Genomic DNA, 288,358 nt, shown 5'->3' on the forward strand with positions numbered 1-288,358 from the left:
GCAGAGATGAACGCAGTGCTGGCTGTGTGATCTGCATTGATCTCTGAATAACCCCCATTGTCTTTTATTTTCTAAGGATATTTGGAATAATTCAGAGTTGATCGCAGCAGCAAATTTGTTAACAGTTGGGCAAAACCATGTGCACTGCAGGAGGGGCAGATATAACGTGCAGAGAGAGTTAGATTTGGGTGGGTTATTTTGTTTCTGTGCAGGGTAAATACTAGCTGCTTTATTGTTACACTGCAATTTAGATTACTGTTTGAACACACCCCACCCAAATCTAACTCTCTCTGTACATGTTATATCTGCCCCCCTCCCCCCCTGCAGTGCACATTGGGGGTCATTCCGGCCTAATCGCACGCTGCAGTTTTTCGCAGTGGTGCGATCAGGTCAAACTGTGCATGCGCCAGCGCATGCCAGACGGCCCACAGCCGTTGTTGCCTAGCGATCGCCACTGCCTGATTGACAGGCAGAGGCGGTTGCTGGGCTGGAGGGAGCGGCACGGTGGCATTTGGCCACCATTTACAGGCCACGGTCCAGCCAACGCAGGCATGGCTGGACCGTGCGTGGGGGGGGGGGGGGGGGCTGCTGCGACCCTGGCAGTGTGTAGGCACCAATGATGAATGATGCGCAGCCCCATGCTCGTTCATCGTTGGTGCCGGGTCACTTATGCATGCAGGCCAATATGAACAATCTCGTCCATATTAGCATGCACTGCTATGGAGCCGGGTGACGTGGGGAATGAAGAAACTTCCCTCCCGCCGTCACCTCCCCCTGCCGGCGGGTTGCCTGTCAGCCGTATCGGCCGACGGGCAGCTCGGCGGTGGGTCGCCTAATGTGTAGGGGGCATAAGCAATTTTTCAAACAATTTGAAAGATTAAAGATATCTTTGGAATTGGCACCTTTTTTTATACTCCTATCACACCAGCACCCCTGAAGATGGGGTTTTTGGCACATGAACGCGCAAAACCCGTATTCATGTGCGGTGTGAAAGGGGTCCAGGGTTAAAGTATTTCAACCCTGCTCTTGAACACGTGTTCACACCGGCTCACTGTGTGGTGTGAATGGGAGCCGAGTCGATTTGACCTGTTTCCCGTTCACTCTCTATGTATGGGCGGCGCTTGGAGATCATGTGATCGCCAAGCGCCGCCCCCGCCATATGCCGGGATGCTGACTGCGGTGTGAAAGGTGCCTGAGGCGGGTCGCACCCTGGGAGCTCCCGTGTCAGGCTCCTGGGTACGACCCGGTTCAGGCAGTGTAAAAGGGGTATTACATATTTTAATATTGAGGAGGCAATTCTGGGTGTGTGGGTAGGGCTGTAGAAGGGGGAACCAATTAAGTTTTTTTCACCCACTGCCCCACCAATTACATTTCCACTGTGCCACCAACTTAATAAAACATTTATTATAATGGGTCCATAAATTTTATATATATATATATATATATATATATATATATAATTTCTGGAGAGGAAGCCGCAGCCGGGGAGGTGAGCCGCTGCTGGGGATGTGAGCAATGTCACATCGTGAACATTGGTCATCGCGGCTCCGTACACACATGCCGTGATGAGTGATGTCACAAGTGACATTAATCACATTGAGCATGCTGCACGGGCGACCGCCAACCAGCAATCAACGAGCACGGATGCGCGCATTGTTGATTGCAGGACATAGTTGCCTACCCTCCCTCATTCTGCAGGAGACTCCCTGAAATAGCAGCAATCTCCCTCACTCCCTGAATAGTCCAGCAATCTCCCTGATTGCACCTTATCCCCATTATGCAGCTATTACATTCTTGGGGGAAAAATAAATCAGAGATACATACATTCAAATGGGATGATTAGTGCCATTTCCCTGCATTGGTTATAAGGCACAATTATCCCTATGGCCACTTACAGTATATGGAACCTCTTGTAAAACACAATACACAAACAAATCCTGCAAAGTATCAGTGTATTTTCTTCAACAAGTAGATCTTACTAACTTTGGGGCTCATTTACATTTGGGTGTAAGTCATTTTTTTGACGCTCCTCTCCGATGTAGCAGTACGCCCCCGCGCTGATAGGTGTTACTTTCACAATCTCCCTGAAATGCTTTTTCAAAAGTAGGCAAGTATGTTGCAGGACCTTATACACCAGACGATGTGAACAATATATAATTCACAATCATTGGTATTGGCCATATCGGTCATAATCAGTGGTGCCGAGAGAGGGGGGGAGAGGGTACAAATTTCCCAGGCCCAGATCTGATGGAGGGTCCCAGTGAGGGTCCAGTAGGGAACCAGGCCCCCTCCCCTTACCTGGCAGCAGCAACTGCAGCTCTTCTCCTCAGCACACGCTGCTGTGTACTGGGCTGCTGTGTGGCCATGGAGGTGCTTAAAATACAATTTTTTCAGTATTTCTTTCTAAGGGTATATGACCACACCTCCTGTGATTAGGCCACGCCCCTTGAAAAGTACCTGGGCCCAGCCCAGCTCTCGACTGTCCTGGTCATAATAATTGTCTAGTGTGTATGGCCCTTAAGTTTTGTGATACCACAAGGGTGAGACAAAAATAATTTTTGCATGGAATAAGCAATTTGGCTATAACATACACATCCAAACTGAGTGTTTTATTATTATTATTATTATTATTATTATTATTATTATTATTATTATTATTATTTAATTATTTCATGTGTTTTTTATTTATTTTACCTATACTTTGCTGATATGGAGTTCATTCCCCAAATGTTTACTAATTTATACAACTAAGCACATTGTATGCAATGTATTAGTTTTGTGTAAGTCCATTTTATCATAGCATTCATTTTTAATAGTTTTACTATATTTCCAGGGGTATGTTGCTTTTCCGTGAGTACCCTGCTAAAGATTTTCCTGGTTTCATTTTCCTTTTTTGAACTTGCATAATGAACTCTATAGCAGCACCACCTAGCAGCAGAATTTTCAGACTTGGGATCAGTGATGGCAATGCAGTGGTAATTATTACTACTACTGTGTACAAAATATACAACAGGAATCCATAGCAGACAAAACATTCCAGGAAAACATGACAGGAGTACTGTGCAATAAAGGTGATAAAGCCTACAGAACAGAATTAGACAGGATCAGAAGCAGCTATGGAACTCAGCTCCGAAGCAGCCGCTCCAATTGCCTCCTTTTCATACCTTCAGTGACATAATATATACTGTAGGTTTCTGCTTGTATTCTATACATAAATTTATAATGTATACATTAGAATAAACCAGAAAATTAAAAATTAAATAAACCAAGCAGAATAAAAAGGGATTTTTGTTTCTTACCTATAAAATCATTGAATGAGAGCAGACTATCTATAACCTGACCGCAGGTGTGAGGTATAGGGGAGGCAGGAGTCCGCTGTTCACTCTCTCAGCTAGACATTCACAGTGTAAAGACGACTGCTCAGAGCCTCCGTAAGCGAAGGCGAGGATAGTGAGTGAGCTCTTTGGAGGGGAATCTAGATCTGAGTATGTACCAAGGGTTGAGGGGAGGAGCTAACAGGAAAAGCTAGCTTTCCCCCCTAGCAGACCCCAGTGAATTGCCACTATGTAACAGGGCCGGATCTAGGGGGGGGGGGGGGGCGAAGGGGGCGACCGCCCCCGCTAACACAGTCATAGCCACACCCACTTTTGAGCAGAAGAGAGCTATACGGGGAGAGCCTGAGGCAGAACGATGTGCTGCAGCTTATACCACAGCAGTACAGAGGAGCCAGGAGAGCAAGAGTTACAGAGCATTTGCCCCTCACTTGCTGGTGTGTGGGTACTAGGGCTAATAAATACAATTACCCCATAGCACAGTCACATGTACATAGAACACTCAGATAGCTCTATCTCAGTCTCACTCAAAAAGTTCAGTCAGAATTGAGAGAGGAGGAGTTAGGATTGCAGATGGGAGGAGTTGGGACTGTAGAGGGAGGAGTCAAGATTAAACAGTAAACCGCCCCCCCTAAAGAAAAGTCTAGATCCGTCCCTGCCATGTAATCTAGTTCCCCCATTACCAACTGCTGCCCTGGTGGCTCAGTGGAGGTCGGAGACAACCTGGCCACCATTGCCAGCACCGCTGGTGGCCTCCCGCACTGGTGGTGACAGCTGCTACAATATAGCACCCTGCAAAACAGAGAGCCATATTACCTGCTGCCCAGTGATTCTGGTCGCTGCTGTACTCCAGCTGTGTTGTCCGGAGCCGGCCGGGTATCCTGAACCTGTTGTCCGCACTCTGGGCCTAATTCAGCATGAGTCGCTGAAATGCGAGCGCATCACTGTGTCATCTTAAGGGTAGCCCTCTATCTTCGCAGCCTAGCCACGTTTGGGTAGCAGCGGCTGCACGTCTCCGTTGTCCGGACCATGCCCCCTCAACACCGCCTCTTAAACTGCGATCGCAGTTTGAGTCCTCGCGCATGTGTGCAGCAACAGTGCAGAAATCACTGAATCCATCTGAATTAAGCCACCTGGCCACAGGAATCAGGGAGATGTTGAAGCAACAGCGGTAGCGTCTATGAAGGAAAAAAGGAAAAGAAAAATTGCCTGCAGCAACCTCTCAAAGTGTGACCAACTCCTTCGGCACCAAACGAAAAACTGTTTTCCTGGGCTGGGTGCATGGCATAGTGGAAGAGAAGCCTGTGCAGCAAAGAGAAAAATTAACTCTTTGGTGCCCCGGACAATTGAGAAAAATATTACATTAAAAGAGCCAAGCAGAAGATAAAACATTATATTCACAGATATAATACTCTATGACAAAGGGATGGAGTAGGACCCTGCTGCAATAAGCTACCTTGACGTGTTGGCCAGCTTATCAATCTTTTGGTGAGAAGTACCCAGCTGTGCAGTAATAGTGCACATCACCCCATGTAATACTGGTCAGCTAACAGCTCTATACAGTGCTGATTGCGCCAACATAGAAATGGTAGAAAGAACATTAGCACCAAAAAAATACAGTTCTTTAGAAACACTTTCTAACATTCTTACTACATGGTGACCTCTCCACCCTCATCACAGAATGGTAGTGCTAGCTTAAGGATTGCTTATCAAGAATACCCCATCATTATGTATTTTGTATGTTTCCATAATGTAAATCATTTTATTTGAAAAATTCATACAAAATAACATTTTAAATTTCCTAAATTTGATTCTTGATGTCTTTCAGTGTTAATATTAGCATGATGTCCTGCAGCCTTTCCTGCAATCTTGCATATTTTCCATTTGCTGGAATAATGTTCTTATTATCTCCAAGAGGAGCTTGGATTTTGTAGACCAGTGATGGGTCCAATATACTTCAAGGGATGCATGAGCGGTCCTAAAACCCTCAAAAGGCCACATTTAACCCTTAACTGAAAGATTCAAAAACCACAACAACCCAAAAACTCTCTCAGCACTCACACATCACTTATCCTTAGTGCAGTCAGTGGTTCCAAAGTTAAACAACATGCCACTTACACCTCCCCCTTCCTTGGAAATAGCAGCTCAAACCCTCAGAACCACACTTGTCAAAATATTCCACTTACTATAAAATTCCACTTGTCATTATAAAATACCAATATAAACTCTCAGAACTCCACAATTCATCAAATCCCGTATATATTCCAAAACTGCCACACATTCTGCTCAGACCTATTCTCACTTGCTTCTCAAACCTTTCTGCCACATGCCACTAGAAGCATTCACGGCATTCACAACTCCCCAAATGTCCAAAAATAGTTGTCCACAAAGAAAGCGGGATGAGCATGTGCTGCACAATGCACTGCACTGTGCCCTGATTTGCTGTGCTGCGTGATGTCCCATCATTGTGAAGAAGAGGTCACATGATACGTATGTCAGCTGCGCCTATTCCACCTTATTTTCCATTTTATAACAAAGTGGAGAATGGGTCACGTGGAGAGCATAGAAATCACTAACGGAATACTTCACTCACTATCAATCCCTGACCCCATAATCAGCCACAGAAATACCCCTCACTCATTATCACTTCGCTGACCCCATACCTCTCCCACAGAAATGACCCTCCATCACTACCAATCTCTGACCCCTATACTGCTCACCCACAGAAATACCCCTCACTCACCATCACTCCCTGACCCCCATACTTCACCCACAGAAATACCCCTCACTCACTATCAATCCTGGACCCCATACCTCATCCACAGAAATACCCCTCACCAACTATCGCTCCCTGACCCCATACCTCACCCACGGAAATAACCCTCCATCATTCCCACTCCCTGACTTCATACCTCACCCACGGAAATACCCCTCACTGACTATCGCTCTCTTGCACAATACTCCCCACAGAAATATCTCTAACTTGCAATAACTCCCTAACCCTATACCTCATCCACAGAAATATCAATCATTCACAATCACTGCCTGACCCCATATCTCATCCACAGATATACCCCTCACTCATTAATCACTCCCTGAACTCATACCTCACCCACAGAAATTACCCGTACTTAATATCACTCCCTGACCCCATACCTCAACCACAGAAATAACCCTCCATCACTACCACTCCCTGACCCCATACCTCACCCACAGAAATATCAATCACTCACAATCACTGCCTGACCCCATACCTCACCCACAGATATACCCCTCACTCATTAAACACTCTCTGAACTCATACCTCACCCACAGAAATGACCATCACTTACTATCACTCCCTGACTCTATACTTCACCCACAGAAATATCACTCACTCACAATCACTCCCTGACCCCATAACTCACCCACAGAAATGACCCTCACTCACTACTGTATAACTCCGTGAACCCATACCTCAGCCACAGAAATACCCCCCCCCCCAACTATCTCTCCCTGACCCTACACCTCACCCACGGAAATAACCCTCCATCACTACTACTCACTGACTCCATACCTTACCCCATACCTCCCAACATGACCCTCTCTAGTAGGGACAAAATGCTCTGCTCCTGGGTTTTCTCTTAATTCATGATTGCCGACACCTGTGTTGAACAGGCTAATGGATAAGAAGGGTGTTTCAGCACAGGTGGCGGCAATTATAACTTAAGAGGGAAGTCCAGAAGCAGAGCATTCTGTCCCTCCTGGAGAGGGTAATGTTGGGAGGTATGCACATGCCTCTTTCACTTACACACATACACACACATGCCCCTTTCGCTTACACGCACGCCTCTCACACACACCCATCTTTCACTTACACGCATACACACATGCCCCTTTCGCTTACACACACACACGCCTTTTTCACATACACACATAGACATGCCCCTTTCACTTACACACATGCCTCTCACACACACACACACACACACACACACACACACACACACACACCTTTCACTTACACACATACACACACATGCCCCTTTTGCTTACACACACACACAAGCCTCTTTCACTTATACACATGCCTCTTAACACACATGCCTCTTTCGTCTAAACACACACACAAACACGCACAAACACACACACACACACACACACACACAGAGAGAGAGACATGTCTCTTTCACTTAAACACACAACTTTCCTTAAAAAAAGTTAAAACACAGAAATACACACACCTCACTTAAAAACATGCACACACATTAACACAGTGCTGCCAACATTTATTAAAGTCACCACCGACACCCCCACCCCCCGCATACACCACACACACGCACAGTGCACCTTGAGTCAGAGAGTACTTCACTCGGCCAGCTCAATTGGAAGGGCCTGGGAGGACCTGTGCGCTGGAGCTCCCCCTAGCTGCAGCCAGTCCCGGCTCCCTGGAGATATGAGGAGGCAGCTACCGTGCCACTGAGACACAGCTCTGCTCCATCTGCAAAAGTAATGCAGCAGCGGCGATGGATCAGTAGGCAATGGGAGACAATGGAGGAGAGGTGCCCCCTTCAGGTCAGGAGCCCGGCAGCAGCCAACTCCATTGCCTCCCACAGTTCTGCCACTGGGTATATGTTCCAAAATTCTTTATCACTAACATTATATCTTACAGATCTGTTTCACAATTTGCAACTTTTAGAACTTATCTAAATATAACCTACTTCTGCTGCTTATGCAGTAATAGTGGCCAGGGATGGCACATTGCATGATGAGGTGATTACAGGGAGAACAGTCCTACCCTAAAACCTGTATTCCCAGAATAAAAGCACAGACTCTGGAGTGTGTGTAAAAGGAGGTCACACACAGCTTTAGTTAAGATTACCATTACAGCAGTTACCAATTATAGTTATCTTCACCCACTTAATTTAATTATTTATCTATCTATTTAAACCCGATGCCAGCAACGGGCATGTAAATTAAATTAAAGCTCTTGCATTACTAATGTCAAGGATACAAGCCGCCAGCTGTTTGAGGACCTTTCAAATCTTACAATTATCCTCTTTACCTCTCAATCCTTCTGCTGTAAGTAGCCGGTGATAGATCACCAAATCCTGCCCCCTACATCTCCAGTGTTTTTTATTCTGATGCTGCATACTGTAGAAATCCAGCTACTGTATCTTCAAATGGTATCCAGATGATAAGTCGACAGTGTCTAGGTCGACACCATATGGTCAACATTTATAATATCGACACGTACAAAAGATCAACTGATGAAATGTTGACATGCATTAAGGTCTACAGGTTCGAAAGGTTGACGTGACAATGGTCGACACACAAATGGTTGACACTTTTTTTTTTACGTTTTCCCAAGTTTTACTTGATTTGCTATCCACGTTGACTATTATTGGGAATAGTAACCAGTGGCAAATGCGAAGCGGTCCACTTTGCCTATAGTGTGGTGAATGAAGCGAGCCTACAAGGGTACACATTTGCACCGATTGTGGTCTCATATGATGAAACATACAAAATGACACATTCCCCCCAAAAAACCTTGTGTTAACCATGTCTGTGTCAACTATTATCATATCGATCCTTTTGATTCTGTCAAGCTTTTGTACCTGTCGACCTTACCCACTTTCTACCTATTACCTGTCAACCTTAAGTCCTTGCTAACCTTTTGACCCTGTTGATCTAATGTACGTCAACCATATGGTGTCGACCTATTGACTGTGGACCTACACACTGTTGACCATATGGGGTCACCTAATGATTGTCTACCTAGACAATGTAGAACTTCTATACCCCATCCCATCAAACATATATGCCTGTACAGCGCCAGTGGAGCTAGGGTGGCCAATCTCTGGATCGGGATCGGCGGGATCCCGGCCTAAAATTGGCCGGGATTTAATCCCAGGATTGGAGCTTCCAATCCTGGGAATTTCGGGATAGGCCAGCAACCTAGGTTATTATATGCCAGGCAGCATAGAGCGTCCTCAGGACGCTCAGACTCTGCCCGGCTACCCCTGCTCACCTCCCCCGTGGCTCCGGCTGGGGGAACTGCGCAGCGTGACGTGAAGTCAGAAGTCACGCTGCGCAGCCAGCCCCCGGACCTCACCGCCGCCCTGCACTGGCTGCCCGCTGGATAGCCCAGGATGTGATGCTCATCTAGATTGCTGTGAGTTATCTGGGCTGGACTGGGCAAGGCAGGGATGGTGGGACTCGCTGAAATGCAGCCAATCCCGGGAATCCCGGGATTGATAATTTTTCAAATCCCGATTCCCAGGATTGAAAACATGGCCCAGGATTGGCCACCCTAAGTGGAGCTTGTCACAACTGAGGGCTGGTGTCGGTAACTGGAAGCCTCAGTTGTAGGGGCTGACGGGTACCGGAATTTAGGAGGTGAGAGAGTACTCCTAGACATGCGCCAGACAGTAGTACCAAATGCCCGAAGGCGTGACCACGACAACAGAGGATGTCTTTGAGGATTTTTATTAAATCATAAAGTCAATAATATGCAAATAAACTAAAAAGTCGCACATGAACAGTAAGCCCACGACTGGTTAGGACCAGTAGGCCAGAAGATGAATGGGAGTGCTGTAAGTACTTGGGGAACCCAGGTGAAAGAGAGATGCTGGGAATAACAGCTGCAGCTTGGAATGCAGCTGGGGTTCGCAGGAAAACTGTGAATGAAGCTGGGGTTCGCAGGAAAACTGTGAATGAAGCTGGGGTTCGCAGGAAAACTGTGAATGAAGCTGGGGTTGGCAGGTAAACTGTGAATGAAGCTGGGGTTCGCAGGAAAACTGTGAATGAAGCTGGGGTTGGCAGGTAAACTGTGAATGAAGCTGGGGTTCGCAGGAAAACTGAATGAAGCTGGGGTTCGCAGGAAAACTGTGAATGAAGCTGGGGTTGTCAGGTAAACTGTGAATGAAGCTGGGGTTTGTAGGTAAACTGTGAATGAAGCTGGGGTTCGCAGGTAAACTGTGAATGAAGCTGGGGTTCGCAGGTAAACTGTGAATGAATATAGAGGACTGCTGGAGAATGGCTACTGGGAATCCGGAATCGTACACTCTGCTAGTGCTAGGTGCGGGAGCAAGAGAGGCAGGTTGCATCACAGAGCACTAGTACAGGAGAGCTGGAACTGTACCACAGAGGGAAACCACCAGGGAGTCAGGCTATGCACAGGAAAGGTCCGCAGGAGAGTCCACAGTGAACTGCACACTGGAAACGCTGGAAGACAATTGAAGCACTGACAATCTTCTGGGTGCTGGGACAAGATATTTATACCTGCTGGATAGCAGGGATTGGCTGACAAATCCCTCCAGCAACACTGTGGATAGGTGAGAATGATAACATGTGATCCAAATTCAAAATGGCTGCGCCCATGAACGGAAATTGAAGGGGAAAGAAGCACTCTGAACCATGTGTTATACAACAATGGCGGCGAAGGCCGCAGCAGCCCAGACGCGCACAGCGGCCACAGGAATGGAGGCAGCGGCCGGAGCACACAGAGGATGCGTATCCAGCAGGGGACCACGGGCGCGGTAGTGACAGCCGCGCCGGGACTAAGACCGCCGCACCACCGCAAGTGCACCCACTGAGGAGGCCGCTAAAACCAGCACTGCAGGTAATAGCCAAAACCATAGCTATAGCCCGGCCCTGGCTCGCTGAGTCAATCTCAGGAGGCACCTAACAGGTAGAAACCGGCATCTAGGTACCCGGATCGTGACAGAGCTAAGCTAGCGGCCTGATTCTGAGCTGGGAGCAAAGCAAGAGAAAGCAAGTACAGTACGTTTTCACCTGGACAAATCATGTTGCAATGAAAGGGGTGCAAATACATTTATTTTATTTCATTTGCACACAGGGTAAATAATACTGGATGGTTTTGCATGTAACCCACCAATGCTGGAAAAATGTATCTGTACACTACAATTTAGATTTGAGTTTGGAAATACCCCTCTCAAATATAAAACTTTCTGCACATTTTGAATCTGCAGTACAACATGGTATTACCAAGGTGATTATGGTCTGATTCAATTGTGCACGCGGTGGAGTACACAGTGGAGTGACGTTTTGAGCATGTCTTTGTGACAGCGGTAAAGGCCCTCATTCAACTTCAGTTGCAGTTTTGCTATTTTAGCAAAACTGCAACTGCAGAGATCACATGCTGGTGCAACCCAGCACAGGGTAAGGCCAACCACCATGCAAATGCATTGTGATCGCATTGCTGATTTGTGGATGCCCCCTGCCTCCACACCCAGGCAGCAAAGAAAGACGCAGGAGGACCATTTTCCAAGTGGCAATGGCTGCGTGTGAACCTGCCTCCATTTCCCATGCCCACCGAATGCCATGTCAGAGTTTGGCAGCGGGCAGTGTGCATTCTTCACATTGGGGGGGGGGGGGCGACGTCCTTTAAGCTCTTATGCATGGCCACCGCTCACCCAGGACTTCCATGGTGTCTTTTGTCTCTTCACCTGGGGTGCAGGGCCTTTAAGCTTTTTTGCATGGCCGCCACCCATCCAGGACTTCCACAGCATCTTCTGTCTCTTCACCAGGGGGACAATGGCCTTTAAGCTCTTTTGTATGGCTACCGCCCATCCAGGACTTCCACAGCGCCTTCTGTTTCTTGAATTGGAGGCGGTGGCCTTTAAGCTCTTTTGCATGGCCGCCACCCATCCAGGACTTCCATGGCGTCTTCTATCTTCATGACCTCTTCATTGCTCCTCCTCCGCCATCAGCCTGCTTTCCCAGCCTTAAGCTGGCTAATAATAGCCGGTACAAGGGGGCGGTTTGATAGCACAGCGAGTTGCGATTTGCTAACCATAGCCATCTGGGATTTTCAAAAATGGCACTGCAGCACCAACCAAGATAACCGCGGTGAGCCAATCATGGCTTGCCATGTATCGCCCTACCCCCTTGTATTGGCTAATATTAGCCAGCTCAAGGTCTAGGAGGTGAAGATGGAGCGATGAAGAGCTCATGAAGATAGAAGACTCTGTGAAAGTCTCTTCACCTGGAGGGTGGCAGCTTTTATGCTCTTTTGCAAATCCACTGCCCCCCCAGGTGAAGAGACAGAAGATGCCGTAGAAGTCCTGGATGGACGGCGGCCATGCATAAAAGTTTAAAGGACGCAGCCCACCAGGTGAAGAATGCACGCCACCCTCTGTGGTGGTTGTTTTTTTTTGGGGGGGGGGCACTGTTGTTCATCTTGCCCTGGGCGCGAAAACACTTAGTTACGCCTCTGCTGAGATCTTCTGCTTGTGTACGAAGACATGGACATTGGACTCACATCAGTCGATAATTGACCATTTGAGTACCTCTATACGGTGGCACAACATGGGTGTTGGAAATAAGATGCTGGAGCCATTTTGACTAAACAGTCCTGTGACACTCCTCTGAAATGGTCGCAACATGCCTGCGTTTAAGCCACCACTCCCCTGTTGCCTTCCAACAATGCTTCCTGACTGTCAATCACTTTACTAATAAATCCTCATTGCGACAATTGTTGCAAGACCGTCACGGTACTGCATCAAAGGTTCATCAATTTGCATATAAAATTTGACTTGCATACACAGCACAGAAAGTGGGAGGTCATGTGTGACAACAAGTGGCGTAACTATAGGATGGCTAGATTGATAAATGTCTAGGGGTCTGACAAGGTGAAGGAGGCCCACCCAGAAATCATTCACTAAGTGCTATAGACTGTAGCGCTGTTTGTTTCACAGTCGCTGTTGCCCTCGAGACACAGCAGCACTCCGCTTCCTGTATAAGCCTGTCCCCAGACTCCTGTGCAAGTAGTCAATGTGAGTCTGGGGGTGGGAACCTGCGGTCTACCGCAGACCTCAAGGTTTATTGAGGTCACTCTTGTTGGTGTCCTCAGCTAACATTTCGATCTGCGATAGACCGCCAGTTACCAACATAGACTTCAATGGTTTTTTCCCCCCATTGTATTCTTTAGATACAAATGTAGCCAGGTTCATCCTGGCTGCAGATAATCGCCACTGCAAATCATTTTTCGAGGGTTGCATGTATGTTACATGGACATTACAATGTTTGATCGCGGGTGAGAATAGTCACAGCCCAGCACACTAAGTCATACCTGTGATGTGTGAACACATGCGTACACATCGCAGATTGAATGAACATGACTACATCTGTATGTAAGAGTAATGCCTTTATTAAAGGGGTGTGGTATGGAAGGTCGACCACACTTAGGTCGACAGTGTCTAGGTTGACCACTATTGGTCGACAGTAACTAGGTCAACAGGGATTCTAGGTCAACATGTTCTAGGTCGACAGGTCAAAAGGTCAACATGAGTTTTTTTTTTTCATTTTCTCCGTACATTGACCGGGAACCCCAATTAGTGCACCGTGTCCCCTCGCTGCGCTCGCTTCGCTCGCCATGCTTCGGACAAGGTTACTATTCCCAAATGTAATCCACGTGGATCGTTAAGTATGAAAAAGTAAAAAAAAAGAGAAAAATTATGAAAAACTCATCGACCTTTTGACCTGTTGACCTAGAAACCCTGTCAACCTAGTTACTGTTGACCAACAATGGTCGACCTAGACATTGTCGACCTAAGTGTGGTCGACCTAGAGACCAGATACCCTATTAAAGTTATGTAACCCTGTGATGTTAGCAATGATTGTAACTTCTACCATGGTAGTAGTATTGTACAGAGTCATAAGGTTGACATTCACAATGTTGACAGTTAAGATGTCGACATTGTTGAAATGTTCACTGGCAACATGTCGATATCCTCAGAATATTGACATGTTCACAAAGTCAATATTGGATGTGTTGATATTTGGAATCTCGACATTATCAAAATGTCCACATTAGGGTTAGGCTGCGGGAGGGGAGAGTTAGGGTTAGGCACTAGGGGGAGGTTAGGGTTAGGCTGCAGGTGGGAGTTTAGGGTTAGGCACTAGGGGGAGGTTTAGAGGGAGGGATTAGGGTTTGGGATAGGGGGACTGTACTTACTGGAATGCTGGTGCATCAAATAACTGCAGGAACTGCTCATCATGTGACCACTGGGACCTGGAAGCCACTGCTGGAGTCGCAGTTACCACCTGGACCAGGTCAATGACCCCTGGGTCACCAGTGAAGGTTTGTTGACATTTTATCATGTTGACATTGCAGCAGTGTCAGCATGATGAATTTTGACATTCTAAGCATGTTAACACTGTGCATGTTGACATTTTGAGCATGTCAACATTCTCATATTGACATTATGAAAGTCGACTTTTCAAATGTAGTATACCACACCCCTGTACACAGCTTCCTACTAGCCTTAGCCTAAAAAAGAGTGAAAACCTTGCTTAAGGGGCCCATTTATCATGGATCGCTTGTTGAATGTGATCTGGGCAGACCTTACCGCCCAGGATTGCATTGCAACATGCATCCCCAGCATCCACAGGGATAGGGGGCTCCGAAAGGAGTCCGTCCCTGCAATGTGCTCTGTGGGCTGATGGGGGTCCTGCGCATGCATAGTCACACTTGACCGTGAGGATCTGAGGCCATTTCCAGTGGAGGGTTCCGGGGAACCCAGTTGGAACTTTTTTCTGTGATCAGAAGCCCATAGCCTACAATCTTTTGATTGTGGTAGCTGTGGGGAACAATGGTGGTCATTCCGAGTTGTTCGCTCGCAAGCTGCTTTTAGCAGCTTTGCACATGCTAAGCCGCCGCCTACTGGGAGTGAATCTTAGCTTATCAAAATTGCGAACGAAAGATTCGCAATATTGCGAAAAGACTTCTCTGTGCAGTTTCTGAGTAGCTCGAGACTTACTCTTCCAGTGCGATCAGTTCAGTGCTTGTCATTCCTGGTTTGACGTCACAAACACACCCAGCGTTCTACCGTTTCTCCAGCCACTCCCGCGTTTTTCCCAGAAACGGTAGCGTTTTTTCAAACACTCCCATAAAACGGCCAGTTTCCGCCCAGAAACACCCACTTCCTGTCAATCACACTCCGATCTCCAGAACGAAGAAAAAACCTTGTAATGCCGTGAGTAAAATACCAATCTTCATAGCAAATTTACTTGGCGGTCGCAGTGCGAACATTGGGCATGCGCAAATAGCGGAAAATCACTGCGATACGAAGAAAATTACAGAGCGAACAACTCGGAATGAGGGCCAATATCAGGAATGCTTTGCATTCCCAATATTGATACAATGGGCATCATCGAGAAGATTTCTATGGGGGATGCGGCTACAGGCGGAAATGGAGGGATCGCAGCAGGTATCAGAGGTTTGACAGAGGCTGGCAGTTGCTTAATAAAGTTGCAGTCATTGAAAAAAATGCTGTCGGCTGCTGGGCCAGGCCGTGAGTGCAGTATTTTGCTTTTTCAAGATGGCAGTGCTAAATGGGGGGTTGGTCATTGCCCTATGAGATCTGTCCATAATGGTCAGCGTGATCCACGATATGATATTTCCCACGTGGGATATTGCACTACACAATGATGAAGATGCTCTGAATCAGCGGATGCTGCCAAAGAAACCCGTCCGCTGATTAGCTGAGAGCATTTGATTCTAACGCTGGGTACACAACAAGACGATAGCATGATTTGCCTAATTGGAACAACAAATCATGCATATTGTCTAATGTGTATGCCCGACTGCACGTTCCCAAGGGTCGCATGCAACATATTCTGGTCAGCCATACTGCATGGCCAACCAGAAGATGCTGCATGCAACCTGGTGCAGTGTAATGAAGGATGGAACGAGGTATCATTCCGTCATTAATTAAATCGGGCTAGAGTATACATGTGTAACCCCTCCCTATTCGCTATTATCCGGAGAATTGGAGTAACTAATAATTACATCTAAGGCGTGCCTCCACCCAAGCGATTTAAGAGTTGAGCTTGCTTGGGAAAGCCCGTAGTATTAAGTTATACTATCTTGTAATACCTTAACAGTTATACAATATTTATATTTAGATTACAATTACCTATTACAGTTGTTATTGTCTTTCAGACCTGTTCCGGCAATCTTCTTCAAACTTCGAATATCCAGGTAAGGTTATCAAGTAATATTAACACACCACCACTTTTATAGATACCAAATAGTATTAGTATTATTTATGTTCACATTTACATATCTATATTAACATATTCTTAATATTCTACTATCGGTCTATACAAGAGGTTATGCATGCAATTACACTCAAATATTTAAAACCGGTTATATATGAAAAAAACTCGAGTTATCAAGAGTACCACTAGTAAGTACTTGTTTTGGTCCCTTCAATATAATCCAATGTTGGGTTGGTGCACACGTTGGGGCCCTTGAAGATAGACGAAATCTCCGGTGTACGGAATTTACACTTATATATCCATAGTCTGTTAAATAACTATAGGGATAAGTCTGGTTATCCTCTCCCAGGTAAATTTCACTAGTCTCAATGATCTCATTGAATATAGCAGCAGCTCCCTGTAAACTCCTGAAGTTGCAATACAAATCCTCACCCTGAGAAATTATCTTTCCCGGTAGCCACTTTATGCTACAATATAATTAATGTAGTGTTGAGTGATACAGTTGCATATGGTGGTCTTTAAGGACCTCTTGTATTTTGGTCCGGACTAGTATATGTATATAGTTTGTATATAGTTCTATTTAATGTCTATCAGGGATATAAGTCAATAAGCTTTCACACATAGCTCGATAGTTTAGATTAACCTTTGCGTAGCTATTCCTCCGAGGAGATGCACTATACCAGTGTGTAATATTCCTTTATCGTTCCGGGGATATCAGAGGGTAGATTGCGATTACACTTGCTGTAATTAGGCTGTATTGTCTATGAAGCTGAGCGGTGAACCAGTGCAGTAACAATGGGATGCTTAAAGGTGCAGTCTACTGACTCTATCATTATATCTCCCTATGACTGTGCACCTATCCTCACTACCCAGGACAATGCTGATGGGTGGGTATTAATATTCAATCCTCCCCCTACTGGGCGGCTCCCCAGCGGGTACTCACACCTCTTGGATGGGGATTGGAGACATCCGGCAGACAGATCCTCCCCTGGGCGACTTCAGCAGGAACTTATCTGGAGGTGCGTCTCTCTATGACATTAGATACCTCCTGTCCTTAATGATCTCTGGTGCCTTGAAAGGATCAGAGGTGACTCCGGAAGCAGGTAATTATATTCTGCTTCATACGATCCCTGGCTTCGGGTCCCGCCATCAGCATCCGTCATCCGCAGCTCCTTCCTCTCATCACCGTCGATCCCTCTCTCTCCCTCTGGCAGTTACCTTCGGCCATTACTTTTCCCCCGTCCTCCTGCACCACCAACCGCCTCTCTCCCTCGTGCTGTGTCTTGCTCTCTTCACCTCCGGACAGCACGTTCCCCTCTGTCCTACTCATACACATCAGCTAACCACTGAATAATGATCATAATGATCAGCTATAAAGAAAGGGACATGAGAACAGTGACATGGATCTCAAATCACCCACAATTAGTATACATTATATTATACAATTATACATTAGCATTTTATACACAGGGTTACACTCTCCCCCTGGGGATCCCACTGATTACAACAGTGGTGATCACCACTGATGTGATTGATAAATCACCCCTTCCCTTGGAAAATGAACTAGTGATTATAACCAAAATAGGGCCAAGTCATCACTACGCTGGGATGTAACACTAAGGGAATGTTTGTGGGCACCCCTAATTGCTCATAGGTAAATATATTTGGGGGCCGCCGTTCCCTTCGTTCCCTTTGAGGTTGGGGGGTATCCTCCTTCTCCAATCCATTATTTCTGTCTTCGCTGAAAGAAATGTCCTCATCTACTAGCCGGTCTTCACTCCCCGTCCCCCATTCCTCAATATTCTCCCCTTCTCCCCATTCATCCATTGGAACAGCGTTGGGAGATATCTGAGAAAGGTAATTTTCACTAACAGCGTTCGGACTCGAGGATACAGAAACAGACTCAGGATCTTTATAATAATAACCGGATCCCAACCCATCTTCGCTCAAAATATTCCCTTCTTCATTGTCCTCCAGTTCTATCGGTGGAGGAGATATATCCATAGTATTCATAGCCAATTTGGTCGGACTCTCACTATCCACTTCTTCATCATTATCCCAACGTATATCTTGAGCGATGGGTAACAAATGATTACGGTGATACGTTGACACTGGTCCACATTGACCCTCTGGAACTAGCTGATATACTGGAACATCAGGAAGTTGTTTCACAATAGTATACAGTTCAGGTTTCCATCGATTATTGAGTTTCTGGTGCTCCCAACAGCCTTACTAACACTCGATCTCCAGGTAATAACCGATGTTCCTTGACTTTAGCATCGTAGCGTTGTTTGTTTCGTTCCCCTAGTTTCTGAGCCTCCTGATGTGCGAGTTTATATACTTTGTTCAAATGTTGCTGTAGTTGCTTGATAAATTGACTATGGGATGTCGCAGAAGGGGCTTGTATCTTAGTCCCTAAGCTGACATCTATGGGAAGTCGAGCTTCTCGACCGAACATTAACATATAAGGACTGTATCCGGTAGTTTCATTCTTGGTACAGTTGTAAGCATGTACTAAGTGTGACAGGTATCTTTTCCACTGATATTTTTTCTTTTCACTCAAGGTGCCTAACATGTTCAACAATGTCCTATTGAAACGTTCCGGTTGGGGATCCCCTTGGGGGTGGTACGGGGTGGTTCGAGACTTTTGAATCCCACAACAGCGACAAAGCTCCAGAATCAACTGGCTTTCAAAATCCCGGCCTTGATCGGAATGTATTCGAGCAGGCAACCCATAGTGTATAAAAAAAAATTCCCACAACGTCTTAGCAATAGTCACGGCTCGCTGGTTAGCTGTCAAATAGGCCTGGGCATACCGGGTGAAATGATCAGTGACTATGAGAATATTGCTGTCTTGCCCTCCCGGACCCTGAATACATAAAAAATCAATACAGACTAACTCCATTGGGCCTGCGCTGGCTATATGCACTAAAGGGGCAGAGTGTTCCGGTAGTTTCTTCCTCAGTATGCAATTCCCACAAGTTTTGCAATAGGTATCGATATCCTTGTTCATCCAAGGCCAGTAGAATCTGTCAGAAATCAGACTCTGGGTCTTATCATAGCCCAAATGGCCATGCTCATCGTGTAAAGCATGTAATACCAACTGTTTATATTTGTTGGGGAGTACCAGTTGTCTTTTAGAAGTCCCATCTCCTCGCTGAGTATTCCGATATAGTACTCCTTGATGTAGTCTAAGTTTGTTCAACTGCCTCAATAAAAGTTGAGCTCGAACAGACAAAGGGGTGCTTTCACCCATTAGTGCGTTAGGGCTACCTAACTGGGTAAGGGCCGGTAATAGATCTTTATCAGCATGTTGATCGTCCCCCATTTGTTTTGAATTAATTACTTTTAACCCCTTCATTTCGGTTCTATTTAACCAACAATACATTGGGGGAAGGGCTGAATATACAGCATCGGTAGTAACTATGGCTGGACAGATGTTTTTATGCATCACTTGGATCTGATGGCAAAGTCCTTTAACTGTTGCTGCAGGCAATTCCACCCACTCATCAACACGGTGATAGGAGTCTAGGCGAGGCCTTCGGGATAAAGCGTCCGCATGGGTGTTGGATATTCCCGGACGGTATTTTATAGTGAAATCATAGTTGGACAAAGCCGCCAACCATCTATGCCCGGTGGCATCAAGTTTAGCAGTAGATTGAACATATGTTAAAGGGTTGTTATCAGTATGGACTACGAAGGGGACGCCATTTAGATAATCATGTAACCTATCCACAACAGCCCACTTCAGCGCTAAAAACTCCAACTTGTGGACAGGATAGTGTCTCTCACTGGTTGATAACCCCCAGCTGATATAGGCAATCGGCTTTAGTTGTTTTTCTTGTTCCTGATAAAGAACCCCTCCTATGCCATCATATGAAGCATCAATATGTAACTCGTAAGAGCATGAGGGATCCGCATAAGCCAGCACTGGCGTATTGGTCAATTTTTGCTTTAGACAATTAAATGCTTCTTCGCAATGAGAATCCCACCTATCCCCGAATGGGTTATGAGGCACGAAGTACCCACCATCTCTGGCTTGCTTTGCAGTGGATTTGTGATGATTAGGGGGATAACCTTTGGTAAGGTCGGTTAGAGGCTTAGCTATCCTAGAGTACTGCGGGACAAATTTTCTATAATACCCGCAGAAACCCAGAAAAGACCATAGATCTTGAAAGTTACGGGGTCGGGGCCAAGTCTGCACAGCTTCCACCTTCTCAGGATCTGTAGCTATTCCCTGCCGAGTGACGATATGTCCCAAATACTTGACTGCAGTCTGGCAAAATTTACACTTGTCCACCGACAACTTCAATCCTCTCGCTTGTAGACGATCCAATACCTTCAACAACCTTTCATTATGTTCTTTGATCGTCCTTCCAAAAACGATAATATCATCGAGGTATACTAGAGAACCTCCCGGTACCCCATATCTCCAACAGTCTTTTCCATCATTCTCTGGAACGTTGCTGGTGCCCCTTTTATACCTTGTGGCATTTTGAGAAATTCAAAAAATCCGATGGGACATATAAAAGCAGTTTTGCATCTATCTTCCATGCTCATGGGGATTTGGTAGTATCCGCTGCGTAAATCAAGTATGGAGAACCACTGGCTCCCTTGCAAGCAGTCCAATGCCTCTTCAATTCGGGGCACGGTGTACTGGTCGGTTATGGTACGATTATTTAACGTGCGATAATCTATACACAATCGTATTTCCCCATTTTTCTTTCTGGCCACAACTATGGGTGAGGCATAAGGGCTCTGGGAGTCAGCAATGACTTGATTCTCCAATAATCCCCGTAGATGACTTCTCACATCTTCGAAATCGGCAGGAGCCAGACGTCTTGATCTTTCTCTAAATGGAGCGTCATTAGTGAGTTGGATATTATGTTCCACCCCCCCAGCAGTTCCTAGATCCCACTCCCCCCGAGAGAACACTTGTTCACGTGAATACAGTTGATCTAATAGCGTTGCTTTGCTCTCTGGGTCAAGGTCACGTCCCTTAAAACATGATTCCAGATAAAGGGGTGGTATGTTTTCAGTATTGCTGGACATTCCCATCTCCGATAGATAGTTCATACCAAAATTACATTCTATCTTCATACTATGAGGACTATTATTCAGGGGGGTTATGGTTTCAGGTTCCTGTTTTGAACACCAATTCGTTAGAGATTTGAACAGATTGGTGTTAGTTCCAACAATAACTGGTAATTTTCCGTTGTCCCCTGGAGAATCCGGACATACCAGTGCCACAAGCGGGACAGTCTCGTTAATAGAACTCAACCCTGGTTCAAAAGTAATTCAGGTGACAATATAACCCAAATAAGGATAGGTCTGCTCACTAAGTCCCCATATGGTTAATCCAGTAAGAGGTTGGATGGGAATATCAGACAGGTGGATTTTATACCAGGTCTCAAATATTATAGACACTTGAGATCCACTATCGAGCAATACGGTACACTCATGCCCATTAACCATTGCACGCACTAATGGAGCTGGCCCCATAAGACTATCGGGAATACTATCAGCCCATCTAGCACTCCCCATTGCATGTACTTTTATAATTGGGGAGCCTGTGAGGGGGTCACAGGACTCCCGTTGGAGTTTTCCAGCGATTCCCCTGAATCTAGAAGTATTCAAAGGGCATTCAAAGGCTCGATGCCCCTCATATCCACATGCATAGCATATGATTGGAGGCCGATTCTCCCCCCGTCTACTGATTCCCCTCCCCAGGCTAGATGGTGTAACAGGTATATACTCTCTAGCTTGGATATTCATCTGAAGTGCAATTAGTTGTTCTAATTTTTTATTTTGCTCCTCCAGTAAGGTCAGCAATCTCTCATCCTGAGAATGTTTTTCGGCCACTGGGGCAATTACTTTCACTTTTTTATAGTTTTTTCACGGTTCTCAATCTGCACTTCCTCAAGTTTTACCTCTTTCACTAATTCATTTAGAGTGGGCGGGCTAGCCTTGAACGAAGTACATCGGAGCTTTTGTGCAACCGGGCAATTGGTAAGTGCTCCCTTCAATACTTGCTTGAGCCGTCTCTCATCTGCTTGTTCTCGGGGTATGCCCCGTTTATCAATAATTTTATAGATCAATCTATCTACTTGATAAATATACCGGGTTAATGACTCTCCATATTCCTGGTAGGTGCTGTTCAAACGAGCCAACAGGTCGCCTACATCTTCTAATGTTCCATACGAATAGTCTAAAGCTTCTATATAATCCATGAGGGAAGCCTGAGGATTACTTCTCCTGGTGGCTTGAATAATCCCCATAGCTGGGCCCCTCAGACTCTCTACAACACGCTGTCGCTTTACGTGTTCGGGGCATTGCCACTCCTCAGAGTGCTGTATAGCCGCTTCCCTCCAAAGTTCGTAATTCTCTTCTCCCGCTGGTACAGGGCTTATCCCTGAAAATATTCGAAGTCTTCGGTAACCTCCCTCGTAGTGTCAATAGCGTCTTGATTCCTAGGCTGCGCCCTCTCAGACCGAAAACCTCTTGAATCACCTCCCGAAACTGGCTGCACAGTAATAGGACCAGTCCTTTCCTCATCTCCATCCTCTCCCACATCAGGCCACAGCAGTTTCAACCATCTCTCTGGGATACTAGTCAACACAATCATCCCTGGAAGTAAGATAGGATCTAGGCGGTTTTCATTTTTTATAAGTACAGCAATAGTGTCCCCAATTTGTCCCTGCCACTGATCAGCCACCTGTGCCCGGGTTACTCCATATAGCCTTGTAACTTCATTTAAAACGCTGTCATCATTGACCTCAGTAAAATCCCCGCCTAGCCCAAAACTGCACTGGGGATCTATTCCCTTATCCACACACCACCTATATATGTCATGGCCGGTTACCGATTCCATCATTGCTATTTCCATATGGTAAACAGAAGACCCCTAACGATCTGGATATCAGCAGTGCCTCCAAATGTAACCCCTCCCTATTCGCTATTATCCGGAGAAATGGAGTTACTAATAATTACATCTAAGGCGTGCCTCCACCCAAGCGATTTAAGAGTTGAGCTTGCTTGGGAAAGCCCGTAGTATTAAGTTATACTATCTTGTAATACCTTAACAGTTATACAATATTTATATTTAGATTACAATTACCTATTACAGTTGTTATTGTCTTTCAGACCTGTTCCGGCAATCTTCTTCAAACTTCGAATATCCAGGTAAGGTTATCAAGTAATATTAACACACCACCACTTTTATAGATACCAAATAGTATTAGTATTATTTATGTTCACATTTACATATCTATATTAACATATTCCTAATATTCTACCATCGGTCTATACAAGAGGTTATGCATGCAATTACACTCAAATATTTAAAACCGGTTATATATAAAAAAAACTCGAGTTATCAAGAGTACCACTAGTATGGTAGTGTACGCAAGGTAAGTACTTGTTTTGGTCCCTTCAATATAATCCAATGTTGGGTTGGTGCACACGTTGGGGCCCTTGAAGATAGACGAAATCTCCGGTGTACGGAATTTACACTTATATATCCATAGTCTGTTAAATAACTATAGGGATAAGTCTGGTTATCCTCTCCCAGGTAAATTTCACTAGTCTCAATGGTCTCCTTGAATATAGTATCAGCTCCCTGTAAACTCCTGAAGTTGCAATACAAATCCTCACCCTGAGAAATTATTTTTCCCGGTAGCCACTTTATGCTACAATATAATTAATGTAGTGTTGAGTGATACAGTTGCATAGGGCGGTCTTTAAGGACTTCTTGTATTTTGGTCCGGACTAGTATATGTATATAGTTTGTATATAGTTCTATTTAATGTCTATCAGGGATATAAGTCAATAAGCTTTCACACATAGCTCAATAGTTTAGATTAACCTCTGCGTAGCTATTCCTCAGAGGAGATGCACTATACCAGTGTGTAATATTCCTTTATCGTTCCGGGGATATCAGAGGGTAGATTGCGATTACACTTGCTGTAATTAGGCTGTACTGTCTATGAAGCTGAGCGGTGAACCAGTGCAGTAACAATGGGATGCTTAAAGGTGCAGTCTACTGACTCTATCATTATATCTCCCTATGACTGTGCACCTATCCTCACTACCCAGGACAATGCTGATGGATGGGTATTAATATTCCATCCTCCCCCTACTGGGCGGCTCCCCAGCGGGTACTCACACCTCTTGGATGGGGATTGGAGACATCCGGCAGACAGATCCTCCCCCTGGGCGACTTCAGCAGGAATTTATCTGGAGGTGCGTCTCTCTATGACATTAGATACCTCCTGTCCTTAATGATCTCCGGTGCCTTGAAAGGATCAGAGGTGACTCCGGAAGCAGGTAATTATATTCTGCTTCAGACGATCCCTGGCTCCAGGTCCCGCCATCAGCATACGTCATCCGCAGCTCCTTCCTCTCATCACCGGCGATCCCTCTCTCTCCCTCTGGCAGTTACCTTCGGCCATTACTTTTCCCCCGTCCTCCTGCACCACCAACCGCCTCTCTCCCTCGTGCTGTGTCTTGCTCTCTTCACCTCCGGACAGCACGTTCCCCTCTGTCCTACTCATACACATCAGCTAACCACTGAATAATGATCATAATGATCAGCAATGCAGAAGGGACATGAGAACAGTGACATGGATCTCAAATCACCCACTTTAGTATACATTATATTATACAATTATACATTAGCATTTTATACACAGGGTTACACATGCTATCAGGGATGGTCTTGGGCGATTTCCCTTCACCTCGGACTATCCCTCACCACTAGCCTGATTTAATGAATGATGGAATGATACCTCAATTGCCCATGGCCCAAGTCTAATGTGTACCCACCCTCAGCCAATCTCCAACCATCTTCAAAATTCTATTCATCCACTTCTGTGTTTCTACCTACTACTCTTGCTTGCCTCCTCTATGCCACATTCACTCCACCTAATCCCCTCCGCTACCCATTCTAAACTGACTTTCAGTACAGTGAAAACCAGCTGGATGCACAAAAGCATAGTCCAACCATTTATCTACATGTAAGTGAAACCTTTATTTTATTTCAGCAGATATTTGTGTCGAGCGACATGTAGGTTGTTGGAAGGAGGTGCTACAGTAGCTATGCCCTCCCTTGTGCTGTCCATGCCCACACTGCACTGACCACACCCACTCATGCAGGATGGTACTTCTCACATTAGCCAATTTTCAGCTCCAGGCCCCTGCAACTGTTTATCTGGCCCTTATTGTCTTACGGTTTAACATTGTGGCTTTAATCACGCCGAATAGCCCTTTTTGGCTTTCCAGGTCCCAGGCAAATTGGCCGCATTGAGGGGTATTTTTACTAAAAGTCACAAAATCAACTATAGTGTTTCTATTTCAAATAGCTCATTTATTAAAAGTCAATTTTGAATTCCATTCTAAAATCACTGGGTAGTGTGAGTGATTTTAAATCAAATACAATGGTGATTTGTGGTCGATTTTAAGTCGATTTTCAAATCCACTATTACTAAATATGGGTTAGGAATTGAACTCTATGATAAAGTATTGAAGGTTCTATTGTAGTTTTATTTAAGTGTAAAGTACTATTTCAGTCGATTTTGAGTCGGTTTTGCCTTTAGTAAATACCTGATAGTCAAATGCACCACCAAATCAATTCAAAATGGACTGAAACTACAAATCGACTTTTAGTAAATATACCCCTGAGTGCCTTTTTCGCTCAAAATGTGCATCTTATTTGTAGAAATAAAACAACTGGAAGCGATATAACTACAGTGCTAGCACACACAAACCACTGGGCACTGCGGCATTGCATATATGTGTACGATTGAGTCAGAATCTGTGTAAAAAGGACTCCAATGCAAGCAGGATGTCAACATGTACAGAAAGTCGGCATTTAGGATGTTAACACTGCCACAATGTCAACATTGTGAATGCCAACAACTGGAATGTTGACAAAGCATTTTAAGGTTACTGTAGTGATGTGCACCGGAAATTTTTCGGGTTTTGTGTTTTGGTTTTGGATTCGGTTCCGCGGCCATGTTTTGGATTCGGACGCGTTTTGGCAAAACCTTCCTGAAAAATTTTTGTCGGATTCGGGTGTGTTTTGGATTCGGGTGTTTTTTTACAAAAAACTCTCAAAAACAGCTTAAATCATAGAATTTGGGGGTCATTTTGATCCCATAGTATTATTAACCTCAATAACCATAATTTACACTCATTTTCAGTCTATTCTGAACACCTCACACCTCACAATATTATTTTTAGTCCTAAAATTTACACCGAGGTCGCTGGATGACTAAGCTAAGCGACCCAAGTGGCCGACACAAACACCTGGCCCATCTAGGAGTGGCACTGCAGTGTCAGACAGGATGGCACTTCAAAAAAATAGTCCCCAAACAGCACATGATGCAAAGAAAAAAAGCGGCGCAATGAGGTAGCTGTGTGACTAAGCTAAGCGACCCAAGTGGCCGACACAAACACCTGGCCCATCTAGGAGTGGCACTGCAGTGTCAGGCAGGATGGCACTTCAAAAAAATAGTCCCCAAACAGCACATGATGCAAAGAAAAATGAAAGAAAAAAGAGTTGCAAGATGGAATTGTCCTTGGGCCCTCCCACCCACCCTTATGTTGTTTAAAAAGGACATGCACACTTTAACAAACCCATCATTTCAGCGACAGGGTCTGCTACACAACTGTGACGGAAATGACTGGTTGGTTTGGGCCCCCACCAAAAAAGAAGCAATCAATCTCTCCTTGCACAAACTGGCTCTACAGAGGCAAGATGTCCACCTCCTTCTCATCGTCCGATTCCTCACCCCTTTCACTGTGTACATCCCCCTCCTCACAGTTTATTAATTCGTCCCCACTGGAATCCACCATCTCAGGTCCCTGTGTACATTCTGGAGGCAATTGCTGGTGAATGTCTCCACGGAGGAATTGATTATAATTAATTTTGATGAACATCATCTTCTCCACATTTTCTGGAAGTAACCTCGTACGCTGACAAGGTAAGCGGCTGCACTAAACACTCTTTCGGAGTACACACTGGAGGGGGGGCAACTTAGGTAAAATAAAGCCAGTTTGTGCAACGGCCTTCAAATTGCCTCTTTTTTCCTGCCAGTATACGTACGGACTGTCTGACGTGCCTACTTGGATGCGGTCACTCATATAATCCTCCACCATTCTTTCAATGGTGACAGAATCATATGCAGTGACAGTAGACGACATGTCAGTAATCGCTGGCAGGTCCTTCAGTCCGGACCAGATGTCAGCACTCGCTCCAGACTGCCCTGCATCACCGCCAGCGGGTGGGCTCGGAATTCTTGGCCTTTTCCTCGCACCCCCAGTTGCGGGAGAATGTGAAGGAGGAGCTGTTGACGGGTCACGTTCCACTTGACTTGAGAATTTTCTCACCAGCAGGTCTTTGAACCTCTGCAGACTTGTGTCTGCCGGAAAGAGAGATACAAAGTAGGTTTTAAATCTACGATCGAGCATGGTGGTCAAAATGTAGTGCTCTGATTTCAACAGATTGACCACCCGTGAATCCTGGTTAAGCGAATTAAGGGCTCCATCCACAAGTTCCATATACCTAGCGGAATCGCTCTGTTTTAGCTCCTCCTTCAATGTCTCCAGCTTCTTCTGCAAAAGTCTGATGAGGGGAATGACCTGACTCAGGCTGGCAGTGTCTGAACTGACTTCACGTGTGGCAAGTTCAAAGGGTTGCAGAACCTTGCACAATGTTGAAATCATTCTCCACTGCGTTTGAGTCAGGTGCATTCCCCCTCCTTTGCCTATATCGTAGGCAGATGTATAGGCTTGAATGGCCTTTTGCTGCTCCTCCATCCTCTGCAGCATATAGAGGGTTGAATTTCACCTCGTTACCACCTCTTGCTTCAGATGATGGCAGTGCAGGTTCAGGACTGTTTGCTGGTGCTCCAGTCTTCGGCACGCGGTGGCTGAATGCCGAAAGTGGCCTGCAATTCTTCGGGCCACCGACAGCATCTCTTGCACGCCCCTGTCGTTTTTTAAATAATTCTGCACCACCAAATTCAATGTACAGATGTAGCCACCTTTATCTTGAGTGGCTGAGGTGTTTGTCCCGATCGAGCATACGCAGCGTACTGGGGCATAGGGAGGCGCGCCTAGTCACAGAGAGGCTATCTAATCGCACGGAGACAGACGTTTGGCGTTACCTTTACGTGTAATACCTGCGATCATCCACCAGATGTCGCTTTTTACAATCACCACTGCGCATGCGTGTGGGCTCCCGTAAAATATAATACTGAAATACTGTATACTGTATAGTAAGAACTACTTTACTAGCGCGTCTCGTTATGCTGAATCCCGCAGACAAAGCAACATAAAACCAGTAGTGTACACTGACGTAAATGGACGTGTTAGAAGTTCATTATTGCCTAATGATATTAGGAATATTATACAGTATGTTAGCATCCTAATCCCATAGCCATTATGGCTTAATCAAAACTAATGGATTTATTCATCTGTCTGCGGCGAAGTGGTGAAGTGTTCCGCTTCCTACAGTATACTCAGAGTCCCGTGTTCGATTCCTAAAGTACTGTACTGTACGAACGCATGTTAGTTTTTTCCAGACACTTTATAATTTTTTTTATTCACATAAACCAGGGCAAAGCTGCAGGAGCAGATGTACTGTTAAGGTTCTATGCACCATATGGTACACATACAATTCTGTAGCAGGGCAGACTCAATCGAAATGGCTACTGCCTGTGACTCCTTGCCCCATGGAGGCCCTCAGCTATGGAGCGAGTGATGACATAGATTTTGCGGACAACGGGGCAGTGCTGAAGGTGCGTCACAATCCCCTCACTAAAATACATAGGGGCAATAGGAATAAGCGAGGTCTATGCACATTACGGTACACCGGACTTGATCGCACTACGGAGCAATGCTGAAGGAGCGTCACAAACCCCTCGCTAAAATACATAGGGGCGATAGGATTAAGCAAGGTCTATGCACATTACGGTACACCGGACTTGATCGCATAGCACACTGTCAAAATGGCCGTCGCCCCTGAACACCCCACCACGTGGCAGGGAGCGCTCGGAGATGGAGTGAGAGATAGCAGTAGTCTTGAAGGCTACGGGGCAATGCTGAAGGAGCATCACAATCCCCTCGCTAAAATACACAGAGGCGATAGGGATAAGCGAGGTCTATCATTACGGTACACCGGACTTGATCGCATAGCACGCTGTCAAAATGGCCGTCGCCCCTGAACCCCCACCACGTGGCAGGCAGCGCTCGGAGATGGAGTGAGAGATAGCAGTAGTCTTGAAGGCTACGGGGCAATGCTGAAGGAGCGTCACAATCCCCTCGCTAAAATAACAGTACACAGAGGCAATGAGGTCCCGAAGAATGATCAAATAATAAATGCTGTATAATGTACAGTATACAGACCCAAAACAAGGAGCTTAAGCAACAGTCTGGTTCATTAAAGTCAGCGATGTGGTACAGTACAGTAAGTCAGCGGCCAAGTCCCCTAGGTAGGGAGTATATGCAATTGCGGTCGAATTGCCGCAAAAGTCGAAAAACCGGGCATTTTTCGACAAAAAAAAACATGTCGAATTGGATTCGACAATACAATACAGTACTTTTCGACCAAAAAACGGACGTTTCAGATTTGACTTTTTGCAATTCGACATTTTTAAAATTCGACATGTCTGCAGTGGTAAAAATGCGGCTTTTTGACAATTCAATTGAAGAATGTTGATTCGACAACAGTACTTTTCGACGGTAATTTCGTCAATTTAATTTCGCCTCACTTTGCTGGCGGAATCTAATAAAAAAAATTGAAAAAATTTTTTTGGAGTGTTTTTTTTATTGCTAATAGCATATCTATTTATATTAGAAGGGATATGTACTTGGTTTGTCTATTAGGAGACACAAGTATTATTTATATATTTTTGAAAAGAATATATTTTTTTTGAACTGACTAAAATAGAGAGAGCATGGTTTTCAGTGGGAAGGGATGGGAATGGGTTAAAATCATGAAAAAAAATTGCGTGGGGTCCCCCCTCCTAAGCATAACCAGCCTCGGGCTCTTTGAGTCGGTCCTGGTTGTAAAAATAAGGGTAAAAAATTGACAGGAGATCCCCCGTATTTTTAGAACCAGCACCGGGCTCTGCGTCCGGTCCTGGTGCAAAAAATACGGGGGACAAAAGACGTAAGGGTCCCCCGTATTTTTAACACCAGCACCGGGCTCCACTAGCTGGAGAGATAATGCCACAGCCGGGGGACACTTTTATACTGGTCCCTGCGGCCATGGCATTAAATCCCCAACTAGTCACCCCTGGCCGGGTTACCCAGGACCCCACACAGTGCATGTTTTGCAGGTAAACAAGCAAGTGCACAGGTGTACTGTATTAATTACTCACTGATACATTTTAAAAGGTTCTGTGAGACCTGCAAAACATGCACTGTGTGGGGTCCTGAGGACTGAGTTTGAGAACCTGTGGTCTAATGTAAATAAAGATCAATGTGGTGGGGTGTAATGTGAATAAGGGGCAATACTGTTAGGAGTAATGTGGTACTATCATATGATGTAACGAGAATAAGAGACACTACTGCATGATATAATGTGAATAAAGTTGCAGTACTGTGTTGTGTCATTTCATCTGGGGGTATTATTGTGTTACCATGCCCCTTCCCAGCAAGAACTTGCACTGTTTTGGGCTGGCACTAAATGTGCACATTGTTCCTATTTAAATTATAGGGGGTAGGAGCGGCAAAATGGGTGATGGTGCTGGGAAAGGGGTGCAGGGTTAGAGGCGGAACTAGCATCTGTGCAAGAGGGCATCAGCCAAAATCTAGCCTAGGGCATCATGTTGGTCAGGTATGGCTCTGATAATACTGTATACTGTACTCTTACTGTACTTTGCATTCAATAGAGATACTGTTTGCACACAGGTTTTACATGAATCATTGGCAATGCTGCAGGAGTGTCTCATTAGGCAATCTAAAATATGCCACGACTATGGGTGGGGATACAGTAGGTAAGTTCTGTCACCATATGCTGTCTGCTGTGTATAGCAGATTTCCATCTGGGATGCATTTGTGTGTTTGTAATAAGAAAAAAACATTTTACTATACATTTAGTGGATACAGTATTTCTCCCCCATAACGGCACATCATACTGTACAGTTACCCCCATGTACTGTACCGTACCATACTGTATAATGGAATATTTATTGGGAAAAAAATCAATATTAATGTAAAAAAAAGTATTTATTACAACATCCGATTGCATGTACTGTACTGATCAAAATGTACAGTACTCTTATTCAGGACTTATAAAACAAAATAACTGTTCATACACATCAATAACATTACTACTGTATAATATTCTACATTAGTTTATGCAATAATCAGACAAAGGCAATTTTATAAACATTTTTAATAATGCACCAATTTAAAATTTTAAACAGAAAATACAGTACAGAACTACATATTTGTGGCTTGACCATTTCTTTCGACTATAACAGGTAATACTTTATACAGGTGATTTATATAATTATTACAATGCTCAGGTGTGAGTACTTCTAGACAAAATTTCTTTATCCCATCCAACAGCTGCTGTTTTGTTGTTGGCTTCGCAACACTCCTAATGTACCTCTTCAATTGAGCCCACACTAATTCAATTGGATTCATGTCTGGTGATCTATAAAATAAAATAAAAAAGAGTATAGAAAAAAAGTTAGTCAATTAATTACATTAAATAGAGAAAATTAAACATACGGTATTGTACTGTTTATTAAACCAAAAAATATATTTACTGTACTAGAGTGCTATCCAAAATTTTACTTGTACACTGTTGAAAGAATATTCACTCTGGTTGTGTGCGTTCCCAATTCATACCTTTCTCTTCCATAAATTTGGCTGAGGCGGAGTGTTTAGGATCATTGTCTTGGAATATCCTATGGTGAGTTGGGTAATATTTATTCACAAATGGCACCATACATCCCTCTACTATTGTTTCTTGGAAAAATTTCTTATCCATGATCCCTGCAGAAATAAAAAAATGTTGTTCATTAATAAGCAACTCATTTTATTGTGCAGTTACATGTACTCTACAGTACAGCATGTATTTTTACAGAACACAGGCACAGAATAAAGTATAGTACTGTACCTTCGAAAAATAATAGGGGACCAGCTCCTAATCGTGTTATGCCTCCCCATACATGGCCTTTAATGGATACTTTGGGCGTGGTTTTAATGAGATATGGTTACGTTTCCGGAATGACATTCTGGAGAACCGCTCAAGGGCAACAGACGATTCATCTGTGAAAATGACATCATGAAATGTTTCACCACTCTCAATCCATCGCCGTGCCTGTTCCACTCTCTTTTCTTTATTCACATCTCTTATCATGGGAGATATCCTGTGTAGAGCCAAAAATAATGAAATCAGATACAGTAATGAAATTACTGATTTACAGATTACTGTATATACAGTAGACTGTATGTGCAGTATACTGTATTATATACCTACTGTATACATTAAACTGTACATACATTACAGTATATACAGAGTAATATATATATATATATATACACACACATACATACACACACACACACACACACACACACACACACACAAACACAGTATACAGTATGTAATCATCACAATAAGCCGGCAATGCTTCATTGCTGTCTCTGAGTGCCTATACAGTAGGTATCTCTTTTGGGATAGATTATATATATATATCTCCTATATATTAGCCCAACTCTGTGATTCTGTGCCTGGCCGTAACGCTGGGCGGAGTCACAGGCACAAATCTACCAGAAGTCCTCTCCCTCTGACCGCCCATCCCCGCCCAGTCCCCTCCACATCTCCGCCCAGTCCCGTCTCCTTCCTCCCCGTACACTCCCTGGTGGCAGAGCAGCCGCTGACTGTGAGCGGAACTCACACTACCCACCTCACAGACTAGCGGCTGCTGCAGAGTTCAGGGGACAATGCTGACACTGACAGCCGCACTCGCTCCCCCTCCCACCCGCGGCCACAAACCGCATCCACCCAGCACCCGCGCTACTCCCGCCCTCTCCCCCACCCGTAGCACCAACATCCGCGGCCGCCCACCCACGGCATCCACCCGCGGCACTCCCATCCCCGCCCGTAGCACCGACACCCGTGCCCCCCCATCCGCGGCACCCAACGCATCCCCCCACATCCACTCCCACCCGCAGCACTCCCGCCCCCACACCTGCAGCAAACCCCGTCCCCTCCCCCACCCGCGGCACCCCTGCCCCTCCACCACCAGCGGCACCCACGCCCCTCCCCCACCCCCATACCCACCTCTCCCCCCGCTACACCCCTGCACCCTCCACCGCACCCGCACCTGTCCCCCCACCCATGGCACCACGCCTTCACCCCCTGCATCCCCCCTCCCCCACCCACAGCACTCCTACACCAGCTTCTCCCACAGCCCCCCACCCCTGCCACACCCACATCACCCCAGCTCCCAACCCCCCACCCATGGCACCCCCGCCCCTCCTCTTCACACACCACCCCTGCTCCCGCACCCCCACCCCTCCGCTACCTGCAGCACCCCCACCCCACCCGCCCCCGCAACCATGGCACCCTCACACCCACCCAACTGCACCACCCTGGCAAACAGCACCCTCCCCCACCCGCGGCACCCCCACCCCACCCCCATACCCACCTCTCCCCCCGCTACACCCCTGCACCCTCCACCCCACTCACACCACCACCGCATCTGCTCCTCCTGCACCCACCCCTCCTTCATCCGCAACACCCCTGCTCCCGCAACCCCCTCCCCCCAACCCTCGGAAACCCCCGCAGCCGCCTCCCACCCCCCAACCGCAGCACCCCTGCACCTGTCCCCCCACCCATGGCACCAGCCCACTACCCGCAGCACCCCCCTCCTCCACCCACTGCACTCCCACACCAGCTTCTCCCACAGCCCCCCCACCCCTCCCACACCCACATCACCCCCGCTCCCAACCCCCCACCCATGGCACCCCCGCCCCTCCCCTACGCACAGCACCCCTGCTCCAGCACCCCCACCCCTCCCCTACCTGCAGCACCACCCGCCCCCGCAACCGTGGCACCCTCACACCCACCACCCACCCAACCGCACCACCCCAGCAAATGGCCCCCTCCCCCACACACAGCACCTGCCCCTCCCCTCCCCCCCAACACCCACCCACCAGCCCCTCCGCCACCCGCAACACCACCACAGCTGGCCCTCCCCAACTGCGTTAACCCCACACCAGCCCCTCACCCACCCACAGAGCCCTCTGTATAAGCACCTCTGCTACCTGTGGGCACTGTGTGTATAAGCACCTCTGTTACCTGTAGGTATTGTGTGTATAAGCGTCTCTGCTACCTGTGGGCACTGTGTGTATAAGCGCCTCTGCTACCTGTGGGTATTGTGTGTATAAGTGCCTCTGCTACCTGTGGGCACTGTGTGTATAAGCTGCCCTGCTACCTGTGGGCACTGTGTGTATAAGCGACACTGTTACCTGTTGGGTATTGTGTGTATAAGCGGTTCTGCTACCTGGGGGTATTGTGTGTATAAGCGGCTCTGCTACCTGTGGCCACAGCACTTTGGTGTCTTATCTACAGTACATTGCTGTTAGTCATCTGGTACTTCATGATGCAGACACTAGCAGTATATACTACACTATGTTATTCATTGTGCCCTGCGGCCACTCTGCATGCCCTCACAAAGGGCTACGCCCCATTTACAATCGCACGCCCTCCCCCCTTACAATATTTACCCACTGCCATAAAAAAAAATTCAGGTAATACTCCATATAATAACAATTATAGCACAGCTGAAGCCCGTGCAGGTGTTAACCGGTCATAGCCTCTTGCAACGGTATTTTCTCTCTAACACCTTCCCTCTCTTTATCCTTTCCCTACCACCCTGCCTCTCCCTATCCTTTACTGATCGCACAGCGTTTCTCTACATCCCCCACGCCTCTCTATCGTTTCTCAACCGGATACCATTTCTGTATGCCCTCTATACTGCCCTGCGTTTCTGATTCTGTTATCTACCAGCCTGCGTATGTTCAAAGGCGTGCAGGGGTTAACGGGGCGTAGTGCCAACCGACGGTGTGAAGAGCGCCCGTAGGGCACGATGAATCGCCTAGTATATATATATATATATATATATATATATATACATACACACACACATACTGTATATAGTATAAAGTACACACTCTGTATAATGATTTATGGCATTGTTATATCACTTATCAAGGGATTATTAACAGTGAATAAGTGTGCATTTACTGTATGGTTTATACTGCTTTCAGTATTTTACCTTGTTGCGCCAAAGGTCCATCCCATTTTCCGTCGCATCCTTCTGACGCTGGTGGCCGATATGTCCAGGTCATACTTGGAATGGAGAATTTGTTTTATTTGCAAAGCAGTACGCTCATCATCCTCACGAGTTAGTTCCTCCACAATTTGTTGCACTCTCCTACAGTACAATACAGTATGAAAAATATGAATTAATGAACAGCACAATCACAGTTAGATGAAGTGTTTTTTTTTATTTCCAAAAAATTGTCTATGGTATACAGCAAGTCATTAAAACATTACAGTAGTGTACAGTACGTACCATGTGCATTTAGTAGAAAATACAAATCTGGGCGTTGTTCTCTCGAAAGCATGATAGCGTACCGTTTCTAAAGTGACTATAATGCCACTTTCCTTGAGCCATGCATGGATCTCTTTGATGGTTTTATTTTCTTTTTTCATTTTGGCGATTATCTTGCTCATCGTTTTGTTGATAGTTACTGGCATGTTGTCCAACTGTAATTCTTGTATGGAGAAAAAAACATTTGTGAATACTGTAGTCTTAAATTTACACATATGAAAATTTGTAAGAGTTTTATGATAAAAGGTAATACTGTACATGTTTACTATACAGTACCTGATGTTCAAATTTTAGTACTGTATACTGTACAGTACTGAAAATACCACATCAGTGTTATGGACTGCAATTAGTTTCCTGTATAAAACAGATACAGTAAATAACCCTCCTTGGAAGTGCATGGGCCCTGTGAGACTTACAGTAGTGTACAGCATAAGGGGCGACTGACATGATGTACAAGCATTACATACAGTACATGTCAGTACTGTATGTAAATTCTTCAATTATTGCCTAACAACAATGCTGCTTACTGTATATTAAATACTGTAGGCCTAGAAATGTGCATCTCAATATGGTAGTTAAAAAACACAGGGCACATCAGGTCTCGAACCCTGGACCCCTAGTGTGGGAGGTGGGAGCCTTCATCGCTAGCCCACGACACCTCATGAGAGATTCCCAATTTCATGTGTAAAAGTACAGCAAACAGCTCCCGGCCCCCTCCCCATTGGTGTTGGTTTATGCCTTAGGGGACTCGGACGCTCGCATTTGTAAAGCACGGTATTTTCCATTGTCTCCCCCTACCCCCATCGCCCTTCCCCCCTGGGAGCCTGCACAGATCATGCAGTGGACAGGGAGGGAATTCAGGTCCTGTGCAATTCACAAACGCCGAAGATCTACAGTACTGTTTTGCTCACTCAGAATACACTCATTTCTACTCATTACCGCTGTGTAGTGGCATTTAGCGTAAAGAATCGCTCCTGCAGATGTACTCTGATTTATATGTAACTTGTGTGCACCCTTCCATTGACTGTCTTACAATGAAAATAAAATAATACACTATATTATTACAATAAAAAAAAAGAAGGCACATCAGGTCTCAAACCCTGGACCCCCAGCGTGGGAGGTGGGAACCTTCATCGCTAGCCCACGATACCTGATGAGAGATTCCCAATTTCATGTGTAAAAGTATAGCAAACAGTGCCCTGCCCCCTCCCCATTGGTGTTGGCTTATGCCTTAGGGGACTCGGACGCCTCCCGCTAGCCCATTGCCCTTCCCCCCTGGGAGCCTGCACAGATCATGCAGTGGACAGGGAGGGAATTCAGGTCCTGTGCAATACACAAACGCCGAAGATCTACAGTACTGTTTTACTCACTCAGAATACACTCATTTCTACTCATTACCGCTGTGTAGTGGCATTTAGCGTAAAGAATCGCTCCTGCAGATCTACTCTAATTTATGTGAAACTTGTGTGCATCCTTCCATTGGATGTATTAGAGAGAGAAAAAAAAATATTAAAGTGAATGTCACGGGAACACATTAAAAAAAAAAAAGGTTGGCACTTCCTTCCCATTGGTGTTGGTTTATGCCGTAGGGGACTCGGAAGCTCATATAATTGCATTTCAAAGGCACAGTATTTTCCATCGTCTCCCCCTACCCCCATCGCCCTTCTCCCCTGGGAGCCTGCACAGATCATGCAGTAGACAGGGAGGGAATTCAGGTCCTGTGCAATACACAAACGCTGAAGATCTACAGTACTGTTTTGCTCAATTAGTTGCGTCAGAATACACTCATTTCTACTCATTGCCGCTGTGTAGTTGCATTTAGCGTAAAGAATCGCTCCTGCAGATGTACTCTGATTTATATGTAACTTGTGTGCACCCTTCCATTGACTGTCTTACAATGAAAATAAAATAATACAGTATATTATTACAATAAAAAAAAAAGGCACATCAGGTCTCGAACCCTGGACCCCCAGCATTGGAGAAGGGAGCCTTCATCGCTAGCCCACGACGCCCGATGAGAGATTCCCAATTTCATGTGTAAAAGTACAGCAAACAGCGCCCTGCCCCCTCCCCATTGGTGTTGGTTTATGCCTTAGGGGACTCGGATGCTCGCATTTGTAAAGCACGGTATTTTCCACCGCCTCCCGCTAGCCCACCATTCCCATTATGCCTTAGGGAACTCAGACGCTCAAGTACTGTACATGTATTTTAAAAGCACGGTGTTTATACATTGTTCTGTACATTCTTCCTTTTACACAATTAGTTGCGTCTCCATAGGTTACCATCTTTTTCCACCGCCTCCCGTTACGCCTACAGTATTAACATTACAGTCGTCACTGACCAATTGCCAGAGCTATAGATCAATCCGCCGCTATACTGTATGATCGAAAGTACTGGATTAGTGGAGCATTAGCCACCCAGTGGTGGAGATGTGTAATGCATGCTGAGTATCTAGAATCGCCTCAATGCGCCAACCTGTGATTAAACTCAGCTATCGCCTTAGCGTGACTAAACATCCGTCTAGGCGGAGAATCGGTCAAGATAAAGGTGGCTACATCTGTATGTGCAAAACATGGGACGTGCTGGAATTTGCCCAGATGTAATGCACGCACAATATTGGTGGCGTTGTCCGATGTCACAAATCCACAGGAGAGTCCAATTGGGGTAAGCCATTCTGCGATGATGTTCCTCAGTTTCCGTTAGAGGTTGTCAGCTGTGTGCCTCTTATGGAAAGCGGTGATACAAAGCGTAGCCTGCCTAGGAATGAGTTGGCGTTTGCGAGATGCTGATACTGGTGCCGTCGCTGCTGTTCTTGCTGCGGGAGGCAATACATCTACCCAGTGGGCTGTCACAGTCATATAGTCCTGAGTCTGCCCTGCTCCACTTGTCCACATGTCCGTGGTTAAGTGGACATTGGGTACAACTGCATTTTTTAGGACACTGGTGACTCTTTTTCTGACGTCTGTGTACATTTTCGGTATCGCCTGCCTAGAGAAATGGAACCTAGATGGTATTTGGTACCGGGGACACAGTACCTCAATCAAGTCTCTAGTTCCCTGTGAATTAACGGTGGATACCGGAAACACGTTTCTCACCACCCAGGCTGCCAAGGCCTGAGTTATCCGCTTTGCAGCAGGATGACTGCTGTGATATTTCATCTTCCTCACAAAGGACTGTTGGACAGTCAATTGCTTACTGGAAGTAGTAAAAGTGGTCTTCCGACTTCCCCTCTGGGATGACGATCGACTCCCAGCAGCAACAACAGCAGCGCCAGCAGCAGTAGGCGTTACACTCAAGGATGCATCGGAGGAATCCCAGGCAGGAGAGGACTCGTCAGACTTGACAGTGACATGGCCTGCAGGACTATTGGCTTTCCTGTCTAAGGAGGAAATTGACACTGAGGGAGTTGGTGGTGTGGTTTGCAGGAGCTTGGTTACAAGATGAAGGGATTTAGTGGTCAGTGGACTGCTTCCGCTGTCATCCAAAGTTTTTCAACTTGTCACTGACTTCTGATGAATGCGGTCCAGGTGACGTATAAGGGAGGATGTTCCTAGGTGGTTAACGTCCTTACCCCTACTTATTACAGTTTGACAAAGGCAACACACGGCTTGACACCAGTTGTCCGCATTTCTGTTGAAATAATTCCACACTGAAGAGGTGATTTTTTTTGTATTTTGACCAGGCATGTCAATGGCCATATTCGTCCCACGGACAACAGGTGTCTCCCCAGGTGCCTGACTTAAACAAACCACCTCACCATCAGAATCCTCCTTGTCAATTTCCTCCCCAGCGCCAGCAACACCCATATCCTCATCCTGGTGTACTTCAACAGTGACATCTTCAATTTGACTATCAGGAACTGGACTGCGGGTGCTCCTTCCAGCACTTGCAGGGGGCGTGCAAATGGTGGAAGGCGCAACCTCTTCCCGTCCAGTGTTGGGAAGGTCAGGCATCGCAACTGACACAATTGGACTCTCCTTGGGGATTTGTGATTTAGAAGAACGCACAGTTCTTTGCTGTGCTTTTGCCATCTTAACTCTTTTAAGTTTTCTAGCAGGAGGATGAGTGCTTCCATCCTCATGTGAAGCTGAACCACTAGCCTTGAACATAGGCCAGGGCCTCAGCCGTTCCTTGCCACTCCGTGTCGTAAATGGCACATTGGCAAGTTTACGCTTCTCCTCAGACGATTTTGAATTAGATTTTTGGGTCATTCTACTGAGCTTTTTTGGGGGGGATTTTACATGCTCTCTACTATGACATTGTGCATCGGCCTTGGCAGACGACGTTGATGGCATTTCATCGTCTCGGCCATGACTAGTGGCAGCAGCTTCAGCACGAGGTGGAAGTGGATCTTGATCTTTCCCTATTTTTCCCTCCACATTTTTGTTCTCCATTTTTTAATGTGTGGAATTATATGCCAGTAATATATCAATAGCAATGGCCTACTACTATATATACTGCGCACAACTGAAATGCACCACAGGTATGGATGGATAGTATACTTGACGACACAGAGGTAGGTAGAGCAGTGGCCTTCTGTACCGTACTGCTATATAGTATATACTGGTGGTCAGCAAACTGTGCAAAACTGAAATGCACCACAGGTATGGATGGATAGTATACTTGACGACACAGAGGTAGGTAGAGCAGTGGACTTTTGTACCGTACTGCTATATATATAGTTATACTGGTGGTCAGCAAACTGTGCAAAACTGAAATGCACCACAGGTATGGATGGATAGTATACTTGACGACACAGAGGTAGGTAGAGCAGTGGCCTTCTTTACCGTACTGCTATATAGTATATACTGGTGGTCAGCAAACTGTGCAAAACTGAAATGCACCACAGGTATGGATGGATAGTATACTTGACGACACAGAGGTAGGTAGAGCAGTGGACTACTGTACCGTACAGCTATATATATAGTTATACTGGTGGTCAGCAAACTGTGCAAAACTGAAATGCATTACAGGTATGGATGGATAGTATACTTGACGACACAGAGGTAGGTAGAGCAGTGGCCTTCTGTACCGTACTGCTATATAGTATATACTGGTGGTCAGCAAACTGTGCAAAACTGAAATGCACCACAGGTATGGATGGATAGTATACTTGACGACACAGAGGTAGGTAGAGCAGTGGACTACTGTACCGTACAGCTATATATATAGTTATACTGGTGGTCAGCAAACTGTGCAAAACTGAAATGCACCACAGGTATGGATGGATAGTATACTTGACGACACAGAAGTAGGTAGAGCAGTGGACTACTGTACCGTACTGCTATATATATATAGTTATACTGGTGGTCAGCAAAATTCTGCACTGTCCTCCTACTATATACTACAATGCAGCACAGATATGGAGCGTTTTTCAGGCAGAGAACATATAATACTGGTGGTCACTGGTCACTGGTCAGCAAAACTCTGCACTGTCCTTCTACTATATAATACTGCTGGTCCCCAGTCCCCACAATAAAGCAATTAGCACACTGAGCACAGATATTTGCAGCACACTGAGCACAGTCAGATATGGCGCTTTTTTCAGGCAGAGAACGTAGATATTTGCACTTGCAGCACACTGAGCACAGATATTTGCAGCACACTGAGCACAGATATTTGCAGCACAATTTGCAGCCCACTGAACATAGACTCTGAGAGGACGCCAGCCACGTCCTCTCACGATCATCTCCAATGCACGAGTGAATAATGGCGGCGACGCGCGGCTTCTTATATAGAATCCGAATCTCGCGAGAATCCGACCGCGGGATGATGACATTCGGGCGCGCTCGGGTTAACCGAGCAAGGCGGGAGGATCCGAGTCTGCCTCGGACCCGTGTAAAATGGGTGAAGTTCGGGGGGGTTCGGATCCCGAGGATCCGAACCCGCTCATCACTAAAGGTTAGCGGTAAGCATCAATGAGGGTTAGGCTGTAGTTAGGTTTAGATTAGGATTACGCTGTAATTAAGTTTCGGGTTAAACTAAGTACAAACCTATACAATTATCGCAATGATCACCTGATATCGGCATAGATGTATATGCAGGAGTGTTAGCCAATAAACCGATTTAAATGCTCCTGCAATGGTCAGATCAGGAGGTCACATCTCATGAGATGCTTAATGACACGGCCAATCTCCTGGTTCCCAATGATGAACTAACACACTAAGCTAAAAATATAACAGTGTGTATGGGGTTGTACACTAATCAGATAATCGCTCCAAGGATTGGAGTACTTATCTGATCTGCTAAGTGATCGGTACAGTGTGTACCAGGTTTTAGGCTTAGATTTTTTTGATCGGGATGACAATCTGCCCAATTATTCAGCTAGAGGAAAGTCCTGATATCTGTGCTACACACTTTAGTTATTTACGATAAATTGGGCTACATCTTGTGGAGAAAAAATTGGGTTTACCCACACACGACCCGGGTTTTACACTTGGACACATGGTCAGAATATTGAGAACGCACACACACTGTCCATATCAGGAGATTAAGGCCGAGATTCACGGTTTTGACCGACCAATCGGATAATCATAGGTGCTTGTTTGTGGGCAAGATTTCTCCGATATATAGGCGACATGGCAAAACAATCGTTCATACACACTATACAATAAATCAGACCGTTTTCCCAGATTGGCAAATTAGCCCAATAATTGTATAGTGTGTACCTACAGTAGCTTTGGACTGACATTTAAAGTAAAATCCCATTGATGATATGCTGACTGTTGACATTCGTAATGATTAAATTGTGTGTCGATTTTGTAAATGTCAACATTTTTACATGTCAACACCTTAAATGTCGACATTCAGAATATGTTGATGTTATGCTGTCAAGATTTTTAACTGTTGAAAACATATGCCACAGTCGTACATTAAGGTACTTGGGGCACAGGGGCTATAATAAGATTTTAGGTCTCCACAAATACATTGTTACTTGAAATTTTTAGGGACAATTCCAGGTTTTATTCATTTGTTCCTTAATTGGAACAAATCAGTAATAACAACTGTACAGTACAAACGTTCAAATTCTATATTAAATATGCAGATATCACTTATAGTTTTTCAATTAAAAAACAGAAACAGTACAATAATATAATATTCAGCACATACTGTACAGTATGTCATGAGGATGATTGTAATTCACCAAGGTCCACTGAGACTAACCTATGTGTTAGGTGCTTAGATTCACTGGCTCAGCAGCAACGGAAATGTAAGTAGGGGACATCATGATTTACATTATTTTCCCTAATCTTCCTTGCAGAACTATTTTGGTTCTGAATTATTGTTAGTCTTTCTTGTATGCACTGCACGTTTTGTATCCAATACAGATTTCCAACAATATTCTAGTCTGGGGACTGTGAAGGCCATTTCAAACCTTAATCTTTAATTTGTGTAAGTACTTCATGGTTGATTATCTGGTATATTTTTGATTGTTGTTTTGCTGAAATATCCTCTTTTCAATTTAAAGTATTTAATTGACTCTAAGGCATTAGCTTCCAGGATTTGCTTATATTTACCCTGATAATAGAAGGCCACCGGTACAAGAGATAGTGGATTGTGATTGGTTGTCTCTCTCCACCATCCCAGTCACTTACCTTTAATTTCCTCCAAACCCCCCCAAAAAATGGAAGTAGCAGCTCCTTATTTATATTCACACTTGTAGAGATTTGGGTCCATGTTGACTTCTAAGTCTCATGCAGTTGCTGCAGAATTGTCGGCTACATATTCATTCTGTGGCTCTCCCTTCCAATCTCATCCCAAGATTGGTCTATTGAATTGGGTTCTTGTGACTGTAGAGGCCATTGGCGTACAATTAATCCATTGTCATGTTCATGGAGCCAGCTTGCGATGATAAATGCTGTATGACGCAGTGCATTATTCTATTGGAAGTAGCAGTTAGAAGACAGTTAGGCCAGGTACACATTACAATGACAGTCATCCGTACACACAAAACGACATAGCGTGATACAGGTTGAGTATCCCTTATACAAAACGCTTGGGACCTGATGTATTTTGGATATCGGATTTTTCCGTATTTTGGAATAATTGCATACCATAATGATATATCATGGCGATGGGACCTAAGTCTAAGCAGAGAATGCATTTATGTTTCATATACACCTAATACACACAGCCTGAAGGTAATTTTAGCCAATGTGTTTAATAACTTCGTGCATTAATCAAAGTGTGTGTACATTCACACAATTCATGTATGTTTCATATACACCTTATACACACAGCCTGAAGGTCATTTAAAACAATATTTTTAATAACTTTGTGTATTAAACAAAGTTTGTGGACATTGAGCCATCAGAAAACAAAGGTTTCACTATCTCACTCTCACTCAAAAAATTCCGTATTTCGGAATATTCCGTATTTCGGAATATTTGGATATGGGATACTCAACCTGTATATCATTCAGTGGCTGCATCCAAGAGCATGCCATCGTGCAGAACATCAGATGTGACAATGTTGCTGACGACCTACAGGAGCGCGCAATTGAGGGTACACACTAGACGAGGTGAACGATATGTCACTCCCGTCAGTGGTATCGGATGACATATCGCCAATGTTTATTCAACCATTAAACTAGGGATGCACATGTCAGCAACAATACTCAGGTTGGCCGTGACATTTAAATTGTGCTCATTTGAAATTGTGGGGTCTAATATGTGCCAAGAAAACTCCACACCATGGCCGCCAGACTGGACCATTAATGCAAAGCAGAATTTATCAATGGATTCATGTTATTACCCTGCTATACCCTGCTATCTGTATGTTGTAGCCAAAACTGAGATTCATTAGACCATGCAGTATTTCTGCGATCTTCAACTGTTCAGATTTCATTAGCCTATTCGCACTGTAGGTTGGCTACCCCTGGTCTAATGCTAGGTACACACTTTTTTATATATAATTCGTTCGACCGATGAATGATTTATCGTCAGTTCATCGGTGGGTGTGTACGCCCGATATACATGGGAACGACGTAGTTCACAAATATATCAGGTCAGCCCTGCAGCACAGCCAATGCCAATATATCATCCAGATATATACTGTAGGTATGTCTGGCTGTGTGTATGGCCAAATCGGCCGACTGTCCTGTTATTGGCTGCAGGAACTGCCAATGATGATGTCACATCCGGTTCCTGTGACCAGGCATGTCGGGCAGTGGATTGGTAAGTGTTTATGTCGTTCCGTCATATAAATATCTACCCTGCCTAAGTGTATTGTTCTTAGTTGACAGAGTGGAATCCAGTGTGGTAATTCTGCCGGTGTAGCTCATCCACTTCAAGATTTAATGTGATGTCTGCTCACATGTGATCTACGATATGCCACTGTTGCATTACTGTCACCTTCCTGTCAGGTTGAACCAATCTCCTTAGACCTATCTAATAAACAAAACATTTTTGGCTACAGAACTGCCTCCCACTGCGTGTTTTTTTTCTTACTGTAATATTCTCTGATTATTGCTCAGAAAAATTCCAGGAGGACATCAGTTTCTATTACCCCTTTCACACCGCAGCTTGAACCCGGTAAATTGACGATTTTTCAGGCTTCCTAAACGGTTCGAGCTGCGATGTGAAAGGGTCACCTTCAATTTACCGTTTTCAAAATACCGGTATTTTGAAACGGTAAAAAAGCAGGGTCCTACCTGTTTCAGACCCGTTTTATTGTGCAGTGTGAAAGGGTCTGAAACGGTATTTGCAAGCCCCAGAAGGTGATAGGCTGTTTCCATGTGTGATGTCACAAGGCAGAAGCAGGAAATAAACATTTAAAATGACAACCACTGTTTTGTATGGGTGAAATGGGTTCAGTGTGAAAGGTATCAAAACGGTAATGAAATGGTAATATACTGGTTACAACATGCGATGTGAAGGGGGTTTAACTGCTCAGACCCGTTTTAAGAACCGTTTAAAGAACCGTTTCAAAAGCAGGTTTTGAAATGTGAAAGCAGCATAAGATACTGAAATCCCTTATTCTGTCACCAATAATCATTCTATTGTCACAGTCACCTAGAAAATTATATTTCTTCCCATTTTAGTATTTGGTCTCAGCAGCCTCTGAACCTCTTGGCCATATCTGCATTCTTTGATGCATAGAGTTGTTGCTAAATGATTGGTTGCTTGCATCAGTAGTCAAACCCGGTGCTATGGAAGGTCCAAGTTTACACATATAATAAAATCTGTAATCCCAACAATTAGCTTTCCATTAGCTTTCAAGTGTGAATAATTAAATAATGTCAGTTTTTATGAAAATACCCTCTAATTCAAATAACATCATTCATCCTGTGAAATTGTAAAAATGAAGACCAAAGAGCAATCTAAGAAAATGAAAGTTATAGATATGCACAAGATAGGAAAAGGCTAAAAATTCTTATTCAAATGCTTGGATATCCCAGTGAGCACTGTTGGATAAATTGTTAGGAATTGGAATCTACATCATCCCACTCAAGTACTACAGTAACTAGCCAAAGCTGTCTCCTAATATTGAGTCAGAGCAAGAAGTATACTTGTGGGGGAAGCCATAGAGAGGCCAACTAGCACTTTGAAAGAGCTATAAAGTTCAAAGGCTGAGACTTAAGTGCAGATACAGTACATATCAAACATGTCAAGAGCTCTGCATATTGAAGACAAATACAGTAGGTCAAAGCACATCTGGAGTTTTCCAGAAAGCATCAGTGACCCAGACAAAATGCGAGATAAAATTTAGTAGTCAGATAAGACAAAACTGGAGATTTTTTGCCCCATTTTATAATGTCTGTGTCCCAAACCTAACAATGCCAATTTACCAGTAAATCCTATCCCAACAATGAAGTATGAGGGTTGCAGTGTGATTTTGTGGGATACTTTTCCGCAGCAGCATTTTGTTAAAATGAAAGTGCCATGGATGGTGCAAAATACAGGGTGATACTGAATGACAACCTGCACAAGTCTGCTAGAGAAATAAATCTTGGGGGACGGTTCTCCTTTCAGCAGGACAGTCATACCATGCACAAGGCAAAAGCAACACTGGCGCGGTGAAACAACAAAATGGTGAATGATCTACAAGTCAAAATCCAGATCTCGATACAATGGAAAATCTGTGGCACTATTTGAAACTTGCAGTCCACAAGCGTCATCCAACCAACATGCACAACCTGGAGCAAAAGAGAAGAGAAAACACACCCTAGGGTGGATTTTACTCCAGGCGCTGATTGGGGAGGTGCTACACAGCAGCTAAAACAAGGGAGGTTGGTCAGACCCCCAAGTTACAAGCAATACACATGGAAAAGTTTAAAGCGCTTGCTGGTAATAAATGAGAGAAGAATGGTCACATTAAAAATCACACATTTATTTGAACATTAAAATAAATTAAAATGTATTAAAAAGTACGGTATGAAATGAGATTGGAGAACACAATGTGTGTTAGATAACAAAACAGCTGTGCCCCTCTCGGTCTCAGTGAGAGTTGATGGGAAACATTCAAACCTGTTCCAATGTACAGTCCCCTAGTAATAAACTCTGAGTGTCCCGTTAGTAATCCATCGTGTACATATTTACCACCAGCAGTTGTCCAAGGTGTTTTAAGCGGTTGGCATCCGCAATAGGTTGTCCCTTGTAGGGCTGTGTAAAAGTTCCACGATGGAAAGATGTCCTTCTAACGGGGTCCACAAGTGAAAGCAGTGATGGGGACCTGGTCCAGGTGAAAAGTTCCTCAGGAGATAGAGTGATGAACACTGAGCACAGCAGCAATCACCAACGCGTTTCGTTGCGTTCACTCAACTTTTTCAAGGTTATCTAGGTTATCTAACACACATTGTGTTCTCCAATCTCATTTCATACCGTACTTTTTAATACATTTTAATTTATTTTAATGTTCAAATAAATGTGTGATTTTTAATGTGACCATTCTTCTCTCATTTATGACCAGCAAGCGCTTTAACCTTTTCCATGTGTATTGCTTACAACCTGGAGCAAAACTGCAAGGAAGAATCACTCCCAACTACATTTGTCAGTTTTTTTAATAAAAATATATCTGCAGACAAATAATTATGAGTTTCAAAATGTTCTTTAACCACTGACAATTTTTCCCCAAAAAAAACGCTCAGAAATTGTCGGGGGTTTTTATGAGTGAATTAGGTGAAGAACATGAATTCAACCCTATCCAAAATGATTTTAATAAAAAATATATTTTTTAAACATCAGAACATCGATCGGGAACATCATGACCATCAGAACATCAGTAATATTGCGACCATTGCAACTTTAGTTTTTAGAGCTTGGACAGCTGCCAGATACACGGGAGGGCTTGGGGGCGATGATTTACACTTACCAGCAGCTGCTATTGTCTGCAACCGCTGGGGGTGGGGGATCCTGCTGTGCTGACCAATCAGCAATGATCAGCAGCACGGCAACACTGAGGGGAGGGTGCAGGGAGGCAGACGGATCTTCCGGTCCCTCTGACAGCAGCAGCAGCAAAGGGGAGTTTCCCTTCCCTGCCACTGCTAACACAGTTTATCTGACTGGTCGCACACTGTGCAACCAGATCAGATAAAGCACTTGCAGGCATGGTTGTATAATTATTATTATTATTTTTTATTATTATTATTATCATTATTATTTTTTATTATTATTGCCTTGCCCCAGGTGCTGTAAATCCTAGTTTCGGCCCTGTTATAAGTTCATGCTACATGTGAGAACCTGTCAGCCCTGTGAACTCCAGAGATTCAGATACTCTGTCTAGATCATTTTCCTGCTCGGATCCAGCTTGCCTAGAATTCAGGTTTTGTGTGGAACTTCCACACAGGCTCTTGCCTTTCACATTTATTTCTTTATTGTTACCACCTTGTCCAATGTTGCATTTATATACAGTTTGGTTGCTTATATCACCCTGTGCATTGTTGCATTTACATACAGTCTGTGTTCAATACCATCCTGTGCATTGTTGCATTTACATAGTTTGTGTTAATTATTATTCAAACCTGTGCATTGTTGCACTCACATACATTTGTTTATTATCTCTGTCTGTGCATTGAACAGCGCTGTCAAGGTTGTGTGCAGTGAACATTTCACTGTACTACATTTACTCTTGCCCAGCCTCCAATAGTCGCCTTGTCCTTACATAAGACCTGGGGGCATCTGAGTATGGGGTGGACCTAATTCACCCTGGAAAGGCAGCTGCTAAAGGTGAACATAGCATCGAAGGAGGCTAAAAGAGTGCTGGGCAAGGGTAATTGCGTGAGCATTACCAAGAACCGCCTAGTAGCCCTTAGAACACCGTAGTCCACGTAACATCCTGGAGATCTAAACCCTTCTCATGGTTTGGGATGTTAGGCATTCATAAAATAAATTCACATCCCAAGATTCTCTATCTCCTGCAGACCTTGCTCATGTATTTTGAAAACTCAATATAAGCTATTATCCTGATGGACACATGCACGGACACTCCCTGTAAGATGGGAATTGGCATTCCTAACACATGCTGTCTAAGTTCCAGTGCTCCTGGTACCCCATATTACATATGGTGGAAATGCCAAAGCCTTTGACCCTTCTGGAGCGAGTTGATCCAATTTTCAGCTAAGATCCTGGGAGAATCTGTCCTCTGTTTTGGCTCTTCCATCTGACCCCAGTACCCTTCTCAAAATACAAGAAATCTCTAGTGTGCCATTTGAATAACGCAGTCATCCCAGTGCGCTGATACTCCTCCTCTCCTCCAACATCCTGTGTCTGGTTTGCAAAAATAGATTTTTTTATGGAAATGGACGATATTATGACATCTGTAGATGGTAAATATAAGGTTTTTAGGGATACCTGGTACCATTGGCTGGATTTAAAGAACTTCATAGCCTTCAAGGGTACTCTCATGCCTGGCTATTCTAGCCACCTTTCACCCTTAGATCTCTGGGGCTCCAGTCACCTGGCTTTGGCTTTGGCTCTGGACCCAACTGAGACACTGGCTTCGGTTAGGATTTTCCTTTTGCCCAAGGACAGGGTGATGATTATCTCTGTGGAGTGTGGTTAAAGTGATGATGGTAAAAAAGTCTGGCTTGGGGTTACATATAATTATTAAAACGCTCAAACTTTAGTACTCCTGGAGAGTCGCCTTATGGGGGTCATTCCGAGTTGTTCGCTCGTTATTTTTTTCTCGCAACGGAGCGATTAGTCGCTAATGCGCATGCGCAATGTCCGCAGTGCGACTGCGCCAAGTAAATTTGCTATGCAGGTAGGTATTTTACTCACGGCATTACGAGGTTTTTTCTTCGTTCTGGTGATCGTAATGTGATTGACACGAAGTGGGTGTTTCTGGGCGGAAACTGGCCGTTTTATGGGAGTGTGTGAAAAAACGCTACCGTTTCTGGGAAAAACGCGGGAGTGGCTGGAGAAACGGAGGAGTGTCTGGGCGATCGCTGGGTGTGTTTGTGACGTCAAACCAGGAACGACAAGCACTGAACTGATCGCACTGGCAGAGTAAGTCTCGAGCTACTCAGAAACTGCACAGAGAAGTCTTTTCGCAATATTGCGAATCTTTCGATCGCAATTTTGATAAGCTAAGATTCACTCCCAGTAGGCGGCGGCTTAGTGTGTGCAAAGCTGCTAAAAGCAGCTTGCGAGCGAACAACTCGGAATGACCCCCTATGTTAGACCTGTATTCATTTTCGCTTAATATGCTGGTCTTGTTGGGTGCCAGGCTTGTCCATCTGATGCAGCGCTACTTCTCCCTCTTCGTCCATCACGTCTCTCCACCCACTCTCTCAAGCAACCCCCCTTCTAATGTCTCTACTTTCCCTTTGTCAGATATTCCCCATTTGGACCATTTTCCTTTCTCTGCTTTTATCCTTTATTATTCTTTCTTTTTATTCTCTTGTTCCCTACACTTTATTAGGGTTAACTGATAATGTGATGCTTTTACCCCTTTTACACAAAAAAATGAAATTACTGGGTAAAGCAGTTCTACCCGGTAATTTGCCGACAAACACGGGTCCTTTTTCTGTGTGAAAGGGTCAACCCAGGTTGAAATTCCCTGGACTTAGACCCAGGAAGTTACCAGGGTCGGAGACCTGTGAATTTCTACCAGGGTTGACCCTTTCACACAGGTGAAATACCCATGTTGATCTGCAAATTACCGGGTAGAAATTCTTGACCCAGTAATTTACTTCTCTGTGTAAAGGGGGGGGGGGTCATCATGCAGAGACCCGCAAAACGATCCGGCACTGATATCTGTCTGATAAGGGTATTTGTAATCTTTTATGTGGTTATTGCATTGTCCATTGTACTGTATTTGACATTTTATGTTATATCTTGTACGCTATTTCTGATGTGGTCTTTGACTTATGTTTTTTTGTTTTATTTTTATCGTACTTCAAAGTAATAAAGATATTTTGCTTTCAAATTGTATTTCTGCTTTCCTCACAATGCGATTTTTATCTTTTGACATACAGTATTTAGGGAGACCTTGTGGCTAATAGTGTAAAGGTGTACATGCGCACATGTCACTGGCGACACCTCCCCTACTCACAATAGGTCCTTGATCATTTTCAACTCCAGGCTCATGTGGCCCTTAATCCAGCCCTGCTCTCCACCCAACATTTAAGCTTTGTCTTTTTGGAGATTGTATGCACGCTGCCAGTGGCGTAAATTCATCCCAGTCGCCCGGAGGCAAGTTAGATTTTGGTGCCCCCCCCCTCTGAAAAAAAGGGGAAATAAATATGGTGCATATCTATCTATACAAAAATTCACTAAAACAGAATATGCATCTATTGGGCCTATTTACGGGATGCCCCTCCGGAAAGGTGCTGGAAAAATATGCCATATGGTGGACGGCACTTGTGGTGCCCTCTGGGGCCTTCGTTACAGGCCATTGTGGAGACTGGACAGAACCGGATAAAGACCAACAGGGCCCTAATCAATATACTGCCTCAGGGCCCCATATTAATGTTTATATAATACACATGCATACAGTTCTCACCCCTAACTCAGATCCCTCCCTCACACAGACCCCCCTAATGTACTGTAGCTCTCCCCTCCTCATACAGACTACCCCCCCACACACACACACACACAGCTATCCCCTTCATATAGCTATTTATTCCTCACACAGATCCCCTACACACACACACACACACACACACACAGCTTTCCCCACTCACTCAGTTCCCCTCTAAGACATCTAGCGCACCACCCTCACTCAAAGCCCCCCAACATAGCTGTCCCTAACTCACACAGGTCCCCCACCACCACCACAAACACAGCTCTCCTCCATCACTCAGTTCCCCTCCCAACAAACACACACACAGCGTACCACCTTTACACAGCTCCCCTCCCACTCAGCTCCCCTTCCTCACACAGGTTCCGCACACAGACACCACCAACAACCCCCCCCAGACACACACTGTGCACCACCTTCACACAGATGCCCCCACAGCTCTCCTACCTCCCTCACAGATATTCTTCCCACCTCCAAGTTGGCTTCCTCACACCAACACACACAGCTCCTCTCCCTTCCTCAATTCCCCTTCCCTTAAAAACACACACAGTGTACTACCCTCGCTCACATCCCCTTCACACAGATCCCCAGACACAGCTCTCTGCAAACAGTTCTCCACCCCCACCCCCCCTCCCATTCTCAGCTTCCCTCCCCTTAAGCACACAGATCTGCAGCCCCCTCCACTCTGGTATTCCCTCAGCTTGCTTACTGGTGCTGATCTCATTTCTGCCGTGGGAAAGATCAGTGGATGAGCCAGAAGCACACAGAACCAAGGAATCGGATCAGTGTTTTCATACTAGCGGCGTAGTGTGGGCGTAGCGGGAGCTGCGAGTGCCGCTCCGCCTACACCACGCCCACTACATGAAGACACTGACCGCTCGTCAGGCTCCACAGGTGACCCGCCCCTGTTTCCTACCCCCAGACACTAACAGCCATGCGGGTACTGCGGCTGTGGGGCTCGCTCGTCATGCTGCAGGACTCACTGCGAATGACACCGGAGCAATGGAGGAGGTGCCCCTTTAGGGTTGGCGCCCGGGTGCAGCCGACTCCATTGACTCCGGTACTTCCACCACTGCACGCTGCCACAAAAGCTAGATATTGTAGATGCTACCCAAACCCCATGAAGGGTTACATTTATATTTGTAATGCATATGAATTGTTTTCTCATACGTCCTAGAGGATGCTGGGGTCCACTTCAGTACCATGGGGTATAGACGGTTCCACAGGAGCCATGGGCACTTTAAGACTTTTCAAGGGTGTGAACTGGCTCCTCCCTCTATGCCCCTCCTCCAGACCTCAGTTTTAGAAATGTGCCCAGGCAGACTGGATGCACTCTTAGGAGCTCTACTGAGTTTCTCTGAAAAGACTTATGTTAGGTTTTTTATTTTCAGGGAGAACTGCTGGCAACAGTCTCCCTGCTTCGTGAGACTGAGGGGGCAGAAGTAGAAACCAACTTCCTAAAGAGTTTCATGGCTCTGCTTCTGGCTGACAGGACACCATTAGCTCTTGAAGGGAACTGAACGCTAGCCGTGCCTAGATGCTCACTCCCACAGCACGCCGTCACCCCCCTCACAGAGCCAGAAGTCAGAAGACAGATGAGTGTTAGAAGACAGATCTTCAATCAAGAAAGTGACAGCTAAAGGTACCGCGCGGCTGGCGGGAGCGCAGCGTGCCATGTTGCCCACACATACACAGGCACTGCAGGGTGCAGGGTGTGAGGGGGGGGGCATGAAACCTATGGAAACTGGCATAAATAAGGGGCATAAGTTGCTGAGGCACAGTCCTACCCTCCCCCCCAGTGTAAAAAATTACCTCATAAAAGCTGAGAAACACACCATTGAAGAGTGGAGCTTCCTCCTCAGTCAGCCAGCACGCTGCTCAGCGACATTTTCTCTCCTCAGCTGCAGAGACAACGCTGGTCCTCCTCTGCTACTGAACAAGTATCAGGGTGCAAAACCGGGGGGGGGGGGGGGGGCACTGTTAATTTGGTGCTATATAATTGTGTGATTAACATTATAAAAGCGCTGCAGGTCAGTGGGCATTTTGTGTTCACAGACATTGTGTTACTGGCGCTGGGTTGTGAACTGGCAAATCCTATCTGTGTCCCTCTGACATATTTTACTGTGGGTCTGTCCCCTATAAGTCCCGGAGTGTCTGTGGTGTGGTTGTGCACGTGTGTGACATGTCTGTGGCAGGGAATTCTTCCTCTGTGGGAGACATGTTAGGGACACAGAGGTGTAAATGAAACCAAGAGTCTGACTGGGTGAACGGTTACATGATAGTGTGAATCATGGGGGTCATTCCGAGTTGTTCGCTCGCAAGCTTCTTTTAGCAGCTTTGCACACGCTAAGCCGCCGCCTACTGGGAGTGAATCCTAGCTTCTCAAAATTGCGAACGAAAGATTAGCAGAATTGCGAATAGACACTTCTTAGCAGTTTCTGAGTAGCCCCAGACTTACTCGGCATCTGCGATCAGTTCAGTCAGTGTCGTTCCTGGTTTGACGTCACAAACACACCCAGCGTTCGCCCAGACACTCCTCCGTTTCTCCAGCCACTCCCGCGTTTTTCCCAGAAACGGTAGCGTTTTTTCACACACACCCATAAAACGGCCAGTTTCCGCCCAGAAACACCCACTTCCTGTCAATCACACTACGATCACCAGAACGGAGAAAAAACCTCGTAATGCCGTGAGTAAAATACCTAACTGCATAGCAAATTTACTTGGCGCAGTCGCACTGCGGACATTGCGCATGCGCATTAGCGACTAATCGCTCCGATGCGGAAAAAAAATAACGAGCAAACAACTCGGAATGACCCGACATATCAGTAAGAGTTTGGACTGAATCTCATACAGAAAACTGAAAATAATCTGTTGAAGATGTGATTTTTAATAGTTCTGCTTTTCATCCACAGGGACCCCTCTGGGTCACATACAAATTTCCACAAGTAGTACAAACTGATACCGACACGGACTCTGATTCCAGGGGAATAGGTCCTAAGTTAGCAAAAAATCATTCAAAACATGTTTTAGCTATAAAGGTGGTGTTAGAAGTTACGAAGCCCCCTCTTTTACCACAAGGAGAGGGTTTACTTTAGTAAAGAAGTAATGTAATTTTCCCTCCACCTCAGGAGTTGAACAGTCTCTTGGAGGAAGTCTGATTTAACCTGAAAAGAAATTTCAGATTCCCAAAAGGAATTCAGGCAGCTTATCTTTTTCCAAAAGGTGGGAGTCACCCCGCATTTTAGACAGGGCCCTGTCATAAAAGAGAAAAGGTGTTTCTCCCTGCGCCTGGAATGGCTTCACTTAAGGAGCCGACAGACCGCAAGTGAGTGAGGTGATCTCTTGATGTGGCCAATGGGACACTACTCAGGCCTACCATTGTCTGTGGGTGAGTAGTGCTATTGAAAAGTGGTCAGAAAACTTATCATTAGACATTGACACAATAGATGGAGATGATATACTCCTAACGTTAGGTCATATCAAAGACGCTGCTGCGTACGTACTATAAACCATGAATATATTGGTCTCTTGGGATCAAGAATCGCTACCATGGCAGTATCGGCTTGGAGGGCATTGTGGATTCGCCAGTGGAATGCTGATGCAGATTCCAAAAGAAATATGGAGGCTCTCCCGTATAAGGGTAAGGCCTTGTTTGGTGATGGGCTGGACACGTCAGCCTCGGCGGCTACCGCAGGTAAGTCGACATTCTTGCCTTATGCTCCTACACCGGCAAAAAAGACACATCACTCTCACATGCAGTCCTTTCGGCCCAACAAATACAAAAAGGCCAAAGGTTCCCTCTTTTTGCAGGTAGGGGAAGGGGAAAAGGAAAGAAATCCGCAGCATCTCCCAGATGGCAGGAGCAGAAGTCCACCCTTGCTTCTGCCAAATCTGCAGCATGACGCTGGGGCTCCCTTGCGGGAGTCCGTTCGGGTGGGAGCACGTCTGAAAATTTTTCAGTCAAATCTAGATTGAATTTGGCCTGGACCCATGGGTCTTACAAATAGTGTCCCATGGGTACAAACTAGAGTTTCAAGATGACCCCCCATGCCGATTTTTCAATTTGACCTTGCTAGCTTCTCTTCCAGAAAGAGAAGCAGTAACAACGGCAATTCAAAAATTATGTCAGGATCAGGTCATTGTCCTGATACCCTTGTCACAGCAAGGAGAAGGTTTTTATTCAAGCCTCTTCGTAGTTCCGAAGCCGGACGGCTCGGTCAGACCGATTTTAAACCTGAAAAATCTGAATCTCTACCTGAAAAGGTTCAAGTTCAAGATGGAATCCCTGAGGGTAGTGATTTCCAGTCTGGAGGAGGGGGACTTCATGGTGTCAGTAGACATAAAGGATGCTTACTTGCATGTTCCCATTTATCCTCCTCACCAAGCTTATCTGAGATTCGCAGTACAGGATTGCCCTTACCAGTTCCAGACATTGCCGTTCGGACTCTCCACGGCACCAAGGGTATTCACCAAGGTGATGGCGGAGATGATGGTCCTCCTTCGTCAAAAAGGAGTCAATATAATTCCTTATCTGGAAGATCTCCTGATAAAAGCGAGATCCAGGGAACAGTTGGTGCAGAACATTGCACTCTCCCTGTCAATACTCCAACAACACGGTTGGATCATGAATTTTCCAAAGTTGCAGATGGAACCGATGACAAGATTGTCCTTTTTAGGGATGATTCTAGACACAGAAGTACGGAGAGTATTTCTTCCAGTGGAAAAGGCTCTGGAAATCCAGAAAATGGTCAAACAAATATTGAAAACCAACAAGCGTGTCGATTCATCAATGCACTCGGTTGTTGGGGAAAATGGTAGCGGCCTACGAGGCCATACAGTTTGGCCGATTTCATGCCAGAGTATTCCAGTGGGACCTGTTGGACAAGTGGTCCGGATCCCACCTACACATGCACAGGAAAATAATCCTGTCCCCCAAAGCCAGGATTTCGCTCCTGTTGTGGCTACACAGTTCTCACCTACTAGAGGGACGCAGGTTTGGGATTCACGACTGGGTCCTAATAACCATGGATGCAAGTGTCCGAGGCTGAGGAGCTGTCACACACAGGGGGAAAGCTTCCAAGGAAAATAGTCAAGTCAGGAAGCCTGCCTTCACATAAACGTTCTGGAATTGAGAGCCATTTACAACGGCCTTCTACAAGCGGTACATCTTCTTCAAGATCATCCCGTGCAGATCCAGTCGGACAATGTAACAGCAGTTGCGTACATAAACAGGTAAGGCGGAACGAAAAGCAGAGCGTCAATGGCAGAGGTGACAAAAATTCTCCTCTGGGCAGAAAGACATGTAAGAGCTCTGTCAGCAATTTTCATTCCGGAAGTGGACAACTGGGAAGCAAACTTCCTCAGCAGACACGATCTCCATCCAGGAGAGTGGGGCCTCCACTAAGAAGTCTTCGCAGAGGTGACAAGTCTTTGGGGAGTTCCTCAAGTAGACATGATGGCATCTCGTCTAAACAAGAAGCTTCAGAGATATTGTTCCAGGTCGAGAGACCCTCAAGCAATAGCAGTGGATGCACTGGTGACCCAGTGGGTGTTTCGGTCAGTATATGTTTTCCCTCCACTTCCGCTGACTCCAAAAGTTCTCAAAATAATAAGAAGAACAAGAGTTCGAGCAATCTTCATTGCCCCAGACTGGCCAAGGAGGGCTTAGTATCCAGATCTTCAGGAGTTGCTCATAGAAGATCCTTGGCCTCTTCCTCCTCGAGAGGACCTACGACAGCAGGGGCTGTGTGTGTATCAAGACTTACCGCGGCTATGTTTGACGGCATGGCTGTTGAGCGTCGGATCCTAGCCCGTAAGGGTATTGCCAAGGAAGTCATCCCCACTCTTATTCAGGCCTGGAAAGGAGTAACGTCTAAACATCACCACCGTATTTGGAGAAAATATGTGTCTTGGTGTGAATCCAAGAAGGATCCTACAGAAGAGTTTGAGTTGGGACGTTTTTCTTCATTTTCTGCAGGCTGGTGTGGATGCGGGCCTTAGATTGGGGTCAATCAAGGTCCAGATTTCGGCCTTATCAGTTTTCTTTCAAAAACAATTTGGTCTTCTTTCCAGAGGTTCGGACATTCGTGAAAAAGAGTTCTGCACATCCAGCCTCCATTTGGGCCTCCAGTGGCACCATGGGACCTTAATGTGGTGTTGCAGTGCCTTCAATCAGATTGGTTTGAACCTCTGCAGGAGGTAGAATTGAAAGTACTCACTTGGAAAGTGGTGATGCTTTTGGCCTTGGCATTCGCAAGGCGGGTGTCTGAGTTGGGGGCCTTGTCTCACAAGAGCCCTTACCTGATCTTCCATGAAGATAGGGCAGGGTTAAGAACTCGTCAACAATTTCTTCCAAAGGTGGTTTCGTCCTTCCACATAAACCAACCTATTGTAGTGCCAGTAGCTACTGACACTTTCACTGAGTCACAGTCTCTAGATGTGGTTAGAGCTTTGAAGATTTATGTCGCAAGAACAACTCGATTACGGAAAACAGAGGTTCTGTTTGTCCTGTATGTTCCCAGCAAGATTGGGTGTCCTGCTTCTAAGCAGACTATTGCGCGCTGGATCAGAGGGACAATTCAGCACCCTCATTCTACGGCAGGCTTGCCAGTACCGAAGTCGGTGAAGGCCCATTCTACTAGGAAAGTGGGCTCATCCTGGGCGGCTGCCCGGGGCGTCTCGGCTTTACAACTTTGCCGAGCGGCTACTTGGTCAGGGTCAAACACATTTGCTAAATTTTATGTTTGACACTTTTGGTGAATCGGTGCTGCAGGGCCATCCGCACTCTCCCGCACGTACTGGAGCTTTGGTATAACCCCATGGTACTGAATGGACCCCAGCATCCTCTAGGACGTATGAGAAAATAGGATTTTAGTACCTACCGGTAAATCCTTTTCTCTTAGTCCGTAGAGGATGCTGGGCCCCCGGTTCATGCCTGTCAGCGTGTGTCATGTTGAATGCCATGTTGTGCGGCATGGTTGAGGTGTGAGCTGGTATGAATCTCACCATTAGTTTAAAAGTAAATCCTTTCCTCAAAATGTCCGTCTCCCTGGGCACAGTTCCTATAACTGAGGTCTGGAGGAGGGGCATAGAGGGAGGAGCCAGTTCACACCCTTGAAAAGTCTGAAAGTGCCCATGGCTCCTGCGGGACCATCTATACCCCATGGTACTGAAGTGGACCCCAGCATCCTCTGCGGACTAGGAGAAAAGTATTTACCAGTAGGTATTAAAGTCCTATTTTTTCTATAAAGCAACATTTCTTTAGGATTTTTAGTCTGTTAAAGTAAAATTTAAAGAATAGCAAGCAGTCTCTAAATCTGCACAGCGTGATAATAAGGTTTTTTTTTACACAATATCATTCTGTGCTTAATAGAAGTTCCCTTTTTTTTTAACAATCTAGGTATGTCTCAGAATAATTTGGTATATTTGTCTGGCTCAGGGAAACATGGCAGATTGCTTTCTTAATGCTCTGGATCTGGCTCAGTGTAACATACAGTATTATACAGTACTTGTACCTTGTCACGCTGGACCTTGCTCACCATCGTAGGATAATTCCTGTATTGCATCTCTTTCTCTTTCTTTCTCTCTGTTCTCATTTAATTTTGATTGATTGATCTGCAGGTCACAGAGACATGTTGAGGAGGCCATAATCTCTCTGACACTTCTCATTACAAAGAAGGTGATTCAGGCTATAGGAAGGAGGCTCTACACATTGCAGGATAGGGAAGGCTCATCGGTCACCTAAATGACAATCCCAGAACAATATAACAAACTAGATAACAACTGAATGGTTCTCGCTGAGCAAATTCTTGGCTGGAATCCAATCTGTAGACTTTGGCATGCTCTGTGCATTATACAGGGTATCCTGGGATAACAGCACAATCCAAGGTGCTATGTTCAGCTAATAATATTGGGAGTTGTCATGCCATTCTAGCAATTAAATGATGTACAAGATAGACAGCAGAGTATATAATTATGACATTTAACAGTTTGATCATCTATATTGGCTTGAGGGTACTGTACATTGGTTTAAATTTTTCGATTGGGGCAATTTGCTGTTTTGCAGATGATTATGCAAATAAATCTGTAATGTATGGGGTTCACAGATTGCGGATTTAGACCAAAGATCGGTTGTGATTGTTAAATCAGGTTGTCCAACATGTTGGATTTCACAGATCGATTGGGGCTGTAGTGTAGATTGTTAGCATATGGTAACAATCAGCAGATCTGCAAATTGTTTGTAGTAAACTGATGAGCCTTCCAAGATTGACAGATCTGTATTTGCTGTAAATTATCTGCAAATCACTGACAAATATCTGTAATGTGTGGGTGCAGATTGGTGGATTGGGGAATCTTTAAATCTGGGAAAAAATCTCTGCAAATTGTTTTTTTTATTTTTATGTGATTGCTGATGTATGGGGCCTACAGTATATGCATTCAAGTACTCAAAATCCTGCATCAATGTTCCTCTTCTACTGGCTTCCTTTTCCCAACATCATGTGTGTTTCTCTTTAGCTCCATTATCTCTTCACCCTGTATGTTCCCCATGCGTGCCCCCCTCCTTTTCTTGCATATACAATATACTGTACACACAATCCTGGCTGATTCCAATTCTGTCTTTCCTTCCTCCTCTCCCTCTTTCACAATTTTTTTTCTGTCATCTCTCCTTTACAAATCCCTCTTTTCTCTCTTTGCCCACACTAATTCACACAATCTCCCGCACTTCATCCTCTATCCCCTTTCCTCTCTCCCTCTCTCTCTCTCTCTTTCCTGGCTTTTCAATCAGGTCTGACCCACAATAATCTCTTTCCTCGTCTCTCCCACAGTCTGGTGCTGCACTGGCTGAGACTGTACATGATTTGCAAGGGTTCTCTCTCCACTACTCTGATTTGATGCTCTCTCTCTCTCTCTCTCTCTCTTGCTCAATGTGCAACATCTCATCCATCATGCTACTGCCTTTTAATTGCTAGATGTCCCTCATGCCTTGTGCAGTCTAATACATCATTCAGTGTCTTCTTCTAACAACACCACTTTTTCTCTCTGTCCTTCTTTAGATTATAAATCTTTATCATTTGAATCATTTTGTTTAATGCCATTTTTTCTCTCTCTTTGTTTTCTTGCCTGGTTCTTCCATCCATCCTCTTTGCTTCATCACTCTCTTATGCTGTATTCTTTCCTCTTGATATCCCCCTCCTTTTCTTGCTCCCTGCTTCTTTCTCTCTCTCTCTCTCTCTCTCTCTCTCTCTCGCTTGCTGTGTGGGTGCCTATCTGTTGGAGTAAGACAGCTGGGGAGATCTGGAAAGATTTCTGTCTGGGTGCCTGTCTCTGGCGCCGCGAGGGACACAGCTTTGCTGGTGACACCGTACAAGGGGGAGCGTCGGTGACAAGAGCAGCAGGGAAAGTGACAGGGACACCGGTTGCTAAGCGGATAAGCAGATCCCTAATGCCACAGAGAGAGAGTCATGGACCGATGATTCAAAGATACTGGTAAACTGCGTGATTGGTCACATACAGCATTTTTTGGTGTACTGTGTATGTGTGTCTAAATTTTTGTGTACATATATGTGTATGTATGTTACCGTGGCTATAGTCCATGATTGGTTGTGTTATTTTCTTGAGTATTTTCTGCATTTTTGCATATGTATTTCTGCACATGCTAGGTGTGATCATTATAGCAGTGCTGTCTCTGCTTATTACATTATGTGTGAATGTGGATGCTCATGTGATGAAGTCTTAATGCTGATGCAAGGTGTAACACGTGAATGTAGGGGTTTGTGTGATCTTTGGGTGTGTTCTGGTTTTAAAAAGGTTTATATTTATCTGTATGTGTAACTCTATATGTGCTAGCTGTGTTAATCTATGCATCGGGCTGAATATGCACATGCACTATATCTTCTACACCAGTATATGCATATACAGTATGTGTCTATGTAGGCATGTGTGCTTTCATATGCATACTGTTACACACCTATCTGTGCCTGTGAGGATGTATATTCCTTATGGTATACCATGTGTTTCAAAGCATCTGTTTCAGCCTATGTGACAATGTAGTGCCTCCATGTATTAAAGTCTGTGGACGTGATTATGTGTTCACTCTAAGTGCTTTCTCATGCCTAGTATTGAAGTTTCGTATGATCTGTTTATATGTTAGTGTAGATCAGCTGCTATATACTGTACTGCATTTATTGGTGTTTGTGAAAATATGCAGTAGATTTCAGAATTTGTTATTCATACAGGTCATGCAAATACATATGCTTTATAGATAGGGGAGGCTTTTGTGTTAATCCTTGTTCTTCATTTTATGGGTCACTAGTTAAATATAGTATATATGTGTGTCAATGTATTGTTTGTGTCTGCATTTGATCTTTTAACATATGTCTATAAAAATCAGGTGCATGATCATTGATGTTCTTGAGAGATACCAAGTACAATTAATGTGTATGACCTGCTTGCGTATGTGTTTTATGAGGTGCAGAGGTCCTAAATATGCTCTAGAGGGTTTATATGCTGAGTGGTGTCTGACGTTAGATGATGATGATCTTCTTCTGACTTGGATTAAGACCAGAATCTGTGCATTCCTTTAGTCATTGTTTTTATCCAGTCAGAAGCATAATTTCCATGGTGGGATAATTAAGAGACATTTTTCAACTCCCATGCATGTCCTGTCATGACTGTGTTGTGGGTGGCTCTCTCGCTTCTCCTGAGGGGTTTCCCATGTACTGTATGTAGGGTTTTAAAGAGTTTTCTGACACGTTAGGATGACTTTTAATTTGTTCGTAATGCTATAGCTATTTTGTCTAGACTGTGATTTATCATTGGAGTTTACCAGGCTAAACCCTTGATATTTGTTTGTTTGTTTGTTTGTTTGTTTGTTTGTTTGTATTACATGTATTACACATGTAGTAGTGTTTTGAAAACAGTCCTCAATGAAGCAGGTTAGGGATTTAGGAAATGTTCAATAAAGCAAAAGTGAATGTTGTAACAGACCATTCACTGAAGAGTCACTTATATTTACTCACAAGGTTCTAATTCATGGCTGGCTTAAAGGTAGTTTGGGGCCCTCGGTTTCACTGGCAAACTCGTGAGCTACACTGTATTATATGGTGTTTTAAGAAGATCTATCCTAAAATGCCCCCCCGCCCCGCCCAACAAACACACACACACACACACACACACACACACACACACACACACACTCACACTAGTCCCAAAGAGAAGAGCACATACAAATGAAGAAGTGTCATTTGCCAAGGAAATACCAGAGGGATACCGTTTCTGCTCACCAGAAGACATTACACTTGGTGCTGATAAGAGTTTTGGGGTAGCTATTTTCAAATGTTCAATGCAGACAACAAGAATGGTGCAGAGTTGAAATCAGGTGCATGCTGATCCTGCTCTACATGCTCCAAAGAAATTCATATGTGCGTATGCTTGCTTCGCTGCTAGTCATCATCATCATCATCAGTGGACACCTGGACCTGCCCTATACTAGGTACAAAAGATATGCCTGGAAACGGTACACAGTGGCGTAGACACAATCTTACTGAACTTTGGGCCTAATTCAGAGTTGTACGTTATGCCAATATGTTTGCAATTGAGCGAATAATCGTCAGATAGGGGACGCACTGCGATTGCACAGCACATGTGCAAAGGTACCTTTGCAAATGCGTTCGCATTGAGGATTCAGGGGTCTATTTACTAAGCCTTATACGGAGATAAAATGGACGGAGATAAAGTACCAGCCAATCAGCTCCTGTCATATTACAGGCTGTGTTTTATAAATGACAGTTAGGAGTTGGTTGGCTGGTACTTTATCTCCGTTCAATTTATCTCCATCTAAGGCTTAGTAAATAGTCCCCTCCGTCACAAAGTGATTGACAGGAAGTGACCGTTTGAGGGAGGTAACATGGTCTTAGCAGGGAGTGGTTGTAAAAACGCAGTCGTGTCATAGCCATTTACAGGGTGGGTTCGTGATGTCAGCTGCGAGCTCCTGCATACAAAAACATGGCGCCTACTCAAGCAGTCAATGTTTAACATTTTTGCATATAGGCTGCGTATGTGTACGGAAGTAGCGAATGAGTAGCATTCGCTGCGGTGGGCGGAAATTTACATTTCTGGCCGATAGCTTCATTTGCTAATATTAGCAGTTGCGTAGAATATCTCAATTACAATTGCACTGGCGTACAACTCTAAATTAGGCCCTTTGCTTATATGAGTATGTCCTTTTATGGACCAGTTACACCTCTTCATCCACAAGTGTAGATGCAATTGAAATGTGTTCTCCACTCCAAATCCCCTGTACTTGTGCGTACTCAGGGCTTGATTCAGAGTTATATGCAATGCCAATATTTAGAATTATCAGCAGGGGCGTCAGAACGTTTTTGGTTGGGGGGGCAAGATATAATCTCATTTTGGCGCCCCTAAATTGCAGAATTGCTAAATTTCACCCCCTCATAGTTAATGCCTCATAGTTAATGAAATGTGATCGCTGACTGCACTTAGGGGTCTATTTACTAAGCCTTGGATGGAGATAAAGTGGACGGAGATAAAGTACCAGTCAATCAGCTCCTAACTGTCATTTTTCAAACACAGCCTGTAACATGACAGTTAAGGTGGGTACACACTATTAGATATATCTGCAGATCAATTGATCTGCAGATATATCTATGTACGGATCGGGCAGTGTGCTGTGCATACACACAGCCCGATCCGTCGGGGGACTGACGTCATGAACTGGGCGGGCGGGCGCTACCGCCCGCCCAGTTCACCTGTCAATCACCGCCGGCCGCCGCAGCATGTGTACGGGCGGTCGGACGACCGCCCCGTACACACACAGCGACGGGCCAATATATCGTTAGATATATTGGCTGTCGGCTGTGCTGCGCGGCCGACGCGATACGTCTGTGAACGACGGAGTTCACAGACGTATCGCCCGTACACACTGGCCGACGGTCCCACGATGTATCGGCCGTTCAAGAGAACGGCCGATACATCGACCAGTGTGTACGGGCCTTTAGGAGCTGGTTGACTGGTACTTTATTTCCGTCCACTTTATCTCCATTCAAGGCTTAGTAAATAGACCCACAGTCACAGTACAGCGCATACGGCAACGATGAGCGTGGCTACATCCGTATATCCTTATAGGATGGTAATGATATCCTGGCGGACAGGATGCTGGCTGTCAATATACTGATAGCAGCATCCCGACTGCCAGGAATACCAGCAGCGGAGTGAGCGCAAAGAATCCCCTTGTGGGCTTGCTGCGCTCGCCATGCTACGGGCGCAGGGGCTTGCCACAGGTTTTATTCACACTCTATGGGTGTCGTGGACACCCACGAGTGGGAATAGCCTTGGTGAGCACTGTCAGCATTCCCGGATCCTGAACGCCTGGATCCCGACAGCCTCTCATTACCAACATTAGCCCTCACTAATCAATTAATTGAATTAATATATTAACCCCTTCATTACCTCCCTCACTACAATCAAAATAAGTATTTAATCTTCATTAAGTCCAATAAAAGCAATAGCTCTTCATCTTAACCCTTTCACCCCCATAATGACTACCCAACCATAATAATAATATTAATAACCCCCTTATATTTAGTAACCTTATATTTATTATTATTTATATTGTATATCATTTTACACCCCCCCTTCACACACACACACACACACACACACACACACACACACACACACACACACACACACACACACACTTTCAACATACCTGTGGTGTTGCTATGGTGCTCCTGCTGCAGCCAATGACAGCACAGCGGGAAATCAGATATCCTATACTGCAGAACAGTGGTGCCTGCCTTCAGTGCCTTATGAAGACTGAGAAATCCTCAGACCTTGGGGGGGGGGGGGGGGGAGCCACAGAGGAAGGGGAGGCGGAACCAGGATAGGAGAAGAAGGAGGCACAATAGAAAAGAGTCCGGAAGGTCCAGGAATGGAGGTGCTGCGGTTGGCAGAGGAGCAGTGGTGCAATTAGAAAAAAAGTCTTAGTGGTAATGTGTGCGTGTGCCAAAAAATGGGTATGGCCACATGTGGCCTGGCCAATGAAAATGGGGTGATACGTGATACACAAATTACCCCAATAGTGCAGTGCCAGATACACATATGCCCCCAATAGTGCCAGATACACATATGCCCTCACAGTGCCAGATATGACCGCACAGGTCCAGATACACCTATGCCCTCACAGTGCCAGATACACATATGCCCCAACGGTGCCAGATATGCCGCCATGGTGCCAAATATGCCCCCATAGTTCAAAATACACATGCCCCCACAGTGCCAGATATGCTCCCACATTGCCAGATATGCCCCCACATTGACAAATACACATGCCACCACAGTGCCAGATATGCCCCCACGTTGCCAAATACACATGCCCCCACAGTGCCAGATATGCCCCCACATTACCAAATACACATGCCCCCACAGTGCCAGATATGCCCCCAGTAGTGCAACTCACCATTGTTGCTGTTGCTGCTGTCTGGGGCTGGCTGTGCACTGTGAATGTCGGTGAGAGAAGAGCGCAGCACACGACTCTCCTGCCCCTCTCCTGCCCGCTCAGTCTGATCTCCTCTCCTCGTGTGGCAGCGTCCTGCATATTAGATCTGGCGCCGGTCCGTGAGCCAATCAGTGTTTGCGGTCCAGCGGCAGCTGCTCCTGATTGTCTGTCGGTCTGCGAGCACTGATTGGCTCACGAACCTGCGCCAGATCTAAGATACAGGATGCCAACGCCACCGCAGGAGGAGGAGAGACCGCAGGTCACCGGAGTCTGGGCTCACTGGGCAGGCAGGAGAGGGACAGGAGAGGAGAGGCTTATGCTGTGCTCTCCTCTCTACGACACGGTGTCTGCAAGGTGGCGGCCCGGCGGTACTGCGTACCGGCTGGGAATTTCTTACCGGTACACAATACCGCCCCATACCGCCACACTTGCAGCACTGTGTAGAAGGAGCTTGGGACCGGCGCAGAGCAGCAGTACGTCGCTTTATAGGTGAGACTGCAGGAGCAAACTCAGGATTCATATGGGGGGATTCGATATAAATGGGATACAGACACACACATATTAAATAAATATATGTATATATATATATATATATATATATATACACACACATATTAAATATATACACATATATATATTTCTATATACTATATACATAAATAAATAAATAAGTATACAGCCACACGTCTGATTCACCTACTGTGTGATATTGAACATGGGTCCTTCATGCTGTGTGGTACGATCCCATTTGTAAGCAGACTTGTCCTGTATCTGCCCTTGCTGTATCTTTATTGAATTACCCTCGCCATGACCCTTGGATTACTATTATTGAGACGTGTGAGCCGTGGACTTTTACTATTACTATTTCTCATAGTCCGTAGTGGATGCTGGGGACTCCGTAAGGACCATGGGGATTAGCGGCTCCGCAGGAGACTGGGCACAACTATAAAGAAAGCTTTTAGACTAATGGTGTGCACTGGCTCCTCCCACTAAGACCCTCCTCCAGACCTCAGTTAGGATACTGTGCACCGAAGGACTGACACAAGTAGGAAGGATTTTGAATCCCGGGTAAGACTCATACCAGCCACACCAATCACACCGTATAACTCGTGATACAATACCCAGTTAACAGCATGATAACAACTGAGCCTCTCAACAGATAGCTCAACAATAACCCTTTAGTTAAGCAATAACTATATACAAGTATTGCAGACAATCCGCACTTGGGATGGGCGCCCAGCATCCACTACGGACTATGAGAAATAGAATTACCAGTGAGTAAATTCTTATTTTCTCTAATGTCCTAAGTGGATGCTGGGGACTCCGTAAGGACCATGGGGATTATACCAAAGCTCCCAAACGGGCGGGAGAGTGCGGATGACTCTGCAGCACCGAATGAGAGAACTCAAGGTCCTCCTCAGCCAGGGTATCACATTTGTAGAATTTAGCAAACGTGTTTGCCCCTGACCAAGTAGCAGCTCGGCAAAGTTGAAGAGCCGAGACCCTCGGGCAGCCGCCCAAGAAGAGCCCACCTTCCTCGTGGAATGGGCTTTTACTGATTTAGGATGCGGCAGTCCAGCCGCAGAATGTGCAAGCTGAATCGTACTACAGATCCAGCGAGCAATAGTCTGCTTAGAAGCAGGTGCACCCAACTTGTTGGGCGCATACAGGATAAAAAGCGAGTCAGTCTTCCTGACTCCAGCTGTCCTGGAAACATACATTTTTAGGGCCCTGACTACATCCAACAACTTGGAAGCCTCCAAGTCATTCGTAGCCGCAGGCACCACGATAGGTTGGTTCAGATGAAAAGCTGATACCACTTTGGGCAGAAACTGGGGACGAGTCCTCAATTCTGCCCTATCCATATGGAAAATCAGATAAGGGCTTTTACATGACAAAGCCGCCAATTCTGAAACACGCCTGGCCGAAGCCAAGGCCAACAACATGACCACTTTCCACGTGAGATATTTTAAATCCACGGTTTTCAGTGGCTCAAACCAATGTGACTTTAGGAAATCCAACACCACGTTGAGATCCCAAGGTGCCACTGGAGGCACAAAAGGGGGCTGAATATGCAGCACTCCCTTAACAAAAGTCTGAACTTCAGGTAGTGAAGCCAATTCTCTCTGGAAGAAAATCGATAGAGCCGAAATCTGGACCTTAATGGAACCCAATTTAAGGCCCATAGTCACCCCTGACTGTAGGAAGTGCAGGAACCGGCCCAGCTGAAATTCTTCCATTGGGGCCTTCCTGGCCTCACACCACGCAACATATTTTCGCCATATGCGGTGATAATGGTTCGCGGTTACTTCTTTCCTAGCTTTTATCAGCGTAGGAATGACTTCCTCCGGTAGCCCTTTTCCTTCAGGATCCGGTGTTCAACCGCCATGCCGTCAAACGCAGCCGCGGTAAGTCTTGGAACAGACAGGGCCCCTGCTGCAGCAGGTCCTGTCTGAGCGGTAGAGGCCATGGGTCCTCTGACATCATTTCTTGAAGTTCCGGATACCACGCTCTTCTTGGCCAATCCGGAACAATGAGTATAGTTCTTACTCCTCTTCTCCTTATTATCCTCAGTACCTTTGGTATGAGAGGAAGAGGAGGGAACACATAAACCGATCGGTACACCCACGGTGTTACCAGAGCGTCCACAGCTATCGCCTGCGGGTCTCTTGACCTGGCGCAATATTTTTCTAGCTTTTTGTTTAGGCGGGACACCATCATGTCCACCTGTGGTTTTTCCCACTGGTTTACAATCATTTGAAAGACTTCTGGATGAAGTCCCCACTCTCCCGGGTGGAGGTCGTGCCTGCTGAGGAAGTCTGCTTCCCAGTTGTCCACTCCCGGAATGAACACTGCTGACAGTGCTAACACGTGATTTTCCGCCCATCGGAGAATCCTTGTGGCTTCTGCCATTGCCGTCCTGCTTCTTGTGCCGCCCTGTCGATTTACATGGGCGACTGCCGTGATGTTGTCTGACTGGATCAGTACCGGCTGGTTTTGAAGCAGGGGTTTTGCCTGACTTAGAGCATTGTAAATGGCCCTTAGTTCCAGAATATTTATGTGCAGGGAAGTCTCCTGACTTGACCATAGTCCTTGGAAGTTTCTTCCCTGTGTGACTGCTCCCCAGCCTCGAAGGCTGGCATCCGTGGTCACCAGGACCCAGTCCTGTATGCCGAATCTGCGGCCCTCTTGAAGATGAGCACTCTGCAGCCACCACAGCAGAGACACCCTTGTCCTTGGAGACAGGGTTATCAGACGATGCATCTGAAGATGCGATCCGGACCACTTGTCCAACAGGTCCCACTGAAAGGTTCTTGCATGAAACCTGCCGAATGGAATCGCTTCGTAGGAAGCTACCATTTTTCCCAGGATCCGCGTGCAGTGATGCACCGACACCTGTTTTGGTTTTAGGAGGCCTCTGACTAGAGATGACAGCTCCTTGGCCTTCTCCTCCGGGAGAAACACTTTTCTCTCTTCTGGGTCCAGAACCATCCCTAGGAACAGCAGGCATGTCGTAGGGACCAGCTGTGACTTTGGAATGTTTAGAATCCAGCCGTGCTGTTGTAGCACTTCCCGAGATAGTGCTACCCCTACCAACAACTGCTCTCTGGACCTCGCCTTTATCAGGAGATCGTCCAAGTACGGGATAATTAAAACTCCCTTCCTTCGAAGGAGTATCATCATTTCCGCCATTACCTTGGTAAAGACCCTCGGAGCCGTGGAGAGACCGAACGGCAATGTCTGGAATTGGTAATGACAATCTTGTACCACAAACCTGAGGTACTCCTGGTGAGGATGGTAAGTGGGGACATGTAGGTAAGCATCCTTGATGTCCAGCGATACCATGTAATCTCCCTCGTCCAGGCTTGCAATAACCGCCCTGAGCGATTCCATCTTGAACTTGAATTTTTTTATATATGTGTTCAAGGATTTCAAATTTAAAATGGGTCTCACCGAACCGTCCGGTTTCGGTACCACAAACATTGTGGAATAGTAACCCCTTCCTTGTTGAAGTAGGGGCACCTTTACTATCACTTGTTGTGAATACAGCTTTTGAATTGCCTGAAACACTGCCTCCCTGCCTGAGGGAGTGGTTGGCAAGGCAGATTTGAGGAAACGGCGGGGGGGGAGACGTCTCGAATTCCAGTTTGTACCCCTGAGATACTATTTGAAGGATCCAGGGATCCACCCGTGAGCGAGCCCACTGATTGCTGAAATGCTTGAGACGGGCCCCCACCGTACCTGACTCTGCCTGTGGAGCCCCAGCGTCATGCTGTGGACTTAGAAGAAGCGGGGGAGGACTTTTGCTCCTGGGAACTGGCTGTATGCTGCAGCTTTTTCCCTCTACCTCTGCCTCTGGGCAGAAAGGACGCGCCTTTAACCCGCTTGCCCCTATTGGGCCGAAAGGACTGTACCTGATAATACAGTGCTTTCTTTGGTTGTGAGGGAACATGGGGCAAAAATGTAGACTACCCAGCTGTTGCTGTGGAAACGAGGTCCGAGAGACCATCCCCGAACAATTCCTCACCCTTATAAGGCAGAACTTCCATGTGTCGTTTGGAATCTGCATCACCTGTCCACTGCCGAGTCCATAACCCTCTCCTGGCAGAAATGGACATTGCACTAATTTTGGATGCCAGCCAGCAAATATCCCTCTGTGCATCCCTCATGTATAAAAGTGCGTCTTTTATATGCTCTACGTTCAGCAAAATAGTGTCCCTGTCAAGGGTATCTATATTTTCTGACAGGGAATCTGACCACGCAGCAGCAGCGCTGCACATCCAGGCTGAAGCTATAGCCGGTCTCAGTATCACACCTGTGTGTGTATATATAGATTTCAGGATAGCCTCCTGCTTTCTATCAGCAGATTCCTTCAGGGCGGCCGTATCCGGAGACGGTAGTGCCACCTTCTTTGACAAGCGTGTGAGCGCTTTATCCACCCTAGGGGATGTTTCCCAGCGCGACCTATCCTCTGGCGGGAAAGGGTACGCCATTAGTAACCTCTTAGAAATTACCATCTTTTTATCAGGGGAAGCCCACGCTTCTTCACACACTTCATTTAACTCTTCAGATGGAGGAAAAGCTACTGGTAGTTTTTTCTCTCCAAACATTATACCCTTTTTTGTGGTACTGGGGGTAACATCAGAAATGTGCAACACATTTTTCATTGCCTCAATCATGTAACGTGTGGCCCTACTGGAAGTTACATTAGTCTCTTCGTCGTCGACACTGGAGTCAGTATCCGTGTCGACATCTGTGTCAACCATCTGAGGTAGCGGGCGTTTTAGAGCCCCTGATGGTTTTTGAGACGCCTGGGCAGGCACAGGCTGAGAAGCCGGCTGTCCCACATTAGGTATGTCGTCAAACCTTTTATGTAAGGAGTCGACACTATCACATAATGCCTTCCACAGCACCATCCACTCAGGTGTCGACCCCGCAGGGGGTGACATCACATTTACAGGCATCTGCTCCGCCTCCACATAAGCCTCCTCATCAAACATGTCGACACAGCCGTACCGACACACCGCAAACACACAGGGAATGCTCTGACAGAGGACAGGACCCCACAAATCCCTTTGGGGAGACAGAGAGAGAGTATGCCAGCACACACCAGAGCGCTATATAACACTGGGATCCCACTATCAATGAGTGTTTTCCCTATAGCTGCTTTTTTATATATATTACATATATATATATCTATACTGCGCCTAAATTTAGTGCCCCCCCTCTCTTTTTTACCCTTCTGTAGTATTCTCAGACTGCAGGGGAGAGCCAGGGAGCTTCATTCCAGCGGAACTGTGAGGGAAAAATGGCGCCAGTGTGTTGAGGGAGAAGCCCCGCCCCCTTTTCGGCTGACTTTCTCCCGCTTTTTCTGTGATACTGGCAGGGGTAATTTTACATCTATATAGCCTCTGGGACTATATATGATGTATATATTGCCAGCCAAGGTGTTATTTATTGCCCTCAGGGCGCCCCCCCCCCAGCGCCCTGCACCCGTCAGTGACCGAAGTATGAGGTGTACATGAGGAGCAATGGCGCACAGCTGCAGTGCTGTGCGCTACCTTGGTAAAGACTGAAGTCTTCTGCCGCCGATTTTCCGGACCTTCTTCGTGCTTCTGGCTCTGTAAGGGGGACGGCGGCGCGGCTCCGGGAACGAACACCAAGGTCGGGTCCTGCGGTCGATCCCTCTGGAGCTAATGGTGTCCAGTAGCCTAAGAAGCCCAAACTACCACCTGTTAGGTAGGTTCGCTTCTTCTCCCCTTAGTCCCTCGCTGCAGTGAGTCTGTTGCCAGCAGATCTCACTGAAAATAAAAAACCTAAATATACTTTCTTTCTAGGTGCTCAGGAGAGCCCCTAGTGTGCATCCAGCTCGGCCAGGCACAAGAATCTAACTGAGGTCTGGAGGAGGGTCTTAGTGGGAGGAGCCAGTGCACACCAGTAGTCTAAAAGCTTTCTTTATAGTTGTGCCCAGTCTCCTGCGGAGCCGCTAATCCCCATGGTCCTTACGGAGTCCCCAGCATCCACTTAGGACGTTAGAGAAATATATATATATATATATATATATATATATATATATATACACACACACACACACATCATACACTGTTGCATGGAAGTAAGAGAATGTCTAGTATACTGTAGCAGCACTTTCCATTTGCCCTTACGGTACAGTATCTCAGGTGAGCTAAGTACAACAGGCACCCTTATCTTGTGTCCAGAGCCGTGCTGAGGAGAAGAGCGTATTCAGCAGCTGCTGCGCTGTAAGGAGCTACTGTATGTGCTGCAGAAACCGGACCCCCGTGGCTATGCCACTGCTGCGACCCCTGACTGAAGTCCGAGGGCAGCGTGGCAGCAGCATTGATCGGCCCGACAGGTGGGAGTTTCTGAGACATGCGCCAGTGACATTGCGCACAGGGGGGGTTTCTAGGTACTGCGTGCGCGGATGGGCTGGCCGGGAGTCTGGGACCATCAGGGAGTAGGAGGGGCTAAGTATTATGCACAGTGCTCCTGCGGGCGGCTACATTCACTGCACGGAGAGGAGGATGTAATGTGCGGTCTTTCACTTGACCGCACATCAACCCTCTGCTCCGTGCAGTGAATGTAGCCACCCGCAGGAGCAGTGTGCATAGATGATCGTCGCCTCTGTAAGTTTGGAGGGGCGAGCTGCCCCCTTGCCCCCCCCCCCCCCTTCCCCCCAGTGCCGACGCCCCTGATTATCAGTAAACTCTGCATGCACCTAAGTTGCACTGCAAAAGCGCCAAGGTACCTAAAGGATGCCGATACATCGCAAAGTGAATGACATTCAGGGACTGGTAGCAAAATCTCAGTTGTGCCACGCCCATTTTCAGGGCGTGTCTTAAAAAAAACAGGCGCCTGTATCATTTGCATATTTTCCACATCTACTGCATACAGGATTGCCGCTGCTAATGCATTACTACACAAGTGTGAATCAGGCCCTTAGTTCCAGAACACATGCAGGGACAGAACATACACTATATGCTCCGCCAACCGGTGTACATTCAACTCTGCACCAGCCCCAATGTGAGAAAGACAATACAATCTGGACTATTTCTGAACACAATAGCAACATTGCATTATGGGCAGTAAAGCTTGTTTATACAGTTGGCACTCAAATGACACTTTTAATCAGTGGCGTAACTAGAAATTTTTCTCCCCCAAGCCAAAAAATTCTTCGGCGCCCCCCCCTTCATGCTCCATAACTGGGAGCAAGAAAGGGCTAAATATGCGCGCACCAAAAAAGGGGTGTGGTTTCGTTGGAATGGGCGTGGTTTCGCATAAAGGGGCGTGGCATTGCAGGAAAAGACTACCTTATACCCCAGTTTTGCAACCTGCACGCCCATACGTTGGCCACCACAGGAAAGAAAAATAATCCTGATTCATGCCCCTTACATTATTTGTCATTTTTCCTCCTTATAGTAATGCCCAGTATACATTATGCCACATACTGCAATGGCCCTTAGACATTATGCCGCACACAATAATGCACATGACACAATATGCACACACTGTAATGCCCCCGAAACATTATGCCACACAACGTAATGCCTGTGACACATTATGCCACACACCGTAATGCCTGTGACACATTATGACAGGAATCGCAATGCCCGTTATACATTATGCTACACACTGCAATGCCCCTGATACATTATAGCACATACAATGTCTGTGACACATTATGACACACACCGCAATGTCCGTGATACATTATGCCACACACTGCAATGACCCTGAGACATTATACCACATATCACAATGCCCGCGATATAGTATACCATACACCGTAATGCCTGTGACACATTATGACACACACCGCAATGTCCGTGATACGTTATGCCACACACCCTAATGCCCATTACACATTAAGTCCTACAGTAAGGCTTCTAATTACTTTTCAATTACCTGCTCGTTGTCAGGGGTTTCATGCACTGGGTGTCATGCTCGTTGCCAGGGGTTTCATGCTCTTGGTTCCATGCACGGTGCCAGGGGTTTTCATGCTCAGGGTGTCATGCCCGTTGCCAGGGGTTTCATGTACTGGGTGTCATGCTCGTTGCCAGGTGTTTCATGCACTGGGTGTCATGCTCGTTGCCAGGTGTTTCATGCACTGGGTGTCATGCTCGTTGCTAGGAGGTAGTCCTTGTTGCTAGGGCTGTGCTCCCAGTGCCACATATGTCCCCAGTGCCAGATATTCCCCCACGGTGCCAGGTACTCACATGCCCCAGTGCCAAATATAGCCCCCCCCATGTGCCAGGTACACATATACCCCCCCAGTGCCACATATGCCCCCAGTGCCAGATATTCCCCCCCAGTGCCACATATGCCCCCAGTGCCAGATATGCCCCCAGTGCCATATATTCCCCCCAGTGCCATATATGCCCCCAGTGCCAGATATTCCCCCCCAGTGCCATATATGCCCCCAGTGCCATATATGCCCCCAGTGCCAGATATTCCCCCCGTGCCATATATGCCCCCAGTGCCAGATATTCCCCCCCAGTGCCATATATGCCCCCAGTGCCAGATATTCCCCCCCAGTGCCACATATGCCCCCCAGTGCCACATATGCCCACAGTGCCATATATTCCCCCCAGTGCCAAATATGCCCCCAGTGCCACATATGCCCCCAGTGCCAGATGTCCCCCCCAGTGCCATATATGCCCCCAGTGCCAGATATTCCCCCCCAGTGCCATATATGCCCCAGTGCCAGATATTCCCCCCAGTGCCATATATGCCCCAGTGCCAGACATTCCCCCCAGTGCCAGATATTCCCCCCCAGTGCCATATATGCCCCCAGTGCCAGATATTCCCCCCCAGTGCCATATATGCCCCAGTGCCAGATATTCCCCCCAGTGCCATATATGCCCCAGTGCCAGATATTCCCCCCCAGTGCCAGATATCCCCCCCCCCCCCGCTTTTTGGAGGGACACAGAGGGCACAGCTCACCTCTCCTGTGTCCCTCCTGCTGCATCATCTCCGGCGGCCGCGGGTTCTAATCGGGGGAAGTGCCGGTTCGTGAGCCAATTAGAGCTCACGGACGGCACTTTCCCCTATTAGACCCGCGGCCGCCGGAGATGATGCAGCAGGAGGGACACAGGGAGGCGCGCTGTGCCCTCTGTGTCCCTCCAAAAAGCGGCGGAGGGAAGGAGACTGCAGACTGACATGCGAACGCTCGTCCGCATGTCAGTCTGCTGTAAATCAGTGGCGCCCCCGCAGCCCCTCGCCCCCAAGCCACCGCGAGGGCTGCGGGGGCAGTAGTTACGCCACTGCTTTTAATCTGGAAGATGCAATAGAGAAGGTAACACATACAAAAAACCCATCACTCCTGTATTTCAAAAATCTCTGCATCCATCATTATTAATTAGGATTTAGTTTTTTCTTTGCATTATAATAATTAAAAAAAATGTTCTCTTAATTCTTCCATGGAAATAAAGCATAACACTAGTACAGTAGCTTGGGTTATATTTTATTATAAATCTTGCCATCTTATGAATTAGAGAAGAAACTAAATGTTTACTGGCTACTGGGAAATTGCAGGACATATCTATGGGTTGTGTCACAAAGCTAGCATAAATTCAAAAGTGAATAAATGAATGTAGACTTCGGTGGTTAATCACTCAAATCTAGGAACCAACAGGATTGTCCGAGGACTCAGGGTTGATGTCCATCCAATGACCTCATGAGAAATCATACACAATTTTTAGGACTCTGCGGTCATTTTTTAGGTACCTTGCTATGGGGTTGAGTACGGGATATCGACAGTCGGGATGCCAGCAGTTGGACTACCAACACAGGCATCCTGACTGCCTACAATCCCAACAGGAGCACTCAACTAAACTAACACAGACTCTCTCCTCCCACAGCCTAGCCCTAATCCTCCTACCACCCCAGCAGCCTAACTCTAACCCACCCCCCACTTTCCCCCCATCCCCTGCAGACTAACACTTCCACCAAAGCCTTCCCCTAACCCTCCCCGGCATACTTCTGTTTGGGATTCCGGCATCAGCATTCTGACAGCTGTCGCAATTCCAGCACCGTTAATCTGACTGCTGGGATCCCATACGTCGAGATGCCAACAGCGGGGGTCATTCCGAGTTGATCGCTCGCTAGCAGTTTTTAGCAGCCGTGTAAACGCGTAGTCATCGTCCATGGGAAAGTATATTTTCTCTTTGCAGGAGTGCGAACTCCTGTGCAGCAGAGCGCCTGCAAACACATTTTGTGCCCTGTAGTTACTTATCCTGTGCGTTGTTTGCTGCGACAAGCGTCACGGTAATGACGTCAGATACCCGCCCAGCAAACACCCGGCCACGCCTGTGTTTTTCCAAACACTCCCAGAAAACGGTCAGTTGCCACCCAGAAACGCCCTCTTCCTGTCAATCTCCTTGCGATCGGCAGTGCATTTGGAATCATCGCTAGAACCAGTGCAAAACCACAAAGGACTTTGTACCCGTACGACGCACGTGCGCAATGCGGTGCGCATGCGCATATTAGCCACTTTTTTCACTGATCGCTACGCAGCGAACAACGGCAGCTAGCGATCAACTCGGAATGACCCCCAACATCTCTTGCTATAGCGGGAGTACAGTACAGGTTAAAGAGTGCAACAGCAAGCTAGAGATGAGTAAATTTGAGGCAAAATGTCATGTGAATCAAGTTTCATGACAGAACAGGCTGTATAGCAGAGGTGCAAAGAACTGGTGTTATATCATTTCTAGCAGAGGTGCAAAGTTTCTGCTTTTTGCAACATTGTTCCATTTAATGTGATTTTAAATTGTTTTCATATTGCTTAATTTGAATAAAACAGCAACAGTCAATTTATGTTGCTTTGTAGGGTGTTGTTGGGAAAGAACTGAGAACACTTAAGAATAAAGATCACTGGTAAAACATGTTCAATTATTGCAGCCAAGGAAACCCAACATTTTGTAAACCAGGCTCAATGATTTCATAATATTTGTTATTGTGCATCTACCTACAGCAATGTCTGGCTTGCAAGATTTTCCGTAAAATTTGGAATAAAACAGATCAAGCCCCTTTTCCACCTATAACATGCCCCAGTGTCTTCCATTTTGCTGTGATCACACCTCCAAATAGTAACGTTATGCCCATTTTGATAATATTCCTGTTAGCTCTGAAACATACAGTACAAGATTGAATTTCAGTACTTAGGATTGTTCATTATGATTCAGTGCAATCTAACTGTGCAATCTAACTACTGTATGTAAAACTGTGACGTCACACGCAGCTGCTGCGACCTGGGCAGCAACGAGTAGCTCCCAGCCAGCGCGCAGGAGCTGCGCTGGTAGGTAGCTGCTCCTACAGTACAAATGCATCGCCACTGTGTGATGCTTTTGTACTGGTGCGAGGGGGCAGGGACTGACATGCGGGGCGGACTAGCCCTGTGCTGGGCGTCCCCCCACATGTCAGGGAAGCTGATCGTAGATGTGCTAAATTTAGCCAATCTACGATCAGGTCTGAATCACCCCCTTGGTCCGTAGATTTACAGAAAAATATCAGCATTGTAATTGGTTGCTTTGTATCGGGAATATGTGGCAAAACATCCCCTGCCATTTACAATGCATCACCACTGTGCTCTGGAAAATGTGACAGTTGGTGAACTCTCCCTGTGAACCTGCTGGGAGGTCTGAACATTTTGACAGTTATTAGCAGCCACACACTAAGCAGGGAACATTTTAAAATTCAACTCCTAAGAGGTTGAAAAGGGGTAAAATGTTACGCTCAGCAAACCTTTTTCCTGTTGAAACTGCACAACAGTTAGTAAATGATTATTGCAAGCAAGTATTTCTGAGGTTTAGAGATGAATATGATGTAAAGTATCCAAAAGCTGAGTGCTAGTTAATGGACACCTATGGTATGCTGTAGCAGATAAATACTAGTGGAAAACAAGACTGGAAGCAGTCCACTATGTAGATACTACTGTTTAATTTAGGATCAGGGCTGGTTGTAAATATACTATAGAGATAGTTAATAATGAATCTGGGTGGGCAGCAGATGGATATGAGTTTTAGATCAGAGGCCGGTGTTAGACAAACCAAAACAATTAACAAAGCTGGGTCATGGCTGGTGGCAGACAGGTAGTAATTGTTAAACTAGGTTGGACCACAACTGACAGAAGACAGGCAGCTATGGTTAAACAATGCTCAGTTAGAGCTGGTGGCTGACACCTATGTAAATACTGTACTATAATCCTGGGCTACAGTAGATGATGCTGGATCAGGGTGTTCAGAACACAAGTGAGTATGCATTGCTGAATCAGGGCTGGTAGTAGTCAGACAGAAATGGTTAAGTAAAGCAGGGTCATGGCTGATGGTAGATGGACAATAACAGTTAAGCAGGTTTTGCTTATGGTTGACAACAGACAGGTAGCAACAGTTAAATAATGCTGGGTCAGGGCTGGCAGAAAACAAGCTTGTAATCCTGGAACAGAGCAAGGTCATGGGCAAGTGATGTCAGCTGAATCCAAAAGACATACCAAGGGGTCTATTCATGAAGCAGTGAAAAGTGTGGAGGAGTGAGCCAGTGGAGAAGTTGCCCATGGCAACCAATCATCATTGAAGTAACATTTATAATTTGCATATACTACAATTGTACAAAGCAGCTGACTGGCTGCCATGGACAACTTGTCCACAGGCTCACTTCTCCACTCTTTTCACTGCTTCATGAATAGACCCCCAAGTCAGCAGTGAGTAGCAGCAGACAGAACTGCAGGTTCAGCTACATACATGGCAGCAACTAGCAATGGCACATGCGTGAAGGCATGACTATTTAAACTGTCATGCACCAATTAGCAATGATCTGGAGCTCAACCCCTCTTTTCACATATGCAAGCAGAGCAGGCAGGGAGAGGACACGGTCCTGTGCCTTCATGACAACAAGCTTGACTAGTGGAAGAATGCAAGAGCAGAGCACCAAGCAGAAACCTGGTGGCCATTGCTACGCAATATCGGTGGGTGTTGCCAATTCCTAAGATTTTATAAAAATGTATAGTTACAGCAGAAAGGAAGGGGTACTGTAGTTTAGCTATGAGACTTCATCAAAAGTCTAATGCCATTTTCAATTTAGCATTTTCCTTTTCATTAAATGAAACACTTAATTTTTCCTCCGAAAAATACTGCTTGGGTTAGCCTTATTTATGGCTTAAATTTATTGTGGCAGTGAGAGAATATCAGAGCTTTACTTATTACATGACACTTTTATGTGTCTGATGCTTATTTAACACAACTTGGAGTACGCCAACCAAGAGTCTTGATGTAGACTTTTGTTCTAATTCCAGGATAGCAGGAAGATTTGTCATGCGTACCAGCAGCAGTTGGGCATGGCATTGAAGGAGTGTTTTTCAGTAGAGTAAGGTATTAGAAGTGATGTGAGCAGAGGTGTAACTAGGCAGTAGCGGATCTTGCCACGGGCAAGCAGGACTTTTGCCCATGGTGCCGCCTTCCGGAGGGCACCGGCGCCCTCCGCACCGTGGCAAGATCCGCTACTGTGCCCCCCGCCGCTGTGCCCCCCGCTGGTCCCCCGCAATGAAGGGAACCAGATGCTACGCGTCTAATTTCCCTTCGTGGAGGGGACCTTTGCTGTGCGGTGTGCGATGACGTCATCGCGCACCGCACAGCATTGTGGCACAGATGCTAGGGGTCATAATTGACCTCTAGTGTCTATGCTGATCCGAGGAGAGGAGCGGCGCCGGCGGCTGTCTGCAGCGGTCTGGATTCAGGAACGGGGATAGTAAGTATACTTTTTTTTTTAATTCTCTTCCAGCGGCGCTACAGGGGGCACAAATGGGGACGTAACTGACCACACCCCCATGTGAAGCCACGCCCCTATAGCTTTGCCCGGCGCGCAACAAGTGCAAGAACCGGCCCTGTAACTAGGCACCATGGTGTCCGGAGCAAGGGTATTTTTCGGCGCCCCCTCCCCTGTACGGAATTGGGGGCATGTTACTTTTTGAAAGGTAAAAATATTGAAAAATCCTAAATTGGTGACAGGGCCGGTTCTAGACCTTGTGGAGCTCAGGGCGACAGTTTCCTTTGGGCATCCCCCATGTTTAAAACAGGGACAGTGCGCGCCGAATGTGCACCTCCTCTGTTTCTCCTCCTGCTCTGCGGCTGTCTGTACGCAGCATAGCGGACAGAAGGAGGGGGTGGGCAGGCGGCAATGCGCCCTCTAACTTTTCAAGCACCCGGAGCTCGCGCTCCACCGGAGCCACCCTCGCTACACCCCTGGATGTGAGCTTTCCTCTACTCTCCCATTTTCTGCTTCAAAGTGCAATATAAATGTGCAAAATGCAATTCCTTTCGTGCATGGAAATAGCTGTGGGCCCCATTACACAGAAAGGAACTCCCCTAAAAATGCACCATCTCCACCTCTTTGTCTTATAGCAGTAGTTATGCCCTGGAAAAGGTAATCTCACCTTTCTCTGCCATACAACAACTTGCTGCACCAAGGAGCTAGTACTTTTAAAGAAACACTAATTTTGCCTAACTCATCTCCAGTTCAAACTTCTCCTCCTCTGCAAATGATACCAACCTCCATTGTCATATCTGGTGGTTTTCTCAGGGCGTTCCTGGTTTTGTGAGTAGACATTTGTAACTTAGGTTGTCCACTTGTTTTCACATATCCTTTTGTTGGATGCAGGGGCATTGCTCTATGATGTTATAATGTAATGTCAATGCTTAAAGGAAGGAAATTGCCCATCCAACGTTAAAAACATTACATTAATCTGTGCAGGGTTACAGAGAGGCAGGGGAGGGGGGGGGTGGGTGGGGGGGGGGGGCGTTTATGCCTCCCACAGTTGCTACAAAGGGCCACTGAAGAGAAGTAGCCATGCCGTCTATAAGTGGAGCCCACCCTTTCTCAGAAATTAAGGGAATCTACTGCAAAATTCTAAATTAAGCCATTTTTAATAGGTAAATTGTTTCACATTATTCTTATTCAAACACTTATCTAGTGCGACTAACAGTATAGTAAAAAGTGTAGAATGTTTTTGGTTTTGGTTACCATTGATGTTTTGAAATCAATGGACATTGCTTTTGCAATCGATGGTGGCAGTGCGATGGTTTTCTGGAAGTACCATGAACAGCATCTGGCAGTGATTACATTAGACCTGGGAGTAAATTTACTAAGATGGGAGTTCTATTTAAGATGGGATGTTGCCCATAACAACCAATCAGATTCCAGGTATTATCTTCTAGAAGGTGCTAGATAAATGAGAATAAGAATCTGATTGGTTGCTATTAGCAACATCCCATCTTAAATAGAACTCCCATCTTAGTAAATTTACCCCCTGGAGTGCTGCACCACTGTTATTGCTCTAGCTGTAACTGGGAAGGTGGCATTGTCATTGGCTATTGAACCTGATGTTTGTAGGGGATGATCCCTAACATACAGTATTAGACCAGCTTTGGAATGAGCTATGGAGGATCATGGGAGATGTAGGTCCTAGTGAGGCACTTTTCTGTGTTGCCTTGAATACACAGAACCGTATCGTCCTAGCAAGATGGCTGGGAAAGATGTTAGGCATGTGGGGATGTACAACAGTTCAAACCATCTTTATTTTTCCAATGATGTCTGCCTACAATTGATGGCAAGTAACAACCATACTACAGACTCATCATCTCAGAGAGTTGTGTACTGGGAGCTCCTAATAACATAAAAGAGACACTCAGCACATGATTGATCTTTGATATCGCTTCCTGAACTATGCCACCTCTCCCATGTGATGTCATTGTCCTGCAGTACCCAAAGTTCCTGCATGACAGAGAAGATACACAATAATTTTAGCACCCAGAGAGGTTGGGTCTGGGCAACAGGAATCCCCCCTATGAGCAGCCCTTCAATTACACCATATTTTACATTCAGAATTCTGCTTTGCATGGGAAAGCCTTCTTCAGAAAGCCACAGCTATCGTCACCACTGTCAATATTTGTCTACGGTAGCCTTTAATAAACCAGAAGGACTTTTCTCCAGTTAATAAATATATGTATATCCTATATTTCCTTTTCTAAATTTTCTGGGGTGTTTGTGCCCCTGCTCATCTGCTTTTAAATGTCATTATTTATTTATCTATTTAAGGGGATGCTAGCATACCTGATACCATTTAAAGGAAAGTACTTGTGATGGTACCTCTATTGAACAACTGCACATAACTACTTATGTATGCTGTTTTGGATCTGATTATCACTCAATGTTATTTCTGATATTACCTCTCTAAATATGTATTAATCATTGAGGCTTGTGCTACAAGGATAGGCTTAGGGTTCTCTTGTACTTGTCATACAAATCTAGAAGCCAACTTGTCATTTTAAGGAGTCAAGGAAGATGGTGACTCATTGAAAGCTAGCATAGTTACCAGAAGACGTTAAGCAGTAGCAATGTACTTTTGACTTCTGAAAGTTACACAGGCTTTCTTTAGCATTCCTGATAAAGGCACAATGCTGCTGCATTATATTTTTTATGCTCTAAAGTTATAGGTCTGGTTTCAAGTATGTAGATACTACACAGCAGAACTTGGAGATGAAAGTCTCTAGCTCTTGGGTAGAGCTGATGCAGCTGTACCACCAAAAAATGAATGGAATACATCTAATCAGTTACAATGGATGCTTGACCCCAATGGCTTATGTTTGGGCAATAGTATAAATTCAACTTCCAACAATTGGATAAGTAACATTAACAGTGAGGAGTTCATTACATAGCGAAGGTCTATTGCTTGCCAGTATGTACGTGAAACCAGACGCCACTGCTCCACATGAACACTTCTACAAGTTACTTGTGTCCAGGAAAATAATATAATTGCCAGTGTTATGCTAGCAACAATTATGACACTGCTTTACGAAGTCACACCTCTGGCAGTCTCTACAAGTATGTGCTGATGGTCATATTTTAAGCACATTCCATTTTTTTTCTTATGGTGCAAGTACGTAGTGGATAGGGCTATAAACAACCTTTAGTCAATCAACTGCATTTTGTTATTCATAGGCTCTAGACTAACCTGTAGATGAGGGTCAGTTTTATCCAACAGAGGTCATTGTCAGAGAATACACCACTTAGGTGTATATGTAATAGGCTGAGAGTTCTGTGAAGCAGCACAATTTTCGGAAATGAAAGCAATAGCATTAAAGCGGTAATAATTCACATTATTGCCACTTTAAATCAACAGCCAAAATCACTGAAATCAAACTTTTTTACAGAACTTGCCACCTTTTACATATACTCCTTAGCATTAGAACTCTAAGTAAAATGTATAATCAACTGTGCAAATAAAATAGACTTTCCCATATGTACAGTAAATACAGACTTCCCCATATGCACAGTAGTAAAAAGATAGCTCCAAATTTCCAGGAATATAGATTTCCTTTTATTTTCAGTAATAAAGACTTCCCCATATGTCCAGTAATACAGATTGTCCCATATGTTTAATAATACAGACTGCCCCATACTGTATGTATAGCAATATAGACTGCTGCATATGTACTCTAAGACAGACTGCCTGGATGCCTAATAATATAGACTGCTTTATATGTATAGCAATACAGACTTTGTATTGCACACTTCTCCATATGTACAGTAATACAGACTGCCACAAACGCCTAGTAATACATATGGCATAGTCCCAATAATACAGACGTCCCCAAATGTACAGTATACAGACTTCTTAATGAAGACTGCCCCAAATGCCCAGTAGTACGGACTTGATGTTGAGCCCCAATGGAGGGTAGCTGTTGATGTTTTTAAAATAAGTAATAATAAAATGAACACAGGTATTGGGCCAGCCAATAAGTTTGGGACACCAAGCAATTTCCCTCTTTGCTCTCACCATAAGCCAGTTGCTCTATTCCAGGGGTGGCCAATCAGTCAGCAACAAAGAGCCAAGTAAAATCTTTGGGCATGCCAAAGAGCCGACACCATGTGCACGCCAAAAGCACCCATGCAAAAATGGGGTGTGGTCTTGTGCGCGCTAGGCCACGCCCACTATAAAATACATTGCAAAAGCCAGATCCAAAATAAAATACATAGAAATGGACAAATCCACATAAAAACATTTTAAAAGCCACATCCACATAAAATACATTAAAAAAGCCAGATCCAAATAAAATACATTTAAAAAGCAAGATTAACATAATACACTTGAGTTCCCCCATGTGTCACTCCAGCCCCCCATGCCACTGTAGTAGCCCTTCATGTGTCCAGTAGCCCCTGCTCCAAACCCGAGGTGGTCCATGCTGAGGTAGCTGTAGTCCCACTCTGCTTGCCAGTGGGTTCTCACATAGTATCCGGCTCCCTCAGTCCACTTAGTGACGCCGGCACTGCGTGCCCGGCTGGATTTTTTGCTGTCACCTGACCTCAAATGTCAGGAGCCACATCTGAATGAAGAAAGAGCCGCATGCGGCTCAAGAGCCACTGGTTGGCCACCGCTGCTCTATTCAATCAAAACATTCCAACACTTCTAAGACTTCAGATGCAGCAAACTGCACTGGACAGAAGAGCAAGACTTGCTGTATGTGTAAACCGGGTTGGGGTTTCCGGCGGTCACCTGACTACATTCCGTGTAAACCTTGCCTCTGTATGGACAAAGTTATCATTTTCAGCTTGTTTGTCACAATTGGAAGGCTTAGAAGTACATCATGTCAGTGGATATTACAGCAGTCTGTTAAAGGATCATTTTGTGTTTGGTATATCATAACAATGACATAAAAATCATGAAAAATATAATGAGAAAGGGCATCACAAAGAGACCAACTGGACAAACAATATTATATCGTTTTGTAAACGCACAAATGTGTGATCAAATCAACATCAAATCAACACAGTACGCATTGCCAGAGTAAGTAATGTCAGCCATGTACATGTCACAACATCTCTGTAGAGACGTTCAGTCATAAATATACCCAGTAAAATGCTGTAATGAAGATTTACTGTATGATTCAAAACAGTACACTTGATAACTGATGCAGTGCACGTTACTTGCTAACGAGGCGCATCTTCTTTAATGCATATCCCCAAGCGGGTAAAATATTCAAATCGGATATTAAGTAATCCTGGCACTGCACTTACTTAGTACATTGCCCCTGAAGTAAGGACAGGGAAAGCAGACAGAGTGAGCACAGACACGAAGAAGATATATATGCTGCTAACTCACTGTGATAGAGATGTCCTGCGTTAGGATGGTGCTAAAAGGGCTCCAGGTCCCATTTAATTATACAGAGATGAGCAGCCAGAGGCCCACTGCACATCATCTTGCTGGAAATGCTTCAAAGTCTTAACCAATCAATTCCTCCCAAAGCATCTTAAAATAATATCATCATTTTCTGGCTGGTTGATATTTCCATCAATTTCACAGCCAGTCATTTTACCCAGAAGGTCCCTTATGTAGCACATTAACACAAATACTGCACTGTTCACTGCAATCTCCCGGTATCATAGGCTGCCTGGCGGGTATTTGGGTGTGTGAATCCAGACCATACTTACTGAGGGAGAAACCATTGCTCAATGCCACTGCATCTTCCCACAACATTTATTTGCATTAACCTGCCTGCACTGCTTTAAATCACTGCACAATAGCTCACTGTCACACAGCTGGAGTTATCCCCATAGATTAATTCTCTGCTGCTCTATTATGGTATCTGAATTTAGCTTCAGTGATTCTTCTTTATAGTCGTTTCACATTAAGGCAATCGCATTACATGCAGTGTTCGGTACATTCATTGATGGCTTTGATGTAAGGCTGACGTGCTGTATTAGGTTTGCACATTGATATCATATAGAGGGTCCTGCACTTTAGACTTCTAGTACTACATTAAGGTCATTGTTGTGCATTAACTCATTAACACTGCATTACTGTCACTGCATAAACTGATACTGGCACTGCTTCCATTCAGAAAAGGGAAGGTCAACTGAATCTGTTTCCAGGCAACAACAGCCAAGCCATGCATAGATGGTGGGTTCGGGGGTGATGTTTTACAGGGTAGTGGATTCTACAAGTTGCTATGGTTACATGATGATACCTGTAGATATTCCTCAGGGGCCTTTCCTGAGTCTGCCTTTTAAAACACAAAGTGATGCTTCCAGGTATTATTCATTTCTTTAACAGTTATATAAGAAAGGACCCTGCTATACATTATGGAGTTGATGCAGAATTGCGAGCAAAGAAAAAAAAAAGAACAAACTGTATTTGCAAAAGCATGCTGAACTGCAAGTGGGGCTGATTTAAAATGTCAACAAAATTTAGATTTTGGGATGGTCCCAGCTCATCTGTAAATATAAAGCTGTCCAATATTTGTGGGCTACACACAAAACCAGCCAGTATTTACCCTGCAAAAAAAAATAACGTTTTGCAATATCTGCTTGTTAGCAGAAACCGCGGAAGCCTCCTGCCTGCGCAGCTTAGCTGCGGCTGCAGGAGACTCACTGCCATCTTCCTGATCGCAGTGGCTGCGTGTGAAGTCACGCAGCCGCCGTGATCGAGCCCCTGACACGCCCCCATTTGGCCATCTCCGCCCACACAACGCTCCGTCTCCTCCCTGGACACGGATCGTTGCCTGCCCACCCCCCGCCGCCTCCTGATTGACAGGCAGAGGCGATCGCATGTTCTGCGCCCCCCCACAGAAAATGTGGGTGCATGCGCAGGACGGGTGCTGCGCATGCGCCCCGCATCTTTTTCTCAGAAATTGCGGCTGGATCGCTTATTGCAATCCAACCTGAATCACACCCCAAATCTGTGATGCAATGAACTAAGAAAACTAATTACATTACTCTAGAAAAAAATAAATTTTATGCTCATGAGATCATGAAACGGTATGCAGTCAAGATCCCGGTGGTCGGAATACCGACACCGGGATCCCGACATATTCTCCCTCTGTGGGTGTCCACGACACCCATAGAGGGAGAATAAATCACCGTGGCGAGCCCAGCGAGCCCGCAAGGGGCTGCGTTGCGCTCGCCCCCCTGTCGGGATTGTGCCGGTCGGGATCCCGGTGTTAGTATTCCGACCGCTGGGATTCCGTCCGGCAGTAATACGTACTGATCCCGATGAAACAATGTGCCCTACATAGCGTGGCTCGTTTTGAGATGTTTGTGGGGTTTTGTTTTGGGGGGTGGGGTGTGTGTGTGTGTGTGGGGGGGAAGGGGGTCTAATGAAAGCTATTTTTTTTAAACGTTCAAAGGTTTATCTATACACGCAAGAGAAAAAAGTAGATATTTGTTAGCATATTTCAGTATAGTTTGAGGCAATTAATGTAATTTGTAGGGATGTGCACTTAAAATTTTTCGGGTTTTGTGTTTTGGTTTTGGGTTCGGTTCCGCGACCGTGTTTTGGGTTCGAACGCGTTTTGGCAAAACCTCACCGAATTTTTTTTGTCGGATTCGGGTGTGTTTTGGATTCGGGTGTTTTTTTCAAAAAACCCTAAAAAACAGCTTAAATCATAGAATTGGGGGGTCATTTTGATCCCAAAGTATTATTAACCTCAAAAACCCTAATTTCCACTCATTTTCTGTCTATTCTGAACACCTCACACCTCACAATATTATTTTTAGTCCTAAAATTTGCACCGAGGTCGCTGGATAACTAAGCTAAGCGACCCAAGTGGCCGACACACACACCTGGCCCATCTAGGAGTGGCACTGCAGTGTCACGCAGGATGGCCCTTCCAAAAAACACTCCCCAAACAGCACATGATGCAAATAAAAAAAGAGGCGCAATGAGGTAGCTGTGTGACTAAGCTCAACGACCCAAGTGGCCGACACAAACACCTGGCCCATCTAGGAGTGGCACTGCAGTGTCACGCAGGATGGCCCTTCCAAAAAACACTCCCCAAACAGCACATGACGCAAAGAAAAAAAGAGGCGCAATGAGGTAGCTGTGTGACTAAGCTCAACGACCCAAGTGGCCGACACAAACACCTGGCCCATCTAGGAGTGGCACTGCAGTGTCACGCAGGATGGCCCTTCCAAAAAACACTCCCCAAACAGCACATGACGCAAAGAAAAAAAGAGGCGCAATGAGGTAGCTGTGTGACTAAGCTCAGCGACCCAAGTGGCCGACACAAACACCTGGCCCATCTAGGAGTGGCACTGCAGTGTCACGCAGGCTGGCCCTTCAAAAAACTACTCCCCAAACAGCACATGACGCAAAGAAAAAAAGAGGCGCAATGAGGTAGCTGTGTGAGTAAGCTAAGCGACCCTAGTGGCCGACACAAACACCTGGCCCATCTAGGACTGGCACTGCAGTGTCACGCAGGATGGCCCTTCAAAAAACTACTCCCCAAACAGCACATGACGCAAAGAAAAAAAGAGGCGCAATGAGGTAGCTGTGTGAGTAAGCTAAGCGACCCTAGTGGCCGACACAAACACCTGGCCCATCTAGGAGTGGCACTGCAGTGTCACGCAGGATGGCCCTTCAAAAAAATACTCCCCAAACAGCACATGACGCAAAGAAAAAAAGAGGCGCAATGAGGTAGCTGTGTGAGTAAGCTAAGCGACGCTAGTGGCCGACACAAACACCTGGCCCATCTAGGAGTGGCACTGCAGTGTCACGCAGGCTGGCTCTTCAAAAAACTACTCCCCAAACAGCACATGACGCAAAGAAAAAAAGAGGCGCAATGAGGTAGCTGTGTGAGTAAGCTAAGCGACCCTAGTGGCCGACACAAACACCTGGCCCATCTAGGAGTGGCACTGCAGTGTCACGCAGGCTGGCCCTTCAAAAAACTACTCCCCAAACAGCACATGACGCAAAGAAAAAAAGAGGCGCAATGAGGTAGCTGTGTGAGTAAGCTAAGCGACCCTAGTGGCCGACACAAACACCTGGCCCATCTAGGAGTGGCACTGCAGTGTCACGCAGGCTGGCCCTTCAAAAAAACTACTCCCCAAACAGCACATGACGCAAAGAAAAAAAGAGGCGCAATGAGGTAGCTGTGTGAGTAAGCTAAGCGACCCTAGTGGCCGACACAAACACCTGGCCCATCTAGGAGTGGCACTGCAGTGTCACGCAGGCTGGCCCTTCAAAAAACTACTCCCCAAACAGCACATGACGCAAAGAAAAAAAGAGGCGCAATGAGGTAGCTGTGTGAGTAAGCTAAGCGACCCTAGTGGCCGACACAAACACCTGGCCCATCTAGGAGTGGCACTGCAGTGTCACGCAGGATGGCCCTTCAAAAAAATACTCCCCAAACAGCACATGACGCAAAGAAAAATTAAAGAAAAAAGAGGTGCAAGATGGAATTGTCCTTGGGCCCTCCCACCCACCCTTATGTTGTATAAACAGGACATGCACACTTTAACCAACCCATCATTTCAGTGACAGGGTCTGCCACACGACTGTGACTGAAATGACGGGTTGGTTTGGACCCCCACCAAAAAAGAAGCAATTAATCTCTCCTTGCACAAACTGGCTCTACAGAGGCAAGATGTCCACCTCATCATCATCCTCCGATATATCACCGTGTACATCCCCCTCCTCACAGATTATCAATTCGTCCCCACTGGAATCCACCATCTCAGCTCCCTGTGTACTTTGTGGAGGCAATTGCTGCTAGTCAATGTCTCCACGGAGGAATTGATTATAATTCATTTTAATGAACATCATCTTCTCCACATTTTCTGGAAGTAACCTCGTACGCCGATTGCTGACAAGGTGAGCGGCGGCACTAAACACTCTTTCGGAGTACACACTTGTGGGAGGGCAACTTAGGTAGAATAAAGCCAGTTTGTGCAAGGGCCTCCAAATTGCCTCTTTTTCCTGCCAGTATAAGTACGGACTGTCTGACGTGCCTACTTGGATGCGGTCACTCATATAATCCTCCACCATTCTTTCAATGGGGAGAGAATCATATGCAGTGCCAGTAGACGACATGTCCGTAATCGTTGGCAGGTCCTTCAGTCCGGACCAGATGTCAGCATCAGCAGTCGCTCCAGACTGCCCTGCATCACCGCCAGCGGGTGGGCTCGGAATTCTGAGCCTTTTCCTCGCACCCCCAGTTGCGGGAGAATGTGAAGGAGGAGATGTTGACAGGTCGCGTTCCGCTTGACTTGACAATTTTCTCACCAGCAGGTCTTTGAACCCCAGCAGACTTGTGTCTGCCGGAAAGAGAGATCCAAGGTAGGTTTTAAATCTAGGATCGAGCACGGTGGCCAAAATGTAGTGCTCTGATTTCAACAGATTGACCACCCGTGAATCCTTGTTAAGCGAATTAAGGGCTCCATCCACAAGTCCCACATGCCTAGCGGAATCGCTCTGTCTTAGCTCCTCCTTCAATGTCTCCAGCTTCTTCTGCAAAAGCCTGATGAGGGGAATGACCTGACTCAGGCTGGCAGTGTCTGAACTGACTTCACGTGTGGCAAGTTCAAAGGGCAGCAGAACCTTGCACAACGTTGAAATCATTCTCCACTGCGCTTGAGACAGGTTCATTCCACCTCCTATATCGTGCTCAATTGTATAGGCTTGAATGGCCTTTTGCTGCTCCTCCAACCTCTGAAGCATATAGAGGGTTGAATTCCACCTCGTTACCACTTCTTGCTTCAGATGATGGCAGGGCAGGTTCAGGCGTTTTTGGTGGTGCTCCAGTCTTCTGTACGTGGTGCCTGTACGCCGAAAGTGTCCCGCAATTCTTCTGGCCACCGACAGCATCTCTTGCACGCCCCTGTCGTTTTTTAAATAATTCTGCACCACCAAATTCAAGGTATGTGCAAAACATGGGACGTGCTGGAATTTGCCCAGATTTAATGCACACACAATATTGCTGTCGTTGTCCGATGCCACAAATCCACAGGAGAGTCCAATTGGGGTAAGCCATTCCGCGATGATCTTCCTCAGTTGCCGTAAGAGGTTTTCAGCTGTGTGCGTATTCTGGAAACCGGTGATACAAAGCGTAGCCTGCCTAGGAAAGAGTTGGCGTTTGCGAGATGCTGCTACTGGTGCCGCCGCTGCTGTTCTTGCGGCGGGAGTCCATACATCTACCCAGTGGGCTGTCACAGTCATATAGTCCTGACCCTGCCCTGCTCCACTTGTCCACATGTCCGTGGTTAAGTGGACATTGGGTACAGCTGCATTTTTTAGGACACTGGTGACTCTTTTTCTGAGGTCTGTGTACATTTTCGGTATCGCCTGCCTAGAGAAATGGAACCTAGATGGTATTTGGTACCGGGGACACAGTACCTCCAACAAGTCTCTAGTTGGCTCTGCAGTAATGATGGATACCGGAACCACGTTTCTCACCGCCCAGGATGCCAAGGCCTCAGTTATCCGCTTTGCAGCAGGATGACTGCTGTGATATTTCATCTTCCTCGCAAAGGACTGTTGGACAGTCAATTGCTTGGTGGAAGTAGTAAAAGTGGTCTTACGACTTCCCCTCTGGGATGACCATCGACTCCCAGCAGCAACAACAGCAGCGCCAGCAGCAGTAGGCGTTACACGCAAGGATGCATCGGAGGAATCCCAGGCAGGAGAGGACTCGTCAGAATTGCCAGTGACATGGCCTGCAGGACTATTGGCATTCCTGGGGAAGGAGGAAATTGACACTGAGGGAGTTGGTGGGGTGGTTTGCGTGAGCTTGGTTACAAGAGGAAGGGATTTACTGGTCAGTGGACTGCTTCCGCTGTTCCCCAAAGTTTTTGAACTTGTCACTGACTTATTATGAATGCGCTGCAGGTGACGTATAAGGGAGGATGTTCCGAGGTGGTTAACGTCCTTACCCCTACTTATTACAGCTTGACAAAGGCAACACACGGCTTGACAAATGTTGTCCGCATTTCTGTTGAAATACTTCCACACCGAAGAGCTGATTTTTTTGGTATTTTCACCAGGCATGTCAATGGCCATATTCCTCCCACGGACAACAGGTGTCTCCCCGGGTGCCTGACTTAAACAAACCACCTCACCATCAGAATCCTCCTTGTCAATTTCCTCCCCAGCGCCAGCAACACCCATATCCTCCTCATCCTGGTGTACTTCAACACTGACATCTTCAATCTGACTATCAGGAACTGGACTGCGGGTGCTCCTTCCAGCACTTGCAGGGGGCGTGCAAATGGTGGAAGGCGCATGCTCTTCACGTCCAGTGTTGGGAAGGTCAGGCATCGCAACCGACACAATTGGACTCTCCTTGTGGATTTGGGATTTCGAAGAACGCACAGTTCTTTGCTGTGCTTTTGCCAGCTTGAGTCTTTTCATTTTTCTTGCGAGAGGCTGAGTGCTTCCATCCTCATGTGAAGCTGAACCACTAGCCATGAACATAGGCCAGGGCCTCAGCCGTTCCTTGCCACTCCGTGTGGTAAATGGCATATTGGCAAGTTTACGCTTCTCCTCCGACAATTTTATTTTAGATTTTTGAGTCCTTTTTTTACTGATATTTGGTGTTTTGGATTTTACATGCTCTGTACTATGACATTGGGCATCGGCCTTGGCAGACGACGTTGATGGAATTTCATCGTCTCGGCCATGACTAGTGGCAGCAGCTTCAGCACGAGGTGGAAGTCGATCTTGATCTTTCCCTATTTTTGGAACCTCAACATTTTTGTTCTCCATATTTTAATAGGCACAACTAAAAGGCACCTCAGGTAAACAATGGAGATGGATGGATACTAGTATACTTATGGATGACGAGCGACTGCCAACACAGAGGTAGCTACAGCCGTGGACTACCGTACTGTGTCTGCTGCTAATATAGACTGGATGATAATGAGATAAAATTAAAATATATATATATATATCACACTAGTACTGCAGCCGGACAGGTATATATTATGTAATGACGGACCTGCTGGACACTGTCTGTCAGCACTGCAGACTCCTAAAGTAAGCTACTAGTATCAAGAAGATAGAAAAAAAAAAAACACGGGTAGGTGGTATACAATTATGGATGGACGAGCGACTGCCGACACAGAGGTAGCTACAGCCGTGGAATACCGTACTGTGTCTGCTGCTAATATAGACTGGATGATAATGAGATAAAATTAAAATATATATATATATCACACTAGTACTGCAGCCGGACAGGTATATATTATGTAATGACGGACCTGCTGGACACTGTCTGTCAGCACTGCAGACTCCTAAAGTAAGCTACTAGTATCAAGAAGATAGAAAGAAAAAAAAAACCACGGGTAGGTGGTATACAATTATGGATGGACGAGCGACTGCCGACACAGAGGTAGCTACAGCCGTGGACTACCGTACTGTGTCTGCTGCTAATATAGACTGGATGATAATGAGATAAAATTAAAATATATATATATATCACACTAGTACTGCAGCCGGACAGGTATATATTATGTAATGACGGACCTGCTGGACACTGTCTGTCAGCACTGCAGACTCCTAAAGTAAGCTACTAGTATCAAGAAGATAGAAAAAAAAAAAAAAAACACGGGTAGGTGGTATACAATTATGGATGGACGAGCGACTGCCGACACAGAGGTAGCTACAGCCGTGGACTACCGTACTGTGTCTGCTGCTAATATAGACTGGATGATAATGAGATAAAATTAAAATATATATATATATCACACTAGTACTGCAGCCGGACAGGTATATATTATGTAATGACGGACCTGCTGGACACTGTCTGCAGAATGCGTTTATAAAAACACCACACGACGAGTGTTTAACTTTTTCAGGCAGACAATCACAATATACTGGTGGTCAGCAGACAATCACAATATACTGGTGGTCAGTGGTCACTGGTCAGTCACACTGGCAGTGGCACTCTGGCAGCAAAAGTGTGCACTGTACTTAAAATATGTACTCCTGCTATAACTGCTCCCCAGTCTCCCCCACAATTAAGCTGTGTGAGCAGTGAGCACTCAGCACAGTCAGATAATGATATACAGTATTACATATAATGCAGCACACTGAGGCTGAGCACAGATATGGTATGTGACTGTGTCACACTGTGTATCGTTTTTTTTCAGGCAGAGAACGGATTAATTAAACTGGTGGTGGTCACTGGTCACTGGTCACACTATCAGCAAGTAGTACTCCATCCTAAGCAGACAATCACAATATACTGGTGGTCAGTGTGGTCACTGGTCAGTCACACTGGCAGTGGCACTCTGGCAGCAAAAGTGTGCACTGTACTTAAAATATATTATTTATGTACTCCTGCTCTAACTGCTCCCCAGTCTCCCCCACAATTAAGCTGTGTGAGCAGTGATCACTCAGCACAGTCAGATATACAGTATTACATATGATGATGCAGCACACTGAGGCTGAGCACAGATATGGTATGTGACTGTGTCACACTGTGTATCGTTTTTTTTCAGGCAGAGAACGGATTAATTAAACTGGTGGTCAATGGTCACTGGTCACACTATCAGCAAGTAGTAGTACTCCAGTCCTAAATCCTAATATGCTCCCCAAAATTAGTAAATAGTGTCTCTAACTCTCTACTCTCTTCTCTATAAACGGAGAGGACGCCAGCCACGTCCTCTCCCTATCAATCTCAATGCACGTGTGAAAATGGCGGCGACGCGCGGCTCCTTATATAGAATCCGAGTCTCGCGATAGAATCCGAGCCTCGCGATAGAATCCGAGCCTCGCGATAGAATCCGAGCCTCGCGAGAATCCGACAGCGGGATGATGACGTTCGGGCGCGCTCGGGTTAACCGAGCAAGGCGGGAGGATCCGAGCCTGCTCGGCCCCGTGTAAAAAAAGCTGAAGTTCGGCGGGTTCGGATTCCGAGAAACCGAACCCGCTCATCACTAGTAATTTGCACCTGTTACTAACAACATTTCCCTGGCTCAGTAGCCTGGTGAAGCCAGCAGCAGTGATGGCTATTGTACATACGTGGCCTGATATAGCGGGGAACGCAAACTGAATGCAATGGCAATGTTGCTGCATTTGAGTGATTATTTGCTACTGCAGAAGCAGAAATGATTCTGAAGACCCCTAGGCGCATGCGTTACCCTGACAACGCGCACAAAGCCACAGTTGTGTACAGAGGCACTGGCATCAGAGATGGAGAGGCAAAGCAATGGGCAATCCTGTGTGGCATTTGGGAGATGGCCAGAAGGGAGTCTCATGGGCGTGTAATGGGAATGTTGCGGGTAGTTTTATACAATTTAATATCACCTATTGATTTATTATCATTTCCTTATGGCCTCAGGGGAATATCATTTGGTGTCACTTAGCACCTTGGTTACTATTAGAATGTTTTATATCAGCACCTACTGTAGGTGGCCGTTGGGATATTGCTTATCAGTAAAATTATTTATTTTGCCATAACAAGTTTCTAAAAAGCCCAGGTGCATAAAGCCGTCTGGCCAAAATATTATCCTCCATATTGGCTTCTAGCTTTCCCAAACACTGTGTCAGTAAGCCTTTCCCAATGGTTGCTTAATGATGGGTACTCCCTCAAAAAATGAACAAGACAGCCCAAACGCACACAGCACTTTACACATCTATTCAACGTCATCATCCTGAATCAATATATTTTCCCAGCCGTCTGGAAAGCTGTGCGTATTATGGACAGTTGAGAGAGTCTGTTAAAGCAGATAAATAACACTACGTTTGGGAATTCTAAATTTGACCATACTCAACAGTAGAAATGAGTGAAATGTTCAACACTGTTCCGTGGGGTATTCACTTCATTAAAACCTCACCTCAAAAGGGGGAATGTACAAACCTACCAAATGAGTGGGCAAGTGGAGAAGCTGCCCATTCCAACCAATCAGCTTCTATCTAGCATTTATCAAGTACATCCGAATGTGCAAGGACTGAGATGCCAACTTTTAGCGCTGAAGTATCCCTTGGAGTGTCTTTAGACACACCATCAGTTGCACCATCGAAACTTGCCTCAGCCCTATGGCAAGTGCAGTATATCCATCTGACTGGTCTCCTATGTAAACAATTCTGCTTCTCTGAACGAAACCACTATGAGCAACTCGTCCCTGACACTCCCATAAGATGCAACATCTCAATGTGTCTAATTTGCCACCCCTGTTACCTCCCAGTCACCTCCCCATAAATTTAAATACATTCTGCAACCGTGCATCCAAATCTGTATGGCAGCTCTGTACATATGAAATTGTGACGCATGCATGGTACAACTCAGATGTATGCGCAGAACATCTCCCCACTGCGTCCGACATCATCGTGGACCCAACTAGAAACAGGCCCTCTATGTCTGTGGTCAGTATGTACTGAGCGCACATATTGGGCTTAAATCAGATGTGGATGGAGTTGCTATCACTGCTGCTTCTTTGGAGCAGCAGTGATATGAAACAATAGTATGACAGGAAAGGCACTGCCTCACCTGCCTCATCCCACCGCATGTCACTGGCAGGAGGCGTCTATTACAAGCAGACGCCTCCTGCTGCAGTAGTGATCTGACCCCAAAGTTTGATGCCAGACTGCTCCCAACGTCGCAAGACCTACTTGCGCACGTGCAGAATGGGTCCTACACATGCCCAAAGTATCTATACTCCCGACGCAGATCCTTTGGGCTCCGAATAAACCCCATTATGCATTGCTCTGCTGAAGCGACTGTAAAAGAGCATGTAGAGTGGGTGCACTCCAACCCATTCATTGACTGCAGTGCCTCCATGTCACAGTGTTTTTCATTTTTGGTCCCCCCCCCCCCCCACACACACACACACACACACACACACACACACACACACACACACACACACACACACACACACACACTTCCTCCCTTCTCAACAAGCCTGCACTTTACTGGACTCACCAGACAGCTACCATGAGGAACGGATGGCATGCAGTCATTTACATGTGTTCTGCCACCCCTTGAAGCCTCATCTGCCAACAGAATTGTTTTTTATATGTTTGGGTAGGGTTTTCCAAATCTGCTAACATAAGTAGAAGACACAGTTGGACCTTGGGGCAGATGCTTTCTATCACCCTTTCAAAATAGACTGCAGGAAATATTAGATGCACCCTGTTAATACTGGAGCCCTATTTCAAAAAATTCATAGCTAGTTGAGTCTCTCTACACTCATTTAGGGGTGGTTTACAACAAAAAGTCTACAAAGGGGAACATATGTTTGAGAAGCCATAAATGCCATATAAAGGCAAAAATACTAGGAGTATTGTTAAGTATTAGCTTACCCCAACCAGCGTGTCGCTCCTCTAGTAGCTGAAAATTGTCTGGCCAGAGGCTTGGCTAATGTGAGAAACCTCAGTATTGAACAATGTTAGATCTATTCTGTTGTTTTTCTTAAATTAGTTCCATAGCGATAGAAAGAGCTCAGAAAAGATACAGACCATTAAGGTAATATAGATTAGGACACTAATGCTGAGAGTGCACAGATGTCACAGAAAGAGACAAGAGAATCAATAAGGAATAAAATGAATGAAAGTTCCCCATGCTTCACCAGTTCATCCAATTTAAAACTTTGAATTTCCAAATTAACATGCAACTGAGATGAAGAGTAATGGATACCTTCCTACCAACTGTCAGTAAACGTACAAAATCAGTATGAAAAAGTCAAATTTCCAACTGTCAGTAAGTTGGTAGTCATGGACAGTACAATTTGCACTGTAACACTACTAATCACCTGGTATACATACACCCAGTGGAGGATTAAACCCTATGGAGTTCCTACGCAGTTGAAATCTCGGGGCTCCCCTCTCAAATTATCTCCTACATATGTTTTTAATTTTACCAACCAACAGTCTACGATCTGTTAACTGTAATGTGAATCCGATGTCTATGGTTTATGTACTTTAAGTTGTTAATGGGTTAATGGGTATTTTCTCTATAGAGTCTTTAATGAAACGTTTTCGTTTCTTTGAGTTGATTCATTTTTTCTATCTTTTTGGAAACAATGTAAATGAGCATGATTGTAATTTTCTTTCAAGAATAAAACCGATATTAGTTTGATCATTGTCACGGGGCCCATAGGCCGGTGCCTACTCTGCCTATTTGCTAATCCAGCACTGCATACACCATTGCTCCATTGAGAATGATTAATGATACTAGCTAGTTGTCTGCTTTTCTTGAATGTTGTGCATACACTGGGCCGAACAAGGAAAATTCTTAGAAGAGCAGGCAAGCCACCATAAAAGTGGACGGAGAGGTGCATATTGCTTATAAAGCCATGCATGCAATACTCAGTCTACACAGTGGGCAGGGGTGTTGAGATACAAGTAGCATCATAAATCGCCCTATAATATTTTGCTATAGGGCAGTGATGTTTCATATTAAGACTGGGTGGTTTTATTCAGGGCCACCTAGAGGGGAGAAGTGGGTACTAATTATCTAGGCTCAGGCATTATTGGAGGGGCCTAGCCGGTTCCCGAAAAGGGACCCATGCATAGTATGATTCTGATTTTTGGGGAGGAGTTCGATTAAAATGTATCTCAATCAATGGGGGTATCCTGTAGCAGCATTACTTTACCTATGTTAATAGGATCGCTGGGGGCTATCCTATTAGTCCTGATGCCTGTGCCACTAGAGATGTCGGCACTTATAGAGGATTATGTTTCGGTGATAAGCGGGCTGACAGATCTGCAATAATACATAGGATTGGGGATTTATCCCCAATCCCATGTGTTGTCATGCATTTGCCCGATCAAAGCGGCCTCTAATTGGATTACGCAATGATGACCATTGGTCATTAATCACAATATCTGCCCATTTTGACCAGCTGAAATCACTAATGGGATACTGCCTAAAGTTGGGTTTCAGGGGCTTATACTAATACTAATAGATGTTTTTTATATTACTTTTCAAATGTTAGTAAATGCGTGTTTTAGCCTCGGAAGTACACCATCAATTTAGTAAATATATCCCCTACGGCAGGCCTGACCAACCTCTGGCTTTACAGCTGTTGTGAAACTACAAGTCCCAGCATGCTTTACTAGTGGATCGATGGTAGGGTATGCTGGGACTTGTAGTTTCTCAACAGCTGCCCTAGGGTGTAAATGAGATTTGTGTCTTATTTTCAGTCAAAACGTATGGGTTTTTTATAGTGAGTACGAGCATCTTTTCGTAATTCTCGTCTATTTGTGGCCTACACGAGACCTGTGGATGTCTATGACTAGTCCCTAGTGGATCAGGATCAGGATAGCAATGGGCTAGGAGACAGGGTGAAAGAACAGTTAAGCTGCTACCCATCAGAACAATTTGTACCTGGCTAATATGTTGGCCGACAGGCCGACATATCGTGTTGCAGTACACATCAGAATGATGTAATGAAGGATGGAACAATCACATGCGATATCTTCCGATTGGCTATACAGCACGGCTGGCCAGATGATATCGCATGCAACCCCCGGAATAGCACAATCCACAGCCGGAAAACAAGATATCGTGCTGATATTGTCCAGGTGTGTACCCACCTTAAGAGTAAGATGTGGGCATGTGGTTAGAAACTGAGACTGAAGTGGCCGGCATAAAGTGGCAAATGTTAAAAATACACTTATTTATGCAAATACTATAAAATTGATGTAACTGTGTTTTAAAAGTCATTTTACACAAATAATGACTGCTTCATTCTCAGTTAGGGAAGGAGAAGTCTCCACATATATTTTCAAGTGTTTCATAAAAAAAAGTTATACAGTACTTGCTTCTGCTTTGCTTCGTATTTCAGATGCTCCAAGGCACTTGGGTTATTATAATCTCCTCTTTCCTGCCATCAAATGTGATGTGCTTCCTTTGTGTGCTGTGATTTTTAGCATTTTTATTACTCACTCCTCCATTCGTATTCCAGTTGCTTGTGACCCAGGAAAATAAACGGAAGGGAGCAGCAGATACAAAGTTGCTACAAAGACCAACTTTGAATAGGTTTCAGAAATGCCACTTTTTCAGCCGCATTTTGCCAGGTTTGTACAAGGGGGGTCATTCAGACCTGATCGTAGCAGCAAATTTGTTAGCAGTTGGGCAAAACTATGGGCTTAATTCAGACCTGAACGCTAGGCTGCATTTTCGTACAGCGAGCGTTCAGGTCTAAACTGCGCATGCACTGTGCGTCGAATGGTTACAAAGCAGATTGCCGCTCAGCGATGGGTTTGTGCGAAGGATCCATTCGCATGTGCGCTCGCAAGGAGATTGACAGGGAGAAGGCATTTGTGGGTGGCAACTGACCGTTTTCTGAGAGTGTTTGGAAAAACGCAGGGGTGTCCAAGCATTTCCAGGGCGGATGTCTGACGTCAATTCCTGTCCTGAACAGGTTGAAGTGATCGCAGCGGCTGTGATGATCCTGGATGGAGCTGATGTCAGTAACCCTCCCTGGACACGGCCAGGCACGCCTGCGTTTTCCTGGACACTCCCTGAAAACGGCGAGTTGCCGCCCATGAACGCCTTCTTCCTGTCATTTTTCTTGCGATCGCCGCTGCGATTGCTTTTTTCGTATAATCCGTCCCTGTCCGGTGACCCCAGTCACCGGCCAGCATCGTGCCTGCGCATTGCAGCCCGCAAGCATGCGGCTGCAAAAAAGGCAGCGTGCGATCGGGTCTGAATGACCCTCTATGTGCACTGCAGGTGGGGCAGATATAACATTTGCAGATAGAGTTAGATTTGGGTGGGTTATTTTGTTTCTGTGCAGGGTAAATACTGGCTGCTTTATTTTTACACTGCAATTTAGATTTCAGTTCGAACACACCCCACCCAAATCTAACTCTCTCTGCACATGTTATATCTGCCCCTCCTGCAGTGCACATGGGGGGTCATTCCAAGTTGTTCGCTCGCAAGCTGCTTTTAGTCATTCTGACCCGATCACATGCTGCAGTTGTTTGCAACGCAGCGATCGGGTCAGAACTGCGCATGCGCCAAAGGCCGTCGTTACCCAGCGATCGCCCCTGCCTGATTGACAGGCAGAGGTGGTCGCTGGGCGGGATGGGGCAGCAGCGTTTGGCAGCCGTTTTCGGGGCACGGTCCGGCCACGCCTGCGTTGGCCGGACCATGCCCCAAACATGGCAGCCAAATGTGGTTTGGGCCACAGCGGCTGCGTGGCATCACACACAGCCGCCGTGAACCGGGGCAGCGATGAGTAACTCCCGGCCAGCTGCAGGAGCTGCGCTGGCCGGGAGTTACTCTGCAAGTACATAAGGAACGCCGCTGTGCGGGGTGTGGGGTTGGGGGTGGGCCCGGACTGACATGCGGGGCGGACTAGCCCTGCACTGTGCGTTCCCTAGCATGTCTGGGAAGATTATCGTAGCTGTTCTAAATTTAGCACAGCTAAGATCAACTCGGAATGACCCCCATGGGGCCTAATTCAGAGTTGATCGCAGCAGCAAATTTGTTAACAGTCGGGCAAAACCATGTGCACTGCAGGGGGGGGGGGAGGGTAGATATAAAATGTGCAGAGAGAGTTAGATTTGGGCAGGGTGTGTTCAAACTGAAATCTAAATTGCAATGTAAAAATAAAGCAGCCAGTATTACCCTGCACAGAAACAAAATAACCCACCCAAATCTAACTCTCTCTGCACATGTTATATCTGCCACACCTGCAGTGCACATGGGCCCTCATTCCGAGTTGTTCGCTCGCAAGGCGATTTTAGCAGTATTGCACACGCTAAGCCGCCTCCTACTGGGAGTGAATCTTAGCTTCTTAAAATTGCGAACGAAAGATTCGCAATATTGCGATTACACATCTCGTAGCAGTTTCAGAGTAGCTTCAGACTTACTCGGCATCTGCGATCAGTTCAGTGCTTATCGTTCCTGGTTTGACGTCACAAACACACCCAGCGTTCGCCCAGACACTCCTCCGTTTCTCCAGCCACTCCCGCGTTTTTCCCGGAAACGGTAGCGTTTTTTCCCACACGCCCATAAAACGGCCTGTTTCCGCCCAGTAACACCCATTTCCTGTCAATCACACTACGATCGCCTGAGCGAAGAAAAAGCGGTGAGTAAAAATCCAAACTTCATAGCAAATTTACTTGGCGCAGTCGCAGTGCGGACATTGCGCATGCGCACTAAGCGGAAAAACGCTGCGATGCGAAGAAATTTTCCGAGCGAACGACTCGGAATGACCTCCATGTGGTTTTGCCCAACTGCTAACAAGTTTGCTGCTACGATCAGGTCTGAATTACCCCCAGTGTTTTATGGTCACAGCATGCCCATCTTCTATTGGCTACTTATAGCAGGATAATGTGTCATGTAACAAAGCACATGTCATCTCAAGCTGATTCTACGAATGTGTTCATTGTACAGTAATCCAATGTTCTCCACAGCTACCAGATCTCAATCTAATAAAGCACCTTAGGATGTGGTGATATATTTGGGTTCAGTATGTTATCCTGGTCGTCGGTATGCTGGCGCTCATATGACGGATACCCGCATCCCAATATTGAAGATACTGACTTCGAAGGGGGTAAGTATTTTTAACCCCCCCCCCCCCCCCCATCCCCTACCCTAGGGCTAGGGCTAACCCTCGCATAGTGGCATCTAGGGCAAGACCCCACTAGTGCCTAACCCTAAAATCTCCCCAGGCCCTAACCCGGACAGTGTTCCCGATATTTAACTTCTGGATTATTGACTGTTGGTGATCTGGGACCAGGCTCCAGAGTGGTGTCGGGATTCCGGACGTCAGTCACATGACCAACAGCATCCCGTCCATTGGGATGCTGAACACACACATATGTATATATATTTGTGTAAATAACATTAGCTATGCAATATATTAATATATTGTACCTATTGTACCTGTCCTGCTTCATCACCCTTGCATACAATTGATTTCCCACCACCAGGACTGATACTACTGGACTGTATTTAGTTTCCTCTCCCTGTAATTTTTTTTTCTCCTCTGCCCACTGCTTCTTACCTAATATAGAAACATCAGACAAAGGAGGTAATGTCCCTAATATAACACACCAGGCTATGTACTGGGTCATTGATAGTCTGTTGAAAGGAGTACTGTATTTATATATGTGAACAGATGTATTTATTACATATTAAAAGAAATAATGAGGTAACAAGGGGGAAAGGGGAGTGTGGGACAAGGTATTAGAGATTGGTAGTGCCTGATCCTCCAGTTTACAGGTGCAGAAGATACATTAAAAGGTTTTATCACAGTGGTACATTTGTCCTGATGGCCTGCATAAATTTATTGTGTGGGTGTCCCCCCTCTGCTGGCGATGCTATAGAGTCAGAGCATCTGTAAAACACATTTGATGGGATTGCCCTCTAATTGTCTCTTTCTGGACCAAAATACGTGGTCTTGCTTAGGAGATAGTTGTAATGTCTGTACCTGCAGGTCCTGACTCCTGGGTTCTGGTTTCTCTCATACTTCACTATCCTGGTGGCTACGAACAAAAGGAAAAACTCTGCTTAAGCACATAAACAATGCAGCGAGAGCAGTCATAGCAATCCATTGGTGTTTCCACAGGTGTGGATTATTAGATCTACACTAATAAGGTCTACAGTCAGTGGGTCTACCACTAATGGTAGACATAAATTAGGTCAAGTCAAACGGTCAACAGGGTCAAAAGGTCGACATGGAATAGATTGACCGTAGGAAAGTTCGACAGGATCAAAAGGGTGAAAAGGTCGACATGAAGTGGTCAACACAAAAAAAGGTAGACACTTTTTTTTTTGGGGGGGGGGTGTTTTGTCACTCTTCTGCCACAGACAATCCCCATTAGTGTACTGCTTCACTCACCATGCTTCGAGCAGGTTATTATTCCCAATCGTAGTGGATGGTAAAGTATAAAAAAGTGAGAGAAAAAAACAATAAAACTTGTGTCTACCTTATGTGTCGACCATTGTCGTGTCGACCTTATGACCCAGTCAACCTTTTCACCCTGTCAACCTGTTTAACTGCCTACCTTTTACATGTCAACCTTTTGACCCTGTCGACCTAATGCATGTCTACCATTAGTGGTAGACCTATTGACTGTAGACCTTTTTAGTGTAGATCTATAGTCCGGATACCTTTCCTACATACTCGCAACTGTAGATGAATGGTGTCAGAGAATGCTCTTCTACATGTCCATTGATATTAATGTCTCAACTGCAGAGAAATGTCTGGTATTCACTTTGCCCTGGTTTAGCTTGATAGACTTTAGGGCTTCTGGGCCATACACCTGGATTGTTACACCTGATAACATACTTTTCTTCCTAGCTCCTGACTTACAGATGGGCAGCTTGAGTCCCTTTCCTTTGCAATCTCTACATCTCTACAGTTGCTCAATATACGTGATCTCCCTTAGTGGCCTATCCTGACTATCAGGTCCTCCCTCTCCTTTCTCTCTCTGGGCGGGATGTACTAAGCGGAAAATGCGGTAAACCCCCTGTTTACCGCATTATCCTGATATACCATCCTCCGGCCGGCAGGTCAGCGCCGCGGCGGGGTTCGCCAGCTTTAGCTGGCGATAGTCCATAGAAGCCTATGGGCTTCTCTCCGTGGCGCTGTGTGAGGGATCCGATCAGATCCCTCCCAGCATGCCTTGCGGCCACCCCCGTCACCTTGCGCATGCGCAGACTGACTCCTGGGGCCGAATCCCGGAAGTCAGGCTGCCGCTGTGCATCGCGGAGGACAGCTCTTAGCGGAAGAGCTGTCCTCCGCAATGCTGATCGCATATGTAAGTACATATGCGATCAGCATCGTGGCGCAGGGCGGCGATGGGCGGCGATGTACATTAGTACATCCCGCCCTCTATTCTTAGCCCCTCTCATTTGTTTCTTCTCTCTTTTTTTTCTATATAAAGTTATTCTTTGTGCTTGATGTGAAATAATATGGTACATATACATACAAATTTAAGCTGTGATGCCTGGTACTTCCATTGTTCTTGTACAAAGTACATACTGTTCTTGTTATTAAATATTGAAAATAAAGAATTCATTAGTAAAAGAAGAATGATCCTTTAAAAAGGTGTTAGAATTAAATAGCATGTGTGTATCCTTAATCTACTGGCTGTAATGTCAACCTTAATTCACAAAGACAAGCTGGTGATTTAGGACACTACTAGACCAACAAATATTTGATTTACTTTTGTTACTACTTTTCTCTATGTTAGCTGAAGTGTGTAGTATGTATGTAAGCAGATAGTATGTATGTAGTAAGCAGATGTTTTCTAATACATATCATTTGCTTTATATAGCTAGTGGGGTAGACTTCTTTTAAGAAACGAGCTGATGCAGAAGTGGAAGTAAAAAGGGTGTACATTCCACAGCAAAAATGCTCAGCAGTTGCCGCCTCCTCTGCATGGGCAATATATGTGACTGGCAGAGCCGGATTAAGGCTTCGGGGGGCCCGTGGTACTTAAAACAAGGGGGCCCTAAGGTCTAAGATTTATATATATATATATATATATATAAGCTTGGGTGGATGGACCGGCACTCCCTCTATGTAGCGTAAATGTGCCCAGGTGCCCTCTGATAAAGTGAGGTAAAGCAGTAGGCAACGAAGTAAGCGAAGCAGACAGCGGCACTCGGGGTCTTATGCAAAAGTTCAAGTGTATTTAAAATCACTCCATAAGCTCCAACGTTTCGGGACACGCAAGTCCCGTTGTCAAGGTGAGTACTCACCTTGACAACGGGACTTGCGTGTCCCGAAACGTTGGAGCTTATGGAGTGATTTTAAATACACTTGAACTTTTGCATAAGACCCCGAGTGCCGCTGTCTGCTTCGTTTACTTCGTTGCCTACTGCTTTATATATATATATATGTATATATACACTAGAGATGAGCGGGTTCGGTTTCTCTGAATCCGAACCCGCCAGAACTTCATGTTTTTTTTCACGGGTCCGAGCGACTCGGATCTTCCCGCCTTGCTCGGTTAACCCGAGCGCGCCCGAACGTCATCATGACGCTGTCGGATTCTCGCGAGGCTCGGATTCTATCGCGAGACTCGGATTCTATATAAGGAGCCGCGCGTCGCCGCCATTTTCACACGTGCATTGAGATTGATAGGGAGAGGACGTGGCTGGCGTCCTCTCCGTTTAGAATTAGAATAGATTAGAGAGACACTTGATTTACTAATTTTGGGGAGCATTAGGAGTACTCAGTAGTGTACAGTGCAGAGTTTTGCTGATAGTGACCAGTGACCACCACTTTTATTTATAATCCGTTCTCTGCCTGAAAAAAGCGATACACAGCACACAGTGACTCAGTCACATACCATATCTGTGTGCACTGCTCAGGCTCAGGCCAGTGTGCTGCATCATCTATATATATTATATATCTGTCTGACTGCTCAGCTCACACAGCTTATAATTGTGGGGGAGACTGGGGAGCACTACTGCAGTGCCAGTTATAGGTTATAGCAGGAGCCAGGAGTACATAATATTATATTAAAATTAAACAGTGCACACTTTTGCTGCAGGAGTGCCACTGCCAGTGTGACTAGTGACCAGTGACCTGACCACCAGTATATAATATTAGTAGTATACTATCTCTTTATCAACCAGTCTATATTAGCAGCAGACACAGTACAGTGCGGTAGTTCACGGCTGTGGCTACCTCTGTGTCGGCACTCGGCAGCCCGTCCATAATTGCATATACCAGTGACCTAACCGTGGTTTTTTTTTCTTTCTTTATACATACATACTAGTTACGAGTATACTATCTCTTTATCAACCAGTCTATATATTAGCAGCAGACACAGTACAGTGCGGTAGTTCACGGCTGTGGCTACCTCTGTGTCGGCACTCGGCAGCCCGTCCATAATTGTATATACCACCTAACCGTGGTTTTTTTTTCTTTCTTTATACATACATACTAGTTACGAGTATACTATCTCTTTATCAACCAGTCTATATATTAGCAGCAGACACAGTACAGTGCGGTAGTTCACGGCTGTGGCTACCTCTGTGTCGGCACTCGGCAGCCCGTCCATAATTGTATATACCAGTGACCTAACCGTGGTTTTTTTTTCTTTCTTTATACATACATACTAGTTACGAGTATACTATCTCTTTATCAACCAGTCTATATATTAGCAGCAGACACAGTACAGTGCGGTAGTTCACGGCTGTGGCTACCTCTGTGTCGGCACTCGGCAGCCCGTCCATAATTGTATATACCACCTAACCGTGGTTTTTTTTTCTTTCTTTATACATACATACTAGTTACGAGTATACTATCTCTTTATCAACCAGTCTATATATTAGCAGCAGACACAGTACAGTGCGGTAGTTCACGGCTGTGGCTACCTCTGTGTCGGCACTCGGCAGCCCGTCCATAATTGTATATACCACCTAACCGTGGTTTTTTTTTCTTTCTTTATACATACATACTAGTTACGAGTATACTATCTCTTCATCAACCAGTCTATATATTAGCAGCAGACACAGTACAGTGCGGTAGTTCACGGCTGTGGCTACCTCTGTGTCGGCACTCGGCAGCCCGTCCATAATTGTATATACCAGTGACCTAACCGTGGTTTTTTTTTCTTTCTTTATACATACATACTAGTTACGAGTATACTATCTCTTTATCAACCAGTCTATATATTAGCAGCAGACACAGTACAGTGCGGTAGTTCACGGCTGTGGCTACCTCTGTGTCGGCACTCGGCAGCCCGTCCATAATTGTATATACCACCTAACCGTGGTTTTTTTTCTTTCTTTATACATACATACTAGTTACGAGTATACTATCTCTTTATCAACCAGTCTATATATTAGCAGCAGACACAGTACAGTGCGGTAGTTCACGGCTGTGGCTACCTCTGTGTCGGCACTCGGCAGCCCGTCCATAATTGTATATACCACCTAACCGTGTTTTTTTTTTCTTTCTTTATACATACATACTAGTTACGAGTATACTATCTCTTTATCAACCAGTCTATATATTAGCAGCAGACACAGTACAGTGCGGTAGTTCACGGCTGTGGCTACCTCTGTGTCGGCACTCGGCAGCCCGTCCATAATTGTATATACCACCTAACCGTGGTTTTTTTTCTTTCTTTATACATACATACTAGTTACGAGTATACTATCTCTTTATCAACCAGTCTATATATTAGCAGCAGACACAGTACAGTGCGGTAGTTCACGGCTGTGGCTACCTCTGTGTCGGCACTCGGCAGCCCGTCCATAATTGTATACTAGTATCCAATCCATCCATCTCCATTGTTTACCTGAGGTGCCTTTTAGTTGTGCCTATTAAAATATGGAGAACAAAAATGCCACTCCTAGATGGGCCCGGTGTTTGTGTCGGCCACTAGGGTCGCTAATCTTACTCACACAGCTACCTCATTGCGCCTCTTTTTTTCTTTGCGTCATGTGCTGTTTGGGGAGGGTTTTTTGGAAGGGACATCCTGCGTGACACTGCAGTGCCACTCCTAGATGGGCCCGGTGTTTGTGTCGGCCACTAGGGTCGCTTATCTTACTCACACAGCGACCTCGGTGCAAATTTTAGGACTAAAAATAATATTGTGAGGTGTGAGGTATTCAGAATAGACTAAAAATGAGTGTAAATTATGGTTTTTGAGGTTAATAATACTTTGGGATCAAAATGACCCCCAAATTCTATGATTTAAGCTGTTTTTTAGTGTTTTTTGAAAAAAACACCCGAATCCAAAACACACCCGAATCCGACAAAAAAAATTCGGTGAGGTTTTGCCAAAACGCGTTCGAACCCAAAACACGGCCGCGGAACCAAACCCAAAACCAAAACACAAAACCCGAAAAATTTCAGGCGCTCATCTCTAATATACACACACACAGCAGAATAGCTTGGCACTCAGGACAAAACTGCAAAATGTAGGGTGCCTTCCCAAAGAAATTAATAATCACCAGTATGTTACGTATAAGAATGAGGCGACACTCCAGGGTAAGTCAAGAATCCTGTGTATTAATAATTCAGCATAATTCCAAACATGTCAACGTTTCAAGGTCCGCAGACCTTTTCTGTACGTCCTGACGAAAAGGTCTGCGGACCTTGAAACGTTGGCATGTTTGGAATTATGCTGAATTATTAATACACAGGATTCTTGACTTACCCTGGAGTGTCGCCTCATTCTTATACGTAACATACTGGTGATTAAATATTATATATATATATATATATATATAATGACACACACTACAATTTCAACTAGGGGAGGATCGGGTAGTTTAGAATATATATATATATATATATATATATATAAATACACGGACACACTATTATATATATATATATATATACATACAAACACATATACATATATAAACATATATAATATATATATATATATGTAATATATATATATATATATATATATATATATATACCCATAACATTAACTTACATTTTAATAACAACAAAAAGGTAATGCAGCCTGTCTTACTTTTACACTGCTGTTCTGATGGGAGACAGGCTGTGATGAGTGACAGACACACAGAGAACAGGAGGAGACCATGTTCCTCTCTCCACCGCCAGTTATTACAATAACCTCCAGTCCACGGTAGCGGGTCCACTCGCGCGAGGCTCTGCATGCCCGGGATCCCGCCTCCTTCCTCCCCTGCAGCCTGCGCTCCAACCAGTCACGGAGCCGCAGGCTGCAGATTCACTTATCATTGGACAGCAGTGCCGTCATTCGGCTCGGCTGCCCACTAAAAGTCTGCAGCACTGGCGGCGCCGGCGGCTGCTTGATGGGGTGAGCAGGGAGAGCAAGCCGCAGATCGGATCGGTAATAGAGAGCCGATCTGCGGTGGGTGGCGGGGGGGCCCTCTTACAGCGTGGGGCCCAGGGGTACTTATCCCCAGAGCCCCCCCCCCTTAATCCGGCTCTGGTGACTGGTCTACTACAAGTCATCATCAGTCTGTACTTGCACCTACTCCAGACAAGAGCAAAGGATACGCCTCCTAACAGGTGTATATTCTCTTACAGGCTGGTCTGCAGGGGGATGTGCATTAGCACGCCCTCACTGAATTTTGCATTGATGAGAAGAGCTCTTCACACGCAGACTCTGGGGTACATTTGCTAAGCAGTGATAAGAGTGGAGAAGTAAGCCAGTGGAGAAGTTGCCCCATCAACCAATTAGCACTGAAGTAACATATTATAAAATGATACAGAGCTGCTGATTGGTTGATGTTAAAATATCTTCACTGGCTCACTTCTCCGCTCTTATCACTGCTTAGTAAATGTATCCCTCTGTCTCTTGACACATCATATTGCGTACTACTACTGCATAGCCGCAAGAACATGCACTCATTTTCTGACCATACACTGTGCTAAATAACAAGAAATTCAATACACAAAAGGGAGTACAATGGCAATAATTCCTGGCAACAAAATAATTTTGTTATGTATTTATACTATACTTTAACGTAATAAAAGATAATTCTGACCAACAGAGCTGTCAGCTCACTGCTATTCAAGAAATTGGGTAACACAGCACATTATGTTTATATGACATGTACTTGAGACTTACGTGTTGGGTGAGAGCCTATGGTACAACTGTAGCAGAATTACTGGTCGGTTGTGTGATGGAGATTGTGAGGTGGAGGAGAATTGAATGTTCTGTGTGATGTGCAGGAATATCTGTAAAATGTATTATATTATTGTATATTACAACCTTTTTAAACACAGGAAGACCTGAACTGGCCTGAAATGGAAGGAACATCAAATGATAACACACAGGGGAACATTATTGTTTCAAAACCAATAATAAGCAATTACTGTACAATAAGACATGAACAGGTCACACAAGCAGCTGAACAGAACAGTTGCACCTGCTGCATATCAAACACTCTGCCTCCTAAACTGCTAACATACAGTAATCATCCACACACTTGAGCTGAGGGCTTACTCGGGAGTACCAGAGGTGCTTGAGCAGAGAATGAATCTAACTTCTCAGATACAGCGGTGTAGTTGTATGTAAGAATGGGTTTTTGTGCACTTCTTGACTGACAAGCACAGAAGATATAGCTGAGTTCAGTTTACAGTAAGAGTGCTCTTGAAGTTCAACATACTGAATGACCAGTCATCTAATCAGTGTGAACTTAGGCAAATGCGAGGGGAAGGGGGGAATCCAGTTGCCATAACTTGCAACAGAAAACATACTGTAGGGGCAGATTTATGAAGCTCAGTGAAGTGATAAAGTGGAAGGTGATAAAGGACCAGCCAATCAGATCCTTACTGCCATGTCACAGGCTGGGTTTGAAAAATGACAGTTAGGAGCTGAATGGCTGGTGCTTTATCACCTTATACTTTATCACTTCACCGAGCTTAATAAATCTGCCCCACAGAGAGGAGCTGCTGTGCACGCCTTATGGACGCAGCTTCTCTTACAAATCTTCTGCTGTGTGTCTTTGGATCTGAGTGCTCAGTCAGCCCAACTTGCTAGAGAGCAGCTTGCAACAAGAAGAGACAGACATCTTAATATGGTTGGGAGAATGTGTGTTAGAAACCTCAGTTCTATTTCCTACTGATTATACAGTGTAAGTACAGCATATTTATTATGGGAAATTATTCTGCCACTTCTTTATATGAGATAACTATGGGCCTAATTCAGACCTGATCATAGATGTGTGAAAACACTAACATCTATGATCAAAATCTTTGACATGCGGGGGGACGCCCAGCACAGGGCAAGTCCGTCCTGCATGCCGGTTCCAGGTCCCTCCCCCCTCCAGACATGTTAAAACATCACATGGCGGCGATGCTTTCGCACCTGACAATTAGCCCTCTGCCTATGCAGCCCGGCATGTTTAGGGTCGCAGTGGATGCGTGTCACATCACGCAGCCACTGCGTCCTGCCCGCAAACGGTCCAGACACGCCGACGCTGTCCGGACTGCACCCACCCAATGCCACCGCAACACCGTCCTAACGCCGCCGACATGCCCCCGACCGCCCCACAATCACCTCTGCCTGTCAATCAGGCAGAGGCGATCGCACAAGTGATATGCCATCGCATCTCTCTGTGCGCGCACGCGCAGTGCAGCTTTGCTCGTGCACACACTTCACCAGCCTTCAGCCTGCGAACGCTGCCGCTGCAGCATCCAGGTCTGAATTAGGCCCTGTGGGGCAGATGTATTAAGCCTGTAGAAGGGATAAAAAAGTGATAAAGCGGTGATAAGTGCAAGGTGATAACGCATCAGCCAATCAGCTCCTGTTAATTTATATATTGGAGCTGATTGGCTGGTGCGTTATCACCTTGCACTTATCCCCGCTTTATCACTTCTTTATGCCTTCTCCAGGCTTAATACAGCTGCCCCTGTGTTTGGTACAGAAAGTTCAGAGGGTCGGCATATGCATGATCACACTCTCAGGGTATTTTTGATACCCTGAGAACTGCGGGGTTAGAATTAATAGGGACATAGCTTTCTCGCAAGCTCTGTTCCTGCATGCGATATTTGATACATCCTTGCATAAAAAGCATATATGCTACCTTAATACAAAGTATTGAAGGAAAAACTGAGGCCCTTTGGGTAACCATAGAAACAGGGGAGAAGTCTATTATTCTTATTGGCGTGATATACAGGCCATCAGGTCAGGAAGAGGAACTGGACAAGAACCTATTGCAGGACATAACTAAAATGGCATTAATAGGAGAGGTAATAATCATGGGAGACTTTAATCTTCCTAATGTAAACTGGGAGGTGTCTGTTGCTAGTTCCACTAGAAGTAGGAACATTTTAAATTCCCTTCAGGGAGCATCCCTCCACCAATTGGTGAGGGAGCCCACTCGGAAAGATGCAATATTAGACTTAATATTTACAAATGGAGACAGAATATCGGACGTAAAAGTGGGTGAAATCCTGGGATCCAGTGATCATCAAGCAGTATGGTTCAGCAAAAAGACAGATACTGACTCACCCCATACAAAAACAAGTGCAGGAGAGGTGGGAAACATTAAAAAGTGCAATATTAAAGGCAACAGACCTTTGTATCAAAAGTGTTAAGATAAACACAAGGGGGTATATTTACTAAGGTCCCGATTTTGACCGAGATGCCGTTTTTTCTTCAAAGTGTCATCTCGGTAATTTACTAAGCAAAAATCACGGCAGTGATGAGGGCATTCGTAATATTTTGGAAGTCCTAGGAAAAAATCACGAATCAATACACCATCGATCAAATACGCCTGCAATTTGGTAGAAATCGGTCATTTACTAAAAAGTGCAAAATACAAACACTGCCGACAATAGCCAAACACTGCCGTGATGAAATACAAATCGTGAAAAAGTGCTTAAAAAAACAGACCTGCTTTTATATCCCGTGTTTGTATAGGCATGCACGGATCCATGAGATCCGTGCATGTTTTTCAGTGGGAAGGGGTGGGAAATGTTATAATTTTTTTAAAAAAAATTGCGTGGGGTCCCCCCTCCTAAGCCAAACCAGCCTCGGGCTCTTTGAGCCGGCCCTGGTTGCAAAAATATGGGGAAAAAATTGACAGGGGTTCCCCCATATTTAAGCAACCAGCACCGGGCTCTGCGCCTGGTCCTGGTTCCAAAAATACGGGGGACAAAAAGCGTAGGGGTCCCCCGTATTTTTGAAACCAGCACCGGGCTCCACTAGCTGGACAGATAATGCCACAGCCGGGGGTCACTTTTATACAGTGCCTTGCGGCCGTGGCATCAAATATCCAACTAGTCACCCCTGGCCGGGGTACCCTGGGGGAGTTGGGACCCCTTCAATCAAGGGGTCCCCCCCCAGCCACCCAAGGGCCAGGGGTGGAGCCCGAGGCTGTCCCCCACATCCAATGGGCTGCGGATGGGGGGCTGATAGCCTTTGTTGAAAGTAATGAATATTGTTTTTAGTAGCAGTACTACAAGTCCCAGCAAGCCTCCCCCGCAAGCTGGTACTTGGAGAACCACAAGTACCAGCATGCGGCGGAAAACCGGGCCCGCTGGTACCTGTAGTACTACTACTAAAAAAATACCCCAATAAAGACATTACACACACACCTTGAAAGTATAACTTTAATGCATACATACACACCACCATATACACATACTTACCTTATGTTCACACGAGGGTCGGTCCTCTTCTCCAGTAGAATCCATGGTGTACCTGTTGAAAAAATCCTACTCACCAAATCCAGTGTAGAGGGCTCCTCGGATAATCCATTTGTAATCCACGTACTTGTAAAAATAAAAAAAACGGGACACCCGACCACGAACTGAAAGGGGACCCATGTTTTCACATGGGACCCCTTTCCCCGAATGCCAGAAACCCCCTCTGACTGATGTCTAAGTGGGTTTCTTCAGCCAATCGGTGAGCGCCACGTTGTGGCACCCTCCTGATCGGCTGTGTGCTCCTGTACTGTCTGACAGGCGGCACACGGCAGTGTTACAATGTAGCGCCTATGCGCTCCATTGTAACCAATGGTGGGAACTTTGTAGTCAGCGGTTGACCGAAAGTGACCTCACCGCTGACCACAAAGTTCCCACCATTGGTTATAATGGAGCGCATAGGCGCTACATTGTAACACTGCCGTGTGCCGCCTGTCAGACAGTACAGGAGCACACAGCCGATCAGGAGGGTGCCACAACGTGGCGCTCCCTGATTGGCTGAAGAAACCCACTTAGACATCAGTCAGAGGGGGTTTCTGGCATTCGGGGAAAGGGGTCCCATGTGAAAACATGGGTCCCCTTTCAGTTCGTGGTCGGGTGTCCCGTTTTTTTATTTTTACAAGTACGTGGATTACAAATGGATTATCTGAGGAGCCCTCTACACTGGATTTGGTGAGTAGGATTTTTTCAACAGGTACACCATGGATTCTACTGGAGAAGAGGACCGACCCTCGTGTGAACATAAGGTAAGTATGTGTATATGGTGGTGTGTATGTATGCATTAAAGTTATACTTTCAAGGTGTGTGTGTAATGTCTTTATTGGGGTATTTTTATAGTAGTAGTACTACAGGTACCAGCGGGCCCAGTTTTCCGCTGCATGCTGGTACTTGTGGTTCTCCAAGTACCAGCTTGCGGGGGAGGCTTGCTGGGACTTGTAGTACTGCTACTAAAAACAATATTCGTTACTTTCAACAAAGGCTATCAGCCCCCCATCCGCAGCCCACTGGATGGGGGGGACAGCCTCGGGCTTCACCCCTGGCCCTTGGGTGGCTGGGGGGGGACCCTTTGATTGAAGGGGTCCCAACTCCCCCAGGGTACCCCGGCCAGGGGTGACTAGTTGGATATTTGATGCCACGGCCGCAAGGCACTGTATAAAAGTGACCCCCGGCTGTGGCATTATCTGTCCAGCTAGTGGAGCCAGGTGCTGGTTTCAAAAATACGGGGGACCCCTACGCTTTTTGTCCCCCGTATTCTTGGAACCAGGACCAGGCGCAGAGCCCGATGCTGGTTGCTTAAATATGGGGGAACCCCTGTCAATTTTTTCCCCATATTTTTGCAACCAGGGCCGGCTCAAAGAGCCCGAGGCTGGTTTGGTTTAGGAGGGGGGACCCCACGCAATTTTTTTTTTAAGTTTAAACATTTTTTATTTTTTTTACAAGGTGCACAATGAAGCCCTGCACGGATCTCTCAGATCCGGCCGAGATTCATTGTATTAAAGTCGGCAGTGTTTTACAAGTCACTCACGTAAAACACTGCCTAAAAAAACGAATGACATCGACATCGGAAAAACCGAAAATGCAGAATACGGCAGCTTAGTAAATTAGTCGTAATCAATTCAAAAAGTTGCATATTTACACTTTCGATGTCATTCGTGATTGAACTTTGACCTCAAACGGGAAAATACGATTCTTAGCAAATTTACCCCAAGGAAAAGGAAGCCAGTGTGGTTTGCAAAAGAAGTAGCAAATATTGTGAAAGAAAAAAGATGGCTTTCAGGAAATAAAAGCAGACACAAAATAATGAATACAAAGAGATATATCTTATTAGACAGAAGGAGACTAAGAAGGTAATCAGATGTGAAAAGGTACAAGCTGTGGAGAAAATGGCCCAGTTAGTGGGTAAAGGAGGCAAAACTTTTTTTTAGGTATATAAGCGAAATGAGAAAAACAAAAGGCGGAATAATAAAACTAAAGACAGAGACTGGGGGGTATATTTACTAAGATTCGTAATTGTCAGGATTTGGAGGGAGATTAAACACCAATCGGTAGTGTGAATTTGCAACTTTTTGATTTTTTACGTCTCATTTACTATGCAGTCATATTCTGCATTTTCGTATTTTCCGATGTCGATGTCATTCGTAATTTCGGGCAGTGTTTTACCGGAGTGATTAGTAAAACACTGCCTGACAAAACACAATGAATCCCGGCCGGATCTGTGAGATCCGTGCAGGGCTTCATTGTGTATATTATGTTAAGTGTGTGAAGTGCAAAAAAAAAAAAAAAAAAAAATTGCGTGGGGTCCCCCCTCATAAGCATAACCAGCCTTGGGCTCTTTGAGCCGGTCCTGGCTGTAAAAATACTGGGATAAACTGACTGGGGATCCCCCATATTTAAACAACCAGCACCGGGCTCTGCGTCTGGTCCTGGTGCAAAAAATACGGGAGACAAAAAACGTAGGGGTCCCCCGTATTTTTAACACCAGCACCGGGCTCCACTAGTCAGAGAGATAATGCCACAGCCGGGGGACACATTTATATTGGTCCCTGCGACTCTGACATTAAATCACCAACCAGTTACCCCTGGCCGGGGTACCCTAGAGGAGTGGGGACCCCTTAAATCAAGGGGTCCCCCATCAAGCCACCCAAGGGCCAGGGGTGAAGCCCAAGGCTGTTCCCCCATCCGTGGGCGGTGGATGGGAGGCTGTGTAAAAATAAAAATAAAAATCTTTTTGGAGCAGAACTACAAGTCCCAGCAAGCCTCCCCCATGCGGGGGGGAAACGGGCCCGCTGGTACCCGTAGTTCTACTACAAAAAAATGCCCAAAAAACAACAACACACAGACACTGTGAAAGTAAAAGTTTAATGAACATACATGCACACTTACATACATACATACATACTTACCTATGTTGACACGAAGCACTCGGTCCTCTTGTCCAGTAGAATCCAGGGGTACCTGTAAATAAAATTATACTTACAAAGAATCCGGTATAGATCAGTCCTCTTCTTCAAAGTTATAATCCACTATAATCGGGCTTCACTCCTGGCTCTTGGGTGGCTGGAGGGGGGATTCCTTGATTTAAGGGGATTTAAGGGGACCCCCCTCTTCCAGGGTACCCTGGTCAGGGGTGACTAGTTGGTGATTGAATGCAAAGGGCCGCAGGGACCAATATAAAAGTGTCCCCCGACTGTGGCATTATCTGACAAGTGGAGCCCGGTGCTGGTGTAAAAAATACGGGGGACCCCTGCGTTTTTTGTCTCCCGTATTTTTTGCACCAGGACCAGGCGCAGAGCCCGGTGCTGGTTGTTTAAATATAGGGGATCCCCAGTCAGTTTTTTTGCCATATTTGTACAACTAGTACCGGCTCAAAGAGCCCGTGGCTGGTTTTGCTTAGGAAAGGGCACCCCACGCAAAAAAAAATATCTGATTTTTAACTCTTTCACACCCCTTCCCACTGATAAACATGCACGGATCTCACTGATCCGTGCATGCCTATCAGAATACGGTAAAAAAAAGCAGGTCTATTCAGTGGCGGAACTAGCAAGTGGTGGGCCCAGGTGCGACAAAATGCTTTGGGCCCCCCGCCACCCCATCCCATCCAAGTCCACCCCCTCACCCCTTGAGAGGATCTGGTGAGGGGGACCTGCTCAGGGCCAGAGAAATGGATACCTAGCAACAGTGCCGTAACTAGACATTTTAGCACTGTGTGCAAGAAACGGCATCGGAGCCCCACCCCTGTATGCAAAACAGGGGCAGTGCGCGCCGTAGGCGTGCGCAAAAATACATAGTGGCGTGGCTTCGCGGGGAAGGGGTGTGGCCACAAAATAATACCAATTCCTAAAACGGTGCACAGTAGTCTCCATTCTTCAAATTACGCCGCACAGTAGCACCACTACACCAGGTAGAGACCCTTTTACACCTTACAGCGAACAGATTCCTCTTTTTACACATTACGGCAGACAGCGTCCCCTTTTTACACATTACGGCAGACAGCGTCCCCCTTTTTATACATTACGGCAGACAGCGTCCCCTTTTTACACATAACGGCAGACAGCGTGCCCTTGTTACACATAGCGGCAGACAGCGTGCACTTTTTACACATTACGGCAGACAGCGTACACTTTTTACACATAACGGCAGACAGCGTGCCCTTGTTAAACATAGCGGCAGACAGTGTACACTTTTTCCACATAACGGCAGACAGCGTCCCCCTTTTTACACATTACGGCAGACAGCGTCCCCTTTTTACACATTACGGCAGACAGCGTACACTTTTTACACATAACGGCAGACAACGTACACTTTTTACACATAGCGGCAGACAGTGTGCCCTTGTTACACATTACGGCAGACAGCGTGACCTTGTTACACATTACGGCAGACAGCGTGCCCTTGTTACACATTACGGCAGACAGCGTGCCCTTGTTACACATTACGGCAGACAGCGTGCCCTTGTTACACATTACGGCAGACAGCGTGCCCTTGTTACGCATTACGGCAGGCAGATTCCCCCTTTTTACACGTTGCGGCAGGCAGTCCCTCGTTTTTACACATTGCGGCAGGCAGATTCCCCATTTTTACACATTGCGGCAGGCAGATTCTCCCTTTTTACACATAGCGGCAGGCAGATTCCCCATTTTTACACATTGCGGCAGGCAGATTCCCCATTTTTACACATTGCGGCAGGCAGTCCCCCATTTTTACACATAGCGGCAGGCAGTCCACCCTTTTTAAACATTGCGGTAGGCAGTCCCCCATTTTTACACATAGCGGCAGGCAGTCCCAACAAATAAAGAAAGAAAGAGACAGAAAGAAAGAGAGAAAGTAAGAGACAGAAAGAAAGAAAGAAAGAAAGAAAGAAAGAAAGAAAGAAAGAAAGAAAGAAAGAAAGAAAGAGAAAGAAAGAAAGTAGAATCATACTTACCCTCTCCGCTGGCTCAGGCTCCTTGTGCAGCTTGACGATTCCCGGGCAGTAGATGAGGTGGAGGAGGGAGCCGCAGCAGCGCTGTGTTATTGGTGGAGGCGCTGCTGCTGTGCCCCCCTGCTTCACTATAGGCTGTTCTCGGAAGACAGCCTATAGTGAAGCAGCGGGGCAGCAGCAGCAGCGCCTCCACCAGTAACAAAGCGCTGCTGCGGCTCCCTCCTTCACCTCCGTCCTCCTCCTTCCCCCGTCCGTGCTGCTGCTTTTCTCCTCTGTGGGCGGCTGTGCGCTGGGGGCAGCGGTTGCCCGAAGCGCACAGCGGCATGTAATGAGTCAGTTTGACTCATTACATGCTTGGGCCCCTGGACAGAGGCGGGCCCCAGTGCAACGCACTGCTTGCCCTGCCGGTAGTTCCGCCTCTGGGTCTATTTGAAAACTGCTTTTTTTTACGATTTTTACTTTTTCACTGCAGTGTTTGGCTATTGCCGGCAGTGATTGTGAATACGAATTTTTAGTAAATTACAGAGTTGTATAAAATAACAGGCGTGTTTGACCAATGGTGTATTTATTTGTATTTTTTTTCTTTGCCTTAAAAAAAAATATGAATGCCCTCATCACTGCCGAGATTTTAGTTTAGTAAATTCCCGAGATGACACTTTAAAGAAAAAACTCAAAATCGGTCAAAATCGGGAGCTTAGTAAATATACCCTCGAGAGTCTTGATGAGGGAGACAATGTAATAGCATCTTAATAATAATTTTTGCTCAGTATTCACTACTGAAAGAGAGGGGAAGGGGGCACAGTTAAGTTGCAGGGATATTCAGTAAAATGAAACAAGTACATTTTCAGAGAATAAGGTCCTAACAGAACTCTCAAAGCTGAAAGTGGACAAATCTATGGGGCCAGATTGGATACATCCAAGGATACCAAAAGAACTTAAAGTGGTGCTGGTAGCACCATTGACAGAATTATTCAACCAGTCATTAGCTACAGGAGTAATTCCAGAGGACTGGAAAAGAGTGAACGTAGACCCACTGCACAAAAGTGGAAGCAAGGAAGAGGCAAACAACTACAGACCAGTGAGTCTTACAACAGTAGTAGGGAAATTGATGTATACACTCTTAAAAGAAAGAATTGTAGATTATCTCAAATCCAGCAATTTACAGAATCCCAAACAGCATGGATTCACTGGGGGGAGATCATGTCAAACAAATCTTATTGACTTTTTTGACTGTGTGACTAAAGTGCTGGATAAAGGTGAACCCGTGGATATAGCTTATCTAGACTTTAGTAAGGCTTTTGACACTGTTCCACATCGCAGACTACTAAATAAACTTGAAATCTTGGGATTGGATACTAAGATTATTGAATGGATAAGATCTTGTTTGCAGGATAGAAAAAAGAGAGTTGTGGTAAATGGAGTGCATTCACAGGAGGGAATTGTTACCAGTGGAATACCCCAGGAATCTGTTCTTGGACCAGTGCTTTTTTAATATCTTTATTGGTTACTGGAAGCATGGGCAGCAAAATGGGGAATGAAGTTCAATACAGACAAGTGTAAGGTAATGCACTTTGGTAGCAAGAACACAAATACCACCTACATACTAAATGGGGTAAAATTAGGGGTTTCTGTGCTGGAAAAAGACTTGGGTGTTCACATAGATAGCAAACTTTGTAGCAGTACCCAAAGTAGGATTGCAGCAAAGAAGGCAAACACGGTATTAGCATGCATAAAGCGCGGAATTGATGCAAGGCATGAGAGTGTTATACTCCCATTATATAAATCACTAGTAAGCCACATCTTGAATACTGTACACAATTTTGGGCACCATACTACACAAAGGAAATCCTGGAACTAGAAAAGGTTCAGAGGAGGGCTACCAAACTGATTGGGGAAATAGAGACACTGGATTATGAGGAAAGGCTTGCGAGGCTAGGCATGTTTACATTGGAAAAGAGGAGATTAAGAGGGGAAATGATTAACATTTACAAATATATAAGGGGACAATACACAGAGCTTGCGGGGGATCTGTTTTTGGTAAGATCAACTCAGAGGACACGTGGACATCCGCTTAGGTTAGAAGAGAGGAGATTTCGCACACTGAGGCGAAAAAGGTTTTTCACAGTAAGGACAATATGTGTTTGGAATTCCCTGCCAGGCAGAGTAGTAATGGCAGACTCGGTTGATACTTTTAAGAATGGTCTAGATAAATTCCTAATGGATAAGGATATACATGGTTATGATGGGTAGGCCATGCACTATAAGAATAATAATTAAAAAAAATAATATATACACTGCTCAAAAAAATAAAGGGAACACTAAAATAACACATCCTAGATCTGAATGAATGAAATATTCTTATTAAATACTTTGTTCTTTACATAGTTGAATGTGCTGACAACAAAATCACACAAAAATGATCAATGGAAATCAAATTTATTAACCCATGGAGGTCTGGATTTGGAGTCACACAAAATTAAAGTGGAAAAACACACTACAGGCTGATCCAACTTTGATGTAATGTCATTAAAACAAGTAAAAATGAGGCTCAGTAGTGTGTGTGGCCTCCACGTGCCTGTATGACCTCCCTACAACCCACACAAGTGGCTCAGGTAGTTCAGCTCATCCAGGATGGCACATCAATGCGAGCTGTGGCAAGAAGGTTTGCTGTGTCTGTCAGCGTAGTGTCCAGAGCATGGAGGCGCTACCAGGAGACAGGCCAGTACATCAGGAGACGTGGAGGAGGCCGTAGGAGGGCAACAATCCAGCAGCAGGACCGCTACCTCCGCCTTTGTACAAGGAGGAACAGGAGGAGCACTGCCAGAGCCCAGCAAAATGACCTCCAGCAAGCCACAAATGTGCATGTGTCTACTCAAACGATCAGAAACAGACTCCATGAGGGTGGTATGAGGGCCCGACGTCCACAGGTGGGGGTTGTGCTTACAGCCCAACACCGTGCAGGACGTTTGGCATTTGCCAGAGAACACCAAGACTGGCAAATTCGCCACTGGCGCCCTGTGCTCTTCACAGATGAAAGCAGGTTCTCACTGAGCACATGTGACAGATGTGACAGAGTCTGGAGATGCCAAGGAGAACGTTCTGCTGCCTGCAACATCCTCCAACATGACCGTTTTGGCAGTGGGTCAGTAATGGTGTGGGGTGGCATTTCTTTGGGGGGCCGCACAGCCCTCCATGTGCTCGCCAGAGGTAGCCTGACTGCCATTAGGTACCGAGATGAGATCCTCAGACCCCTTGTGAGACCATATGCTGGTGCGGTTGGCCCTGGGTTCCTCCTAATGCAAGACAATGCTAGACCTCATGTGGCTGGAGTGTGTCAGCAGTTCCTGCAAGACAAAGGCATTGATGCTATGAACTGGCCCGCCCGTTCCCCAGACATGAATCCAATTGAGCACATCTGGGACATCATGTCTCTCTCCATGCACCACAGACTGTCCAGGAGTTGGCGGATGCTTTAGTCCAGGTCTGGGAGGAAATGCCTCGGGAGACCATCCGCCACCTCATCAGGAGCATGCCCAGGCATTGTAGGAAGGTCATACAGGCACGTGGAGGCCACACACACTACTGAGCCTCATTTTGACTTGTTTTAAGGACATTACATCAAAATTGGATCAACCTGTAGTGTGTTTTTCCACTTTAATTTTGAGTGTGACTCCAAATCCAGACCTCCATGGGTTAATAAATTTGATTTCCATTGATAATTTTTGTGTGAGTTTGTTGTCAGCACATTCAACTATGTAAAGAACAAAGTATTTAATAAGAATATTTCATTCATTCAGATCTAGGATGTGTTATTTTAGTGTTCCCTTTATTTTTTTGAGTAGTGCATATATATATATATATATATATATATATAGTCCTAAAGATAATACAGCATAGGAGCCCCCAAATAGGTTGAAATCGATGGACAATTGTCTTTTTTCAACCTCAGAAACTATGTAACTATGTAACACTGCAAATTGGATTAAAGGGAAAGTATGCCTTTTTGCAGATGACACAAATGAATTCAACAGAGTAGACACACCAGGTGGGGTAAAGCAAATGATTGAGGATCTAGATAGACAAGAGGAATGGTCAAGAGTGTGGCAATTACAGTTTAATGCCAAAAAATTTAAAATCATGCACTTGGGTCTCAAAACTCCAAAGGATAAATATAATATTAATGGCACTATACTGAAAACTACTGAGGAGGAAAGGAATCTAGGCGTCACTATTTCAGATGACTTAAAGGCAGGTAAGCAATGTAACAAAGCAATGAGGAAGGCTAGTCAGATGCTTGGGTGCATTGGGAGAGGACTCAGCAGCAGAAAGAAAGAAGTAATAATGCTACTGTATAGGTCATTGGTACGGCCTAATCTAGAATACTGTGTTCAATTCTGGAGGCCATATCTTCAAAATTATATTAATACATTAGAGACTACAAAGGGCAACTAAAATGGTGCATAGCCTACATCACAAAACATAACCAGAAAGACTAAAAAATCTCAATATGTATAGTTTGGAGCAGAGAAGGGAGAGGGAAGACATGATAGAAACTTTCAAATATATCAAAGGTTTTAAAGTTCAGGTGGGAAACATTCTCCAAATGAAGAGAAGCTATAGGACACGAAGACTGGAGGGGGGTTCAGGGGGAATTTGAGGAAAAATAACTTCACAGAAAGGGGAGTGGACAAGTGGAATAGCCTCCCATCAGAGGTGGTAGAGGCTAAGACAGTACAGCAATTTAAACATGCAAGGGATAGACATGAGGATATGAGGATCAAATAAGGTTTGAGATTAAAAAAATAGGGTAAAAAAAAAGGGGCAGACTAGATGGGCCAAGTGGTTCTTATCTGCCGTCAAATTCTATGTTTCTATATTTCTATTCAAATATCGCATTGCAACTTTAAGCAAATTTATCACACCCAATCCCTAACTGAGATGCCAATTGTGTTTAATCTGCCCCCTAGTGTGTTAGTGTGTTTGAGCCCTTAGAACAAATACAGTAAACTTATACATTTATTATAGCCAGTATTACACAAATGCATGCTTGGTGGTGGACTGCACCTCTGCCTAAAAAAATAACCTAGATTTTGCAGGCGCTACTGATAGCACTGGAACACACACACACAGACAGGACTGGGACCCAAAATCACTGACAGGATATTCAGAAATGCAGGTGGCACTGAGTCCCAGACATAGTGACAGTGCTAGAACACAGACTCACTGGCAAGACAGACAGAGGCACAAGTAGAACTAAGAGAGTGTCACTCTGACAGTGCTAGAAGACAGGTTCAAATGTCAGACACATGCACTAACAGATCAAACATATACAGTGACAGTGTTATTTTTCCACTTGTGGATCAGGAAGCTACAGGTTTTCCTATCATTGCTTAGTGCTGGGTGCCTCCTGATGACATAAAAAGGACAGTCAGTACATGATTGGTCTGGTCTGCTGCTTTGTGTGAACTTATACCACCCCGTTACTGTGCCAAAAGCCCACTGCAGTGCATATATAAGCTCTTTACACAATGAAAGAAAAGCTATACACTTGTTCAAAGTACAAGAACGGGGGTGTGCTCCACACCCTGGTGTCACCTGCAGATAGGTGACACCAAAGTACTGACTTCTCTTCAGTGACAGGAGCCGGGTGCTGCACTGTGACATTATGTGCAGCACCTGGCTCCAGTCACTGTGTAGGAGCAGGCACTGCACTCACACTGGTCCCCGGTGGCAGCCCACATTTCCGGGACCCCCGGTGTGACCCGCGAGGCCATGCCCAATACCCACAAGGCCACTGCCCTTTTTTCTGGGTGTGCAGCTTCAGCGCGCTCACTGTGTATCTTCCGCATCAGGTGTCACCACGATTAGTAACGCCTCCGTGTTCTGGGAGCCAGGAAGCCCCTTTCAGGGCACCTCTGGTACACACATATTAAAGTCTATCCACCTTGGCAGCTTCATCACATGTACAGATGGACAACTGGTGCAGACTAGATAAGACTTTTTCATGTGCACTTGTAAAGGGTAAGTTAGGTTCGACAAAGATACAGTAGTGCAGTGTCTCATTAGTAATACAGTACCACAATATAAGCGATGTCGCAACCTATCATCAAAAGGCTTACCATACTACTTACTTACCACTTGTCAGAAAGCATACTACTTACTTACCACTTGTCGGAAAGCACGTGGATTGGCGGATTAGCCGCAAAAACACATGTTTTTCGGATTCCGCGGCCAAATCCGACAGGTTCTGGCCCCATTTCCGACAATGGGGGTCATTCCGAGTTGATCGCTCGCTAGCAGTTTTTACCAGCCGTGCAAACGCATTGTCGCCGCCCACTGGGGAGTGTATTTTTGCTTTGTAGAAGTGCGAACGCTTGTGCAGCAGAGCGCCTGCAAAATAGTTTTGTACAAACCAAGACCAGCCCTGTAGTTACTCTTCGTGTGCGTTGATTCTAACGAAGGAGGGACGGCTTTTGACGTCTCACACACCCGCCCAGCGAACGCCCAGCCACTCCTGTGTTTTTTCAGCCGCGCCTACGTTTTTCCAAACACTTGCTGAAAACGGTCAGTTGCCACCCAGAAACGCCCTCTTCATGTCAATCTCCTTGCGATCGGCTGTGTGTTTGGAATCGTCGCTAGAACCAGTGCAAAACCACAAAGAACTTTGTACCCGTACATCATGCGTGCCCATTGCAGTGCATACGCATGCACAGAAATGCAGTTTTTTAGACTGATCGCTGCGCTGCGAACAACGGCAGCTAAGGATCAACTCGGAATGACTCCCAATCTCAATCCAACTTTAAAAATAGTCGCATTGTCGTGAACGCCCAAATCCTGTCGGAATTGGCCGCTCATTGACTACTCAGATGTCGGATCCTTTCTGTCAGAAAGGATCTGACATCTATTGAATACACCCCTATCTCTTTAAACTGGGACACTCAAGAACTGTACAGAACCTGTGTAATCCATGAGCATCCCAGTTTGAAGGGATAGTATGGTAAGCCTAATCATTAAGGAATTCACCAAAATTGCAATTCTCTGCAATCGCTTTTAACTGTGCTACTTAAATATACAAAGGGGGCAGGGGAGGCTCAAGGGGCAGACTGGCAGGGCTAATGCCCAGGGCGCTGCCACCTGGGGATGCAGCTGCAGTCACCCCATCAGCATCGTATGCAAGAGGCTTCATGCTGCCTCTGGCCCTCATTCTGTATGGATCGTTCTTGCAATCCACAGTGCAGTTTCCAGATAATCTGGAAACTGCACAAAGTATGTGCAGGATCCGTTCTGCACATGTGCAGAATGGGTCCTGCGATCGCATCACAGTATTGCGAATGTCTCTGTCTAATTAGGCAGAGTCGTTCAAGGGGGGAAGATGGGGCCGGACAGCATTGACAGAAACATGGGGTGTGTCACCCCCGTTTTCTGGTAGCAGCAATGTCAAGGACTGTTTTGTGAAATGTTGAGGCTTACTCAGCTTGCTGGTTGCGATGGTCGCAATGTTTGATCCCAGACTGTGACTCTGGTCACAGTGCTGCGATCGCAAATGCAGCAAGGAGGTCACACCTCCTACTGCATTTGCATTGCTAAGGATAGCATGTGCAAAGCTGCTGCGAGCAGTATTGCATTTGCAAACCATGCTGAAAGAGGGCCTCTGCCTATTGTCGGCCAACAGCAACCTACCACTAGAACCCAGCAACGAACCCACATCCTGTAACAACCAGGAAGTCTCACAGACCTTCGAGCTCTCCATGCATTAAGTAACATAGAGCAGCCCACGCTGCCGGCTACAGCTCTGACAGTGGTGGTCCCAACAAGCATGACTACGCACACAATTTATACAGCACAAAATCCGCTATTAGACCGATCATACATCAGACGGGTTGGGTACGAAATCCCGGTGGTGAAAATCCTGGCGGTCAGGATGCTAACAGCGGCATTCTGACAGTCAAAATCCCGATTTATCTTGGCAAGTAATTTAACCCTATCCCTACCCCTAATCCTAATACACATCTTAACCCTACCCACACCTTCTTTCAGCCTAATCTTAACACCCCCGCAGCCTAACCCTAACCCTCCCACGAGTGCCTAACCCTAACCCCAATCCCAGAATTTACCTTTGGGATCCGTTGGGATTCTGGCCATTAGGATCTCACGGTCAGTATTCTGACTCTCAGAATCACGTCTGCTGGGATCCTGACCACATCCCATACAGTTAATAAGTGTGAATGATCTCTAAGCAAGTGATGTGATGCTGGCTTTAACCACTCATTTAGCCTTTCTTTCTCTAATTTTAATGATTATCGGGGGGGTTAGTTGGTTGTATCTCAATGGGGTCTGTGACGGATGTCATTTGCAGTCTGAATTATGGGTTCACAGGGGCGACTCAAGGGGCAGGCTAACAGGGCCATCCCCCAGAGCGATGTAGCCCTGCCTCTGAAGATCCAAATTGTTCCAACTCCCCTCTATGGTCCGTGACCTACTGTGTCTCTTTTGCTCCATCCCACCTCCTAGTCCACTCTACCTTCCCCACTACATACTACCTCCCCATCCTCTGTGCTACCTCCCCCCTGGTCTATACTGCCTTCCCACGCTCTGTACTATGCCCCTCTGTGGTCCTGCCTCTCCACTGTTGCCTTCCCCTGCTACATACTGCCTCTTCTCTGCTCCATCCTTCCCCCCTCGTCCATGCTTCTCCTTGCCTGATACTCCTGCCTCCCCATGATCTGTACAGCCTCGCCCCAGCTCTTTGGTGCTAAAACACCCAAGACACACACACCCCCGCACCACCACACATACATCTATCACACTTTTCCCCCTGCTCAATGGCGTTGCCTTCCCCTTGCTTTATACTGCCTCTTCTGTGGCCAGTGACTGACCTCCCTGGGGGGTTTCCTGTTGTCCAGCAGCCCCATAATGTCTTGGGGCTGCAAGACGAAAACAGGAGCCAATGCAGCCTAGACAGTGTCATGCAAATAATGCATACTGCTACATAGGTGAGTGTACATGTGTTAGATTGTCATTGGCACTCCCCCTCTCCCCCCCACACACACACTCCTCCCCAATCTATCTTGTCAGTATATTTTGCCCGCTTTACCCTATGTTTTTCTTTTTCTAGTGTTTCTCTCTCCTCGATCTAGTGCGTCAGTGTCTGTTGGGGCCACTTTATCCTTTGTCTTATTTTTTTCGGCATTTCTCTCTCTTTGATGTAGTGCGGAGAGGTGGTATACAGTAGTGATGTTTTACAGTGTACTGTAGCTTATAGAGGGTTCATTAATGTGGTGTAGGGTATAAAGGAGTCAGTGATATATTGTAGGCTATATAGAGTTTAGTAGGGTAGAGTATATGGGTTCATAATGTAGTGGTGGGTATAGAGGGATTTAATAATTTAGTGTCATTAATATACTATAGAGTATAGAGGGGTCAGTAAAAATACTAATCCCAAGTATTTAGTACACTATTATCGAATTAAGATTCAAAATGCAGGAAAAGGTACACAATCTGGGTAAATAAATGGCAAAGGTCAGAGATCTAATATGTGTGACCTATGCCCTGCCTTGCATCACGCATCATTATGCTCAAACTGAAATATATTCATCTTATGGATAGAGGCAAAGGAAATATTTGCCCTAGGCTCTGCCTAATCTAGAACCGGCCCTGAAAGGAGGAAATTACTAAAGTGCTATTTGATCAAACCACAGGATTTCAAGTGACTTCATTTGTGTTCATAATCCATGTGATTTACTAAAAGCAAATCCGTCTCTTTGATAGTCCGGGGGACTCCCTGAAATTTTTGATTTTGGTTGTGTAGGCAAATCTGTTGCTAGGTTTTTGGCGCTATAAATTGCTACCAGTGCATCCTTTCTCTGATCAAGGCTGTCTATCTGGCTTGTTTCCTTGAAATACGACAGTCTCTTAGCATAAGAGTCCCATGAAGCAGGTTCACTCACATTAAACTCCTCTATGTGTCCCAGGGTAGTCATTGTGGAGCTGTAGGACAGATTTCAGTAGGATTTCTTATCCTGATGTGTGTTTTCCTTCCCTGCACTTTCTAATCCGACTGCTTGTTCTACATGATTCCTCTTTCATCGCCAAAAACAAGTGTTGAATATTGTGTGTGGTATTTTCCTCCCAACTCTCCCGAGTCAGGTGGGACAGTCCATAGAAACAGTACAATGCATCAAGCGGTGTTTTGCAAAGCCACATGGAAAGCCCGGAAAGAGACAGAAATGATTTACAAATGGTTCTCATTGGCAAGATTGGTCAAATCATAAATCACATGCAATATGAGTAAGAAACCCATTAGAAAGGGGTTTGGTTTACAATTGACACTAAAATGTGGTCACAGAGTAGCCCCAAAAATTCATTTAGACACATATTATATCATCTAATGCCTTAAGGCCCGTACACACAGGTCGATATATCGGCCGTTCTCTTGAACGGCCGATATATCGCGGGACCGTCGGCCAGTGTGTACGGCCGATACGTCTGTGAACTCCGTCGTTCACAGACGTATCGCGTCGGCCACGCAGCACAGCCGACGGCCAATATATCTACCGATATATTGGCGCGTCGCTGTGTGTGTACGGGGCGGTCGGCCGGCCGCCCGTACACATGCTGCGGCGGTCGGCGGTGATTGACAGCTGAACTGGGCGGGCGTGTGTATACGCCCGCCCAGTTCATGACGTCAGTCCCCGACGGATCGAGCAGTGTGTATGCTGAACACACTGCTCGATCCGTCCATAGATATATCTGCAGATCAATTGATCTGCAGATATATCTATTAGTGTGTACCCACCTTAAGAGGCGTATCTCAAAGAGAAACACACATCGCAACAGGGTTAAATCGGCAGCCAACTGTTAGTTGTATGATGTTCAGCTTGCTATAAACCACATATGGCTCAATCTATAACAGATGCGGGTTGTGACTTTTAAACACACTAAAAATCAGCTGCAATATTATGTAAGGTGCAGATTAATAATGAATGATTTAATACATCATCCCATTACAATTGTTTACATTTTATTCTGCACACAATGAGCTTCAATATATCCATACTGCGTACCTCCTAACGTCTTGATTTCTCTAGGTGGGACACCTGTGATAGTAGGGGGCATGGACTCATGACTAGGTGGAGTGGCCTCACAGCAAATGTTGCGGACCAGTTGGGAGGTATGATCAGTGGCGCCGAGAGGTACAAATTACCAGGTCTCAGAGAGGGGTCCAGATTCCCCCATCCCCCCCTTACCTGACAGCAGCAGCTGCAGCTTTTCACCTCAGCTGTGTGCTGGGCTGCAGTGGGACAAGGGAGGCGCTTAAAATACAATTTTTTTCTGGGTGCATGGCCATGCCTCCTGTGAGTAATCTGCACCCCCTGAAAAGTACCTGGGTCCTGGGTAGGATACCGTAAGTAGCAACAGTGACATGCAGTCAGGGGAGGCAGTGCCTCCCCTGTCATTAATGATTAAAATAATACAAACAGATACTTATGACACATATTCTGTGTCACAAGTATCTGCTTTAGCATTGATATTATTTTAATAATTTTTTCCTTGTAAAAAAACCTGTTTTATTTGTGTTTCAGAGGCAACGCTGTCGGTGCCTCCAGCTGTCAGTCCGAGAGAGCAGTAAGAGGGGGGCGGGGACAAGCACTGGGCAGTGAAAGCCCGTTAAAAAATACAGCAGAAGCGGCACTTTACAGACGTGCCGCTTTAGTATGGGGCGTGCTTTCAGCTCATATGAAAGCACACCCCCATCACAGGCAGATGCAATTGACCAATGGCAGTGGTGGACTCTGACAGATGAGCGTCATCGTCAAGGAATTTGGTTTAATTAATACTTACATATGCTGCCCCCCCCCCTTCAGCTACTGTCTGGCCGGGAAAGCAGACATGTCACAGTCTGACATGTCTGCTGCAGCAGAGCCAGCAGCAGCAGTACCCGATGCCTGCTCCCCCCCCCTGCCATCTTTGCATGGCAACTCCCTCCCCCTGGACCAGTCACCAATCTCTACTGCAGAAATACATCCCCTCCTGAGGCTCCGCCCCCTCACGCCGGCCCCTTTCCTGCTCTACTACCGAAGATATGATTTCTCACCAGCCAGCTCCGTGGGACGAACCAGGGAGGGAATATATAGACTGCAACTGAACCTCCCACAATCAAAGGTGAGGATCTGTGGGGGGATTGAGGTGGGGGGAGAGATAGGTGTTTGTTTTATATTACATAATATTGTTTGGGGATGGTGTAATGTAATGTGTGTGTGTGTGGGGGGGGGGGGAGTGATGTTTTGTGGGATTTGGTTTTATTTTCATCTACGCACACACACAACCAGGTGTATTCAGCAAGGAGAGGTCAGTGTGCCGTCTTCATCCGGGCCCCCTTCTCTAGCCAGCGGTACAAGTAACCCCTTTCAGATCGCCTGAGGCGGGTCGCACGCGGGAGCCTGATACAGGAGCTCCCAGTGTGCGACCCGCCTCAGGCCCATCGCCACCGCTGTCTGCAACCCGGTATATTGCTGGGTTGGTGACATCAGTGGTGACGCTGCGGGGGCAGCACTTGGAGATCACATGATCTCCAAGCACAGCCCGAACACAGTGAACGGGAAACGGATCGCATTGACCCGGCTCCTGTTCACACCGCACAGTGAGCCAGGTTGAACACGAGTTCAACCCTGCTCGCAACCAAGGTTAAAATACCAGGTCGCTCGACCCAGTATTTCAACCCTGGCACCTTTCAGACCGCACCTGAACATGGGTTATGCGCGCTCATGTACCAATAACCCGTGTTCATAGGTGGTGGTCTGAAAGGGGTATGAGTAGACTCTGGTGCTGTCCTAGAGTCCACTCACCAGCTTTTCCCAATAATCATAGTCAGCGGGTTTTTGAGGGAGGATGAGTGGTAGGCAAAAATTTATCCTAGGGCGCAGTACCACCATGCATCGGCCCCGCTCCCAGCCACGGCCCTGTACAGGTGGAGCTAGGAAGTTCTGGAGGAAGAGCAGCCCCACCACAGGGAGCAGGTTTGTTGTTTCCTCTCTCTGTTACCGGCTGCAGCGGGGGCTGGCCAGGATTTGCGTGGGAGAGTGGCTGGGACTTTAGTTTGATATGGACTAAGCTCACTGGGACCGGGCTGTACTGCTTATATTCTATGCTATACTGCCAACTGAGTGGGATAGTAATGTGCTCTCCATAGTATTTAACAGTTTCTTATATAGTGCAGCAAATTCCGTTGTCACCCACTGCTATCACCCTCTCCCTGTCACCCACTGCTGTCATCCTCTCCCGGGTGACACCCTCTCCCTTTCACTCACTGCCTCTCTCCATCACCCTTTACCTGTCACCCTCTCCCCGTCACCCACTGCCTTTCTCCGTCACCCTCTCGCTGTCACCCACTGCATCTCCCCTGCATCACTGTCTCCCCATCACATCTCTCTCCTGTCACCCTCTGCCTTTCCAAGGCATCACCCTCTCTTTCGTCATACGGATACAGCATTCCCATTGAGGACTTGTTGTGTGGTCACATCCTTATTGCATGACCACACACAGTTTTCCGAGAGCACGTGTGCCTTTGGCACACGCAGGGACAGTGGCGGTAGTGGGCATGGTAGATGCTAGCACCAAGTGGGCTAAAGGACCTCTGATGTCAGGGGGAGGAACTAGGCCGGCGGGATACTTCTTTCACTCTGCACGCCACCAACTACTCCCTGTAGTAACCTGGTGGCGAGCGGAGCGAGCCACCGTGTCCAAAGCACGGCGAATTAAGTGAGCCCAAAAGGGTACATTTTGGGTTCCCTGTTCAGCCCTGGTGACGTCAGAGGTTCTTTCTCAAACTGGGTTTTAGCCATTTTAGTGGGCATCGGCTCAGGGGAGGTAGCGGACAGTGGCTCGATGGCGGTAGGGGTCGTCGGTGGGACTCGGCGGACATTATGGCTGCAGTGCCTCACCAGCCACTGACCTCACCGCACGCCACTGAGTAGCAATATGGTAAGAGTAGGTCTATCAATAATAATACGCAGGATGACGAACAGTAATGCCAAGTATTGTGCCAATTAGTGCTAAAATATCCCTCCAATATGTCTATCAGTAATAATATAAAGCATCAAATTGCATAATGTGTTATTATTATTATTATTATTATTATTATTAGCATTTATATAGTGCCAGCATACTCTGAAGCTCAAAACAAACATAGTAAAAAAACCACAAAGACTCTGTATTAACATACAGACAAAAAGGAAGAGGATCCTCTTACAAGCTTACAATCTCTTGGAAAGCAGGAGTCTAATACTGTACATGAGAGAAATACAGTACAATCTGGTCCTTCCAGATTGCATGGATAAAAGTACTTAGCGGGCTTAGTGCTGGGCCACACATTGCGGCCAAGGGGGGTTTGTGTGCACCCAGATCCTGTTCTGCGGAACAGGATCTGGCCAGTAACACACAGGATTTCAGTGCAACATAGCTGCACTGTGTGAACACATTCATTGAAATGGATGTGTTCACTATGAAATCCCACTGTCCTGTCATCCAGAACGACTACAGCATGCCGCCCATGTGCAGTCTCCTTGCGGCCAAGCGAGTCCCGCTGAACGGGACCCACTTGGCCGCTATGTGTGACCATAGCCATACATTATCCATTCATGAACTGTGCTGTGTTGGAGTAGGTTGCTTTATAGAAAGAAAATAAATGTAAGATCTGCATTAGCTATGTAGGGGGTGGCAGGGGTGTATCTACCCATAAGCCAGGATGGCACTCGCCAGGGGTGCCAGCAAAGGAGGGACCGTGCCACCCGCGGTCAGGGGGTAGATATTTAGAGGCACTGCCTGTGTGTGCCTCCCCCCGCAGTGACACCCGGCAAAATGTAGAGCTGGCAGCAACGGCAGGCACAGTTCCTGGCGCCGGTGTCCGACACGGCACTGCACTAAAATCAAGAAAAGCTACATAAAATTCAGCTCCCAGCAGCCATTGAGAGCCCAGGAGCTCCCGGCAGCAAGGGCTGCTGGGAGCTGTAGTTTATGTATATTTTCTTGATTTTAGTGCGGTTCCATGCCGGACACCGGCACAAGGAAGTTTGGCTGCCGCTGCTGCCAGCTCTACGCGTTGCTGGGTGACCCTGCGAGTGAGGCACTGCCTTAGGGAGCCATCTGATTTGCCCCCCGCTGTCTGCACCGCACTGTACGCCTCCCACCTCCCCACGCGGCACTGTCTGCCTCCCGCACGGCACTGTCCTGCTAGTAACTTTGTCTGGAGAGCTTGTGAGTAACAGAGACAAACACACATACACTTACACTCACAATTACACTCACTCTCTCCTAAGAGGCTATACCTGGCACAGTGTGTATAAGGGGTTCCCTGGCACAGTCTGTATAATGGGCTACCTGGTGCAGTGTGTATAAGGGGCTACCTGGCGCAGTGTATAAGGCAGGGGTTCTCAAACTTGGTCCTCAGGAGACCACCCAGTGCATGTTTTCTAGGTCACCCAGCAGGTGCACAGGTGTATTAATTACTCACTGACACATTTTAAAAGGTCCGCAGGTGGAGCTAATTATTTCACTTGTGATTATGTGAGGAGACCTGCAAAACATGCACCGTGTGGGCTCCTGAGGACCGAGTTTGAGAACCTGTGGTATAAGGGGTTACCTGGTGCAGTGTGTATATATGGCTACCTGGCGTAATGTCTAAGGGGCTACCTGGCATAATGTGTATAAGAGGCTACCTGGCTCAGCGTGTATAGTGGTTACCTGGCGCAGTGTGTATAATGGAATACCTGGCACAATGTGTATAAGGGGCTACCTTGTGCACTGTGTATAAGGGACTACCTGGCGCAGTGTGTATAAGGGGCTCTATCTGGCGCAGTGTGTATAAGTGGCTCTACCTGGCACAGTGTGTATAAGGGGCTCTACCTGGTGCAATGTGTATAAGGGGGTCTGCTCTACTGTGGTGTAATGCATGTAATGGGCTCTAACATGGCATAATGTGTATAGGGAGTACTACTGTGTAGCGTAATGTTAATAAGGGGCCCTAGTGCGGGGCATAATGTTTATAAGGAGTACTACTGTGTAGCGTAATGTGAATAATGGACATTACTATGTGGTGTAATGTGAGTAAGGGACACTACTGTGTGGTGTCATTTGAATTGCGGGTACTATTGTGTGACCATGGCCCTTTTGACACGTGCCTTCCCTATTTCAAGTGTGTGTGTGGAGGTGGTGGGGGGGCGTCAGTCCTTTACTTTGCCAGGGGTGCTCGGTCACCTAGATACACCATCGGGGGGGTGATAATTGTTTAGATTATTTTAAGGAGGATTAGAAAGTAATTTGGAAATGTGATGAACCAGTTTTGAGGAGGTGATTTTCAGGGGAACAATAGTCAGTTGGGAAGCTAAAGTGAAAGTCTTGTAGTACCTGGGAGCCTGGTGGTCAGCTCAGTGGGTGCAACCTGGAAAAAGCAACAGGGGCAAGTAATCAGGTGCAGATTTTGGACACAGCAAACGCATGGTGTTGCTATACTGTATATTTTCAGACAAGGGTAGAGATATATATATACTGTATATGCGATTTTATTAATGGCTTTTTATGGAAGTAGAAATATATTATTTATTTTGTATTCTGTATAGTATCAGAAACAATGCAGGCACTGACATTCCAGAGCAGGAGTAGATGAACATGTTTTATTTAGTAATGAAAAAACTGAAAAAGGGATAGTAGGGGTGAAGATCTGGTTATGGGAATACTAGTAAGGAGGGAGTACAGCAGAACAACATGAGTCCAATGTCCCCTCCTTGTCTGCTACCAAGCCTGGCGATTGGGTTAAGTAAGAACTACAGTGTGAAGCAATGTTGCATTGTGTGAGTCATGTTTCTTTTATTGTTGGAATGTTTAGGTTGTTAAGCCCAGTACACACTAGACGATCCCCGCCGACGCCGATATTGGCAGCGGCGGGGTGCCGGCTTCAGCAAGTGCATACACACTTGCCAATGCCGGCAGGGAAGGGAGCGATGGCGGGGGAGGGGGGGGGCAGCTGTCGTTATTGAGGACCTCCCTCATCTGTACATGTTGGGAGCGCACATCGTTAACGACATTGAGTGTACACACTGGACGAGATTGTAAAAGATCTAGCTAAGATCGGCCTTTCTGAGCAAGATTTTCCACTTTCTCGTCTACTGTGTATGGGGCTTATGAGAGTAGGAGGTCATAGATGGAAGTTAGCTTCTTACATAGAGGGCCTGCATTCCATAGGGCATATTTACAGGATATTGAAAGCAACAGTAAACAGGTGATATCTTTTGGGTTTGCTGGATTTTCTGTGGAGTGCACAGTACTGTAGTTAATAACAGGATGAGGATATTACATATAAAGAAACAATTTCTGTAGTGTTATGCTGGGTGCACACTGGCAGATATACTGGCCAATCAATTGATCGGCCAATATATATTTTGCCCATCTGCAGGTGTATACAAGCAATATGTCTGTGAAAGACGTCTTTCACAGATATATTGCATCTGCTGTGCAACACAGCAGATGGCCAATATATCTTCAGATACAGATGGAGCTTAGATACAGAGGGGTAATAGTAAGTGGGTAATACTGTATGTAAAAAGCGGGGATGACCCAGTAGTTGAATATGCCATGAGCAATAAACAACAGTGATAAATAAAATGCAATTACATTGTCAAGGGTAGTAGGTAATATTATATATATTATATATATATATATATATATATATATATATATACATATACATACTGATAATGTTGATTTGATTACCTTATAACTTTCACTATATGTAGGTAGGAGACTCAGTACGCAATTGGCGTATGGGGTACCGTAAGGGTACGCACTTAGCGTAGCAGACGCTCAGCCGTGATCGAGATGCACGAGCGACACGCTCGCTCACAGCTTTACGCTTGGTGTCGAACACGCTATAGGCGGCCGACTACCGTAATGATACGCTACTAGCGTAGCGGACGCTGTGACCGCGAGGAGAACACGAGCGGCGCAGACGCTCACGGGATGACACTCAGTAAACCTTGTATGCAACACACTATGATTGAGTTTGTATTGTAAACCTTACAACTGAAATACTGCAGCGATATAACGCTGCTTAACCTTGCTAGTGTAAATGCTGTTTGAGCGATTAAGTCGCTCTGAATACCCTCTGCAATGTAATAAACACACAATACCTTGCTAAGGCTCCAAAACCTTTACTAACAGGATTAAGTTATATTAAAAGGGGAAATACAGTTGACAATTCATACACTACAAGCTAACATCAATATCTAACAAAATAACTACACATAAATACACAATAGCAGCACAATAGCAAACAATAACATACAATGAGAGAGAGAGAGAGAGAGAGAGAGAGAGAGATCGTGGCACAATTACAATCAGAGATTAAGAATGGTCACAGAGAGAGTACTTACACACTGGGGAGTGATTCGCTGCGCATGTCCTGGTTACCAGCTCTGGGTTAGTCAATGATGAAAACCGTTGTGTAGAGAAGACTCTTGTGTCCCCAAGCCTATTTCAAACTATATTTATGTACTAGCTCAAGACATACTTCAATAGATACTATGTGTCCTCTTTCCATTGGTTAGGGGGTGGGACATGTACTGCACCTGGGATCATTGGTTAGTTCAAGAAATGGGCGATGGCTAGGACTTGTCAATATTCTAAATTCCTCTCTTGGTTGTATTGGGGAAACCTATTGTTTGGATCTTCCAAACAAACTCTGTCTCTGTGCTTTGTTTACCCCCTGGTCACCTCTTTCAGTTGAGACAATGACATTTCAGCACTCATTATTCTGGAGAGAAACCTGGACCTATTCATAAACAAAGGTGTAAGCCCTCTTCATAGAATCTCAAAGCTTAGTGTAAATAAGGCTATTTGTTTTCAGTCTGTGGGAAAAAAGGTGACTGAATTCCAGTCACCCACCCTGCATTTATGTATAATTTATTCTGAATGCAATTAATCTTATGTTCTACTTCTGTGCATAACCATGAGCAAGAACTATGCGAATCCCTCCCAACTGTCATAGGCACAACACCTATTCAATACCCCACAGCTGGACACCAAACACTACCCTCCAACCTTTGTATGAACCCTCCCAGCATGTAAAGGAGAATTTCTCAGGTCCAAGAGCCGTTTTAAACTTACCATACTTGCTGACATTATTAAGGGGAATATTAACTATAAAACGCATTATATTGGTTAAATATGTAGCGATCGAGTCGCTCGCTAGTCGCACACAAACAACGCCGTAAATACCCATCTCCCTGCGCAGGCAACGTCAGAGCGTCCCCTACGCGACCTGAGGGGATGCATACGCACGGGGAGGTCGGTGCGCGAGCAGCGGGCACGTGCATTGGGGTTAGTACAAGGCATCATAGGTCGCTATATTTTTCGACTTTGGCAGTCATCAATAACTGCCACTTCCTAAAACAATTCAAACAGAAAAATATATGTCATCATGGAATACCTTTTTATGATTGGGTAGAGGGAGGAGAGGAGAAGGTGGGAAAGGTATGACCTAGTGAGATAGTAGAAGCATGTGTGTATGAATCCATGTTTGAGGGGTCATGTATCATCGTGCCGTACGTGTTTTAAATCAAGCTTCGAGGTATTGCGAAGTATACATTTGAATCCTTCTTATCCCGTATTAAGGGTCTGTGGATGGGCTGTCAAACTCTACCGAGCTCTTTTTGGCTTTTGGTTGCAACAAATGGGGAGCACATTTAGTTGATGATACATGAATGGGGGGATATGTGAGTGCTGATATCTGTGTCTATATTCCCTATCGACTACGTGTGTCATTACCTGAAGGTTGCAGAAATGAAGATAAGAAGCAGTTATTATAAATGCAGTCATAAACTATGTGAGTTTAGTATGCATTTGATGATTGAGGTCTTGTCTTGTGTCTTGTCTTGATGTACATGTTGACTGTAGTCTCCCGATGCTTTTGCTATAAATGGCGGCAAAAGTTTTTCCATTGTCCAGAAAATTAGTCTCTAAAATATTTGGGGCTATCGTAAAATTTAAAGTCACTAGGGATATTGGGGGTCTGTGGTATGGTCCATCGATGGTCTGTATAAAAGAGGTTGTCAAATTCTTCTTCCAAGCGGATGTCTTTGTACCTTGGAGGAAAACAAAGGAGAAACGGGTGAAAGAAACGGACCGTGAAATCACATTTTCATCACAACATTGTCTCTATCGTTGGGTCATAAATCAAATTAGTTGTTGTTATTACAATGTCTTCGCTCCTCAAACTCATCACTCTGGTATTACCTTTACACTTCGTTAAAATCCGAACGCATCTAAATATCAGACCAATCAATATGACGGCACCCAGAATACACAGAGAAATTTCCCTACATCCATAATAATACCTTGGGCCCATTCTCCTAAACCAGAGAACCAATTTCGTGGGTTCAACCATGACACCCAATTGGTCAGCTCATTACCCACAGCAGCGAGAGTGAGATTATGTTTCCTTCGGAACTCTCACTTCAATTGCAAAATGTCATCCATCTTTTGGTCTATTACCTCGACCGGGTCCTCAGTGCTGTTTGTAATGTACGTGCAGCACTTTATTCCATACTGAGTTGCTAGGGTGACACAATACCCGCCTGTCACAGCTGTGAGATAATTGAGAATCATCCTATGCTGAACCAGTTCTGTTTTGTAGGCTTGTAACTCTCTCCCAGTATACCTGAACGTGTCGTCATACACATTTCAGTGATATTGTCTATCAGGTTCGCAAGCGCGTTTATATACCTAAAGTTTATCACTCCCCTGGCGGTACGAGTAATATCCATCGCGAGGAGAAATTGAATCCCGGTGGATTCATGGGTCAGATCAGAGGCATGATGCTCTGTCTTCTCTATCAGGTGCCTTTTAACGACGTGCTCGTAGTGAGTGTGAGTATAAGGAGCTTGGGCACCGCGGTGAATATCTTTCATTTTGGTATGGGATACAGTCATTACTTCAGGCAGTACTTTTCCAATATAACATAATCCTTCTGAGTTTGGGGCAAGCCACTTATACGCCTTCCTCCCGCATATGAAATATGCATCATCGGGGAGAACATATGGGACGGAGTATGTCATAACCATGTTACAAACTTTCCATGTGAAATCTCCTAACCCTAATTCTCCCATCTCTCTAGTACACATATCTGGTTGTATGATATGTGCACAGTATCCTGGTGATACTTCTCTAACTCGCATGGTCCTACTTCCTAGAGTGTACCTATACCGGAAATATTTTCCATTCTCGACTATCTGGCGTTTAAGTTCTGTGTCTATGGGCATTCTGTCGGCTCTGTGTGAAAAGGTCATGGTTTGATTACTCCATGACACTTCCCAATTTCCTGGCTTTCGGGGATTGGAAATGTTAAAGCACACTAAGGATCTATCCACATGGTATTGGTGGAGCTTCAAACTAGGAGGACTAGAGATATTGAACCTCTTGTCCACCGGCCTCCCACCACTTAGCTCAAGTACCTCTCCTATAGTTAAAGGGAATGGTACTAGCCCTGATTTGCTATGGCCTTGAGGTACTTGAGAGCATACCCAACAGTCTGTCTGATTTAACACTTTACCCACTAATGAGTGATAGTCACCCAATGGATGCCGGTCCATGTGGATATTAAAACTGGACTGACATTTCTTGATGCACCCATCCTCAACTATGTTGTCGCAATGCCTACAGATGCAGTTCTCTTCAGCTAACAATCCTTCACAATGTCTATAAATAACATGGCTGCTAGATCGTTTTCCGGTACTCGCCTTTGCTCTGTGATTGTGTTTCTATTGGAAATTTACGCCTCCGTCTCTGTCATCGGAAACCCATTCCGGATCCTTTCTCGACCTCACTGGTACTCTCACCGAAACAGACTGTTCTGGTCAACATCATGGTCAACAGGAAAACACGGACTGCAGTCTCTTGGGGCGAGTCCATCTTACAGGAGGAGAAAGAGAAATTTGTAATGGGGGTACAAAAAAAATACTTTGAGGGGAAAGAAAAATGTTACGATGTCTTATGTCCTCTAGTCTTGTTGTTCTTCTTGCTCTGCTGTCATCTCAAAGGTGCTGTCTCTCAGTCTTCCGAACGAACACTCCGGTGATACAATATTCCTTCCAAATCAGCGATCTCTCTGTAAGGAGCAAAAATCTTGCATTACCATTTGTCTAACTGATGTGTGACATACCATCTTTAAAACATGAGAACATGAGAGAGAAGAGAGAAAAAAAACAAACGAGAGAGAGAACAATTCATCACATTTTACATTAAACAACAAACAAAAAACATTGTCAGATCTTCTGTTCACCATCAGGCTGTCACACCAACACATCCATTGGTATCTTTGCTCAGTCTCCCCCACCAGTATTTCCACACTGCACCCTTTTGTGCCTGGCCAGGACACACCGATGTCGGTAGGTCACACTGGGGTTAGGTAGACTTCTGCAAAGACCAAGTAGCTATGTGATGTTTGAGTTCTGCCGATGAACGTCAGAGATGGGGAAAAAGAAACATTTACAGATAAATTACAACGTTTACCCGGCCGTTCCTGTGTCTTCAAGGAACTGACCTCCCAATTTCATTAACTGTAACCTCAGATTTACTATCAGTCCTAATGATCCCCTTTCCTGACTGCATCTTATGGGTGTGGCCCAAACTTCTTCCTATATGATCCCTGATTACAATTTCGTGTGTATCATGACTCTGCTCACGTTCTTGTCTAGGGGGTCTGACTTTATGTGGGCTGTTACAGTTGCTGGCATAATGCCCTTCCCTTCTGGCCATCATAACACCTTATCACCTTTGACTTACCCACAGGGATCTGAGGCTTCTTACCTCCCTGTGCTTCCTTGTGCTTGGATACCTTGGTTATGTTGTTGTCTAGGGGGTTGATATGACTTTTGTCTACTTCTTAATCTACAATCTCTTGCAAAATGTCCCTCTTTGTGACAATGGTAACAAACTACCACATTTGAATTTCTCACAGGGGTTTGGGTTTTAAGCTGGTGTGGCTTCGTTGTCAGGGCTTGTCTACTGATTGTCATTTGCTTACTGCCCTGTGACTCCAAGTGTCTTTTGATGTTCCACTCGACAACGGCTGGGAAATATACTCCTAATTGTCGGTTGATCTGCTTAATACATTCCTGAATGTGTTCCTCTGTTTGAGGTACTTCTGTGTCTAATTGACAATCAGTAATAAATTTTGCAGGGTCAACACTGGAGGGCAAACATGCCCTCAGCACTGTCCGCCAACCTTTGTTGGTGGGTTCTGTGGAGTTTCCTAGTTCTTTAATAAACCTCTGACATGCAACTAGATCTTTCCTAGGATCAGGGAATTCAGACATGATTGCTCTCAATTCCATCCGGGACCAGGGACGGCGCATTGCACTGTCCCTGGCGGGAATGATTCCCTGAGCGTCAGTCTTCCCATTGGGGACTGTGATCACCCTGACGGGACTAAATTCAATTACATCATCTTGTGTTGGTTCTACAATATGAGGTACATTTGTTTGTGCGTGATATATAACACCGTACGTACCTGTGGACACGACCTCACCTGACCCTCCGTTAGGGGGTTTGATTACTGCCTTTACCGATTTGGTCGCGTCCACCTGGATGTCTTGTGTGATGGCTGCTGGAAGAGGTGCCGACATCGTGCTGGGCTCACTTTCTTGCTTGTAATCCTGAGGGAAGTTTAACATGGGGTGCGACTTGCACAGGTTAACAGTTGTACATTTAACAGTTTTACTTTTATCATTGTTACATTTACTACTACCATAATTATTAATACAGTTGCTAAGTGCATTTTTATCATACACCAGTGTGCCACTCTCTGTAACCATCTTTTCTCTCGTTGCCATATTTTTCTTACCACAGTGAGAGTCAGCTGTGCAAGCTAATCCTCCTTGTATTTCACTTTCCCGTTGCCATAACTGTAAACAATCATAATATTTGATCCATCTCTTTGCAGGTTTAATGAGACATTTCCTTCTCCTTAGATTTTGTAACACCTCTGGGCTAAAACTGCCTACCCGTGGGAACTTTTCCCCATCATGTACAGTCATTCTTTCCCATTCATCGCACAAAACCTCTGTGTGTGAACCGTATTTCTCACACATGATATACCTTGCCGACCCTGTTGGCCGGTTTACTAAGTCAACCCGAACCGAGGTTGATCGCCCCCTACCTGAACAACTGGCCCCCATCTTTGCAGGTGTTGCACTACCTCTGACCTTAATCAGGGTTTTCAGTGAACCCTTACAAAAACCAAGATGTCTGGGGCAGGCCGGCGGAGGAAGTTTACAGAGTACTCCACTCACTCGCCCACGTTGACCGATACGCCCACACTACGCCCACACACTGCCCTAGCGCTGGCGTACTCAACCTAGGGCACCTGCGACCTGAACCTCTATTTACTGGAACATGTGGGTGTGATCCGAAGAGCACTTAACCCTTTCCAGTAACTATTGGTTGTTGGATAGTTCCCGAGTGACCAGCGAACCTCCCTTAAAATAAAAAAATTACACAAATCACGTTAGAATGTACAAATAGCGTTTATGACCCCTCTAGCGTACGCAAACGGTACTGGGTCAAGTTACTAACTAATGCACACAATTACGTGCGGTACAATCGTACTGCACCCAAGCAACTAATCTTATGTGCGGAACGACCAGTGGAATCGAAAATTGTGGCTGCGAATTCCTTCAGCCGGAGCTTAATGGCCTATATGGGTACCGCACCAACCCTTCCTGGTGTTGTGCTTCTTGACTCTATCTATAGCGGACTTCCTAGTCTGCTGTACCTGGACCTCCTGGTCCGTGACCTCCTGGTCTGTGCTACAGTAGACCTCCTGGTCTGCTATACTCTAATGCTCCTATATATGTTTAACAAGGGATGCCTCCCAAGCCACCGTGCCGTCACTGACATGTATGTTCCTCACGAGAACTCGATGATTTCCTGTGGTTCCACGCAAAAATGAGAAAATACTTATATATGTATACACACACTTTCACCTCATGTACTCTTTACTTTCGTTTCTGCGCAGAAATCCCTTTCATTCAGTATCGCAGTTTAGTCCAGAGGAGTTGCAACTAGAGAAGGATCTATTAGCTTAAAATTTTGGACACTGAGACTGATTTGCGCTATTATCGCGTTTCCTCCTTATCGCCTACTAAAACAATACTATCGTGTGATTTGTATTACGTGGGCGTATCCGTACGCTTCCGTTGCGTAATATACGCTCCGTGCGTCGACCCTTGCGTCGCGTACGTTCGCCCTGTCCCTTGTTAGAGACACGTGTACGCAGGCCAGATATGTCCACAGAAATACAATTAACACGTTTATATCAATGTAAATGATCTTTAACTGTAATCATCTACTGAACACCACACAGAACTTCCTTGTATCTTAGGCAAGCCGTGTGCGTGTTTTACAATTTACTCCTTAACGTATTATTTTTACTTTGAACTTACCAATAGCAACCACTCTTTCTCAGCACGTTATCAATTATAAATGGCAAACAGAAGAGTGAGACGTGAAACTACGCAATTGAAAAGAAATACCGGTGTGTGCGTGCGTGTGTGCGTACGCAAAACAGAAATAAACAGTTTTAAAAGATAATAGCGTATTGTTCTTACCTTCCGGTTCCGGATTCCACCCCAGCACTTCTACAGTGTAGCGTAACAGACGCTTATCTAGTCAGCACCACTGTATCCCTCACCACCAATACGGATACGAAAGGACACTGCTTTCCCGCCCTTTGCTGACAGATAAAGTCTGTTTGCACTAGTGTGGATATGTGGAGGGAGGACGAGGCCCCAATTAATAATGTTGATTTGATTACCTTATAACTTTCACTATATGTAGGTAGGAGACTCAGTACGCAATTGGCGTATGGGGTACCGTAAGGGTACGCACTTAGCGTAGCAGATGCTCAGCCGTGATCAAGACGCACGAGCGACACGCTCGCTCACAGCTTTACGCTTGGTGTCGAACACGCTATAGGCGGCCGACTACCGTAATGATACGCTACTAGCGTAGCGGACGCTGTGACCGCGAGGGGAACACGAGCGGCGCAGACGCTCACGGGATGACACTCAGTAAACCTTGTATGCAACACACTATGATTGAGTTTGTATTGTAAACCTTACAACTGAAATACTGCAGCGATATAACGCTGCTTAACCTTGCTAGTGTAAATGCTGTTTGAGCGATTAAGTCGCTCTGAATACCCTCTGCAATGTAATAAACACACAATACCTTGCTAAGGCTCCAAAACCTTTACTAACAGGATTAAGTTATATTAAAAGGGGAAATACAGTTGACAATTCATACACTACAAGCTAACATCAATATCTAACAAAATAACTACACATAAATACACAATAGCAGCACAATAGCAAACAATAACATACAATGAGAGAGAGAGAGATCGTGGCACAATTACAATCAGAGATTAAGAATGGTCACAGAGAGAGTACTTACACACTGGGGAGTGATTCGCTGCGCATGTCCTGGTTACCAGCTCTGGGTTAGTCAATGATGAAAACCGTTGTGTAGAGAAGACTCTTGTGTCCCCAAGCCTATTTCAAACTATATTTATGTACTAGCTCAAGACATACTTCAATAGATACTATGTGTCCTCTTTCCATTGGTTAGGGGGTGGGACATGTACTGCACCTGGGATCATTGGTTAGTTCAAGAAATGGGCGATGGCTAGGACTTGTCAGTATTCTAAATTCCTCTCTTGGTTGTATTGGGGAAACCTATTGTTTGGATCTTCCAAACAAACTCTGTCTCTGTGCTTTGTTTACCCCCTGGTCACCTCTTTCAGTTGAGACAATGACATTTCAGCACTCATTATTCTGGAGAGAAACCTGGACCTATTCATAAACAAAGGTGTAAGCCCTCTTCATAGAATCTCAAAGCTTATTGTAAATAAGGCTATTTGTTTTCAGTCTGTGGGAAAAAAGGTGACTGAATTCCAGTCACCCACCCTGCATTTATGTATAATTTATTCTGAATGCAATTAATCTTATGTTCTACTTCTGTGCATAACCATGAGCAGGAACTATGCGAATCCCTCCCAACTGTCATAGGCACAACACCTATTCAATACCCCACAGCTGGACACCAAACACTACCCTCCAACCTTTGTATGAACCCTCCCAGCATGTAAAGGAGAATTTCTCAGGTCCAAGAGCCGTTTTAAACTTACCATACTTGCTGACATTATTAAGGGGAATATTAACTATAAAACGCATTATATTGGTTAAATATGTAGCGATCGAGTCGCTCGCTAGTCGCACACAAACACCGCCGTAAATACCCATCTCCCTGCGCAGGCGACGTCAGAGCGTCCCCTACGCGACCTGAGGGGATGCGTACGCACGGGGGGGTTGGTGCGCGAGCAGCGGGCACGTGCATTGGGGTTAGTACAAGGCATCATAGGTCGCTATATTTTTCGACTTTGACAATACATATATATATATATATATATATATCATCTCACCCTTTGTCTTTAAAGCAACATCAATACTTCAAGGTACACTTGCGTAGTTTTTAAGAAGCTCGACATGGAGGTTGTTCCAATCATCTTGGAGAACTAACCATAGATCTTCTGTGGATGTAAGTTTGCTTAAATCCTTCTGTTCCTCAATTAAATCCCATACAGACTCAATAATGTTGAGGTCAGGGTTCTGTGGGGGCCATATTATCACTTCTAGGACTCTTTGTTCTTCTGTACGCTGAAGATAGTTTTTAATAACATTGGCTGTATGGTTGGGGTCATTGCCCTGATGCACCCTAAATTTGGAGCCAATCAGATGCCTCCCTGGTGGTATTGCATGATGGATAAGTACCTGCCTGTATTTCTCAGGCAGGTACTTAGCCCCAGTGTAGCTTACAATCTATATTCCCTACCATATGTACACACACACATGTATGCTAGTGCAATTTTTTTTTCCGGAGCCAATTAACCTATTAGTATATTTTTGGATTGTGGGAGGAACCCGGAATACCCAGAGGAAACCCACGCAAGCACGGGGAGAATATACAACTCCACACAGTTAGGGCCATGGTTTTAAAATATATATTATACTGTATACACTGTTGAGTTTAATAAGCAATGACATTTGGGCCATGTAGAACCTTTCTCAAGTTAATACAAACAACAACAACTTGTGCAAAATTGTAAAGTAAAAAGGATGCCAAAACCTAGCTTCCAAGGTGTCAAATGATGTCATAATGTAATTATCACCGACACAACATAAAAAAGAAAATCAATAGACATTAAATAACCTTTTCTAATAACAATGCTTATAATAAACAGACACCTTCCCAAAAAGGGAGTAGGAGCATCTGAAAACAACATTTATTGAAACGTCATTCTTTAATTGCAGCACAACCCGCACCTGCATGTGAAAGCATATCACTTAACCATTCAGATAACCATGGGGCCTATTTATCAAAAAGATTTGTGGGATATTCCCTGAAGACAGGCATTTTCGGATACCTGCAAATATTACGTATCCCCCGAATGTACCTTCTGCTGCGGTCTCTCCATTTCTCTCCAGCAGCCGCAGCCCCCATATGTTTCTATGTGGGCTGTAAATTTGTCAGATTTACTAAGCTCCAATGCAAAGGATTGCCGAGCTCGTCCCCCAATTATATACAGATGACATTATCCTATAGTAGCCTATGGGCTTGGAATTCTCAAATTCACAAAGTACAACACATGTGCAGTGTGCGCCAAGGACCCAAACCAAGAAGCAGTGTGATAGCTTTATGCTATCACACTGCTTCTAGCTCTCACCAGGACAGACTCTTATTGGATGAGAGCAGTGACTATATCAGCGGTAATGCAGGTATATACACAGCAGTATGTGGTCTCACCTCTGAGAAGCTACAGTACTGTGACTCTTCACACAGTGGCGCGCGTAGATTCGCACATGCACTGTAACGTCATCCTGCTGGGGTCACAGCACAGAGGAGAAGGAGACAGCACGGTAGCGCACTCCTCTCCAGCAATTACCCACTGGCATCATGTTTTTTAGCATTAGCAAAAGCATGTAAGTGGGTACAGGCTACAGGAACAGAACCTGTTGGTATATGATTCCCAGTTGTACTTATGCTTTCAGTTATTACTGGGGTGGTGGACAACTCTTTTGCCTGCAACATCAGCAGCCCCTGACCACAAGTCCTGGATTTGTCATGTAGTGTCATTGGCATTTTCCCAACGCCTGTGGGTAACCAGCTTTGTTAACCATCAGCGAATATTGGCTAAGAAGAACCAGCAACTGAGCAGAGATAGTTCCAGGACAATGACTGTAGACTGATATACATTCAAGTATTATATGGAAATAATGGTGAATGCTTTACTGACTCAAAGCTCTGCACATCCTGCTACAGTATATAGTGCATGAGTGGAAATTGCAATACAATTATTTCTCTGACGTCCTAGTGGATGCTGGGAACTCCGTAAGGACCATGGGGAATAGCGGCTCCGCAGGAGACTGGGCACAACTAAAAGAAAGCTTTTAGACTACCTGGTGTGCACTGGCTCCTCCCACTATGACCCTCCTCCAAGCCTCAGTTAGATTTCTGTGCCCGGCTGAGCTGGATGCAAACTAGGGGCTCTCCTGAGCTCCTAGAAAGAAAGTTTATTTTAGGTTTTTTATTTTACAGTGAGACCTGCTGGCAACAGGCTCACTGCATCGAGGGACTAAGGGGAGAAGAAGCGAACCTACCTGCTTGCAGCTAGCTTGGGCTTCTTAGGCTACTGGACACCATTAGCTCCAGAGGGATCGACCGCATGGAACTGGCCTTGGTGTTCGTTCCCGGAGCCGCGCCGCCGTCCCCCTTACAGAGCCAGAAGCAAGAAGAGGTCCGGAAAATCGGCGGCAGAAGACATCAGTCTTCACCAAGGTTGCTCCTCATACACACTTCACACTCCGGTCACTGAGGGTGCAGGGCGCTGGGGGGGGGGGGGGCGCCCTGAGCAGCAATAAAAACACCTTGGCTGGCAAATATATCACAATATATAGCCCCAGAGGCTATATATGTGATAAATACCCCTGCCAGAATCCATAAAAAAGTGGGAGAAAAGTCTGCGAAAAAGGGGCGGAGCTATCTCCCTCAGCACACTGGCGCCATTTTCTCTTCACAGTGCAGCTGGAAGACAGCTCCCCAGGCTCTCCCCTGTAGTTTTCAGGCTCAAAGGGTTAAAAAGAGAGGGGGGGCACTAAATTTAGGCGCAATATTGTATATACAAGCAGCTATTGGGAAAAATTCACTCAATAGAGTGTTAATCCCTAAATTATATAGCGCTCTGGTGTGTGCTGGCATACTCTCTCTCTGTCTCCCCAAAGGGCTGTGTGGGGTCCTGTGCTCAGTCAGAGCATTCCCTGTGTGTGTGCGGTGTGTCGGTACGGCTGTGTCGACACGTTTGATGAGGAGGCTTATGTGGTGGCAGAGCAGATGCCGATAAATGTGATGTCGCCCCCTGTGGGGCCGACACCAGAGTGGATGGATAGGTGGAAGGTATAAACCGACAGTGTCAACTTCTTACATAAAAGGCTGGATGACGTAACAGCTGTGGGACAGCCGGCTTCTCAGCCGCGCCTGCCCAGGCGTCTCAAAGGCCATCAGGGGCTCAAAAACGCCCGCTCCCTCAGATGGCAGACACAGATGTCGACATGGAGTCTGACTCCAGTGTCGACGAGGTTGAGACATATACACAATCCACTAGGAACATCCGTTACATGATCCCGGCAATAAAAAATGTGTTACACATTTCTGACATTAACCCAAGTACCACTAAAAAAGGGTTTTATGTGTGGGGAGAAAAAGCAGGCAGTGTTTTGTTCCCCCATCAAATGAGTGAATGAAGTGTGAAAAAGCGTGGGTTCCCCCGATAAGAAACTGGTAATTTCTAAAAAGTTACTGATGGCGTACCCTTTCCCGCCAGAGGATAAGTTACACTGGGAGATATCCCCTAGGGTGGATAAGGTGCTCACACGTTTGTCAAAAAAGGTGGCACTGCCGTCTTAGGATACAGCCACTTTGAAGGTACCTGCTGATAAAAAAGCAGGAGGCTATCCTGAAGTCTGTATTTACACACTCAGGTACTAGACTGAGACCTGCAGATAGTGCTGCTGCAGCGTGGTCTGTGACCCTGTCAAACAGGGATACTATTTTGCGAACATAAGAGCATATTAAGACGTCGTCTTATATATGAGGGATGCACAGAGGGATATTTTGCCGGCTGGCATCCAGAATTAATGCAATGTCCATTCTGTCAGGAGGGTAAGAGAGACCCGACACTGGACAGGTGATGCTGACTTTAAAAGGCACATAGAGCCTTATAAGTGTGAGGAATTGTTTGGGGATGGTCTCTGGGACCTCGTATCCACAGCAACAGCTGGGAAGAAAATTTTTTACCTCAGGTTTCCTCACAGCCTAAGAAAGCACTGTATTATCAGGTACGGTCCTTTCGGCTTCAGAAAAGCAAGCGGGTCAAAGGCGCTTCCTTTCTGCACAGAGACGAGGGAAGAGGGAAAAAGCTGCACCAGTCAGCCAGTTCCCAGAATCAAAATTCTTCCCCCGCTTCCTCTGAGTCCACCGCATGATGCGGGGGATCCACAGGCGTAGCCAGTTACGGTGGGGGGCCGCCTCAAAAATTTCAGCGATCAGTGGGCTCGCTCACAGGTGGATCCCTGGATCCTTCAAGTAGTATCTCAGGGGTACAAGCTGGAATTCGAGGCGTCTCCCCCCTGCCGTTTCCTCAAATCTGCCTTGCCGACAACTCCCTCAGGCAGAGAGGCTGTGCTAGAGGCAATTCACAAGCTGTATTCCCAGCAGGTGATAGTCAAGGTGCCCCTACTTCAACAAGGACGGGGTTACTATTCCACACTGTTTGTGGCACCGAAACCGGACGGTTCGGGGAGTCCCATGTTAAATTTGAAATCCTTGAACACATACATAAAAAAATTCAAGTTCAAGATGGAATCACTCATGGCGGTTATTGCAAGCCTGGAGGAGGGGGATTACATGGTAGCCCTGGACATCAAGGATGCTTACCTACATGTCCCCATTTACCATCCTCACCAGGAGTACCTCAGATTTGTGGTACAGGATTGCCATTACCAATTCCAAACACTGCCGTTTGGACTGTCCACGGCACCGAGGGTCTTTACCAAGGTAATGGCAGAAATGATGATACTCCTTCGAAAAAAGGGAGTTTTAATTATCCCGTACTTGGACGATCTCCTTATAAAGGCGAGGTCCAAGGAGCAGTTGTTGGTCGGAGTAGCACTATCTCGGGAAGTGCTACAACAGCACGGATGGATTCTATACATTCCAAAGTCACAGCTGGTTCCTACCACACGCCTACTGTTCCTGGGGATGGTTCTGGACACAGAACAGAAAAAAGTATTTCTCCCGCAGGAGAAAGCCAAGGAGCTGTCATCTCTAGTCAGAGACCTCCTGAAACCAAAACAGGTATCGGTGCATCACTGCACACGAGTCCTGGGAAAAATGATAGCTTCTTACGAAGCAGAATTCCATTCGGCAGGTTCCATGCAAGAACCTTTCAGTGGGACCTCTTGGACAAGTGGTCGGGATCGCATCTTCAGATGCATCGGCTGATAACCCTGTCTCCAAGGACCAGGGTATCCCTACTGTGGTGGCTGCAGAGTGCTCATCTTCAAGAGGGCCGCAGAGTCGGCATACAGGACTGGGTCCTGGTAACCACGGATGCCAGCCTTCGAGGCTGGGGGCAGTCACACAGGGAAGAAATTTCCAAGGACTTTGGTCAAGTCAGGAGTCGTCCCTACACATAAATATTCTGGAACTGAGGGCCATTTACAATGCCCTAAGTCTGGCAAGGCCTCTGCTTCAAAACCAGCCGGTACTGATCCAACCAGACAACATCACGGCAGTCGCCCATGTAAACCGACAGGGCGGCACAAGAAGCAGGATGGCGATGGCAGTAGCCACAAGGATTCTCCGATGGGCGGAAAATCACGTCTTAGCACTGTCAGCAGTGTTCATTCCGGGAGTGGTCAACTGGGAAGCAGACTTCCTCAGCAGACACGACCTACACCAGGGAGAGTGGGGACTTCATCCAGAAGTCTTCCAACTGTTGGTAAACTGTTGGGAAAGACCACAGGTGGACATGATGGCGTCCCGCCTAAACAAAAAACTAGATATTGCGCCAGGTCAAGGGACCCTCAGGCAATAGCTGTGGACGGTCTAGTGACACCGTGGGTGTACCAGTCGGTTTATGTATTCCCTCCTCTGCCTCTCATACCAAAGGTACTGAGAATAATAAGAAGACGAGGAGTAAGAACGATACTCGTGGTTCCGGATGGGCCAAGAAGAGCTTGGTACCCAGAACTTCAAGAAATTATATCAGAGGACCCATGGCCTCTACCGCTCAGACAGGATCTGCTACAGCAGGGGCCCTGTCTGTTCCAAGACTTACCGCGGCTGCGTTTGACGGCATGGCGGTTGAATTCCGGATCCTAAAGGAAAAGGGCATTCCGGAGGAAGTCATTCCTACGCTGATAAAAGCCAGGAAAGAAGTAACCGCAAACCATTATCACCGTATTTGGCGAAAATATGTTGCGTGGTGTGAGGCCAGGAAGGCCCCAACAGAGGAATTTCAGCTGGGTCGTTTTCTGCACTTCCTACAGTCAGGAGTGACTATGGGCCTAAACTTGGGTTCCATTAAGGTCCAGATTTCGGCTCTGTCGATTTTCTTCCAGAAAGAACTGGCTTCACTGCCTGGAGTTCAGACATTTGTAAAGGGAGTGCTACATATTCAGCCCCCTTTTGTGCCTCCTGTGGTACCTTGGGATCTCAACGTGGTGTTGAGTTTCCTAAAATCACATTGGTTTGAGCCACTTAAAACTGTGGATTTGAAATATCTCACGTGGAAAGTGGTCATGGTATTGGCCTTGGCTTCGGCCAGGCGTGTGTCAGAATTGGCGGCTTTGTCATGTAAAAGCCCTTATCTGATTTTCCATATGGATAGGGCAGAATTGAGGACTCGTCCCCAGTTTCTCCCTAAGGTGGTATCAGCTTTTCACTTGAACCAACCTATTGTAGTGCCTGCGGCTACTAGGGACTTGGAAGATTCCAAGTTACTGGACGTAGTCAGGGCCTTAAAAATTTATATTTCCAGGACGGCTGGAGTCAGGAAAATTGACTCGCTTTTTATCCTGTAGGCACCCAACAAAATAGGTGCTCCTGCTTCTAAGCAGACTATTGCTCACTGAATTTGTTGCACATTTCAGCTGGAGCATTCTGCGGCTGGATTGCCGCATCCTAAATCAGTAAAAGCCCATTCCACGAGGAAAGTGGGCTCATCTTGGGCGGCTGCCCGAGGGGTCTCGGCTTTACAACTTTGCCGAGCTGCAACTTGGTCAGGGGCAAACACGTTTGCAAAATTCTACAAATTTGATACCCTGGCTGAGGAGGACCTTGAGTTCTCTCATTCGGTGCTGCAGAGTCATCCGCACTCTCCCGCCTGTTTGGGAGCTTTGGTACAATCCCCATGGTCCTTACGGAGTTCCCAGCATCCACTAGGACGTCAGAGAAAATAAGATTTTACTCACCGGTAAATCTATTTCTCGTAGTCCGTAGTGGATGCTGGGCGCCCATCCCAAGTGCGGATTGTCTGCAATACTTGTATGTAGTTATTACCTAACTAAGGGTTATTGTTGAGCCATCTGTTGAGAGGCTCAGTTATATTTCATACTGTTAACTGGGTATAGTATGACAAGTTATACGGTGTGATTGGTGTGGCTGGTATGAGTCTTACCCGGGATTCAAAATCCTTCCTTATTGTGTCAGCTCTTCCGGGCACAGTATCCTAACTGAGGCTTGGAGGAGGGTCATAGTGGGAGGAGCCAGTGCACACCAGGTAGTCTAAAAGCTTTCTTTTAGTTGTGCCCAGTCTCCTGCGGAGCCGCTATTCCCCATGGTCCTTACGGAGTTCCCAGCATACACTACGGACTACGAGAAATAGATTTACCGGTGAGTAAAATCTTATTTTTTTTCCCTTAGCTCAAATTACTGGGCCTAATTCTGAGTTGATCACAGCAACAATTTTATTAGCAGTTGGGCAAAACCATGTGCACTGCAGGAGGGGCAGATATAACATGTGCAGAGAGAGTTAGATTTGGGTGGGGTGTGTTCAAACTGAAATCTAAATTGCAGTGTAAAAATAAAGCAGCCAGTATTTACCCTGCACAGAAACAAAATAACCCACCCACATCTAACTCTCTCTGCAAATGTTATATCTGCCCCCCCTGCAGTGCACATGGTTTTGCCCAATTGCTAACAAACTTGCTGCTGCAATCAACTCAGAATTACCCCCACTACTTTTACTAATTAGTTGTGATAGATAATCTGCCCACATTGATCAGTAATGTACATCAAAGTATGGTATGTGATAGAATGATCTAAACAACATCTCGGAAATGTAAATTGTTTTCCTAAAGCTGTCAGTGATGTTGTCTCTTCCACATTTTCGCTGACAATTTACTTTGTTGAAGATGCGTTGAATGGGTGAAGCTTCCCTATCTTGCATCATTTATGGGCAGTACAGAAGCCAGAGAGATCTGCTTGTCGTTTCCTAGGTGACAGAAATATTATGTAGACTAGGTACTGTAGCTAGATTTGCAGTGACCCATACCATTGGCCTTTTGGTCATTGGGTAAGTTATGTGCTCCAGCCTCCGAGATGTTGTATGTGCTGTTTTTAAAGAGGAGAATAAATCCATATAAATGTACCAGGTCAGTTCTAGTCTATGATATAGCATTTTGCCTTAACGTATTAAGGTTTACTTTATGTGAGTAAACATGCATACATACATACATACATACATACATACATACATACATACATTACATATGAATTATTTAGACATTGTTATCCTACAATTTATTCCCGCTTTGTTTTTGTACACGTAACCCATGCTGTCTATTGTGGTGTCTTTCCATAATTTCAAGTTCTTTGGAATACAGCTACTTATAATGACATACTTTAGCGCACAATTGGTTGCTTTTTTCCTGTATTTTGAAACCGTTTCTGGTACATTTCAGAATGGGGGCATTCATGCTTTTGCTGTGTCTTGAGCACTGTTAATAGGCCTGTATTATGAGCCGTTGTGCATTATTTTCCGTTGAGCGTGCTTCTGGTGCTTGAATATTTCTGTACTTGGAGCATTCTTCTGGTGCCTTATTGTTTCTGTACTTGGAGCAACCTTCTTAGCTGTAATGGTTCTGTACTTTAAGCAATTTTCTGATGCTGTAATGTTTCTGGATTTTGAGCATTCTTCGGGTGTTTGATATTCCTGTATTTCAAGCACTAATGTGATTCTTTTTGTTTTTCCTCTGTTTCAAGCATTCCTCTGGTACTTGGAACATTATTTTGAGCACTCCAATGCGGGCACTTTAATATTCCATATTTTACATTCATTCTAGCTATTTAGTCTTTGTGTTTGGAGAACTCTTATAGCACCTTGGTGTACCTATATTTGAGTTTATTTTTATAGCAGAGCTAGATAGGAGAAAGTAGAAGAGCAGGAAAAAAGACTCCATAGTCATATAAGCTGTACAGCATGTAGTTATCCCACAATTAGGTTATAAACAGTGGGGAATGCTAAGTTCCTCAGCAATCAGGGCTATACAGTGTTTACAGTGAATGCTGGCCTATTCACTTTGGGACAATGCAAATGATGCCCTCTACAGTACCATCATTTTTGCTGCAAAAAATAGTTTATAAAGACTGCGATTTGCAGGTATCAGCAAGTTACCAGCAAGTCTGCCTGATATTTTAAAGAAGCAATCATTTAAAAGGCAGAACCAACTTGGTTTTGCCTTCTAAATGATTGCCCCTTTAAAATATTGGGCAGATTCACCAGGAACTCTGTTACATTTACCCCTAAGGAGTTTATTTGCGTACTGACGCTTTTACAAACCACCAGCGTGATTTAAAATGGTGATTGTGTATTGTGCTTAAAATATTGCCACTTTAAATCCTACAGTAAATCCACCAAAACATCACAGAAAATCAGTGATTTATAAAAGCACCATTTAGTACATTAATCCCCAAGCTACAAAAAATAAAGAGTTACCAGCCTTCAAAACGATGAAACAACATAACATTACTGTCAGCGCCAGCAACTGTGCGCTCCCGAACGGAGCAACACTTACATTGCTCCGTTGGGTGTCATCTAGTGGCCGCTGGTGCGTAAAACACTTGAATTCCCCCCATAAAGGTGAGGAGCCATTATATAGGACTTCTCTAATGCCCCCTATCAGTGATGCCTGATGCCTGTGTCTTTTTATAGTAAATATCTATTCCCTCTCGGTAAATGACAAAAGACACCTCCCAGCACCTGGATGCTATTGTACCTGTACCTGCCTCACTGAGATCTGGTGGTTCAGCACTGTTATGTGCAGCTAGCTGGGAACTTATAGGTTAACTAAGCATTTATAGAAAGTCAGCCGGCCGACTGAAATGCTTCGCTCACATCCACAGAAAATTATTGGGTGAATATTAAAGTAAAAAAAGACAAGGTACGGAATTATGACCCCCTTTATGTTTTCCCATTTGCATTAGTAATATCACAGTTAATTGCTCTGTAACTAGGACAGAATATTTGCTTTATTGCAACACCCTGTTACGTTTTACGGTATTTGGACCAGTGGTGCTTCAGCTCAGTTTTTGGAAGGCTCTGGCAACCATATCATATTACTGTATTTCAGCACTGTTCTGGTCATTTCATTTTACTGCATTTGCAGCTCTGTCCTTGTGGTTTAATATTCTTGTATTCAGAGCAATGTTATGAGCAGTTCCAACATTTCTCAACATTTCTCAAATCTCTCATCTAAGACATTCTTAATATTGACCTCCTGGCCCTGCTCGGTGTATCATCTCTGGAATTAGACCACTGTCCTTGTATTAGCAAACATTTGCTACTGAGTCAGTGCACTCTTATTCAATTATAACATTTCCGCATTTAGCCCATTGCTCCTGGTTATATGATCATCTCTCAATTTGTCGATGTAACATTGATTCTGAGCACCATACCATTATGTTTAAATGATATATGAGTTGAATTCCTGTTAATTTTATTGACATATATTTACATTATTATTGTACATGTTTACTAAATGGTTTCATGTATTATTTCGTAGTACCAGCATGTTTCTGTCATATTTTTTCTCCTCTGTCTCATATACTTTAATTGATGTTCTTCCTCTCCTTGGCCTTTCTCTTTCCCTCCCGTATTCCTATTATTCTCTGTTTTTCCTCATTAGGCACCCCCTCTCTGCTCTTTTTCCCCACTGGTATAAGGCAGCAGAATAGCGGGAAGCTGTCGCTCAGCATCATGTATAAAAATGACACATCTTTTCCCACTCCCTCCCTCGCATTCATACACAAGGACCCGTGCCGCCTTATACCAGCAGAATCCACATTGCACAGCAGCAGCGCGATGCTCTGCAGGTCCCTCTGCATTGGAATTAACCCACAGCAACACGTTATAATCACATTCCCACAACCCCTCCTCCTGACATGCTGCACACAGCTCTAATTAACAGCCTCGTTAGGAGATAGCAGAGCATTACCATATGAAAACACGATTCACTGTTTGTTTTAGTCTGTGTGGGTGCGAGGGAGGGAGAGTGCTTGTCTGAGGAGGGGGCGGCCATGTGTTTCGGGGAGACCCTTAACTTTGTCACTGCCATGGCGACCTGCCGTTTTGTTTTCCGCCAGCCCAAATTGTGTTCAGTGCTGGAACAGAGTAATGTGGAAATGATAATGTTTTTATATTAAAAACGTCTATATTTTCTGTTGCTTGTAAGCGTGGAGCCCTAAATCTTTTTGAAAAACCCCTATGAAAGATGACATGATTGCAGATGATTTTCTCTCTTCCACGTGCCTTACACATCTGTCTCCCTTAAGGTTTTGTCCCTATCGCTTTAGTTCTTTCTCTATTTATATCGACACACTGCTGATTCGCTACTTCTATCGTTCTTAACACCTTCTCGCCACCACACACCTCAGCTGCTGTCACTGTTCCCTTTTATTTTTCACCACATTCATTTCTTTGCCTCGTTCTGCTCTTTATTCTCTTCATACTTCGACGTCTTGTATTCTCCTCACATAATACTACTCCCGGGTACTCCTTCCCCCACATCTCAGTGCTTCTCCTCCTCCGATAAACCCCCACCACACACACACACACACACACACACACACACACACACACACACACACACACACACACACACACACACACACACACACCTGCCTCTTTTTGTTTCTTGCATACTTCCCCCCCGTGAAAGAAAATGTCATGAAAGCCTGCTACAGTACTTACCATTACAGCAAATCATGACAATTTAATTTCTCTACTCATATGTGTGGTAAAAACACCAAAACAAGAAATGGCACTACAGAAGGTACAATCTAAGTATTAACTGACTTTAAGGATTGCCTGTAGCCAGGCTAGTGAGTAATGTTTTTCATAAATAACTGATAAATATTAAATGTAATAAGTATAGTCATTACAGTAGCATATACAAATGAATGCAGCTTCAGTCCAACATTCATACTGTATCTAAAAAATAATAATTTGTGTTGGAAGAGCAACCAGTTGTAAAGGATTTAGGGGCCTATGTATAAATAATTCATATTGCAACAAATCTTTTAAGATTTAAAGCAGAGAATATTAAGTGACCACTATGAAAAACAAAGCATTCCTTGAACTCTGTACAACACAGAAAGGATTCTAGCTACCCATATATAGCTCAGGGAGCATCAAAAAGAACCAAATAAAATAAAGACGTCATTCTATGGGGGTAATTCAGACCTGATTGCTGTTCTGCGAATTGGCAAGGCGGACAATTATCGACTGACTGCGCATACGTACAGATTGTAGTGTGCATGAGCGAGGCCAAACTGTGAATAAATGCATCTTTTTTGATCGCTCGGCATACACAAGCTGATTGACAAGAAGCGGACGTTTGGGGGTGGAAACTGTCCGTTTTCTGGGAGTGTCAGGGAGGGTGTGTGACGTCAGCTCCAGCCCCAGACAGCCTGTGCTTATCGCACTGTAGGAGTAGGTCCTGGGCTATGCACAGACTGCACAGACTGGAAAATACATTAGATGGTGAGTGAGTTGTGAATGGATTTGCAGCTGACTGGCATTTGTAAAACTTTTCGCACGGCATACGCAGACTTGCACAGGATGGGTATTCACTCGGTCTGGGCGGTGACTATCTGATCGCAAACCTCTGCAAATTCGTAGAGGAATGATCAGGTCTGAATTAGACCCTATATACAGGGGAATAGTGGGAATTTACAATGTCCCTGGAAAATTCTTTTAAAAGTCCTTGTGTAACGCTCCACATTATGGGGCATATGTATCATAGAATATTTGGATATCCTGCAAATATAAAGTGCCATCTGGCTGTATGTACAGGGAACCATAGCAGATATTGGAGAAATATGCTGAGATTCCCCATTTTTAAATGCAAAGTCAGCTCCTATAAGTCTCTATGGGGGCTGCTTAATTACAGAATTTACCAAACTCCAGAATGTGAAGCATTCTTGAGATTGACCAAAGTAGCTAATGCCATCTTGCATCAGCCATTTTAACCTATGAACTACACTTTGAAAGATTTACCAGGAGAAGGATCCATAGGGTCCCTTCCCTACAATGAGCGCTCGCACATGTGCAGTCTGATGCATGCCAAATAGCAAGGCTGGATCCCAAACCTGGAAGTGAAGTAATCATATTAGTGATCAATATACACATCGCTGGGTGAGCTCCTATCGCAGCACCTGTCTGCCTGTAAATATTAATATTGATACTTAGGGGGACATTTACTAAGCAGTGATCAGAGCAGAGAAGTGAGCCAGTGGAGAAGTTGACCCATCAACCAATCAGCAGCTCTGTATATTTTTATAGTATGCAAATTATAGATGTTACTTCAGTGCTGATTGGTTGCCATGGGCACTTCTCCAGTAGCTCACTTCTCCACTCTTATCACTGCTTAGTAAATGTTCCCCTTAAAGTGATAAGCAGTGATAAAAAATTATAAATAGAGAGTTGCACAATTTTACTGACTTGGTGGACAGATGGCCCCCTGCCCCCCAGCCCAGCCTGCCACTGATGGCAGAGTTAACCATTCTCCCTGTGAGAAAAGAGCCCAACACACTGAGAGATTTGAGCAATTTGCACGTTGCATACAACAATATAGTTCAAATTGTCTTGCAATAATAAACAATGATAGATGAACGACTACGAAAACGCGTTCATCAACGGTGCCTCCACACTGAATGATAGTAACGATATATCGGTCATTTTTGACCGATATCGTCCATATTGTTCTTAGATATCTACCAGTGTGTAGAGCACCTTATGTCACTGGAAGGAGGCTGCGGGAGAAGGATTGGAAGATCTCTCTCCTGAGAGTAATCCTCTATAGTTTTTTAGTGGTTTATGCATACTTGTCTACTCTCCTGGATTCTGCGGGAGACACTCGATTTATTCCCTCGCAGCCCTGGAAGAGTAGGCACCCCTCCCGCACCACACCCACTTCCTAGTGAAGTGGAAGAATCGGGGTGATAAAGAAGGAAATTCAGGTGTTCTTGAGGAGGGGGTGGGGACGGAAATGCGTAATTTTCTCCCCGCATCAATGCAAATTTGAGCCAATCACGACAATTTTACTACAAGGGTGTGTGCCCGATGCTACTAGCCCTGTCTTACTCCCTTCTCCACCCACCTGCATCTCCTCTCTGGGCTTCTCCCTGAGAGCCAAAATAAAACTCAGGCCAGTATGGGTTTACGACATCTAAGGATGAAAAACCTTTGTTGCAGAGGTAGATATGGTGGAGTGGGCAGAGGCAGATGTGGGGGCACAACCCTGACTTTCTGTTAGTATCCTGGCAGTCTCATGGGTGTGAATCAAAAGAGTCACACCTGTTTGGGATGGATCTATTGCAGCAGGCACACTAGGCTGGTACAACTGCAGATACTAATGGTGACAGCTGCGGCTGCCGTGTAAAATCAATAGGCAACACTGGTTTTTGCTTGCATATGCACAAACCCCCTCATTAGGCAAATGGATACTTGCATTAGCATAAAGTAGTAAAACAGGTTTCCGCAGCTGCCTGCAACTACAGCCTCTTTGCATGCAACTAAGAATCAGCCCCTATTATGAGTATTAAGGAATGGCTGTGTTTTAGAGTATTAAGGAATGGCTGTGTTTTACAATTAGGTAGTATAAAGATGGAGAACAGTGCATCATTGTGATACTGCGGTGATTCTGAACATTGTTCTTCCAGTAAAACAGCAGATTTATCACTTCACTTGGAAGTGAAGAAGCCGAAATATAAAGCAGGAGCCTGCAGGAATATGAGTCACAACTTCACTCAGTTACAGAAAGATATTTTCCTTATGTAGCATTATATATTTATATATATATATATATATACACAGTATATAACCACCGACTGGTAGCACTCAATAAGGACTATATCAACGGCAGTAAAACAAAGAGACTGTGCTCTTAGCTTAGAGACTAACTTATCTAAGAGTGTAGTCTCTTTACTTCACTGCCGTTGATACAGTCCCTATTGAGTGCCGCCAGTCCGTGGTTACCAGTGGCGGATCCAGGGGGGGGCACTCGGGCCCGTGCTCCCCCTGTCATTTGTGGCCCTATCCGTCCCCCCCCCCCGCTTGTGTCACTGAGACACGCTGCCGCTCAGTCCGGCGGCAGCGTGTCTCAGCTGTCAGGAGGAGAGCGCGGCTATCTGGCGGCGTGTTGCGGACCTCAAACCAGCCGCCGGTTCGTGAGCCAATCAGAGCTCGCGGACCGGCAGCCAATCAGGAGCCGCCGTCCGCAAGCTCTGATTGGCTCACGAACTGGCAGCTAGTTTGAAGTCCTACACGCCGCCAGACATAGCTGCGCTCTCCTCCTGACACCCTCAGAGCCAGCCGGGCAGAGAAGCAGCAGCAGCGGTAAGCAGCTGCAGAACTGCTGTGGGGGCATTTGTATACCTGCTGTGGGGGCATTTGTATACCTGGCACTGTGAGGGCAATTGTATACCTGGCACTGTGGGGGCAATTGTTTACCTGGCACTGTAAGGGCAATTGTTTACCTGGCACTGTGGGGGCATTTGTATACCTGACACTGTGGGGGCAATTGTTTTCCTGGCACTGTGGGGGCAATTGTTTACCTGGCACTGTGGGGGCATTTGTATACCTGACACTGTGGTGGCATTTTTGGATCTGGCACTGTAGGGGTATTTTTGGGATCTGGCACTGTGGGGGCATTTTTGGATCTGGCACTGTGGGGGCATTTGTGGATCTGGCACTGTGGGGGCATTTGTGGATCTGGCACTGTGGGGGCAATTGTGGATCTGGCAATGTGGGGGCAATTGTGGATTTGGCACTGCACTATTGGGGGCATATGTCTGTGTATCACGTCGCATTTTAATTGGCCACACTCACTATATGACTGCGGGCATTACTACAGGCAACATAACTACTGGGGGCAATACGGGCATTGCATAAGGGGCACCACTACTATGGGATCTATATAAGGGGCACTACCAGTACAGTGGACATTGCATAATGAGCGCTACAACTGTGGGCATTGTATAAGAAGCGCCACCTCACATGCACCGAAGCCGCACGCAAATGTACTTCCCCTTCCATGGTGCCCCCCCTATCATTTTCTTCTGGATCCGCCCCTGGTGGTTACATACATTCGCTGCTAGCATTGGAAGGCAACGGGGAAAGTCGTAAGGGGGTTTTGAGTGCTAGTACCAAACAGAATTATACAGTATATATATATATATATATACTCACACACACACACATACACACACACACTGTACGATGCAATTATCTAGGATGCTGATGCATACTTTTGGCACATCTGGGACTCACATACTATACTTTGCATCTCGGAAAATGTTATAGTTGGTAGGAATCATGTTGCTCTGATTAAAATCACCTGTGTACCGACGGGTGGGCACAGATGGTTATATCAAATTGAGTAAGGTACTAATTTAGTCACCTGGGGCCAAGCATGGATATACTTAAAACCTGGACTGTTGGGTGCCTTGAGGATTGAGTTTGGGAGCCTATGGCATAGAGCAGTGGTTCTCAAACTTGGTCCTCAGACCCGCAAACAGTTCACGTTTTCCAGGTCACCTAGCAGGTACACAGGTGTAATAATTTTATAAGAGCCACAGGTGTGACTATTTCACTTGCGATTCTATGATGAGACCTGGAATACATGAAGTGTGTGGGGTCCTGAGGACCAAGTTTGAGAAGCTGTGGTATAGGAAGGGCTGGAGCTACTATTAGGCAGCTTTAGGCAGTTGCCTAGGGACAACAGCTCTTGGGGGGCACTCTAGAGGTCGCCAGCACAAGAATTAAGGTCCTTATGCTATGTATTGCTGACAGCAGAAGCAGATTATATAGGCTGCTGTTGCACTCGTACTTTTACCCTGCTCTTACTTCTATTAATGCATAACATACCTGGCTGGTTTAGCATTGCAGACAGGCAGCATTGTCCCTCCCCTCTCGTCCCTCCCTGCCAGTGATTCACAGGTGAAACAAGGAGCTAAGCTAGTCTCAGACAGCACAAATTGATCCCAGAGCTGCATACAAGGCAGTACTATTAGAGCCACCCAGTGCTGTTGCTTTTGAGGAAGAGGAGAATTGACACCACCGGAGGAAGTAAGACAGCAGCATCTCCCGCACTCCACGTTCAGGAAGGGCGCCACAGCTTCCTTCTTCCAGGAAATCCACCAGTAGTGCTCTGGAGTTTGAGTAATGAGAGAGGACTGCATTACGGAATGGTTGCTCATAGGCTTTGGTAAAACTAATGCCCTACCATTTAATTAGGGCATCCCGGGACTTGCAGCAGCAAAGTTATAAATTTTGTGTGTATATATATATATATATATATATATATATACAAGAGATTCCTGCACTCTCACGTTAATACAGTCAGCTGCTGGGGTGCCTATCAAGATCCAGTCACAGAGGAGACTGGGCCCATAGTACAATACAGGAAATCCCACTTTCGTGGGAAAAGATAGCACTCTCCAGACTAAATATCCAATAAAGCCAAAAAGTAAATTTAATGAAAAAAGTAGTCTCACAGTTCATATGATGTATCAAACGATCTCCATCAATGTCCAACGTTTCGGTCCCTGACGGGGCCTTCTTCAAGGAATAATCACAGTCAGCAGCGACAGCAGTTCAGCTTCTAATCAGTGTTGCAGGGAAACTGGAGACTCCAGTTTCCCTGCAACACTGATTAGAAGCTGAACTGCTGTCACTGCTGACTGTGATTATTCCTTGAAGAAGGCCCCGTCAGGGACCGAAACGTTGGACATTGATGGAGATCGTTTGATACATCATATGAACTGTGAGACTACTTTTTTCATTAAATTTACTTTTTGGCTTTATTGGATATTTAGTCTGGAGAGTGCTATCTTTTCCCACGAAAGTGGGATTTCCTGTATTATATATATATATATATATATATATATATATATATATATATATATACCGTATATACTCGAGTATAAGCCGACTTTTTCAGCACTTTTTTTTGTGCTGAAAAAGCCACCTCGGCTTATACTCGAGTCAGCTGTGTGCCAGATATGCCCCACAGTGCCAGGTGTGCCAGATATGCCCCACAGTGCTAGATACTTACCCTCCGTCGCTCCCGCGCTGTCTTCTGAAGGAGGGACACAGAGGGACACAGAGAGCGCAGCGCGCGGCTCTCCTGTGTCCCTCCTGCATCTCCAGCGGCAGCGGCGTCTGAGTGGTAAAGGAAGTGCACGAACCGACACTTCCTTTAACACACGCCGCTGCCGCCGGAGATGCAGGAGGGACACAGGAGAGCCGCGCGCTGTGCCCTCCTTCAGAAGACAGCACGGGAGCGACGGAGGGTAAGTATCTAGCACTGTGGGGCATATCTGGCACACCTGGCACTGTGGGGCATAGCTGGCACACCTGGCACTGTGGGGCATATCTGGCACACCTGGCACTGTGGGGCATATCTGGCACACCTTGCACTGTGGGGCATATCTGGCACTGTGGGGCACATCTGGCACACCTGGCACTGTGGGGCATATCTGGCACACCTGGCACTGTGGGGCACATCTGGCACTGTGGGGCATATCTGGCACATCTGGCACTGTGGGGCACATCTGGCACTGTGGGGCATATCTGGCACTGTGGGGCACGTCTGGCACATCTGGCACTGTGGGACATATCTGGCACTGTGGGGCATATCTGGCACATCTGGCACTGTGTGGCATATCTGGCACTGTGTGGCATATCTGGCACTGTGTGGCATATCTGGCACATCTGGCACTGTGGGGCATATCTGGCACTGTGGGGCATATCTGGCACATCTGGCACTGTGGGGCATATCTGGCACTATGAGGTCTGTGTACGGGTAGAGCTGCATTTCCCGCCTTAGGCTTATACTCGAGTCAATGCGTTTTCCCAGGTTTTTGTGGTAAAATTAGGTGCCTCGGCTTATATTCGGGTCGACTTATACTCGAGTATATACGGGTATATATATATATATATATATATATATATATTGTTGCACAGAGCTTATTTGTATGTTATTTGTGGGCCTTAAACCCTGCAATATGTTATTACAGCTGCTAGGGTTGCGCAATATCATACCTCCCAACTTTCTGTAGCAAGGAAAAGGGACTCCCAACTCGGGAAGGGGGCGTGGCCTCGATAAAGGGGTGTGGCAATGCCTTAATCGTGAGCCACGCCCCCATTCTCTGTCACTAGGTGGGCATGGCCAGCGCTCTGTGAGCTGCTGGCCATGCCCCCAGTACCTCTTGTCTCCGTGAATAAAGGACATACATCATTTAGTGTATGCCCATGAAATGCATTCTCCAATGGGTCGCTAGCAACAACCCTGGTCGGCCCTGCAGCAGGGCTAATGGGGGATGCCGCTAGAGATGACATGCCGCAGAATGCAGCATGTCACATGGCTTCACCTGTCAGACCCGGCATCAGCAAGTCTGTATGCACTTGCCACATGCTGAGTCTCATCGCCCGTTGGATCGGCTGGGACAACACATCATGTACTGTGTGCCCAGCTTAAGTCTGTGTCAGATGACATGTGATGCTGGGTGCCACCAATCATGCTGCAGCTGACAGGGGCTGTGAGTGATGTTGCAAGAACCGTTGTGCAATGCGCAGAAAGGTTTTTGCGCCTGCGCAGCCCCATGTACATGTTCTGTAAGTTATTCATCTGGAAAACTCCAGTACTAAATTATCCCAGAAGGTCTTCATTTGAGAATTGCATTCTAAGGGAGAAGAGATGATCACTCAACCAATCAGACATATTCACCTGTGCATGACTACAGAATCCTCAAAATGGCTGATTCTGAGTCATATGGGTGTTTTTCCATACAGTGTATGCATAGATGAGAATTTCTGCATCTTTGCATATGTCTGACCTATTCGGAGTTGAAGAGAAGTTGGCTGGATCTGTACTTCAGTGAAATGGGCATTTGAAGGCGGGCTCTAGGCAGTGACCATGTGGTTGTGAATAACCATCCTCATTTGTGGGAGTGCTGTGGGCTTGTATCATGCGTACAGGAAAGAGTAGCCTATTTCTGACGCCTCTCTTGCACCTAAAATGGGGCTAGTGCAAATGCCAATACTATTGTGGTTACATAAAATTAATGGGTAGCATGAGTTTCCGCCTGCACATGCATGAACCCCATATTGGTTGAATGGATGCTCACATTAGCATAAGGAAGTAAATATGAGTTTTGCTGCTGCCTGCAACTTCAGCCACTTTCCATGTGCTCAGATCAGCTCAGTGTGAGCAGTTGCGGTTTCTTGAGGAAGGTTTCAGGACTCATTGTCTACATTTAGACGGCCTCTTGTTGAAACACAAAACAGCACCAAATATTTGTTGGTCATGTCACAGTGCTCAATTTTTACAGATGTGATTAGATCTCTGGCAATGTGCACTGGTTAAGGCAACAAGATGGTGGCATTTGCAGAGGTGTTGATGTTAGAATCAACTGAAAATGACAATGGGCCTCATGTTTGTACGCAAATGTAATTGCAAATGCGATTCTCTAGGCTAACGTTAGCAACTGAAGCTACCACCCAGGAATGAAAAGAGACGCCCACCAGAGTCATTGCAAACTCAATCTCAATTGCATACACAATTACAGAGAACATCTAAGCTAAGGATTGGTCTATGGCTAAGCAGACTGGCGTACAAACAGACTGAGGGCACTCGTATACATATATATGTGTATATATATATATATATATATATATATATATATATGTGTAGTATACACACACATACATACAAGCACATAGACACATTCACTCTATGAGAGTGTACTATTTAGATATATATATATATATATATACTGTATGTATGTATGTATGTATGTATATATATATATATACACATATATATATATATTGCAGCAGTATGAGGGTTAATTGCATTACTGACAAATGTGTTCAGAGTGTGGTAATAATAATAATTTTATTTCTATAGCATTCTTTCTCCTATAGGACTCATGGTTCTTAGCTGTGGCAGCCAGCCAAAGACCAGGGTGACGCCTTGGTTATCCTGCACAAAGTAGGATTAAGACTGTTCATGTGAAAAGCCGGGCAAGGCTGTGAGAGACAGGACTGAGACTTTTTATTTAAAAGACTATGGGGGTCATTCCGAGTTGATCGTAGCTGTGCTAAATTTAGCACAGCTACGATCATCTTCCCTGACATGCGGGGGAACGCCCCGCATGTCAGTGCCTCCCCTACCCCCCGCACAAATACAAAACCATTGCACAGCTGCGATGCTTTTGTATTTCAGGAGTAACTCCAGGCCAGCGCAGCTCCTGCGGTTGGCCGGGAGTTGTTCGTCGTTGCCGCTGGCCGCTCCCCCGACGGTCCGGCCACGTCTGCGTTGGCCGGACCGCGCCTCCTAAATGGTGGCCTAACGCCACCGTCCAGCCCCCTCCCACCTAGCGACCGCCTCTGTCTCAGAGGCGATCGCTAGGCAACGACGACTGCCAAGCGCCGGCACACTGTAGTGCCGGCGCATGCGCAGTTCCGACCCAATCACTGCGCTGCGACAAACTGCAGCGAGCGATCGGGTCGGAATAACCCCCTATGTTTGCAGATTAGCTGTCCAAGGTTAGATGGGGCAAAGAAGTGAGTCAGTGCCCTGAATGGAGGCTAGGCATTTGTTATTTTGTGTTACTCCATTTACGCTGAAAGTAAAGCACTGTTTCCGTTCATTTACCTGAAAAACTGCATTGGAGCCTGTTTGAGCATCTAGTCACTGCACAAATTCACCCCTCTCTACCAAGCTAACTACCCAAGGTCATCACTACAATATATTTATATACAGTATATATATATATATATATATATATATATAGATATATAGATATACAGTATATATATATTTAGATTATTTAGATATTTATATATGTGTGTCTAGATTTATATATATACATATATGTATATATACATTACATAGACACATTCACTGCGCACAAAAAATAGTTGTTTTCTTACTATACATACAGTGTTTGCATGCACAAAACAGTCTTATGGATCACAATGGCCAATGTGGACATGTCTCATTTCCATGTCTATCATATATAGCTCTGTTCCTCTTTATTTTGCTCTCTGTCTCTCCCTCCTTTCGTTGTCATTTTCCCCCCCTTCGTTCTATTTTCCCCTCCCTGTCTATTCCTCGGCCTCGTTCTCGCTGCCGGGTACCTCGTGCCATTTCTCTGGTGGATGTACAATGTTAGAGGCAGCAGCTGGCACTGTGAGATAACGGGCTAATTAAATCGGCATTGTGTGAGCAAACTGGAGGGAAGAAAGGGAGCATAAAGAAATGCCATTCAGTGCCACGCGGTGCCACAGCAGTTACTTAGCCCAGATTGTGCCAACTGCTCGTTGCTACCTCCTCCTAAAGCATTCTTATTCTTAAATGTCTAAACACATGTCTGCAGGCCATGGCTTGAAAGGTTGAATAGTTTTGCAGTTCTACTGGAGAGCTTACAGTTTAATATTTGGCATACGCAATTTAATAATTGGCACACATGTAAATAGGGTCTACGGTGACTGGCACTGAATTATTTTCTCAACGTCACCAGTTGACCATTTCTGTGGCATTTTTTTGGTGCATTTAAATTGTAATTCCTATCTTGTCTTGTGCATTTCTGGACTTAAAACTATGGGGGTCATTCCGAGTTGTTCGCTCGCAAGCTGCTTTTAGCAGCTTTGCACACGCTAAACCGCCGCCTACTGGGAGTGAATCTTAGCTTCTCAAATTTGCGAACAAAAGATTAGCAGAATTGCGAATAGACACTTCTTAGCAGTTTCTGAGTAGCTCCAGACTTACTCGGCATCTGCGATCAGTTCAGTGCTTGTCGTTCCTGGTTTGACGTCGCAAACACACCCAGCGTTCGCCCAGACACTCCTCCGTTTCTCCAGCCACTCCCGCGTTTTTCCCAGAAACTGTAGCGTTTTTTCGCACACACCCATAAAACGGCCAGTTTCCGCCCAGAAACACCCACTTCCTGTCAATCACATTACGATCACCAGAACGAAGATAAAACCTTGTAATGCCGTAAGTAAAATTCCTAACTGCATAGCAAATTTACTTGGCGCAGTCGCACTGCGGACATTGCGCATGCGCATTAGCGACTAATCTCTCCGTTGCGAGAAAAAAATACCGAGCGAACAACTCGGAATGACCCCCTATGCTAGAGGAAATATTTCAGTTAGATTGTTGTCTGTTTCAAAGTGACTGATACAATAAAATCTTTTTTTGAACATTAATGAGCTTTCCAGGCAGTCAGAGATTTTGTGAATTCCAATACCAGCAAATTGAGAATTATAAGGAATAACCAAGCACTACCTGATTAAGTCTCAATGCAGATTTTTAAGCTCTTCTCTTAATGGGATAGTATACCTTCCAGGTCTGGATGTCTTCAGTAGGTTATTAATTCTCTCTATTGAGATATCACCCACATTTTCTTACAGGATGTAGTTGGCATCCTGACGTTCATGATGCCATAATTCAGTATTACTGCATTACTGTGAGATATAACGATTATGTTGCAACACTTTACATTACATAGATTTTTTTTTTTAGAAAGTGTTACTTGTTTTATAATAGCCTACCAGAAAAGTAGCAATAATTTCTGTAATACCCTGATATAGGGTATTACATAGGAAAATAAATGACATTTGTTGTGCATTAGTATAGTATCTATGTTAGGTGGTTTATAATGAACGGTTATATGAAACGGTAGATGGTAGATATTGCCTACCCTCAAACACTGCTGTCTTGGCTGGAATAGTACCATTTTTTATGGTCTTTACCGGCGAAAAGGGGCTTTGTACCGGGTTCTGCGTCTCCATAGTCCCATAGAGTTATATTGCAGTACATGCCCCCTTTACCCACGGCCATGCCCACCTTCCTGTTTTGTATCGGTATCCTGCTCTGCAATGTTGGATGGTATGGATATTGGGAACATTTATAGTATAAATTAGGAGAGGTTATGCAGGGAATATCTAGGATGAGAAAACATTTATCACCAGGGAAAAGCAAAGCTGCATAGTACAGGTTGAGTCTCCCTTATCCAAAATGCTTGGGACCAGAGGTATTTTGGATATGGGATTTTTCCGTATTTTGGAATAATTGCATACCATAATGAGATATCATGGTGATGGGACTTAAATCTAAGCACAGAATGCATTTATGTTTCTTATACACCTTATACACACAGCCTGAAGGTAATTTTAGCCAATATTTTTTGTAACTTTGTGCATTAAACAAAGTGTGTCTACATTCACACAATTCATTTATGTTTCATATACACCTTATACACACAGCCTGAAGGTCATTTAATACAATATCTTTAATAACTGTGTGTATCAAACAAAGTTTGTGTACATTGAGCCATCAAAAAACAAAGTTTTCACTATCTCACTCTCAGTCAAAAAAGTCCGTATTTCGGAATATTCCGTATTTCGGAATATTTGGATATGGGATACTCAACCTGTATCCCATGGTTTATCAGGAATGCAGGAATAGAGATAGATACTAAGTACATTGTACAACATAAATATTGCCGTGCTTCAGCTGGAATTTCAACAATTCCTAAATATTTTTCACAATTTTAAAAACAGCGATAATTAAGTGTAAATCAGAGTTCACGTTAAGTAAGAAAGCTCTATCAGTCCTCTCACTTAAATTATACATAATCCCAGGCATGTGCGGGGATGTAAATGGCTCAGGAGGAACTAGCTAGCACTAGAGCCAGATTTACATGCAATATATGAGCCCAAGGGTGCATATGGGCATTATACACAGGTGTAGCAGTATTTTTTACTGGAAATCTGAATGTTGATCAGAGATGTGCAGAAAAGATAGGCAGGGGCGGCACTGCCTCACCTGTCATAGACTTTTTACTCCTGAGTTTTGACTATAAAAATGAATAGAATAATACAAAGAAGAGCTTTCTAGTATATTCTTTGTATTTTTCATATGCTTTATATAGTCAAATCTCTGGCATATACGTTAGTATGACAGGAAAGGCCCTGCCTCACCTCACCGCATATCACTGCATAATCCACATGAAATACTGTATAAAATGGAAGGTGGGATGGATTATGGAAATCCATCCCACCTCAGTGCATCACCCAAGAGGCAAGCAGAAAAAAATTCCAGAAGGCGAAGAAGAAACAAATGTTAACCAGGTTTGTAAAATGTTTTTTTGGAATAGAATCTCTTCTCCATAGGGACCTTCTAAAATGTAATTTTACAGGTTTTTCTCTAACGTCCTAGTGGATGCTGGGGACTCCGTCAGGACCATGGGGAATAGCGGCTCCGCAGGAGACAGGGCACAAAAGCAAGCTTTTAGGATCACATGGTGTGTACTGGCTCCTCCCCCTATGACCCTCCTCCAAGCCTCAGTTAGGTTTTTGTGCCCGGCCGAGAAGGGTGCAATCTAGGTGGCTCTCTTAAAGAGTTACTTAGAAAAAGTTTTTAGGTTCTTTATTTTCAGTGAGTCCTGCTGGCAACAGGCTCACTGCATCGAGGGACTTAGGGGAGAGATTTTCAACTCACCTGCGTGCAGGATGGATTGGATTCTTAGGCTACTGGACATAGCTCCAGAGGGAGTCGGAACACAGGGCTCGCCCTGGGGTTCGTCCCGGAGCCGCGCCGCCGACCCCCCTTGCAGACGCTGAAGATGAAGAGGTCCGGAACCAGGCGGCAGAAGACTCTCAGTCTTCATCAGTTAGCGCACAGCACTGCAGCTGTGCGCCATTGTTGTCAGCACACTTCACACAGCGGTCACGGAGGGTGCAGGGCGCTGGGGGGGGGCGCCCTGGGCAGCAATGTATAATACCTGTATGGCGAAAAATACATCACATATAGCCCTTGAGGCTATATGGATGTATTTAACCCCTGCCAGATATCTAAAACTCCGGAGAAGAAGCCCGCCGAAAAGGGGGCGGGGCCTATTCTCCTCAGCACACAGCGCCATTTTCCCTCACAGAAAGGCTGGTGGGAAGGCTCCCATGCTCTCCCCTGCACTGCACTACAGAAACAGGGTTAAAACAGAGAGGGGGGGCACTGATTTGGTGATATGTATATATATTAAAATGCAATAAGGGAGGAACACTTATATAAAGGTTGTCCCTGGATAATTATAGCGTTTTGGTGTGTGCTGGCAAACTCTCCCTCTGTCTCCCCAAAGAGCTAGTGGGTCCTGTCCTCTATCAGAGCATTCCCTATGTGTGTGCTGTATGTCGGTACGTGTGTGTCGACATGTATGAGGAAAATATTGGTGAGGAGGCGGAGCAAATTGCCTGTAATGGTGATGTCACTCTCTAGGGAGTCGACACCGGAATGGATGGCTTATTTATGGAAATTACGTGACAATGTCAACACGCTGCAAGCCGGTTGACGACATGAGAGGGCCGGCGAACAAATTAGTATCTGTCCAGGCGTCTCAAACACCGTCAGGGGCTGTAAAATGCCCATTTACCTCAGTCGGTCGACACAGACCCAGACACGGACACTGATTTCAGTGTCGACGGTGAAGAAACAAACGTATTTTCTTTTAGGGCCACACGTTAAGGGCAATGAAGGAGGTGTTACATATTTCTGATACTCCAAGTACCACAAAAAAGGGTATTATATGTGAGGTGAAAAAACTACCTGTAGTTTTTCCTGAATCAGATAAATTAAATGAAGTGTGTGATGATGCGTGGGTTTCCCCCGATAGAAAATTATTGGCGGTATACCTTTTCCCGCCAGAAGTTAAGGCGCGGTGGGAAACACCCCTCAGGGTGGATAAGGCGCTCACACGCTTATCAGAACAAGTGGCGGTACCATCTACGGATAGGGCCGTACTTAAGGAGCCAGCTGATAGGAGGCTGAAAAATATCCTAAAAAGTATACACACACATGCTGGTGTTATACTGCGACCAGCGATCGCCTCAACCTGGATGTGCAGAGCTGAGGTGGCTTGGTCGGATTCCCTGACTAAAAATATTGATACCTTTGACAGGGACAGTATTTTATTGACTATAGAGCATTTAAAGGATGCATTTCTATATATGCGAGATGCGCAGAGGGATATTTGCACTCTAGCATCAAGAGTAAATGCGATGTCCATATCTGCAAGAAGATGTTTATGGACACGACAGTGGTCAGGTGATGCAGATTCCAAACGGCACAAAGATGTATTGCCGTATAAAGGGGAGGAGTTATTTGGGGTCGGTCCATGGGACCTGGTGGCCAGGGCAACTGCTGGAAAATCCACCGTTTTTTACCCTAAGTCACATCTCTGCAGAAAAAGACACCGTCTTTTCAGCCTCAGTCCTTTCGTCCCTATAAGAGTCATATCTGCCCAGGGATAGAGGAAAGGGAAGAAGACTGCAACAGGCAGCCCATTCCCAGGAACAGAAGCCCTCCACCGCTTCTACCAAGTTCTCAGCATGACGCTGGGACCGTACAGGACCCCTGGATCCTACAAGTGGTATCCAAGGGGTACAGATTGGAATGTCGAGAGGTTTCCCCCCTCGCAGGTTCCTGTAGTCTGCTGTACCAATGTCTCCCTCCGACAGGGAGGCAGTATTGAAAACAATTCACAAGCTGTATTCCCAGCAGGTGATAATAAAATTACCCCTCCGACAACAAGGAAAGGGGTATTACTCCACACTATATGGTGGTACTGAAGGCTAGGTGAGACCTATTCTAAATCTGAAAAATTTGAACACTTACAAGGGTTCAAATCCAGATGGAGTCACTCAGAGCAGTGATAGCAAAGAACAAGGGGACTATATGGTGTCCCGGGACATCAGGGATGCTTACCTCCATGTCCCAAAATTTGCCTTTTCTCACCAAGGGTACCTCAGGTTCGTGGTACAGAACTGTCACTATCAGTTTCAAGACGATGCCGTTGGATTGTCCAAGGCACCCCGGGTCCTTACCAAGGTAATGACCGAAAGGAGGATTCGTCTTCAAAGAAAATGGACGACCTCCTGATAAGAACAAGGTCCAGAGAACAGTTGGAGGTCGGAGTAGCACTATCTCAAGTAGTTCTACGACAGCACGGGTGGATTCTAAATATTCCAAAACCGCAGTTGTTCCGACGACACGTCTGCTGGTCCTAGGGATGATTCTGGACACAGTCCAGGAAAAGGTGTTTCTCCCAGAGGAGAAAGCCAGGGAGTTATCCGAGCTAATCGGGATCCTCCTAAAACCAGGAAAAGTGTCAGTGCATCATTGCACAAGAGTCCTGGTAAAATGGTGGCTTATTACGAAGCGCTTCCATTCGGCAGATTTCACGCAAGAACTCTTCAGTGGGATCTGCTGGACAAATGGTCCGGATCGCATCTTCAGATGCATCAGCGGATAACCCTATATCCAAGGACAAGGGTGTCTCTCCTGTGGTAGTTACAGAGTGCTCATCTTCTAGAGGGCCGCAGATTCGGCATTCAGGATTGGATGCTCGTGACCACGGAGGCCAGCCTGAGAGGTTGGGGAGCAGTCACACAAGGAGTGTGATCAAGTCTGGAGAATTCTCTCCACATAAATATACTGGAGCTAAGAGCAAATTTATAATGCTCTAAGCTTAGCAAGACCTCTGCTTCAAGGTCAGCCGGTATTGATCCAGTGGGATAACATCACGGCAGTCGCCCACGTAAACAGAAAGGGCGGCACAAGAAGCAGGAGGGCAGTGGCAAAACTGCAAGGATTTTTCGCTAGGCGGAAAATCATGTGATAGCACTGTCAGCAGTGTTCATTCCGGGAGTGGACGACTGGGAAGCAGACTTCCTCAGCAGGCACGACCTCCACCCGGGAGAGTGGGAACTTCATCGGGAAGTTTTCCGCATGATTGTGAACCGTTGGGAAAGACCAAAGGTGGACATGATGGCGTCCCGCCCGAACAAAAAATGGGACAGGTATTGCGCCAGGTCACGAGACCTTCAGGCGATAGCTGTGGACGTCCTGGTAACACCGTGGGTGTAACAGTCGGTGTATGTGTTCCCTCCTCTGCTTCTCATAACCAAGGTATTGAGAATTATAAGACATAGAGGAGTAAGAACTATACTCGTGGCTCCGGATTGGCCAAGAGGGACTTGGTAACCGGAACTTCAAGAGATGCTCACAGAGGACTAATGGCCTCGGGAGCTAAGAAGGGATTTGCTTTCAGCAAGTACCATGTCTGTTCCAAGAGGAACCGTGGCATCGGCCTTTAAGAAAGGACCTGCTCCAGCAGGGACCTTGTCTGTTCCAAGACTTACCGCGACTGCGTTTGACGGCAGGGCGGTTTGAACGCCGGATCCTAAGGGAAAAGGCATTCCGGAAGAGGTCATACCTACCCTGGTCAAAGCCAGGAAGGAGGTGACCGCACAACGTTATCACCACATGTGGTAAAAATATGTTGCGTGGGTGAGGCCAGGAAGGCCCCACGAAAAAATTTCAACTAGGTCGATTTCTGCACTTCCTGCAAACAGGAGTGTCTATGAGCCTCAAATTGGGGTCCATTAAGGTTCAAGTTTCGGCCCTATAGATTTTCTTCCAGAAAGAATTGGCTTCAGTTCCTGAAGTCCAGACGTTTGTCAAGGGAGTATTGCATATACAGCCCTTGTGTGCCTCCAGTGGCACCGTGGGATCTCAACGTAGTGTTGGGATTCCTCAAATCATATTGGTTTGAACCACTCAAATCTGTGGATTTGAAATATCTCACATGGAAAGTGACCATGCTGTTGGCCCTGGCCTCGGCCAGGCGATTGTAAAAATTGGCGGCTTTGTCTTACAAAAGCCCATATTTGATTTTCCATTCGGGACAGGACAGAACTGCGGACTCGTCCCCAGTTTCTTCCTAAGGTGGTGTCAGCGTTTCACCTGAAACAACCTATTGTGGTGCCTGCGGCTACTAGGGACTTGGAGGACTCCAAGTTGCTAGACGTTGTCAGGGCCCTGAAAATATATATATATATATATAATTCCAGGACGGCTGGAGTCAGAAAGTCTGACTTGCTGTTTATATTGTAGGCACCCAAAAAGCTGGGTGCTCCTGCTTCTAAGCAGACTATTGCTCGTTGGATTTGTAGTACAATTCAGCTTGCACATTCTGTGGCAGGCCTGCCACAGCCAAAATCTGTAAATGCCCATTCCACAAGGAAGGTGGGCTCATCTTGGGCGGCTGCCCGAGGGGTCTCGGCTTTACAACTTTGCCGAGCTGCAACTTGGTCAGGGGCAAACACGTTTGCTAAATTCTACAAATTTGATACCCTGGCTGAGGAGGACCTGGAGTTCTCTCATTCGGTGCTGCAGAGTCATCCGCACTCTCCCGCCCGTTTGGGAGCTTTGGTATAATCCCCATGGTCCTGACGGAGTCCCCAGCATCCACTAGGACGTTAGAGAAAATAAGATTTTACTTACCGATAAATCTATTTCTCATAGTCCGTAGTGGATGCTGGGCGCCCATCCCAAGTGCGGATTGTCTGCATTACTTGTACATAGTTATTGTTACAAAAAAATCGGGTTATTATTGTTGTGAGCCATCTTTTTTAGAGGCTACTTCATTGTTATCATACTGTTAACTGGGTTCAAATCACAAGTTGTACGGTGTGATTGGTGTGGCTGGTATGAGTCTTACCCGGGATTCAAGATCCTTCCTTATTGTGTACGCTCGTCCGGGCACAGTACCTAACTGAGGCTTGGAGGAGGGTCATAGGGGGAGGAGCCAGTACACACCATGTGATCCTAAAAGCTTGCTTTTGTGCCCTGTCTCCTGCGGAGCCGCTATTCCCCATGGTCCTGACGGAGTCCCCAGCATCCACTACGGACTATGAGAAATAGATTTATCGGTAAGTAAAATCTTATTTATTTAACTAATTAAATATTTATTTACAATTGCTTTATGCCATAGTCTGGCTATGTTCCAGTAAAGAACTAGTCTGTGCTTAATTTTAGGCCAAATACTCTACAGCTTCAATCAGTGTACCCTAATAAAATATAATATATAAAAAGAACATATACAATAAGAAGTGCTATATACAGGTTATGATATGTTTATAGCTCTCTGAAAAACTTTGGTGACAGCTGTAGTGTACAGTGTACAGTATCTCTGAACAGTTTTTTTTTCATGATATACAGTATAACAGTCTATAGACTTACACTATCCGACTGTCCCTTTGCCACCACTATTTATTCTGGTTGGAGTCACTCTGCTGCTCCGATGCGGAGACAAAAGCCTCCCTCCTCCATGATATCCATAAAAGAGAAGGAATAGGACATAAAATGGGGGGGGGGGGGGGGGGGGGGGTGTCGTGGTTGCAGGTATATAGGTCTCTGGCAAAATGCTACACCCTCTGTTGATAACATCTAAACTGGATTATCTGTATCACACCCTTCCAATTCCTAGCTTTTTCTGCAAGGGCTAAACGAGCTGAACATGCTTAGAAAAAGAGTAATAGGGAGGGATCTAGAGATAACGTATTTGCAAGTGTTTTTATTTTAAGTGTGTGAATCCTGCCATACAGCACAGCTTGAGAGATTATATGATGCCCATCTCCTAGTCTCAGTAGATAAAGTCCCTAAACTAGAGTTAAATAATTTGTTCTGCACATAGAATGGTAGAATGATAGGAGGGCGTCAGTTTGATGCCTACATCCTTTACTTTGCCTCAGCACCAAGTGAAATTGTAATTTAGCAGCAGAAGTGCGATCATGTCTTCAGATAGGAATAACGTGCTTCCGATTTTCAAGTATTGAGGCGAAGACCAAGATTTCTGCATATTTATCATTCAGATAGAACAAAATAGGTAGGGAGGTTAGCAGGAAAGTGAGGGATATCAAGATATAGAAATAAAGAACTGTCATATCTGTATTGGACACTAGCAAAATATACAATATTTCCACTGCACCTACATGATCCGTCCTTCACGCATCAAGGTGTTCATCTACTCTCTATTCTTGGTAAAAGTTTCCACAACATATGAAAGTGTAAAAAAATGTAAAGCGATGCACTGCACAAAAGTAAAAATGATATCTACTGTAAGTTCTCATAACCCTGTAATTAAATGACACATTTTTGTATTGAATTACTGCAAGGTTCATCTCTTACATTTAATATCGCGTAAAAGAATCAACAGAGTAATAGGGCATTGGGCTAGCCTTTATTACATGTGGCATATTTTTTTCTACAAGGTGTAAAATAAGCCTAGAAATTCAGTTCTCCACGGAAAAGAACTTAATTTCCTGACAGATAGGACACAGGTGGTGAAAGCGAGGGAATTCACCTCAAAAGCGCGGCCCATTAGTACAGCGGCCTCTCAGGGCTGTGTCCTCTCATCCCTGCTCTTCTCCCTGTACACAAATGACTGCACCTCAGAGGCACAATCAGTAAAGATCATCAAATTCGCTGACGACACCACCGTCATCGGCCTCATCAAGGACGCGGACGAATCGGCGCATAGACGGGAAGTAGACCGCTTGCCCAGTGGTGCAGCCACAACAACCTTGAGCTCAACTCCCTCAAAACTGTCAAGCTGATAGTGGACTTCAGGAAGAAGTCAGCTAGTGCACCTCCACCAACGATTGCTGACAGTGTGATATCGCTAGTGGACTCCTTCAAGTTCCTAGGGACCACAATCTACCGGGATCTTAGATGGGGGTCCAACGCAGACACCATTGTTGGGAAAGTGCACCAGAGGTTGTTCTTCCTCAGGCAACTAAGGAAGTTCAATATCCCACAGAAGCTTCTGCTCCTCTTCTACTCCGCGATTGCGGAGTTGGTACTTTGCTCTTTGATACTAGTATGGTATGGCTCCGTCAGTGCAAGGGACAGATACAGACTCCAAAAGGTGGCCAGAACCGCAGAAAAGATCATCGGGACTGACCTTCCCTCAGTCCAGGACCTGTACCTGTCCAGAGCTAAAGAGCGAGCAATGAAGATAGTAAAGGACCAGCTACACCCCGGCCTCAACATATTTAACTTGCTTCCTTCAGGAAGGCATTACAGGGCTTTCCCTGCCGGGTACACCAGAAGCCTCAAAAGTTTCTTTCCCCAAGCAGTCTTCCTGCTGAACTCCTGAACACTGACTGACTAGACGTACATGTAACTCACTTGTGTCACTACGGTATACCTATCTGTATGACTTTACTTGCCTCCCCCCCCTCAACACACACACACCTGCTTATATGTTACCTACTTGGCTGTTGTATAGCAAATCGAAGACAAATTCCTAGTATACGCAAGTATACCTGGACAATAAAGCTGATTCTGATTCTGATTCTGATTCTGAAGAGCTAAAATATTGGAAGGGACAGCAGTGTTTGTTCAAAAATGAAGTGTTTTTTATGGAGTGGAAATGTCTCCACTCTCCGTTATAATGGAAGAAAACCACACTCCTTCTACTGACTGGTGTAAACTTCTTCCCTTCTGCAAACGCCACCATTATCAAGCAACCCTATGATGGAATTCTTGGCTCACACGCAAACATCTCACTAGTGCCTCCCTGTTCAACAAAAAACTTGACTGCAAGAACTAAATAGAAAGACACAGTACTGATCTGAAAGAACACCTGGTATATTTATTAAAGGTCAATTTTTTATTTTAATTGCTGAAAATCAATGTAAATGTATATTGAGTTATAGAGGCTATAACACACATGTACTGACAAATTAGTTATTTAAATTATTTTTTAAATGTTAGTAAGTTTGTTTTAACCCCAGAAACACAACATTGATTTAGCTCAATTTTCATCCATTTTAAATCTATGTAAATCGACCTTTAGTAAATATACCCCTGATGATTAATCTGATTTCCTTTATTGATTTAAAGACCTCCTATTGGATAATAAGTATTTTGATTCCTAGGCTTTTAGAAATTCCTTGAAATATTTAGTAAACAAATAAAAAGATAAAGAAGTGTGGTGTACCTCTATAGTATTTGGGTGAGCACAATCATAATAATTACTAAGTTCAAAAGAAGAATATTTTTAATAATTTGCAATTTATTTAGAAAATGTCAGAAAGTTGCAAAACTTGGCGGAATCTCAAGGAACATACAGGAACATGCAATATTTGTTATGTGTGGAGCCACAAATTATTAGAATATACAGTTTATTTGTCATCTGATGCAACAATAATTCTTACATTGATAAACGCCTAAAGTGTAATCAGAAATTATGTTGGGAAGACAGGATGATAGGTATTAAGCAAATATACTAAGCCTTGATAAAGTGGAGAGATATAGGGGGATATTCAATTTGGTCCGAAGAGACATCGGGAGTAAAAACCCCCGATGTTTCTTCGGGTGCTGCGGTCGGGCTATTTAATTTGCTCGGACGGTAACAAGTCCTCTTACACGCGAAAACACACAGGTTCAGTGAAACCTGTGTGTTTTCGGGTGAAACAGCCCCGTTTTCGGTTGAAAACGGGGCTGTTATCGGGCATTTTGCACCCCGGGCCAAATTGAATATCCCCCATAAAGTACTAAGCAATCAGCTCCGAGTCCTAACTGACATTTTTCAAACACAGCCTGTAACATGGCAGTTAGAAGCTGATTGGTTGGTACTTTATCTCTCTCCTCTTTATCACTCTCCAGGTTTTAGCACATCTACCCCTAAGCATGTTAACTTACTGTTCTTATTTATTAATTCTGACCTGATCCATACAATTATCTGCAGGATGTCTAGGTTTTATCCTGTGTTTGATCAGCAGGTATAAGTAATAAAGATAAAGTACAGTGGTGGCCAGATTTCTCTTGACTTTGTTGTTTTCACAAGGAAGTCAAGAGAATGGTGGAAGTATATTTCTTACATCGTCTGATGTATAATCCTTTTTCTATTCCATATTACAATATAATTATCTAAAAGTGCCTAACTCCAAGAAAACATTACACTGAGGACTTCAAGGGTCATGGGAAGCCGCTATTTAGAAAACCAGTGGCCTGGCCACCTTTAGCTCTTCTCTACTCTCGAAGTCAGGCAGAGTTTGAGGTTAATGTGCAGCTCATTCATGTCCTTTATAGTTTTATAAGTGAGTTTGATAGTTGGTGGATGCCTTTAGACCTATGTAGTCCCCAGAATGAGTGACATGTGGTTGCTGTTATGTCTGTAGAGTTACTTAAATAGAACAGATTAACAGACGGCCTGCTGGTTTATTTGTCAGAAACAATTTGCATTGGGCGATTTATACACATTGGCAGGGGTGGTTATATCACAGCAATTGAAATGACTACAGTTTCAGCTTTTTGTCCTGCTTTAGGTCACATTGAGGCACTGCACTAAAGATGTGGGAGTTTATTTAGCTGTCCTCAGTGGGTAAGAATAAGGAGGTTTTATTTCACTTTTTAATAATGCTAAAGTGGAAGTCAGATTAAACAATGTATTTTGCCGTCATGAAACTTTCAGTTTTTGGAAGTATTAGGCCTTTAAACTGTGATAATCTCCTATAAAATAATGACAATTGTCATAATAGGTTAGTTGTAAATGTATCACTTTTTGTTTTCAAATATAATCCTTCATTCTGAGTTTGTGCTGCACTTAGAGGTTAGGGCTAGCATCAGGGTGAGGATTATAGCTGTTTTTTTATTTTATCATTTGGGGGGTTGCTTATATAGATAGAGCAGGTATCTTAAGCTAAAGTTTGGAGTGGGAATAGTTTAGCTTTTCCAAAGTTTAATTGAAGCCCTCACTGTGTAATTCTAACAAACCCCTACAATGTTGTTGTATGAAAATGATAGACAGCTGCACCTAAGAGCACATTGCCGGCTGCTGACAGTGTCAGGAGGTGATACAGTGGATACCAATTTCCATGTAACAATCTTGCTGAGTCTGTGTCAGAGTAATCTTTGCTAGTATCAGGCAGTTGGTCTCTTGCTGGGTTGTATTAGCCTCCACTGGAGATTTTATTATATCCTCCATGCTTGCTGAATGTCTGGTAGGGAAACACAAAAACTAGATTCCCAAATTATCCCCAGTTATATGTAGAGATGAGCGCCTGAAATTTTTCGGGTTTTGTGTTTTGGTTTTGGGTTCGGTTCCGCGGCCGTGTTTTGGGTTCGAACGCGTTTTGGCAAAACCTCACCGAATTATTTTTGTCGGATTCGGGTGTGTTTTGGATTCGGGTGTTTTTTTCCAAAAACACTAAAAAACAGCTTAAATCATAGAATTTGGGGGTCATTTTGATCCCAAAGTATTATTAACCTCAAAAACCATAATTTACACTCATTTTCAGTCTATTCTGAATACCTCACACCTCACAATATTATTTTTAGTCCTAAAATTTGCACCGAGGTCGCTGTGTGAGTAAGATAAGCGACCCTAGTGGCCGACACAAACACCGGGCCCATCTAGGAGTGGCACTGCAGTGTCACGCAGGATGTCCCTTCCAAAAAACCCTCCCCAAACAGCACATGACGCAAAGAAAAAAAGAGGCGCAATGAGGTAGCTGTGTGAGTAAGATTAGCGACCCTAGTGGCCGACACAAACACCGGGCCCATCTAGGAGTGGCACTGCAGTGTCACGCAGGATGGCCCTTCCAAAAAACCCTCCCCAAACAGCACATGACGCAAAGAAAAAAAGAGGCGCAATGAGGTAGCTGACTGTGTGAGTAAGATTAGCGACCCTAGTGGCCGACACAAACACCGGGCACATCTAGGAGTGGCACTGCAGTGTCACGCAGGATGTCCCTTCCAAAAAACCCTCCCCAAACAGCACATGACGCAAAGAAAAAAAGAGGCGCAATGAGGTAGCTGTGTGAGTAAGATTAGCGACCCTAGTGGCCGACACAAACACCGGGCACATCTAGGAGTGGCACTGCAGTGTCACGCAGGATGTCCCTTCCAAAAAACCCTCCCCAAACAGCACATGACGCAAAGAAAAAAAGAGGCGCAATGAGGTAGCTGTGTGAGTAAGATTAGCGACCCTAGTGGCCGACACAAACACCGGGCCCATCTAGGAGTGGCACTGCAGTGTCACGCAGGATGTCCCTTCCAAAAAACCCTCCCCAATCAGCACATGATGCAAAGAAAAAGAAAAGAAAAAAGAGGTGCAAGATGGAATTATCCTTGGGCCCTCCCACCCACCCTTATGTTGTATAAACAAAACAGGACATGCACACTTTAACCAACCCATCATTTCAGTGACAGGGTCTGCCACACGACTGTGACTGATATGATGGGTTGGTTTGGACCCCCCCCAAAAAAGAAGCAATTAATCTCTCCTTGCACAAACTGGCTCTACAGAGGCAAGATGTCCACCTCATCTTCACCCTCCGATATATCACCGTGTACATCCCCCTCCTCACAGATTATCAATTCGTCCCCACTGGAATCCACCATCTCAGCTCCCTGTGTACTTTGTGGAGGCAATTGCTGCTGGTCAATGTCTCCGCGGAGGAATTGATTATAATTCATTTTAATGAACATCATCTTCTCCACATTTTCTGGATGTAACCTCGTACGCCGATTGCTGACAAGGTGAGCGGCGGCACTAAACACTCTTTCGGAGTACACACTTGTGGGAGGGCAACTTAGGTAGAATAAAGCCAGTTTGTGCAAGGGCCTCCAAATTGCCTCTTTTTCCTGCCAGTATAAGTACGGACTGTGTGACGTGCCTACTTGGATGCGGTCACTCATATAATCCTCCACCATTCTATCAATGTTGAGAGAATCATATGCAGTGACAGTAGACGACATGTCCGTAATCGTTGTCAGGTCCTTCAGTCCGGACCAGATGTCAGCATCAGCAGTCGCTCCAGACTGCCCTGCATCACCGCCAGCGGGTGGGCTCGGAATTCTGAGCCTTTTCCTCGCACCCCCAGTTGCGGGAGAATGTGAAGGAGGAGATGTTGACAGGTCGCGTTCCGCTTGACTTGACAATTTTGTCACCAGCAGGTCTTTCAACCCCAGCAGACCTGTGTCTGCCGGAAAGAGAGATCCAAGGTAGGCTTTAAATCTAGGATCGAGCACGGTGGCCAAAATGTAGTGCTCTGATTTCAACAGATTGACCACCCGTGAATCCTTGTTAAGCGAATTAAGGGCTGCATCCACAAGTCCCACATGCCTAGCGGAATCGCTCCGTGTTAGCTCCTTCTTCAATGCCTCCAGCTTCTTCTGCAAAAGCCTGATGAGGGGAATGACCTGACTCAGGCTGGCAGTGTCTGAACTGACTTCACGTGTGGCAAGTTCAAAGGGCATCAGAACCTTGCACAACGTTGAAATCATTCTCCACTGCACTTGAGACAGGTGCATTCCATCTCCTATATCGTGCTCAATTGTATAGGCTTGAATGGCCTTTTGCTGCTCCTCCAACCTCTGAAGCATATAGAGGGTTGAATTCCACCTCGTTACCACTTCTTGCTTCAGATGATGGCAGGGCAGGTTCAGTAGTTTTTGGTGGTGCTCCAGTCTTCTGTACGTGGTGCCTGTACGCCGAAAGTGTCCCGCAATTTTTCTGGCCACCGACAGCATCTCTTGCACGCCCCTGTCGTTTTTTAAAAAATTCTGCACCACCAAATTCAAGGTATGTGCAAAACATGGGACGTGCTGGAATTTGCCCATATTTAATGCACACACAATATTGCTGGCGTTGTCCGATGCCACAAATCCACAGGAGAGTCCAATTGGGGTAAGCCATTCCGCGATGATCTTCCTCAGTTGCCGTAAGAGGTTTTCAGCTGTGTGCGTATTCTGGAAAGCGGTGATACAAAGCGTAGCCTGCCTAGGAAAGAGTTGGCGTTTGCGAGATGCTGCTACTGGTGCCGCCGCTGCTGTTCTTGCGGCGGGAGTCCATACATCTACCCAGTGGGCTGTCACAGTCATATAGTCCTGACCCTGCCCTGCTCCACTTGTCCACATGTCCGTGGTTAAGTGGACATTGGGTACAACTGCATTTTTTAGGACACTGGTGAGTCTTTTTCTGACGTCCGTGTACATTCTCGGTATCGCCTGCCTAGAGAAGTGGAACCTAGATGGTATTTGGTAACGGGGGCACACTGCCTCAATAAATTGTCTAGTTCCCTGTGAACTAACGGCGGATACCGGACGCACGTCTAACACCAACATAGTTGTCAAGGACTCAGTTATCCGCTTTGCAGTAGGATGACTGCTGTGATATTTCATCTTCCTCGCAAAGGACTGTTGAACAGTCAATTGCTTACTGGAAGTAGTACAAGTGGGCTTACGACTTCCCCTCTGGGATGACCATCGACTCCCAGCGGCAACAACAGCAGCGCCAGCAGCAGTAGGCGTTACACGCAAGGATGCATCGGAGGAATCCCAGGCAGGAGAGGACTCGTCAGACTTGCCAGTGACATGGCCTGCAGGACTATTGGCATTCCTGGGGAAGGAGGAAATTGACACTGAGGGAGTTGGTGGGGTGGTTTGCGTGAGCTTGGTTACAAGAGGAAGGGATTTACTGGTCAGTGGACTGCTTCCGCTGTCACCCAAAGTTTTTGAACTTGTCACTGACTTATTATGAATGCGCTGCAGGTGACGTATAAGGGAGGATGTTCCGAGGTGGTTAACGTCCTTACCCCTACTTATTACAGCTTGACAAAGGGAACACACGGCTTGACACCTGTTGTCCGCATTTCTGGTGAAATACCTCCACACCGAAGAGCTGATTTTTTTGGTATTTTCACCTGGCATGTCAACGGCCATATTCCTCCCACGGACAACAGGTGTCTCCCCGGGTGCCTGACTTAAACAAACCACCTCACCATCAGAATCCTCCTGGTCAATTTCCTCCCCAGCGCCAGCAACACCCATATCCTCCTCATCCTGGTGTACTTCAACACTGACATCTTCAATCTGACTATCAGGAACTGGACTGCGGGTGCTCCTTCCAGCACTTGCAGGGGGCGTGCAAATGGTGGAAGGCGCATGCTCTTCACGTCCAGTGTTGGGAAGGTCAGGCATCGCAACCGACACAATTGGACTCTCCTTGTGGATTTGGGATTTCAAAGAACGCACAGTTCTTTGCGGTGCTTTTGCCAGCTTGAGTCTTTTCAGTTTTCTAGCGAGAGGCTGAGTGCTTCCATCCTCATGTGAAGCTGAACCACTAGCCATGAACATAGGCCAGGGCCTCAGCCGTTCCTTGCCACTCCGTGTGGTAAATGGCATATTGGCAAGTTTACGCTTCTCCTCCGACAATTTTATTTTAGGTTTTGGAGTCCTTTTTTTTCTGATATTTGGTGTTTTGGATTTGACATGCTCTGTACTATGACATTGGGCATCGGCCTTGGCAGACGACGTTGCTGGCATTTCATCGTCTCGGCCATGACTAGTGGCAGCAGCTTCAGCACGAGGTGGAAGTGGATCTTGATCTTTCCCTAATTTTGGAACCTCAACTTTTTTGTTCTCCATATTTTATAGGCAGAACTAAAAGGCACCTCAGGTAAACAATGGAGATGGATGGATTGGATACTAGTATACAATTATGGACGGACTGCCACGGTTAGGTGGTATAAAAAAACCACGGTTAGGTGGTATATAATACAATTATGGATGGACGGACTGCCTGCCGAGTGCCGACACAGAGGTAGCCACAGCCGTGAACTACCGCACTGTACACTGGTTGATAAAGAGATAGTAGTATACTCGTAACAACTAGTATGACGACGGTATAAAGAATGAAAAAAAAACCACGGTTAGGTGGTATATATTATAATACAATTATGGTTGGACGGACTGCCTGCCGAGTGCCGACACAGAGGTAGCCACAGCCGTGAACTACCGCACTGTACACTGGTTGATAAAGAGATAGTAGTATACTCGTAACAACTAGTATGACGACGGTATAAAGAATGAAAAAAAAACCACGGTTAGGTGGTATATATTATAATACAATTATGGTTGGACGGACATCCTGCCGAGTGCCGACACAGAGGTAGCCACAGCCGTGAACTACCGCACTGTACACTGGTTGATAAAGAGATAGTAGTATACTCGTAACAACTAGTATGACGACGGTATAAAGAATGAAAAAAAAACCACGGTTAGGTGGTATATATTATAATACAATTATGGATGGACGGACTGCCTGCCGAGTGCCGACACAGAGGTAGCCACAGCCGTGAACTACCGCACTGTACACTGGTTGATAAAGAGATAGTAGTATACTCGTAACAACTAGTATGACGACGGTATAAAGAATGAAAAAAAAACCACGGTTAGGTGGTATATATTATAATACAATTATGGTTGGACGGACTGCCTGCCGAGTGCCGACACAGAGGTAGCCACAGCCGTGAACTACCGCACTGTACACTGGTTGATAAAGAGATAGTAGTATACTCGTAACAACTAGTATGACGACGGTATAAAGAATGAAAAAAAAACCACGGTTAGGTGGTATATAATACAATTATGGTTGGACGGACTGCCTGCCGAGTGCCGACACAGAGGTAGCCACAGCCGTGAACTACCGCACTGTACACTGGTTGATAAAGAGATAGTAGTATACTCGTAACAACTAGTATGACGACGGTATAAAGAATGAAAAAAAAACCACGGTTAGGTGGTATATATTATAATACAATTATGGTTGGACGGACTGCCTGCCGAGTGCCGACACAGAGGTAGCCACAGCCGTGAACTACCGCACTGTACACTGGTTGATAAAGAGATAGTAGTATACTCGTAACAACTAGTATGACGACGGTATAAAGAATGAAAAAAAAAACACGGTTAGGTGGTATATATTATAATACAATTATGGATGGACGGACTGCCTGCCGAGTGCCGACACAGAGGTAGCCACAGCCGTGAACTACCGCACTGTACACTGGTTGATAAAGAGATAGTAGTATACTCGTAACAACTAGTATGACGACGGTATAAAGAATGAAAAAAAAACCACGGTTAGGTGGTATATAATACAATTATGGTTGGACGGACTGCCTGCCGAGTGCCGACACAGAGGTAGCCACAGCCGTGAACTACCGCACTGTACACTGGTTGATAAAGAGATAGTAGTATACTCGTAACAACTAGTATGACGACGGTATAAAGAATGAAAAAAAAACCACGGTTAGGTGGTATATATTATAATACAATTATGGATGGACGGACTGCCTGCCGAGTGCCGACACAGAGGTAGCCACAGCCGTGAACTACCGCACTGTACTGTGTCTGCTGCTAATATAGACTGGTTGATAAAGAGATAGTATACAATACTACTAATATACTGGTGGTCAGGCACTGGTCACCACTAGTCACACTGGCAGTGGCACTCCTGCAGCAAAAGTGTGCACTGTTTAATTTTAATATAATATTATTTATCATGTACTCCTGGCTCCTGCTATAACAACCTGCAGTGCTCCCCAGTCTCCCCCACAATTATAAGCTTTATATACAATACATTGATGTGCAGCACACTGGGCTGAGCAGTGCACACAGACTGAGTCACTGTGTGACTGTGTATCGTTTTTTTCAGGCAGAGAACGGATATATTAAATAAAACAAACAACTGCACTGTCTCTGGTGGTCACTGGTCACTGTGGTCGTCAGTCACTAAACTCTGTCTGCACTCTCTTCTAATCTACAGTATCACAGCAATCTCTCTCTCTCTCTCTCTCTTCTAAATCTAATCTAAATGGAGAGGACGCCAGCCACGTCCTCTCCCTATCAATCTCAATGCACGTGTGAAAATGGCGGCGACGCGCGGCTCCTTATATAGAATCCGAGTCTCGCGAGAATCCGACAGCGTCATGATGACGTTCGGGCGCGCTCGGGTTAACCGAGCAAGGCGGGAAGATCCGAGTCGCTCGGACCCGTGAAAAAAAAAGTGAAGTTCGTGCGGGTTCGGATTCAAAGAAACCGAACCCGCTCATCTCTAGTTATATGAGCCCCCTTTCAAAACAGCGCAGAGCTCTGACAGTGCATTTATTTAAGTATTCTCGGTGAGGGCTGTATTTATGTTACCGACGGTCAGGAGACTGCCGGTCACATAACTGACGGCTACATCCCGTTCCCTCTAAATCCCGACAGTCGGCATGCCGACTAGCAGGGACTATTCCCACTCGTGGGTGTCCATGACACAAATACAATGATACTGGTGATCCCTACACCTAACTGTATACTGTTCCCTCTCAATACATCAATACATTGCCAGCTAGTCTGGCATTGATAGCCCTGCCCCCACCAGCCGTGTTTCAAAGCTTAAAACACCTCCCACCTCTTCAGGTCCAGGTTAAGGCTTGTGGGGGCCCCAGGGCAACTGAGTTGTAATTGACATCCCTTCTCCACCCAACTTCCAAATGAGACAACCACTGTGCACAGTGGCTAGTTTCCCCTATCACAGTCAGCAACATGCCATGCCTGTTCTTTCCTTATTGTAGTGAGAACCAGACCAGACTGTGTAGCACTGAGGCTGGTTAAGGTAAAGTGTAAAAAGCACTTAAAAGTGTGTTATACCTTATTTATTTAATTTTCTGTTTGTGTGGTTCCCAAATACACATTTCTTACTGGTTTAAAGTACCACCCATACAGTATATATAGTGAAATAACGTTTTTGTTTTTCATATCAACAGAGTTGTTTCAAGAGTACCTATGCGCCTTAGTTTCTCTAGTATTTTCATATATGCATAAACTGTGTGTGTATGTATATATATGTGTGTATATATATATATATATATATATATAATTTCCAAAGGTCGGCACTCCCGAAACCAAACAGTACCCTTACCACGGTGCTCATGAGGTGAGGACATACACATATACCTAGCGGATGGCACTCACTGGACACTTAGAAGAAGGCAACAGCACACCCCTTATATCAACATGTCGGGTTTATTGCAACCCGTCATCAGGATACACACCTGATGGCGGGCTGCAATAAACCTGAAACGTTGATATAAGGAGTGTGCTGGTGCCTTCTTCTAAGTGTGCAGTGAGTGCCCTCCGCCAGGTATATGTATGTATGTATATATATATATATATATATATATATATAGACAACAAGCAGGTCCGGCTCTCCCATTATAGAGTCCAATAGCGCTGGGTGCCTCCACAGTAGAGGTAAGCTTACCTCTGTATGTGGTTAATCCAGTGGTAATACGTCTTTAAATGTTTGTTATGGTTTCTAATGATCTAGGTTTGTTTAGAGACTAGGCAGCCTTTATGTGCTATGTGTAGCCAGGATTCTACATACTTAGATTGATATAATTGTGTCCTGCCTGCATGATTGTATTATCACATTATGTATACTAGTTTGTGTACTACTGTCACCATAGTTACCAGCCTTGTTTGATGACGTCATGTGGGTGCGCCGACGGACCTGGCGGGTGCCTGTGTTCCGGAAGCGTGGTCACGGCGTCTGCATGCACTATATAGGTAAGCACATTTGTTTGTATTCTTTGACCTGATGAAAATGCACAAATAAACAGCATTGAAACGTTGTCTATTACAAGGACTTAAAGAGTTGCTTTTTTCCCCGTCGCTTGGAGTGCCGCACCTGCCGTTGTCTATATATATATATATATATATATACTACTCCAAAAGGAACGGCACTGGAGGCAATGAATACAGAAAAAATGTGTATTGAAATGAAAAGCGACAGCTGTTTCAGGGCTACAGCCCTTTCTTCAAGCAACAACAACAGCAAAAGCTGGACAAGACAAACACACAGACAACACTTACCCCACCTAAATACCCGCTGAGGCGCTCACCGCCGCATCCTCTCCGCGCGTCCCTGCTTCCGGAAGTGAAGCCGCCGGGTCACTTCCAGTCAGCGCGTCACCCGTTGTCATGGAGAGCCGATGATTGCGGCTCACCACTCCACTGCTGCGTCTCACAGGAGGCCAGCTCTGCTTCCTCCTCAGCCAGGGTACCCACGATTGGAGAGGGAGGGTGATGACCAAATCCACCTCCGCCTGTATAATAACAATAAATAGTGCACATAAGTACCAAACAACAGAGAGAATACAAACTTGTGTAACATTAAATACAACAATATACTTATTAATTCACAAGGAGGATGCCTACTCTACTCTGTTACCCAGATAGCTCCCAACGGTGAGACTAAGCCTTCAATAACAGGTGGGTAAATATAATGGACATAATGGCCCTGATATTAATAGAACTTATATTAATAGAACTTATTAATACAGAAGATAAATACTAAACTGGGCTCCTACACACTACATGGGTCCAACATCACCAATACTCCTATGTTGGTATGAAAGCGCTTGGTTATAGGCACAAGTGCCTAGCCCAACGCATTCCAATTGATTTTATTGTTCAGGCCACGGGGCCAGAACGTATCTAATTTCAAAATCCAACGGGTCTCCTTTTCCAGTAAAATCCTGGCCCTATCCCCTCCCCTCATGGATAGTGGTACGTGCTCAATACCGAAATATTTCAAGGAGCTTAGAGGATGGCCCGCGTTCTTAAAATGCCGGGCCACTGGCTGATCTACAGGTTTACCCTCCAAGGTCAATTTGATGGCAGAGCGGTGTGCTGCCATGCGTTCACTAAACTTACGTGTAGTCTGCCCTATGTAGAACAAACAGCATAGGCAAACTATGGCATACACCACAAACGTAGTGCTGCAGGTAATCACTTGTCTAATGGAAAATGTAAAGTTCCTATGTGGGTGTTGGAATTCCCTACAAGTTACCATGTAATTACATGTTGCACACTTGGGGCAACGGTAACACCCCAGAGGTTTATTTTGAACATTAGACACAGGAAGACTACCCATCCCAGTGATGTCAGTTCTAACAATTTTATCACGTAAATTGGCTCCTCGCCTGAATGCAGCAATGGGTTTAATATTTTTAAACGATGACAATTCCGGGTCCGACGTCACTATGGGCCACAAAGCTTGTGAAGCCCTGCGAATAATCGGACTAGCCGTTGAAAAATCCGTGGCCCAGGGAAGAATATTACTGTAATCTTTTTTTATTGGATGCAACAACTGATCCCTAGACATCTGCAACACTTGTTGTTTTTGTGACTGCAGGACTGAATCTTCATATCCCCTTTCTAGAAACTTAAGAATCATATCATCTAATAGGGCGGGGATCTTTTCACTGTCACTTGTGATGCGGGCTACCCGCATCATCTGGGACAGGGACACTCCCTTTTTCAATGGCTTGGGGTGATGACTGGAAGCCATCAATAATGTATTCCTATCGGTAGGTTTGGAAAAAATGTCAGTGGAAATACAGCCCCCAGTAAGCAAAATCTTAACGTCTAGAAAATTAGCCTCCCACTCGTCACACGTGTACGTGAATTTGATAGGGGAGGGAAGGGCATTAATTTCTGACATCAACTCCTGGAAGGCTTCTTTCCCACCCCCCCATAATAGGAAAGCATCATCAATATACCTAGTATAAAGAATAATATTGTCAGCCACAGGTTGATTGATAAAGAACATCCTGTGTTCTTGAGCAAACATGTAAATATTAGTATACGAGGGTGCTACCGATGATCCCATCGCGCACCCTCGCAGCTGCAGGTAGAACTCACCATCAAACAAAAAATAATTTCTGCTTAAGGTGAGCTCTAACAGAGTAAGAAACAAACTGTGGTTGAATAATGATGGAACTAGGTTATCCTCCAAGAAATCACGCATCGCACACATCCCCTCCTGATGTGGGATGGACGTGTATAGGCTGCAGACATCCAAGCAACACATCAACGTGCCCGGAGGTAATGCCGCAAGTTCCTGCAGTTTCAGAATGAACAAATTAGTGTCCTTCAGGAATGTTTTTTGTTCCAATAAAAGTGGTTGCAGGATACTGTCCAAAAGCTGGGACACGGGCTGATAAAGAGAGTCTCTGGCGGAGATGATCGGTCTCCCAGGTGGTTTAGTTTGATGTTTGTAAATCTTCGGGATCGTATACAGTATAGGGCTCTTTGGGTGCTGAACACATAACACCTTGTGTACCTTGTCCGGTAGCAAGCCTTGTGTTTTGGCTTTATCTAAGATAGTAAACAATTCCTGTTGATATTCCAACGTCGGATTCTTAGAGAGCTTACGGTATACCTCCTGATCAGCTAGTTGGCTCAGAGCTTCCTCCCTATAATAATCAAGATCCATGATGACGATGGCCCCGCCCTTATCGGCGGGCCGGATCACAATATCCTGATACGTTTGGAGATTCTTTAAAGCCTCTCTTTCACTGAGGGACATATTCAATCTGATTTTGGCAGGAGCAGCCAAAAATCTATTGACCGAGTCCTCCATAAGCCTACTGAAAGTTCTAATAGAGGAGTTGGAGGAGACCGGATCAAACTTGGATCGGGAGAATCGTTGCAGAAATTTGTCAAACACAGAAGGTACGACTGTCTGTGAGGGAGAGTTTTGGAAGAATTCTTTGAGCCTAAGCTTCCTGGTGAAATGATGAAGGTCTCGCAACCAATTAAATGGGTCATGCGCATTGGTCGGTACAAAGCTGAGTCCACGACTCAGAACTTGTGTTTCTGTGGGCGTGATGGTTCTTTTGGACAAGTTAAATATTAAGTGTAATTCTTGTTCTGGGCGGCTTTTCGGACCCCTTTTGTTCTGGCCACCCCTGTGGGTGGGAGTGCGTCGGTCTGGCCATGACCGTCTTTCGTAGCTTGTCCTAAAGGGACACTACCCGAGGCTTCCTCCGATTCAGAAAAAGCGAAGTCGCTGTCGCTGCTGGACTTCGCACTCCTGGGACCTTGTTTCGTCCTCTGCCATGGTCTGCGTCTCTGTGAGACTCGCGGTTTGTCCAGACCATCCACACCTGCCAGCCACCTGTAGACTTTGTTATCATCATAGTCCTGGTCTACAGTCATCTTTTTATTGCGCTTAAATTTAAGCAGATCCCGCCTATATTGGTCGCACTGGGTCTCCAATTTGTGTACTCAATCTTGAGATTTATCAGATTCAAATACCTTCAAATTCTCCCTTTCAAAGGTCGCAATTTTTTGTCGTGTGAGCTGTAATTCCCTGTTGGCCTCCTCGATCACTAGGACCATTAGATCGAAGGCACATCTATTGAGGATTCCAATCCACTTTCTGACAAAGTCTGGATTGTGGCGCCCAATGGTGGGCACATTGCGGATACGGAATCCTCTAGGGATTTTGTGCTCTCTATAGTATTCGGTGAGTGAAATTCCATGTAGCAAAAAGTCTATTTCCCTGCGTTTATATTTCATTAGCTGGAACAGACAACACCTGGTGTTGTCTGGAAGAAGGAGCTAGAGCTCCGAAACGTTACACATTAAATGGACCAGCAGTTTTGTCTAATTGAAACCCTGTGAGTGCCGTTTGTACCGACCTTGGAGCACTACATTTAGAGGATTCAGGCACTGGGGGATGCTGCATCAATATATCTGAGTGCCGACTGATTTGGAGGACTATATATATATATATATATATATATATATATATATACATACCCATTGCAGCAACTGGAATGAGACCTGTCTGTTCTATATTTTGTATAAGGCAGTAATAGAGAATTAAATCAAAGAGATAATGATTTAAAAGAAGGGGAGCTAGATAGATGAAGCCTTATCATGTGATAAAATGGGGATTGAATTGCCACCATTGTGTTAAAATTTGTTTGGGGGGACGACCACCAAACCTTTTAATTACTTTCAGTTAACCAATAAGCCTACAATGAGGCTCAGGGGTGTTTTAAGAGAGGAGGAGGCCCGTGTGCAGCCTCCTCCATCCACGCCCCCTCCGCTCTAGCCTGAAGCGCTAGGGGCTCAGACTCTAATACGCATGTGCAGATCTCCGGAAAAATGGCGCAAAGGCCATTTTCCTGGCGATTTCTCTACTGTGCATGTGCACATGAAAATGGCTACCACGCCATTTTTCTGGTGACGAGTTGTGCTCTTGCTGCTGGACTCAGGGGCCCATATGCACTGCACACACTGCACCCATTATAAATATGCCTGTGATGAGGTTATATATTTCCTAAATATGACATTGTCTGTTTTGTACTGTTTTAATCAGTTGTCATATGTGCTCTGTCTTTATTAGAAATGAAATTAAACTATTCATATTCAGATGTTCTCATTATCCTCTAGGTAGTACTGCACGACAGTCTGATACTGACATGCTTATCCATGCTTACAGGTAGGCAGTGATATTTATAATTGGGGTAAACAGACAAATAGGAGATAAGAGTCCATGCGGGAAAATTAACCTAAGGTGCTAATCTCACTAATTGTATGCCTTGGGTTTTATCAGTTGTTTAACAAGCTAAAAAAAAACATCTAACAAGCATGGCAGCCTACACAAATACTCCCGCAGTAATGATAAATGTTTATTAGTCACAACATTCACGCATGCCATGAAAATCTAGGTGATGGTAAGACTGAGCTTTCCTTACTGCCAAAGGGAGCTCCACTTTCATTATGCAGTGAACCGTCTGTCTGGCAGGTGACTATAGTTACCTTGAATGTACAGGTCAGTAAATCGAAACAACTTCTTACAGCAATAATAACACTGTATACCCAGACACGACCACTGATACCCCTTTTCCACTACCTTTAAAAACACGTGTTTTTTCCTAGTGGAAACAGCCCCCCCGGCAAATTCCCGGATCAAGTGATCTGGGAATCCTACCCGGGTATCTTGCCGGGTTGAACACGTAAGCTGTGTAGTGTAAACGGAAGCCGTGTCGAGGCGACGCGGCTCCCATTCACAGTGTATGGAAGGGCGGCGCTGGGAGATCATGTGATCTCCCAGCGCCGCCCCTGCCGCGTCACTAGCAGTGTCACCAACCCGGCAATATCCTGGGTTGGTGAGTGCTGTGGGAAAGGAGGCTGTAGCACGGGTCACAGCCGTGTCAGGCTCCCGGCTGCGACCCGTGCTACAGGTGGAAAAGGGGTAGTGTCTCTTCTTATAGACATGGGTATATATGAGAACATACTGGAGGTAGATCAGATCACTTGGTGGAAAGCCTGTCTCCTCATAGCTTTGATTACTGATATTTGAGTTATATATATTCTGTGGATAAATAAAAGCATGAAGATGAATGCAGCCAGCTGCAGAACCTGTATGGTTTATGAATGGTGGTAATTTGTCGCTAATTGTATTTGGTGTAGGTGTTCTGTATGGTATGACATTGCTGCAGAGAAGAGATCTTTTTTGATGGTCTGAAAATGACAAGACATGTTTAGGAGATTTTGAAGAATATATATAATGAGAGAGACATTTTTTTGTGTGTATAGAAAATAAGATAGCGGCTTTTTAAAAGAATGAGTTGTTAAAGTGGAAATGACAAGTTATAGTAAGTGATTATAGGAAGAGTTCCGGAGTGAGCCACTCTGGGGCCTGAAGGACATGGTAATTGAAAAGTTATCATGACCACTTAAGGAAGATATGTTAGAGGTTTATTAGAGTAACGATATAAGAAGATTTATATGGAATCATTATTATTGTATCAGATAAGGCAGGCTTCACACAGACTAGTAGCTATATCAGAGAACAGGAGAATGGGTGGCTATTAGGTCCGGTAAGGGGACAGTTTTCTAAACAAATCTTTTCAGTTAGCTTTGATGATTTACAACTATAACAGTAAATGTTATAGGTTCAGTTTCTTCCTGGCTAGGAAATCACAGATCTCACAGTTAAAATGTGGATTTGTTGCCAACAGGGTAGAAAAACAGACAGCAAAGGCGGTATTTGTTATACTAAAGGTGGCAACCATAATTACAGGTCACAGTTATATAAGGCTCCTGTCATTATGAAGAAACTAAATGGGAGACGGTAACTCACCATTTCTATACTTCCTTGTTGGGACCAGTTATCATGTTAAAATATAGTGAACAAAGGACTGTTGTGGGAAAATCATGACAATTGGGATCATTTTACATATGCACACAGTACAAGTTACTTTAGAAGTAGAAAAATAATGGGGAAACCACAAGTGAAGCATTATGTAATACGTTAATTGTGCACCTCAATTATTAGCTGTAGGCACATACTGTACTTCTGGTCCCAGACTTCACTCTCCCCTAACCTACCACTTATTTTCCCTCTTCCCCTGTTTCTCATTTCCTCTCTTTGAGCCCTCTATTGTTTACCCCCTTTCTCTTTTCTCTCCCTTACTTTAAGCCTACCTCAGCTATCCCCCACCCCTCTTACTCTTTCCCATCTCTCCTCTCTCTAACTTTCCTCCATTTGTCTCTTTATCCCCATGCGCCTCATCGCAACCGTGACATCTCTCTCCTCCTCTTATGCACTCACTGTTCAATCAGCATTCATTACGTTGTAAAATTTTAAAAGTATTTTAAAACATATATTTAAGAACAATAAATAGCACTGCTCATATTAATGCACAATATAGCACGTTTCTGATGAAACCGTTGATGGGGTTAACGGAGAAACGCGTTAAGGACCCGCCACACTGCTGTCTCAAGCTCCTGCATGTTACCTATTCACCGCCACAGTCTGAGCCCCTTCACCAGCGGCACCCGCTACAGCCATTCAGCCGTCTGGCAGACAGTTGCACCCTCCCTCCCCTCGGACATCTAACTGACACCGCCGCTCCCACATCTAAATCACGGACCCTGTGTGCTAATCGTTGGTCTCGCTGAGATCACACTGGAACCAGTGGTGAGCAAACAAAACTTCAGGCGGATGGGGAGGTGGTAGCATAGCGCAATATCTTTGGCCACAGTTTAGCTTTACAGCTATTATAAAAGCATTTGAAACACATCCTTCAATGAGACTTTCTTCAGTATATCAACGTGTGCTGTGAGCACCTAGTGGACTACCACGTGAACCTCATTATTTATGGACTGACTGCTGGTATATTAGGTGATTCCAAAAAACTTGCTACTGTATATTGTGCTTTAATATGAGCAGTGCTATTTATTGTTCTTAAATACATGTTTTAAAATACTTTTAAAATTCTAAAATATTAATAAATTGTCTGAGATAAAAAGATTTAATTGCGAGTAATACAGAATACTCGTATGGGAGCTGCTATTTTCTAAAAAAATAAGACCGTTAAGATCAGTATAATTTGTTTTGCTTTATTTGCTATATTTTACAGAGCGCCTGATTTTACAATTATAAACTGTATAATTGTTAATTTGCTGTATTGTTTCATTACATTGTAACTGCAGAGAGCTGAGGATTCCAGTACATTGCATTGCATCACGAGTGTCCTCTCTGAGCCTTCTATCAGTTTGAGAGTCATAAAGCTTATGCGGGAAGTTAGCCTGTACTCTGTATCCATGAGTCTAAGAGGTCTCCCAAAATTCCATGAAGCCTCCCAGGCATTTTCTGGATAAAAGGCAAATATGCCCTAGCCTAGCGCTTCTTCAGTAAAACTGTCCAGTGAGAGTGTCCTGCACACAGGATATAACAGGGAGCTTATAAAATACAAAGACAATGTTGTAAATATTTTCTTTGTAATAGTTTATTAATTTTCATAGTCAGAACTCTGGAGTATACTGGAGTATGACAGATGAGGCAGTGCCTCAACTACCAACCTTGTCCATACATCTCTGATCAAAACTCACCAATTTCCAGCAGTATATACTGCTGCACCTTTGTATAATGCCCAAATGAACCCTCCGATTCATGTACTCTATGTGTTTGTAAATGTGGCTCTGATACTAGCCAATGCCTTCCTAACCATTTACTTCATTGCATGTCACTGGAGCAGTGGCCATTTTTTTATAGTTAATTTAACACAAATAGATTTGCTACAAGAAAATTACCACCGCTCTACAGCACACAGATTCATGGCTAATATCCCTTTTCCACCTGGGATATTGCCAGGTCTACCCTTCTCACACCTCGGTGTAAAAGGGTCCTTGAAAAATAACGCAGGTCAATTAGCTACCAGGCTGGACCAGGGTAGTGGTGTAGTGTAAACAGCTTGACCTGGGTTATCCGACTAAGGTTATGCTTTAAAGCTGCTGATTGGCTGTGTATGCAGGGGTCCACCTCAAGGGACTGTCTGTGAGTGACATGCAGGCCAGACCCAGGTTCAGTGTAAATGGGGCTGACCAAGGAAAAACCTGAGTCTAAGGTACAGTGTATACCACCTTTCCACTAAATGTTGGGTCGCACTCGGGATTTTATAGCTAGCTCCAACACGGATACAATAACCTGGGTTTTTATTGGCCGTGGAAAAGGGGTATAAAGTAAACAAGATCTGACCCACATTGGAACTGTGTCCAGCAACCTGGGTCGGACCTGGATTTTTGGTGGAAAAGTGCTATTATTCTGCTCTGTGGCTTGCAGAGAGCCGTCTTCTATGTTCATCTTGGTTTCCAGAGCCTTATAGATTAGCCACTAAATAGGTGGTCTCATAGACATTCCAGGAGAGCTCTCAAGTATGATTAGAAGGTGATAGGATATTGAATTGGTAAATACAGATATATATTTCAGTTTCACTTGTGGATAATTATGAAAATCCCTACATAAACACTAGACATAGGACAAGACTCTGATCTATTCCCTCCCCATTTATTTCTGTTTATCCCCTCTCCTCATTCATTGAACTTCTATTTACTTTCTACAGTTCTTTCTTTATCTGTCACTCTGTACACCAATGCCCTCTCACTCTGTAACACTCTTCTCATTACTCATACTGCTTTTCCATCTAAATGCTAGGTTGCACTCGGGATTTAGTAGCTGGCTCCAACCCGGATGCGACCCAGCTGAGACCCTGATCTGACTGGCGGCAGGGCCCAGATTATTGCTGCGTCGTTGACGTAAGCGGTCACTTGTGCACTGCTAGCGCTAGGACATAAAATCTCTCCCTATGCAGTAAATGGGTCCCAGGTCACATCGACCTGGCTTACCCATTTACACTGCACCGTGACCCTGGTCCTTCCCGGGATCAACCCTGAAAGCTAGCCAGGTTGGATTCCCGGGTAAACCCTTTTTCACTGAGCTGCTCCCGGGTTATCATGTCAATACCCTGGGATTTTAGCGGCAGTGGAAAAGGGGTATCACTCACCACCTTGCTTTCTGTGTATATACAATACCTATCACTTTCTGATCCTCAACCTCCTCTTTTCTTTCTAGACATATTTTTAGTCACCAGTCACACTACTACTTTACTCTTTCAACCATGTACAAAAATTCTCAGCTCCAATACCCACTTCAATTTACTCTTTTACAGTAAGTGCCTGAGTGGACTTAATTAATGAATTTATTGATTGATGAGAAGGATGAGAAGGATGTTTTCAATGGTCAGTTAAAGCTGCACTACCAACTACAGGAGGTGTGTCCTCCTACATCCTTGCTGCAGTCACGTTAAACAGCCCTTCTAGTCACTCCATGCTGTGGCATGACTCAGTAGCGCCGAACATCTTTATGTGCGACTTTTTTCATTTAAATGTGTCACATGCACAAGCAGCTTATGCTGATTAAAATATGCGGCATGTCTATATTCTGTGTGTGACTGTGACTGTATATGCATATGACATGCTACGGTACAGTGTTTTCCTGGAAATCCCTGTAAAGTACCGTTTCGTATGCAGATACAGATGTTTTAAGCAAAAAAAGATGACCGACTGCCCTGTGCAGCTGTTCATTCCAAGGCCTTGTGGATCCTCTAATAGAGCTGCTTGAAAAATAGGGCAATGGCTCTGCAAGAAAGCGGAGAGGGAGGAATGAGCAAAGAGACCATTCTCTTAACTGTGACTTCTGATTAGTTGTCCAGCTCACGCATCTCCATTGCTGTATGTTTATTATGTTTACTATAGTAGATACTGTACCATAGGCAGTTCTATAATGGGTGCAGTGTGTGCGGTGCACACGGGCCCCTAGGTCTGTGAGGGGGGGCCCATACCATACACACTGCACCCATATAGTATACTTACCTCTCCGGAGTACCGCGGCAGCGGCACTGCAGTGCAGGCAATCACTTGGAAAATGGCCGCCACACCATTTCCGAGTGATTTGCGCATGCACACTGAAGATGTACCCAGGAACAAGGCGCGGGTACCATGTTCCCAGAGACCTGCGCATGAGCAGTATACTCTGGCATTATTATGCGTGTGGGCCCCCTTCTCTCTTAACGCCCCTGTACTGTACTGTAGAGCCCAGACAATGCAGTGCCTTCCTGCGAGGGAAATCCAGTCAGTAAGATGTATATATTAGATCGGGTCTGGCCGACTTGTGGCTCTCCGGGTTGGGTATGCGTTACCGTCGCTGGGGATCCCGACTCGCCACAGGTTCTATTCCCGCGCTATGGGTGTCATGGATACTCACAAGTGGGAATAATCCCTCTAAATCCCGACAGCCCCATGCCGGCTGTCGGGATTTAGAGGGGGGCGGGATGTAGCCATCGGTAATGTGACCGCCGGTCACATAAATACATCCCAGTTCTCCAGCTGTTGTGAAACTACACATACTGGCATACCGTGTCACAGTTTCAGCATTCCGTAATAACAAAACTGTGACAGGACATTCTGGGACATGTAATTTCACAACACCAGGAATTCTCAGGTCCATACTAGGTGGTAATGCAGCTTTAATATATTGAGATCAGGTAACTCCAAGAGAAATTTAAGCCTGAATTTCAGGGGCATTTTGAAATGGGTGCAAGGAGTCTTGCCGGCATCTTTTTCCCCATATTACACTTTATATCCACCCTCTAACCATTTCATTTCCGTTCTCCCATTACTGTACCAATGCAAGACTGAGAGATGATTGAGTGATTATTTTATTGGCTGTAATACATTGCAGTTAGAATGCTGTTGCTGAGGTCCAGGCCTTTGCCAAGCCTAGAGATAAAAAAAAATCTTCTAAATCCAATCTGAAAAATATGCTCTTCATTCTGCTTTTTGCCATGAAACATTGCCATGCACATTGTACCTGCAGGATTTTGCCTTAAGTCAGTGGTTCCCAAACGTGGTCCTCAAGGCACCCTAATAGTCCAGGTTTTCAGGCTATTCATGGCTAAGCACATGTGGTTAAGTTAAATTGACTGAGGTACTAATTAAGTCACCTGTGTTCAAGTATGGTAATTCTTATGACTTGGATCATTAGGGTGCCTTGAGGACCGAGTTTGGGAACCTCTTCCTTAAGTAATGACAATCCTTCCAGAACTGTACTGTCGCCATCACAAATACAGCTATGAAAAGTCAAAGTGAAACCTCGCACCTCAGCCAGAAAGCTGGTTCTGTCACAATATTTGGTTCACGTGACATTTTGACACAACTGTAGTCAGGACCCCAGGTAGGAGTGAGGGGGGATTCCCTGTCACATGTATGACTATTGCAGTTCCTATATTAGGACCAATGTAGCCCTGAGATTTAGGTTTGTACAGTAACAGCTAAAAATAAGCTGGAAATACAGCTGTACTATATTTAAATGCAAGATAAGTGTACGTAATAGATTTTATGATACATAGGTGCAGATTTATCAAGCTTTTGTTTTTACTAAAGTAAAGTGAAAAAGGGTGGTTTCACACCCCATTCACATTATTTTAGTTTCACTCAAATGCATTAAAGGGCTTTTGGAGCGGTTTTCATGAAAAACTGCTCCAAACCCTTTAATTCATATTTTTTTAGTAATCAGACCGGATTTCCCATACTTCTAATGGGAAATGCAATATGGCCGAATTTATATTATTATTATTTTTTAAATACCGCAGTGTGCCCTGTGATAATTACAAAACCTTTAGCTGGAATAATCACAGGGCAGCACTGAAATATGAGTACTTCTGCACAGCTTTCTCTGCCCCCCTGGCAGATTAAGCTGTGTGGGGAGCCGGCAATGTAATCAGCTATGTGTGTCCGATGGGGTTGCAGTTATGTGACCGGCGGTCAGGAGACCACCGGTCACAATACCGTCCCCTAAGTCCCACCAGCTCACTATCCCAACACCAATAGAGTGGGAATAGAACCTGTGGTAAGCGCCACTCACCCCCCCACTCCCCGCCGGCATTCCGCTACCCTTCCTTCCCCGCTGGTCACGCATACCCAACCCGTCCGATAGACACCCAAGCTGATCACCTTGGGAAAAAAAAATTCAAAATCATACTTACTCGTCCGGAGCCAGTGGTCGGCGCTCCGGTGAGTGCTGCTGGATATCGGCACCTCTTGCTGCTGTGCAGTAAAGTGATGCTGCAAAGCGGCATCTCACTTTACAGCACCAGGGGTCACAGAACAGCAGCAGGATCCAGCGCCTTGCAGCCTCCTGGAAGCAGCGGTCACCGGCTCCTGGACGGCTGAGTATAATTAGCGGTGGGGAGAGGTCTCGGCACAAAGCAGGGGTAGTTGCAATGGGGGGGAGGGGAACGGCACATGTGCAGCAGGACATCAAGGTATTTTTTGTGCATTTGCAGGGACAGAGCTTTCTTGCAAGCTTTGTCCCTGCATGCGATAATCGATACATCCATGCGATGTACTCAATTATCGCATTGCAAGTTTGGCCAATTTTAGCACCTGTCACCTGCATCATCAGATACGTATGGTGATAAATGAGGCCATATAGCCATAATGGAAATTGGAGATTTTTGTTTGAAAGTCACTGAAGTAATATAAAGATTCTGTAAGGGGGTGGTGGTGGGGGTACGAGAGATACCTTAAACGTTTTAGGAAACAGTTGGGTAATGAGCGGTTTATAGACCCACACAATTAAAATGATTTAATATCTGCAAGTTTAATCTGTGTCAGTGCACAAATTGAAGTTTCCATGTCCTGTGGTAGCTAATAGGTTAAAGGAAAGCTCACTCCTGTCAGAGCAAATCACAAAGCCATTAGTCTCAGGACACCTCTCCCAGGGCTGAGGGGGTTAAAACGTAAATTTCTAACAGAGTCCACTTAGCACAGTAATATCATGCTCTGCTGCTTCTCAGCTGGGACCTACTCGCAGCAGCTTCTCGCTTTCTATCTAATGTCAGATGTGATCTTCCCGACAGAGAGTGGCGAGATGCTCTGCAGCCCACTGATGGCTGGACTCGGAAGATCTCTGCGTGCTATGCTGATGGTGTGAAGTTCTACATATGCTATTATGCTATTAGCCTGATACTCTACAGGTTCATTGCGTGTGGGCTGCCAGTGGCGTCATGATATGTAGTCTACAGGTTTTTGCCTTTCATTATCGGCAGCTTGGAAACCATTGTAAATCACATTGGAGAATTCCTGGAACACTCTCCAACAGCCGAAGGCTGAAACAATTAACTGTAAGAAATAAAGTGGTGTGTAAAGGGCTAGACTACACAGGCATACACTACGCAAATGCTTGGTTCTGTGTTACATCAATGACCCACTTGCTCTACAAAATAGGGTTTAAATATATAAAATATCATATGTTAACCTTATTTGTAGATACAAAGACGTAGTAAATGTGTAACATGAGTACAACGTGTTATAAGGTAGTATGAATATATAGACAAAAAAGCAAAACCTGAGACGTTTTTCTTGATTCCTCTGATAAAACTACGCAGGTAATAAGAATACTATGACATCATTAGCCCAGTACCCTACAGGTAATCCCATTTAGAGTCATAAAGACTCATGCTGTCAAAATCGTTAGCTCAAGGGGCACATGCCGCTTATCCTGAAGAGCTTTCCATATAAGCAGGAGGCATAAAGCTCGACAAGGGAAGCATATACTCTTAGCTCACTCAAGGGGCAGGATGCATCCATGGCAAAAATGCAGTCAAACCTCTGAAAATTTAATTTTGCCTATCGGTTCCAAGCTCCAGAAAGCAAAACTATCTGGAGCTTGGACCTGATAGGTTGCCTAATAGAACCCTATGGGCTCTCTCCACAACAATCCCCAAGAGAGACACAACAGGATCCTTCCCAGTGTCCCCAAAGTTGTCTTTGAACTGTACTAAAAGGCAGCGGCGTCGCTGTAATTTATCCTTCCGCTTGGCCCGGTGATGTATGAAATGATCCCAATGCTGACTGCTGATCAGAGCTGGATTTATACCTCACGGGGCCATAGGCAAGATACTGGTTTGGAGTCCGCCTCCCTCACACCTAACCCCTAACCCAAACTGCTACACCAACCCAAAAACCCTAATCCAAACCCCTAAACTAACCCTCCCTAAGGCAGCGGTGGCCAACCCGCGGCTCCCGAGCCGCATGCGGCTCTTTCATCCTCCGCATGCGGCTCGATCCCTCCTGGCCACCGTTGCCCGACACACCACACTCACAGCAGCAGGTCTCCAGCGGCGGTGTCTATCTAAAATTCGGCGCCAGCCCGTGAGCCAATCAGAGCTCGCGGACCGGCAGCTAAGGCTCCTGATTGGCTGCCGGTCCGCGAGCTCTGATTGGCTCAAGGGCCGGCGCCGAACTGAAGATAGACACTACCGCCGGAGACTGAGGGGTAGGAGAGGCGCACGCTGCGCTCTCCTTCCCATCACAGCATCGCAGTAAGCAGCACTTTTTTTGTGGGGGGGAGGGGAGTGAGGCACTGTGGGGGCATGTTTAGCACCGTGGGGGCATATGTATCAGCACTGGGGGCATATCTGGCACTGTTGTAGGTATTGTGGAGGCATGTGTATCAGCACTGGGGCATATCTGGCACTGTATGGGCATGTGTATCTGCACTGGGGACATATCTGGCACTGTGTGGGCATATCTGCCACTGTGTGGGCATATCTGGCACTGGAGGCATATCTGCCACTGTGGTAGGCACTGTGGGAGGCACTGTGGGGACATGTGTATTTGCATCGGGGGCATATCTGGCACTGGGGGCATATCTGGCACTGTGTGGACATGTGTATCTGGCACTGGGGGCATATCTGGCACTGTGGGGACATATGTGTCTGGCACTGGGGGCGTATATGTATCTGGCACTGGGGGCATATATTTATCTGGCACTGTGGTGGCACCCATTTTTTGGCATTTTTATATGTATGTGGCACTGTACAACATGACTAAACAGGGTTATGACACAAGGTCACACTTCTACAAACGTCGTACTGAAAGGTGTGTGCACAAAAATGGGGTGTGGCTTTGTGGCAACTAGGCCACACCCCCATTTTTGCGTGGCTCTTACACTTGCCTATGGATCTTTGCTAGTTCTTTGACTCCGACTGGTTGGCCACCCCTGCCCTAAGGGGTATATTTACTAAAGTGCAGGTTCTCAGAAGTGCAGATGTTGCCCATAGCAACCAATCAACATCTATTTATCATTTATATGTACATGCGCGTACAGAAAGACTCCCGAGTCATAAACCCACAAGCCCTCTCACCACAAAGTACAGCTCTTATCGAGAGAGATGTCCTTTGCTTAAATCTGCAGGCATGCGGCATTAATAAATGCTCCTATGCTTGGAATCAGTGGTGGGATATATGGCATTCAAAATGCAACGTGGGATGCATACCGCACTAGGAGAGGAAAGTAATATATGCATTTGCTTTCAACTGTACTTGATCCCCACAACTTGCAGATATAGAGGTCTACGTTATATAGGAACCTAACCCTGTTTTAAACAATCTGTTGCAAGAAAGCCACACAAGAATTATGCCTGGGATTTTCCTTTATGAGTGCAGTAGAGTAAGTATATACACGGTCAGATGATTGTCCTTTAGAATGTTTCCAGAACCTCAAACTATGGACTCCCATAACCCCCCTCCAAACCTGTCATATTTGACACATAGGAGTTATTGGCAGAATCCTACTATTAATAATGGAATTTTCTATTTCTATAAAGTATTGGGGAAAATACCTGATCATTTGAGTTTGTAAGACATTTGAGCAGAGACATTGGCTAGTCTCCCCCTGATGCTAGGAAAATGCCAATGACACCAAATATCAAACACAATGAGATTTGATATACAGTGGTAACCAAATCTTAAGCCTACTCCAAATTGTTCACATTCAGTAAATAAATGCAAATAATTAGAGCAGACAGGATGCAATAATTGTTCCATTCCTGTGGCCATTAACACATCTTTTGTAGTGGTTATGGGGAATTGAGGCCAGAGACAGATTTAGCACAAGGCAACCTAGGCATAAAATCCGGGCCGTCAATCACAAAGACTGGCTACTAGTTGTACTGTACATGTAAATGTTTTACAGAGGCTTGGCGCAGCGGTTTGGATTAGGGGTTAAGGTTTAGTTTAGGGGTTTGGGTTAGAGCATTAGTGATAGGGTATTAGGGTTGGTGCAGTGGTTTGGGTTAGGGTATTAGGGTTAGTTTAGGGGTTAGAGTATTAGGTATAGGGTATTAGGGTTGGTATAGAAGTTTCGGTTAGGGTTAGTTTAGGGGTTTGGGTTAGGGTATTAGGGTAGGGTATGATAGGATTAGGGTAATCTGCAGCCAGGACATTACATTATATTATATAGATACCCAGCATCATGTGATACTGCCCTGATAATCTGCAGCCAGGATGTGACATCATAATATACAGAAACCCAGCACCATCTGATCCTGTCCTGATAATCTGAATTCAGGACGTCACAATATACTATATAGAAGAAACCCAGCACTGTTTGATCCTGTCCTTATAGCAGCCAGGATGTCACATTATACCATATAGAAACTCAGCACTGTCTGATCCTGTCCTGCGGGGGAGGGGTGGTTGCAGGGGTGCCGTGGGTCGGGGAGGGGCTGGTGCGGTGGTGACGCAGGGAGGGGTGGGTGCGTGGGTGGTGCAGGTGGGGGTCCAGAGCCCCGAGGGAGCCCAGAGGGAGGAGCAGTTGCGGGGGTGCCACAGGTAGGGGAGGGATGGGTGCGGTGGTGCTGAGGGTGGGGGAGGGGGTCCGGAGCCACCGTGCGTGGTTAAGGGGGTGTGTGTGGAGGTGCCACGGATGGGGCCCGTAGGTACTGCGAGTGGGGGAGGGGCGGGTAATGCTTCTCCTCCTGGAAGCAGCTAAGCTGCTGTCCTCCCTTTGGCAGTGGCTCTCCCAGAGACTCGCACAGCAGCCAAACAGCCAGTCACTATTGTTAGCGCCGGTGTCCCAACGCGCCGCATTACAGGGAAGAAGATGCACTCAATAAACATTACAGGGAATGCACTCAATAAACATTACAGGGAATGCTTCGGCGCTAAGGGCTGCTGGGAGCTGTAGTTTATTTAGTGCGTCTACTTCCCTGTAATGTGGCGCATTGGGACACTGGCGCTAACAATAGTGACTGGCTGGCAGAACTCACTGACTCGCTGAATAAGTGTAAAAGGTGAGAGTGCTGTGCAGTGTCAGTGACACTGCACACCCACTGCACTGCACAGCGCTATCACCTTTTACATTGATTCAGCGTCCAGACATTACCCTCCGCGATATCACCCACTCTATCCGTTACATTAGCAATCTCGGGGCTTCCAGCCCGGCAGGCCAGGTGCTGTGTTGCGGAGTCAGAGCCTCTGGGGATCTAGGCGCGGCTGTGGCGGGGAGGCACTTCTGTGACATCACACTCAGAGGAGGCTCCGGGGCTCAGAGAATATGCGTCGCAGGGAGGGCTATGAAAGCCTTCCGCTGCGCCGCTTTCATACACATCTAAGCCGGTGGCCGCAGCAGCTTTTGTTCCACCTGCGCCGCGGCTAGGGAGTGGGGATTGTTGATGGCGGAGGGGCAGGCGGACTGGCAGCAGGACATAGGATGCTGCAGTAAAAGGTCCCCCCCTTCCCCATCTAGAGCACAGAGACTTGCTGCAGATGCAGTGGCATACCCTCCACCTGTACCTTTTTGGCAGGAGCAGTACCTTTTTTTATGGTCTGTACCGAATTTTGGCTCTCCAAACTTCCATTGAAAGTATAGGAAAAGGGGCATGGTCACGCCTCCTTTTCTAATTTGTACCGATTTTTATGTGTAAATTGTTGGAGGGTATGTTGCTGCAGATGCAGTGGGCCTATTTTAGGGTGTCCATCAGCCCCATTGTTAATCCTGCTCTGGTAACACACAGCAGCCAAAGGGCAGAGCCTCCCATTGGATGTAACCTGTGTGGGAGGGCGTTTCTCGCCCAATCAGCTGTGGGCTGGGTGTGATAGACCTGCTGCTAACCCAAAGAGAGCTCCTAACCACGCCCAGCGTTAGCCACACAGTCATAGAGTGACAGATCTGGGCTATTATATAGGAGATAGAAACCTAGCACTGTCTAGTCCTGTCCTGATAATCTGCAGACAGGACGTGACATTATACTATAGGGAAACCCAGCACCATCTGATCCTGTCCTGATAATCTGCAGCTAGGACGAGAATTATATGATATAGAGAAGCAGCACTGTGGCGAGTGACATTATATTATGCGGATACTCAGCACGGGCTGATAATGTCCTGATACTCCACAGTTACTACATGTCACACTTCATTAAAATGAAAGACAGCACTATTTTAGCATGTCTGATGAGATCAAATGAAAATATAATCAGTTTTCTATAACACGTATACAAAATAACTACAGGTTTCAAATACATCCCACCACAACAAAAGAACACAGGAACATGAAGTGCAGTACAGAAACCCATGCAGTATACTGCTAGCACGCATGAGACTAGGTACCCGCTAGTCTTCAGTACAGTAGAGACAGAATGTCAGTAGACATAATGAATTGATGTACAGAGTGATTTGTATCATGTGTAGACGGTAGGAAGCTTTCTACCAGGCTATCTCCACTTCCTCCTCCTCTCTGTGTCTACAAACAGCTTTTCACATTGATGCTGCTGTATAAGCGAACATCTGTGCAGGCTTTCTGCTCTCTTATTTAAGGCAGATCCAAGTGGTGCCTACCAAAGCAGCCATTAAATTGCTGTTGTTTGTTTTAAGTTTATAGCAATTAGGGAATGATAGTTTCTCTCATGCTGCAAATAATAGCCTCATATATCAATACGAAGGGACTGTAGATTCTGTGCGCAGCAATGACCTATATTTATCTTCTGTGTGACTGTGTCAGATGTAGCTGCGTTGTGTTTTATATTCATCAGGGAACATTTTACACTATAAATACAAAGAGAAGAGAGAATATCTATCAAACACCATCACTTGGTTACATTTATTGGTGGCCAAAAAATACTCCTTGATGGTGGGATATGGATTTATTTTGTGCTGGTTACTGTAATTTTCATCAACCTCTTCATTTCTCATTCAGTCCCTCTTTATCTTTAAATCCACTTGCTTTGATTACAGCTATATATCCCTCTAATCCCCCTCCCTGCCTCTCCCTTCTCTGTAGTGTGAGAATCATTTACATATTTATCACCTACTTCCACTTGCCTGAGTCCCTCTCTCTCTCTCTCTCTCTCTCTCTCTCTCTCTTTCTCGTTATGTCTCCCTCTTTTGTTATCTAAAATATGTTCTGTTACTTTTATCCCAGTTTTTTACATTGTGTCTTTCTTCTTTTCACTGTATATCCTTCTCTTTTTTTACCTCCAAGCATCTGCCTGTCTTCCCCTTTCTCCCTCCCGTTTCCTCCACTGCTGACGTTCCTCATATCTCGTTTCTTTCAGATTTTGGTGGCAGCTGGAGACGGCCAGACACAGAGACGGATTCATCTCCTGAAATCTACATATCGGGGCACAGAGACGGCTGGCACACGCACATACACAAACCCTGTCTTCTGTTTACAGTTACTCATTCCGTCTATTCTCAGTTAATGCTCTAGAAGATGTGAAACTACAAATGAGTAACTGTTGATTGCTAACGAGGAACTATTTGATCAGCGACTATTATTTATAAGAGATTTGTCCTCATATCCTGCCTGTAGAACATGATGTACAGAATTTTTTGTAGGACTGTGGTACACAGACTTCGCTAAATTTGTGCACAAATCTTGAGTTGAAAATAATCTCTCGCTTGACTCCTTCATCCCTGTTGACTGCATCATGTCATGCTGGTGGTTCTTTGTGACAACAGTCTTTTACTTCTGGCACCTCCCACCAGGTGCACAGAGTGATTGCTGGCTGATTGAGGGGGACAAGGGTTATGTCTGGTTGGCCATCTGTAGCCAGAATCAACCTCCTTATGAGACCATCCCTCAGCATATCAACAGTACAGTTCACGATCTCAGGCTTAATGAGAACAAGTTAAAGATAATTGGTTATGCCTCCTTATCTCGCTTTGGAAACCTGACAGACTTGAACCTGACCAAGAATGAGATTTCCTACATTGAAGATGGAGCCTTCCTGGGACAGTCAAATTTACAGATTCTTCAACTTGGTTATAATAAATTGACCAATTTGTCAGAGGGAATGCTTCGGGGTATGCCCAGGCTACAGTTCCTCTTTGTGCAGCACAACCTAATAGAAGTGGTGACTCCGGGTGCCTTCTCTGAGTGCCTGAGCCTTATAAGCATTGACTTATCCTCAAACCGACTCACAAGGCTAGATAGTTCTACCTTCATTAGTCTCCAAGCACTCATGGCATGTGAACTGGCAGGAAACCCTTTTCATTGTGGCTGTGAGCTCTATGGTTTTCTTGACTGGCTAGTCATGTTTAATAATTTCACGCGCAATTATGATCGTTTGCAGTGTGAAAGCCCCAGAGAATTTGCTGGATACCCACTCCTCAGTCCCAGGCCCCACCACAGCCGAAATGCTATAACTGTTCTTCAAGCTCGATGCAAGAACGGAGGCTACCTATCTCTACCACGCGAAAGGCCAACTCCACTTTTACCAGAATCTTTGCATGATCCAGATGAAAATTCTGGCTTTAGCCCTGGAGACCTCCTTTCATCTGAGCCAACTTCCCCCTCTACCACTGACTCTTCTGTTATGCCGACCATTGAGATCCATCATGTAACCGGAAGCTCAGCCACCCTGATTGTCACTATTCCATATCCTTATAAAAAGATGTATATTCTGGTGCAGTATAATAACAGTTTTGTATATGATGTAACAACATTGAAGCATAAAAAGGAATACATAACCTTAGATAAATTGAAGGCTCATGTCAACTACACTTTCTGTGTGGCTTCCATTCGCAACTCAAAACGCTTCAACCATACTTGCCTCTTTGTATTCACTCGTTCCAAGGATAAAGAAGAATTTTCCCCCAACACTTCCACCACCACTCATTATATCATTACCATATTAGGATGTCTTTTTGGCATGGTCATCATACTGGGAGTGGTTTACTACTGCCTAAGAAAGAGGAGGATGCAAGAGGAAAAGAAAAAATCTCTCAATGTAAAAAAGACCATTCTTGAAATGCGTTATGGTTCAGATGTTGACCCATGCTTAGGACCTCATTCATCACAGAAAATGTCAGAGCATCCCATTCCTATCTCCCGCATTTCTTCACTGCCAACATCAGTTGCTGGGTTGGGAAGTGGAGGAGAGAAAGGGATGTCTACCAAGCCAATGAACTCTCAGATGGGAACACCCAAAGGTCCAAAAGGCACAAATTACATGGAAGTACGAAGTGGGGAAGGGCTAGAAAGAGGTCAAAGAGGGATTTCGGGAGGGGAAGAGGATGAGGAAGACTTTCGGGAACTGGACAATGGTGAGGGGTCAGCAGCTGAAATATCCACAATTGCCAAGGAAGTGGATAAGGTGAACCAAATTATCAATAACTGTATTGATGCCCTGAAACTTGATACTGCTTCTTTTTTAGCTGGGGGGGACCCGGAACTGGGCTATGATTGCCAGTCTATTCCAGCCAGTTCTTCAGGTCATTTGGAAAGGCTCAGCTTCCTTTCTCCCCTGTACAAGGAAGGCGTTCACCCTCTTCAGCGCCAACTGAGTGCAGATGCTGCCACAGTTGCAAAGAAACGCTGCAGCATTTCATCTACTGGCTCTATTAAGAGTGCTAGAGTGTTTAGCTTGGATGTACCCGATCAGCCTCTAAAGTGTGACTCCAAGTACATTGAGAAGAGCAGCCCTCTTAATAGCCCCTTGGACCGACTTCCTCTAGTCTCTTCTTCTGGAGTGCACCATTTAGATGTCAAGCCTTCCTATCACTGTAGTGAGCACCGTCACTCTTTCCCTGCTCTCTATTATGAGGAAAGTGCTGATACCCTCAGCCAGAGAGTCAGTTTTCTCAAACCACTTTCCCGCTCCAAGAGAGACTCCAGCTACTCCCAACTGTCACCCAGACACCATTTCTCGGGATACTCGTCCAGTCCAGAGTACTCCACTGAAAACACCCACAAGATCTGGGAGCGCTTCCGTCCTTACAAAAAACACACCCGGGAAGAGGTCTACATAGCAGCCGGACATGCTTTGCGAAAAAAAGTCCAGTTTGCCAAAGGGGAGGACTTGCACGATATCTTGGATTACTGGAAAGGAGTGTCTGCTCAACAGAAATTGTAACTGACAACTAAGAGAGTGCTAAGGGCCAGCCAGGGCTGTGGACATGTTCAGCTGAGAACTGTAGTGCTGAAGCACTGCAGTTTGCAACTAAAGTTTACATTGGAGGTGGGGATGTACCCTCACAAAGGGAGGGGAGAAAATTAGATTTGTGAGTAATGCACAGGGAATTTTTCCGGCACAGACCTCCTCCCTTTTTTCAACACTTCCCCCCATGGTCTTCAAACTTTATATTGGCGACTTTCTTTCAGTTTATACATTTCGCTTTCTGAATAATTTTTTTTATTCTCTTCATTTTGTTAAGAAACAAATTGGTTTGTATTTCCTCAAATGTTGCAAGCTGAATCCATGCACTAACAGGGATGAGGATGCATGTTTGTCTCTTCAGTTGAAATAATAATCTTTTATTCCACTATTTTCAGTAGTTGTATAAATTGATGGCAATGACTTATGACACTAAATTGGCATTATAGCAGTAATCTAACGATATGGTGAATCTTATTCCGAGAGCTCTGGAGAAAAGTCTGCCCTGCTCACACTAATGATATAGTGACCTAAAATGCAATTTGTCATCATAAGATAAATATAGCTACTGCAAAGAAAGTTTAAAACAGCGTGATGCACAGGTACATTGTATTTAAGTAGACTTTTTTCTCCCCCAATCAACACATATAAAACCTAAGTTGTGTCTTTAGAACTGTAAATAAAATGAGTATAGTTGATCATAGGTTCACATTAGAATTGGACTAAATGTTGGCTCAATAATATATAATTCTAACCCCAACACACGTTTGACAGATGTCATTGAACCACTTCCTCTTTTAAATGTCTGTTATTAGTAAATGATGGCATGAATTTTGTTATAGTCTTTAAACTCCCTGGGAGCACCACAGCATAAATCTATTGGAGTCTACAATTCTATAACCAGTTCTAATGTAATTAAATAGTACTGATATTGTAGGAACCCTGCCGAAGCTGCTGGTAATATGTGTTTTAACCTTTGAAATACTTTGCTCTTCCTATCAGAAAATGCTCCTTATCTGTTACACCTGTGTGTTTCTAGCTCTTCACAATGCATTCTGAGATGACTACCTGTGAATCTAATGTATAGTACTGATATTGATCTTCCATAATATGTTAATTGGCTTTGTGAAATGTCCATTGAGAGAGGTAACAAGTATTGATACATGCAATCATATGTTCATTTTCTCAGCAGGGCCCAACACTTCCTTATTGGTAGAACATCGTACATTAACCTGCAATGCTTTTTACTACTGGCAAGTCACTGCAGCTCTTGGGAGAACAGTATACTAAGAGGCATAACTGGATAAAATATTGTATATTATGTCTCTGGTTCCCAGTTTCACCATTATTCCAATACTGTAAATGTATCTGGAATCGCACGACGTATTAATGTCAGACACATCCTCGCAGGTCCCTTCTCAAAAGAATATTTCAAAATGCAATTCTCTATGGCTAGAGAAAGTGATAACGTAGCCACATTTTCTACAATCTGTCTCGGTTATACATTGATACCTTTGTTGTGTAATACATGCCTTCAGCTTGCAACATCTCTTTCCGTAGTAAATGAGTGCATGGGTTTAACTGTCACTTTCACATTGCCCTGTGTTTTCTTGACTTTTTAGAAACTAACTGCCATAAAGGCATTTTTTAAGTTATATTTTTTATTTTAAAGTGCACCCATCGTTCACACATATGGAGGCAGTCATTCTAAGGCTTGAACAATATTCAGCGACACACAGCTCCATGAAAAAAGTATCTCATGCCCCAATGATGTTACTAACTCCTAGTGAATTCATAGGCTTCACTGACACCAGTATTGGTAAGGCCGAGAAAATGTCTGCCTTCACTGTGGGTAAGCTTTGAGTACACTTCAAGGTATTTTTCTGCTGTGGTTCCAGAGAATCTGTTTTGGCTTCTTGTTTCTGTTTAAATTTTGGGGTGGCATTGGGAGTGTGGGAGGGTTTGGGAGAAAGGGATGGAGGGGGTGTGTACACAAGATTTTGGGCCAATGATTTCAAGAGAGGAGATGGGAACTGTATTTTTTTGCATGCATTAGTGTTAAAAATAAAAAGAACAAAAAAACACAAAATATAAAGAACATAAAATAAAAAGCACTCGGCACAGTTCACTTTTAAAAGAAATTCAGCAGTGATATATGGTGATATCCTGCCTGCTGAGAATTGGCTGGTATCTGATGGGACAGACAAGACTGCGTAGAGTGAATAGTTTATTGAAAATATCTCTATACCTCATTGTGCCTCCCACTACAATCTATTTATTGCGTTTGTCTAACCGAAACTCGAATGGCTTACTGTACTCTAGAGACACTGTCATGGCGAAATGCGACACAATATAGAAAAGTCATGTAAATGTACATTAACATGACTGATGCTACATCTTTAAATGCGCTCTAGGTAGCCACAATGTAAAATGTTTCTTATTCTTATATTTCTAACTGGAACAAAAAGTTTTAAGTCTTCCTCTTTCATTATAGTGGACTTTGAACATATCTCATTTTATTAATGCACGCTTTCACTTACACAATGCTTATATATTTTCACATTGTATTATGCCACACAACATCTACGCAATCTATCAGTTGACATAGGCTTGATACCTTCTATGTAAAATAAAAGGCATTGAGTTTGGAGACACAGTATTACCCCTTTCAGACCTAGGACCTGGGAAATTGCCGGGTCTCAGCCTGACCCTGGTAAAGAAGCAGGGTCAGGGATCCAGGACTTTGTAGCGGGTCCTTTCCTTTCACACTTACCAAAATCCCAGGTTATTACGCATTCACATGCAAAGACCTGAGATTTTGTAGTAAGTGTGAAAGGGGTGTAAGAGACATTTACTCGGATGAGCCTCAAGTTAAAGATCAGGCAATGGCAATAACACCTTTCTAACTGAAACAAATATACATTATAAGTGGCATTGGTGGAACATAAGTAAGACAGAGATATAATAATACCCAAACATGAAAAGTCACAAGTAAAACCTGTTCCCAATGGATTACTGACATGGTGTTCAGGGATCACATGCTGCTGCTCTGCTCAATCCTACTGGAATGTTAGAGAAAATGTAAGAGCTAATTTGATGAAGTGTGTGGATATAAAGTGTCAGGAGGCTGGAATTTGAATAAATGCGTATAATGTTTCTTTCTACCAATCAGAACATTTGGTACATCCTCCCTTTACTGGGCAGGACCAGAAAATGGGTCATTCATCTTTAAAAGTACTTGGAGGCTGATTTACAGTTGCATGAAAATCGCTGCAATTACACTCGCATTATGTGCATGGTACTAAATGCAGATATATTCATTTGCCTTTATGCTGTTTTGTATGCATCTATGAAACAGCACCAACCTTATCCTTCTACTCGTGGAAATAGCCAACACCATTATCAGCGCACACATGCACCAGTAATATTCCTGAAATCAGGTGGTTCTCTGCGTATTCCCATCTCCATGTACCAAAGAATTCTGTATACATGCTCTAGACACACCTCACTCCACTTCCTGTTATCACCCAGTCACGTCCATTCATTTGCAAGTGGAGTTACGCCTGAAAAGCATACAATCCTGAATCACCATAGTTTTGGATCTTCAATTAACTTTTTTGAGTCCAGAATCTACTGCTCGGTAGTGATAAGGAATTACTGTACTTTGCCAATGTACATGACAATATGACCTCTAGAGGCACTGTTCCATTAAAGTACATTATGTAACATATACAATATATAAAAAGGTTTTTTTATTTGTGACAGGCCCCTGAAACGGTTGTGAATACCTGAATTTCAGTCGCTACTCAGTTACCTCCCACAATAGCTCCCAGATTGTCAACCAATTAATGAATAAATCCTCACCGCCGTCACAAGACCATTGCGGCATATGCGCAGTGCGGCTTATATGCATGGGCAGTAACAAACAATCTCTGCACTGAGTACAACACCAGCGTTACGTCCATCTCTGATTCAGGCCCAGTGTCTTGACAGTTATTTAGAAATGCAAATAGTCGCATTTTCCATATAAAATATAATGAAATACAAACACACCAACATCTATTGTTTCCCCATTTAAAAATTAAATGTGAATCTTCTTCACTGCAATGTTCCAAAGAAGATGACAGATAAGTAAATCTGTCCGCAACATTATACAATATAGCCATGACGAAACTTTAGTACTATTGGCTGGAGCAGTCACATATGTCACTCACAAGGTGATAGTGCTGCAGACAGTCATCATCATGTATTATTACACCATCACTTAAGTGTCTTATCAGCTACGTCTCCTCATAATGTATTTGTGGATGGTCCACATATAATTTCCACTATCTATTGCATCGGTTCGGTGCAATACATAGCTGTATTACAGATGTGTCCTTCTGCTTTGTTGCTCAGTAGCGTATGCAGCGTGACTCCCGGCTCCCGCTATTTACAGGTGCAAGTGTCCCATTCTCTTCAATAGGAGAGCAGCAGCAGCTGCGTACGCTTGCAGCCTCCGGCACCATAGCGCATCATATGAGCAAACACTGCAACAATGCAGCAGGACATATCTGTAAGTAGCAATTCATGGACACTTACATTTCCGGAAAAGCGATCCGGTATCTAGGGCTCTTGTGATCCTGTCTTCTGCTGCGGTCCGTGGAGTCAGCAGCCAGGTCCATACGGTGCAGAGGCTGGTGGGATATCACGGGGGTGGAGCAGGTGTCGGGTGCCGGGCAGAGAGCAGTTCGGATTACGCTATCATGAGATGGCGAATCTGAACACAATGGAGAAGCGGAAAGCATGGCTTTCTGTTCTTTAATGAATAGCACTCACCACACTACAGTACGGTGATGGGATTCAGCCACGGAGCAAGGTAGCGCCGGAGAAGTCAGGAACTTACAGTAACCCGCTCTGTGAATAGCACTAAGCAGAGTAAAACCATGTTCACTGCAAACCAGGACTTCTCTGCTCTATGAACCTACGTCACATCTCCACGGGGCATGCTACACTTACTATACTTACAGTAACTAACATTTGCCCACCCCATACTGCACGGCAGACGTTAGGGTCCCCAGTCTAGAATGTGCACAAAGTTGGATACAGACAGACACTTTTGGGTGCACATGTACAGTACAGAAATGCATTTCTGCACACCACAATATGCTCAAACACCTAATGCAGAATGCGTCCCAAGTAAGCAGAGTGCTGTGTCCTAATCCTTCATTTAGATTCTCTTATCAGAATCATTTGGATCTAATTATTTTATTGAGCAATTCTGGAGAAATAGTGTGGAAAAAAATTTTTCTTAACAGTTTCTTTTTCGTCTTTAACTATAAGAAGTTAAGGAGCATTGTGTTATAAGAAAGATCCATGCCTGATAATTGGACAGTGTTCACCTTAGGCAAGGCCTTAGGACTGCATCTGTCCTGCAAGCCGGGCAGGACTATGGCATCTTACCACTACACTTTCCTGTCTAATACTGGTATGAGAGATACCCTGAGGCAAAGCAGTACAGTATATCCTATCTCTAATTAGCTATCCACTCTCATTCCAGCCATTCACTACTTGTTTTACGCAGCAACACCTGAAGATTTAAAATAAATAAAATAATACAATACTGGTGGCATAAGATTACTCTACCGCTGCTGTCCACTTCAATTTATTGAAATGTTCAAAATGAATTCCGGCCATTCCCTACTGGAATAAACACTGCATTATTTAATAAGTAAATGTACAGACCAGTTACTGTGTTTTACTACATTATGAAAAAAAAGTATCATTTACAAACTTGTAAAAGTGCATCATTGCAGTGTTAATGCTGTTTTGTATGGGTTAGGATAAGACATCAATAACTAATTGAAGACGCTTCAGTTGGGCAGATTGTGGTGTCCTTGCTGAATATACAGTAGGTGAGGTGCAAAGAAGTGTGCCATTCCACAGACATCAAGCATCAGTCTATACTTTCAATCCAATAGCCTTTGCACTAACCAGGAACATTTATAGATAAACGCGCTTTCTATGAGCACAAGTCAAATTTAATAAAGGAAATCATCATGTCATCAGTTAAGACAGAAGTTCTGAAACGTGGTCATCAAGGAACCCCAACAGTCCAGGTTTTAAGTATAGTCATGCTTAGCTACAGGTGACTTAATTAGTGTCTCAGTCGATTTGATTTAACCATCTGTGCTGAGCCTTGGAAATACTTTAAAACCTGGACCGCTGGGGTGCCTTGAGGACTGGGTTTGAGAACCTCTGACTTAAGACATAAAAGGGCTTTAAAATAAAGTATTTTAAGAGAAAAAGTGGTAGTAGTGGATAATTTGCAGTTGCATGCATACAGTAGCTTTGCTCTACTCAAATCATAGTTTGGCCGCAGAGATGGTATGCATGAGGGCACTGTCCCAAGCAGAAAACCCCTTTGTTATGCACTTGATAGACACATACTGTAGGTGCATCTATGCAGCCAACTCTGCACTTTCATAAATTACTATTAAAGTATTTAATATCGAAGAGCTTGGTAAACAATACACCTGCATGCTTAGCAGTTGGTGCCCAGTTTGTTCTTCCACAAGTATGACTGGATTATGCATTTTCTCACTATTTGAATTTGCTTTATGGCCCATACGGGAGCTCAGTTCCCAATAAGTATTGAGGCGTTGAAGAGTCATGGTAAATGTGTGTAGACTTTCCCTAGCGACATGTAGGATTTATCAACATATCGGGCGGGATGCAATAGTGTCTGAGATCACCAGAGAGGCGGGTTGCCAGACAATCTCAGAAATGTTGTTAAAGGGACAATCACTTACAAGGCAAAACCATGCCTTGCAAATTATTGCCGCTTTAAAAACCATCTGAGTTCGACCGGCAACCCACACCACCGGCATTACATCCCGCCCATCATGTTAATAACTTATAGTTTGCAGCTACTTGTTGCTTCTACACATTTCTCGGGTTCTCCACACTCTGTAATTTACATTAACTTGACTAACCATTCATTCAGATATTGGGCCTAATTCAGACCTGATCGCCCACTAGCGTTTTTTACACCGCTGTGAGCAGGTCAGAACTGCGCATGCGTATGCACCGCAATGCGCAGGCGTGTCACACGGGTACAAAGCGATTTGTTGCTCTGCGATGGGTTTCTGCAAAGAATCCATTCGCACGGGCGATCGCAAGGACATTGACAGGAAGAAGGCGTTTGTGGGTGGCAACTGACCGTTTTCTGGGAGTGTTCGGAAAAACGCAGGCGTTCCTAAGCATTTGCAAGGCAGATGTCTGGCGTCAATTCCGGTCCCAGACAGGCTGAAGTGATCGCAGCGGCTGAGTAAGTTCTGGGCAACTCAGAAACTGCACAAAATCTTTTTGTACTACTCGCCTGCGTATGCGATCACACACTTACACCGCTAAAATACACTCCCCGGTGGGCTATAGCGAGCGATCAACTCTGAATTAGGCCCATTGTTAAAATAACCCAAATTTCTTATCAGTTACAAGTACAGAATTTCTATAGCTGTGATACTAGCTTTTATATTCAAGTCAGCAAAAGCAAATGTAACGGAACATAATCCTAGACTGTCTTGTACACACTGGGTGATATCCTATGAAAAATGAAAGGCCTTGAATAATGAATACCATTACAGCCAACACACCACTGCTAATTAACAGATCTTGTTTTCAGAACTTTACATTAATCATTCCCTACTGATATAACCCTTTTACAGCTTATGACTATAGCTCCCATATTCTACCTTAACTCCATCTCTGACCCAGCAGATACCAACAATTATGTCCCCAATCTTGTGAGGACAGCGAGGAATCGGAAAGTCCTCTGGTTTGTTGTCTTTCCAAATTTTGTTTTAATGGCACGCAGTGGTTCCTGACAAAGGGAAAAAAGGATTAGTGGAGGGGGGAAAATTATATTTCTATATTTGCAATAAATTTCTTATGAAAACCAGGAGTACATTTGTGGTTTATTGAGCACAAGTAGAGATGTATAGTAGCTGGAGAGTTTGGAAGAATGAGTTTTATGTTCTTTGTGATCCATTAGCTTAAAATATGTGTGGGTTGAAAATATACATCAAACATGGGAAAGAATTGTTACTGTGCTTACAATCCATCCACAATGCATCTCATATTCTTAATATGAAGTAGAAACAGTGATTTTTAGAAATAAAAATGTGGCTGTTGCTTATTATCCAATTCTTAGCACATGATCCATCTTTATGAATTGCCTTAAAAACATAATTTCCAAGGGAAAAATATAAAGTATGTTTGACAATTTTTTGCCTTAATGACTATAAATATATATTTAACAAAAATTGTAGCTTTTAATTTTCTGGTCTTTGCTTTGCTATTTACAAAACAGAAAGAATACTTTTTACCATGGAAATAATTTGAAAGATTCCATGATAACTGCCAGCCTAAATTTCATGGCAGTTTTGGCATAAGACTTTAAAATACTGATTTAAAACCATATAAGGTCATTCTGTCGTTTTAAACCCTTGCCAAGGCGGTTTGACACGGGCATCACATTCAGCATGACTTCTGCAGTTACAGTTATAAACAACTGCAAATTACATTGTTGTCATTTCAGTGCCACTAAAATTCATAATTACAGAATATTTCCATTATCATAAAAATGTTGGCTACTGACAGCACTGTTACATGTTATATAATGAAGGGCACAAAAGTCAGCTCCTGTGATAGTAAGGTCTTTCACCTTAGTTGTTATTTCATTTATTGACACAGAACATGCTATGCATTCTACTGTTTTTAGAATTAGAATATATCTTTGAAGTATTTTGACAAGTCCATAGCCAGATTGGGGGTTGGAGATACTGAATCCCATCCTCCCTCTGTCAGGGGGTCCTCTGGCTGAAGCATACAGACATAATTAGCTCTCTGTCTTGTGCAGCACCAGAACGGGAGCAGGACAGTATGCAGTGCAGGCAGAGACACAGGAGTTTCCCAACTAGAGGAGAGATAGCAGGGAGGAGAGAGCTGTAAGTGACCCTGGGATCCCAGCTTCTCATTCTCCTCACCTGTGTGTCTGGGTCACATACAACCTGTTATCGAATGAGGGCTTTAGGGTCTAAAGAGACACACACACACACACACACACACACACACACACACACACACACACACACACACACAGTCCTCCTGAGTCCTGTCCCAGTGTGTAAGTAGTACAGAGGCTGGTGCTATTCTTGCATGTGACAAGATAAATTATAGATTTTATTTTTCGCTATGTATTTTAAGGTTGTTTAAGGTGTCTGCTCCACTACAAGAAAACTTTATACAATAGTTGTCTCTGGGAGGAGCTATAAACAGTACTCAGGCATTATTAAACTATTAAGTTAAATCTAATATACACCACTGGTTTAAATTTAATACACACAATCCATACATCTCAACATGACCCATTCCAGGAGGGGCAACATGCTCTCTACCTGGACTTCCTTCTTAAGATATGACTGCAATCACCTATGTTGAAATACCTTTTATATCAATTAATCAGTACAACACAGGTGATGCCAATCAGATATTAAGTCCAGGTAGAGAGCATTTTGTCCCTCCTGCAATGGGTCATGTTGGGAGGTAAGCACAATCTGATATCCACCCCCTTTCCTCTGGGCCCTCCTGTCTTAAGTGCCTCGGGCCCCCCCAAAGTCTTAATCTGGCCCTGGACAAGTCTACAGTATACATTATGCAGAAAACTAGCGTAGTTATTACCCTAGACAGTGTTAGTAGTACATAGTCAAGTTGCATTACCCTATTTGGTACATAAAATAATAATGTAATGAAGCGTCGTACACAACAGAGATTTCTTGACAGTTATTAATACAGATGTGTCCTGATGTGTCTTCCTTGGCACGCCAGGTCGTGTGAGAATCTTCTACCATCGGCATCAGGCGTCTTTTTTGCTGAAGATGTGTCACAAAGCACAAGGAGACTGTGCTGATTTGCTATACACAGTCCAGTCACATTATTATGACCACCTCCTACATTTGACACTGGCAGCGTTTAGTCCATGAAGTATGTCATGTGTCTGTTTGGGAACTGTTCATGTGCTGCTCTGGTGAAGGTGTATCCTGACTGAACAAATGGGACAATTGTGAATAACAGATGTGGAAACTGCGGAGCACCATGTGCTATTGATATGAGAGGTGAACATCTGCTACGAAGGTGCTTGAGGGCCGACCTACACACTACACGGAGTAGCTAACCTGTGCCAACCTACCAGCACCTTATTGAGTCACTCCCAGCCCGTCTAGTTGCTGTCCGTGCTGCACACGGCAGTTACTTTGGCTAATAGCTCGACAGTGTATAACACTTGTATATCAGTGTGCGACTGGGTCTCTGAATCTGTATACGAAGTGCTGCAATGTAGCAGCTGCAGCTTTTTTCAATAAAAAGTTCTGTTCTGTTCTGCTTTGTATACAGCCTCAGTCACACACAATATAAAAGTGTAATGTATCAAAATCAGCACTGTCTCCTTGTGCATCCTAAAAGATGCCTGTCGTTAGCAGAGTTGTACGGGACCTGGTGGCTCACTCACTTCAGGCATCTTGTGCGGATTGAGGCTGGATGTAAGTATGGGGACACATCTGTACATGCCAAAGTTGCTATTTCAGTATAAAATATAATTGAATACAAACACTATACTTGCTGACCCTCCCTGAATGTCAAGACAACTCCATTAAATTGCTATAATCTTCCTGACTCCCTGGAGAATTTACTGTGAAGCCTTGTGAGTGCAATACAGTGATAGTGTCATCCTTTTTGTAAAAAACTTATGGCTCGATTCAGGTTGGCGATCCAACTGCAAAAATTCTGAAAAGGATGCGGGCACATGCGCAACACCTGTCCTGCGTATGCGCCCGCATTTTCTGTGGGTGCCCGCAGAAAATGCGAATGCCTCTTCCTGTCAATCAGGCAGAGGCATTCGCGGGGCAGTGGGGGGGGGGGGGGGGGGGGGCAATGGTCCGGTACCTAGGCGGAGATGGAGCATTGCAGGAGCATGGCATCAAAATGAGGGGCATGATCGAGGCTGTATGACATCACGCGCAGCTGACGCCATCAGAAAGATGGCGACAGGCAGGAGGCAACCCTATTTTCACGATCAAGCAGAAATTGCGATGCAATCGCAATTTCTGCTTGTTCGGGGGTGGGGGAGCGGCGGTCAGAATGCTGAGCGGCCTTGCCTGCGATGGGCGGTCCCCAGCATGTGTTCACAAGGATTGCAAAATCTGCTACATAGAAGAATTTGCAATCCAACCTGAATCCAACCTGAATCAGGCCCTTAGCCTCCTATTTGCACCTTACCCACATTATCTACTAGCTTTCACTGCATGTAATTAGTTGGTGGTAAATCAATTTGATGACGCCTCACAGAAGGAGAAGTAGACACCCTCTTCATCTCATACAGTAGGTGTTGCCCTCACAACCTCCCTGAAATGTTTTTTAAAAAGTCGACTAGTACAGATGTATCCTCATACAACTAGCCTTAATACACCATGTGACATGAGGCACCTGACGCAAGTGAGGCGCTAGATCCAGTGCGGCTCTGCTAGCGCAGGACGTCTTTTTGTATCTTTTTACCCGTCTTAGTTGCAATGCGATGTGACTAGGACACACTGGGAGCCTGTGCTGATTAATTTGACATGCAATACTTGTATATCTGTGTGCAACTGGTGTTCCGAGATGGGCTGTTGGGCTATTTGGTGGGACTGGAGCAATAACGTATGAGGACACATCTCTATGACAAACACAAATGAATATAAACATATCTGTTGGGGTTCTTCTCTATCTATTCCAAATAAAAATATAAATAAAGTCATTTCAAAACACAGACTGCTGAATATGATGTACTGTAACAGTGACGATAACATTTTAAGGGCTAATAGCTGGACGGACCAATATGCAATCAGCTAATCAGAAGCATTTACAGCATTATAGATAGTGGCGCTGATGGTCATCACCAATATTATCTGTAATTGCACCATCCCTCCAGCACCGGCAAAAGAGACTTCTCCTTACAGGCATACTGTATCAGCAGCTACTGTATGTCCATATCTGATTGTATTGTAGATCTGTGCATACCCCGTATGGTTCTCAGTCTACACTGTGGGGTCTATTTACTAAGCCTTGGATGGAGATAAAGTGGACAGAGATAAAGTACCAGCCAATCAGCTCTTAACTGTCATTGGCTGGTACTTTATCTTCTTTGACTTTATCTCCATCCATGGCTTAGTAAATAGACAGTCTCCCTTGCACTTTGTCTCCCTTGCACTTTGCTCAGCTTCCTCATACTGTACATTGGGGGTCATTCTGAGTTGATCGTAGTCCTGCAAAAGGGCTATGATCATGTTCATAGACATATAGACATGCGGGGGGACGCCACCCCCCCCCCCCCCCCCCGCCCCGCACAGCTGCGATGCTTTTGCACTTTGGGAGTAGCTCCCGGCCAGCGCAGCTTTAGCGTGCTGGCCGGGAGCTACTCGTCGCTCCCCGGCCCGCAGCAGCTGCGTGTGATGTCACACAGCCGCTGCGGCCCGCCGCACACGAAATGGCAGCCAAACGCCGCCGTTCCGCCCAGCGACCGCCTCTGCCTGTCAATCAGGCAGAGGCGATCGTAGTGCAGCGGACATGCGCCGGCGTACTGCGGCGCGGCGGCGCATGCGCACTTCTGACCCAATCGCAACGCTGTGATAAACTGCAGAGTGCGATCAGGTCAGAATGACCCCCATAGTCAGATGTAAATAAAATAATACACAGAAGTCTTTATATAAAATTGTTGGTTGTGCATCTCTTATGCAAAATAAATACATGTATTTCCAATTTCAATGAGCCCCAAGGTTTCTCTCATAATAACATTTCAGGATACACAACTACTGTTTTGGCATATTAATATTTTATTCTAATAACTTAAAAAAAATTCAAAAGGGGGAATTCACTTGTTTTGTAGGCTCCCAAATGTAATGGGCAATTCAATTGTTCCCGCCCACCTCCCCCCCTATAGGGCACGATGGCTGCGTGTGCATGCCCAGAAGTACCAGGTTTAGCCTAACAAATCACTTATAAGCGCCCAAACGGAGCAAGAATTGAACTGATCCGCCGTGAGCCATCTAGTGGCAGCTGCTGGGAACCACACTTGTATTCACCCCAAAGTATCTCATATTTTGCTTATTAAATAAATAATCTGTCACGTGTTTTGGAATGTAGGCACTACTGATCCACACAGGATAGCCACTCCTTTACTAACAGTAGTGATAAAGGAATTTTACAGGAACAAGGGCACCCAAAAGACAAATTTCATTCCCAGCCAACTCAGGGCTTCTGTCTGAGGAGCATCTTCTCATCTCCCAAATGGGGAGCTGTATCAAACCTTATAAAGAGTATACGAGTGGACAAGTGGAGAAGTTCCCTGAAGCATCCAATTGGCTTTTACCTAACATTTTATAAAATGTACTTGATACATTCTAGCTAGAAGCTAATTGGTTTCTATGGGCTACTTCTCCATGTTTCTACACTTTAGAAGGTTTGATACATTTCCCCCATAGTCCAATGTCAGTCTAGAAGCCACAGTGGTCACCTCCAAATCTTCCAGCAGCAGCGGCAGCAGCTAAGTAAGTACAAGTAACAGGAGTAGTCAGATTCTTTGTAGAAAGTAAACCAAAGAAAGCTCCACCCTGATTGCAGGACTGAATAGAGACATGACATTAGAAAAAAATCTATTATGTAAGTAGCAAAACAGTCTAAAGCCAAGATAAACACAGGACCCAGCTTCAAATTACATATTTTCAAGACAGTTCTGCTTCAGATGATATCTGGAAAATGCACATGAGATTCTGGGCATAATGAAAGCTGGAGGCACCTACGTAAACACCTAATTCCACTATACCTGTAAACATGGCAGTATGGTGGGGGAATTGTTGGGATAGGGCTGAAAAACAACGTATTTATAATTCTATTTCTGACGTGTGAAATTAGCAGTTTTCAGTGCTTGAGATCTTCTGTGTTCTGTCAGCAAGCTCTGAGTTTTGACACTAAATATAGCCCTACTGTAGTCCGCATGAACTGTGCCCATCTGTTTAGGAGTGCCACCAGCTACTGCTGGTATACTAAGGCCTTGGTTATTGTCATAAACATAGTGATATTTATGAGGCAGCCAGCAACCAGTTCTTCACAGGAACAGAACATGCTCTAGGATTATGAGTAACAGGTCAGACTTGGACTCTGTGTAAGGGGACATACTGGGGGAGATTCAAATGTTTGAAAAGTCGGTTGGGTGTCTGTTTTTTCCTGTCTATTAGATAGGAAAAAATAGACTCCCAACTGACTTTTCAAACATTTGAATCTCCCCCAATCTGTGTTTGCAGCAAAATGCATATACACATCTCGAAATACTTGACTACATACACTGAATCTAAATTACCCCAAATGGCATTCCAATAACTATTGGAGCAAATTCTCATACTACAGCTTCCTAATGATGTGACCGTGGTAAAACTGTGGGTATGAACATATCTTTAGCTAAGAATAACTCTATCCCCTTCGGGTACTCAACAGTCAGCAAATCATATTACAGATAACAGGGTCGGAGAATGGACTGACAAATACAGTACCATACAAAAGGAATCTGGAGTGAAGTAGGCAATGGCATACAGTATACTGTATAGTATTAGACAGCTCAGCAACAAATAAATAAAAGTTCAGAACAATGGCAGCTGCCGCCCTTGGGCTGCAGCGCTGTCCAAAGGCTGCAGGGGGTAATAGCTGACCAGGACATATTGTATGAACATACATTTGAAATTGTATGTAACATATGTCCTGGCTTCCTTCCCCAGGAATCAGCAGTTGCTGCAGCATAGAAAACACTGCTCAGCCTGTCAATCATCATTTAGCCTGCCCCCAGACTCCCATTGGCTGGTTTTACAGGAGTCCGGGGGTGGGCTAAATAATGATTGACAGGCTGAGCAGCTGTCCGGAGAGGTCTAGGTATGGCTTGTGCAGGGTGTGGGAGGGGCAAGTACAGGACCCAGCCCCTCCGCCATATACAGTATATAAAGCAGCTGAGGGGGTTATCTTCCTGTTCCTCACCCGCATCATCTGCAGCCCCAGCACTGACTCCTCCTCCCAGACACTGCACTGCTCACCCCACACAGGGTCTCACCCCTTCATGCCAGACTGATTCACCTTCTCCCCCCGTCGGTAATTGGTCACACATGCCTCCGCTCTGAGCGCTGCGCGACTGTCTGGTGGTTCCTGCATCCGTTTCCTGGAGAGATGTGTAATACCACTGTATATTGAAAAAATGTGCATCAATCGATCCACTGTCCCTAAGTATCTGCCATTCTCTCCCCAAACCCTATCTACCCCAACCCCTCTCGCCCCCACCCCCCAGTCCCTATCATCTCTCTTTCTCCCCAGTCCCTATCTGCCCCTACTCCCCTCTCTCTCCCCAGTCCCTAACTGCTCCAAACCTCCCACCCTCTCTTTCTCCCCCAGTCTCTATCTGCCCCTACTTTAAACCCCCCCCCCAAGTCCCCATCTGCCCCTACACACTCTCTCTCTCTCTCTCTCTCTCTCTCTCTCTCTCCTGCCTCCTCTCTCCTTTTGCAGCAAATGTGAAACAATCAAATCACTATGGTTATGAGGAATGTAACATCTCCCTGAAGTATCACTTTCATTTTTGGAGTCACTTGGTCCATGTGGCGGCCTCTAGTGGCTGCCGGCACACATAACATGGGTGTGTACCCACCCGAAGCATTTTATTATATGGGGATTTTTTTGCAGCCCCCTCTTTCCTCTATAAATATTCAGGTTAGAGAGCAGCTGCCTTTGTGCATTTGCTGGTTATTATAGTTTCTTTATAGTTTCTTTTTTTAAGTCTGTATTCCTTTTCTCCTACTCCTTTTTGCTGCTTGTTTTTTCTCGTTTTTATGTACTGTAATCATTTTTCTTTTCTTTTTCACCCCATCTTACTTTTTTTTTATTTCCGCTTTATTCCAGCTTCTGCCAACTATGGGAGGGATGTACTAAGCCTTGGAGAGAGATAAAGTGGAAAGACATAAAGTACTAACCAATTTGCTTCTAACTGCCCTGTTACAGGCTGAGTTTAAAAAATGGCAATTAGGAGCTGATTGGTTGGTAGTTTATCTCTCTCCACTTTATCACACTCCAAGGCTTAGAACACATGTCTCCAAAACATTCCCCACATCCCATTTTTATATGGAGACTTTCTCGAGGAGTCTGTCGCATGCGGTCCAGGGTGGTTCGGGGGTCATAGATTGTGGTGGGCTAATGCGGATCTGCATAGAAGCCCCTACTATCTCCAATATGGTGTTGGCGGCAGGGATGATGCTGATGGCTGCCGCGCCTCCCGCCACCATTTCTTCCGATGCTGGGGGGGTTTGTGCATTGGCGCAGAAGGTTTTTATTGTAAATGCTGCCATTGCATAGTGTCCCCTGCAGATGTGCCTGCCACAGGCAATATAGCGGCAGTGGGGTCTGTCAGCGATATTGCTGGGCCATCTGTTGCCACCCACTCTGATACAATAAGGTCACCCACAACACACTGGCTGCTTCCCACAGTAAGAGCAGCCACTTTTTTAGCAGTGCTCTTCATCCACTGTATAGTTCTGTTACTGCAGGTCCTACCAGTGGTGCAATCACAATGGCGGGATTGTCGCTGCACGTCCTTTGCATTTGCGAGTGATGCTAAAAAAGAGTGCAGCAATGGTGATCATGCCGATAAATGCAAATAATCTGCCAGTTTTTCAGCCATTCAGGGAAACCCCACCCCCGAACCCAATGGCAGAGGCAAATGCTTCAGTTACACTAGCGGGAGCTTTGGCTCCATTATTAGCAGCTCAGGCTTCTGCACCTGTTGAACTGGATGATTCACCATTTATGGTGCAAATTCTTGGGATGTTCTACTCTTCTAAATGTCTCAATGTGACCCTCTTATAATGAAGAGATTTTCTTCTGAAGCTGTCGGAAGTTTCGGTTTATTACTTTGGATGTAGAGATCAGGCAGCAGGATTCTCGTTCCTTTACTGGAGCTGGAAAGGTGCTATGCTATGCCTTGGATCTGTTTGTCAAAATAACCCCTGGTGTATTTTTTAGCACTAAAGACTTCATTGTGGGGTTTGCACCTGACCTAGGATTGCTCTGACAAGGTAAGCACAAGTTGATTCAACATTTGTCTTATCTAATGGGGACATCTGGTTTATCAACACTATTGCCTTTGAATTGTGTTGAGTTACTTATCAGTATGTTGATGAGGCCTTGGCTTTGGTTTTCTCCTTTGGTTTAGGGGCCCTCTTGTCTGAAATCAATGTTGCATCAGTTTTCCCTCTTTTACCTTGCGTGCTTTAGCACTTTTTTACATTGGTGTCTAGTGACTTGTACTGAGGAAGTCGGGGTAGTGCATTACCCTGATGATTGTCTTTGTATATTGACCTTGTGGGTTATCATCAGTGCTCAAAATTGCTGTTTTCTATATAGGCTCTTTTCACAGAATTTGGAGTTCTAATAACTCTTGACAAGACGAAGGTGTTGGTTATGTGCCTCTATTTCTTGGGTATCAAGATTGAAACCGCAGCCAGATGTTGACTTTTCCCCTCGATAAGATGCAGAGGTTGCTTTATGGCCATTTGTGTTAGCCTTGTGGTTGGAAAGCTGACTCCACGGCAGACGCAATCAATGTTGGGAATGTTAAATTTTGCTTGTAAGGTCATTACTATGTGCAGGGTGGTCTCTCCCACCTGCATATTTTTTTGCTCCTGTCTGCTGAGATTAAAAGGGACCTGCGTATTTGGTCTATATTCTTTTCGGGATACGGTCATTAGGCCGACACTATTTAGGTCGACAGTCATTAAGTCGACCACTGAAGGTTGACATGGGCATAGGTCGACATGTACAAAAACCTCATGTCGACCCTTTCACATGTCGACCTAGTACATGTCGACCTAATGCATGTCGACCTTCAGTAGTCGACCTAAGTTGAGTTGACCCAATGACCCATACCCTTCTTTTCTGACTGCAATGGCTGCTGGTTCCCAGGAGGGACTTGGAGTGTGGCTCCTTGGGTCATGGAATGTATTGGAAAAGATGTAGCTAGGAATTTACTGCTGCTTGCACTTTTTCCAATTATTGTGGCACTTGAACTCCGGGGGGGAGGGGGGGGGGGGGTTGGGCAAGCTGTTTGCCCGATTCTAGCATAGTGTTTTTGGTGTGACAACCTGGGGATTGTTGAAGCCATCAACTGTCAGAGTGATTCTGCCATGCCATCTGTTTGTCTAATTGCTAGGCTAGTGCATGTTTAGTCTGGAATATTAATGTCTGTGATAAACAAGTCCCTGAAGTTGAGAATTCCTTTGTGGTTGCTATTTCTACATTTAAACTTAGGGATCTTATACCTCAGGCCGTGTTGGTGGGTGTTTATCCTCCTTATATTTGGAAGGTAATCCAGCCAGATTGGAGGAATTAGTACGGCTGTCTTTAGCCCTGGGGGCTCTTCGTTCCTATGAGTCTGGCTGGTCTAAATTGAGGCAAAATTGTGCCTCCTGGGCAAACAAAGGTAAGAGTAAGCATCATTTGATATTAGTGCATATTTTTCACAATTTTATGGGCACCCCAAGCCTACTAAAAGTTTTGTACTTGTGCGGGTCCTTAAGGGGAGGTCCCAGTAGGTGCCTGTTTTGGAAGACAGATGTTGGCCAATTGACATTAATTTTTTACCACACCTATTGACAGTGGTCAAAGGTACAGTATGTACTTTTTCGGTGTATGAAAGTTTTTTGTTTAAAGAAGTCTTTGCTATGGCATATCATGGGGCATTTCACAATAGCAAATTAGTTGCGCCTGCTGAAAACAAGCAGTCGATCTTACTCCCCGTGATGTTTTGGTGGTGACAATATTTTGTTGTGTACAGTAGCTTGAAGTATTCAAAAACTGACCACACTTGCTGCAGGCACTGGATTTCTTTATCAAGATTACAGGATGTGAGGATCTGTGCATGCTTATGCTTTTTAATGTGTTCTGCTGTGGCTAATGCTTGAATGCTACTGTATATGAAGATGGATTTCCGTTGACCAAGTACCAGTTTGGTAAGGTTTTATAACAAGGTATTGCCCCTTTGGGTCTATTTCGAAATGACTTTGCCATTAATTTTGGATTGTGCCGCCACTTCTGCTGCTGTGGCTGTTTTTCAGCCGTCATTGTATTTGGATATATGTTCGGCCAAGCAAAGTGATTGCCCCTTCTTCTATGGCATGCTGAGGTACTAGACTACTGACTTGTTTTACAGGGGCCAGCGAGAGATTTGTTTTTTCTACAAAAATGCATTGCGTAATTTAGTATAAACAAAATAATGAATATAGAAAATATCCTGTAGCTTTTTTTATTTTACCCCCAGTCTGGTTATCATGCTATGTCCTACTAACATTTGTGTTGTAGTTGTTATGTGTTTTGATGTTTTTCCGATTTGTTGTTTGGTTGAGTGTGTTATGTTGTGGTAGGATTTGAAGAGACATTTGTTAGTTACAGTTAGGTGTTTTGTGCTGCCGAAGTGATCATTGTCCATCTTGGTGGCAATGACCTCGGACAGCACACGTCTTTAGATCTTCATTGGACTATTATTAACAATATACTGTAGATTTGTTACAGTGACCCTTTCGCAAGTTTGCTTGGCTGGCCATCACTATATGTTGTAGGTGGCATTCATTGAAGCCCCTTGTGGGTATTGATGAGGCACAGCAGAAGTTCAGCTTCACGGTGCCTCGTTTTCTACGTTTGATAGGTAGGGTTGTGATTGGGCACCATCTCATTAGATATAGGGACACTCGTTTCTTTTGTCCTCATGGAGTTCACTTGACCAATGAGGGTCTTTTCCTGTTTATTGAGGATTTGTTTAGGGAAGTTTTGGAGTTGTTTTAGTTCTGAGTTTCTTAGTAAGAGTATGGTGGTGTTGCTTTGGCTTTAGAGCCATATTGTGGTGGTAGAGGGTGGGATGTACTAATGTACATCACCGCCCATCGCCACGATACTAATCGCATATTTACTTACATATGCGATCAGCATTGTGGAGGACAGCTCTCCCGATAAGAGCTGTCCTCCGCGATGCGCAGCGGCAGCCTGACTTCAGGGATTCGGCCCCCAGGAGTCAGTCTGCGCATGCACGGGGGAGGGCAAGGAGCGAGGCATTCTGGGAGGGATCCGATCGGATCCCTCACACAGCGCCACGGAGAGAAGCTCATTGGCTTCTATGGGGTATCACCAGCAAAAGCTTGCGAACCCCGCCGTGGCACTCACCTGGCGGCCGGGGGATAGCACATTAGAAAAATGTGGTAAACAGGGGGTTTACCGCATTTTCCGTTTAGTACATCCCGCCCAGAATGCTGTTTTGTGAATTTAGAACAGTGGGTGTGCTCTGAAATTATTTATGATTGCCAATCCAACATCTCTACTAGGAATTAAAAAAAAGCCCATTCTGGGTTTGTTAATTGATTTTTGGGGAGTTGAACACCAATATTTGATTTGTTTGAATAGTGGTTGCTATGTTTTTGATATTTGTTTTTAATCCGTTCTTGGTTCCTCACCATACTAACATTATTCTTTAAAATTATACAAATGTATTGTAAACCAATAACCAATTTGTTTAAATTAAATCTGACCCACGGTAACTGGAAATTCCAACTCCTGTGTTTGTGCCATTATTTTAGAATACGTTAGAGATGTTTAATATTAAAATGTGGAGGCCTATGCTAAGAAGCTAACTGATAGGGTGTTTACTAATGGATCCTTTTAGAACAGTTGGCAGATGACCACACACAGTGGGTATCGGTTATCTTCTGACCACATTTACCACTATGTATTAGTTCTGGTTGTTATAAGGCTTGTTTTGGAACCACACACTGCAATATTGGGCTAGTTGCCTTATGATCCTGCAGATATCACAGCATATGTGGCTTAAGGGAAGAACAGATGGATGGAGAACAGAAATTGGACTAAGTACAGGACAACATGACTGTAGCCAAGGGATTTATGTAAAAAGGTGTGATATGGTGTTGAAAGAGGTTGTGCCCAAACTTCCTGCACCTTACTCTTTTCCTGTCACCAATTACCATGTTGCTTGGTAGGTTCATCTGTTCCCTTGTGATAGCCTGGCTTCCCTTCTGTTGTTTTTTCCCCTGCTATCTCTGCAGTGTTGCAGTGTGGATTAGGTTTGAGTTAGGTCTGATAAAGCTTTATAATTCAATGCATGTATTAGGCATCTATTTTTTGTTTTTGCTGCTGTTACAAGTCACAGTTGCACTACTTATAGTATATTATATTTATTTGAATAATAAAACTATATTATGTAAAAGAGAGGCTGTGGCCGAATGGGGGGTACACACGTACACATGTGTACAGAGATGTGTGCTGAGTGATCTAGCACAGAACGCTCAGCACACATCTCTGTCCCGCTCAGCACACAGCGTGATGTGTGCTGAGCGAGGGGGGTGATGGGGGGTGCTCACTTCACCCAGCGGTGAAGTGAGCGATCTAACTAGATTCTGCCTGCATGGAGGCCAATCTACAGTCATTAGCGACACAAGGGACCGCGCATCGCTATCGCTATGGGGCATGCACATGGAGAGATGTGTGCTTTATTTCTAAACAATCTAGTCACATTGCTTAGAATTTAAGCACACATCACTATGTGTTGTGTACCCCCCTTAACAGTTCAAGCACCTGAATTGTATTTAAGCACACATCACAGGGTAATTTGCACAGTGAGATCCCAAGCCCCTAAGGTGGACCCTGACCCAGTGCTGTAGTAAGGGCCTAATTCAAGGTTAATTGCAAAACAATATTTTCCTCTAATGGGCAAAAGCATGTGTAGTGCAGGTGGGGCAGATATATCATGTACAGAGAGAATTAGATTTGGGTGGGTTATTTTGTTTCTGTGCAGGATAAATACTGAGTGCTTTATTTTTACACTGCAATTTAGATTTCAGCTTGAACACATCCCACCCAAATCTAACTCTCTCTGCACGTTGTATCTGCCCCACCTGCACTGCACGTGGTTTTGCCCATTAGAGGAAAATGTTGTTTTGCAATCAACCTTGAATTAGGCCCCAAGTCTGTTTTTTGTCCCCTGTCCTCTTCAGATTGGTGGCATCCTATATTTTTGTGTAATCCTATATTTACATTTACAACATATATCAAATTCAGCCCTTTGACAGCTTCCTGTTTATAGTGATCTGACGCACAACACTTGACATGTGACCTTAAGAAGTGCTACCAGTTATCTGGGTAAGGTTTACACCCAGTTATTTATGTAATCTGTATAATGAACCTCTAAAACAGCTGACAAGTGGAGATTTATATAGCTATTAAGTCAAAATCTATACTCTATACACTGGCTACATCCATCCGTCCTCTTCCCTAGCTGCCGCGTGAACATTCATAACTACTGTTATATGCTCTTTGATATGCAAGTCAATCAAGGTCACAACACATCTTCACAAAACAGCTGCGGCATAATAATACACAATCTTCCAGATTTTCTCTACAGAAAGAGACCTTTGTCGCACAGGGACTGAGAGTCCCTGACTGAATATTGAACAAATACAGTAGTAAGGGACAAACAAGTGACATTATATAACCTCTCACTGCCATCTGTCTTCTCCTCCTGTGCAACCATTTGTACTGACTGTGTCCACATAGGGGATGGTCTGATAAATTAGCAGAACTGTGTTTATTTGGAAGGATAGTGGAGTGTGTTGGATTTTATTATGGCTGTATTTACAGATGAATTATAACATTTAGATAATGCCAGCGTGTGGTTTCGTTTAACTATTGCTCCAATCCTTCATCATCTCACTAACACCAGGCCCCCTCTCGCCTAATGTGTGCTACTCCCTCCTCTATATATTTTCTCTTCTCCCCCCCCAGCTTTGCATACTTTGCAGCTGATGTGCAGCTGTGTGGTTGCTCCCAGCTGGGAGGTTGAGATGACGGGTGCCGCTGCTCTGTGCTGGGATCAGATCAAGCCATTAATGACCCCCTCTGTCTCCTTCCCTGTCCCAAGGGCAGTAGCTAACTAGATGCAATAGTCAGAGCCTGAGAGCAAGATTCTGTGACAGGGATTTTAATGAGTAGTAGCTTAGTAGCCCCCTGTACAAATCTGTCTCTGTATTGCAGTTTGCAAACACTATCGTTCATCTGTGCCTTTTATTTCTCTAATCAATACCCACGCATTTTGTTTCTTTTTTTGTCTTTTATTATTTCCAGTAAACACCTCAACAGGTAGTTCTCAACCCCCCCTTCTCCCTCCCTTTCCCTGACTCCTTATGTTCCCAGTGACAGATTTGCCCCCTGCTCTCTCCTGATGTGCTGAGCGCTTTTAATGATACTCTGTGGAATCACAGGGGGTAATAGGATTAGGTGGAAAATCCCGTTTCCCTGTGGATGAGAAGAAAACTGTGAGAGAGAGAAAGAAAGGAGGCAGTGAGAGAGGAGGTGTGTGTGTGCAGAGGACTGAAGACAGGGAGAGCAGGTATAGGAATGAGTGCAATGCACGGAGGAGAGTGCAGGAATGGGGGGAGGAGAGTAGAGGAATGGGGGCAAGCAGAGATTGTTCTGACACCAGGGAAAGAGTGAACATGCTGTAAGCAAGAAATACAGTAAACTCACATTTCCTATTATTATTTTTTTTTGTTTGTTTTTCATCCTCCCCAGATTATATTTTAGCAATGTACAGTAATTACATTCATTATTGACAATTGCTTTGTCAATAATTATCCATTTGATTCAGACATGTTTTAGAGCTATTAATTACTACTAGAATGATACAATTCACGGCTAATATCATGGACCTGTCACTAACTACACTTTTGACTTCTATCTGAACAAGCAGAATCATACCCTCCAACTGTACCTTTTTGGCCAGTACAGTACCGTTTTTTTTATGGTCTGTACCGGCCAAAAAGGGCTTTGTATCGATTTTTTGCTCACTAAGGGGTCATTCCGAGTTGATCTCTAGTGAAAAATGTTCGAAGCACAGCGATTAAGTGAAAAAGCGGCACTTCTACGCATGCATATGCGGCGCAGTGCGCACGCATGATGTACTTTCACAACGGGCGATATATTTTTACACAAGGTCTAGCGACGCTTTTCAGTCGCAATGGCACCCGCAGAGTGATTGACAGGAAAGGGGCGTTTCTGAGTCAGGGATGTGCAGTCAGGGGAGGCAGCGGAGGCAGTGCCTCCCCTGTCATTAATGATTAAAATAATACAAACAGATACTTATGACACATATTCTGTGTCACAAGTATCTGCTTTAGCATTGATATTATTTTAATCATTTTTTCCTTGTAAAAAAACCTGTTTTATTTGTGTTTCAGAGGCACCGCTGTCGGTGCCTCCAGCTGTCAGTGCGAGAGAGCAGGAAGAGGGGGGCAGGGCCAAGCACTGGGCAGTGAAAGCCCGTTAAAAAATACAACAGAAACGGCACCTTACAGAAGTGCCGCTTTAGAATGGGGCGTGCATTCAGCTCATATGTAAGCACGCCCCCATCACAGGCAGATGCAATTGACCAATGGCAGTGGTGGACTCTGACAGATGTGCGTCATCATCTAGGAATTTGGCTTAATTAATATTTACATATGCTGCCCCCCCCCCCCCCCCCTTTCTTTCAGCTGCTGTCTGGCCGGGAATGCAGACATGTCACAGTCTGACATGTCTGCTGCAGCAGAGCCAGCAGCAGCAGTACCCGATACCTGCTCCCCCCCTACCCTCTTTGCATGGCAACTCCCTCCCCCTGGACCAGTCACCAATCTCTACTGCAGAAATACATCCCCTCTAGAGGCTCCGCCCCCTCACGCCAGAGGCCACGCCCCTTTCCTGCTCTACTACAGAAGATATGATTTCTCACCAGCCAGCTCCGTGGGACGAACCAGGGAGGGAATATATAGACTGCAACTGAACCTCCCACAATCAAAGGTGAGGGTCTGTGGGGGGTTTGAGGTGGGGGGAGAGATAGGTGTTTGTTTTATATTACATAATATTGTTTGGGGACAGAGGCGGATTGGCCATAGGGTCTACAGGGAAGATTCCTGGTGGGCCGACGCACCAGTGGGGCCTGTTTTGGTGAGGACATGTGGTCCTATTTAAAGACATAATGAATAAGATGTCAAACAATTTGCATATATGAAAATTAGAGATGAGCGCCTGAAATTTTTCGGGTTTTGTGTTTTGGTTTTGGGTTCGGTTCCGCGGCCGTGTTTTGGGTTCGAACGCGTTTTGGCAAAACCTCACCGAATTATTTTTGTCGGATTCGGGTGTGTTTTGGATTCGGGTGTTTTTTTCCAAAAACACTAAAAAACAGCTTAAATCATAGAATTTGGGGGTCATTTTGATCCCAAAGTATTATTAACCTCAAAAACCATAATTTACACTCATTTTCAGTCTATTCTGAATACCTCACACCTCACAATATTATTTTTAGTCCTAAAATTTGCACAGAGGTCGCTGTGTGAGTAAGATAAGCGACCCTAGTGGCCGACACAAACACCGGGCCCATCTAGGAGTGGCACTGCAGTGTCACGCAGGATGTCCCTTCCAAAAAACCCTCCCCAAACAGCACATGACGCAAAGAAAAAAAGAGGCGCAATGAGGTAGCTGTGTGAGTAAGATTAGCGACCCTAGTGGCCGACACAAACACCGGGCCCATCTAGGAGTGGCATTTTTGTTCTCCATATTTTAATAGGCACAACTAAAAGGCACCTCAGGTAAACAATGGAGATGGATGGATTGGATACTAGTATACAATTATGGACGGGCTGCCGAGTGCCGACACAGAGGTAGCCACAGCCGTGAACTACCGCACTGTACTGTGTCTGCTGCTAATATATAGACTGGTTGATAAAGAGATAGTATACTCGTAACTAGTATGTATGTATAAAGAAAGAAAAAAAAACCACGGTTAGGTGGTATATACAATTATGGACGGGCTGCCGAGTGCCGACACAGAGGTAGCCACAGCCGTGAACTACCGCACTGTACTGTGTCTGCTGCTAATATATAGACTGGTTGATAAAGAGATAGTATACTCGTAACTAGTATGTATGTATAAAGAAAGAAAAAAAAAACACGGTTAGGTCACTGGTATATACAATTATGGACGGGCTGCCGAGTGCCGACACAGAGGTAGCCACAGCCGTGAACTACCGCACTGTACACTGGTTGATAAAGAGATAGTAGTATACTCGTAACAACTAGTATGACTGACTATGACGGTATAAAGAATGAAAAAAAAACCACGGTTAGGTGGTATATATTATAATACAATTATGGATGGACGGACTGCCTGCCGAGTGCCGACACAGAGGTAGCCACAGCCGTGAACTACCGCACTGTACACTGGTTGATAAAGAGATAGTAGTATACTCGTAACAACTAGTATGACTGACTATGACGGTATAAAGAATGAAAAAAAAACCACGGTTAGGTGGTATATATTATAATACAATTATGGATGGACGGACTGCCTGCCGACTGCCGACACAGAGGTAGCCACAGCCGTGAACTACCGCACTGTACACTGGTTGATAAAGAGATAGTAGTATACTCGTAACAACTAGTATGACACTATGACGGTATAAAGAATGAAAAAAAACCCACGGTTAGGTGGTATATATTATAATAATACAATTATGGATGGACGGACTGCCTGCCGACTGCCGACACAGAGGTAGCCACAGCCGTGAACTACCGCACTGTACACTGGTTGATAAAGAGATAGTAGTATACTCGTAACAACTAGTATGACACTATGACGGTATAAAGAATGAAAAAAAAAACCACGGTTAGGTGGTATATATTATAATAATACAATTATGGATGGACGGACTGCCTGCCGACTGCCGACACAGAGGTAGCCACAGCCGTGAACTACCGCACTGTACACTGGTTGATAAAGAGATAGTAGTATACTCGTAACAACTAGTATGACTATGACGACGGTATAAAGAAAGAAAAAAAAATACCACGGTTAGGTGGTATATAATTATACAATTATGGATGGACGGACTGCCTGCCGAGTGCCGACTGCCGACACAGAGGTAGCCACAGCCGTGAACTACCGCACTGTACTGTGTCTGCTGCTAATATAGACTGGTTGATAAAGAGATAGTATACAACAATATACTACTATACTGGTGGTCAGGCACTGGTCACCACTAGTCACACTGGCAGTGGCACTCCTGCAGCAAAAGTGTGCACTGTTTAATTTTAAATTAATATAATATTATGTACTCCTGGCTCCTGCTATAACAACCTGCAGTGCTCCCCAGTCTCCCCCACAATTATTATAAGCTTTTATACATTGATGTGCAGCACACTGGGCTGAGCTGAGTGCACACAGACTGAGTCACACTGTGTGACTGCTGTGTATCGTTTTTTTCAGGCAGAGAACGGATATAGCAGAGAACGGATATATTAAATAAAAGTTAACTTAACAACAACTGCACTGGTCACTGTGGTAAACTCTGTCTGCACAATCTCTCTCTCTCTCTCTCTCTTCTAATCTATTCTAATGGAGAGGACGCCAGCCACGTCCTCTCCCTATCAATCTCAATGCACGTGTGAAAATGGCGGCGACGCGCGGCTCCTTATATAGAATCCGAGTCTCGCGAGAATCCGACAGCGTCATGATGACGTTCGGGCGCGCTCGGGTTAACCGAGCAAGGCGGGAAGATCCGAGTCGCTCGGACCCGTGAAAAAAAAAGTGAAGTTCGTGCGGGTTCGGATTCAAAGAAACCGAACCCGCTCATCTCTAATGAAAATGACTTTGCCACTTAGCCTGTGAGTGCAGATGCTCTAGTGTATGCTCTGTCTGCCTGCTTGGCTGACATATAAGATTGAGTGAATAGTGATTGGGATATGGTTGGTGTAATAAGCAAGAAAATACAGGTTGAGTATCCCATATCCAAATATTCCGAAATACGGAATATTCCGAAATACGGACTTTTTTGAGTGAGAGTGAGATATTGAAACCTTTGTTTTCTGTGGCTCAATGTACTCAAACTTTGTTTAATACACAAAGTTATTAAAAATATTGTATTAAATGACCTTCAGGCTGTGTGTATAAGGTGTATATTAGAGATGTGCACCGGAAATTTTTCGGGTTTTGTGTTTTGGTTTTGGGTTCGGTTCCGCGGCCGTGTTTTGGGTTCGAACGCGTTTTGGCAAAACCTCACCGAATTTTTTTTGTCGGATTCGGGTGTGTTTTGGATTCGGGTGTTTTTTTCAAAAAACCCTAAAAAACAGCTTAAATCATAGAATTTGGGGGTCATTTTGATCCCAAAGTATTATTAACCTCAATAACCATAATTTCCACTCATTTTCAGTCTATTCTGAACACCTCACACCTCACAATATTATTTTTAGTCCTAAAATTTGCACCGAGGTCGCTGGATGACTAAGCTCAGCGACCCAAGTAGCCGACACAAACACCTGGCCCATCTAGGAGTGGCACTGCAGTGTCAGGCAGGATGGCCCTTCAAAAAAACACTCCCCAAACAGCACATGACGCAAAGAAAAAAAGAGGCGCAATGAGGTAGCTGTGTGAGTAAGCTAAGCGACCCTACTGGCCGACACAAACACCTGGCCCATCTAGGAGTGGCACTGCAGTGTCACGCAGGCTGGCCCTTCCAAAAAACACTCCCCAAACAGCACATGACGCAAAGAAAAATGAAAGAAAAAAGAGGTGCAAGATGGAATTGTCCTTGGGCCCTCCCACCCACCCTTATGTTGTATAAACAGGACATGCACACTTTAACCAACCCATCATTTCAGTGACAGGGTCTGCCACACGACTGTGACTGAAATGACGGGTTGGTTTGGACCCCCACCAAAAAAGAAGCAATTAATCTCTCCTTGCACAAACTGGCTCTACAGAGGCAAGATGTCCACCTCATCATCATCCTCCGATTCATCACCGTGTACATCCCCCTCCTCACAGGTTATCAATTCGTCCCCACTGGAATCCACCATCACAGCTCCCTGTGTACTTTGTGGAGGCAATTGCTGCTGGTGAATGTCTCCATGGAGGAATTGATTATAATTAATTTTAATGAACATCATCTTCTCCACATTATCTGGAAGTAACCTCGTACGCCGATTGCTGACAAGGTGAGCGGCGGCACTAAACACTCTTTCGGAGTACACACTTGTGGGAGGGCAACTTAGGTAGAATAAAGCCAGTTTGTGCAAGGGCCTCCAAATTGCCTCTTTTTCCTGCCAGTATACGTACGGACTGTCTGACGTGCCTACTTGGATGCGGTCACTCATATAATCCTCCACCATTCTTTCAATGGGGAGAGAATCATATGCAGTGACAGAAGACGACATGTCCGTAATCGTTGGCAGGTCCTTCAGTCCGGACCAGATGTCAGCATCAGCAGTCGCTCCAGACTGCCCTGCATCACCGCCAGCGGGTGGGCTCGGAATTCTGAGCCTTTTCCTCGCACCCCCAGTTGCGGGAGAATGTGAAGGAGGAGATGTTGACAGGTCGCGTTCCGCTTGACTTGACAATTTTCTCACCAGCAGTTCTTTGAACCCCTGCAGACTTGTGTCTGCCGGAAAGAGAGATCCAAGGTAGGTTTTAAATCTAGGATCGAGCACGGTGGCCAAAATGTAGTGCTCTGATTTCAACAGATCGACCACCCGTGAATCCTTGTTAAGCAAATTAAGGGCTCCATCCACAAGTCCCACATGCCTAGCGGAATCGCTCTGTGTTAGCTCCTCCTTCAATGTCTCCAGCTTCTTCTGCAAAAGCCTGATGAGGGGAATGACCTGACTCAGGCTGGCAGTGTCTGAACTGACTTCACGTGTGGCAAGTTCAAAAGGTTGCAGAACCTTGCACAACGTTGAAATCATTCTCCACTACGCTTGAGACAGGTGCATTCCACCTCCTATATCGTGCTCAGTTGTATAGGCTTGAATGGCCTTTTGCTGCTCCTCCAACCTCTGAAGCATATAGAGGGTTGAATTCCACCTCGTTACCACTTCTTGCTTCAGATGATGGCAGGGCAGGTTCAGGCGTTTTTGGTGGTGCTCCAGTCTTCTGTACGTGGTGCCTGTACGCCGAAAGTGTCCCGCAATTCTTCTGGCCACCGACAGCATCTCTTGCACGCCCCTCTCGTTTTTTAAATAATTCTGCACCACCAAATTCAAGGTATGTGCAAAACATGGGACGTGCTGGAATTTGCCCATATTTAATGCACACACAATATTGCTGGCGTTGTCCGATGCCACAAATCCACAGGAGAGTCCAATTGGGGTAAGCCATTCTGCGATGATCTTCCTCAGTTGCCGTAAGAGGTTTTTAGCTGTGTGCGTATTCTGGAAAGCGGTGATACAAAGCGTAGCCTGCCTAGGAAAGAGTTGGCGTTTGCGAGATGCTGCTACTGGTGCCGCCGCTGCTGTTCTTGCGGCGGGAGTCCATACATCTACCCAGTGGGCTGTCACAGTCATATAGTCCTGAGTCTGCCCTGCTCCACTTGTCCACATGTCCGTGGTTAAGTGGACATTGGGTACAACTGCATTTTTTAGGACACTGGTGAGTCTTTTTCTGAGGTCTGTGTACATTTTCGGTATCGCCTGCCTAGAGAAATTGAACCTAGATGGTATTTGGTACCGGGGACACAGTACCTCAAACAAGTCTATAGTTGGCTCTGCAGTAATGATGGATACCGGAACCACGGTTCTCACCGCCCAGGATGCCAAGGCCTCAGTTATCCGCTTTGCAGCAGGATGACTGCTGTGATATTTCATCTTTCTCGCAAAGGACTGTTGGACAGTCAATTGCTTGGTGGAAGTAGTAAAAGTGGTCTTACGACTTCCCCTCTGGGATGACCATCGACTCCCAGCAGCAACAACAGCAGCGCCAGCAGCAGTAGGCGTTACATGCAAGGATGCATCGGAGGAATCCCAGGCAGGAGAGGACTCGTCAGAATTGCCAGTGACATGGCCTGCAGGACTATTGGCATTCCTGGGGAAGGAGGAAATTGACACTGAGGGAGTTGGTGGGGTGGTTTGCGTGAGCTTGGTTACAAGAGGAAGGGATTTACTGGTCAGTGGACTGCTTCCGCTGTCGCCCAAAGTTTTTGAACTTGTCACTGACTTATGATGAATGCGCTGCAGGTGACGTATAAGGGAGGATGTTCCGAGGTTGTTAACGTCCTTACCCCTACTTATTACAGCTTGACAAAGTCAACACACGGCTTGACAAATGTTGTCGGCATTTCTGTTGAAATACTTCCACACCGAAGAGCTGATTTTTTTGGTATTTTCACCAGGCATGTCAATGGCCATATTCCTCCCACGGACAACAGGTGTCTCCCCGGGTGCCTGACTTAAACAAACCACCTCACCATCAGAATCCTCCTGGTCAATTTCCTCCCCAGCGCCAGCAACACCCATATCCTCCTCATCCTGGTGTACTTCAACACTGACATCTTCAATCTGACTATCAGGAACTGGACTGCGGGTGCTCCTTCCAGCACTTGCAGGGGGCGTGCAAATGGTGGAAGGCGCATGCTCTTCACGTCCAGTGTTGGGAAGGTCAGGCATCGCAACCGACACAATTGGACTCTCCTTGTGGATTTGTGATTTCGAAGAACGCACAGTTCTTTGCTGTGCTTTTGCCAGCTTAAGTCTTTTCATTTTTCTAGCGAGAGGCTGAGTGCTTCCATCCTCATGTGAAGCTGAACCACTAGCCATGAACATAGGCCAGGGCCTCAGCCGTTCCTTGCCACTCCGTGTGGTAAATGGCATATTGGCAAGTTTACGCTTCTCCTCCGACGATTTTATTTTAGATTTTTGAGTCCTTTTTTTACTGATATTTGGTGTTTTGGATTTTACATGCTCTGTGTTATGAGCCACGGCTGTGGCTCATTCCTGTTTTGCAGTTTTGTTCTGTATTTCATGTTATACTTCTGTTTATGTTCCCCGTGGGTGTCATGGGGTGCTCGGAGCTCACCCTTAAGGAGGGGATACTGTTATGAACCACAGGTAGTGGTTCATTCCTATTTTATGTTTATAAAGTGGTCTTGCATGCCAGAATTTCCCGTTGCTCTGTTTTAGAATACTCTTGTCTGCTGCCGCTGGTGAGTCTGTGTAATTGCAGCTTGTTCCCATGTGTTCAGCCTCACCTGGCTGCTAATTGCATCTTGTCAGTTTAGAGTCATGCAACAGGGCAGCTGCAGGGGATTATTAATTAGGCCTCTCTGTTATATGCTGGCTGTTTGCAATTCACAGAGGCTGGTGATATTCCTTGGTTTGCAGTCTGCTTGAAGTTTGAGCTGGTTCCTGTCGGTCCCTGTGTTGATTCCTGTGTCAGTCCCTGTGTCGATTCCTGTGTCTGATCCCGTGTCCTGCTGTGAGGCGTTCCTGCCCTGAGTTCCAGTGGCTTTGCCTGTCCCTGGTCAAGTCTTCTGGCTTCCTGGTGTCCACCGGTCTGTCGTTTGGGATTCTGCCTGTCCTCCAGTTCTGAGAGTCGGTGTTGGCAGCATTAGAAGTTCCTGTCCGTTTGCCAGTATTCGTACCGGTTCCGTGAGTAGCGGCTCTCCCGCGTCCGTTGGCCTAGGCCGCTGTATTCCATTATTGTTTCTGTCCCTGGTGTTTTGCAGAGGGTTCTGCTTATGCTGTCACCGCCGGTACACAAAGGTATTGTGTCGGCGTGTGATCAGCATTTCCTTTGTTGTTCTTTTCCTTTGGCGGTTTCTCCGCACATACTTTAGGTTTTTAGTTAGCTTATAGCCCCTGGCCTGTTTGCTTAGTTAGAGGTCCTCTTGTTATCATTCTGCCTCAGATTTCCCTTTGTCTCTCATTAAGACCGGGGGGCACCGGAGTTGGGCAGACATAATCCGCCCTTCAAACGTGGCTGCCAAGGGCTCAAGAAACCATAGTCTCGCAAGGGATTTCCGATAGCACGGGTGAGACAACAGAGTTAGGGCGCCAGGGGCTATTCCCTTTCCATTCCCCTTTCCCAGCGTTACGTCCTGGTGCTCTGGACTCACTTCATGAACATCTCCCTTGTTCTGAGCACCAGGAACCTAACATTATCACCAGCCATACCACAAAAAAGAAATAAAACTTTTTTTTCTTTTTTGGCCCAGTCTAGTGTCTAGTCTAGAATCCAGTCCTGTCTAGAATTCAGTGTGCAGAATCCAATCCGGTGTTTAGAATCCAGTCTTGTCTAGAATTCAGTGTGCAGAATCCAATCCGGTGTTTAGAATCCAGTCCTGTCTAGAATTCAGTGTGCAGAATCCAGTCCGGTGTTTAGAATCCAGTCCGGTGTTTAGAATCCAGTCCGGTGTTTAGAATCCAGTCCGGTTTAAAAAAAAAAAAAAAAAAAGTCTTGTTTTGTTTAGTAAAAATTTAGTCTTGCCTTGTCTTGTCTAGTTTTTAATCCTCCTATGTCTACTATGCAAGCCCTGCAGGCATCTCTCGCAGCCCTGAACTCTGTATTCAGTGCTTTGAGACCAGAGCGACTAGAAGTTTTGCAGCAATCCCTAAAGCAACTGCAAAACCTACTGACTAAAATCTTGCTCATCTTGCCAGAAGTCGTTGAGAGTACATCTATCTCTAAAGAGACTCTTGTTCACAGTATGGTGACAAGAGAATCCTCTGGTTTAATTGAAGAGAAAAGGTTTAAAAGTTTTCTGCGGCCCAGGCTCTCAGAAGAGGAGCGTCTGCGTCGCAGAAACTTAAACTTGTGCCTATATTGTGGGGGTTTAGGCCACTATCTGCAGACCTGTGAGTTGCACAAACCAAAGTGTGGTGACGAGTCTTGCCCTCTGGCCAAGTTGAGTCAGGATACAAGACCTACTCCTGTCTCTACTGTGGCAGAGGTACTTGTCACACAACCCACACTAAAAAGCTCTCTGTCCTATAATTGGGGTCCTTGGGCAAGGGAGCCCCATTATAGATTCAGGAATCAAAAGAGAATGTTTCTCTCCTCTCTTGAGGTTCCTGTGGAAGCGGAGTTGCAAGCCCCTGGAGTGGTGCCCGTAGCCCAGGGTCCTGGAGTGGTGCCCGTAGCCCAGGGTCCTAAAGTGGTGCCCTTAGCCCAGGGTCCTGGAGTGGTGCCCGTAGCCCAGGGTCCTGGAGTGGTGCCCGTAGCCCAGGGTCCTGGAGTGGTGCCCGTAGCCCAGGGTCCTGGAGTGGTGCCCGTAGCCCAGGGTCCTGGAGTGGTGCCCGATGCTCAGGTTCTTGGTGCGGTACCCGATGCCCAGAGTGCTGGAGCGGTACCCGATGCCCAGAGTGCTGGAGCGGTACCCGATGCCCAGAGTGCTGGAGCGGTACCCGATGCCCAGAGTGCTGGAGCGGTACCCGATGCCCAGAGTGCTGGAGCGGTACCCGATGCCCAGAGTGCTGGAGCGGTACCCGATGTTCAGAGTGCTGGAGCGGTACCCGATGCCCAGAGTGCTGGAGCGGTACCCGATGCCCTAGCTTATAGAGGGACATCAAATATTATAGTTCAGGTGTCCATACCGGAAGGGGTCTCAGAAGCTGTCACCCCAGGTAGGGACTTGCAAAGCGCAACCCTAGAAAGGGTCTCTAAAACCATAGTTCTTGAGGGGAACTCGAGAAGCAAAACCCCAGAAGGGATCTTTGAAGTAATATCCCCAAGTGGGGTCTCGAGAGACGCAGCCCCAAAGAAGGGTCTAGAAGTCGCTTCCCCAGGAAAGAACTTAAGAAGCATAGCATTAGTGGAGGATCTGAACGTTATTGCTTCAGCAAAAGTCCCGGAAGTCATAGTCCCGGGAGAACTTTCGATAATTATCGACTCAGAGAGGGAGGCCGATGGCCCGATCCCAGTCAGGGAGGCCAACGGCCCGGTCCCAGTAAAAGAATCCGAGGTGCTGGCCCCAGCGGGGTTCTCGGAGGCCACTGCCCCAGCGGGGTTCTCGGAGGCCACTGTCCCAGCGGGGATCTCGGAGGCCATTGTCCCAGCGGGGTTCTCGGAGGCCACTGTCCCAGCGGGGTTCCCGGAGGCCACTGCCCCAGCAGGGTTCCCGGAGGCCACTGCCCCAGCGGGGTTCCCGGAAGTCACTGCCCCGGGTGGGGTTCAGAAAGTCACTGCCCCAGGTGGGGTTCAGAAAGTCACTGCCCCGGGTGGGGTTCAGAAAGTCACTGCCCCGGGTAGGGTTCAGAAAGTCACTGCCCTGGGTGGGGTTCAGAAAGTCACTGCCCTGGGTGGGGTTCAGAAAGTCACTGCCCCGGGTGGGGTTCAGAGAGTCTCAGCCTCGAGTAAGGTCAATAGTGACCAGGTCCTAGCAAAGCACTCCAGTCAGTCAGATGAGAAGGAAACAGATCCTGACTCTGATATCTCAACATCCATAACCTTTGATGGGGACTTCGCCCAATTTCTGGCGCTTTTCAAACACTATTACACTATTATGTTGTCTAGACCATTTCTGGGCATCACTTCAGAAAACCTTTGGCTCTATCTGATTTATTCTTTTAGAGGAGAGCCTTCTGAGTGGGCGACCAGTCTAATGAAAGCTGAAGATCCCATTCTTCAGGATCCCCTAGCATTCTGTGATGCAATTGTTAAAAGATACGGTTCCAAAGAAATTGGTTCAGGTTCCTCTAAGTCACCTGTCTTGTCTGCTGAGAGTCCACCAAATACTGTAAACTCGGCACAAGAGTCCCAGCCCGTTGTTTTGACTGCAGGATGTGCTTTTTTGACTTCTTCTTCTAATAATAGTACTTTACCAGAAAGTTCAGCTCCCAAGGGTAAGAGACCTGTCTCTGATTTGAACGCAGCCTTGCTGGGTGGTACCATCAGTTCCGACAATGTTTGGGGAATTACCTTGGTCAGACCTAAAGAGCTTTGTAAAAAGAAGAAGAAGAAAAATAAGTAATTTTTGACTCTTGCCTTGATAAAAAAAAAAAAAAAAGGATTTCCCCCCCCCCCCTTGTCTTGTGTCCAGTGGCCACCATCAAGGGGAGGGCACTGTTACAAGTTGTTGCTACAGCTTGTGTTTTGTTTTCTTGTCTGTTATACCAGTGTGTCAGGTTTTTTTTTTTTGTATCCCTTGTTCTGGATAGTCTGAATTTTGGGGTCTTTTGACCCCTCCTCAAGGGGGGGGTAATGTTATGAGCCACGGCTGTGGCTCATTCCTGTTTTGCAGTTTTGTTCCGTATTTCATGTTATACTTCTGTTTATGTTCCCCGTGGGTGTCATGGGGTGCTCGGAGCTCACCCTTAAGGAGGGGATACTGTTATGAACCACAGGTAGTGGGTTCATTCCTATTTTATATTTATAAAGTGGTCTTGCATGCCAGGATTTCCCGTTGCTCTGTTTTAGAATACTCTTGTCTGCTGCCGCTGGTGAGTCTGTGTAATTGCAGCTTGTTCCCATGTGTTCAGCCTCACCTGGCTGCTAATTGCATCTTGTCAGTTTAGAGTCATGCAACAGGGCAGCTGCAGGGGATTATTAATTAGGCCTCTCTGTTATATGCTGGCTGTTTGCAATTCACAGAGGCTGGTGATATTCCTTGGTTTGCAGTCTGCTTGAAGTTTGAGCTGGTTCCTGTCGGTCCCTGTGTTGATTCCTGTGTCAGTCCCTGTGTCGATTCCTGTGTCTGATCCCGTGTCCTGCTGTGAGGCGTTCCTGCCCTGAGTTCCAGTGGCTTTGCCTGTCCCTGGTCAAGTCTTCTGGCTTCCTGGTGTCCACCGGTCTGTCGTTTGGGATTCTGCCTGTCCTCCAGTTCTGAGAGTCGGTGTTGGCAGCATTAGAAGTTCCTGTCCGTTTGCCAGTATTCGTACCGGTTCCGTGAGTAGCGGCTCTCCCGCGTCCGTTGGCCTAGGCCGCTGTATTCCATTATTGTTTCTGTCCCTGGTGTTTTGCAGAGGGTTCTGCTTATGCTGTCACCGCCGGTACACAAAGGTATTGTGTCGGCGTGTGATCAGCATTTCCTTTGTTGTTCTTTTCCTTTGGCGGTTTCTCCGCACATACTTTAGGTTTTTAGTTAGCTTATAGCCCCTGGCCTGTTTGCTTAGTTAGAGGTCCTCTTGTTATCATTCTGCCTCGGATTTCCCTTTGTCTCTCATTAAGACCGGGGGGCACCGGAGTTGGGCAGACATAATCCGCCCTTCAAACGTGGCTGCCAAGGGCTCAAGAAACCATAGTCTCGCAAGGGATTTCCGATAGCACGGGTGAGACAACAGAGTTAGGGCGCCAGGGGCTATTCCCTTTCCATTCCCCTTTCCCAGCGTTACGTCCTGGTGCTCTGGACTCACTTCATGAACATCTCCCTTGTTCTGAGCACCAGGAACCTAACACTCTGTACTATGACATTGGGCATCGGCCTTGGCAGACGACGTTGAAGGCATTTCATCGTCTCGGCCATGACTAGTGGCAGCAGCTTCAGCACGAGGTGGAAGTCGATCTTGATCTTTCCCTATTTTTGGAACCTCAACATTTTTGTTCTCCATATTTTAATAGGCACAACTAAAAGGCACCTCAGGTAAACAATGGAGATGGATGGATACTAGTATACTTATGGATGACGAGTGACTGCCGACACAGAGGTAGCTACAGCCGTGGACTACCGTACTGCGTCTGCTAGTATAGACTGGATGATAATGATATAAAAAATATATATATATCACTACTGCAGGACAGGTATATATTATATAATGACGGACCTGCTGGACACTGTCAGCAGCAGACTCCTAAATTACTAGTATGAAGAAGATAGAAAAAAAAAACCACCACAGGTAGGTATACAATTATGGACGAGCACTGCCGACACAGAGGTAGCTACAGCCGTGGACTACCGTACTGCGTCTGCTAGTATAGACTGGATGATAATGATATAAAATATATATATATATCACTACTGCAGGACAGGTATATATTATATAATGACGGACCTGCTGGACACTGTCAGCAGCAGACTCCTAAACTACTAGTATGAAGAAGATAGAAAAAAAAAACCCACCACAGGTAGGTATACAATTAAGGACGAGCACTGCCGACACAGAGGTAGCTACAGCCGTGGACTACCGTACTGCGTCTGCTAGTATAGACTGGATGATAATGATATAAAAAATATATATATATCACTACTGCAGGTATATATTATAATATAATGAATGACGGACCTACTGGACACTGTCTGTCAGCAGAATGCGTTTATAGAATAAAATAAAAAAACACCACACGAGTGTTTAACTTTTTCAGGCAGACAATATACTGGTGGTCACTGGTCAGTCACACTGGCAGCAAAAGTGTGCACTGTTATGTACTCCTGCTATAACTGCTCCCCAGTCTCCCCCACAATTAAGCTGTGTGAGCAGTGAGCACTCAGCACAGTCAGATATACATAGATGATATTATCATGCAGCACACTGAGGCTGAGCACAGATATGGTATGTGACTGTGTATCGTTTTTTTTCAGGCAGAGAACGGATTTTAAATAATAAATAAAACTGGTGGTCAGTGACCACCAGTTTTATTTATTATTTAAAATCCGTTCTCTGCCTGAAAAAAAACGATACACAGTCACATACCATATCTATGCTCAGCCTTAGTGTGCTGCATGATAATATCATCTATGTATATCTGACTGTGCTGAGTGCTCACTGCACACACAGCTTAATTGTGGGGGAGACTGGGGAGCAGTTATAGCAGGAGTACATAACAGTGCACACTTTTGCTGCCAGTGTGACTGACCAGTGACCACCAGTATATTGTCTGCCTGAAAAAGTTAAACACTCGTGTGGTGTTTTTTTTTTTAATTCTATAAACGCATTCTGCTGTCAGACAGTGTCCAGCAGGTCCGTCATTCATTATATTATAATATATACCTGCAGTAGTGATATATATATATATATATATATATATTTTATATCATTATCATCCAGTCTATACTAGCAGACGCAGTACGGTAGTCCACGGCTGTAGCTACCTCTGTGTCGGCAGTGCTCGTCCTTAATTGTATACCTACCTGTGGTGGGTTTTTTTTTTCTATCTTCTTCAAACTAGTAGTTTAGGAGTCTGCTGCTGACAGTGTCCAGCAGGTCCGTCATTATATAATATATACCTGTCCTGCAGTAGTGATATATATATATATATTTTTTATATCATTATCATCCAGTCTATATTAGCAGCAGACGCAGTACGGTAGTCCACGGCTGTAGCTACCTCTGTGTCGGCAGTCGCTCGTCCATCCATAATTGTATACCACCTACCCGTGGTGTTTTTTTTTTTATATCTTCTTGATACTAGTAGCTTACTTTAGGAGTCTGCAGTGCAGAGCTGACAGTGTCCAGCAGGTCCGTCATTATATAATATATACCTGTCCGGCTGCAGTAGTGATATATATATATATATATATATTTTTTTTATATCATTATCATCCAGTCTATATTAGCAGCAGACGCAGTACGGCAGTCCACGGCTGTAGCTACCTCTGTGTCGGCATTCGCTCGTCCATCCATAAGTATACTAGTATCCATCCATCTCCATTGTTTACCTGAGGTGCCTTTTAGTTGTGCCTATTAAAATATGGAGAACAAAAATGTTGAGGTTCCAAAATTAGGGAAAGATCAAGATCGACTTCCACCTCGTGCTGAAGCTGCTGCCACTAGTCATGGCCGAGACGATGAAATGCCAGCAACGTCGTCTGCCAAGGCCGATGCCCAATGTCATAGTACAGAGCATGTAAAATCCAAAACACCAAATATCAGTAAAAAAAGGACTCAAAAATCTAAAATAAAATTGTCGTCGGAGAAGCGTAAACTTGCCAATATGCCATTTACCACACGGAGTGGCAAGGAACGGCTGAGGCCCTGGCCTATGTTCATGGCTAGTGGTTCAGCTTCACATGAGGATGGAAGCACTCAGCCTCTCGCTAGAAAAATGAATAGACTCAAGCTGGCAAAAGCACAGCAAAGAACTGTGCGTTCTTCGAAATCACAAATCCACAAGGAGAGTCCAATTGTGTCGTTTGCAATGCCTGACCTTCCCAACACTGGACGTGAAGAGCATGCGCCTTCCACCATTTGCACGCCCCCTGCAAGTGCTGGAAGGAGCACCCGCAGTCCAGTTCCTGATAGTCAGATTGAAGATGTCAGTGTTGAAGTACACCAGGATGAGGAGGATATGGGTGTTGCTGGCGCTGGGGAGGAAATTGACCAGGAGGATTCTGATGGTGAGGTGGTTTGTTTAAGTCAGGCACCCGGGGAGACACCTGTTGTCCGTGGGAGGAATAAGGCCCTTGACATGCCTGGTGAAAATACCAAAAAAATCAGCTCTTCGGTGTGGAAGTATTTCAACAGAAATGCGGACAACATTTGTCAAGCCGTGTGTTGCCTTTGTCAAGCTGTAATAAGTAGGGGTAAGGACGTTAACCACCTCAGAACATCCTCCCTTATACGTCATCTGCAGCGCATTCATCATAAGTCAGTGACAAGTTCAAAAACTTTGGGCGGAAGCAGTCCACTGACCAGTAAATCCCTTCCTCTTGTAACCAAGCTCACGCAAACCACCCCACCAACTCCCTCAGTGTCAATTTCCTCCTTCCCCAGGAATGCCAATAGTCCTGCAGGCCATGTCACTGGCAATTCTGACGAGTCCTCTCCTGCCTGGGATTCCTCCGATGCATCCTTGCGTGTAACGCCTACTGCTGCTGTTGTTGCTGCTGGGAGTCGATGGTCATCCCAGAGGGGAAGTCGTACTCGTAAGACCACTTTTACTACTTCCACCAAGCAATTGACTGTCCAACAGTCCTTTGCGAGGAAGATGAAATATCACAGCAGTCATCCTGCTGCAAAGCGGATAACTGAGGCCTTGGCATCCTGGGCGGTGAGAAACGTGGTTCCGGTCACCATCATTACTGCAGAGGCAACTAGAGACTTGTTGGAGGTACTGTGTCCCCGGTACCAAATACCATCTAGGTTCCATTTCTCTAGGCAGGCGATACCGAAAATGTACACAGACCTCAGAAAAAGACTCACCAGTGTCCTAAAAAATGCAGTTGTACCCAATGTCCACTTAACCACGGACATGTGGACAAGTGGAGCAGGGCAGGCTCAGGACTATATGACTGTGACAGCCCACTGGGTAGATGTATGGACTCCCGCCGCAAGAACAGCAGCGGCGGCACCAGTAGCAGCATCTCGCAAACGCCAACTCTTTCCTAGGCAGGCTACGCTTTGTATCACCGCTTTCCAGAATACGCACACAGCTAAAAACCTCTTACGGCAACTGAGGAAGATCATCGCAGAATGGCTTACCCCAATTGGACTCTCCTGTGGATTTGTGGCATCGGACAACGCCAGCAATATTGTGTGTGCATTAAATATGGGCAAATTCCAGCACGTCCCATGTTTTGCACATACCTTGAATTTGGTGGTGCAGAATTATTTAAAAAACGAGAGGGGCGTGCAAGAGATGCTGTCGGTGGCCAGAAGAATTGCGGGACACTTTCGGCGTACAGGCACCACGTACAGAAGACTGGAGCACCACCAAAAACGCCTGAACCTGCCCTGCCATCATCTGAAGCAAGAAGTGGTAACGAGGTGGAATTCAACCCTCTATATGCTTCAGAGGTTGGAGGAGCAGCAAAAGGCCATTCAAGCCTATACAACTGAGCACGATATAGGAGGTGGAATGCACCTGTCTCAAGCGCAGTGGAGAATGATTTCAACGTTGTGCAAGGTTCTGCAACCTTTTGAACTTGCCACACGTGAAGTCAGTTCAGACACTGCCAGCCTGAGTCAGGTCATTCCCCTCATCAGGCTTTTGCAGAAGAAGCTGGAGACATTGAAGGAGGAGCTAACACAGAGCGATTCCGCTAGGCATGTGGGACTTGTGGATGTAGCCCTTAATTCGCTTAACAAGGATTCACGGGTGGTCAATCTGTTGAAATCAGAGCACTACATTTTGGCCACCGTGCTCGATCCTAGATTTAAAACCTACCTTGGATCTCTCTTTCCGGCAGACACAAGTCTGCAGGGGTTCAAAGAACTGCTGGTGAGAAAATTGTCAAGTCAAGCGGAACGCGACCTGTCAACATCTCCTCCTTCACATTCTCCCGCAACTGGGGGTGCGTGGAAAAGGCTCAGAATTCCGAGCCCACCCGCTGGCGGTGATGCAGGGCAGTCTGGAGCGACTGCTGATGCTGACATCTGGTCCGGACTGAAGGACCTGACAACGATTACGGACATGTCGTCTACTGTCACTGCATATGATTCTCTCCCCATTGAAAGAATGGTGGAGGATTATATGAGTGACCGCATCCAAGTAGGCACGTCAGACAGTCCGTACTTATACTGGCAGGAAAAAGAGGCAATTTGGAGGCCCTTGCACAAACTGGCTTTATTCTACCTAAGTTGCCCTCCCACAAGTGTGTACTCCGAAAGAGTGTTTAGTGCCGCCGCTCACCTTGTCAGCAATCGGCGTACGAGGTTACATCCAGAAAATGTGGAGAAGATGATGTTCATTAAAATGAATTATAATCAATTCCTCCGCGGAGACATTGACCAGCAGCAATTGCCTCCACAAAGTACACAGGGAGCTGAGATGGTGGATTCCAGTGGGGACGAATTGATAATCTGTGAGGAGGGGGATGTACACGGTGATATATCGGAGGATGATGATGAGGTGGACATCTTGCCTCTGTAGAGCCAGTTTGTGCAAGGAGAGATTAATTGCTTCTTTTTTTGGGGGGGTCCAAACCAACCCGTCATATCAGTCACAGTCGTGTGGCAGACCCTGTCACTGAAATGATGGGTTGGTTAAAGTGTGCATGTCCTGTTTATACAACATAAGGGTGGGTGGGAGGGCCCAGGGACAATTCCATCTTGCACCTCTTTTTTCTTTCATTTTTCTTTGCGTCATGTGCTGTTTGGGGGGTGTTTTTTGGAAGGGCCATCCTGCGTGACACTGCAGTGCCACTCCTAGATGGGCCAGGTGTTTGTGTCGGCCACTAGGGTCGCTTAGCTTACTCACACAGCTACCTCATTGCGCCTCTTTTTTTCTTTGCGTCATGTGCTGTTTGGGGAGTGTTTTTTGGAAGGGCCATCCTGCGTGACACTGCAGTGCCACTCCTAGATGGGCCAGGTGTTTGTTTCGGCCACTAGGGTCGCTTAGCTTACTCACACAGCTACCTCATTGCGCCTCTTTTTTTCTTTGCGTCATGTGCTGTTTGGGGAGTGTTTTTTGGAAGGGCCATCCTGCGTGACACTGCAGTGCCACTCCTAGATGGGCCAGGTGTTTGTGTCGGCATCTAGGGTCGCTTAGCTTACTCACACAGCTACCTCATTGCGCCTCTTTTTTTCTTTGCGTCATGTGCTGTTTGGGGAGTGTTTTTTGGAAGGGCCATCCTGCGTGACACTGCAGTGCCACTCCTAGATGGGCCAGGTGTTTGTGTCGGCCACTAGGGTCGCTTAGCTTACTCACACAGCTACCTCATTGCGCCTCTTTTTTTCTTTGCGTCATGTGCTGTTTGGGGAGTGTTTTTTGGAAGGGCCATCCTGCGCGACACTGCAGTGCCACTCCTAGATGGGCCAGGTGTTTGTGTCGGCCACTTGGGTCGCTTAGCTTAGCCATCCAGCGACCTCGGTGCAAATTTTAGGACTAAAAATAATATTGTGAGGTGTTCAGAATAGACTGAAAATGAGTGGAAATTATGGTTATTGAGGTTAATAATACTTTGGGATCAAAATGACCCCCAAATTCTATGATTTAAGGTGTTTTTTAGGGTTTTTTGAAATAAACACCCGAATCCAAAACACACCCGAATCCGACTAAAAAAAACCGGTGAGGTTTTGCCAAAACGCGTTCGAACCCAAAACACGGCCGCGGAACCGAACCCAAAACCAAAACACAAAACCCGAAAAATTTCCGGTGCTCATCACTAGTGGTCACTAGTATAACTATCAGCAAAACTCTGCACTCTCTGAGTACTCCTAATGCTCCCCAAAATTACTAAAATGAAATTACTAGTAAATCAAGTGTCTCACTCTCTATCTAAACGGAGAGGACGCCAGCCACGTCCTCTCCCTATCAATCTCAATGCACGTGTGAAAATGGCGGCGACGCGCGGCTCCTTATATAGAATCCGAGTCTCGCGATAGAATACGAGCCTCGCGAGAATCCGACAGCGGGATGATGATGTTCGGGCGCGCTCGGGTTAGCCGAGCAAGGCGGGAAGATCCGAGTCTGCCTCGGACCCGTGTAAAAAGGCTGAAGTTCGGGGGGGTTCGGATTCCGAGGAACCGAACCCGCTCATCTCTAGTGTATATGAAACATAAATGAATTGTGTGAATGTACACACACTTTGTTTAATGCACAAAGTTATTCAAAATATTGGCTAAAATAACCTTCAGGCTGTGTGTATAAGGTGTATAGGAAACATAAATGCATTCTGTGCTTAGACTTGGGTCCCATCGCCATGATATATCATTATGGTACGCAATTATTCCAAAATACGGAAAAATCAGATATCCAAAATACCTCTGGTCCCAAGCGTTTTGGATAAGGGATACTCAACCTGTATATCTTTCTAAAGAATTATATAGTTTCCTAAATTCTAAAGGTGTATCATATAATGTGCTCATAACATTTGATTGTATTTCCTTTTAACTTCCCCTTGATGCTGGACATCCCGACTATCTGGAAAGTCTTGGGGGGAGGGTGCTGCTGCCATGGCTAGACCTTACACCTCTGGTGCTGCCCAAGTGGGGCCACTAGTACAAACTTTTCCAGGGCCACTTTTTGTTCCCAATCCACCCCTGTTTGGGGATGGTGTAAAGTAATGTGTGTGTGTGGGGGGGGGGGTGGGGGGAGTGATGTTTTGTGGGATTTGGTTTTATTTTCATCTACGCACACACACAACCAGGTGTATTCAGCAAGGAGAGGTCAGTGTGCCGTCTTCATCCGGGCCCCCTTCTCTAGCCAGCGGTACAAGTAACCCCTTTCAGACCGCCTGAGGTGGGTCGAACACGGGAGCCTGATACGGGAGCTCCCAGTGTGCGACCCGCCTCAGGCCCATCGCCACCGCTGTCTGCAACCCGGTATATTGCTGGGTTGGTGACATCAGTGGTGACGCTGCGGGGGCAGCACTTGGAGATCACATGATCTCCAAGCACAGCCCGTACACACACAGTGAACGGGAAACGGATCGCATTGACCCGGCTCCCGTTCACACCGCACAGTGAGCCAGGTTGAACACGAGTTCAACCCTGCCCGCAACCAAGGTTAAAATACCAGGTCGCTCGACCCAGTATTTCAACCCTGGCACCTTTCAGACCGCACCTGAACACGGGTTATGCGCGCTCATGTACCAATAACCCGTGTTCATAGCTGGTGTCTGAAAGGGGTATGAGTAGACTCTGGTGCTGTCCTAGAGTCCACTCACCAGCTTTTCCCAATAATCATAGTCAGCGGGTTTTCGAGGGAGGATGAGTGGTAGGCAAAAATTTATCCTAGGGCGCAGTACCACCATGCACCAGCCCCGCACCCAGCCACAGCCCTGTACAGGTGGAGCTAGGAAGTTCTGGAGGAAGAGCAGCCCCACCACAGGGAGCAGGTTTGTTGTTTCCTCTCTCTGTTACCAGCTGCAGCAGGGGCTGGCCAGGATTTGCGCGGGAGAGTGGCGGGTACTTTAGTTTGACATGGACTAAGCTCACCGGGCACCGGGCTGTACTGCTTATATTCTATGCTATACTGCCAACAGAGTGGGATAGTAATGTGCTCTCCATAGTATTTAACAGTTTCTTATATAGCGCAGCAAATTCCGTTGTCACCCACTGCTATCACCCTCTCCATGTAACCCACTGCTGTCATCCTCTCCCTGGTGACACCCTCTCCCTTTCACCCACTGCCTCTCTCCATCACCCTTTACCTGTCACCCTCTCCCCGTCACCCACTGCCTTTCTCCGTCACCCTCTCACTGTCACCCACTGCATCTCCCCTGCATCACTGTCTCCCCATCACATCTCTCTCCTGTCACCCTCTGCCTTTCCAAGGCATCACCCTCTCCTTCGTCATATGGATACAGCATTCCCATTGAGGACTTGTTGTGTGGTCACATCCTTATTGCATGACCACACCCAGTTTTCCGAGAGCACGTGTGCCTTTGGCACACACAGGGACAGTGGCGGTAGTGGGCATGGTAGATGCTAGAACCAAGTGGGCAAAAGGACCTCTGATGTCAGGGGGAGGAGCTAGGCCGGCGGGATACTTCTTTCACTCTGCACGCCACCAACTACTCCCTTCACCGTGTCCAAAGCACGGCGAATTAAGTGAGCCCAAAAGGGTACATTTTGGGTTCCCTGTTCAGCCCTGGTGACGTCAGAGGTTCTTTCTCCAACTGGGTTTTAGCCATTTTAATGGGCATCGGCTCAGGGGAGGTAGCGGACAGTGGTTTGATGGCGGTAGGGGTCGTCAGTGGGACTCGGCGGACATTATGGCTGCAGTGCCTCACCAGCCACTGACCTCACTGCACGCCACTGTTCTGGGTGTCAACTGACCGTTTTCAGGGAGTGCTTGAAAAAACGCAGGCGTGGCAGGAAAAACACAGGCGTGGCTGTCCAAACGCAGGGTGTGTTTGTGACGTCAAATCCGGAACTGAACAGTCTGAAGTGATCGCAAGCTAGGAGTAGGTCTGGAGCTACTCTGAAACTGCACAATTTATTTTTGTAGTCGCTCTGCGATCCTTTCGTTCGCACTTCTGCTAAGCTAAAATACACTCCCAGAGGGCGGTGGCTTAGCGTTTGCACGACTGCTAAAAACTGGTAGCGAGCGAACAACTCGGAATGTCCACCTAAATCTCCATAGAAAGTATAGGAAAGGGCCGTGGCCACGCCCCTTTTCCTAATTTGTACCAGTTTTTGAGTGTTCAATGTTGGAGGGTATGCAGTATATGTTAAACATGTTACATTAGGTTTGTCTTATTGTCTGTATAGTGTATTCTGGGGCATGTTTATTAAATATATTTTGCAGGAAATCCCCCGAAAATAGATACACACATATTCTATGTATTTTTTAGATGTAACAACAACAAGGTGAGACCACAAAAGCAGCCCCTATAAGGTTTCAACCTGGGCTAGTATGCAAGTCGTATTTAGCTTGGCTCCTGCAAGTAACGCCATCTAAAGAGGACGTTATCCCATAGTAGCCTATGGATTACATTTTCACGATGCCACACCCGAAGGGGAAGTAATAGCTTTTTCAGAACGTCTGTCCTATTTTGATAAATGCATATTGCCATTTTCATGAAATTTTCTCACCACATTATATATGCGGTTATTGGTAGAGATGAGCGGTTGAGCCCACCTGAACTTCCGGCATTCGAGGAGATCAGAAACGGGACTCCGATCTTTCCAGATGCCTCAGATACCAAAATGAGGCAAAACATAATCTTCCTGCTGTCGGATGGTTTGGGATTTGGGCGCCATTTTCAAAATTCAGCGCTCCCTCTCTGGATTCCGGGACCTGCAGTGACATGCAGCTGGCTGTTATAATGTATGTATATGGTGACCTGCTGCTGCTATAATGTATGTATATGGTGACACGCTGCTGGCTGCTATAATGTATGTATTTGGTGACATGCTGCTGCTATACTGTATGTATATAGTGACACGCTGCTGGCTGCTATAATGTATTTATTTGGTGACATGCTGCTGCTATACTGTATGTATATAGTGACACGCTGCTGGCTGCTATAATGTATGTATAAGGTGACCTGCTGCTGCTATAATGTATGTATATGGTGACTTGCTGCTGCTATAATGTATGTATATGGTGACACGCTGCTGGCTGCTATAATGTATGTATTTGGTGACATGCTGCTGCTATACTGTATGTATATAGTGACACGCTGCTGGCTGCTATAATGTATGTATAAGGTGACCTGCTGCTGCTATAATTTATGTATATGGTGACCTGCTGCTGCTATAATGTATGTATATGGTGACACGCTGCTGGCTGCTATAATGTATGTATAAGGTGACTTGCTGCTGCTATAATGTATGTATATAGTGACATGCAGCTGGCTGCTATAATGTATGTATATGGTGACCTGCTGCTTCTATAATGTATGTATATGGTGACACGCTGCTGGCTGCTATAATGTATGTATTTGGTGACATGCTGCTGCTATACTGTATGTATATAGTGACACGCTGCTTGCTGCTATAATGTATGTATAAGGTGACCTACTGCTGCTATAATTTATGTATATGGTGACTTGCTGCTGCTGCTATAATGTATGTATATGGTGACACGCTGCTGGCTGCTATAATGTATGTATATGGTGACCTGCTGCTGCTATAATGTATGTATATGGTGACACGCTGCTGGCTGCTATAATGTATGTATTTGGTGACATGCTGCTGCTATACTGTATGTATATAGTGACACGCTGCTGGCTGCTATAATGTATGTATAAGGTGACCTGCTGCTGCTATAATTTATGTATATGGTGACCTGCTGCTGCTATAATGTATGTATATGGTGACACGCTGCTGGCTGCTATAATGTATGTATAAGGTGACTTGCTGCTGCTATACTGTATGTATATAGTGACATGCAGCTGGCTGCTATAGTGTATGTGTATGGTGATCTGCAGCTGCTATAATGTATGTATATGGTGACATGCTGCTGACTACTATAATGTATGGATATGGTGACCTGCTGCTGCTATAATGTATGTATATGGCATATTTACCGACTTTTTGGTCGCTCTCTCCGGGAGAGAGCAGCCAGGTCGGTTCGGCAGGGGGGCGGGCTGCGATGTGAGTGCAGAGGGGGGCGGACCGGAGGCGTGGCGTAGGCGGGCTGGGGGCGTGTCGGAGGTGGGCCAGGGGCGTGACTACGGGAATCGTCCCGTGTAAGCCCCGCCCCCCGCTGTGTAATGCCGCTCTTACCGGCATTATACAGCTGGGGGCGTGGCTATGATGACGCGATTCAACAAGAATCGCGTCATCGCCTACCCGGACCGCCCACTTTACTCGCTAAGTGGGCGGCCGGGCAGGGGGGGACCCCTGTAATCGGGAGACTTGCCTGCTCTTCCGGGGGGCCGGGAGGGTCACCCGATTTTTGGGAGCCTCCCGGCCATTCCGGGAGAGTAGGCAAGTCTGGTATATGGTGACACGATGCTGGCTGCTATAATGTATATATATGGTGACCTGCTGCTGCTATAATGTATGTATATGGTGATATGCTGCTGCTATATGTATATGGTGACCTGCTGCTGCTATAATGTGTGTATATGGTGACATGCTGCTTGCTGCTATAATGTGTATATATATGGTGACTTGCTGCTGCTATAATGTATGTATATGGTGATATGCTGCTGCTGTAATATATGTATATGGTGACCTGCTGCTGCTATAATGTGTGTATATGGTGACACGCTGCTGGCTGCTATAATGTATATATATGGTGAACTGCTGCTGCTAATGCTATTGGTGGTCATTCCGAGTTGTTTGCTCGGTAATTTTCTTCGCATCGCATCGATTTTCCGCTAACTGCGCATGCGCAATGTTCGCACTGCGACTGCGCCAAGTAAATTTGCTATGCAGTTAGGTATTTTACTCACGGCATTACGAGGTTTTTTCTTCGTTCTGGTGATCGTAATGTGATTGACAGGAAGTGGGTGTTTCTGGGCGGAAACTGGCCGTTTTATGGGTGTGTGTGAAAAAACGCTGCCGTTTCTGGGAAAAACGCGGGAGTGTCTGAAGAAACGGGGGAGTGTCTGGGCGAACGCTGGGTGTGTTTGTGACGTCAAACCAGGAACGAAACTGACTGAACTGATCGCAGTTGCCGAGTAAGTGTGGAGCTACTCAGAAACTGCTAAGAAGTGTCTATTCGCAATTCTGCTAATCTTTCGTTCACAATTTTACTATGCTAAGATTCACTCCCAGTAGGCGGCGGCTTAGCGTGTGCAATGCTGCTAAAAGCAGCTTGCGAGCGAACAACTCGGAATGAGGGCCATAATGTATGTATATGGTGACACGCTGATGGCTGCTATAGTGTATGTATATGGTGATCTACTGCTGCTATAATGTATGTATATGGTGACACGCTGCTGGCTGCTATAATGTATATATATGGTGACCTGCTGCTGCTATAATGTATGTATATGGTGATATGCTGCTGCTAGAATATATGTATATGGTGACCTGCTGCTGCTATAATGTATGTATATGGTGACATGCTGCTGGCTGCTGTAATGTATGTATATGGTGACTTGCTGGCTACTGTAATGTATGTATATAGTGACATGCTGCTGCTGTAATGTATGCAGTGCCAGATTAAGGAAAATTTATGAAGGGCCAATTGTGTGACTTGGAAGGAGGTGTGACAAGTGCTTCGGCAGTGTGACTAGTGATGTAAGGGTGTGACCAGTGTGGTGTGGCTATCTCCATCGAGATCGTAGCTAGTGCCTACCTTTAACCACTTAATAGTGGAGCTATTACAAGAAAAACTTTGATCACCATATAGTATAGAGCATCAGTGATCAGTGACAACCATATGATACAGAGAACATCACAGTGACTGCCATACAGTATGATACAGAGAGCATTGCAGTGACCGCAATATGATAGAGAGAGCATTGCAATAAAAAACCATATAAGACAGAGAGCATCGCAGTGGCTGCCATATAATACACCAAGCATCCAAATTACCTCCATACACTACAAAGAAAATTGCAAGGAATGCCATATTATATTATTAACTCCCAACGACCACCATAGAATACAGAGGACATCATAGCCAGGGGGTGTGACACAGGGCTGTGTGGGGTAAGACTGAGAGGAGATGACGCAGAGGAGACAGGAATGTGAGGATACAAACTTATTAACACAGATACCTCTTACTGACGCAGACACCACTTATGGGCACATACATACTTACTGAAAGATACCTCTTACTGACACAGATACAGATTTCTGACACAAACACACTTACTGACATGGATACGCTTTACTAAAAGATACTACTTACTGACAGACACCCCTTACTGACACAGATTCCACTTACTGACACACACACTTACTGACACAGACACTACTTACTGACAGATACCCCTTACTGACAGACACCGGTTATTGGCACATACATACTTACTTTCAGACACCCTTTACTGACATAGATACTCCTTACTGACACACACATACACGACAGACACCACTTACTAACACAAACACACTTACTGACAGATACCACTTACTGACAAAGACTCAATTTACTGACTGATACCGCTTACTGACACACACACTTACTGGCAGATACTATTTACTGAAATAGGGGGAGAGGAAGACCCACTGGGCCTAGTGTGTGCTGCATCTTGCCGGTGTGCCCCCTACTACACTTTGAAATCCACGGACCGACTCTCCTCACAGACAGCCTCCTCCACAAAGCCCTACCCATATTTCATCCTTCATCTAACTTCTGTTAGGGAATGGCAGTGATGCAAGTAGAAAAAATGTCTTACGGGTACTGTGTGCGCGCCAAAAAAAGGGTGTTGCCAAATGCCACATGGGGCATGGCCAATGAAAATGGGGGCGTGATACACATATGGGGGGAGGGGCAGATACACATGACCCCAATAGTGCCAGATACACGTTACCCCACAGTGCCAGATATACATTGCCCCACAGTGCCAGATATGCATTGCCCCACAGTGCCAGATACACATTGTGTCACTGACCTGGGTTGGGAGTGTTGAGAACTCGGGGGTTCTTCCGATGATCGGGAAGAGGAACCACAGCTGGGCCGCAGCAGGGATGGCCGGATGTAGGTTTTCCTCATGCAGAACTTAGCCGTTGTAACCGACGTGTAATGCTAAAGAATTAGTTGTGACCAAGGCTTGGGGGCGATGCTGAAGTACACAGAAGAATGAAGAACTTGTGAGCGATGTTGAAGAAATTAATGAAGATTTGAGAATGATGTTGAAGCACACAGGAGATTGAAGAACTTGTGAGCGATGCTGAAGAGATGAAGGAAGATTTGAGAACGATGTTGAAGCACGCAGAAGAATGAAGAACTTGTGAGTGATGCTGAAGAAATAAATGAGGATTTGAGATTCAGTGTAACTCTGGAAGTTTAGGAGGCGTTCCACTTATTGATACCCTGTAATACTGGAAGCACAGGAGGTGTCCCTCTGAGAGATACACTGTAACGCTGGTAACGCAGAGAATGTCCCACTGAGTGATACACTATAACGCTGGTAGCACAGGGAATGTCCCACTGAGTGATACACTATAACGCTGGTAGCACAGGGAATGTCCCACTGAAAGATACTCTGTAACGCTGGTAACACAGGGAAGGTTCCACTGAGTGATACACTGTAACGCTGGTAACACAGGAAAGGTTCCACTGAGTGATACACTGTAACACTGGTAGCACAGGGAAGGTTCCACTGAGTGATACACTGTAACGCTGGTAGCACAGGGAAGGTTCCACTGAGTGATACACTGTAACGCTGGTAGCACAGGGAATGTCCCACTGAAAGATACTCTTTAACGCTGGTAGCACAGGGAATGTCCCACTGAAAGATACTCTGTAACGCTGGAACACAGGAGACGTTCAGCTTGAGAACACGCTGAACGCTGCTAGCACAGGTGATCATTGGAAAGACGATACTCAGGCGCCGGGGCTCTGTACGGCGTCTGCCTTTGAACTTCCCACCCTCTCCTGATTGGCGGAAGGGGCCGATGACGTCATCCGCTCACCACGCTCTCGTGGATGCCGGGCGCAATGGCGGCGCCCACACCCCGGGAACCCACCAGAGGCAGCGCCAGCAAGACGCGATGACCCGGAGCCCACCAGGGGCGATGACCGCCGGGAGACCCAGCGCACCTGGAGCGGTAAGCGCGGCAGCCGCAGCGCCGCGAGTGAGACAGTACCCCCTCCTCTAGGAGTGGCCCCTGGACACTTTCCTGGTTTTGTTGGATGTTTAGAATGAAAGATCCGGACTAGTCGGGGAGTAGTGACTTCAGAAGCTTTGACCCAGCTCCTCTCCTCAGGACCATAACCTTTCCATTCTACCAGATACTGTAAATTCTTGTGAAGATAACGAGAGTCAAGAATAGTTTTGATTTCAAATTCTGTTCCAGCTTCAGTCTCTACCGAGGTTGGGCTAGGAGACTCCGAATGAAACCGATTTGAAATGAGGGGACGAAGGAGAGAAACATGGAAAGAATTTGGTACCCGAAAGTGGGAAGGCAATCCCAATTTACAGACAACAGGGTTCAGGACTTGCAAAACGGGGTAAGGACCGATGAACCTCGGAGCAAACTTCATAGCGGGTACTCTTAAACGAAGATTGCGGGTAGAGAGCCATACCCTGTCACCAACTTTGTATTGAGGAGCTGCTCGCCGTTTTCTATCCGCAAAGAATTTGTAGCGGCCAGAGATTTTCTTGAGATTAGCATGAACCCTACTCCAGATTTGACTGAAGTGCCGGAGAGTGGAAGCTGCAGCAGGAACATCCTCCGAAGGAAAAATTGGTAATTCTGGGACTCGTGGATAGAATCCGTAATTAATGAAGAATGGGGACTCACCAGTGGAAGAGTAGTACAGATTATTATGGGCAAACTCGGCCCAGGGTAACAGTTCCACCCAATCGTCCTGTGAAGGAGAGAGATAAACGCGGAGAAAAGTCTCTAAATCTTGATTGACACGTTCAGTTTGCCCATTGGTTTGTGGATGGTAAGCAGATGAAATCTTGAGTTTTATTTGTAAGGCTGAGCAGAGGGCCCTCCAAAATCTTGCAGTGAACTGTACCCCCCGATTAGAGACTATCCCCCGAGGTAACCCGTGCAGGTGGAAGTGTTCACGAATAAATGGTAAAGCCAACTTGGGAGCCGTTGGTAAACCGGTCAACGGAACAAAATGTGCAATTTTTGAAAAGCGGTCAATAATCACCCAGATGGTATTGTAACCCTTGGAGAGGGGTAATTCGGTAATAAAGTCCATAGAAATATGGGTACAGGGTTTCTTAGGAATGGACAGTGGACGAAGCAACCCCACAGGAGGCAGACGAAGAGTCTTGTGCTGAGCACATTGAGGACATGAATTGACATAATCTTGTATATCCTTCTTCATGGTGTCCCACCAATATGACCTTCGTAGAAATTCACACATTTTTTGAACTCCAGGATGACCGGAAAACTTGGAGATATGAGCCCACTGCAGTAACTTTGGTCGAAATTCAACTGGTACAGACATTCTCCCAGAGGAGGACCCAGAGAGGTGGGAGCTGCTGAAATACAGACTGGACTGAGAATTAAACTCTTTTCAAAGGAATTCTCCTCATCCGAGGCCGTTAATGAACGAGACAGAGCATCAGCCTTAGCGTTAAGAGTCCCGGCCCGGTACTTAATAACGAACGCGAACCGAGTGAAGAGCGCCCATCTAGCTTGACGGGGATTCAAGCACTGGGCCGTCTTGATATACAACAAGTTCTTGTGATCGGTGTAAATAGTAATTAGGTGTTTAGCACCTTCCCATAAGTACCTCCATTCTTCTAGGGCAGATTTTATTGCTAAAAGTAACTGATCTCCAATGGTGTAGTTTCATTCAGCAGGAGAGAACTTACGAGAATGGAAACCACATGGATGTAACTTCCCATCAGAAGAGTACTGTGAAAGGACGGCACCGATGCCTACTGAGGAAGCATCGACTTCCAAGAAGAATGGTTTTGAGAAATTCGGTTGTTGGAGTACCGGAGCAGACATAAAGGCTGATTTCAACCGGGCAAACGCTTCTACAGCTTCGGAAGACCAGAGACTTGGGTCAGACCCCTTTTTGGTTAGGGCAGTAATGGGTGCAACGATGGTAGAAAATCCCTTAATGAATTTCCGGTAGTAATTTGCAAAGCCCAGGAATCTTTGTACCGCTTTCAAGGAGAGAGGCTGAGTCCAGTCCCGAATGGCAGTGAGTTTTTCCGGATCCATGCGAAGCTCCGTACCCAAGATGACATAACCGAGGAACGGAATCGAAGGGACCTCAAAGATACATTTGGATATCTTGCCGTAGAGACGATTCCTTAGTAAGCGAAGAAGTACTTCTTTGACCTGTACTCTGTGCTCTGCAAGATTCTTAGAAAATATCAGAATGTCATCCAGGTACACCACTACGCTTTGGTATAACATATCTCGGAAGATTTCATTTACAAATCCCTGAAAAATGACAGGGGCATTGCTGAGGCCAAACGGCATTATCAGATATTCGTAATGCCCGTCCCTGGTATTGAAGGTCGTCTTCCATTCGTCCCCCTGTCGGATACGTATCAGATTATAGGCTCCTCTTAAGTCGAGTTTAGTGAAGACGTGGGCTCCACGAACCCTATCAAATAGCTCAGTAATTAGCGGCAAAGGGTATTTGTTCCTAACGGTGATATCGTTTAAGCCACGATAATCATTACATGGTCTTAAACCCCCGTCCTTCTTCACGAAATAGAAACCTGCTCCAGCTGGGGAGGTAGAGGGGCGAATGAATCCTTTCAGTAGATTAGATTTGACATAGTCCGACATAGCTTGGGTCTCGGGTAATTACAAGGGATATGTGCGTCCCCAGGGTGGCATTTTCCCTGGGATAAGCTCAATGGGACAGTCCCAGGGTCTATGGGGTGGTAACTGATCGGCCGCCTGTTCCGAGAACACATCTGTGAGCTCCCGATAGGCCTCCGGAATGAGCTCCTCATCCGACTTGGAAGATGCACGGAGCGGGTAAACAGGAGTGAGACAACTAGAGTGACAAAACGAACTCCAGGACAATATTTGTGACGACTTCCAGTCGACGTGAGGGTTGTGAATTTTAAGCCAAGGTAGACCAAGAACAAGAACGTGAGGCATCTCCGGAATCACTAGAAACTCCAAAAGTTCTTGATGCAGGGCTCCGACCTGCAGCTTGATTGGCTCTGTGCGACTTGTAATAAAACCATTAGATATTTTGGTACCATTGATGGCAGTCAACGTAATAGGTCGTTTGACAGACTGTAACTGTAAACCCAGACTCTGAACACAAGAAAGAGAAACAAAATTCCCTGCAGTCCCAGAGTCCAGCAGGGCCTTAACTGGTTTGGCTATAGACTCAGAAAACAGAGACACGGAGATTAAACAATCCACTGTCGGAGAAGATTTAGATGTAACCCCTAACTTGACTCCTCCGGAACAAGCTAGGCCTGCCCATTTCCCAGACGGGACTTGCAGAACTTGATAAAGTGATCCACGGCTCTACAGTAGAGGCAGAGTTTACCCTCACGACGGCGCTGTCGTTCCTCCAGGGACAGCCGGGATCGGTTGATTTGCATGGGTTCGTCCGGACTCGGGGTAACTGTTTGCTTAGGCGGGAGAAGCCGGAATCTGGATCGATCCGACCGACTACGTTCGCCACCTCGTTCCTGCATGCGAAGATCCACCTTGACACAGAGTGAGATCAACTCTTCTAAAGGATCCGGCAGATCCCTAGTGACCAGCTCATCCTTCAGACGGTCAGAGAGCCTGTTCCAGAAAGCGGCCCTGAGAGCATCATTATTCCAGCGTAGTTCTGAGGCAATGGTCTGGAAGTGAACCACATACTGTCCCACAGAACGGAAGCCTTGACGGACTCGGAGCAGGTCTGTGGAAGCAGCGGTCGTTCTACCGGGCTTATCAAAAATCCTTCGGAATGACGCGATGAAATTAGTGTAACTGGAAACCAATGGGTCAGATCGTTCCCACAACGGAGACACCCAATCCAATGCTGAACCTTCAAGCAAGGAAATAATGTATGCCACTTTGGATCGATCCATGGGGAAATTGTGTGAGAGAAGTTCAAAATGCACCTCGCATTGGTTGAGAAAACCACAGCAATTCTTTGGATTCCCATTATAGCGAGAGGGAGTGGGAAGCTGAAGGCGTGACCTGGTTCCAGACGAGGATTGAACATTACTGGAGACGACTACTGGAGCGGGTACTGGAGCAGGAGCCGGAACTACTGAAGCCAGGGAAGCCTGAATTTGATCCTGCCGGATAATTCCTGGAGATACTGCATCACCTGGCTCTGTGCCGCCTCCTGACTCTGAACTCGGGAAGCCAAGTTTTGGATGGCGCTTGACTCTGGGTTCTGATCCCCCGGGTCCATGTGGCCTGAGTATACTGTCACTGACCTGGGTTGGGAGTGTTGAGAACTCGGGGGTTCATCCGATGATCGGGAAGAGGAACCACAGCTGGGCCGGAGCAGGAATGGCCGGATGTAGGTTTTCCTCATGCAGAACTTAGCCGTTGTAACCGACGTGTAATGCTAAAGAATTAGTTGTGGCCAAGGCTTGGGGGCGATGCTGAAGTACACAGGAGAATGAAGAACTTGTGAGCGATGTTGAAGAAATTAATGAAGATTTGAGAACGATGTTGAAGCACACAGCAGATTGAAGAACTTGTGAGCGATGCTGAAGAGATCAATGAAGATTTGAGAATGATGTTGAAGCACGCAGAAGAATGAAGAACTTGTGAGCGATGCTGAAGAGATGAATGAAGATTTGAGAACGATGTTGAAGCACACAGAAGAATGGAGAACCTGTGAGTGATGCTGAAGAAATAAATGAGGATTTGAGATTCAGTGTAACTCTGGAAGTTTGGGAGGCGTTCCACTTAGGGATACCCTGTAATACTGGAAGCACAGGAGGTGTCCCTCTGAGAGATACACTGTAACGCTGGTAACGCAGAGAATGTCCCACTGAGTGATACACTATAACGCTGGTAGCACAGGGAAGGTTCCACTGAGTGATACACTGTAACGCTGGTAACACAGGAAAGGTTCCACTGAGTGATACACTGTAACGCTGGTAGCACAGGGAAGGTTCCACTGAGTGATACACTGTAACGCTGGTAGCACAGTGAATGTCCCACTGAAAGATACTCTGTAATGCTGGTAGCACAGGGAATGTCCCACTGAAAGATACTCTGTAACGCTGGAACACAGGAGACGTTCAGCTTGAGAACACGCTGAACGCTGCTAGCACTGGTGATCATTGGAAAGACGATACTCAGGCGCCGGGGCTCTGTACGGCATCTGCCTTTGAACTTCCCGCCCTCTCCTGATTGGCGGAAGGGGCCAATGACGTCACTCGCTCACCACGCTCTCGTGGATGCCGGGCGCAATGGCGGCACCCACACCCCAGGAACCCGCCGGAGGCAGCGCCATCAAGACGCGACAACCCGGAGCCCATCGGGGACGACGACCGCTGGGAGACCAAGCGCACCCGGAGCGGTAAGCGCGGCAGCCGCAGCGCCGCGAGTGTGACACATTGCTTCACAGTGCCAGATACACATTGCCCCACAGTGCCAGATATACATTGCTTCACAGTGCCAGATATACATTGCCCCACAGTGCCAGATATACATTGCTTCACTGTGCCAGATACACAAATGCCCCCAGAGTGCCAGATACACATTGCTTCACAGTGCCAGATACACATTGCTTCACAGTGCCAGATACACATTGCTTCACAGTGCCAGATACACATTGCTTCACAGTGCCAGATACACATTGCCCCCACTGTGTCAGATATACATTGCCCCCCAGTGCCAGATACAGAAATGCACCCACAGTGCCAGATATGCCCCCAGTGCCAGATACAGAAATGCCCCCAGTGCCAGATACACATGTCCCCCAGTGCCAGATACACATGTCCCCCAGTGCCAGATATGCCCTCAGTGTCAGATATACCCCAGTGCCAGATACACATGTCCCCCCATTGCCAGATATGCCCCCAGTGCCAGATACACATGTCTCCACAGTGCCACATGTCCCCAGTGCCAGATACACATGTCCCCCCTTTGCCAGATATGCCCCCAGTGCCAGATATGCCCCCAGTGCCAGGTATACATGCCCCCATTGCCAGATATGCCCCCAGTGCCAGGTATGCCCCCAGTGCCAAGTATACATGCCCCCAGTGCCAGATATGCCCCCAGAACACATGTCCCCCCTTTGCCATATATGACCCCAGTGCCAGGTATACATGCCCCCATTGCCAGATATGCCCCCAGTGCCAGATACACATGTCCCCCTTTGCCAGATATGCCCCCAGTGCCAGGTATACATGCCCCCATTGCCAGATATGCCCCCAGTGCCATGCATGCCCCCAGTGCCAAGTATACATGCCCCCAGTGCCAGATATGCCCCCAGTGCCAGGTATACATGCCCCCAGTGCCAGATATGCCCCCAGTGCCAGATACACATGTCCGCCCTTTGCCAGATATGCCCCCATTGCCAGATATGCCCCCAGTGCCAGATATGCCCCCAGTGCCAGGTATACATGCCCCCATTGCCAGATATGCCCCCAGTGCCAGGTATACATGCCCCCAGTGCCAGGTATACATGCCCCCAGTGCCAGATACACATGTCCCCCCTTTCCCAGATATGCTCCCAGTGCCAGATATGCCCCCAGTGCCAGGTATACATGCCCCCATTGCCAGATATACATGCCCCCAGTGCCAGGTATGCCCCCCCTGCTCACCGCTGCTGTCTTGTGTGTGAGGGGAGGAGAACGCAGCCTGCGCCTCTCCTTCCCCTCAGTGTCCGGCGGGCGGCGGGTTCGGGTGTGTCTGTTCAATTCAGCGCCGATCCGTGAGCCAATCAAAGTTCACGGTCCAGCAGCCTTGGCTCACGGGCGATGCTGAATTAAATGAAGACACTGAGGGGCAGGAGAGGCACAGGCTGCGCTCTCCTCCCCTCACATCAGCGGCGGTGCGGCAGTGAGCGTCGGGAAGCGGCGGTGAGCAGCAGAGGGAGGGAGGGATGGGGAGCGGCGAGGTACGTCGGCCCGTCGGTGTGGGTACGGCGTACCCACGGCTAAATTCTTAAGGGTACGCCGTACCCACCCGTACCCGCACACTTGCACCACTGGGGAATGGAAAATAAATACTTCAGACTGTCCAGGGGGTGGCGCTTTGGGTGATGTGGAGGCAGAGCTATGGCAGGTCTGGGGGCGGAGCTTTGGGCAGAATCGGGGCAGTAGAATTTCAGACAGGGCATGGGGTTGATGGGACTTTGACCAGCAGGTTTGGGGTGGGGTTGGGGTGAATGGGCAATGCTACTGTACCTTGGGCAGCTGGGAAGTGAGTGTGCTGAGCTTTTGGTGGTGACAGGATTTTTTTTTTCCTATCAACAATAGCTACATTGCAGGGTATCCTGTGGGCCTGTTTTTCATGGGGGCCCCCGGAGCTGCAGCTCCATCTGTCCCACTGTTAATCCAGCCCTAAATATATGTATATGGTGACATGCTGCTGCTCTAATGTATGTATATGGTGACATGCTGCTAGCTGCTGTAATGTATGCATATGCTGACCAGGGACATGCGGTGAGCTAAATGGATCAGGAGGCACTGGCAAGCACCAGAGCCAGATTTACATGCAATATATGAGGTACATCTGGGCATTATACACAAGTGCAGCAGTATAAACTCCTGGAAATTTGGTGAGTTTTTAATTATTAGAGATGAGCGGTAAAGTTAGCCAGGTGAGGCACTGCCTCACCTGCCATAGACTCTTTACTCGAGAGTTTTGGCTATAAAAATCATTAGAATAATTCAAAGAAGATATTTCAAACATATTCTTTGTATTTTTCATATACTTTATAAAGTCAAAACTGTAGCTGAAACGATAGTATTACAGGAAAGGCTCTGCCTCACCCCACCGCACGTTACTGATGCTGACATGCTGCTGACTGCTGTAATGTATGCATATGCTGACATGCTGCTGACTGCTGTAATGTATGCATATGCTGACATGCTGCTGACTACTGTAATGTATGTATATGCTGACATGCTGCTGACTACTGTAATGTATGCATATGCTGACATGCTGCTGACTACTGTAATGTATGTATATGGTAATCTGCAACATGCCTCTAAACTCACCTCCTCCGTGGCCCCCAAATAGTAGCAGACTGTCAATCACTGACAGTCTGCTGCCGATCTGCCTCAAACGTCACAGACCCATACTGCACATGCGCAGTACGTGTCTAACGTAACGAACATCAGTACTTTGTTTTATTTGCAGCAGCTACGTCGGGACCTGAGTCAGGCCAGGATACGGGCCCGGATGGATACTGCACACGGGCCACCTCCTTTTTTTAATACACCACTGTATCTAGTAGAGATGAGCGGGTTCGGTTCCTCGGAAACCGAACCCGCCCGAACTTCAGTTTTTTTTACACGGGTCCGAGCGACTCGGATCTTCCCGCCTTGCTCGGTTAACCCGAGCGCGCCCGAACGTCATCATCCCGCTGTCGGAATCTCGCGAGGCTCGGATTCTATCGCGAGACTCGGATTCTATATAAGGAGCCGCGCGTCGCCGCCATTTTCACACGTGCATTGAGATTCATAGGGAGAGGACGTGGCTGGCGTCCTCTCCGTTTATAGAGAAGAGAGTGAGACTAGAGTAGAGAGAGACACAGTATTTACTTTAGTAATTTTGGGGAGCATTAGGAGGAGTACTACTACTTGCTGAAGTGATAGTGTGACTGTATATCTGACTTGTGGGGGAGACAGTGGGGAGCAGTTAGAGTCTGAGAGCAGGAGTACATATTTTAACGTACAGTGCACTCTTTTGCTGCCAGAGTGCCACACTGCCATTGTGACCACACTGACCACCAGTATATATTGTGATTGTCTGCTTAGGAGTACTACTTGCAAGTTGCTGATAGTGTGACCAGTGACCTGACCACCAGTTTAATTAATCACCACCAGTTTAATATATATATATATATATATATATAATTGTATATAATATATATATAATATATATATAATTGTATATGTATACCACCTACCCGTGTTTTTTTTTTCTCTCTTTCTTCTTGATACATACTACTATAGTAGCTTACTGTAGCAGTCTGCGGTGCTGCTGAGCTGACAGTGTCCAGCAGGTCCGTCATCAGTCATTACATAATAAATATATATACCTGTCCGGCTGCAGTACTAGTGATATTATATATATATATATATATATATATATATATATATATATATATTAATTTCATCTCATTATCATCCAGTCTATATTAGCAGCAGACACAGTACGGTAGTCCACGGCTGTAGCTACCTCTGTGTCGGCAGTCGCTGGTCCATTCATAATTGTATACCACCTACCCGTGTTTTTTTTTTTTTCTCTTTCTTCTTGATACATACTACTATAGTAGCTTACTGTAGCAGTCTGCGGTGCTGCTGAGCTGACAGTGTCCAGCAGGTCCGTCATCAGTCATTACATAATATAAATATATATACCTGTCCGGCTGCAGTACTAGTGATATTATATATATATATATATATATATATATATATATATATTAATTTCATCTCATTATCATCCAGTCTATATTAGCAGCAGACACAGTACGGTAGTCCACGGCTGTAGCTACCTCTGTGTCGGCAGTCGCTGGTCCATCCATAATTGTATACCACCTACCCGTGGTTTTTTTTTTCTCTTTCTTCTTGATACATACAACTACTATAGTAGCTTACTGTAGCAGTCTGCGGTGCTGCTGAGCTGACAGTGTCCAGCAGGTCCGTCATCAGTCATTACATAATATAAATATATATACCTGTCCGGCTGCAGTACTAGTGATATTATATATATATATATATATATATTAATTTCATCTCATTATCATCCAGTCTATATTAGCAGCAGACACAGTACGGTAGTCCACGGCTGTAGCTACCTCTGTGTCGGCAGTCGCTGGTCCATCCATAATTGTATACCACCTACCCGTGTTTTTTTTTTTTCTCTTTCTTCTTGATACATACTACTATAGTAGCTTACTGTAGCAGTCTGCGGTGCTGCTGAGCTGACAGTGTCCAGCAGGTCCGTCATCAGTCATTACATAATATAAATATATATACCTGTCCGGCTGCAGTACTAGTGATATTATATATATATATATATATATATATATATATATATATATATTAATTTCATCTCATTATCATCCAGTCTATATTAGCAGCAGACACAGTACGGTAGTCCACGGCTGTAGCTACCTCTGTGTCGGCAGTCGCTGGTCCATCCATAATTGTATACCACCTACCCGTGGTTTTTTTTTTCTCTTTCTTCTTGATACATACAACTACTATAGTAGCTTACTGTAGCAGTCTGCGGTGCTGCTGAGCTGACAGTGTCCAGCAGGTCCGTCATCAGTCATTACATAATATAAATATATATACCTGTCCGGCTGCAGTACTAGTGATATTATATATATATATATATATATTAATTTCATCTCATTATCATCCAGTCTATATTAGCAGCAGACACAGTACGGTAGTCCACGGCTGTAGCTACCTCTGTGTCGGCAGTCGCTGGTCCATCCATAATTGTATACCACCTACCCGTGTTTTTTTTTTCTCTTTCTTCTTGATACATACAACTACTATAGTAGCTTACTGTAGCAGTCTGCGGTGCTGCTGAGCTGACAGTGTCCAGCAGGTCCGTCATCAGTCATTACATAATATAAATATATATACCTGTCCGGCTGCAGTACTAGTGATATTATATATATATTAATTTCATCTCATTATCATCCAGTCTATATTAGCAGCAGACACAGTACGGTAGTCCACGGCTGTAGCTACCTCTGTGTCGGCAGTCGCTGGTCCATCCATAATTGTATAGCACCTACCCGTGGTTTTTTTTTTTCTCTTTCTTCTTGATACATACAACTACTATAGTAGCTTACTGTAGCAGTCTGCGGTGCTGCTGAGCTGACAGTGTCCAGCAGGTCCGTCATCAGTCATTACATAATATAAATATATATACCTGTCCGGCTGCAGTACTAGTGATATTATATATATATATATTAATTTCATCTCATTATCATCCAGTCTATATTAGCAGCAGACACAGTACGGTAGTCCATGGCTGTAGCTACCTCTGTGTCGGCAGTCGCTGGTCCATCCATAATTGTATACCACTTACCCGTGTTTTTTTTTTTTCTCTTTCTTCTTGATACATACAACTACTATAGTAGCTTACTGTAGCAGTCTGCGGTGCTGCTGAGCTGACAGTGTCCAGCAGGTCCGTCATCAGTCATTACATAATATAAATATATATACCTGTCCGGCTGCAGTACTAGTGATATTATATATATATATATATATTAATTTCATCTCATTATCATCCAGTCTATATTAGCAGCAGACACAGTACGGTAGTCCACGGCTGTAGCTACCTCTGTGTCGGCAGTCGCTCGTCCATCCATAAGTATACTAGTATCCATCCATCTCCATTGTTTACCTGAGGTGCTTTTTAGTTGTGCCTATTAAAATATGGAGAACAAAAATGTTGAGGTTCCAAAATTAGGGAAAGATCAAGATCCACTTCCACCTCGTGCTGAAGCTGCTGCCACTAGTCATGGCCGAGACGATGAAATGCCAGCAACGTCGTCTGCCAAGGCCGATGCCCAATGTCATAGTACAGAGCATGTAAAATCCAAAACACCAAAAATCAGTAAAAAAAGGACTCCAAAATATTAAATAAAATTGTCGGAGGAGAAGCGTAAACTTGCCAATATGCCATTTACCACACGGAGTGGCAAGGAACGGCTGAGGCCCTGGCCTATGTTCATGGCTAGTGGTTCAGCTTCACATGAGGATGGAAGCACTCAGCCTCTCGCTAGAAAAATGAAAAGACTCAAGCTGGCAAAAGCACCGCAAAGAACTGTGCGTTCTTCGAAATCCCAAATCCACAAGGAGAGTCCAATTGTGTCGGTTGCGATGCCTGACCTTCCCAACACTGGACGTGAAGAGCATGCGCCTTCCACCATTTGCACGCCCCCTGCAAGTGCTGGAAGGAGCACCCGCAGTCCAGTTCCTGATAGTCAGATTGACAGTGTTGAAGTACACCAGGATGAGGAGGATATGGGTGTTGCTGGCGCTGGGGAGGAAATTGACAAGGAGGATTCTGATGGTGAGGTGGTTTGTTTAAGTCAGGTACCCGGGGAGACACCTGTTGTCCGTGGGAGGAATAGGGCCGTTGACATGCCTGGTGAAAATACCAAAAAAATCAGCTCTTCGGTGTGGAAGTATTTCAACAGAAATGCGGACAACATTTGTCAAGCCGTGTGTTGCCTTTGTCAAGCTGTAATAAGTAGGGGTAAGGACGTTAACCACCTCGGAACATCCTCCCTTATACGTCACCTGCAGCGCATTCATAATAAGTCAGTGACAAGTTCAAAAACTTTGGGCGACAGCGGAAGCAGTCCACTGACCAGTAAATCCCTTCCTCTTGTAACCAAGCTCACGCAAACCACCCCACCAACTCCCTCAGTGTCAATTTCCTCCTTCCCCAGGAATGCCAATAGTCCTGCAGGCCATGTCACTGGCAATTCTGACGAGTCCTCTCCTGCCTGGGATTCCTCCGATGCATCCTTGCGTGTAACGCCTACTGCTGCTGGCGCTGCTGTTGTTGCTGCTGGGAGTCGATGGTCATCCCAGAGGGGAAGTCGTAAGCCCACTTTTACTACTTCCACCAAGCTATTGACTGTCCAACAGTCCTTTGTGAGGAAGATGAAATATCACAGCAGTCATCCTGTTGCAAAGCGGATAACTGAGGCCTTGACAACTATGTTGGTGTTAGACGTGCGTCCGGTATCCGCCGTTAGTTCACAGGGAACTAGACAATTTCTTGAGGTAGTGTGCCCCCGTTACCAAATACCATCTAGGTTCCACTTCTCTAGGCAGGCGATACCGAGAATGTACACGGACGTCAGAAAAAGACTCACCAGTGTCCTAAAAAATGCAGTTGTACCCAATGTCCACTTAACCACGGACATGTGGACAAGTGGAGCAGGGCAGGGTCAGGACTATATGACTGTGACAGCCCACTGGGTAGATGTATAGGACTCCCGCCGCAAGAACAGCAGCGGCGGCACCAGTAGCAGCATCTCGCAAACGCCAACTCTTTCCTAGGCAGGCTACGCTTTGTATCACCGGTTTCCAGAATACGCACACAGCTGAAAACCTCTTACGGCAACTGAGGAAGATCATCGCGGAATGGCTTACCCCAATTGGACTCTCCTGTGGATTTGTGGCATCGGACAACGCCAGCAATATTGTGTGTGCATTAAATATGGGCAAATTCCAGCATGTCCCATGTTTTGCACATACCTTGAATTTGGTGGTGCAGAATTTTTTAAAAAACGACAGGGGCGTGCAAGAGATGCTGTCGGTGGCCAGAAGAATTGCGGGACACTTTCGGCGTACAGGCACCACGTACAGAAGACTGGAGCACCACCAAAAACGCCTGAACCTGCCCTGCCATCATCTGAAGCAAGAAGTGGTAACGAGGTGGAATTCAACCCTCTATATGCTTCAGAGGTTGGAGGAGCAGCAAAAGGCCATTCAAGCCTATACAATTGAGCACGATATAGGAGGTGGAATGTACCTGTCTCAAGCGCAGTGGAGAATGATTTCAACGTTGTGCAAGGTTCTGCAACCTTTTGAACTTGCCACACGTGAAGTCAGTTCAGACACTGCCAGCCTGAGTCAGGTCATTCCCCTCATCAGGCTTTTGCAGAAGAAGCTGGAGACATTGAAGGAGGAGCTAACACAGCGCGATTCCGCTAGGCATGTGGGACTTGTGGATGGAGCCCTTAATTCGCTTAACAAGGATTCACGGGTGGTCAATCTGTTGAAATCAGAGCACTACATTTTGGCCACCGTGCTCGATCCTAGATTTAAAACCTACCTTGGATCTCTCTTTCCGGCAGACACAAGTCTGCTGGGTTTCAAAGACCTGCTGGTGACAAAATTGTCAAGTCAAGCGGAACGCGACCTGTCAACATCTCCTCCTTCACATTCTCCCGCAACTGGGGGTGCGAGGAAAAGGCTCAGAATTCCGAGCCCACCCGCTGGCGGTGATGCAGGGCAGTCTGGAGCGACTGCTGATGCTGACATCTGGTCCGGACTGATGGAACTGACAACGATTACGGACATGTCGTCTACTGTCACTGCATATGATTCTCTCAACATTGAAAGAATGGTGGAGGATTATATGAGTGACCGCATCCAAGTAGGCACGTCAGACAGTCCGTACTTATACTGGCAGGAAAAAGAGGCAATTTGGAGGCCCTTGCACAAACTGGCTTTATTCTACCTAAGTTGCCCTCCCACATGTGTGTACTCCGAAAGAGTGTTTAGTGCCGCCGCTCACCTTGTCAGCAATCGGCGTACGAGGTTACTTCCAGAAAATGTGGAGAAGATGATGTTCATTAAAATGAATTATAATCAATTCCTCCGTGGAGACATTGACCAGCAGCAATTGCCTCCACAAAGTACACAGGGAGCTGAGATGGTGGATTCCAGTGGGGACGAATTGATAATTTGTGAGGAGCGGGATGTACACGGTGATATATCGGAGGATGATGATGAGGTGGACATCTTGCCTCTGTAGAGCCAGTTTGTGCAAGGAGAGATTAATTGCTTCTTTTTCGGTGGGGGTCCAAACCAACCCGTCATTTCAGTCACAGTCGTGTGGCAGACCCTGTCACTGAAATGATGGGTTGGTTAAAGTGTGCATGTCCTGTTTATACAACATAAGGGTGGGTGGGAGGGCCCAAGGACAATTCCATCTTGCACCTCTTTTTTCTTTCATTTTTATTTGCGTCATGTGCTGTTTGGGGAGTGTTTTTTGGAAGGGCCATCCTGCGTGACACTGCAGTGCCACTCCTAGATGGGCCAGGTGTTTGTGTCGGCCACTAGGGTCGCTTAGCTTACTCACACAGCTACCTCATTGCGCCTCTTTTTTTCTTCTTTGCGTCATGTGCTGTTTGGGGAGTGTTTTTTGGAAGGGCCATCCTGCGTGACACTGCAGTGACACTCCTAGATGGGCCAGGTGTTTGTGTCGGCCACTAGGGTCGCTGAGCTTACTCACACAGCTACCTCATTGCGCCTCTTTTTTTCTTCTTTGCATCATGTGCTGTTTGGGGAGTGTTTTTTGGAAGGGCCATCCTGCGTGACACTGCAGTGCCACTCCTAGATGGGCCAGGTGTTTGTGTCGGCCACTAGGGTCGCTTAGCTTACTCACACAGCTACCTCATTGCGCCTCTTTTTTTCTTCTTTGCGCCATGTGCTGTTTGGGGAGTGTTTTTTGGAAGGGCCATCCTGCGTGACACTGCAGTGCCACTCCTAGATGGGCCAGGTGTTTGTGTCGGCCACTAGGGTCGCTTAGCTTAGTCATCCAGCGACCTCGGTGCAAATTTTAGGACTAAAAATAATATTGTGAGGTGTGAGGTATTCAGAATAGACTGAAAATGAGTGGAAATTATGGTTTTTGAGGTTAATAATACTTTGGGATCAAAATGACCCCCAAATTCTATGATTTAAGCTGTCTTTTAGTGTTTTTTTTAAAAAACACCCGAATCCAAAACACACCCGAATCCGACAAAAAAAATTCGGTGAGGTTTTGCCAAAACGCGGTCGAACCCAAAACACGGCCGCGGAACCGAACCCAAAACCAAAACACAAAACCCGAAAAATTTCAAGTGCACATCTCTAGTATCTTGCCACATTCAGATTTTGACAGGCTTGAGTCCAAATGGATTCAAGCTCTGCCAATAAAAGGACCACAGTTCAGAAAAAGTCCCACCAGAAAACCAATCATGGTTCAGGCCAATTTGGCCTTGCAGTGTTATATATAACTGCACCCACTCGAGACGGCTTATATTGGCTAACGCAAGGTGGCTAGAGTCAGTCCGACAGCAGAGAGTTGAAAGATTAGCTGTTGCCATATCCCGGAGACGAGGTGGGGGGCAAGGAGGGGCTGGAAGTGATGCTGTAAAAGAAACCAAAATCCCTAGGGAAGCGCAGCCACAGCAAAAGAGTTTATGCAGGCTGCTGCAATGCAGGTGAAGGTCAGGGCTGAAGACTTCTGAAGCTCTGGAACAGCGGAAGTGCTATGATTCCGGTGAAGTGCTTCAAAGTCCCTGGGGTCGTGGAAGTGCCATGACCCAGGTGAAGGACTCCAGAAGCCCTGGGGTCACAGAAGTGCTATAATCCAGTAAAAGTTCCAGAAGCCCTGGGGTCACAGAAGTGCTATAACCCAGGTAAAGTTCCAGAAGCCCTGGGGTCACTGGAAGTACCATGACCCAGGTAAAGAGAACTGATTCAGCCGAAGACTTCAGGACAGTTAGGACTTCAGTGGTGATTCTGTATTATTCTCTCCTGCCAAGCAGGCATGTGCTAGGCCCATAGCCACAAGCAGGTGAACACTAAGCCCATAACACATAAAGAGGAGCATGACCCATGGCCTACTAGCAGGCAAGTGCTAAACTCTTTTTTTTTTTTTTTATTGACAGGTAAAATAAAAAATAGTCAATATACACATACAGCACAAATAAACTGATCAAATACAATATGTGCATGTAGTACAGTACATCAAATAAAAGAAACAACCTCGAACAAATAAGATACAAAAACAGATACAAATTGATATGCAAAATTAAAAAAAACAGACATAGGCCAATATTTACTAATATTCGTGTTTGTGTCGGATTGTGTAGTGTTTAAACTCGTCTTGTATCGGGTGCATTTTCATGCAACTTTTTGAAACTATATACTCCAAGTTACGAAGCAGTCGACTTTATGCTTTTCGTGTTTTCCGATGTCGATGCCAGTCGGTTTTTTTTTGCCCATTTGCGGCCGTCGTTGTTTGCGTACGTGTTTTTGTTTTTTTTTGTGTTTTTTTTTCTAAGTTAAACGCGGCAGGGTTTTTTTTTTCCCGCGGTCACATTTTCACTTTTAGTTTAGTTTTTCCTCCCCGTTCGTGATTGGTTGTTTTTCAGATGGTAGGAGTGTCTGTGCGCAACCATATAAATATGCCCCAAACCGTCCGCACCTCGTGGGTTTAGTTAGTGGTGAGGAGGGAGGTTGTGCTGTGGAGGTTGGTGAGTAGTTGGTTTGGTGAGGAGTTTTTTGGGTGATTTCTGAGTGTAGTATTGTGTTTGAAAGTAGTCTTGTCATTCTTGTAGTCTTGTTTTTTGTGGTTTTGTCTCATTTTTGGTCCAAGTTTTTTTTTTATAGTCCCTTGTCACTGTGTGTGTGTGTGTGTGTGTGTGTGTGTGTGTGTGTGTGTGTGTGTGTGTGTGTGTGTGTGTGTGTGTGTGTGTGTGTGTGTGTGTGTGTGTGTGTGTGTGTGATTTGTGCAGTGGTAGTTGCGGAGTGTGTTGTTTGTCTTTTTATTTTTCTGTGTTAAGTGTTTAGACACACAATAATGTGTCACTCACAGGTGGGTGAGGTGGAGGGTGTGAGTGAGGGGGAGGATGTCGGTCAGGTGAAGGAGGTGAGTGTGAGTGAGGTTAGTGAGGTGGAGGAGGTGGGTGAGGTTGCTGCAGCAGCCCCAAGTGACAGTGATAGTGACAGTCAGAGTGCTCCGCAGCCACGCACCACTACTAAGACTGGGCGGAATGTCAAGTTTACTTCTGCAGAAAATGTGGCATTGGTGCGGGACAGGATGAAGTATCAGCGGCAGCTATTTGGCCCTGAGTCCGCCAAGGTGCCAACACGGAGGAAGACGGTGTTGTGGGCGAAAGTTGTTGCTGCTGTGAATAGTGAGGGGTGGTCAAGCGGACGGAGGACACGTGCCGCAAACGGTACTATGACATAAAGCGACGTGTCAAGTCCAAAATGGCCAAGGAGGCGAAGTCGGCTCGAAAAGCCGGTGGTGGCCAGCCCTATATTGCAAGATATCTGGAGTATGAGGAGCTCATGCGGAGTGTAATACCTCCGGAAGTAGTCTCTGCAACCCATGTCCGGGATTCAGATAGGCCCAGGAAGAATGGTGAGCATGTGTATTTGCATTAACATTCTATGTTTTTTTTTAAATTTAATTCTAATGTGTGTCATGTGACGTTGCATATTACGCCCATCTTCAAGTGTGTGTCAGCAAATACCTTGTTTTTGGTTATGTTTTCTACAAAAGCCAATGTAACATCTTACTTTATTGTATGTCATGTTTTTTTTCCCCACTATATTTTCCATGTGTAGTTTGGACTTGGTGTGTCATAGAATTGTCCTGCAATAATGTATTCCTTTTGCACATTTTGAAAGTTTACATTTTGACTAGGTTTGAGATTTATGTTATCCATGTGCAATGTTGTTAAAACTGTGGTTGTCATGTTAGAGGCTGGAGTAGTGGAAAGTGGTTTTAAAACCACTTACACGTGTAATGTCCTTATTACTGAATGTTTTCTTTTTTGACAAATAAACACTATTTGTTTGTTCAGTTTGAGGCTGTATTTGTACCCAGACACAACACTGTTTTTTTTTTTGGTGTTGTATTTTTGGTTGCCTCATATAGTGGTAATGTGTGTTTGGAGTGCCACATCACAGAGCAATTTTTATATTGCATATGTGATATTTGACCTTTCATTACCAAATGAAGATGTGTGTGCTTTTGGTTGTTATTGACTGTATTTTGACTTGTGTCCTATGTCTGTGTCCTGTACATGTTTTCCTGTGTTGCACTTTCCATAGTGCATATGGCTATTGGACATTATTTATTGTTTTATGTAGTGGTTTCTTGGTTTACGGTCCTTATGTTTTTTTAAAATGCAAAACACGCTCTTTTTATTTAATGAATGTTTATAAGCATAATGGGTGGATGTATCCACAATAGTATGATTACATGATTTCTTATTTTGGTTTTACAGTGTTGGAAAAAAGCAGTACTGGTTGTCCGACAGTAACTCCCATTACATTTGATGATGTTGACGCGGCGGAAGCAGGTAAAGTGTCCATTGTAGTATAGGGTATGTTTGTAAAGGAATGGCCATAACAACATTTCACTTTCAATACTAGGTCCATCAAAAGAAGTCTGGAACAGCAGAAGTTGGACTTCAGTAACACAACAGGCAAAAAAAAAAATGGGGCAGCAAAGAAAGCAAGGTCTGATGTCCAGGGCCAACCACAGCAGGCTGCCCCGCCACGAAGATTATCGACAGTATGTTCGGGCCCCACACTCCAAATTTATGACACACCTCCAAGACTTGAACCACACTCCCCTCAGCTTGATTGTGAGTATCAAACTGTAAAAATTAAAAAAAAAATATTAATCAAACTTTTACTTAAACGCATTAAGTCCAAACACATCAAAATATGATATACTTACCGAAGTCAGTAAAAGATGAAATGGAATCCGAGCAAAATGGCCTTGTCCACATCCTGTAAATATATGTATGTCCACTTCAGCCATACAGTAGCACATTGTGTGTAAGATGCTGCAACAGAAACTCATGTTTACTTTGTGAAAATAGTACGGTAATTTTACAATTTAACACGTGTGTTTGAACTAACATGGCCAAATACATATAAAAACATTACTATGTTTGTTTAAATACAAATATAAGGTAACACATTATGGATTTCAAAGTGTTTTTATGGTGGAGTATGTGTGATCTACAAGAAAACTAATGTGTTTGCTTTCACAATGAAGTAACCAGACCCATTTGCCACAAACAGGCATATGTATGTATTTAAGTTATGAGTGATGATATTGCTATGCAGGATATCTGGAAGCAACAGGCAATGACATGTGTTCCATGTGTAGTGATTTGTTAGAATTGATCAAACATATGGCTAGCTAATGTGTTTTTTTTTTTAAATTTCTGCTTCTAGTCCTGGTAACAGCATCCCTCCGCAACATCAGCAAACAAGCAGCAGTTCTGGTACGACTACTCCAAATATCACGCCAATGTCATCACCACCAAGACGCTCCACCAGAGCACGCCAACATGACAGTGGTAAAGACAAAGGGCAGGACAAGCAGCCAACCAATATCAATTAACATTGAAAACTCACATTTTTTATTTCAGAGAAGTAAATAAAAATACTTAGTAAGTGTATGTTTGTTAAAAAAGATATAACACTTAGCTCCTTGACAATTTGAACAACATCATTAATTAGAAGTGGTACAAACAGCAACAGGAAATTCGTATGCACAATTATTCTTTACCATTTTTGCCATTTTTTGGAGGAGGAAAATATTTGTGATGCACATAGATGTTACCAGGAAGTAACCAGACCACTTTTTTTTTTTTCTAATCATTACTCTTTCTAGATTCTAATCATTCTCCGATCCTACACACACAATCATTGCCAGGCAGCCACATAGATGTTAGCAGGAAGTAACCAGACCACTTGATTTTTTTTAAATCATTACTCTTTCTAGATTCCAATCAATCTCAGATCCTGCACACACAATAATTGGCAGCCAGCAAGAATGTCTTTAGCAGGAAGTAACCAGACCACTTGATTTTTTTTCTAATCATTACTCTTTCTAGATTCCAATCAATCTCAGATCCTGCACACACAATAATTGGCAGCCAGGCATAATCATTCATGACCAATGCAACTTACAATGTGAAGTAAAACTGGTTTACATTTCTTCTGTAGACCACTTTACAAGAAAAACACAATAGAGTTGTGTAAAAGTGTCCTAATATGTTTGTGTACATTTATAATTTTTCATAACCAAAATGAATGACATTATTGTTGTGGCATGTTTGTGTGTGTAAAAAATGAGTAATCATATTTAAAAACCTGAGGCACAACCCACAAAATAAAAAATATTTTAACTTTTAACACTAATGTGTGTAATAATGGATATATGTTGAAAAATGTGTATTGACTTTTAAAAGTCCAAATTTACTCCAGCAAACATAAGGCAATACTTTTTTTTGGATGAGACAAGTTTGTGTCCCTTTTATAGGCATGATAAGTCAGGTGTGAATGATTTGTAAGTGTCAGCACATGTAAACAC

At 45.5% G+C, this 288,358-nt stretch overlaps 1 protein-coding gene and 1 long non-coding RNA gene across 2 annotated transcripts; one reads left to right on the top strand and one right to left on the bottom strand.

Annotated features, from left to right (window-relative positions):
* Positions 1-43,041: 43,041 nt before the first annotated feature.
* Positions 43,042-110,384, bottom strand: LOC134958209 (uncharacterized). Its single transcript, XR_010186911.1, has 4 exons — positions 110,167-110,384; positions 104,139-104,193; positions 59,461-59,560; positions 43,042-43,863 (listed from the first exon to the last, which is right to left on the bottom strand). It is a non-coding gene; the product is annotated as an uncharacterized LOC134958209 (long non-coding RNA).
* Positions 60,569-222,477, top strand: ELFN2 (extracellular leucine rich repeat and fibronectin type III domain containing 2). Its single transcript, XM_063940647.1, has 2 exons — positions 60,569-61,432; positions 211,718-222,477. The coding sequence occupies exon 2, from the start codon at positions 212,093-212,095 to the stop codon at positions 214,517-214,519; it is 2,427 nt and encodes an 808-aa protein (XP_063796717.1). The 5' UTR covers positions 60,569-61,432; positions 211,718-212,092; the 3' UTR covers positions 214,520-222,477.
* The last annotated feature ends 65,881 nt before the right edge of the window (positions 222,478-288,358 follow it).

This window comes from Pseudophryne corroboree, chromosome 9 (assembly GCF_028390025.1).
Source record: "Pseudophryne corroboree isolate aPseCor3 chromosome 9, aPseCor3.hap2, whole genome shotgun sequence".
Classification (NCBI taxonomy): domain Eukaryota; kingdom Metazoa; phylum Chordata; class Amphibia; order Anura; family Myobatrachidae; genus Pseudophryne; species Pseudophryne corroboree.

Coding starts and splice junctions, on each gene's coding strand:
- ELFN2 (XM_063940647.1), top strand. CDS start 212,093: ATGTCATGCTGGTGGTTCTTTGTGACAACAGTCTTTTACTTCTGGCAC.